The sequence below is a fragment of the Typopeltis vanoorti genome, chromosome 16 (assembly GCF_054136105.1).
Source record: "Typopeltis vanoorti isolate ZY-2024b chromosome 16, IOZ_Tvanoo_1.0, whole genome shotgun sequence".
NCBI classification, from domain to species: domain Eukaryota; kingdom Metazoa; phylum Arthropoda; class Arachnida; order Uropygi; family Thelyphonidae; genus Typopeltis; species Typopeltis vanoorti.
This window is the reverse complement of record NC_143564.1, coordinates 76,577,665-76,821,457: the sequence shown is the minus strand read 5'-3', so window position 1 is coordinate 76,821,457 and position 243,793 is coordinate 76,577,665. Positions and strand designations below refer to the sequence as shown.

General features: G+C 34.8%; 1 protein-coding gene across 2 annotated transcripts; it reads right to left on the bottom strand.

Annotated features, from left to right (window-relative positions):
* Nucleotides 1-13,361: 13,361 nt before the first annotated feature.
* Nucleotides 13,362-182,139, bottom strand: LOC150098141 (heterogeneous nuclear ribonucleoprotein K-like). Of its 2 annotated transcripts, XM_090406541.1 has the most exons (15): nt 182,050-182,139; nt 138,985-139,029; nt 104,370-104,453; nt 91,415-91,527; nt 91,269-91,325; nt 54,467-54,510; nt 53,525-53,597; nt 50,789-50,902; nt 46,501-46,629; nt 44,089-44,219; nt 41,372-41,590; nt 32,947-33,181; nt 29,013-29,096; nt 24,157-24,326; nt 13,362-13,526 (listed from the first exon to the last, which is right to left on the bottom strand). In XM_090406541.1, the coding sequence occupies exons 3-15, from the start codon at nt 104,383-104,385 to the stop codon at nt 13,499-13,501; spliced, it is 1,413 nt and encodes a 470-aa protein (XP_090262667.1). In that variant the 5' UTR covers nt 104,386-104,453; nt 138,985-139,029; nt 182,050-182,139; the 3' UTR covers nt 13,362-13,498. The 2 variants fall into 2 exon arrangements, with proteins under 2 accessions (XP_090262667.1, XP_090262668.1); XM_090406542.1 differs by lacking the exons at nt 138,985-139,029; nt 182,050-182,139 and adding an exon at nt 114,977-115,128.
* Between the last annotated feature and the right edge of the window lie 61,654 nt (nt 182,140-243,793).

Below are 243,793 nucleotides of genomic sequence, written 5' to 3'. Positions count from 1 at the left end.
GATGTCATAAATATTTAATTTAGTCAGCAAAGTAATTGTGCAACAATTTCATTCCAGGCAATCAAAGCATCTTTGTTTCACTGAGATTACTTTCAAGACCAAATTCATTTCACTTGATCAGAACACATTTAAATCAACCAATTTTACATCTTTAAATATACCACTGCAGGTTCATGAAAGGTACTGCATGATTTCTTCCTTATGTCCCCTTCCCACCTGTTAGGATCATTTACAGCATTGACCTTGGTAATGCTGCTTCCTATCAAATAAAAATTGCATAATCTTCTCTACTGCTGAATAACAGGTGTTTTTGCTTAGGCACAATTTATTGTAGTGATCCTAAATCCAATTCTGTTTTAAAAGGGAAAAAAGGACCTCTAGCTTCAAGCCCTAGTGAAACATTGCACTACTTCATTTTTTTTAGTTATTTGTACTACTTTTATACAAAAATGTATAAAAATTTCATTTGTTAACTGATACTAAATTTCAGCTAAGGAAGATCACTATAGAAAATTCCCAGGAAATGCCTTATTTTACTATATCTTATCTTACAGCATATTTCTAAAGGTAATAATGAAAAACTTTGACAACTAATCAGAAGTGTGTGTAAAGGCAAAGCATTCAGCTGTAAAATACTTCAGTCCAACCTGTAGTATAGTATTTTTGTTTTAAGCATGCTGCCACAAGTGCAGCGTGATTAAATTAAAACTTATATACATGGGTGTAGGCAGTTTTATATTTTGTAGTATGAGAAAGTATCAAAATTCAATTTGATAAATAAACTAGCTTAATGATCTAGACATCTGGAGGAAACTTATTTCTGCTACCAATGCCAGAAAGAATCTACAATAATATTTAGTTCAATTACTCTTATAGGATCTTTTCCATCTTTGAGATGAACTACATGCATACTGAACTCAGCTCCAATTCATTAGCCAGCAGTTTTTATATACATGTAGTTTCCACCAATGAAAGGTTTTTGTAAAACTACAGTACAATGTGCTAAGGCTTTTTTTTTTTCTATTTTTTAGCAATCTTATATATTTTATTTTATTTTTTTTTTTTACAAAATCCAAAATCCTGTTCTAAAGACCAAACATGGAACTTTTTTGAAGCCTCCAATGAGTGGGGCAGAGGTCTCGCACTAAGCAACGAAATTCATCTGTACCTACAGCAGGATTTTAACCTTGTGACCTATTCGTTGGAGAGTGGATATGCTAACCACTCGGCCAACCAGACCAAACCAGCAATTTCTGCAATATAGGTATCTTCAAGTATCCCCTAGGAGGAGGTTGGCAACCATGTCATGGAACTTTTTTCTTTCTCTTACTACTCTTGAACATTTATGGTGATTCAAGCCAGTCTGGTCCTTGATGTCTTCAAACCACATTCTTCTGGGTTTAAAACATTATTTTCTGTCCATGGTATTTTCAACATTCTTCTGATGGTTCACATTTCGAACCATCAGAAGATTTTATTTAGAGAAGGCTTGACCAGATATAGCATTTTATTAATCTTTTTCTTGTGTCTATATTAATGTCTCTGGATGTTAGAACAGTTTTCATATCAATGAAGGCTTTTCTTGCTATCTCTATTCTTTTATTTCTTTAAGGGAATTTCCTCTGTCTCTAAACATTTGTTCCCAAATATATGACTGAACCTGTTCGGTTTTCTTTTTGTTAACAGTTATGTTTAGTTTCTTATTTATTGGTTCTTTTGATATAATCATGCACTTTGTTTTCTTTAGGTTAATAGTTAATCCCGTGTCTAAGCTTCTGTTGTAAATTTTGAAGTTCCTACCCCCAACCTTTACTCTTCAGTTCTGAAATATTTTTAAAAACTTGCTCGCTGTTAAGGGTGATAAGACATCCTTGTCTTACACGTTTTTTTGATTTCAAAGTTGTCAGAACATGCATTTTTATCTTATTGAGGCCATTTAATTCCAGTATATATTTGTAATTATATACGTAGATTTTTTCCTTTTAACCTGTTATTTTGTAGGATATGTTACTTTCTTGTGATTTGGTGTAATCAATAAAACAAAGCTATATGCTATTCTGGTTGCTTCTTTCACATAATGTTTTCAAATTGAAAATTCCTTCTCTTGGGCCTTTGTCTTTTTGCAAGCCTGATTGAGTGTCTTCTGTTTCTACTGACAAAATGCTTTTTATTCTTTCTAGGATTATTCTCAGTAGTAATTTTGTAACATGGCTTGTTAAACTTATTAGTCTATATTCTGAACATTCAAAAGTTCTTGGAATTTTGGGAACAGTGACAAAGATGGATTTCCTTAGATCATCAGACTTAATAACCATTAAGCATGTTTTCATTTACTTTAACAATTTCATAGGGATCTAATCAGGGCCTGATGTTTTCATTTGACTTAGTGTATTCTCTTTCTTCATATGTAATTGGTTCACCATCCATATTTTGTATATGTGGTGCATCTGTGCAATCAGAGTTAAACAGTTCTTTTCCATATTCTTTCCATCTTTTTATGATATATTGTGTCTCTAGTAGCATTTTTTCCATTTTGATCTTTTATACAAAGATTATGGTTGAAATTTTTCTTTTTGTCAGAGCTTGGATTGGCTTATGCATTTCTTTACTATTGTGTTTCTTGTCCAATTACTCTACATTTTTCATTTAACCACTTGTCTTGAGCCTTCCTGCATAAATTTTTTATAATTTTACTGAGTATTCTATACTGGTGTGTACTTCTCTTTTTTTCGTCTTTCAGGGTTTTTTCTTATTGTATTTAATTTTTGGAATAACTGCATTAGCTGTCTCATATATTGCACTTCTAAAATATGACCACCTATTTTCAATTTCCTCTGTGTTACAAATATATTGTCTTCAGTTTTATATCCTACATGATCTAATTTTTTTCCCTAATTTCTGAGCTAAACACCATTATGTTGTCAGGTATATTCAGAGCGGTCAAGTCTTTCAGTATGATTGTTTTTTAGTTTAATTTTTAAAGTTGACACAACAGGGTTATGGTCTGAACCTATATCAGCACCTGGATATGTTTTTATGTTGGTTATATTATTTTTGTATCTATTATTTATCATTATGAAATCTATTTGGTTTCTTATAGTTATCTGGGTTTGTCCAAGTATATAGTCTGTGCTTTGGATGCTGAAGAAGGTATTCATTATGCATAAGTTGTTTTGAATGCAGAATTGTATCAATCTTTCATTTCTTTCGCCTAATCCAAATTTTCCAACAATTGGATTTTCTTCCCTTTCTCCAACCTTTGCATTCAAGTCACCCATCACTATGAGTATCTCATTTGATTTTACATATACTATAGATTTTTGTAAGTTATAAAAATCTTATATTTCTTCATAATTGTGAGTTATCGTAGGGGCATAAACCTGGATAATTATGTTAAAAGGATTTGTGGCTAATTTAGTATTATTCTTTCACTTATGGGCCACAGCCCCATTACAGATTTAAAGATGTCTTTCTTAATCATGAAACCCACTCCATATTCATGCTTCTCTCTCCACCAGAATATACAAATATAAAGCCATATTTTTCTAGTTTTCCCATTTTAGGCCATCTTGTTTCACTAATTCTCATCACATCAACTTTACAGTCTTTTCATTTCCTGTATAAGGTTGTCAAAATTCCCTAGTTTATATAATGTTCTCACATTCCAACTTCCAAGACTGTTTCTTGTTTTCAAACGAATATCAGATGCTGACTTTCCTTTTGGATTTAAGTTGACATCATCATGGAGTGCAATATAGGTATACACAAGACAAATTATTCACACTGTCTGGTGTATAATGATAATGAAAACTAGCCAGCCAGTACTGTAAGACCATAACAAATGTATGGAAATTTTGATGAAATGCTTGGATCAGGTTTTCCTACGTATGTGTAGCAACTGTTTGCACTCAGAATGACACAGAAATGCTTACCATATTTACTCGAATATAGCTCACACTTTTTCCCCAAAAAATTAAAGTTAAAAAATCCTGGCGCAAGATATATGCGAGGATTTTCGGAAACTAAAGTGTTTTTCAGGAAAAAAAACCTAAATTGATGTTTATAATTAAATCCTCAGTATTCATTATGATTGCCTGCATTTATAAAATGAATGCGTTTAAATTAATTATCAATGTTATTTACGCGATTGGCCACACAGACATCATTATGCAATATATTTGAATCTTTAGCAATAATGTTTTTGTAATTAAATTGAAACAAACAGTTTCACAAGCCTGTGTAGCTCAGTGGAAGTGATGTTTGCACTCCTCAGTGCTAAACCACCCGAAGAGAGAGCCTCATTAGTTCGATTCTACTCGCTGACTAGAGAAACTTTTTCTAAGCCTCTATTTTTGTTCCCAAGTTAGTCAATCCCTGGATCATGTGCAAGTGAGATTTTTGTCCTGTAAACTCAAGAAAATCGATCGTAGAACCCACACTATTTGTTGAGTCATCTCTTCACAATGGGACGCTTAAATAGCCTTGGGGCCAGCTATTTCTGATTGCTGCCAGAAATAGCTGGCCCCAAGTGGGCAGTAGAGATTTAACTGCCCACTTAGTCTCTAAAAGTTAGATAGGGCTAAATGGCTTCACCTATTCTCCATAAGGCAATAAAAGACATTAGATGATCTCCCTCCCAAAGTTCCATTATTGTCTTATTATCATATGATCTTTGAGTTTAAAACCAGCACTGTAACTTGAACATTTCTCCATATTTCAGGCAAAAATTACAGTAATTTACAAGATTTGCAATTCATGAACAATCCTTCACAAATGACTAATGAGAAGTGAATTCAAAGCAAATGGACAGTAAAGGTAGGCCAGTAGACAGGGCTGGCCATCTCGAGGGTGCAATGCACCCCGGCCCCAACGATAGAGTGGGCACATTTGCAGTAACGTTTTTTTTTTCCTTCTAATTTTGCTTATCACTAAAGGGATTTCATTGACAGGATTTTAGGGCCCCGGTAATAATATCTGTGTTTTGCTTAACTCTTTTGATGCGTTTATGCAGTGTATAAAAATTAAAATGATTTTGTTTTTACCCTAAAATGCCTGATTCGTCATTAGTTTTTTTCTAATCTGTTACACATATCATTTGGCTCGTTATTGAAACCTGTTGAAAAAATATTTATTATATTCTTTATATATGGTTAGTCTAGAGCAGGGGTGGACAACCCTTAACATGCCTGCCAAACGTGGCACGCAATCTAGGGCTCATCTTAAAAAATAATTAAATAAAAAAATACATTTCAAGCATCTTCGCTGACCCATATTTTAACTTAATATAATACATAATAAAATCAGTTTAATCCTTTATCCAAGTGTGAGCAAACAAAGTTTGCACCTGAAGTATCTTCAGGACTAGGGTAAGGTGATACAACACCAGGGCAACTCGTTGCAAAGGTGGAGAAAGCTACCAACATCCTATCTCAGTATCTCCTATAATGCAAAACACATCTCCTTGCGGATATGTCTAATGTTATGCATTAAGGGAAGGGCCACTACCCAGACTAGTTTCGACCTTTATTGAGGTCTCTTCAGTGGGAGCCAGGCCCTAGTGGAAATACCAGGCAGAAGCATTAGCAGGTCATCTCTACCTATAGGAGTTGCCAAATGGTGTGCCACCCTTTTTTAATAAATTACTCTGGATTTAGAGAAAGATGTTGAAAGTTTATTTTTCACTTGGTTAGAGTATAATAAAATTAGTTTAATCCTTTATCCAAGTGTGAGCAAACAAAGTTTGCGCCTGAAGTATCTTCAGGACTAGGGTAAGGTGATACAACACCAGAGAAACTCGTTGCAAAGGTGGAGAAAGGTAGAGATGACCTGCTAATGCTTCTGCCTGGTATTTCCACTAGGGCCTGGCTCCCACTGAAGAGACCTCAATAAAGGTCGAAACTAGTCTGGGTAGTGGCCCTTCCCTTAATGCATAACATTAGACATATCCGCAAGGAGATGTGTTTTGCATTATAGGAGATACTGAGATAGGATGTTGGTAGCTTTCTCCACCTTTGCAACGAGTTGCCCTGGTGTTGTATCACCTTACCCTAGTCCTGAAGATACTTCAGGCGCAAACTTTGTTTGCTCACACTTGGATAAAGGATTAAACTAATTTTATTATACTCTAACCAAGTGAAAAATAAACTTTTAATATAATACAATTTTATTAAGTACAGCTATACCAAATAATGCAATAATTAATTAAACTACCATTTCATAATAAAATTAGAAACAAACATCCTATTTTCAAGCCATCGATATATCTCCTCGATATGGAGTGTTATTGATGATAGCTGATAAGCTACAGCCAAGAAGAATAGAAGTGGAAATGCAGGATAGAGAAAAGAGCACATTTGAGGCTATTTGATGTGAGATTGAAACTAGCAGAACTAAATATACAGTTGGGTGCTGCTATAGATCAGGTGATGGAATAGATGGTGGGGATAGTATGCATAAGCAAATAGAAGAAATGAGTGGAAGGAAGGTAATTATTATGGGAGATTTGGTAACATTGATTGGAAGGAGGAAAGGACACATGGGAGGAAGGAATTGGATTTTGTGTGTCTATTAAGGATAACTACCTGACAGCATGTAATGGAAAATACTAGGGGTCAGAAAGTGCTTGAACTGGTAATTGCATCTGAGAATTTGGCTGTAACGAATATGACCACGTTGCCACCAATTGGTGAGTGATCATAGGGTCTTGACTTGGGAGGTAGCTAAAGGTGTGGAATTTACAATTAAGACAGGGTACATGTGGAATTATCGGGCTGGTAAGTATGACAAGCTTAGGAGATTGATTGGTTCAGTGCCATGGCATGTACAACTGCAAGGGCCAGAAGTTGATAGTGCATGGGAGGCGGTTAAGAAGTGTACATGAAGCAATGGCTGACTGTATACCTAGAGTCCGAATAATAAATCAAGTAGGGGTTAAATGGATGAATAACACCATTAAGCTTGAGCTGCAAAAAAAAGAAACAACTTTGGAGGGAATTTAAGGAGAAAGGTGACTGACAGGCACATGCACGGTATAAAGCGCAGGCCAGAAGGTGGTAAGAAAAGCAAAAAAGGATTATGAAAGAACATTGGCCATGCAAGCTAAGAGAATCCTAATCAGTTTTTTCGATATAAGTAAAAGAAAAAATGTATGTGCCAGAATGATTTTAAAAAATACCGATGGTAGGGAGGTAACCGAATCAGTTGATATAGTTGAATTACTGAGCGAGCACTTTGCAAGAATATATCTTCCAGGTGGTGACATTGCAGAAATGAATGAACAAATAGATTATACGGGAATTGTGAATGAAGTGGAAGTGAGTAGTCTATTGCAAAACCTCAATTTCAATACATCTGTGGGATTGGATGGTATACCAGCTCGTGACGTGAAGCGGCTAAAGAATTATCAGTACCATTGACCATTTTGTTTGCGTCTCGGATCTGGGTTAGTCCCGAGGGGATGGAAAGATAGTTCCGCTGCATAAAGGAGGTTCCAAGACTGCTGTTATAAATTAATGACCAATTAGCATATCAGGAAGCGTCAAGGTCTTGGAGAAATTAGTTAAGAGAAGAATAGAGGATTGGATAGATGAAAATGGGATACTGTATGCGGGACATGGTTTTGTGAAGGGTAGATCATGCCTCAGTAACTGGCTTATGTTTTATAAGTGACGGCTGAACTGGATATGGGTAATGGGTTTACAGTGATTCTACTGAACCTTGCCAAGGCCTTTCACAGGATACCACACGGAACTCTAATCAGTAAACTGCAGCAGATGGGGATGGATATAGGGTTGGTGAGATGGACAGGAGGGTGGTTTATTCAGGAGTGGAGTCCAAAAGACGGCTTGTGACTAGTGTGCTGCAGGCTTCTGTTCTTGGACCACTATTCTATTTGTTCATTAACGATATAGGAAAGGATCTGAGAGGAAGTGTTCACGTGTTTGCTGATGATGCAAAGTTGGGTAGAGCAATTGTGAGTGCACAGGATGTCAAAATTTTGCAGGATGATTTGGATAGTTTGGAGGACTGAGCTAGGGAAAATGGATGTCAATTTAATGTGGCAAAGTGTCAGGTTATGCATTTTGGAGTGAAAAGATTAGCAGCAGTATATCACATTGGTGGAACCGTACTCCAAGAGATTGATGAGACCAGGAATTTGGAAGTGTTAGTGGATAGGGAGTTGAAGTTTAGGGGGCACATTGCAAAAGTGGCTAAATCGGCTCATCAAATCACTTGGTTGCTGAAAAATACTTTAACAAGCAGAGACAAACAAGTTATTGTTCCACTATATCGAGCCTTGATGAGACCCTATCTAGACTACTGTGCCCAGATATGGGCACCAGGGTTTCTTCTTGATGGGGAGGAGGTGGAGAGGTCCCAGAGACGAGTGACCAAGATGACAGGTCTGTTGAATGAACCTTATGAGAACAGGTTGAAGATTTGTGGGTTGCAAAAATTGGTTGATAGACAGAAGAGTCCTATTCTCAAAAATATCCAGGAGATATTTTTGAGAATAGGACGGGTGGTGGGACGACCAGGGGCCATACATTGGAAGCTGGGCAAGAATGTGGATAGCAGGGGTGTTAGAGCTAGATTTTTTACTTGGAGAGTGGTGAATGAGTGAAATAAGCTGCCAGTCTGTTGTGGGTGCTATGACCGTGAATGAGTTCAAGGCGTGGTGTGATAGATACTGTGTGAATGTCGAATAGTTGTTCTTGACATGATGTTAGTGCCTCCCTCGATGAGTCTGTCGACTCCTTGGAGTTGTCCGTAATAATAATAATATACTGATGTACAAGTTTTGTCCAGTTCTTGTATTATTCGTCAGGTATCCAGACGTGGCGTGACTTCTTGACCATCATGTGATATATCTTTTCATGTTTCGTAAAGAACGTATTAGCATTTTCTAAAGTGTATTTGTATTTTATTAAATCGTAAGTCATTAAAATATGGATGTTAATTAATATGTTTAACTTATTAGATAAAACTTTACATTTTGGAAATGGGAAAGTTTTGTTTTTTTCGTAATATAATATCCCTGCATATATTGCAATTGCTATTTCCTGCCTAGAGAGCAGTTTCCTTGTGTGCATCCTACCCAAATAGCACCATCTGCTTTCCCATTATTTCAAGCAAAAATTAGCAGTAATTTACAAGACTTAAAATACCTAATGAACATTCCTTCACGAATGACTAATGAACAGCCAGCCCTGGTACTAGGTGAGTAAAGATATGTGCATATGATTTGATTGGTGCGGTATTAACAAAAGATTGCACGAGTCAAAGATAAGTCGGCAGACAATTTTTGAATTGAAATGCTATTCTCTTCAACCAAATTCAATATCTGAAAGTGTCATAACAATATTCACTATATATTTCCTAGCATTAACACGTTAATTAACATTAATTTTAACACTTTCTGTTGATTTTTATTGCTGCTCTGCATTTGAACTGTTGGGGGGGAAACTCCTACACATCTAGTTTTTTTAGTGTTTACCAGTGTAGCATATGGTTTTACTTGCAGCTAAATAGCATAGTTTTGGGGGGGGAAGGGACATGCGATTCATTAGTTAGTGCCATTTTTATCCCAGCTGTCTCTAATTGCACTATTTGTTGAGAAATATATTACATTACACAGACTGCAAATACTTGTACCTTATTCAGTGATACAATAAAACGTCCTACTTTTACTTGCATCTGCAGACGTATTGGCTAGTGTGGAGGGCGTGGTTTGCCACGGGAAGTGAGTCACTATTGCCATGAGGTGAACGTGATTAAACTTTTTTTTCTGTGCGAGGTTATGTAAAACTTTTCAATTTCTTTTTTTCGCAAAGTAAAATCAGGGGTGCGAGATATACATAAGGACCAGTTATATTCCAATAAATACGGCAAGTTATTTTTAAAGCTATGTAAAATGTATTATCAATATTCAGGATTATGAAGTGTTGTCTGCATGTGATTAGATCTCAACTACGTTAATATCGATAGATAAGGGTGAAACTGATATACTGAAGTAAACAAACAAAAAAATATACATTCCTTGAGTGTTTCTAAAATTTTGTAATATTGTAAAAAGTATGTACATATTTAACTTTTTTGTTAATTCATGGGGTAAAAATATTTAATATTATTTACTTATTTGACAGGTAAAGCCTAACCCATAATGTCCATGCCAAGAAAGTATCCGTGAGTGTCAAAAAAGGAAATCAGCAGAAAAGAAAAAAGCAAAATCTCAAAAAGTCACAAGTAGATTTTTCATGGCTACAAAATAAATCTGACAACAAAACTGCTACAACTGAAGAAGAAAACTCCAAACAAGCTACACAACTTTTCAACGAAAATGTAGAAACTGTGGGATTCAGCGAAAGACTTGTCTGATTATACAAATGTTTTAGATACAGCAAATAACTATGAAAACAATAATAGCGATGGTGATCAAGTGAATATAAATGATCCAGGTTTGTGGCCAAGTATTTTATAACTGATAAATTTAAATTATTGTGTTAAAACTGGACCTAAACAACATCAAGACGCATTCGTTAAGAATGTGTCTTGATGTTGTTTAAAAAAATATTTTTTAAAAAATGCCAAATGGTGAAACTCAGCTTTGCAGCTGGTTAGTTTACTCAAAAGCTCAAGACTCAGTATTTTGCTTTTGTTGTGTATTATTTTCCAAAAGAGGAAAAGATCAATCAACACGATTTATATATGGTTTTAATAAATGGAGAAAACTGTCATCTGTAATTCGAGATCATTAGCTTTCTGTTGGTCACTTTAATTCTTTTATTGCTTGGCAAGAATTATTAAAAAGGCTTAATTTATGTTTAACTGTTGACAGAACAAATTAAATTAATATAAATAAACGGAATGTCTAAAATTACCATTCCAAAGAATTGTAGATGTAATTCTATTTTTAGCAAGTAATAATCTGTCATTTTGAGGATTCCGTGAAACAATAGGAACGCCAAATAATGGAAATTTTTTTAAGTTTAATAGAATTATTAAGTAAATATGATCCTGTGCTAATGGATCATGTAAACAGAATTAAAAATATGAAAAAAAGAATTGTGCATCATTTGGCACATAGATTTCAAGAGGAAATTATTGCTACATTAGGTAATTAAAGACTATATAAAAGTAGCCATATATTACAGTATCCAAATAGATTGTACTCCTGATATTTCTCACAAGGAACAAACTTCAATAATTATTAGATATGTAAATTTTGTAGACAAAATTAATTATGAGTCATTTATAGGATTTATTGAAGTAACTGATGTGACTGTTGAAGGACTAGCAAATTTGCTTTTAAAAAGAATAGGTGTGCTTGATTTAGATATGAATTGTAGAGGGCAAGCATATGATAATGGTAGCAATATGAAGGGAACATAAATATAAAGGCATACAATCTAGAATAATTAGTTTAAACCCTTATGCAATTTATGTACCTTGCTTATTCTTTTAATTTGATAATTTGTGATGCTTCCAGCAGCATATATTGTAAAAAAATTTTCAGAATATTGCAACGTTTATACTGCATATTTTCTGCATCTACAAAAAGGTGGGAAATTATACAAAAGCATTTAAATATTACACTTAAACCATTATGTGATACTCGATGGGAAGCCAAAGTAGACTCAGTCAAAGCTGTGTATATACAGTTTGAACAAACTTATACCTTAGAAGAATATATTGGTGCAATTAACGATAACACAGTAGTATCCGAATCTAAGAGCATACTAGATTCTACTAGACCAAAAAAATGTAAATAACATGCAAGACATATTGCAATATATATTAAATAGTTATAATGAATTATTTCCAAATGTGCTAACTGTATTGAAAATTTCCTTTACGTTACCGATAAAGAATTATCTTCAGTCATGTATTTAAGCATCGAAAAGGAAATATTAAATAATAGTTATAATGAATTATTTCCAAATGTGTTAACTGTATTGAAAATTTCCTTTACGTTACCGATAAAGAATTATCTTCAGTCATGTATTTAAGCATCGAAAAGGAAATTGCCAAAAATTGTAATTTTTCGGAAATGATTAATGACATAGCAAAAAAAAAAAAAAAAAAAAAAAAAAACGCATATTTAAATAAATACATATTAAGCAACATACGTGTTAGTAAAACTAGTCCCCTAAATAGTAAACCTATTTTTTTTATGTGCTTAAATTAATTTTTTCTATTACTTTAAACAATAATTAATTGTAAATAGTTTTTGTGCGCTAGTTGGTGAGCCAGGTTACTTTTGTTTGCGTTAAATATTTATTTTAATTATTTAATACTTTTGTTTTGTGTTCAGTAAATGTTATGTTAACCTGTTATATTTCGAATGTTTTTTTTTGTTTTCCTGTGCCATAATCATTTGCAGGTAAAAGGTTTTACAATACGTTTATTTCGAATCCTTTACCTTTGAAAAATATTTTAGGGCCCCAAAAGGTTTCTTCCACCCGGGTCCCTTTATAGAGAAGGCCGGCCCTGCCAGTAGAAACAGCACAGCTATGAATGGTGTGGTATTAACAAAAGATCGTATGACTCAATGACAACGCCAAGCCTTTCAAATTCAATGATTGTTGAATTGATATGCTGATTCTCTTCAAACGAATTCCAAAATATCTGAAACTGCCATAACATTCATTATCTATTTCTTAAAGTTGTAAACTTTTTTTCATGTGCAGTGTATATGCAAAACTTTTTAATTTATTTTTCATAAAGTAGAATCAGTGGGGCAAGATATACATGAGGTTAAGTTATATTTGAGTCAATACGATATTCCAAAATATGGCAATTTTATCTAAGCATCTACACACTTGTGGGGAGAAGTCAAAGACAACGGAGTGCTGTAAGTATTGGATGCATTTTGTTGGTAGTTTACCTGTCCATTTTTAAACCAGCCTTCAAGGTGTGATCATTCAAATGACTAAGCTGCTTTTATGGATTTTTGTCTGTTATTGGTAAGAAGTCCTGAATCAACTTTTAAACTCTAAAGATAATGCCCAAACATGGTTAAACTATGAAGAGACAATGTAAATATAATATTACTATCCATACTAAGAGAAATACAAGCAATGATTACAATGTTAAGTTGTTCAGTCACAGATACCGAGTCACTTTTTACCTGCTTATGAAAATGTAATTGACAGAAGCCACCACTTTTGGACTAAGAAAGGTCATTAATTCGATATCATAAAAAAATACAAATACTAAACCCAGAAAAAGCAACAAAACAAATATTAACTATAAATTTCAAAGATATATCTCTAATTTGTTTTAAGGCAATATTTTTTTTTTGATATCTATAATTTTACAGGTAATTAACTTAGTGATATTTATTCAGTAAAAACAACGTATGAGGGTATATATTTAAAACTTTAATGGTTGGCTACACAGAACAAAAGTTTACATATGCTTATAAGTGGTCCAGAAATTTCTTGGAGATGAATGATATACAATACGATAAATCTGAAGCACATTTACATTTTCATCTTCAAAACCTTCCAAAATGTTCACGCACACTAAAAAGAGAAACAAAAATTATAAAAATATAACAATGTTTTATGAATATATATATACTGTATTATTTATTAAGAGTGAAATTACATAATTTTATACAATGAAAACTAATACAAGAGTAGCAATTATACCACTTTTCAGATGACAAATGCTAAGTAGAGCATTGCCAAGTGATAGAACTGAAATCTTATATAAAAATGTACAAACATTTTGAAACTAGCATTCCAAATATGTAAAAATGACCCCACCATATATATACAAAATGCTATATACTGTATAGCCTAAGCATGAATATTCTAAATAAACCAGTCTTTTAGGGTTTTATCAGAATTCATAATCATGCTAAATTAAAACTTCAAATTCCTGATAATGTACAACTCAAGGGGATATACAGGATATGATAGTACTACATGAAGAACTTACAGCATTACTAACTTCTTATCAATAATTTTCCTGGAAAAAGAGTAAAAAGTGCTTTCTGTTTAAGTGACCATACCACCTGTGATTAGCTTATGAAATATATAAAGCTCAGACAGAAAAGTAATGAATATTGTGAGAAAAGCTAAAGCAGAGTATGAAAAGAAATTTATCGTTATGCCGCAAGCAAAAGAAAGAATGAATGTGGAAGAATGACTTTATTGAATGCAGATGGTACTCGAGTTTCGTAAGCTAATGAGATTATTCAGTTAACGAGTGTTCACTTTGCTAAGATATATCAACCAGGTTTATGTAACATAGTGTGCAGTGCTACCATTTCATTGGATGAAGAGTTAGAGGTTCATGAAAATGAGGTCGAAGAGCTCTTGCATAACTTGGACAAGAATTTCTCAATAGGGAGATGGAATGTTCAGCTGAATTAGCTAGGCCTTTCACACATTTGTATAACTTGAGTCTCAGCTCAAGAATGCATGATAGTTCCATTGCACAAGGGTGGTGCAAAAACTGATGAACTACCAACCTATTAGTATCTCTGGTGTGGTAGTGAAGATTTTAGAGAAGTTGATAAGAACTCGCATACAGAAATGGGTAGACAAGCATTCTATACTCTGCAGGAACAGCACCGGTTTACTAAAGGAAGGTCATGTTTTAGAAATTTGCTCATATTTTATAACAATGTTATGGCTGAGTTGGATAAAGGGAATGGATACATTATGATAATGTTGGATTTTTCTAAGGCATTTGATAGGATACCACATGATAGGCTGTTGCGTAAACTGGAGAATATATGATTAGAATATAAGCTATTGACTTGGATCAGGGAATGGTTGACAGACATCAAAAAGTGGTATACAGTGGGTGTGAATCTGCCAGATTTAAGGTAACCTTGTGAACTCATGAAGTGGTGTACCTCAGGGTTCAGTCCTTGGGCCATTGTTGTTCAATCTATACATTAATGACATCAAGCAGGGTCTATCATCAGATTTGCAATCGTTTGCCGATGTGAAGATAGGAAGGGTATTCAGGGGTGCTACTGATATTCAGCAATTTAAAATGATTTGAATAGACTGGAAATCTGGGCAAACGAAAATGGCTGTCAGTTTAATATTAGTAAGTGTAAAGTTATGCACTTGGGCATGAGTTCCAGCAGCATATCATATTAGTGGGGTTATGCTACAAGAAATTGAAGAGGCAAGGGATCTTGGTGTATTATTGGATAAGAATTTAAAGTTCAAAGGTTACATAGCAAAAGTTGCAAATACAACTCAGAGGATAGTTGCTATGTTGAAGCGAACCTTAACATGTAAGGATGAGGAAGTAATTTTGCCTCTTTATAAGGCTTTGATAATACCTCACCTGGATTACTGTGTGCAGATTTGGGATAAAGTGGAAAGGGTGCAAAGAAGAGTTACAAAGATTATAGGATTTAGATTATGAGACCAGATTATGAGTATGTGGATTGCATACTCTGGTTAATAGGAGAAAGAGGGTTGGATATGATAAAGATCTATAAACTTTTGAATAGCATTTCAAATGATGAAATTTTTCATTATATGGAAGGTAGAGAGAGAGAGAAAAAATAAAGGGGCATCCACGGAAGTTAAGGTTTTCTCAGTCAAGAAAGGGGCAAGAGCTAGGTTTTTCTCCCAGAGCAGTGAGTGAGTGGAATAATTTGCCCTTAGGGGTAGTGAGTGCATCTAGTGTAAATGAATTTAAGGGAAAGTATGATAGCTTGGATGGGTAATTTACAGCCTTCCTCGACTCCCTGGAGGTCTTAGATAATAATAATATCATCTACTCCTGCTGCATTTCCATATTTCAGGCTTTGAATCCCTCTGATTTAAAACCAAATCATACCTGGTAAACTATTCAAGCCTTTCCAATCAGTATATCACTAAACCTACCTTCTTGCTCAATTGACTACATGTAACTCACATTTCACATTAAATTTTAACCTTCAATTTCTTAATTCTAATGACTCGTTGAAAGCAATCAAAATGCAATGAAGTACGATATACATTTAAACAAAATATGCAAAACCCTACTTGCCACACAAAAAAGGTATGCACCAGATCCTTGCATTTTTTTTAATGATATCTCAGTAAGTTATAGAAGTTTACTGAAAGAAAACATCTGTTTTCTTAAAAATATTATTTCAAGTTTTTATTAAATAAAAAATTGGATCTATTTGATCCAGTCTGATGCTACTCATCAGACATCAAAATATAAGACAGGAGTGAGCATATTATATATATTTCATCGACTGCTAGCCTTATTAGATGCCAATTAAAGTCCATATACCCTTAGTTTAAAATTTAAAATGTTTCCTTAATTTGTTCTGCTATGAACCGTGTGGGTCTAATTAATCGACAGTCACCTTTTCCCCAAAAAACATCTATAAGCACCAAGTTTACAACTGCCCATCCCTCCTGATTAATCCCTTAAGAGATTACGTAGTGTACTAGAACCTTGAATAATTTCCATCCTTAATTTTATGGCTCACATGATTGTCAAATACCTAGTTTTTACGATGGGTGTCATTAGCACAAAACGAGATCAGTTTGCTAACATGAGCAAATAAATGACTTATGAATGATCAGCAAAAATCTCCCATTTAAAATTATATAAGATTACAGTAATTCTATACAGGAATATTTGATAAAAAATGAGCAGAATGTCAATGCCATATATCAACCTCCCATAAAATTAAAGAGCTTATTCACTTCTCTGATGATCTTGTGCACTCATAACCCACGTAGTGGTGAAACAAGATGCACAATTCCAATAAAAAAGAAGTGATACAGGTTCAATACATGTAGAAAATCTAACCTCCTTTACCATCAGATCCTCAAAAATATACCCAGCCATGAAGGTAAATTTAAAGCATGTAAGGTGCTAAATCAAATCCCATCTCTCCCATTTCAACAGTAATGATAGCTTTAAAAAAATCTCAAGAATAAGAGCAGCTGATGTAACATCTGGCTGAACTGCTGTTTCCAGACAGTCAAATAGTTCATTTTTTTTTATTAATTTCATACAGAAAGATACATAAAGAACATAAAATAAGAAACACACATGGAGCCTGGCCTATCTGAAATGTTCTCTCTCTTATGATATGGGAATAGGGGCACACAGACTACCGGTTGCTTAGCATACAAAATCCTTTGTGAAGCTTTCTGCACACACAGTGGAAAGCAGATACTAATATTCCTCTAGCCAACGTGAGGTTTCAGATCATAGTTCATTCATGGTGGCACTCCTGTTTTGATGAGTAGATAATCTGAGATACATCACCAACTGCAGTTACATTACGATTATAGCCATGGGTTATAACCATAATATATCTCTGGGATCCCTTAATTCATGGAAACCAGTGTAAATATCCTCTGTGTTACATTCAAACCAGCAACCCTTACATGTTCATATCTTCGATCTTCTGTAATACCTGAAATAGTGTAAGGCACCTGTAATTTGCAATAGTCTGAAGAGAGAGAGAGAGATCTGTCAACACTTGCCTTAGATAATGCAAGGATTATATTCTCTACCCATTATTGTGGCAAGTCAGAATTGAAAAATCATGCTTTAGAAACACTTTCATACAAGAGAAAACTAAAATACAACATAGAAGTCATTAGCTACAATAAAGCATTATTGCATTAGTTCCTTAAAAATTTGCAAGTCAGTTTAAGACAACAGCAAAATTGTTGGGTTGGAGTTGACCAACCAATTATAATTTCAATTTTTTCCAACAATTAACTGTTGGAGCCTATTTATTGCTACAAACTATTTTTGCTTTGCAGATGCTAAGTTGAAATTCAGCAGAATATCCTTCATGTAGTGTTGTAGAAAACAAAAATTTTTGTACTGTTTAACACCATTAAATAAGATTTATATGTACCGATAGGACTTCCTTAGACAGCAAAATAAATACTGATTAGAAAATTACCATTAGCAGCTACAACAAAACTGGTACTAAAGAAAAATAAATCCCAACACTGAAATCCCACTTATAAAAGCAGCAGCCACACATTAAGAATACACAGACAGTTGACCTATACCAATTTTGCACTGAAATTTTATGTGAACATTGTCATATACACTCAGTAAAATATTACCCTCACATTTTCTTCTTAATTTTTGGTTAAACTAACTCAACAGCAGCAGAGTTTACAACTGATATCACCAAGATAAGAATCAACAGAGAAAGTGGATAAGTAACTGTGTAATACATTGTCGATAACGCATTACAGAAATAGTGAAGATTCTACAAAAACAAGCTAGATTCTTCTAAGCAACAAATACAAGATATTATATCGGCAATAACAATCAGGAAAAAAGAGAAGCCATAGAATTGAATATTAAATACGAGAAGAATAATCTAGAATGGCAAACAATATTAAGTAGAGTGATGTGGGCAAATATTAGAATGGGGAACTGGACAATGAGACAATTCGTATAGGCTCAAAAAAGGGTTCTGCACGGATCCAACCAACGTGAGAATATTTTTCTCACATTTAGAGTGGTGTACTCAAATCCTCCTTAAGAATTCTTGATACAGAGAGAGAGAGAGAGAGAAGATGATCCTCTCTGAGATTCCTGCCAGTTACTTTCCCAATAGGTGTTTCTGCACCATGCTTTTCCTATAGTTATTTTCATGGGCACTGTTCTGTTGAACTAGCCACTACCATTCCTCCACTTTCTTGTAATCATGTAAGCACTAGAGCAGCCGCTGGGTAATGACCATCATACACTGCCCAACTAAAACCATACCAAAGAAACTTATTTTATTCCCGTCATTTTTGTTCTTTGGAAGAACCCCAATCACCAACGTATTATAATACCCAACTCTGAGAAACATCAATAAATTGTCCTTTCATAATTTATTGATGTGACCTTTCATGTCTGGGATCACTGAAAAGCAAGTTATTATATATCTGAAATCACATTATTTGACTTTCGTGTCATTAGGAAACATGAAATTCTAGGATGTAACGAAACATTCAAAATAAATACATGCAGAATGATCAATATTAAAGAAATATTTTCTGTATATGCTTTTTTTTTTTTTATGAGTACTTGTACTGAAAAAAAGATGCAACAATAATATTATTAAACAAGTGCAAAAGAAATATTTCATAAGTCTTCAAGGAAAACAAATCAAAGGTGAAGATTTCCTAACCCACTATCGGAAGATAATGATTTCTTGTTTCTCAATTACAGAACAACAAAATCACTAGTCTTCCAGACAGTAAGTAGGCCTGATACCTATGAAATTATTATCCCTGTAGAATATTTTTTTTTACTCTGCATACAGGTTATATCAATATATAACTATACTATAATGAAAGATAATCATCACACAATGCAATTTAAAAGGCTGCATTAAATATCTGCTTTTGTCAATATAAATATCAAAGAATCTTAAGAAAAATCATGCTTGAAGCTTTACATGAAAAATTCACATCACAAAATCCAGCACTTATATTCTAATACTGCATATTTGAAGTAACCTGTTTTAGGACACAAGACTTGTATCTACAGAATAAACTTATTCTGGTGTTTTCATTGAATTGTGATTTTTTATTTATTTTTTTTAGAATGTGTCTAATAAAAAAAATTGAAATATAAATAACAGCAGTCAGAAAAATACACTTTGTACTAAATAATTTTTAGTGCAATACTAGTATTTCTTTCTAAGCAACAAATATAAAATATTATATTCATATTATATATGAAAGGAAAAACAATCAGGAAAAGAGGGAATAGCTATAGTAATCAACATTAAATATGAGGATAATCTTGAATGGCAGCCAATATCAAGTAGACTGATGTGGGCAATATCAAAATGGGTAACTATGAAACTTATTTGTGCTTATGGAACCACAGAAGGTTCTACAGGAAGAAATGGAAGAATTTTATAAGGCATTAGAGAAGACAGCTGACTCAATGAAAAAGGAAAAGTTGGTCCTGGTTGGAGAACTAAACAACAGAGTAGGAAATGATTACCAGACATATAAGGTTTGAGAAAGTTTGGATAAAAGCATACAGCTAATAATAATGGTTAATGCCTGCTGGATTTATGTTCAGAACATGGGTAACTTATTGTTACTAACACTATGTTCTAGCATAAAAAGTGCACATATTCATATGGAAAGAAGATGCAAGAAATAAGTCTCATTGACTATGTTACATTTGATAGTGATGTTTTCCCACTGGTTCAGGACGCAAGAGTATACAGAGGATTTGAAATAGGAAATGGTCACTATTCAGTTTTGGGCAGGAAAAATTGATTTTCACATTAAAAACAGAGTGTATAAGAAAGTTTTAAAATGAATCAAGGTTGAGCAGCTTTCAGAGGTGAACTGTAGATACAAACATCATTGAAGAAAAAATGAGTTGGAAAACAAGAACCAAACCTTGGAGATTCAATGGCAAATCCTGAAGAAAACATTAATTCAACTAGAGAGGCATGTGGAAAGATTGAGAGGGTAGAAAAATCAAAACTCCATGCTGGGCTAAGGAAGTTAAAGAGGCAGTGAAGGAAAAAGATGAAAGCATTATAAAAAGTTCCTGGCAAGTAAGTCAGCTTGTGCTCTTATGGAATCCATAGAAAAATGTAAGAAACCAAAAACACTGTAAAACTAGCTAAACACAAAAAGTCATTGGAAGACTTTGGTAAGAATAAAGAAAATAAATATCAGGAAGGTGGCAAAATAATCTCTAGGATATTTAAGAAAGTTAGAAATAGAGGAAAAAGTGCTGTAAAATGAATCATGAAAACTGAAGATAAATATATTCTAGATATGCAGAGTAATTACTTTGAAAGACTGCTAAATGAAACAAGCAGTGATAGTAAACTCCCAACAGGAATGCAGTCAGGAATACATATCCATACTTGGAGTAGAAAGTCATCAAAAATGTGAAATGTTGAAAGGCATCTAAAATGGAGTAAATAAAATTTAACCAGAAATGCTCAAATACAGAGTTATAAAAGTTTTACAGTGGCTGCATTACATAATTCAAAAGGCCTGGTCAAGGGGTCGAATTCTGGATGATTGGCTCTCATAGTACCCATCTATAGAAAGGAAAATAAAACTGAGATTTGCAGAAGTGTTTCCCTACCGAGCATTCCTGGTAAGATGCAAGTATACTTGAGAAATGGCTAAGAAAAATTATGGAAGGGAAGCTTGGTGAAGAACAAGCTGGATTGTCAGGATCAGATTTTCACTTTAGGAAAAGGCATATGATGAGGTGCCAAGAAGAAAGCTCTTTAAAACGCTACGGCTATATTATGTAAATGGGACATTATATCAAGCAACACACACTTTAAAATGTAAGTCAGTGGTTAGAACTGAAGGAGGTACAGGAAGATGGTTTCATCTTAAATCAGGTGAGAGACAAGGGTACTCATTATTTGTATGGATCACATTATGAAGGAAAGTAGTATTAAATCTGATATTAAACTTCTGAATAAATCCATTACAAGTCTGCAAGATTCTCTGACTAACTGTTATAATAAATCTGGTATGAAAATCAGCAATAAAAAATAAAACAAAGACAATGAAAATAGGCAGAAACATAAACATCAACTATATCCTGAATGGTAAACATATAGAACAAGAAAAACACTTCAGTTATTTAGGCACAATTTTTATTGAAAAAGAGTAATTAAAAGAAAAATTAAATAATTTTAACTTATGGAACTGAGACCTCTGATATGAGAGTTCCGAGAGAGAGATTAGTAAAGTGAACAGATGGCATCAATTGCAGCATCACATTAAAAATGAGTATATTAGGAAAGAACTAGACATTGTTAGCAGAGCTAATCTCAAGTGGTACTGGTCACTTAAACAGAATGGGAGAGGAAAGATTAAAAAACAAAGTGTTCTTTGCTAGGTCAGCAGAAAATAGACCCAGAGGAAGACCAAGATATAGATGGATTGATACAGTAAAAAGTGACTTAAAGACAGAAACATAAGACCTGATTATGTTAGAATCTTGACAGTTAACAGATTAATTTGGGGAAAATTGTTGACTGGACAGCAGCCCTGGCTCTGTTCATACCAATGGCAGAATATTGCTCACCAGTTTGGAGCAAAGCTCCACATAACAATCAGAACCATTTCTGGTATGTCGTAGTTGTCTGTTTTTTTTCAACATCATTCCTCCAAGCTTCAAAAGAGAAGAAACTACCAAAGAAATAAATCAGAAATACCACTGATCTTTGCATACATAAAGATATGTCTATTTGACTTGTGGAAATGTGAAATGATAGCCCTCAGGACTAGTGGATAAGACCAGAATGAACTATAAACAAGAACCTGACTGTTCAATTTAAGGATTCAATCTACCTAGACACTTCTAGTCAGCTAAACAAATTTAGGACTGGAAAAGGCTGCTGTGTCCATTTATTATAATAGTGGGGAATTTTAGTCATGCCTTTGTATGTTTGCTGCTGTGCAGACTATGCATCATATCAATGATTGCCCCATTTCCTTCAGCCCTCAGAACTTTCACTTACTCTCAAATAATGCCATGATCAACTGATTTGCATTTTGTATATTGTTTTGCTCAATTTTTTTTTATCCATATGCTAAATAAATTAATAGGATGTCCTAATTATCCTTGCCATACAAATTATTCATAAAATCAGTTCGAAGAGTTATAATGAAAAAACCAATCAATCATCAATGCAAAAGACCACATGTGGAAAGACTCAAATCCTCTAAAAACTAAGTGCAATTTTTTTTTTTTTTTTTTTTTTTTGGAGCAAGAATGAATTATATCACCAAATAAATAAGTTTATGATACTGATTTTAGTTAAATAACAAGTTTAATAAAATGAACAAATTAAACATAGCAAATGCCACATGAATCTCAAATGTTATGTAAGGTTGCATTGTTAAAATCTTGTTTTAGTTAGGAGCTGTGGGGTGTATTAAACTTTATTGATGATTTGAGTTCATAACCACTGAGGGTGTGGTTATGCCTCAGGTAGCACAGTTCTTAATTCCTGTTATCTGACATATTGTATGAAAATAGAGAAATATTTTATTATTCTTACAGTTTATACATTTTAAATGAAGCCAGAAAGTGAATTCGAAATCAAATCAGATGCTTAAATAAATTACAGAATTGAATTACAAGACAATGATGATGATAAAGAACATGAAGGAAAAAAAAGCAAAACATGAAGAGGCAGTTGACAGTTTTAATATGCGTGTAAAATGTGGTAAGCCATTCCACAAAATTTTATTGCTAATGCAGCTCTGAGAAGAAGCATTCAAAAAAAGTTTAGCTTCCAAGAAGCAAAAGAAAATCAGTGACTTTTTTAGAGAGAAAAAAAAACTTTGTGTTATTTTGTGAAACTTTTTGTGTTGTGTACAAAAAAGTGATATTTTTTATGCAAATTAAGCTATGTACTGAACTATGCAGTTTTATTAAATCAGAATCCTCAACATACAGGTACATACAAACTAAATTTTTTACTAAAATAAACTTGTGTACTGTATTATTTTTTAAGTTTTACTTTACAGTATAGTAGCTTTTTTTCTATCAGATACTTAATTTATTTACAGAATTAAATTGATGTACCATTAGAATCTGATTATTTTTGTCTTAAACACTAGTTATTGTAGTCTCTTGGGCGAAAATTTGCTAATCTGAACTTTTCGCTTATCTAATGCACGGTTTTTATATTTTATCTCTAACTGCACAGGGTCCTATGTACTGTCTAATTGAAATTAACACAAATCTCTTGCATATCTCTATAGAAATTTTCAAGTTTCTATAGCTTAATTGTGGCAAAATGAAGTTGAGATAACCAGAGTCTCACAGAAACTGCAGGACATTTCCTCCTACAGATGAAAACTAGTCAGAATACAATATTGGTACATACTATGCTAGTATAGTTTATTAATATAAAAGTTGAGGAAAAATGGCAATGAAAACAAATATTGTCTCGGGAGCCGCATGCGGCTCGCAGTTTGCCCACTTAGGTTATATAATGTCAAATATCATAAGTGTTTAATAATAACACATGAAAAAAAAAAAAAAAAAAAAATATATATATATATATATATATATATATTTTATGTTCTTTTTCCTGCATTTAAAAAATAGAGTGCACAGTTCCCAGTTGTGATGGCTACATGCACAATTACAGTTTTAAAAATAAGATATGCTGATTATTACCTTTGCTGTAAAAGGAACTGAGCCATCTGAACTTGTTGTGGTGAACCAGATACAATAATGACACGTTCGCTACTTCCAGGTGTGGCTTCTTCAATGGTAATGCCTGCACCAGACTCTCTTCTAATTTTTCTGATGCGCATTCCACCTTTACCAATAATGGCTCCAGCAACCTGTAGTCAAGATTAGAATGATTTATATAACACATGTAAACTGAAAAAATAATAAATTATTCTCAATCAAGTCAGAAAAGACACATTGTGAATACTGAGAAATATTTAACTGGAATTTGACAGTATAAATTTGACTCATCAAAAGGGTGAACTGTGAAAACTACAAGTTTTAATTTCATTGGGAGGGTGAAGTTTATTAGTACCAATGAAATATGCAACTTTTCTTTTGTACAAGATTCTTTGTATGGGCTTTCCATAACTAAAAAAAGAACACATAACCACAGTGAAAAGGCAAGAATTTTATGCACTGAATTTGTCAGGGCTTAAAACTTAGAACAGTGTGAAAATTGATTGTAGCTCATACCTGCAAATGTACTCAGTTCAAATGAAAACATTGTTAAGAACTTGGGGGGGGGGGGGGGGCTCCCCAAACTTTGTAAGAGAAAGTCCATCACTGCAATTAAGATTTAAATGGTGCAATTTTCTTTGAAGATGGAGTATCTTTAAATATGAATGTGTTAACAGAAAACAGCAAGCTGTTTCATGACTATAACAGTAAAGTGGATAAAAATTACTTTCTCTCTTGGCCAAATCAAGATGAAATTGACAGAATTTCTGTCCTGTACCTGATGTATAAAGGATCTTGGACAGTTTCAACTCAATGATCTGCAAGACTAAAAATAAATTAAATAACATGGCTATTCACTGTGGTTAAGCAATCCCTCTTGCCTCATGTCAAATCTTGGTATCATATATGTTCGATATCTGATCGCAAGCATGAATAAAAGCATGGGTGCTTATAGCCTATTTTTCACCCCTATCAGCTATTTTTTTGGGGAAAAAAGAACTGCCATCTCTATATAGGAGAGCTATACTGCTGACTTTGAACAATCAGGAGTATAAGACAGAATATACCAAACACATTCTCCCATTTAATATGTGCTCATACAAAGAGGTAAAATGCTTTTTGTAAATGAAGTTTAATATTTTGCTTTACCATTCTTTTTTTAAATGAAATTAGTCTGTTCACTCTTTCGATTTATCAATCCACATACTATTCTAATGGCAATTAATACATAAGGATACAATTAGCATCCTGTAGCATTATTCTATAAAATAGAAAATTGAATTCGCATAATACATAGTGCCAGCTTGCTGATAATACAAACCTCTGCTGCTCATCATGGATGAACTAATAACATTACACATTTCTTTTCGATAAGAAATATTTTAGATGAACTGCACCTGGTATTTTTCTCGGGGATGTGGGTTATAGAGACGCCATTCCTTGTGTTTGCATTTCATACAACATGATGCTATTAATCTGAGACAATTAAGAAATGCAAGTTACTCAAAGAATTAACAGCATTTGGATTAAAGAGGGCTTGAAATTATAGCCTGAGCATCATATTTATACTATAAATTTCATTACTGTAATTCAGAAACAAAAAAAAAAAAATTTTTTTTTTAAAGTATAATGAAGTGAATACTATACTGGTTATCTACATGTCTGTGTTGATACTTAGTAAAAGGTAATTCAGACACACAATGTAACACATCAAATGTTTCTGATATGTATACTTGGGGGAGGGGGTGTTACGATAGTACATGAAAAATTTACATCTATGGTCTGCCTCTGGGTCTTTTTCCTGCTGACTTTGCGAAGAACACTTGTTTTCCTAATCTTTCCTCTCTCCCATTCTGTTTAAATGATCATACCACCTGATTAGCTCTGCTAACACATTCCTGAAAACTAACCATGTCTAATTGTTTCCTAATATCCTCATTTTTAATGTGATACTGCTCTTGCTGCCATCTGTTCACTCCACTAATCTTTCTCAGAACTTTCATATCTGAAGTCTCCAGTCTAAGTGTTATTTCTAACCCAGCTATAAGTTAAAATTGGTTTGAACAATGTCTTGTATATAGCTATAGTGTTTTGACTTCATTCTTATCACATATAAATTTATTCAACTGACTTCCTACCATACCAGATTTATAGATTCTGTTGTCTATTTCCATATTTATTTTATCATCCTCACTAAAAATTGTGCCTAAATAGCTGAAATGTCTTTCTTGTTCTATAGGTTCACTATTTAGAATACATTTGATGTTTTTTGTGTTCATTTTCATACCAGTTTTATTACAACAGTTATTCAGGGAATCTTGCAGACTTGCAATGGAATTCAGAAGTAGAACATCATCTGCATAAAGTAAAGAGCTATCATATGATAGCAAAATCTAATTTTAATATCAGGTTTTATGTCGATATAATGTCTCATTTACACTCGGTAAAGTTTTTTTTTTCCCTAAGTTAGTACGTGGGCTGTTCAATAAGTAATAAGACTAATTTTACTGTGGCGAAACCACTCATCACAATATTAATTTCTGTGGAATAAAGAAATGTTGCTGTATGTATTAACAAAAGAGGTTGATAGATGGCGTATACGGGTTGATGTGCCAGAATGTCACGTGACTAAACGCAAGTGCTCATCGACGTGCCTACGAGGTGCGACCAGTCTTCGAAATGGAAGTGTCCTTGGAACAGCGTTATGCGATTAAATTTTGTGTGCGTTTGCAAAATTCAGCATCGGACACTTTTAACATGATACGCGAAGCTTTCCACGATGAAGCAATGTCGAGGGCAAGTGTTTTTCGCTGGCATAAAACTTTTAAAAAAGGAAGGCAAAATGTGGAAGATCTTGAACGTGAGGGAAGACCTTCAACGTCCATCACAGAGACAAATGATCAACACAGCAGCGATTATCATCAAGCACGTCAAAAGAAAGCGGCCATTGCTGAAGAATGGCTTCTTATTGCACCACGATAATGCAAGGCCACATATTGCTGGTTGTAGTGGACGTTTTGCAGAAGAACAACACAGATATCCTACCACACCCTCCATACAGTCCTGATCTCGCACTGCGCGATTTCTGGCTGTTTCCTCAGCTCAAGAAACCACTAAGAGGCTGCCATTTCGAAAGCAACAAAGCATGTGTAAAAGCTGCAGAGGCGGTTTTGAAAGAACTCTCAAAAAACGGACTCTCGCATGTGTTTAAGAAGTGGACGCAACGTTGGGACAAATGCATCGCGTCTCACAGTAGTTACTTTGAAAAAGACCATGTAAATGATGACGATTAAAGGTAATCTGTTTTCTGTATAAATATAGCCTTATTACTTATTGAACCTACGTACATCTATCATAAGCAGATGTGAAACTGCAAGTGATTCTATCAAGTAGGTTTTTTTTATACGGTTGTTGGAAGCCAAATGTGTTGTTTGTATCTCTTGAAATGGATAAAACTGAGTATGTGCAATTATAAAATTCTTTATAAAAGAAGGTTTAACGCCAAAAGAAATTCATCAAAGTTTATATGCGCACTTTTCCTTCATTTTCGACAATTAAGAAATAGGCTGCTGAGTTTAAACATGACCATAGCAGCCTTGAAGATGATCCATGTTAAAGACGTCCAAAAAGTGTAACACCAGAAATCACTGATCAAGTACACGATATGCTATTGGATGACCGGCGAGTCGAAGTGCGTGAAATTGCTGACACTATAGGCATTTCAAAAAAACGTGTAGAATATATTTTGCATGAAGAATTGCAAATGAAAAAGCTTTGTGCAAGATAGGTGCCGCACTTGCTCACAGCAAAACACGCATGAAAAGCTCTGAACAGTGCTCGGGGCGTTTGAACAAGAATAAAACTGATTTTGTGCATTGATCTATTACTATGGATGAGACTTAGATTCACCATTACACACCAGAATCCAAATAGCAGTCAAAACAGTGGACAGGAGCTGGTTGTTCAGCACCAAAGAAGCCAAGGTCATGGCATCTGTGTTTTGGGATACTAAAGGCATTTTGTTTATTAATTATTTTGAAAAGGGTAAAACAATAACCAGGGAATATTATTCCGATGTTTTAACCAGCCTAGACGATAAAATGTGAGAAAAGACCCAGCTTGCAGAAGAAAAAAGCATCTTTCATTAGGACAATGCACCTGCCCACAAAGGTGTTTTGGCAATGGGAAAATTAAGGGATATGCACCATGAATTGTTGGAAGATCCACTCTATTCCCCAGATTTGGCTCCCTCTGACTTCTATCTCTTCCCAAAACTAAAAATCAAGTGAGTCTGTTTCAGTAGCTGACTTTTCACTGTTTGCCCTGGTTCCTTGAAAAAAAGTAGAGACCTTGTTTGTTTATCCAGACCATACAGCAGTTGGCAACATTTTATCGTAGTCTTACCATCCTTGCTTTTGGTTTAATTCAGTACAGAATTCAGTTTGGTCAGCTAAATTCCAAATTGCCAGTCCATCTTCATTTCCTATCCAGGTGGGCATCTACTAGCATACATCATTAAAAGATGGGATTCAACATGAAGTCAGAAGCCACAGATGGTTCTCTGCATTCCTTAGAGCAATGTTGGAAGTCTCTGCCCCATTATCTAAGCAATCAGATAAAGTGAGTGAATGAGCGTGTGTGTGTGTGTGTGTGTTATGGTGAAAATACCTCTAAATTATATATCATGTATAATTATATACTCATTTGTTTATTAAAGATGCCATCACTCATATCAGCTCTGAAGATGATGTTACAATAGGGAAATGAGCTCATTCGTAAGTTATAACATCAAGCAAAAAAGAACAAAATTATACATATAGAATGTGATGCATACTTACATCATTTGGAATCTTTACTTTTGTTGAAGAGGTATTTGTATTGGAATCATATGATGGTTTAGAACCAAAGAACTCTCCTGTTCCCTATAAGAGGAATTTTTTTATTATTGTATAAGTAAATTAAATGAGTAGTCATGAAATAAGAGGATGACATTTAGGCAGAGAAATCTGAGGAAATTACTTAAAAATTATTAAGCAGTTAAGTTCTTGAAACCCTTACTCTCTGGGTGTGTGTGTGGGGGGGGGGGGGGGCACATTCCCTTTATGATGATTTCGATCCAACTGAAGATGAATGTCACCATGTATATTAACTATTTCTACATATTCATTATACAATTCTGACTGTGAAATCAATTTTTGATAGAATTCTACATAAGTAGTTCATAAAGAAAAACAAACTTTTATCATGTAATTATGAATATGTAATTACAGTTATTGACATAAGAGACATCGATTTCCTCATATGTACCCCAAAGGGGTGTTCAAATTACTATGACAACTACATGATTTAAGTTTACATTATATTTACATTAATCTCCTATCAACAATTTTCCTCCAAATTACTTGTAAGCACTATTGGAGGAAATGTGAAGCATCAGACTAGGTGAAAATTAAAATTGCAACTATATTTAATAAAGGAGATAGAGGTGACTGTAGTACTGCAAAATTTATTAGTAAAATTTTGAATAAAAAAATATTGTAATTGATCTGCTCTCAGAAAAACAAAGTTTTTGACACAGAAGATCTTGTATAGATAATGTTTGTCTTAAAACAAATTATCAAAAAAAAAAATAATAATAAAAATAAATAAAATTTTATTTGGACTTTATAGACTGAGAAATGTTTTGATAATGAAAACACAAGGATATCTGCTACATTTAAAACAAGCCATATGAAATTTATATAAGAAAATAGAAATAAAGTTAGTTAATCAGATAACACATCATCATCATTTTCCTGATATGTACCTGCGAGGGATGTTCAAGTAATTATGACAACACTACATGATTAAGTTTACATTATTATTAATCCTCTATCAACAATTTTCCTCCAACTCAGTCTATTTTGTGAACACTCCAATATTGTCATTTTGTGCTTCTAAGGCATTTCTGACTGAATCAGTCCACCTAGACCTTGGTCTTCCTATGGATCTCTTTCCTGCCATCTTGGCATCAAACATCTGTTTTGCTGACTTTATTCACCCATTCTATTTAAGTAGCCATATCACCTTAGATCAGCTCTGCTGACACTTTCTAATTTTCTAATTATAACACACAGAGGTATAAAACTAGTAGATCATGTGGCCTACAATGAATGTGAAGGCCAAACAAGAGCTTCTCTGTCCCAATAACTCGCCTTCCTCATGTAGTTACTTATTATTAAGTATCCACTCTGCTTGGATGATGAAAAAACCAAATTAGCAATTTGGGACTTAACTGAATACTGTTCTGAATTGGTAGGTTATCCAAATTAAACAAGATTTTTGGTCCAGAGGGACTACTGAAAAGTGAGCTAATGGAACAAACTCAAACAGAACTGTAAGTGGAGTTAAGAGAAAAATTACTGTAATAATCTATCAACATAACTGGTGTTACCAAGAAAAAGAAAGATAAGATACTTCTAAATAATATGTATAGGGTAACTTATTCTAATAACAGGGATTAGAATTAAGAGGAAGTAACAATAATAGTATTCAACACAAAATTAAATTACTAATGAAATGAAGTTGAGTTTAAGTAGTTATTGACAAATTTCTAAACAAAAACTGGACAAAGATTTATTAGTACTTATTGTTCCAAGGTTCAAGTGGTGCTAGGAGAGTGGTAAAAAGGTAATGCTTGTTCTTGATGAATATCTAATCCACATAAAAGAAATGTGACATAAAAATCTGGATAGAGTATTACAGCCAACAACGACAAAATATCAATGAGCAACTCTGCCTGGACAGCATACACTGAAGTTATCTCCAAGGATTAAAAATAATAATAATAAAATAAGCACTTCATGATGAACCAGAAACACAAGCAGTTATGCAAAGATTCTTAAGAGAGGAGACTAAATGAAAATCAGATGTGTTTAAGCTAAACAGGGAATGCCAAGACCATGCATTTTACTTTTTCATATTTTACTGTTAGAATACTTTATGCAGTTTCACTCAATTTTATTAGAGAAATTTTATTAAGTTCATTTTACAAGAGTGATGAAAACAATTTTAGCATATAGATCTGAGAGCAATATACTATACAACTGAACATATGGTACCAGTGAGAACTTCATAAAAAGAAGATATTAAGAAGGAACTTGACAATTTTAGTATTCACTAATGTAAATAAAGCTAACAGGGAGTTTGATGCAATTAGAAGTACCTTAGAAGGCCAAAAATAAGATTGGAGAATACCGAAGTCCCGATAATATTAATTTTGGAGAAAACTGTTGAAAGAATCAGTAATCATTTCACCATCCTGTGTACCACTAAGGATAAATAGCAGAAATTTGATGAAAAGTAAGAAAACTGAATAAATATATCCTTTATTCCCAAAGGGAGTGGGTGAAGCTCCTTTAGTCCTAACTTTCTGAAGAGAAGTAGGGAGCCAGTCCATTCTTCAAGCTTCATCGATAGTGAGCCCAAGCTATCAATAAATCAAGGTTTTTCAAAATAAAGCACATGGCAGACAACTGCCATGTCATCCTTTGGCCTTATTGAGACTCATTCTCATCTGTAATAATGGAAGTTTTTATCAAGTATATAGTTGCATAATTATATACAAATTTCTATATATATATAAAATTAGACAAATATAATTTACCAATAACATGCAGTTTGTTTAATCTTTCATGAAGCTCTTCATATTGTATGATAGAAGCATTTAAAATCGGGATCCTTTACATTAACTACATACTGATTGTGGGAACAATCATCATCATGCTTGTCAAGGATTTAGGCCTAGAGTAGCTTGTCCAAGCCTTAGAAGTGATTGTTGAATCTCTTGAGGACATCCTGGTTTTCTTTTTCCTAATAGTTTGTAATTTAAGGCTTGTTTTGGTAATCTTTATTTAAATTCTTTCAACGTGTTCCATCCATTTGTGTTTATTTATATTTTTTTAATTTTTTCATTTCTTTTGTGATACTTTGCAGTTTTTCCATAAACTTCATTTCAGCTGTTATTAATCTTGTTTGTCTTTTTGTTTTATTGTCCAGATTTCACTTCCATACATTAGGACTGGTAGGGCTAATGTATTGTATACTTTTAGTCTGGTTTGTTTTTGAACTAGGTTTGGTTTAAATATAGAGTTAATTACGCCTGTTATTTTTAAGTATTTTGCAATTTTTAGATTTATATCTTTTTCATATGTAATCATACAACTTAGGTAGTTAAATGAATTCACCTGTTCTAAAATAGTAATAGATTACAAGATTTTAGTTCTTGTTGGATCTTGTCCTTTAAAGGCCATCGTTTTTGATATTATCATTCCATAATCTTTGGCTATCTCATTTAGATCTAAAATAGCTTTCTGTAAGTTATCTTCAGAATTTTTAATTATTATTGTCATCAGCAAAAAGGAGTGTTTAAATTCACAGTAGGACAAGGATGGAATGCTTTGATGGAAATTTTTATTCAATTTTATTATTATTTCATTTAGATAAATATTAAAGAGATACTGAAATGGGACATCTCTGTCAGACTCCTTGGTTTATCTCTCCCGTAAATGATAGTTCATATAATCTTATTTGTATTTGATTATTTCCATATATACTTATGATAGCTTTTAGAATATTATTTAGTATTTGTCTTTCTTTTAATATGCTAAATAAAATTCTTTTAACTTTGTCAAATGCTTTTTCAAAGTGAATAATGTAATACGTATTTCCAAATTGTGTGAACAATATTAATTTTAATATAGTGATATCTTTTACACAAAAAATGAGAATTACCTGTGATCCAAATCCTTGTCCACGGCCTGGTGGGCTTCCCATGAGACTTGGAGATGAACCCATATGTCCATTTAGACCTTGTGGACTTTGGAAACTACTACTTGAAAGTAAAGCACCTCTACCAGTCTGCATGCCATCACCCATATCCAAGCTACCCATTAAACTCATTGACCTCATTCCATCTGGGTGACCCATCTGTCCTCTGCCACCTGCCCCACCAAAAGAGCGGCCACTCCTGTAATTTATAAATGAAAATAAGCTAAACAGAATCCCAAGAGGTAATATAATGTTCAGTAACTGAAAATTTTCAATAATTACTGGAACTTTTAAAAAATGATAGTTTTTTTTTTTTTTTTACCATGCTGAAACTAGTGGATATAAATGAATTATGAAGAAAGATAGTGCCTTGCCCATGCATAAAAATATGAACCATATAGAATTTTTTAAAAAATAAAAAAAAAAAACATTCATGGTGCTCACCTAAAAGTTAAATGTAAGAAAAAAAAATTAGAAGCTTAACTGTAGTGTATCTCTTAATACCTAGCCAATATGCTCCTGATTTACCTAATTTGAAAGCTTACAAATTTCAATTTATTGCTGATGCTTTAAAATATTCCACCTGAAGTCAAATATTGCCATTTCAAACAATCCATTAAATCAACTTCAGTAGTAATATAAAAACTTTTTGATTAGTAAGAGGGACAGATGATCTTATTACCTACAACTCTTACTAGCTCTCCTTCCACTAGTCCAGTTAGATGTTTTTGCTATAAGCAGTGATTAAATGACAATCATACTAGGGATGTGCCAAATTATGATTTGACTGAATAACCTAATAGTGAATGCTCGGCTTGAAATTTGGCCAGGGCACTGAATACTAGGCTAAAGCAATAACCAATTAAATTTTATAAAATGTTTAAAAATATATACAGGGTGTTCGGGATAAATTTGACATATTTATAATTAATTATATTTTTCCGTAAGTTACATGTATTAACACACACTTCTCTTCATTTAAAAGTTTGGACCCTTCTTCATTCATATACAAGATGTCAGAAAGGATGGATAGCTGGAACCCACCTGAATCATGGAAGAGAATAACTTGTATCATGATGATTCGTGCCCGCCATCAAAATAAGGATATTACGACTGCTGCCCAATGCTCCCTGAATACAGTAAAAACAATCAGGCATGAACTAGAGACTTGCAATGGTGACTACGAGGATGTAGCAAGAAGAAAGATCCCTAGCAGACGATCTGATTGCGTTCGTACAGCAGAATTCCTCGCAAATCTGCAGGAACAGGTGTTGAAGAACCCTGGCATTGGAATTCGGGCTTTGTTCGTGGAGTTGCTAACTGTAGTCAAGCCCTGGATAACAAGGGTAGCCAATGGTAGGCCGTATGTATGGCAGCAGGATTCGGCCCCTTGCCACACCTCTGGGAAAAGTCAAAAATGGTTGTCTGAAAATTTCTACGACTTCACCAGTCCAAATGTTTGGCCTCCAAACTCCCCAGACCTTAACCCCATGGATTATTTTGTATGGGGCGCAGTTGAAAAAGACACCAATCGCACTTCCAGTAATACAAAAGCCCAGTTAATGGATAAAATTAAAACAGTTTTTGCGGCCCTTCCCAGGGAGACCGTAGCATCAGCTTGTTCGAGGTTCCGAAGCAGAATTGAAGCTGTGATCGATGCTAATGGTGGTTATTTTGAGTAAATCTTGTTGATAGTATTGTAATTAACTCTGCCTGTAATGTTTTTTTGTCAATTCATTAAATTTAATAGATACAAAGAAGATTTTCTTTTTCCTTACGAAACTGTCAAATTTATCCCGAACACCCTGTATTAAAAAAAACTGATAAAAAAATTAATATTTATATTTTTTGTTCAAAACATTTGTTTATAAAATTTAATTCACTATGGTTTGGCTGAATATTTGGTGCTTCAGCCAAATTGAAGAATGAAAACACATTGAACAATGGGCAATAATACTTCCCCTAACCACATAAAAATGCAAAAATAAATATACATATTCATTTTATAACCCCATACACACTTATATATCTGCCCAGGCATCCCTTATATTTGCCTTTTATTGGGGATTTTTTAATCAAAGTTTTGTGGCCTGACAGCTGTTTGGAACCAATGGTTTGCATCCAAGATACAAGAACAAAAACAAATTCAATAACAAAGCAATAATGTGTCAGAAAGTTGCATTATAGTATTTATACATTTTATATAATATGTACTAGAGGGATCCACCCTGCACCCCACCCCAATGTGTTTGTCTCATGAAGGAAAACACATTGTTGGATGTTTCAAAACAATAAAGAGACATAAAAAAGTTTGGCTTATCTTTTTATATATATAGAATATATAAACAGAGAAACATGGAGTTTCTCTGTTTATCTATTGTTAACTAGTGCAAGCTACTTATAAAGAACTGAGAGGCTATGATTTTATAGTGAAATGTATTTATTAGGCTTAACAATCCTCAATAAGCTCTGTGCATCACAACTAAGTTTTTCCTAAATTTAGTTGCAAAATACAAATGGATCCATAATATTCTCCATAGTATCTCAAATTAATGCCTCTTTACTTAATAATATGATTATGCACCTACCAAGAATTTGCTTATGAATTTTAACAGGATTGTTATGGTATAACTAACAGAGGGTTATTGCCCTTTTACAGTTTCTGTATGGTCATTGACGAGAACAAAGAGTTCATAACAACTGACATGTATCCCATCAAGGGGTGTACAGGATATGAAAGTACTACATGAAAAATTTACATCATTACTAACTTCCTATCTACAATTTTCATCCAAATCAGTCTGTCACTTGTCAAGACTCCAACATTATCAGATCTTATATTTCTATCGTCTAAGGCACTTTGTACCATATCAATCCACCTATATCTTGGGCTTCTTCTAGGTCGTTTTCCTGCCAACCTGGCAGAGAACGCTTGTTTTGCTAATCTTTCCTTGCCCATTCTGTTTAACTGACCATACTATCTCAGATTAGCTCTGTTAACGTATTCTTGGATGCTGACAATGTCTAGTTCTTTTCTAATATCCTCATTTTTAATATGATAGTGCCACTGATGCCATCTGTTCACGCCTCTAATCTTTCTCAGGACTCTCATATCTGTGGTCTCTAGTCTTTGGTCAAGTGCTTTACTTCTGACCCAGCTCTCAGATCCATAAGTTAAAATTGGTTTGAACACTGTCTTGTATACAGCTAATTAATGTTCCAACTAATTTCTCTCTTATTCCATATGAATTTATTCAGTTGACTTCCTACCATACCAGCTTTGTTGATTCTGTTGTCTATTTTCATATTTAATTTACCATCTTCACTAAAAATCGTGCCTAAGTAGCTGAAATGTTTTACTTGTTCCATGGGTTCTCCGTTCACAACAATTCTATCTATTTTCATTATCTTTTTATTGCTGACCTTCATGCCATATCTATTACAGCAGTTATTCAATTTAGTCAAGGAATCTTGCAAACTTGTAGTGGATTTATTTAGAAGTATAACATCATCTGCATAAAGCAAAGAGCTGACATTAACATCTCCAATTCTGATATCATGTTTAATACCACTTTCCTTCATAATGTGATCCATATAGATAATGAATAACAGAGGGGATAATGTACATCCTTGTCTCAGGCCTGATTTAAAATTAAACCATCTTCCTGTGCTTCCTTCAATTTTCACTGCTAACTTGCAACGCAAATAAAGACTAAGTATTGCTTAATATAATGTCCCATTGACACCATATAACTGTAACGTATTGAATAGCTTCTCTCTTGGCACCTTGTCATGTGCCTTTTCCAGATCGACAAAACTGAAATACAGATTTTTGTTATATTCCCATGAGTTCTCAACCATTTGTCGCAAAGTGAAGATCTGATCCCGACAGCCTCTATTTGGCCTGAATCCAGCTTGTTCTTCACCAAGCTTTTCTTCCACAATTCTTCTCAACTGTTTCTCAAGTATACTTACACAAATCTTGCCAGGAACTCAGTAAGGAAATACCTCTGTAATTCTCACATTGTTTTATTTCCCTTTTTATACATGGGTACTATTAGAGCTCTACTCCATTCATCAGGAATTCGTCCCTCGGTCCAGGCCTTCTGAACTGTGCAGTGCAGCCACTAAGACTTTTATACCACCATGCTTCAGCATTTCTGGTCGAATATCATCTATTCCTACTGCCTTTCCACATTTCAGACCTTTGATGGCTCTTTCTACTTAAAGTACAGATATGTATTCCTGATTGTATGCCTGTTGAGTGTTTTTTACCACTTTGCTATCACCGCTTGTTTCATTTAGCAATTTTTCAAAGTAATTACTCCACAGTTCAAGGATATTTTTTTTCCCCATTTTCATGTCACCTTTATCATCTCTAACTCCTTTTACAGCACTCTTTCCTCCATTTCTAAGCTTCTTCAACAACCTCCAGAATATCTTACCACCTTTTTGATATTCATTTTCTATGTTCTTGACAAAGTCCTCCCATGACTTTTGTTTAGCTAGTTTTACACATTGTTTAGCCTTCTTTCATTTGTCTCTGTATTCTCTAAGAGCACAAGCTGACTTATTTGCCAAGAACTTTTGATATGCTTTCTTCTTTTCCTTTACTGCCTCCTTAACTTCCTGCGTCCAACCATGGAGTACTGATTTTTCTATCCTTGCAGACAACCTCACCACATGCCTCTTTGGCTGAATCAATCAGGGTTTTCTTCAAGGCTTGCCACTGAATCTCCAGGGTTTGGTTCCTGTTTTCAAACTCATTTTTTCTTCAACAATCTTTCTGTATTTTAGTCTACAGTTCACATCTGAGAGCTGCTCAACTTTTAGTCGCTTCAAAACTTGCTTACATGTTATTCTTTTCAATATGAAATTCAATTTTATCCTGCTCAAGACTAAATAGTGATCACTTCCAATTTCAAATCCTCTGTACATTCTGGTGTCCTGCACCAGGGAGAAAACATCACTATCAACAATAACATAGTCAATGAGACTTTTCTTATTCCTAGCCTCTTCTCTCCATGTGAATTTGTGTACATTTTTATGTTGGAACATGGTGTTAGTAATTACCAGTCCATGTCCTGAGCAGAAATCCAACAGGTATTTGCCATTATTATTAGCTTTGCTCTTTTCTCCAAATTTTCCCAAAATATTTTTGTATGCGTGACAATCATTTCCTACTCTGTTATTTAGAACCCCAACTTTTCCTTTTTCATTGTGTCAGTTGCTTTCTCTAAAGCATCAAAAAATTCCTCCACTTCTACCTTAGTAGAACCATAGGCACAAATAAGTCTCATTGTGATATTCCCCATTCTGATATTTGCCCACATTACTCTACTTGAGACTGACTGCCATTCAAGAAGATTAGCCTCGTATTTTGTGTTGAATACTATGGCTACTCCTCCTTTTCCTTGATTGTCATTGCCTGAATATAACATTTTGTATTTATTGCTCAGAAAGATTTCACAGTTTTTGTCTTTTTTGTTTCAGTCACCCTTATTATGTCGATCTGGTACTTATCTAAATTCCTCAGCTAGCTCCATTTCTTTGTCATTCAGGCTTCTTATGTTGATAGTACCGATCTTTAACTCTGGTGATATTGAGTTGGGGTGTGCTTTCAAACCATCAGACCAGTGAAACCTAATCAATGCACTAATAAAAGGAGAATATGCATGCTCTTGTGCAGAGTTGATGTTCTTTAAATAGTACAGGCAAAGGCAACTCCAAGGCTATGTTCTCAAACTCTGGTAATTAGTAATTTTTTGTAACTTTTAGTTTCTTTATGTGTTTATAAATTTCTTCTCCTTGGAAAACTTTTTTGATGAATATGCTAGTAAATAATGTCTAAAGAACTTTTCTCTGAGAAATTGTATTGTGGAATAAGTTTATTTAATTACCCCTGGAAATATTCCTTTTCCTGAACTGAATGTGGCTTGTTATCCAGTGATTTCAGCTATGTAGTGCAAAGATTTTGCTTTTTCGTCAATTACATCCTTTTTTTTTTTTTTTGTTTGTTATGAAATAATGTTTATTCTCTTTTTAAAACTGTGAAATATATATATAGAATAATTGTGGATTTATTGATCAAAATGAATTTGTGATAAATTATGAATATGAAAAGAATTTTATTTATTTTTTTAGCATATTTGGAACAAGCCTAGGGTTTGGTTACTTCAGAAGTATTTCCCCTTTTGAAAAACTTCGAATGAATATGCTATTGATTGATGCCAAAATAAATTTTCTATGAGAAATTGTACTGAGAAATAGGTTTATTCAATCATCCTTGGAAATCTTTCTATCCCCCCCCTCCCAAACAAGTGAATATGGCACGTTATCCAAAACAGTCATTTCAGCTATGTAATGAAAAGATTTTACTTGTTTGTCATCTACAATCTTTTTTTTTAAGATTATTCATTAACTTTTCAAATAACACATTGTTTTGGTGGATTTACTTCAGATCCTGACTGCTTACTTGTTCTTGCTCTTTCATTTGATATTTCAGTTTCATTTTGTTTTATAAATTCATCACTATACTTGTGTTTATTACACAATTAATCAGATGTCTACTTCCTTTTTCCTATGCCACCCATATATTTTTTAGTTTGTATATTTCACATTTTGCAAAATTTGAATGTTCGCATAAATTGTAAAACTTCAGATTATTGTTTTATATTTATGGTCAAAATTGTACTCTTAAATTTTAAAATTTTATTCATTATATAAAAAACTTTTAAGACTGTATAACATTAACTAAAATAAAAACACCAAACAAAAGTGCCTATAGCAAATTCACAGGCCTTTGTAATGGCACAAGGTAAGGGGAGGCGTTTCCCAATTCTTTGTTTGTTACGATACATGTAACAGGAATTTTTCTGCTGTGGCTGGCTTAATACCAAAGTCAAATATTTAATATTTGAAAAAACATGATGAATAGTGAACATTTGGCAGATAACCCTCTCGACTCTTTCCAACATTTTTTACTAGTTCTTCCAGATATACCATGGAGGTCACCTCTCTTCTCAATAATCAGATCACAATATTGTGCAAATTTTCTGTCAAGGAAATACTCTTCCTTCAAAAATTCCCAACATTCCATCACCTTTGACACTGCAAGAGTTAGATGGGAAGACCTCCGTAACGTGTACACTTCTTTTCCATGGTCACTCTATTGGTTCTGATATAAAGTACCAAATGCCTGCTCTTAACTGGTATGAACACATTCATCTCCCCATTCTACCTAAAATACTTGTCCAAATTCTAAGCCATAATAAGAATAGAAGATGTACTAGCAAAGTAGTTGGTATACATTAATTGATTGCCTTATCTTAAGAGAGAAAAGTGATTGATCTTAGATTAATATAACCATCAATTAATTAAGAAAAATATATACTGAAGCATTTTAAAGACAGTTGAATTTAATGTCATCACAAACAGGTGAATGTATCGAGAAATTTAGTGGAAGTGAATTAAATAGAGGGATGTCAAATGCTATGCAACAAAGAAAAAAAAAAAACTGAAAACAAATATTACAAATTAAATTATTAGTATTTAATTATCTTATGCAAGAATTGGAACTTTCATATTTTCTATAAACTAAGCTATTGCAGAATTAATCAGTAGAGCAGTAACATGAATGTCCAAGAAATTACTTATTCATGGAGAAATGTGTTTGACATTTGAAATCAAGATTTATCATTTTGTTTTCATTTTAATTAATGTAGTCAATGTATTTGAAGACTAATCTCCAGTTCTTATGGATATGGTTCAGATATAATTAATACTGAAAAGCAGAATATGAGAAATAAATAAAAGGATTAAACATAACATGCAGAAATGAAAAACAATTAGAGGGCAAGCTAAAATTATGTGATAGATTCAGATTAAATTGAGCATTCGAAAATGGGATGGGGTGAGAGAATTGATTAATGCAACACTAGTGTTATGAATTAATATAACACTTATTTTGATCCTGAGAAAATCAGGTATTAGTAAAGATATCACAGCTGTTTTTTTTTTAAATTCTGAATTTGTAAATGTATAGACAAGTTTAGCTGGGAGGTTGGTAAATCAATGTGGAGTGTTCAACCAAAACTGACTAAGTCATTCAACCTGTTAATGGAAACCGTTACTTCTTTTACTGAATGAAATAACTTAATTTTAAATCAAAAATAATACAATGCAACAGGTTTGAGGTTTCGTGAAATTTAGTTAAAAACAAAACAAACAAAAAAAATGGTAATGACAGCACTTTTACTGTGCAATACAAAAGAACTATGCAGAGTATTTTAAATACAGATGCTCTTAAGTAACATGAAAGCAGAACGATCTGAATTACAAAGGATGTCATCTATATGATGAAATTAAAATGATCCAAGTTTTTACACACCCAAAGTCACTTCTGCTTGTTGGTTCTCTCCAAATAGGCCTTTCAATATTAGACTGTCGTTCAACTGAATCTGATGCACCCCAACGAGGTCCTGAGGGGCCTCCCATTCTACTTCTTCCCATAAAAGGAGGAGGAAGATTTCTTCCTCTTCCACCATCTGCTCCACGTTCAAAGGAAAAGTTGTCAACTGGTTCATCACGCCAAGGAGGAGGACTAACCCTGTGATTATAAGGTTGGGAAAAAACTTTTAATCCACAATTCTTATACCTTGCAAAAAATATATACATTTACACTGTATTCATACTTAAATGAAATGAGTAATATTTTACAGTTTTGCTCACTTAAGACTGAGTTGTTTAAAAGTGGATATAAGAGTATAAACTATATAGAGTGAAACATAATTACTATTATTAGTTAAGGCAAATAGGCAAACATCGAAAAAAAATAATTCCTTCCTGCACGAAGTGGGACTAGCATACAAAAATCAACATTGGCAATATTACTTAAAAATAATACCAATCCATATATTTCGTGAAGTTATAGTTATGGCAATTGTTCATTGTTACTCTAGAAATAATGACAGTTGGATCAATTACAGCTTCTGGATATTTTTATTCTATCTATCCCTACTCCAATTGCCGATTTTTCTGCTTTAAAAAATAAATAAATAAATAAAAATAAAAAATTCGATCGGAACTGAACATTCTACATAATATCTTGACTAATTTTACCACTAAATATAATGAGGAATTAAATAAAATTCTTTTTTAGAATCTCACATTTCTGTGGTTAAGCCAATGTTAATTTCATTTCCAGTATAGAATCCACACACTTAGTTACGAGAATTAGTTTTATTAAATAAACTAAAGCCAAGCTTCACAAATTGATAAACTTACATCATTAGCGGTTTAGGATTGTTTATTAATTGATAAACACAAACTAGAAAGAATACTTACACGCGAAATTTTTCTTCATAAGATAATGGAGAAAACCTTTCAATTAAACAATGTAAATGCAATCAAAGAAAGGTAGTTATTGCTGTTACATTCTATGGCATTGTGCATAAACCTTGGTTTTTAACTAGTTTGGTTCAAGTGCATGCACATGGTTTAATCCAACGGTTTTTTTGTTTGTTTTTTTTTAAACTCCATTAAGGACACCAGATAGGAATCTAGGGTCATAATCATTTGGAACTCTGTACTTGCCTTTTTGCTGTTGTGGCTATGTGCATGTACATGTTGTATCTTTATGCCTATGAAGATTTTCTTCTAAATATAAAAGTTCATTATCTCTAGACACTTGTTCCTACCTTTAAACAAAAAAGGTGGGAATCAAAATAAAACATTGAATTACAAACCTATCATTTGTAGAAATTTTCAAGCTTTATGTAATGAAGCTGAATTGTGTGATTTTATAAACTTCATTCTTTAAAGATACTCCATACCAGCCAGGGTGACCTAGTGGATAGCACTTTCACACACTAACCAATTGTGATTACAAATCCTACAGTAGGCATGGACATCAGTGAATGCTATTAGGTGGAAGATGAATTTCATTGCTTAGGGTGACACTACTCATTTTCATGCTTACTGGAAGCATGAAGTGACTCAAAAAAGTAGTTCTATGTTCTCTAAAGCAGATTCAAATTCACTAACCATTACTTCTCCAACAATACTAAATAAAGTACTTCCTATTACTCCAAAATCCACTGGAAGTGTGGTTAGAAGTTTTCCACCTTACCTTATATATATATATATATATATATATATATATATATATGACCTAAATTGTTTTAGCCATAGACTTGTGTGGCAATCTGTTGTTCTTTTAGATACCAGCAAATGATTCTTAAAACCACCAAGTTCAAAATGAGGAAATTCAAGATGAGGCATCCTCTGGAGAGAAATATCAGATAGCAATAAACTTTTGAAATTCATAAATAAAAGCATTATTTTATTAAGCTAATTTTCATAACCCTCCTTATGTATATAAATAACCATATTTATATATATAAGGATGCAGAGAAAATTCATCTGGAATTTGGTTGTCTGAATTAAAACAACCAAATAACAGTAAAACGTAAAATGCAGTAATACCTGCAGATTTGAGACTTCTCATTGAATATTAAATATAATCACATGTGAATGTCTATCAATTCAGGTTTCTGATGGCCTTTTCTACCTAAAATACTGATATTTCCTACCATTGTTCTCTCAATTTCTTTAATTTATTAAAAGTAAGCATTCCAGATATCCAAAATTTCAAAGTTTTTATGCCATTTTATCAAATGCACTTTTTACAGCACTTTTTCTTCCATGTTTTTAGCATTTTAGTAGCCTATGAAACACTTTCATGACAAGTCTCCTCTTATCAGTGCTTTAAGTACATATACGAAACAATCTTCAGGTGAAAAATTTCTTTGCATCCCCCCTCTGTCTGAAGTGCATTAACATGTTAAACTGAGCTACAAAGGCTCACTTCTGCAATGGATAATCCAAAAAAATTGTCTTTGTCTCATATTATTCAAACAAACATACATACAGTTGCTAGTTATACATACTAAAGAAAGTTTGTTCCTTTGAGATGGAAGGTTTCTACACTGACTTTGTGTTGGGATTTTTTTTTTTTTTGATAGCTTGCCATAATGAGTAAGGATTGTACTATAACATGAAGTAATAAATAAAACCTTGAAAAACACTTGCACTTGTGATGCTTACCTTCCTCGAAATCCACCTCTTCCTCTGGGTCCTCCTCGTGCTGGTCCTTCTTCAAAACCTCCATATTCAGCAGCAAAAAAAGGATTGAAATGATGTGGATCATACAACTTGTTAGGGCCTTTGATTGGAGCCTATATAAACAATATATAAAAGCAATTAACTGAGTAAAGCTCATTACAATTTTCAGTGAAAAATCTGAAAAAAAAATTAGCACGAGACAAAATTTAAGACTAGAACACAATTTTTTCAAAACAAGCCAGATTGCTTTAAGACTACATGAACTTAAACTAAGGCTGGAAACTGCATGTTCTCTAGTTGGTTTGTTTCCTCAAGAATATTTACCCTTGAAACTATATTGTATTCATGAGTCTACTTGCATACATAAGGATTTCACATTAATTTCCTCAGTCCCACAATGCAAGGCACACTTCATCAATTTCTTGATATTGTGTCTTCAAAGAGTATTCAAGGTTACTTATGATTACATTATTAATCTCCTACTAACCATTTTCCTCCAAATTAGTCTTTAAATGGCAGCACTTCAAATATTGTCATATCTAAGGTTTCTAGACCTTGATCTTGTCTTTCCAGCCATTTGAGGAAACACCTGGTTTGTTAACCTTTCTCAGCCATTTTTGAAGTGGCCATACCATCCTAGGTTACCTCTGCTGACCCATTCTTGCTAACTGTCACGCTTTCTAATATCTTCATTTTTAATGTGTTTCTGCCATTGATGCCATGTGTTCACTAATTTTTTTTTTTTTTTTTTTCAGAACTCTCATACATGTCTTTGATCAAGTGCTTTATTTCTGACTCATCTCCATAACTTAAAATTGGTTTGAATAGATTAGCTGTCACATAACTTGTACAACTTATATTGCCACATAAACCTGCCTGTGTTTAACAGATAATGAAAGGGTTTTTGATGTAGTTTTCTATTCAACATATCACTTTTTTTTTTACAAGCTGATTTCCCTGAAGATGAAGATATGCTAACTACTTTACCTTTGCCATCAAGGGGACTCTAATTCACACATCCACTGGAGAAGGTATGCACAGAGTAGTTATGGCTATCTAGTAATCTGGAATGAAATTTATGTATTCATGATGAGCGATAATGACAGCCATTTTTTTATATTACAATCTACTGTCAATTTGTAGCTGAATATTTCCAAGAAGGCTGACTTCACTATCATAAAAAGTGGAGTTTGGAGAAAATCAAGAAAGAATGGTTGGTAGCTTTAAGTCAACTCAACATGAATTTGACAGATCAGGAAGATTTTTACTATTAAAAACAATTTTCTTAGATTTGTAATCCTGCTAGAATTCCTTTAGGTCTTTTCCTCCTAACAGATATTTTGCTAACCATTCCTCTTCCATTCTGTTTAAATGACCATGCCAAATTAGATTACCTCTTTTCATGCATTGATTGCTAACAATGTAACTTTCTCATGTCATGTTTAATATGACTGCCTCTGATGCCATAAATTCACTTGTCAGAACTTTCTCAGAAATCAGAAAATTATGTCTTAATATATTGCACTAGCTAACATCATTATACAAGCATTCATGCAATTTACTCTAATCTTAAATTTCTGGAAATGATTTTAATAAACACACTGCTTCAACTTTGACGTGGGTTCTCAAGCATACCTAACTATGCCATATCAGCTTGGTGATGACAATGTTTTACTACAGTCCCTGTCAAATGGAAAGGAATTGTTCCTTATCTGCTACTAAAAACTCTTCTAATGCTCTTCAGAATATAAACAGTTCTCAATGCAAATGTTTGCCTGTTATTTGGTAGAGAAATAAGTGATTTTTATCCTTTGATAAAATATTGTTCATGCTTGTTCCCCTCAATTACAATACGAATGGTAGTGCAGCTTTCATAATGGAATGAAGTGCACAATAATTTTCTGAACTCATTCCTTGCCAAATTCATTATTATTAATTTGGCTCCATTAATAGTACATAAAAGCTCCAACAGTACAATGCTATGACAAATTAATTCATTATAAAACTCTCACTATCATCCCTACAAACTTGCTACAGTCAAGTGTAATAACTATTTTTAAACAGAAGAGATGAATCCTTGCACAATCAAGGCTGAATATAACTATAAGCCTACAAAAATATTCTAGCAGTCCTGAACCAATAAATATAGTATTTAAGTCTTGAACCTACTTTTCTATGTGCTTGCTGTAAGCAAGCAAGCAAAATAAGCAGTAGTGCCATTTTACATCATTCAAAACAATGTAAAATTATGTAAATTAAGAAATTTAAGAGCATATCTTATCAAGAGATGAAAAATCATAAGGTTGAATGCAAACAGAAATCCTTGCAGCAAGAACATTCAGACCAGTTTTAAGTATATTATACTGAAGATTAATAAATGGAAAATCAACTTACCTGGCTAATTATGTCACAAATTTCCTTTACTGAATCAACCACCACTTTGGGAAATCCTCCAATTAATACAACACGTTCAGTAGAATTCGGACAGCAGTTGGTATAAACTTTAATCTGAGCTCCAGTTTTCTGCAAAAATAATTGTACTTTCAGCATTTTTCAAAATATAATTGGAAGAGGGAGGGGTAAGAGCATTCACTGTCAGAAATCTCCCACTCAAAGGCAGTTAATGTATTACTACCATCAGTGTTCTTTAAACGTAAGAATGGAAATGAAAACAGCCACTGCAAATTGATATTTCTACATGGTTAACGATGCATATATCATAACCTACCGAACATGTTCAAGATCGGGTTTATATCTCGTAACGGGAAAAGAATAGCATGTGGAGATACTGAATAATCACACTGACCAAACTAGATTATGTAACATGTAAATTACTTAGTTGACTTGGATATATTAACTCAAACTGTAGTATGCTTTATAACAATGAAATTTTTTTTTAATCATAAAAACTAAAATTTTTACAACTACTGATCAAGCTGATCACTTCTGCTGATTGATAGCTGCTTCATTATAGGCACACACAATGTAATTAATCCAAAACTATCTGTGAACAGTGTAAACCAGGGTTTCTCAAACTTCAGATATCCGAGTACTCCTTAAATTTTCATTATTACCAAGTACCCCCTTATCAAAATAATAATAAATAAAATATATTTCATCGTAAATGACTATTTTATTTGAATTTATATGTTCATGTAAACAAAAAATATGATTTATTTTTAATAGAACAAAATTTGGAATATGTTCCTCTTTATTTCCCATCCATGAAAATCCACATTTCATGTAATTCATGTCATACTTATGGAGATTTTTCATCTTCTTCCTAGTTGGTTCTCTAGAGATGTCAGACAACACACCCTTATCAATTTCATTTGATCCAGATACAATATCAACATTTTCTTATTGCTTACTTGTATTTGCTATATTGCTCTCTTTTGTGCATTTTATAAATCCACGATGCTTGAATTTTGCATCGTGCTGCTTCAAGTCAATAATTTAAAAAATAAATTTTGACTTGAAGCAGCACGATGCAAAATTCAAGCATCGTGGGCAAACTTGTTTGCGAGTGCGGCAGTTGAATATGCCATTACGTGCTGTTTTTTTTTTGTTTGGGAGAGGTGGTGTCGCTTGGGTCCCAGCATACACTCTTTGGGTACGACGTGCTTTGTTTACATCTGCTCTCTCACTTTTGTGTGTGTGTTTTTTGTGACTTTTTATCCTTCAATATGGCTCCCAAACGTAAGGCAGACTTTTCCGATGGCAGTGCATCGAAGAAAAGGAAAGCCATTACATTAGAAGTGAAATTAGACATTATTAAAAGGGCAAAAAAGGGAGAACGCCAACGAACATCGTCCGCGCGTTGAACTTAAGTCGTACCACAGTCAGGACTATTATCAAGGATAATAGTTCGCATCCTTGAACACGTGAAAGGATTGGCGCCCATGAAATTGACTGTGATTAGGAAAAAATGTAGTAGGCTCATGATTGAGATGGAAAGGCTTCTTGTTCTTTAGCTGGAAGACCAGCATCAACGCCATATCCCAATTAGCTTCATGTTAATTCAAGAAAAGGCGAAAAGATTGTTTGAGGCATTGAAAAGTGAAAGGGGGAAATGAGTGCAGGTGAAGAGTTTAATGCTAGTAAAGGTTGGTTTATGCATTTTAAGGCTCAGGGCAATTTACATAACCTTAAGGTGCAAGGTGAAGCTGCTAGTGGTGATGATAAAACAGCTGGAGAGTTTCCTGAGATAATAAGGGAGAGGGGCTACAGTGCTTAACAAGGGGCTAATGCTGCTGGAGACTTTGTTGGCTTTTTATTACAGTTTCATTTTGGTCATTTTTCTGTACTATACATGGATTATGTTCTCCCTTCCATTTTCCTATGGCCTAGTTCTGTTTCTTGATATATACGTATGACTTTAGGGTGTTTTAGGTTAGGTAAGTAAATTAGGTTATGGTAATTCCGATTTGCATCGAAAATCGCCTTACGTCCAGATCTCTGACGTAACTCGAGGACCCCCTGTATTCTAGTTCAACCATCTTGTTTTTTTTTCTTTCTCATAAAAGTACGATCAATACAGTAAAAAGAAAGAAATACTATAAGCATACTATAAGCCTCAAGACCAAAACTCCAGCTGTTTTGCTCCATTATATCGCAACTCAAGAGCTGTAAAAAATTAACAAATCCAAATCAGATTTTGAAAGGCCAAAATGAAATTATAAACCATGAAAAACATAAGAAGAGTATGCAAATATAAAAATGAAAATCCAGAGTTCATGTTTACATTTTGAAATATTACATTACCTTAATGCCACGTACCAGAAATCTCCATAATGAACTAAATGTATCATTGAAATCAAAATCTTTAAAACTGTAAATTAAAATTGGCTGAACAATATTTAATGAATTCCAACTTAGTAACTTAATTTTTGTGTTATTGGACCATTACGAAGCTGTAATGAGATATCTACCTAATAAATATAACCAAACATTAAAGAAAGCTAAAGCAATGCATTTTAGATTTAAACTTATTTAACAAAATTAGTTTTGTTCCTTTTCCATTTTTGTTAATTAATATACATTTCTTTATATATTAATAATATTTACAATGTATTACACCAAGAGAAATCAGTGCGACCAGTCTTTAAGAAGGGAGACTAGAAGGATTGCATTAACTATCGTGGCATCTCTCTGCTCAGCCTGCCTGGGAAAGTGTATGCTAAGTGCTTGGAAAGACGGTGCAGGAGCATAGTTGAGTCAAAGTTCCAGGAAGAACAATGTGGCTTTCGTCCTGGTAGAAGCACAACTGACCAAATCTTCACTTTAAGGCAAGTCTTTGAGAAATCTTGGGAATATGCCAAGAATGTCTATACATTTTGTGGACTTGGAGAAGGCATATGACCGGGTTCCTCGGGATAAGCTTTGGCAAGTAGTACAGGAGTATGGAGTGGATGGCCAACTATTAGCTGCCATCAAGTCCCTGTATGAATGCCCAGAGTTTTGTGTCAGGGTAAAGAGCACAAAGTCTGAACCTTTCACAGTCTCCGTTGGCCTCTGCCAAGGGTGTGTTCTGTCACCCCTCCTTTTCATAATATTTATGGACTGGATTGATAGGCACAGCCAAGGCAGTGAGTGTGTCAGAATTGGAAGATGTAGCATTGGACATCTGCTTTTTGCAGATGACCTAGTTCTGCTTCTAAGCAGAACTACTCTTCTCCTTAGAAAAGTAGTTCTGCTTAGCTCTTCCACAAATGACCTCCAGCAGACCCTGGATAGGTTTGTAGCTGTTTGTGTGCAGACACCAGAATGAAGATCAGTGTGGCCAAAACTGAAACATTTGTGGTCTCAAGACAACCATCCCAGTGCACTCTACATGGAAGTGGAGTCCCAATGAGGCAGGTGGAGAAGTTTAAATACCTTGGGTCCATATTCACGAATGATGGAAAATGGGACATAGAGCTAGATACTCGAATTGGCTTAGCAAGCTCAATACTGCGGGAGCTTGGCCGTTCAGTAGTATTGAAGTGGGAGTTAAGCCAGAAGGCTGTCTTCAATACAGTCTATGTCCTCATCCTCACCTATGGTCATGAAAGTTGGGTAATGACCGAAAGAATGCAGACACGAATCCAAGCGGCTGAAATGAGGTTCCTTCGAGGGTTGCAGGGCTAACTAGACTCGACAGGGTCAGAAGCTCTGCAATTCGGGAAACCCTCAATACTCAACCGCTGCTTCTCTGTGTTGAGAGATCACAGTTACGTTGGTTTTTGGCACCTGGTCAGAATGCCACAAGAGAGGCTCCCTCAGCAGGCCCTCTTTGCCAAGCCGGAGGGTGGGAGGCCACGTGGAAGGCCAAGGACTCGCTGGATAGATTATATCCAAAATCTTGGGTGGACACGTTTGGGAATTCTACCAGAACACCTGAGCTTGGTGGCAGAGGATCGTGACCATTGGAAGGTCCTCTTGCAGCCGTTGCCCCCACAACCCAATTAGGAAAGGTGGGCTTTGAAGATGTATGTATGTATTTATTACACCAAGATAAATCAGTGTGACTTGGTGCACATCTAAGTCTCAAACATAGTTCATGTTTATTGTTGTCTAGTATAAATTTCAAATCCTTCCATAATATTAATAAATAAAATTATACTATTTCCTTTATACTCAGTTATCTTATAACATATAAAATTATTAAAATTCTAAACTTCAAAATCAACTGATCACATACATCTCTCAATTCTTTAATTCTGCTTCCACCTCGTCCAATTAAGCAGCCTGCATGGCTCTGGTGAAGTAGCATTCGCAATTCACAATCAAAACTTAGTGTTCGGTGATGGGAATACTGTAAAAAAAAAGTTACGATCTTTAAACATATCTGAGTTGCATATTTCTAATCAATCATATGTTGCTCAAATACAAATTCAAAATTTCATGAATATCTAGTTAAATAATAGATATACAGATGCTTCAAAATTTACAGATATAAATGCTTGTTAATGGACTTGCTGAATATTCAGTGCACAACAAAACAGTAATCAAATACCACTTGGGTTTTCCTGTGCATTTGGTGTGTACTCGATTTGGTCAAACACCAAGAAAGAGCAAGATCTCAAGTTAAGATTTTGGACAAGATCAGACCTGTGTGACAAAAAGCCAGATTATGTAGGAAGGCCACTCTATTACACTCTAGCAAATATAAGTATGAAAGGCTATTCCTCAGATCTGTCTCAACCCTGAAAATCTTTGCAAACCTCAAATTTCGATGCATGAGACTGTCCCAAATTTGGGAAGCATACATTTTAAGATCATCAGTCCAACAACCAAGACTAGTGCCCCCTAGTGGACCAATTTAGTCCACTAGGGAGCATCATTTAAGACTATGCCTGACCTCTGTTGCCTTTTTTCAGCCTCATTTTCCCAGTGTTAGTGCCTGCATCAGTTTTTTGTGATCCCTGATGATGGCAATATAACATTGCCAAAATATAGGCAGTTTATTATAATTAATATTCAAGTATATATTATTTCCAGCTTATAACTCTCCCTATCTGCCTACTGAAAAGAGAAGGAGCTTTGTTCTAAACTGCCAGCACAGCCCTGTTTGCTGAGCAAACAGTTATATATGTATAAATGAAAGATTTCCTCTCTTTTATGCACATCCCAACCTGAGAAATGATTCCTATGAACAAATATCGAAGTAATTTAATATGACAAATCACAAACCTTCTGAGAGAGTAAAAAGTAAACTGCACTCACTAAATTTTCATTTTGTTTTATATTGAAAATGATCACAAAAACATTTTAAAGTAGTGAGAAAATATTTTGGTGGAGGATAGCTGATTCTCAGAGTGAACCATGGAATAAGCATCATAAATTGAAATGGACATTGAAATATTTATTTACTTTTGAAGCCACTTCATTAAAATACCGTTACATCCACGAGGGACAAAGTTTGAAAGCTTTAGTCTGGAACACTACCGATGTCAATGTTAGACAAACCTAGACCTATAAATTTTTATGAAGCTATCTGGTAGATCTCTCAGAAATTGGAAAAAAATTGTTTAGAAAGTGTAATTATAATTATTTCAGAGAAATACAAAACAATATACTTGAGATCTGATTCATGCACAGAATAGCATTACTTTTTATTTTCATATTTTTAAAGTTTATGGAGTACAGCACATGTACAGATTCAGAAGCTAAAAAAAAAAAAAACCAACTGCAAAGAAAAATGTATTCTCACAACTTTTAACTTGTTTACCATTGGCAGAAGTTATTTTTGGAAAATGCAACTGATCAATTACTGGTTTAAACATTTGCTTTGTTCTACAATACTGAACCCTCACTACAACAAATTGGTAGGAGAGCAGCAAGTTTGTTATAGTAGGAGTATGTTATAATGAATTTCTTTGACATACCATTGTATGCTACTGAGAGTGAGTGTTATCATGGTGTTTGATATCAGATGACTTATTACGGGAGTTTAATAGATCATCATACCACTACAGAGTAAAAGATGCAAATAATTCACTTCCAGATAGAAAGGCATTCTCAAGATTACAGCAATCACCATACAAAGGCACACAGTGAACAACAGAATAAAGGCATCAAATATTCAAAACAGTCTCTTAATTGTCCTAATTGCACAAGGATGTAATCGATGGTGGCCAGTTTGTTCTTTTGACAAAAGATGAATCTCCAAAATCTGGTAGTGTCTTGCAGCCATATTTATTTCAACTAGGAATGTTCTGTGGAGCATACAGTGATTCTCAGATTAGTTTAATGCAGACCAAAAGGGAATATACAAACTGCTACAAAGCAGCTGTTCCTTCTATTAAAGGAATTCCAAATAAAATACTTAAATATAAAGTGAACAACATTCATCACGCATATAAAGGATGCAATACAATGAAAACTTGCATATTGTGGACAACCTGCCAAATTGGCATTATTTTTAAACTGTATCACTTTAAACAAGGAAGAACACTAAAACCATAGTTATGAAAGCAAATCAACACAAAAAAAGATTAATTAGTAAGCTGCCATGTGCTGAACTCTTTGTGAGCAGGAGGGGAATTTTTTATGCTGTGGTTTCTGATATGCATTTTTAAATTTCTTCTGTAAACTATTCTGGAAATTAGTATATGTGCTTTAGAGGATTCTGCTAATTTAAATTTGACTGCAAGAAGAATCTGGATTATGAAGGCCATCATCATCCTCTGCCAGACATTACAAAACCAACTACTCTTCACTTTTTGGTACAATCATATTTTGTGCTTTGTATTGTATGCATGTGTGTAATCACTGTACTTGCTAATGTCTTGTAACTTCTTCCAAAAGATTGACAAAAGGAGTAGTTGCCTCTTTTACTTGAAGTGCTGCAATAAGCAGTAAATTCCCAGAGTTGTGGTGGAATTAATAGTAATAAAACTATACTTTTAGAAGGGAAAAAAGAAAAAAAAGTTACCTCATCAAGCTTTGGAATGATATCCATCAAAATCTCACCCAGAGTGTCAATATCAGCTACAACAGAAAGAATCCTAAATATATATAAATAAAAAAATAAAATAAACATGTATTAAATCAACCAGAAGAGAGAAAAAAATTTTATAATTAAATGGGTAATATTAGAATTACTTTATTTTTTAAATACTATCATGATTACTATTTAATTTAATTTAAAAGGCCATGATGTTAATCCATTAGTTTTAAAATTAAGAAGAATATTAAATTAATTTCTAGTTTTTGCAGACATCATTCTGAAGGCACATGAAAAATTTATGTTTGGAATGATTAACTTTTTTGGGGTAAATTTAATAACTGTCATTAATGTTCAGGAAATAGGGATAAATATGTACCAGATCTTCCCAGAAACTCTGTTTTCAATCCTCTAGCACATTTCTTGTTGATTAGTTATGTGAGTGTGTGTATATACATAATAAATATATACACATATATATGCAGATTTTATATTAAAAATATTTTAAACTATACTACTGTATTCTTGATAAAAAAATTTTCGAATTTATTAGCTTGAAAATCAGTTATGAGAACAACAAACAGTAAAGACTCTATACAGAAAAAGTCTGAAAAAATGTGCAATGGGGAACAAAGCTTGAGTTAAACCTGAGTTGCAGGAAAGATCCTATTTTCCACAGGAGGATTCTGTTAAAAATTACTCTGGTACCTAAACAATAACAATTTATACTAATATGTAGTTAGGATGTGAAAGGGTATGGAAAAGGCCAAATAAAAACTAAAAATATAAAGAATAGAAAAAATAACAAATAAACTAAGGATTGGTTTAAAAATTTTTGAAAAAATTCATTTTAACTTTACAATGTACTAATATAACATTATCTGAATATTTTTACATGTAGAGTAAATATAAGTTCGGTGTAGTGCATACCGTTCAGGGCCAGGGCAGTCGGGAACTGTGACACTTGCTTTGTACTGCAGGGGCGAGGGACCACATTCCGCATGGGCATAGCAGTTCGGGTGAATGGGGGCATGGGTGGGCATGAAAGTAGGTTCACCAATTGTGGGCATTTAAGTACCATATCATCCAGATGATTTGATGGGTTCAGAATAGCGTCCATGGCAGGATCATTACAAAGTTTCATATATCCGATGGTGTGTATTCCAGAGACAGAATACCACAGTAAATTGGCAGGGATATTTTTCATTTTGGATTAGATGAATCAAATGCCGAAGTATAATGATGTCACCAGAGATGGCAGGGCCAGGGAGATACCAGGCAGTAGTGGACGGGGCATGGAAGGGGAGAAAGGTTAACAAAATAAGATTAATTATTATAGAAGTTTAGGGTTAATATACTAGGAAGACAAAATTTTATTAACCCCTTAAGTGCTTAAGTACCATTACATAATTAAAAAAGACAAGATAATGAATTATTGCTAAAATATAAACATTTTTATGCAGCAAATTCAGTACAATTTGCATAAAATTTAAGCACTTAAGGTGTTAAATTATCCATAAAAAAAGAAGTGTGTTAGGGTGCTCAAATACAAATAAAAAACAGCACTGTAGCCTTAATTTTTTTTTCTCTAAAGAAAGAAACTAATGGTTATACAGGGAATTTATTATCCTGTAAAGTAACAATAATTTGTCACATTTCATATAACTTTAGAAATAATTTTAGAAATAAAAAATTTGTTTAAAAAGTATTTAAAAGTTTTTAAGTATTTATTTATTAAAAGTATTTAAAAATTTTAAATGATTTTCTGAAAGTGGAAAATTACTTTGACACTTTAGTGATGTAAAAAAATTAGAGAGAAAAAAAAGATCAAACTATATATCAGTACTGCTTTAAAAGAATTTGTACTAACAGAATATAAAGTATTATCAGATATTTCTTTCAATAAATACTATTAATTTCTACTATTCTAAACATGAAACAAAAAAGCATACATGTCCTAAACTGCTCATTTGCATGGCTTATTAAAATGTATAATTTCTTCAAATTCTCAAACCACCCAGAGATTAAAAATGAACCTGGCCATCACAGGATAAGAAAATGGTCTGCACTATACAATAATTTGTTATCTTTTACCAATCATCATGTGCAAGGTTTCTGTTCAAAGTACTGCACACCAAGATTGATACAACAAATTATGAAACAACTTGTTACTGAACAATGTGTATATCATAAGTTCTAGTTGGAAGATACAATGCATCTAAAAGATAAACCAATAACAGAGAACATTTTCTCACAAAACTAAAGCATTTAAGCTTGTAATTTGTGTATACACAATCAAACAGTACTAAATTTTGCAGAATAAAAGCAGGTAGGCATGTGGTGGAAGGTATTGCATCCACTATTAAGAAGAGAGGATAATAAGGATGACAATAAGGATATTGTCAAGCATACACTGAACAACAGGCTTTGCCTATTTGTGTTGCTACTATCACCCATAAGTATGGTATTTTAAATGTCTCCTACAGACAGAAAGATAGGTTTTGTTTGCATTGCTACAGAAGAAATTTCATAATTCTAGTAGAATCATGAGTCCCACTGTAAGAATTTCTCTATTCTTTTGGCTTTGTAAACTTTTCAGATCACTTGATTTTGAGAAGGTGGGCATATATTGTCCATCTCTTCCTCTGTTAATATGTAACAGAGGAAGTTCTTTTGTTTAATTTACATTTGGTGGATACAGAAGTATATTTTAAATGTGGATATGTCTGGTTTTTCTTTCAGTGGGTTCTCAATCAGTGAGACCATAATAGGCTAGAGAGATAATATACTCTAAAAAGTATTCACAAATTATAAAGTTTAAGTATGCTGAAATTATTGAATGGTAAATAGACATTCATGTTTATGTTGTATTGGAATTCCCCCGAATGATGGTGAATTAATATCTGTAAAACCTATTGCTAAATAAATTATATTCTTAACTGCCACCTTCTCAGCATGAAGATTTCAGGATGTGTCATGGCAGTCAGCTTCCTTTTGACATTGAAATTCTGCTCATTTATTTTTTGCATTGCTTTTTTTTTTTTCATACTTCCACCTTGAGCATGCACAGCCATGGGCTGGATGGTACTCCCTCACAGTTCACACATACAGCTTTTTTTGCAGAGTAGAATTTATAATCTTGCTCTTTACTACTACTACCACCACCACATCAGGCAGTCTCGGCATGCCCATATTTGACATCAAAGCATATCAGTGAATTAGTGACGTGGGGCATAAAATGATAGTTGGGGTACCTTGCTTTTACCAATGCTGGATGTTTGGGTGTGGATCAAAAGTATGATATTCCTGAATATTAAAACAATAGACTCTTTATGGAACATTTATATAAACAGCTATGAGACCTTTTTAGATTGTCTAAATAAAACAGATCTAATGTCTTCCACTATCCCCTTTAAAGGAAATATTCTATAATTCTTATTACATATTTTTTAATAAGAAATTTTATTGACTCTTACATTATGGTGGTGCTTTTTAGGAAGCATTGCTATTACTAAATTTTAGTTATACAGGATACGTCACTAATGAAGATACCTTTGAAACTAAGGTGGATATTTTACATCATTAAAATGATGTTCACTTAAGTTTTCTTCTATATCCCATTTGGAACACTTAGCAGATCTGGTATTCAGTATCTCTAAAATAGTTGTTTTATGAAACATTACAATTAGTATTCCCCCCCCCCACCCCCAAACTGATATTTCTTCTTTGAATAAAGAAGGGTAATTTTTCCTATACACTTTTCATCTGTTGCATGGATTATGAGAAACTGGTATTTTTGTGTCAGATGTCTATTTTCTTATTCCTGAAATCAAATAATGTATCTATGATTTATGTACTTGAAAACCCAAACTGATATTTCCCACTACAGCTTTCCTGGGTAATTCATTTCTTTTTTTGAATAAAGAAGGATAATTTTTCCTATACTCTTTTCATCTGTTACGTGGATTATGAGAAACTAGTATTTTTATGTTAGATGTCTATTTTCTTATTTCTGCAATCAAATAATGTATCTATGATTTATGTACTTGAAAACCCCTTTTCAGTGTCTACAGGTTGAAATCAATGGCACTAAGTGCAAGATACTGGATTTCAGTGATTGCATTCTAGAAGATATTATAGTAATAAAGAAAAAGAATGTGAGAAGTATAAAAAAAGAGGAAGAATGAAACACCACTACCATCATTAGAAGATCTTTCCACCAAAAATAGATGCTTTATGTGGAAGAATATGCCAGAGATTTTTATTTTATTAATGATGCTACTCTGGAGATTACAAAAGGTTTGAAGTATTTGAACTGATTTTTAAGAGACAAGCCTCTATCTTGCAGAATTTTTGCAGTAAAAGTAGATTTTGGCATGCAAGAAATTATGCCCCTAGTACCAGTGGTCTAAAAAAAGGATACATGAATGGAACAGTCTAAACAACAGGTGGCTGTGCCAAAGGTAAAAATTATTATAGTTCCTTACATTTCATATAGACAATCAATGATTTAATTCATACAAAACATCAATTTTGACTAAAGGATTCAGATTTCAGTAATGTCTTAGCATTCTCATAACAGATATTGAGGCAAGTGTAAAGAAAGCAACAAAATTTTTCAGTTAATGTATATTAAATAATGATTATTACAGACATACTATAAACAGCATTGGACAAAATGGATTCAATGCTATATCTTTAGATGCCTACCAGCAATCAAAAACTTGTATGAACATTGTGAACGTTGTATGGAGTTAAGAAGAAATCATATTGAAGAATTATTCATATTCCCTGTAATTGCTTTATTATGGTTTTCTCATTTAATAGGTATGCTGTATACTTACCAAGCACACCATTTCAAATGACATTCTCTCACAGAGTAATAACAGGTATGGTACAAAAAGCTCTTAAACTATGATGTAATTTTGCATTCACAGACTGAAAGCAAAATTACAGCTATTCAATCTTTCCACTTGTTTAAAAATTAATGATTAATTCTATGGGCAGAACTCATCTTAGAGGCACACAGAGGCATTCTTTCTAGCTAGACTCACCAATAGGAGTTTTATTGTACTTCCTGATGTCCCTGTGAAAGATAAAATACTAGAAGCATTAAACACTTCCTTAATTCTTGTTTTCACTTCAAGAAACATCTAACTTGAGATCCTACTTGTTCCCTCATAAAAAAAAAATGAACTTAACATTGAGAATCTTCTGGAACAAGATTTCCTTACCCTACAAGCATTTACTGAGGTAATCCAAGTAATCGTCATTTGGTTGAAAAACTCAGAAATTCAAGAAAACCAAATTAACAAATTAGTTCAAATATAATAACAGAGGAACAAATTTCATTTTAGGTATATTAATGATAAAGGTAGCAGTATGTTATTTGATATGTATATAAGTCCCACTTATTCCACTGCATATTCAGGCAGCCTTGTTCCACCACCCTTGACAAAACTGAAGAACCATCAAGTCCAGATATAAAGATTTAGATATCTCCTTATCATATTTAGGAGTCTAAGATGTAGAACATCTGAATTCTAATAACAGTTCAGATACTTCAAACTTTTGTAATATCCTACAGATGATATTTATTTCCAGAAATATCTTGGTTTGTATAAAATTGTTATTCCTGTGGTAAAACCATCAGACTGAAGTTAAATTCAGGAAGATGAATCCGGAATTTGCAATGTTGTTTACAAAACAAATGTGAATTCTGTCAAATTACAGGAGATGGGTGCTTACAGTGTTGAAATGCCAAGATGGCAAGGAAAAGATCCAGAGGAAGACCAAGATTAAACAAGACCAGGTCATGTGTGGAGGGAGAAGAAGTTCATGGTGTCTAGGGGGCACTATACATGGCAACACAGACTGGAATCTGGGCAATCCCAATGTGAGCTATGTACATAAGTCCCTCACCCCAGCTGCAAGGGCATTTGCATTTCCATTTCCTGAATCAACGACTTGAAAACAATCTTACAAATACTGATGTTTTAACAAAAATCAAAAAAGTATGAAAAATACAATAAAAAAATTCGAAAAAATAAAAATAAGGGAGGAAACGTGTCTTTTGTGAAATCCTTGTATTCCTTGTTAAATCTGATATAAAGGCTATATCTAACCAACCTGGAAGCCCCACTTTTTGATCTGCTCTAGCTCAAGATTTCCTTCTCTCATTTTTTAGTCTTCATTTCCTACCTTTACTGCATATTACTAAAAATTGATTATACACCCAAACTCTGAGATAGCCTTCTTAAGGGACTTTAATACAAACTGGTTCCCCTAATCCAACTTCACAGATTAAGCTGAAAGGGCAGCTGAATCATTTGCCATCAGTCAAGATCACAAACAGTTAATCTGCCAATCAGAATATGAGTCCTCATCGTTCTTCCTTTGGACCTTTTAATTAGCTCTCCCTTTACACACTGTTTGTCTGCTCTCATGATGCAACTCTGGCCACAATTTTATCCAAGTGTCCTTCTGTGCAGTTCATTCTCCTCCCATCCAATCTCAGCCTTTTGTGCTATGGCACCACAAATTGCGGCAACTTAGATGAACTCTGGAATTTTAACATCCCAACCGGCCATGACAGCTATAGACGTCCAGCAAAATCTGGATATGATTCTGTAACACCTATTGAATAACATGGACAAGTAGTTCAATTTGGTATCACTATTTCATCCACCACGGCCAGTAGAGAGGTTAATGAGTTTATTACATGGTCAGATTACTCCTTTTACTCTCCTGATCCAAACATTTGCATTGAACTACTAACTGAAATAATCCTCATCTGAATTCTAATAACAATTCAGATACTCCCTCAAACCCCAGTTCTCATAAATTATTCATATTTGAATTAAATGTTGTAACTCCTCTCAAATTGCTTTTGCCTTTGGTAATACTGAAAAAGCAATTCGAGTATTACCAAAGTTTTACAATGAGCATGCAGGTTCTGCGAGTTTGAGAAACACTGGCTTAAATTAAAAACTCCAGTTTCAAATTCAGCTTACATAAGTCCAAAACAAGTGTTAAAAAAAGTTTTCAATGATTCCAAAGAAGACCTCATAACAATGAAATGCAATAAACTTGCCTCCTACTCAACTGGCAGTCAAGCATTCTGGTTCCTAGCTAATGCTGTTGGGCATAACTTCTGTCCTTCCTTGTTCCCATCTCTCTTGCATCCAGTTGTACCACAGTATCCGCACCTGAGGAAAATGCAGACCTCTTGGCATCAGTATTTTACTCCAACTCGTGTTTAGCTGACCAAGACAAACCACCTCCTACGCTACCACAAACTACCCACTGAGGAGATATGCAGTGATTTGATTATTGCTAGAACTATATCAGGGAAACCCTGTTTAATTTCCTTGGCCAGGTGGCATTCTTGTAGTTATGCTCAAAAATTATACCTCAGAATTAATACCCATCCTATATAAGCTATCTTATTCAACTGAAATCTACCCCACAGCATGGATTGAAGGGTAAGGCCTTCAATCAGTGCTGTGGGGTAGATTCATTGCATGTAGTGTTGGATGGCTTTCTTTCATCAGAGAAAAAGGAAATGAAAGTCAGAATTCTATCATCCCGCTGCTCTCACCTCACTACTTTTCAAAAGTGATGAAGGTTATCAAAAACTGGCTTCTTCACTACCTGGACACTCAATTAATTAGTGATCACCAATATGGATTCCATCGTTTGTTCTACAGCTGATTACTTGCTAATCTATGTCCAACCTTTGGACAAAGGCCACAGAAAGGTCTGGAGAAACCAATGCGGTTGCTCGTTATTTCACAGGTATTTTAGTGTGTCTGACAATGAGGCGTCCTGAACAAGCTAGCATCCTATGGTCTCCACACTGCACTTGATCAGATTGCCAGCTTCCACAGTAGCCATTCATTGCATGTCATGTTGGATGGCTTTCTCTCATTAGATTTATCTATGCTGAAATACCTCAGGGTTCTGTGCTCTCAACCATTCTTTTCCTCCTTTACATCAATGACATTCTTTCTCTGACTTCAAATCCTATTTGCCAATGACAGTACTCTCTTCTGCATTGAGAAACTCTACGAGGATTGTTTGAAAAGTTTGGTTTGGTAAAAAAAACGATGTGGGACGGTGCCAGCCCAGTTGGCTAAGTGATTAGTATATTCAAAGCCAAAAGGCTGTGGGTTCGAATCCCACCGTGGGCATGGATGTTTGCAATTGTCTATGAAAATAATAGTGGTGGGCAGTAGGGGGCGTTGGTGTAGGTGATGATTGTAGTTGCCATTCGTTGTAGTTGGTTGGTGAAGGGGGAGTTGTAGAGTAAGTGCCCTCCTTCGATGAGTCTTTGGACTCCCTGGAGGTGTCATGTAATAATAATTTCTCAACATAGTTCCATCGAAGTCTACACATTTCGTCCAGCGAGTTTCTAATTTTTTCATTCCATTTAAAAAGTAGGATTTGTCAAATTGTGCAAAATAGTCATCGACATCCTCGTTCGAAAAAAATTTTTTCCCACCGAGCCAAATTTTTAAGTTTGGGAACAAGAAATCACACAGGTCCAAAGTCCAGAGAATACGATGGATATAGAACCAATTTGAACCTCAATTCGTGCAATTTTGCCATTGCAACGGCCAATGTGTAGGACACTGCATTATTTTGATGAAAGAGCACTTATTTGTGCAGCAATCTTGGCTGTTTTTTCTTCAGTTCTTCTTTTAAATGGTCCAACAATGACACATAATAGACTCCTGTTATATCATGATAATTCCTTGGGAATCCCAAAAAAAAAAAAGTGGCCAGCTGACAAAATGGTCATTTTCTTTTTTCTTTTCTTTTTTTTTTTTTTTGATGCTCTTTCACACTAGGCATTGTCCACTGTTTTGACTGCTGCTTGGACTCAGGTGTGTAGTGGTGGATTCAAGTTTTGTCTACAGTCATGAATAGACGCAAAAAATCCTGCAGATTGCAATTAAACATTGCCAAACACTGCATTGAAATGTCTTTTCACGTGCGTTTTTGATCGACAGTCAATCATGGCACCAATCACACACCTTTTTCATGTGCAATTTTTCGTGCAGGATACCATACACCCATTCAGTTGAGATGCCAACAATCTCATGCATTTTCACTCGGTAATCTTCCTTAACAATATCGTAGATTTTGTCAATCATTTCCTTCGTAGTGACCTCAGTCGGATGTCCAGAGCACGCCATCCTCAATGGACTTATGACCACGTTTAAACTCATTTATCCAAAAATAAATCGTCTTTAATGCTGGTGCAGAGTACCCATTAGCCACATGTAACTAGGCTTTGATCTGAGCGGCTGTCCGCTTCTTCAAAGTGTTTTATCACTGCATGTTTTTCTCCATTTTTATGAAAAATGCGAACACAGTCATTTTAAATATTTGCCAAACGAGAACTACACATCATACGTGGAAATTTACCAAACTTTTCAAACAACCTTCACATAATACTCAAATGATAGACGCTTCAGTCTCCTGTAAATAATGATATAAACATCAATCTCAACATCCTCAAATGGGGCGAGGACAATTTAATAAATTTCAATGCCATAAAACTCAGGCAGTGACTATATTATTAACCACAAAGATCCTACTTCACTCTCCAACTCACGTTTGATGTTCCAATTTCCTTTTATGATCAGCTTCATCTTCTTGGACTGACTGACACAGATGACCATTCTCTCACATACTCCCGTCAGTCATTTTCCCGTAGGCACTTGTTTCTACACTATGACTTTTCTATAGGTGCTTTCATGGGCATTGCTCCTCTACTGGATAACTAGCTACTTCCATTCCTTCAATTTTTTCTATACATGCTTACATGCTTAGAAGAACCACCGACTAACACCTATACTGCCCAACATACTAAACGACTCATCTTCCTTCATTCCATCCAACCCTATTGTTTGAACAATCTCTCACTTACTATTTTTACCACCAAGTCCATCCTCCACCTCTTTAAGAAAGTTATTGATTACGTCTTGCTCCATAAACACTTACCCACACCTAGCACTGTTTGCTATAGGTCCAGTGACTTTTCACATGTGGGATCATTACATATATATATAAAATCACAAACATCAATGCCCATAGTTGGATGCCAACCAGCCAGAGGTTTAGCAGGTTCAATAAAAAATACATTTTATATCAAATATCAAAGTTGATAATCTTGTATTTTTATGACATTCCAAATTATTCTATAAAATTTTCTGATTACCATTAGAAAACAACTAAAAGAAAAGTTTGAAAGCATATTCAAAAGAGATATGTTTCTGATGATTATGTAGACTTACAACCAGTAAAAATCAATTATAAAGAGAAATACATTGGGTTTATTTGGTCATCTGTGACAAAACTGGTCAGTTTATTTTTGTAGTGTTATGGCAAGCAAGCAAAAAAAGCATCTCTTTATAAAGATATTTCTTCTTGTTCTCAACTAGATATTCATGTTTAAAGTCTGTTCTATAAACTCTTGGTTAAATCATTTTAAATTCAGAACTTTTCCTATAATTCATGCGTAATCATTTCTCATTATACCAGCTTGAGAGAATGCTGGTTAGTAGGTACTCCAACAATATATTAAGCTTTGCTAATCTACTCATACAACAAATTTAATGACAGCATTGAGGAGTAATAAATTTTTTCTTGTATCACAAAGTGATTGCCTGAAAATGGGTGTAAAAAATAAAAACAACCATATTAATCGTATAATTATATAACAAAAATGCAGTGAGGGTTACAAAATAATAAAACCAACAATAAATAAAGAACTATTAAAATACTGTAAGGAAAACTAAATAAAATTTTCTAAAAATCATATGAAAAACAAATAAATGATAACTAATTCAACCAGGTTTTTAATTTCTAGAACACTAAAATCATATAAGTCTTTGTATTACACTATTTATAATAAGAAAATATAAAACGAACTATTTACTGCAAACTGCTGTATGTAATAACTCAAATTACAATGATGACTTAAAAAAGTCATGGCTGGAATGTTTCTTATATTTCTTTAAGCTATTTACATAGACTAGAAATGATTAGTCTCTGATGAAACTTACTCTAATAACTATGCAGAACCTGGGTCTTTGTAATTGGTTTTGTATGTTAGTTATATATAAAGAGCCAACAGGCTTCAACAGGTTTTGTATGTTTCATAAAAAACAGCTTATTTTTTAAGAACAAAAAATCTACATGATGAAATAAAAATTGTATTATGGAAATTTAAAAACAAACTTTTTTTTTTCCATAGGATGATTACAATATCCTGAGCAAAAGAAATACTGATGTTAACAGACACTGTTAAGTTCATCTTCAGATTCCTAATTTTATGTGTATGTGTGTAAGAATAATCATAATTCAAAATTATGAATCTTTTTACAATTGTTTCTCTAACATATTAGTTTTGGTTTCGTAATGCATATGATCAGCACTTGCATTATTGATATTACAGTTAAAATTAATTTGATATACTTTCTTAGTTGTAATAATTTCAGTTTTCTTTAATGTAATTCATATTTGTTAAATGTTGAGAAATCTTTTGTTCTTTGTGAAGACATTCTCTTTATGCCAAGAAACACAACATGACAGCCATCACTATATAACTTCTTGTTTGCCATTTACATGAAGTACCCATGCTCACCAAGGAGACTGATGAGGGACTGACAGAGAATGTTTGGGACTGGTAATGAGGAATACATGTAGAGAGAATGGAAATTGAGAACAGCAACCAGAGAATTTTGTTCTTAAGGAGGTTTTAAGAAAACATGACAGTAGGGAGAATGTTAATAGAAGATTCCGAAAAGAAATCTTAGCACTTAAATTAAGGGGATAAAAATCCCTTATTATTTTACAGCCAGTATGCGAAATTCTAAGATTAAAAACTACGATTTACGAGTTTCATGCCAAAGAACTATCGGCGAATCCATTTATCCCCTTAATTTAACTAACTTCACCAGAAAATATAGCCGTTTGACTTTTCATCTTAATTATAAATCTTAGCACTGTGAATCTTTAAACTGAAGAGTTGAAGCTATCAACAAGTGTTAAGTATATAAAACAAGATATTGGAATTGACGTTATAATTTGATGTTCGAGGAAAGAAACACTGAATGAAAAATTTCGTGTTCTGTCTTAAGGACGTCAAGTCTATTTTATTATTCTAATGGAAAAACTGTTGGAATTAGTAAAATCTGAAACTGTAAAGTGGCTTAACATAAAGAGCTCATCTACTTAGATGTTATTTATGAATTAGTGGACTCTGGGTACAAAAATTAGTGTCAAGTTGAACTGTGAGAGGTAAGAATATCTATACTTCAGTGAAACAGGAGAAATAACATTGTATGCTACATAGGGGAGATAAAGAATCCCATGGAAAAGAAGAAATTTTATATTTTTGGAAAGGGCCTAACAAAGAAAATGACGATAAACATTTTGTTGTGAAAACAAAATGTTTAGTCTGGTAGACATGATTAAATATATGTTAAACAACATAGTAATGGAATAAATAATTTTAATTTTTTTAGGATAAGAAAATCTCTAAAGTGTTGACTTATTTTGAAGGCCTGGATCCAATTAATTTTTTATTTAATTACTTTAAAAGTTATTTAATTTAATTTAAAACGTATATAGTGTTTTAGTTTCATTAAATGTATATATTTTTATTTGGTCTTGAGTGAATTTTACAGATTCTAAAAGGAATAAAGTCACTGCACTGATCAGAAGTCTTGTGTATACTAAACGCTCTGTGTAAAACAATCTCTTTACACAGATGAAAAATGATAAATAATAAACAATAGGATGGTAGCATGCCATGATAATTTCATGTAAACATGAGAAGTTTACATCATTATGATTTGAATCTGTTATCAGTTATATCTCAGCCAGCTCACAAGATTTTATTTGCAGAACACACTAAGCTGAGATAAGGGAGTTAACTTCTTTATAAAGCCTTAATACGACCATATCTGGACTACTGTGTTCAGATCTGGTCACCTGGGGATAGGGAAGTGGTGGAGAAGATCAAGAGGCACGTGACAAAGATGGTAAGTGGTCTGTAGAATGCTCCATGAGCAAACGTTGGTTGCTAGAGGAGAAAGGGAGGATACGATAGAAACGTTTAAATGATTTTATAAGACTGATACAGAGGGAAATGTTTCAACATTTCACTAGAGGAAGCAAAACAAGAGGATTGTCCTTGAAAGATGGGTAAGGGTGTGAGGACTAGATTTTTTTCTTTGGAAATTGGGTAATAAATGGGATGGGTTGTCTGGGACGATCCTCTTGTTTTGCTTCCTCTAGTGAAATGTTGAAACATTTCAACATTTCACTAGAGGAAGCAAAACAAGAGGATCGTCCTTGAAAGATGGGTAAGGGTGCGAGGACTAGATTTTTTTCTTTGGAAATTGGGTAATAAATGGGATGGGTTGTCTGGGTCAGTTGAAAAATGCATTGTTTGTTAATAGTTTCAAGCAGGGGTTCGATAGATAGTGTTAATTACACTGGAAGTTTGGGTCTCACGTGATAAATTTTAGGACTCCATGGATGTGTCTTTGCAATAATAACAGCATGTATTCAAACTGGCTGCCTTTCCACAATTTCAGGTTTTTGGATTATTCTCCTTCAAGTGATACGAACTCCTGAATGCATTTTTCTTGAATGTTTTCTACCACCATGCTATCACCGATTGTTTCATAGAGCAATGCTTAAATGTAATTATTCCAGAAATCTAGACTTTCTTCAATTTTCGTATCACATTCTTGTTCTTTTTACAAGCTTTCCTCCATTTCTAAGCTTTTTCAATGGCCTCCATTATATTTTGATGCTTGATGTTTATTTTCCAAGTTGTTATCAAAGTCATGCAATGACATTGTTTAGCTAACTTTACATAGTTTCACTCTGGCATTTTTCTGTGTTCTCAAAGCATGTGTTGACTTACTAGCAAGAAACTTTTAATATGCTTTCCTTTCTTAACTTCCTGAGTCTATTACTGAGTTCTGATTTTTCTCTTTAAAGAAAACTCACGTCTTTGAGTGAATCAATGTTGTCTTCCAGATGTGTCAGTGAAGATGAAGGATTTGGTTTTTTTCAGAGGAGAATGACTCAGTTCACCTCTGAAAGCTGCTCAACTTTGATTTATTCTATTAACTTTCATATACACTTCTTTCAATGTGATAATCAATTTTATCCAGATCAAAACTAAATGGAAATCACTCCTTGTTTCAATGTGAAGATCTCGCTACCAACAATAAGTCAATGGGACTTTTTCTGTCTCCCCTCCATATGAATTTGTGCACTATATTGAAATGGGTATTAGTAATGACTATTCTGTGTCCTGAACAGGAATAGAGCAGACACTTACCAGTTATGTTTGCTGTTTTCTCCAAATTTTCCCAAAACATTTTTATGTCTGAATCATTTCCTACTCTGCTGTTTAAGATCTCCATCATGGACCAACCTTTCCTTTTCCCTCTAATGCCTTGAAATAAATCCTCTAATTCCTTAGTAGAATCTTCTGTAGAACCATTAATACAAATAAGTCTCATCATCCAATTCCCAATTCTTATGTTTGTCGACATTCTATTCGATACTACCTGTCATTCAAGAATATTATCCTCATATTTAGGGTTGAATACTATAGCTACTCCTTTTCCTTGATTATAGGACCTTGTAGTTGTTGCTTAGAAGAATTTAATTTATTAATGCTTCTTATGTTGGTGGTATCAAAAAAAACAGAAGCTGATTTTGTAATTATGTCAAAAGAAATTATGGTTAAAAATGAAAACAATTAGTTGTACACAGTAAAGATCTATAAGGAAACAACATCTTAGTATCACACTGTCAATAATGGTAATTATAATCCATAAGTTTTCCTTTAAGACCCTTCCACTTTAACCAAGAGGCATACTGGAATACAATAAGAATCTAATGCAAGAAATAAAATTTGATATGAACTGTATATGAAATAAATGACAGGATGCCCAGGACTAATACTCTTAAAAAAAAAACCCAATATATGCCAAAATGCCTTCTTGTATCCTCCTTCCTTTTCTATATCAAGGCCTGCACTGCTCATGTTAAATGAATGGAAGAGATGGTAAATTCATGAAACCCGATTACAGCTTTCAGTGAAGACTGATTGTTCCAGTCTGTTACTGAAAAAGCATATATTACTTTTTTTTTTTTTTTTCTTTTAGCCAGAATTAATGCTGGTTGTTAACTGCATTTATGGATAAGAACTTTCAGTATGAATATTGTTCTGGTAGTAGCTTCAAGTTATTTGCAAACTGAAATTATTTCTGCTGTATTGCACTTCTACTAATGTTAAAGGTATCAAACAAACTACAGATGTTTTCTATTCATAAGAAAAGAATCTGTGCAAACTGTATGAAGCTAGAATATAATTTATGATCTTCATATAACTTGTAATGACAATTACAATAAATAAGTCCTATGTGGTAAAAAATATAGATTAGGTTGATGGTACTTAATCAACATGACACTTCAGAATAAGTGATACATTGCTCTTCAGTAAGGACCTGAAACACAAAGTTGTAGGATAAGGGCTGCAACTGTTATCCAATTGTTCATCAGAAAGATAAATTCTGACTTCAATGGAAAGCGGTTTAAAAAAGTAGAAGTTCAAGATCACAATCAAACTTTTTGAATAATTAACACATCGTTCTGATTTATGTTAATACTTACATAAGAGCCATTAACACACATGCAGTGCAGATTTATGATGTTTGATGCAATGAAAGCAAATCTTGTGAAATACCAGCTGTATATGGAATTTTAATTTTATGAGTAATTGGCTTCAAGTGCAGATGGCACTTGTTTTGGTGCATCATATTTTACTGCAGGGAGTTGATGATAGTTGGTTGTTTTAAAGCGAAAGCAACCAAGGCTATTAAGAGCAATGTATCATATTTCTGAATGGTGTTATGACTGTGGGGGTAAAAATTTTAGCTTCCCCAAGGGAAATCCCTGTCACCTAAATCTGAGACTAGCTGACATCTTCCATTGAAAAGCCTTCATAAGAGGTTCTTTCTCTTTACCAGATAGGATTAAAACACAGGTCTTTCCAACCAAAGGGCATGATAGATACCAAGTGATGGAGAGTCATTGCTATAGAAGATATCCTGAATTTTGCTCGAAATATCTCCTTAATATATGCTTGTGATACACAAGAAATGGTGAGTTCCAACCAATTCTCTTAAAATGATCTAGGAAGATCAACTGGTTTTTCTTTTTGATCTGCGATAAAAAAATGACTATTCCATTTCGCTTCTAAGGGCAGGCTAAATAACAAATGTCACTAACATGAAACAAATTGATTGCCATTATGACTTGAGGAGGGAGTCTGATAATGGTCATTAGCTTATAGTTTGCCCACTGTTTGTAGGTCTCTACTCTGCTTCATGTCTTTCCAAGAATAGCTGATTCATGCTGAAGGGGAGAAAGAAATGAAGGACGTCCAAATTGGTCACCAACACGCGAAATCACGTGCTTTATAGGTAAAATTTTTCAACTGTTATACAAGCAACATAGTTAACTACAATAATCATAAAAGAGAAGTTAATTTTCCGACCAGTAATAATAAACAACTCATCCCACAATACGGACTGATTACCCTATTATCGGAATAGATTCTCCTTTTTCTGAGATGCGCAGAAGTGTTGAAGGATCTCTAATCGGTCGGCAAACTATACAACCCTTTAACCAAAAGAAAAACTTTGATGAAAATTTCGAATAATTATCAATATTAATATGGATACCAAGATGAACCTGAAAGAGTTGCTGTCTGTAAGTTGGCAATGTATTTGTGTATGAGGTGTCCATGATTCAAGCTGAACTTTATATTCTATTGCGATTTTATCTAACAATGAATGTTTAGGCTCTTCTGTGGTCTAATTATGATGTGGCATAATGTATGGCCAAAACAGCAATAAAATTTGTTTTGCTACTCTTCCATCATAGTAACTTTTTTTTTTTGTCACGGATAAGATACTAGATATTTTGGACAAATCTTAAATATGATTAAACCTTAAATTACAGTGTAATCTGACAATGAGATAGTACACTCTTAAGACAGCTAGCTCCTCTGCACAGCTAAAGGGAACGCTATATAATCCAAACTGTATTATATGTCTGCATTCATTCTTCTGGGAGCTAAAAGCAAAGGCTCCAAAGTTGATACTGGGAATAACAGATCATGACATTTCCATGACCAAACTTCACAGATGGACACATTCTGGAATAAGGCAATGAACTCATCCACACTTGCTCGTCCAAGTGGGAAAAGATGTAGCATCTTTTCAAATACAATCAAACTTAGTTATAACAAGCATGAGGAGACTGACAAAATTTCCTCGTTATGACCATTACTCACTATATCAGTGATGAGTTAAATCTCCTTTTTAATTCTCAATTCCTCAATAAAAAAATTAGTGATTAAAAATGTTAATTAATTAAATAACAATACTTTAAATAGTATTGTTATTTATGAATCCTAAATTTTGTTGCAAAGATTTCTCTTCTGATATTTATCAAATTTCCACTTAAAATATGCAGTGTTATTAAGTCTATTTCTATTCATATTTGCATATACAAGCATCATCAAGCAAGTGATTATTTACAACACAATTATCCCCCTTTAAATGTAGTCAGGGGTCAAATTATGAAAAAGTCCTGTTTCATCAGGGTTGCAGATGTCTGTCATTGAAGCCTTTTCTGATTTCTACCCTGATTTGCTATAACTGGATGTGCAGATCGATATTTCCACTAATTTTTGCATAAACGATGTTATGTTCGCTTTTAAATCAATCCAGCAAGTCCAAATTGTTCAGCAAATTTTTCCAGTTGAGCATTCTAGATCAGACAGTCTTTGAGTGCCTCAATAAATGAAGCAAATGGAAATAAGGTGATTATTTCTTTTACATGTTGTGAAAAGTCATTAAATCAAAGCATTATGTATAATCACCATATGTATAGTCAAACTATACTTTTTTTTTTACTAAATGAAAGTATACTTGACAAGAAATTATATTGTTTTAATCCCTTACCCAAGCATGAACAAAGTTTACACATGAAGTATTATCAAGACCACACTATTTGTATACAGAGGACTTCATACCATATTGCCATGCATTACAGGAAAGATTACCAATGTTCTGCTAAGCCAGGGTAACACATACAAGTCATGATTGTTCTTGATTATATATTTTTATTCAACTGAAAATATAAATTTTCACTTCACTGCACCACTTCATATATATCTCAGTTTCAACTGATTCATTTAACCATGAATTATATCTGAAATTTGTTTTCTTAATGTCATCATGACTGTCTTGCATCTTTGTAGTGCACTTAGACATCATGGCGGGCTTAAAACACAAGTCACACCACTGATCTACTGCTGCAGTAACAAAAAAACCTCATTGGTTCACTGTGCCAGTAAAGCAAGACAATCTTTGCAGCAGCTGTGCACAGCTTAGAGGGAAACTGGTCACTACACCCACTGGTTGACCTTTATTGAAGTCCTCTTCCCATAATACATGACAACATACATTTGAAAGGAGATAGGTATAATGCATTATGCATTGGGGATGGTGAGAATTTGATCAGAAGTCAATAATGTATACAGTATACAAAAGTCAGACCCAAAGACATGCACATGTGCTTGATAAATGATTAAAATAAGAATAAACTTTTTGTCAAGTATAATTTGTCTGAATACTTGTTAACAGTAATTGAATCTGTAATGAAATGGTTAGGTCATGCAAAATAGCTAGTATAAATACTAGTTTCTTTCACAACCCTTGTTTTCAAAGGCATGAATTTCACTTTGCATTTCTATATTAAATGAAGAAATAGCAAGTTACCAAAATATCAATGCAATTTCAATCCAAATGATAGCATATGGATAAATTGCTTAAAAATTTCTAACTCTTCAAACTACTTAATAAATTTGAAAAATTACACAACCATTTTGCTACATAATAAACTAATGTTCTTAACCTTTATCCTACAAAAATTACATCCATACATACATAAAATGGTGAGTATGTGACTAGATGAGCTGCATGACAATGAACTATGGGAAGCTTCCTATCTAATGTAAGATTAGCTATATATATATATATATATATATATATATATATATATATATATATATATATTATCATAATTTATTTTTACTCGGTGGGAAATTTTATTAAAGTTTTAATGACTGATACCAAGAGAGAAAGAGATGACATGGTATATTTGAAAAGATACTACTAGTTTCGTTGAATTGATCAACATCTTCAGGTATCACAATCAAAGAAATATATAAAAAATTACAGAGACTTAAAATTGCATTAACAGAACAAATACAAAAGACAGTAGCGTGTTTGAAAACAAAATGCGAGCTTGAGTTCCAAATAAACGTAGACTACGTGCTGTCACGAGTGCACCAATACTGAACAGAGGCAATGTGTGCATCAGGAGAGATTGAAACTTAGGTTGTTGTTGATATAGGAAGAATTTAGAGAAATTTCTCTAGATTCGACAATCTTTCTCTCGAGCTCATCATACAACACATGGATGTTAGAAGTTTGAGTCCAGTTCACAATGTGTTGGCGGCCTTCATCTGAGTTAACTGAAAAGAGCACGTGGCTAGAGAGAGTGCTGGCTCTAGTCCTGTTGTAGGAGATATCTCTACGGTGTTCTTCCAAACATAGAAGGATGGATTTAGCAGTCTGGCCATAGCATGGCTTTCCACAATCAAATAAAATCTTGTATACTCCTAGAAACTGAGTTGGAAAATGTTTCTCTTTAGGTTTATTAAGTGTTGAACGAAGTTTTGGGAGCGTAGTAAAACAAGTTCTGAAGTTAAACTTCTTGAGAATTTTTGCCAGTTTTGGTGAAAGAGAGCTGATGTAAGGCAAAGAGATGAAGGCTCTGGGGGAAGAGGGATCTTCAGAAGTAGTTGAGTGACTGGGGGAAAGAAATTTGTCAATTTTATTAGGAGAGAAACCATTATTAATAAAAGTTTTTTTTAAGAAAAAGGAGTTCATTTTCAATTTCTGCTTCTTCTGTAAGTAAAGATTTTGGCTCAGTGAGCTAATGTGGAAATAATACCAAATTTTTGTGGGGGGTAGTGATGGGAGGAATCATGAAGGTATCTATCAGTATGAGTAGGTTTTCTAAAAATTGAGACTCTCAGCACATCTGGTAAATTTCAGGTCTAGAAAGGAGAGGCAGTCATCGGATTCCAGTTCAAAGGTAAAAGAGATTTTTTCATGACACTTGTTTAGGTGGTCTAAAAATAAATTGAGGTTGTTGACACCATCTTCCCAGATTGGGAAAATGTCATCAATATAACGATACCAAAATTTTGGTTTAAGGGGGAAGGAGTTAATAGCTTTTTCTTCAAAATCGTTGAGAAATATATCTAATTGGACAGAGTGGGCTGCCCATGGCCAGACCTGAGTTTTGTAAGTAGATCTTATTGTCATATTCGAAGTATCCTGACTTTATGCAATGGGAGAGTAAAGTAAAGAGTTTTTTGGATAATTTGTTCTTGAGAAGATCGAGGACTACTTGAGTAGGCACATTTGTAAAGAGAGAAGCAATATCGAAACTGGCCATTAAATTTTTTTTCAAGTTTGGTGTCCTTGATTTTTGAAACAAAATCTGCAGTTTTTAATATGAGAAAAGGAAATTCCAGAAAGATTTTTTAAAAAACTCATGAAAGATTTGGAAAGGTTGTAGGTAGGAGAGTGTATGCCCTCAACTATTAGTCTGAGTGGGCAGTTTTTGTGAATTTTGGGGAGACCATACAGTGGAGGGATCAAGTGACCTAAGAGAAAGACGAATGTTTCTTTGTAACTCAAAGGTGGTTTATAATAAATTATTAGTTCTATTGTGTAATTCAATCGTATGGTCACTATTAATCTCTGAGTAAGTATCACTGTTTGAAAGTTCCAAAATTTTATTATGGTAATCAGACTTGTCTAAGATGACAGTTGCATTCCCTTTGTCAGCCGGTAGAATAACTATGTTATTATTTTTTTTAAGGACTTAATATCTGCTCTTTCAGAGTAAGAAATGTTGTCTGGTGAAGGTCTAGCTTTATTTATGGTGAAAATGGCTTCCATACGGAGATTGGCTTCTTTGTTTGGTAATAAAGATGCTGCCTTTTCTATCTTCGTTAAGAGATGTTCTTTAGGAATGGAGGTAGGAGAAGTGACAAACTTGAGACCTTTAGCAAGTATGCTTTCTTCTGCCCAAGATAGTTGATGAGAAGACTTATTGATAACTTATGGATTTTAGAAGCTTTAAGAGTGATTTCTTTTAAATAGTTCCAAGATGAACTGTCTAGAGAAAGAGATAAATAAACGGATTTCATGATAGGTCTTCTTAGAGAAATAAGCGGAAAGACAACGTTTGGTATCACAAATGCGTTCCGATAAAACATCCAGTTTTGCTCTCGTTTTGTTCTCAAGAACAAATATCCAAAAAACTCTTTACTTTACTCTCCCATTGCATAAAGTCAGGATACTTCAAATATGACAATAAGATCTACTTACAAAACTCAGGTCTGGCCATGGGCAACCCACTTTCTCCAATTCTCGCAGATATATTTCTTCAATGATTTTGAAGAAAAAGTTATTAACTCCTTCCCTTTAAACCAAAATTTTGGCATCATTATATTGATGGCATTTTCTCAATCTGGGAAGATGGTGTCAACAACCTCAATTTATTTTTAGACCACCTAAACAAGTGTCATGAAAAAATCTCTTTTACCTTCGAACTGGAATCCGATGACTGCCTCCCCTTTCTAGACCTGAAATTTACCAGATGTACTGAGAGCATTAAAATCTCAATTTTTAGAAAACCTACTCATACTGATAGATACCTTCATGATTCCTCCCATCACTACCCCCCACAAAAATTTGGTATTATTTCCATATTAGCTCACTGAGCCAAATCTTTACTTACATAAGAAGCAGAAATTGAAAATTAACTTCTTTTTCTTAAAAAAAAACTTTTATTAATAATGGTTTCTCTCCTAATAAAATTGACAAATTTCTTTCCCCCAGTCACTCAACTACTTCTGAAGATCCCTCTTCCCCCAGAGCCTTCATCTCTTTGCCTTACATCAGCTCTCTTTCACCAAAACTGGCAAAAATTCTCAAGTTTAACTTCAGAACTTGCTTTACTATGCTCCCAAAAATTCGTTCAACACTTAATGAACCTAAAGAGAAACATCCTCCAACTCAGTTTCCAGGAGTATACAAGATTTTATGTGATTGTGGAAAGTCGTACTATGGCCAGACTGCTAAATCCATCCTTCTATGTTTGGAAGAACACTGTAGAGAGATCTCTTACAACAGGACTAGAGCAAGCGTTCTCTTTTCAGTTAACTCAGACGAAGGCCACCGACACATTATGAACTGGACTCAAACATCTAACATCCATGTGTGCTATGATGAGCTTGAGAGAAAGATTGTCGAATCTAGAGAAATTTCTCTAGATTCTTTCCATATCAACAACAGCCTAAGTTTCAATCTATCCATGCACATGTTGCCTCTGTTCAGTATTGGCGCACTCGTGACAGCACGTAGTCTACGTTTATTTGGAACTCAAGCTCGCATTTTGTTTTCAAACACGCTACTGTCTTTTGTACTTGTTCTGTTAATGCATTTTTAAGTCTCTGTAATTTTTTATATATTTCTTTGATTGTGATACCTGAAGATGTTGATTAATTCAACGAAACTAGTAGTATCTTTTCAAATATACCATGTCATCTCTTTATCTCTCGGTATCAGTCATTAAAACTTTTTAATAATAATACACACACACACAATCAACCTATTTTGTATATCAGCATAATATTCAGAAAATCTGATTCGTTTAAATGAATATTTACAATAACATTAATAATGCATGACACTAATATGGGTATGATTTTAGAGTGAAGCATTATCACATGATGATGGAAACAACTTACATACTTTCTACTAGTACTTTTAATTGCAAGTGCACTGTGATTAAAAGTTGGTTTAAACAAACTGATTTATGTAGAGAAATTTCAGAAAATATACCAAGTACAGCTTCACCAAAATCCATCCAGCCAAACAGGCTGTTATATGCATGCAGAAGAATAGATAAAAAGCATGAGTGGCGTGCAGCACCTTGTTACTGAATGCATCTAAAAAAGATATTACATGCAAATATGATTTAACTTAAGGACAAAAGCACAAAATCAATTTGATAATTTCCATCATATACTAGTGTTGCACAAAACACTTTTACTGGAATAGGTCTGTATTTAATAACTGTGGTTTAAATCCTAAATTATGCTTCACAAATATGTTTGCATTAAGTTTCGCTGTAATTTTAATGCTTATGTCCATGAAAAACCTGTCTGCAAAAAATCTGTAACTATGTATCTTCTGAACAGATAAATAAAATACAGTATTTTCCAGATTACATGTGAACAACACGTAATCTGAGAAACTCAGCAGCCAAGGAAGCAGTAGTATTTTTAGTAAAAAATCCTCCAATATACGTACCCTGATAATATCTGGAAAGTAGTTTACATAATTTTTCCACTGCCAATATATTATGAATGTAATTATGAAAGTAAAAGGCTTTATGAGAATGTCCCCAATATAAATATTCTGGAAATGTTTCTAATAAAACATACAATCTCACAAGTGCTATCAAATCTAACCACTCAATTATTTAACTAGTTTATCTAATGTGTGAAGATCCATGGTGATGAAGTCTTATATGGTGAACAGCCATAGCACAGCTAAATCTTCTCAGTATTCTAAGAGCTACCAATCTTAGTTCACATGCAATATATACCACATCTGGTCATTTTGAAAAACACTAAAAACGTTTGACATTTTGGAAATAATCAAAATTAACAGCGAATTCTTTCTCAACCATGCAAATGAAATCTCTGGAATGGATCAGCGCATCTAAGATTCAGGCATACTAGTTTCATTGAATTCTGAAAATGGTGGTTGTTGATATTCTAAGGACAATTGCATGCATTCACAAAAATTTTTGACAAATCCATTTAGTTGTTTGGTACACATCCGCGATCTGATTATTTTCGTTTCTTCAGAAATGAGAGCTTACTTTGGAGAAGAACATGCAGTTTCACATGTTTTTATAAGCAATGCATACAATGTTATTAAATTTTTTAAAATTTAAATACTCATAAGAAGAAAATTCTTTGCATACTTATTCAGAAGGCTGCAAATTACTGTAAAATTTACTTTTACAGCAATTACTAATGTATGAGTGCCTAATCTTTTATTTACTAAGGCAAAAACACCTCCTCACTTAATGGTATAACATGAAAAAATTCGTTCAGAAAATGTATCAAAAATGTGACAGAATTTCAAATGTTTTTTATGTTTTCTTAAAGCTAATAATGATCTTATTTCAAAATCTCATTCACTTTTAGTTTGGGAGGAGTCTGAACAAAGTGGGGATAGTAGTACCTGCTGTCATCTCACTTAGCTAATGTGATAGTCAGCAGATTATGTTAAAGTTATTAGTAGTAAGATAAACCATTATAAGGTTTAATGGAATAAATACAGAACATAATAATTAAACACATATTTAATAAATCCTATACTTTCAGTCAGGCATTGTCAGAGAAATAAGGAAATAAAATTGCAAAAACGATACACGGAAAAAATCAGACTAGGCCTGAAGTCCTATGAGTTGCTGGATAGCCTTAACTGTTGAGCAGGAGCCCTAAGAATGTTTCCCAAATATTGAGAAGTTTAATACAACCATATTTATTAAGATTAGGTTGGTATCTTAAATTTGCTGTTGATTCTAAAAAAGAATTTCAAATTTATATTTGTCATGAGGAAGCATAGTTTGTTGATTTCCATCTGTGCAAGGTTTATCCAAATGCATTGTCAGCAATACTTGACTGGCCATACTTATGACAAATGAATTTCTTATGTACTTCTAGGCAGATGTTTGCAGATCTCTTTGACCATAATATAAGTTGTAGGAACAAGCAACTTTGTAAACACCTAGAACAGAAAGAGGAGGAAAGAATCCTTAGGAGATCAGATGAGGAGAGCCAGCTACATATGACATTTGTATGCAGGTCTGGCTAATTTTTCTGAGTTGTCCCAGATATAAGGAATAATGATGGCATTACCATAGTCTTTATGTTGAGAGGGATGTAAGGAAGGAACAATTAATTTGTTGATTTTATTGGTACTAACCATTGGTGAATAATGGAAAGTTCAGCCTGAGTAGAACAGAGATGGAGCCTCTATTAACTAGGATTTTGATAGCTCTATATTGTTCAGAGGAGAATGGGAAAGTTTATGCATGTATCTACCTATGTTGGTGGGTTTTTTGTCAAGCAAGAAAGAGAGGGTGCCATTCAAATGTCTCGGTGACAGACAAAATATAGGATTGATTAAAGGTGTTTAATTATTTTTGTGCTGCATTTATTCCATTACACTCCATGAGTTCAAACCAGCATGTAAATCTAAACAATTGAGTAACATAATCCATGACCAAGACAGGTAATGAAGGACAGCAACATTTCTGTGTAATAATAGGTACCATTGGTTTTCTAAACTCAGGAAATATCAGTTTTAGGAATACTACAAGTTTGACATCATCCCATCACAGAGTATTATATTAAAAAATTATCTGAACCTCCATCTGTGTATTATTTCATACTTTATTCTAATTGTTATAGTTCAGCCGTAACATCACTGTTACAGCTGAACTATGACACTGAAAAAGCAAAAGATGCACACAATAATCTTACATACCTGCTTGAAGGAATTTAACTGGTGATACAAAGTATTTGGGCATGATATTACTTTTAATCAGCATGCAGACATGATTTTAATCATGCCCACATATTCCCCTTATGATGGATAATTGCCCACCTGGTTAGGTTGAGCAGATAGCATCCCTGCTCAGTCTTGGTAGCTGAACTTCATCTAGTTTGATCCTGTTTATCAGAAGTTGAAAATGGATGTTTGTTCTCTTAGAGCAGGCCACTTGGATTATTTACCCCTTAGTCTTCCTGCACTACTAATGAACTAGGTTTATAGAGAGTACACACAAATTCACTGAGTGAAAAATAAATATGCAGCTTAAAAGCAATAAATAAATCAAGGTTTTATTTTTTTTTCTTCCCTTTCATTTGACTTTTATTATGCATCACCATGCATTACTTTTTGTTAAATGTTATCATCCTATATGAAATTGCATATTTTCAAGACATTCAAGGATAGTTTTCTCTTGCAGTGGTCTCAGTTTGTTCCACTTCAAACTTTCGAATATTTGAGTAAATTTTTACCTAATGAGGGGTCTGCTGTCCTCCAAAACAGTTTGTGACCTAATGTGTTATCCAAGGAATATAATTCACAGCTGATATGATAAATAATGCAATGTTCCTTCTTTCCCATCCATGTACTAGTGTTACAGCTTTGACCAACCTCTCATGGATGGGTAATTAAAAAGTGGTATTGTGGGCAAATAATACTTCAAACTATTTCATGCTTCAAGTAAGAGGGATGTGGTCACACGTCAAGCAATAAAAATAATCTACAACCTAATGTGCTCTTAACATGCTAACTATTTAAAATCAAAATGATACTTATTTTATAAAATCATTGCTGCAATGCACTGTTTACAAAAGACATTGATATTTCAGTGTTCAGAAACACAACTTATGCAACAGTTTTTTCCTGTCAGGGAGGAATTACCATATTTAACTAAATGTTAAACATTTCCTCTAAAGGCTACAGAATCCCTTACATAGCACCAAGAAAAAAAAATTTAATAAACTAAACATTTCACTGAGTTTTTTTAACCAACATCACAACTGTGACAAGTGCTAATACTCAACAGTATAGTTGTAGAAACAATTCAAATTATAATTGAAAAAGAACAAATGTCCTAAAAGCACTCTAGGTGCAAGATAACCACAACATAATGGAAAATTCAGGCTGTTTGGTCTCAGACTGGCAGTCTCCCAGATCTTTGCAAATTAATAGCAATGGTGATTCTAAATAGTCTCATAGACCTATAACAACTTCTGTGTAACACAGGTGTATTCTTCCACTCAGTCCTATGTGATGTAATATCCAGAACAAGGTTTGTCAGTCCTGACATACCAATTGTCATACCAATGATCGCAGATGTAATTTTTATGTTCAAGGCAGATGTCAACAGATCTACCAGTCCATCCAAATTGCAGGCAGAAGGAACCTTATGCACTTGAAGGTCTACATCAAAGAATCATCACAAGAAACAAGTCTTAACAGAAGTCATCTGTGAGGAGCAAGGCTGCTAATTGCTGTTTGTAAGTAGAACTTCCTATATTATTTAATTAATAGAGGATATATTAAATTTGTGGGGTTTCTGGATCCCATAAATAAATACCCCAAAATTTTAAGTTTATCATGTAATAATTTCTTTGAAAGAAGGGGTTTCAACAATTTGAAAACTTCTTCATTTGAGACAGTAGGATCTTGTCCTACAATTTAAGTAGTCATATCATACAGAAGACTCATTTTGTTGTTCTATGTCAATCATGATTAACATCATTGAAAAAAAAAAGTTTCTAATTCCTATGTGAGTTTTAAAAGCAGTTATTTCTTTCAGTTGAATGCTGCTTTTAAGTGGGTGGATACATTCTATACAGAGTGAATACTGCTACACAAATTATTACAAAAGTTACCATTTGGCAAGCTAAAAATTATGAAAAAGGTATAAGCTCCCATATTTATAGGGGTCACAAAAATTCACAACTCCAATACCATTGTGCCCCACAGATTAAATTGCCAAACAAAAACTACTAAAATTATTGGCACTCATCATAAGTAACTGACCTACATAGACTTATGTGCTTGTTTCAAATCTTCAAAAAAAAGCATCCTGGTTACTTTTGTCAACACTTCTGTTTACTGATGTACCATCAATACTCTTGAGTGAAAGTCATCACTCCACATACCAATAGCCATATTTGGATGAAGCCCCCCCCCACACACACAAGTTTTCCATTCTTTAGCCTTCCTATACAAGTTCCTGCCATCTCTTTAATCTTATCCTCCCATTTCTTTGATCTTCCTGAGCTCTCTTTCCATCTAGAGGATATCATTCTGATTTCAGCTTTGTCCATTTTTGAGTGCTACTTTTTGCAATATGACCTGCCCATTGCCATTTGGATCTAATGGCTGTTATAATGTCTCTCACCCTACTTTGAGCTCCAGCCCAAATATTTAACTTTCTATGTAGAATGGTAATGCTGAGTAATGATCTTTCCATTTTCTTTTGGGTAATCCTCAACTTTTTGGTTAACTTTTTAGTCAAAGTATGTTTCACTTTCATATCATGACTGGAAGTCCTACTTACAAACATAGCAAATTTAACTTTGCAAACCTTGCTTTCCCCCTACTGATGACTTTTATAAAAGTTCTGTTTTGCATCTATAGTAAAAATCACAAATTTCGACATGGATTATCTTATGCAAACTGATGTGAGTTATTTCCATAAGCAATAGGTTAAAATGCCAGGGAGAGATTAATAATAATGTTAAATGCCACCAAATTTCTTTTCATGAACACAGGCAAGTTATTAATGCCATTCCAACAAATAGATGCAATATTGGGATGTTTCCTTTGAGTGCTTCATGGTGTTTTCCAAAGGCTATCCAACCAAGTAGATTCTAAGTATAATTTTTTCTATACAGTCACCCTCTACTGATCTTTTTGTCCTAGGTAAACATAAGAGCTTATTATACCAATTTTCATGGTGTTCAATTTGTAGTCTTTTTTGTTTACAATATCATATATTTGCATTAATCAAATTTATAGGTGTGAATTATTTTAGATGTAAAGGAAAATCTTATATAACTGTAACAGATCCCACCACTGCCATTTGGAGAACAAACACAAGCTAACACAGCTACTCTCAAATCCTTACTCTGACCATATGCAAATGTTTGCCATTCAATCCCATTATATATACTATAGTAAGATACATTACATTTTTTTTTTATGTATTTAAGAACCATAAACTACACACATTAGGAAAGAAAACTTGAAATAACCTGCTTTTTTCTTTAATACTAGCCAATGTTTCAAACGGTTTGTTAATTTCTATTTATAGAAAGCATACAGACAGAGGAATTAGATAACTATAAATAATCACATCAAATTCTAACCCAATAACAGTTCAAAAATACAAAGTAATGCTTATTTTTTCAAACAGTTCAACTCTTGCCACACATATAAACTACGTTCCCCCCACACACACACACAAACACATGCACTTACAAAAACCGATGCACTAATATCATCTCACACCCAGAGTACATGTGAAAAGATAGTAAATTACCTTCATCACCATGTTCAAACCATATCTCATAACAGCAACCCTCACCTGCTCACCATCCATCTGATATCACATCCAGGAGTATATGAGCTGCATAATGACTAACCTAGTCTGCTATAAAACCAAGATCAGTCTCTGAGAACACAAGCATTCTAACTACTACCATCACTGGCTGACAATGCTAGACATCCCTTCCCACAGGATTAGATGGAAGGCAACTAATATACTATAACAGAAGTCATTACAAGTTGGAATATTTAGTTAAAGGCACAAAGGAAGTTACTCATAGTCTTTCACCCATTAGAATCAAATGTTTCCAATTCTAGTACATTATGACAAGCAGCTTGGTGCTCTAGTTTAAAATTCAGTAAAATATTAGGCAGTAAAAAAATTTGTTTTAGTGGCATTGTATGTCATTAAAACACAGATGATAACTTCTAATTATGGCTGCGAAGAATTATGCAATATTCTTTGCAGATTCACTGCTGAGCTTAAATTTACCTGATGGTTAAGAGCACACTTCATTATAGGTTAAATGAACACTGTTTCTTAAATCATATAGTAATTATTTAGGAAATCATAACTTGCATGAACCATGTTCAAGAACAGAGTAAAAACTTCCATTCTCTTACTGTTATGTATTATTTTATATTTAATGCTTTGAAAACTGCTGAAAGCAATGTGTAAAAAAAAAAATAAATAAAATAAAATAAAAACCAATTAAATGTTATAATTTAATCACATACAGGAGTATACATATTTGTATAATTTTAATTTGCTTTTTTATTTAAGGCCTTATGCTTGTCATTCATAAATTAAGTAATGCTCCATTTCATATTTTTAGATACAAATGCAAAAAAGGTAACGAGCTAGTATTGTAACAATATATAGATGTTATTTTCATTTCTTGTTATATTCTAATATCTTGAAGTTCAACTTATTCTTCCAAAGAATGCTTAAATAATTATATAATGAACATTGAAAAGATAATATTAAGGTTCATCATGGTTCAAAGGGTGAATATGATATCCCATTTCAAATTTCCTCACCTGACTATTTTTAAATAGCAATATATACAAGGGGGATTTTGGGGGATTAATTTTAGAAAAAATGGCACTGAATCATTATAACTAAAGCATAAAATAAATCTCTTTTCCAGGTTTATTGAATTTTGAAAAGTATCATTTAATGCTACTTATTTTTTTAAATTTAAACACAAAGAACAAATACCAATTACTGCCTACTTAGTTCAAGTGGTTAACATACCACTCTCAACCGACAGACTGCAAGGTCAAATCCTCTCACATGCATAGATGTTTGTGATTATTCTTAGGTGGAAGATGAAATTTCATTGCTCAATGCGAGAGAGGAAGTTCAGACAATGTATAAATAAATAAACACACACTAAAAAATAAGAGAAAAAAATCATTAGCCCACCCACAGCATTCATATACTATTAGGTTTACAATTTTTAATGGGTGAAAGTGTGACTAAAACTTTTGTATTCTATACATTTCATACCTTCATTTTATATTGTGGATTAAGACAATAAGAATACAATTTAGTCAGCTAAATCCCAAATTGCTAGCCCATCCTTGTTCATTCAGTATCCAGGTAGATACCTAACAGGGTGCACAACGAGAAGGTGAGGACTGGACATTAGAAACCATGGTCGGTTCTCGCATTCCTTTAAAGGCTATGTGGAGGTCTCCTCTCAGTTATACACCTTGGACTTTTAAGAAAGAGGGACGAATTCCAGATGATTGGAGTAGAGCTCATAGTACCCATATACAAAAGGGAAAAAAAACTAAATGTGAGAATTACAGAGGTAATTCCGTACTGAGTTTTGCTGGTAAGATTTATGCAAGTATACTTGAGAAACAGTTCAGAAGGATTGTGGAAGGGGATTATGGTGAAGAACAAGCTGGATTCAGGTCAAATAGCAGATGTCAGAATCAGCTTTTCACTTTATGACAAACAGTTGAGAAATCATGGAAATATAACAAAGATCTGTATTTATGTTTTGCAGAACTGGAAACAGGATATGACAAAGTGCCAAGGGAAAAGCTATTCAAAAAATTACAGTTGTATAGTGTCAATGGGGCATTATATCAAGCAGTACTTGGTCTTTGAGTTGTAAGTCAGCAGTTAAAACTGAGAACAAGTAAAGCATTTCAGCTACTTAGGCACAATTTTTAGTGAAGATGGTAAATTAAATATGGAAATAGACAACAGAATCAACAAACTGGTATGGTAAGAAGTCAAATTAGTCAGAACACTAAATTAGCTGTATATAACACAGTGTTCAAGCCAATTTTAACTTATGGGCCTGAGAACTGGGTTAGAAATAAAACACTTCACCAGACTAGTGACTGCAGATATGAGTCCTGAGAAAGATTAGGGCATGAACAGATGGCATCAATGGCAATATCATTAAAAACAAGGATATTAGGAAAGAACTTGGCAATGTCAGCATCCAGAGATGTGTTAGTAGAGCTTAATCTCAGGTGGTATGGTCACTTAAACAGAATGGGAGAGGAAAGATTAGCAAAACAAGTGTTCTCTGCTCAGTTCATCAATTTGATACAGTAAAAAGTACCTTAGAAGTTATTGATCCGCATATCCCTCACAGGGGCAGCATTTTTTAAGTTCTTTATGAACTTATGTTATTTAGAGACTATTCTATGAAATCAATATTCTTTATGCAACTTCTATCTGAAAAAGGAAAAAGACCCAGAGGAAGATCAAGATATAGGTGGACTGATACAGTAAAAAGTGCCTTAGAAGATAGAAATATCAGATCTGATAATGTTGAAGTCTTGACAGATAACAGATTGATTTGGAGAAAAATTGTAGATAGGAAGTTAGTGATGATGTAAGTTTTTCATGTAATACTATCATATCCTATACACCTCTTCAGGGTACATGTCAGGAATTTGATGATGATGGCATTTCATAACCAGAATACCAGATATGAAAATTTTCCAATCTGTATTTTGCAGATCTTGAATTGATCATTTTTATGATCAAAATATTTATTCTGGAATTTTCCAGTTATTATTACTGTAAAGCTCCTCTATCAAACTGTTTTAATGAAACTGGTGTGAGATACTTCATCTATCAGTACTCTTTCAGAATACTCTTTTTAATGCTGTACTGCAAATGGAAACATACCATTATGTACTATTGAAAAACAGGTTTATTTCTACACAGAGTACCATAAAACATGGGCTCCTAAGCAGAATTAATAAGTTGTGAAAGAATGTTATAAAAACTAAGGTTATAGAAGTGTTGCTTGCTAATTCAGGGGTTGCCAGAAGCAAAGTTTATGAGAGGAAATGGCTAGCCTCATTACTCATTTGGGAAGTTATTGATCTGCATATCCCTCACAGGGGCAGCATTTTTTAAGTTCTTTATGAACTTATGTTATTTAGAGACTATTCTATGAAATCAATATTCTTTATGCAACTTATATCTGAAACATTGTGAACCTGTAGTACATTAGTATCGTGGAGCGATAAGGACTCCCCCCCCCCTTTTTTTTTACACATTCCAAAAACAAAACACAGGATTTTGTCAAGCCATTTCAGATCCAAATAAACAGGTTAGGTCACACCACTTGACAATGAAAGCTATCGTCCACCTGAAAATAAACATTCCTGCTCATTGCAGGATTCAAAACTGCAGTCAACCAAGTAAATGGGTTTATATCATTCTATACATAATGAATTACTGTTATATTACTATTCCTGTTCTACCAGTGTTGCTGTTTAGTGTGATTTTAAAGCATTGCTTATAATTCATTATGCCAGGATAGTGAACAGAAGTATCATAGTAGGGGAAACAATATCTTTATAAGATCTTTTCTATTCTGTTAACTATGTTTACAAATTTCATGTGCAAACTCAGTTAACAAAAATCAACTGATTAAATACAGGAAATAACAGAAGCATAATTTAAGGAAAAATTATAATTTTTAATTTGAATAAAAATAATTAATGAAAAATTATTTCAATTATATTCTTACCAAAGCATACATGTAATAATAAAAATGTTTGGTAGGAAGTAATTTTTAAACTGGAATAAAACATTAATTTTAAAAGCAAAATACTTGTCGTACAATAAGCAGTTTTCTTAACTGTCAATTAATTATGCAACTCACATAATTCATATCTCATAATTCAAAATCCAGCAGCAAACAATGATTAATAAGGAAATGAAGTAGATAACTGTAGGGGGAAAAAATGCATGATAGCATCCTTTTACAGTGACTGAACACGTCTCACTGCTTCCATAGCTAAGTGGGAGGAAACTTAGAAGCAACAGGGGCTTGTAACCCAATGTTCAATTCTTGCAAAAGACTACCACTATGGTGCATGCATTATTAGGCATCCATTTGATTTTGTAGACTGATAATTAGGTTTACTAAAGAAAACACACAAAGAATATGTGACAGATGTAGCAATTATATCAGCAGTGCTTTCACTTCAGAGATACAATATAAAAATTGCAATAACACAAACAATATGTCTCAGATGTTATTCTGTAAGTCCAAAGAGGTGCACCCTCTATGGATGCTGGTAGCTAACCTTGAGGTGTAAGAATTAACATCTTCCAAATTTTGGTAAAATTAACACATTATTTATTCAGATTATGTTACTCCATTAAATCTACTGCCGATAAAAAGAAAAGGAAATTCTTAAGTTTGTATTTGCTATGATGAAGCACAGTAGTATTTTTTTCCCTTCTATTCAATTCTGTTGCAAGGAATACAACATGGTCAGAAATACCCAACTGACCAGTTGTTATGGATGTATTTTTTTATAGTCACTGGCTCTCTTCTGTATCTAATCTCTATATGGAGCTGATACACTAATGTGTTCTGCATTTGGACAAATGGCTCAAAAACATATCCCTCCTTTTGCCTCATCAGCCAGCAACCCAGAATCATTATACTACATCCCAGTTCACTACAGAAGAAAATAACAGAAAGCCTACCCACATGGATAGGTTTTCTGTGCCTTGTTTTTTAAACTTTTCTATCAACCCCCCCCCCCCCCCCAACAGAGTAACATTAAAACTTTGTTAAGAGAGCCACCAACCTTTGTTCCAGCCAGGCTTTCCACACATCTGAACTCTCCTTTCTTTGCCATACTAGAAGATCTGCCAACATTCACCTTAAATACAAGAAATACATCCACACTGCCATAATTATGGCCATTCAGGTCGAACTGATCAAGCCATAGATATCTTACAAAGGAATCAAATGGGAAAAAGTTTTTTTTTTTTTTTTTGGAATCAGCAATATAAAAAACCAACCTAATCTAAAATGTGATTGTGTTAAACCTACTAAAAGTTGGGATACATTAGTTCTTAGACCTGGTTACTAACACCCACAGAGGACATGTCTTGTAGAAAGAATTCAGATGTGCTAATGAGTTGAAACAGCACATACACTTTAATACATTAGTGCTGAATATGTGAGAGAGCCATCTCATTGCTTTGTATCTAAAGGTACCCAAAAGACTAGACCCTCATTTTCCTCTTTAACAGTAAAATTCATTTTATGATGAATATTAAGGAACCGTTACAAAAAAAAAAAAAACATCTCTGGACAAGATCTACATATCTCAGCTATACTTTGGACAGGGGAAGGCAGGGAGACTTATTTTTTATTAAAAATGTTCAGCAAAAATTGAAAGTATAATCAGGAAGTTCAGTTCTGCAACAATGAGAACTCTCAATCAACTTTGGCGAACAAGTTGAACCACAACTTGTGAACCCAAAATTTTAATTATGGGCTTTAATTTCACAACTATAGAAAACATTCTGTGCACCTCATGGCATCAAAAGACTATTACATGATGCAGACTTCATTAGGCTGTCATCCCCTATTAAAGAAAAAGCAAAATGTGTAAGAGAAACAAATGTTGAGAAATTAAAGAAAAATATAGAAGACAGGGAATGCCATGGTAATCCAAATACAGATCACTACAATTAAAAATTATCAGATACATCAACATATATATTCCAATAGTGAAGGATCCCAACAATATCCACAATAAATAAAACTACTAACTATTATATAATATAAGCTTGCCAAGAGAAGCATTGTCCAAATCGATTCTTTTACATACATACACAATCCAAGTTCTGCAAACTTGGGGTCCCACTAAGCACCCATAAATTGCACCACATTTAACTTACTAAACATTTGGCTGCCGAACTCTAAAAGCAAGACGCCTTAAATAAAAATAACTCATCACAGCTTAAAAGCAACCTCAGAACTTTCAGTTGGAGAGGATCACTTTGTGAGCATCAATGATTTTTTTTTTTAGACAAATGTTCCAGTAGATAATACACTAGAGATCCTTAACAAGATATACCCCCTTCCCAACATTTGTAAGCCAAGCATTGCAAGGAGCTCCCATTTTCACTTCCATTGCAAACTAATACACTGAATCTTTTTGAAACTTTGGTATCAACTCTCCCTGTTTCAAAACATACAGAAAATTTCTTTGCAATTTGGTCACACAACCTGTGGGATATGCAGCTGAATTGCATAGATAGTTGACACTGTTGAACTTTTTACAATTCAAGACTATCTACTTACCAAATTAAATTTAATGTTAAAGGGGAATAACAAAGGTTTCAACAAAGGAATAACAAATGAACTTGGACACCTTTGTTACAATCAGGTGGATCCCACTAGTATTCATTCTACAATAACCCCCCCCCCACCCCACCCCCACACAGGCAGTACCTATGTACCAATTCACATCAATATCCTGCCAAGAAACTGAACTATTCTAAACTTTAGCCTCCATGGTAAAGAAAATTTCATCCTCCAGACTTCCACTGTATCATTCAAACAAAATGGTTGCGCAAAAAATGCTGGCTAAACTCCTTAAAAAAGTACAACCCTACCATCCCCAGACTAAACAGTATATTACATCTCTACTTTACAAAGCCACATCCTCCAGTTGGCAAAAAAAAAATTAATTAGCAATTTATTTTCATTCCATGTAATTTTTTCAGAAACAAACAAATCAGTTCTGATAATTTTCAAATAAAGACTTGAATTTTTCCATCTAGTGAAACACATTCTATTCAACTGATTTGAAAGAAGTTTAATATTTCTAACGAGAAATTTTGCATTGAAGAAAATGCTTGTGTTTTAAAATGACGCTATGAACTTAAGTGATTTTGCACTATTTCTTATCTGTGATGGTGACAAAGTTATTTGCTTACTTCTAGAAATATTTTCCATGTGACACACACACATTATATATGTATGTATATATATATGAAGTAAGCATTGTTATAAGGATATATTTGTAGCTTGTAACAGGAAGTGTGTGTTTTGAAATCAATATTGCACGACAGTCAATAGCTTTCTCTCTCTCTCTCTCTGCAAACTGTATATAAACATTCTATTTTGTCCATCAGTCACCAAATATTTTCACAAATTCAAAATATTTGCATGAGCTTTATTATAGCATGTACTATAATAGTACATGCTCTACTAATACAGTACTATAGTATTATTATGGTGTGAGCTATTGTGTGCTATGCCACATAAATATCAAATTATTAATCATGTGAATTATTTCAACATGAAAATTTTGTGTGAAAGAACAGGTTCAGATATCAAATATAATATACAATTTAGAAAATGCTATATAACTGGATTTCTAGAATTTTTTCGATATGAAAGATGCATAAGGAATTAAATGACATCTTTTATATTAGAAGTACTAAATTTAAACATATATACAAATATTTAAACAAATATATTCATACTTTTGATGACTGGCACTGCCTTAAAACCAGTCATAACTTTAAAAACCTCAAATGAAGTTTTGATATTCAAAATTAGTGTATTTCTTCTATCTGGAGAGCATGATACTTTACATTTTGGGCTTTCCTCTAAAAAAAGATTAACTAAGAATAATAAATTATCAAGTACTGACAATTCACTTCTAGCTACGTTAACTTGAACTCTGAATTCGTCTCTGCCTTCTGACTACTAATTTCAAGTTGTAGAATATATACATATAATGGTCAGTTAAAATGATAAAGAATCAGTAATAATATATATCACATAACATAAATATGCATTAAGAAACAAAATTATCTAATGGCTCGTTAGAAGTTTTTTAGATATTATGGCAAGTTCAAAACTATGAATGCTTATTCTTAACTTTTATGGTGTGTTCTGAAGACTAAAGGAAGGGTAAAGATCACATAACACAAGAAAGTATTATGCTTTTATAGAATGTTTTACTTCTATTAAGATAAGGAATTTCACAAGATTACTCACATCTTTTCTTAATCTGTTAATATTTGATCCTCCTTTGCCAATAATGGCTCCAGCATTCTAAAATAAAAGGAAAATTTAACTTGTTGCAATTTGGATAAAAATTAATGTAGAGAAAAATGAATGCAGAATCAAGTTCTTCTGCATACCTTACTCTGCAGAAGAAATCGGACATCTACAGCACGCCCTCCACTTCTTGGGCGCTTTTGTGCTGCTCCTTCATCGTTCATTTCTTCTTCTGATGCTACACGTTTCATTGAGCCTATTTTTTTAATAATAAAAGAAATATTAAGGATAAAATTCTATTGTCATCTAATGATATATGGTGATGTAAGTTAACACACAACTATATATATTGAGCCTATTTTTTAAAAAAGTTAAATTAAACTAAATGAAAACAGATCCTTGGAAATAAACTTTTTTTTATTTTTAAGTATGTCAACCTACATATCAATATTAAAGCAGAATATCACATACCTTATATATATAAAAATGTGTGAACACTTGTTTAAAAAACTTGAAATACAAAAATATTAGAAAGACTCCAGACATTATCATTCAAAAAACAGGGCTAATCTAATGTGGTATTAGTAATTTAAAAAGGGAAAGGATCGCAAACAGGTTTTTATGCCAGGATAGCAGGAAAAGATGCTGGATGGAATCACCAAGGCTAATTGGACTGATGCAGTCCACCTACCCTTCATCATCTCAGAAGACCATAATGTTAAATGTGATTATACCAAAGACCTAAAAAAGTAATAGATAATAGAACTCATTATTACTTTAGATTTACCTTTAAAGATCAAAACAGATAGGGGTAGGGGAACATTCAGGTGACAGACACGAAAGGTAACTGAAGGAAGAAAGTCAACATTTTAGAACCCATGAATTTCATCTAGTTTTTATCAGCAGACTAGAGGTACATATTAATCAATTATAAGAAGAAAAACAGCACTACTATATTGGAAAACAAGCAAATTTGTTTCCAAATGTGCTGACCCATTGCTCCCTCTTTTGGATAGCATTCTTCAGAAGTGTAAATCACTTGTTTATAAATTAATATTCATGTAACTACCTTTAAGTTCTATTAATAGTTAATTAATCAAGGATATATAATGATAGTGAAAAGACTCTGTCTTAAAATATTAAGTCTATTTTATTTATTGCTATGTTAATATTATAAGAATTTGTATTCAACATTTTAACTGCGTATTAATTGAAATGTAAATATTCCTTATTTGTTCCTGTATGTAGAGGTATAACGTTGTGCAATGCCTCAGTTTTATTATATTTTATTTTGATTGTCATGGAGACGTAAGATAGCTAGCGCGAATTTAGAACAGAGCGTGGCAGATTGGTATTGAAGGGCTGGAAAGGATTTTAGTAGAAGTAGAGCATGAGAATAATTTCAGCGGGAAGAAGGGATATATAAGCGAAGAACAGAGAAAACGATTCATTTGGGGGAATCAAAGTGAGATAATAGCGAGTAAAGAGATAACAGCGAGTCAGTCAAGTAGCTTGCTAAGGTCTACTAGTCGAGGAGCGAGTTAGCTAGTAAGTTGCAGAACAACAAATAAAGCAACGGAAGATAGCAAGGTAGCAACTGGATGACTAGCGATAATTTTTGTTGGGATTTTGATTCAGGACTGACCTTTCAGGGACACACAGAAACTTGAAGAATAGCACGGAGTAACTAAGAGAATAAGTAGAGGCAGCAAGGTTAAATTTAAATGCTGGAAGAATAGGCAACTGTGCATAAAAACAAGTTAAGGAATTACTGTGTGTTACTTTAGTTCATGAGTTATTAGTAGAATACTGAATTGGTCAAATGATGTCAAAGATAGTACAAGCGTTTTGCTCCAAGCAAGAACCTTTAACTATGTGAATTGCAGCCATTAATTTATTCAGTTATTACTAAGAGGATTTGTTTTTAATGAGTGCTGTTAATTGTTTTAAGTGAATACAGTTATAAAAGGTGTTCGTATATAAGTAGATGAACAAGGAAATTTACTGGTAAGAATTAATCAACTTTGTTACTCCTATGCAGACATGTGTTTATTTCTAAAATATCCCTACATTAACAGTAACTTTTGCAGAGAATAGCTGGAGTATGGATTTAAGAGTGTATACTTGTGAAGAAGCGTTGCCGCCCTTATATTGTATTTGAAACTTAAGTAAATAAGAGATATTAATGTAATTGGTTACTAAGGAACTTTATGACATTGAACTTTATCAAATAGTCAATTGAATTTTATGAAAGCTGTATTTCAGACAACAGATTAACTATTGCCAGAAATTATATGACTATATTACCAGATGAGCCAAAATGTTTGTAATACCTTATTCAGTGATTTAAACTAAAGTGTATAATTTGTAAGCCTATATTAAATGTTTGTTTTGTTGATCTAAAATTGTACTTTGCCTGAATCTCTTTTACTGCACCGTTCATAAAATAATCGAACCAAAGCGGGTGAATTAAATAAGTTAAATAAACTCGGCCGGTATACTTAATAACAACACATAAGAGGAAAATAGTTGAGAGTAGGTTTTATTTAAATTCTTGGACCTAATTTAGATATAGTGGCGCAGTCAATAAATACAAATTTTCTCTATATTTGGATTAGAAATCAACTAGCAACTTACATTTTTTTTTGTTTAAGAACATCGTAGTGACAAATTGACAGATCCAAGGCATAGGTTAAGACGAAAGTGGATCAACAAACTCCAAATGGCAGTCTTGGAAACCAGCTTAGTATCATCATGTTTGTCAAAAAAATCTGGCTGCTAACTTAGTAAGATACCAGACCATAAACAGCATTTTAGATATAAGAAATAATTCACCGAGCTGAAGAAAGGTGATTCTTCTTCAACCGGCATATGTTCCAACCAAAACCATCTGATCACGTGTTCAAATCAATGGATCACCTACTGTAATGATAGTTCTTTTTCAATGTAGAGGAATTCAAAACTGTTATGAGTTTTGTGCCAACAAGAACTAAAACCAGTGTTACAGAAGGAATGAAACTTTAGGCAAGGGGGGGGGGGGGGGTGCAAATCCCAAAGTGGAATTATAGATGTATCCACATCTGCAAGAACATGATGCAGAGCAGAGGTGCAATGCTTCTTGGTGCAGAGGAACAGGAACAACACAAATAATAACGGAATACTAAAGATAATCCTACATGACATATTTACAAACCATAACAGTGGTTGTGTGAGAGCTGTTCCAGAAGTAAAACAAATCAATACTAAGTTGTGACATAATTACAGGAATAAACACCTATAACTATGCATTTAAGGATTAGATTGATCAAGATTATCATATATCAACGTGAACAACTTTGTACTGTTATAAAGAGATTTGATCTCTGTTACCAATTTTTATAAAGACAGATTATTTATTATTTAATTTTTATAAATCCTCATTTGTTATGAGATTTTCTCTAACAATTATTTCTATTTCTGAGTGTTTTTATTATATGCACAAGGGTTCAATTCTGACTGGTGCAATGACTTTTTATTATTTCTTTCAGAATCCGAAAAATCACTGACTCAAGACAAAATACACATTTAATAAAACAAAAACCATATATACACTTCAAATAAAATTACACAACTAACTACAAACTAACTGGATCCAAGGTCTTTTAAAATAAACTTATACTTTAGAGATCACCCATTCTCTGACTCATTCTATTACTGGTTTATTTAACATAAACTTAATCACATCTACTAGACTAAACACCTTGTTTACACAATGACAATGTTCATAGTCAGTTTGATTGTTAAGGCCTTTTTTCGAAGATATGAGATTCTCTTCTTCTTCCATAGAATCCTTTCTCATGACCTTTATGTAGCACACATTATTCCTCCTGACTCTGAAGTAAGATATTCTGAATTCACCGAAGTATAAGTACTCTTACCTCATGCAGTTCAATTTTCTTAATTTTTGTACCAGCAAAAAAAATTTCTTCTACTGCTTTATCTAAGTTGCTAAATTCCATCTCCTTTTCCAGTAGAAATAACAGATAGATCCGGCATCCTTAAAACAGATGAAATTTTCAATCAGTGTTTCCTCGAATATTCGTGAATCGCAATATTTTTTTATTTATCAATACTTATTTAGTCTTAACTGCTCCATTTTAAAGGCTCACAATTTTACGATTCCCTTTTCGAAATCTTCTATTAATATTCCTCCCACTGTCACATACAACTAAATAAACTTCGTAAGAACAAAATTCCTCCGTCTGCATTCTTAAACTTCCATTAGCTCTCCCTCTTGTTTATCCTCCGTTACTTCGATACTAAACACTCTTGTTTTCGTTACCTCGATACTGAGTGCTCTGTCAGCTGTCAATCTCCCATCAAACTCCTCGGCAAGCATGCGCACTCCATGAAAGTGGCAAGCAAGAAGTTATGTATAATGGCTGATGTGTCGTCTCTGTTAGCATTACAAAAATGTCTTTACAAAACACAGCACTTAATAATTTTAAACTACAATAAAATTTTTGAAAGTAACACAACTATCCAAATCCAGTAAGCATTTTTTTTAAATGCTTACTGGATTCATAATTTTTTTTAAATGCTTCACATTTCATTTTGACAAAATAGCATCAATAATGTGTACATCGCAAGTGCCGACAATACGTATGAAACCAAAACTAATAATATACTAGCATAAACAATTTGTAAAAATATTCAGAATTTTAAATTATGACTATTTTTACAGTATGATCATTGATGACAGCAAAACATTGTTACTTGAAAAATTACAATTAGTTGGAGTTGTTAACGTATGAGCAATGTGATTTGGTTGTTGAGAATATTAAGATTTAAAGAAAAGAAATCAGAAATATAGGTGTCATTAAAGACAGATACAGACAATGCAATATGAGAGAAAGAGATTTTGCATCAAAGATGAAAAGGAAATTCTGAACTGGATACTTTGACATATCTAAAAGTGCTAATACTGAAATGGACAGTAATTGAAGCAACTATAAGTTTAGATTTTGTTGAGAAGTGAAATTCATTAAGAGTACTGTTCATGAATTTATCATTTGACTGTTCTCTATATACACTAATAACAAAAACCTCAGCTATAAATAATCAGTAGCCTACCTGACTGGGATGGTAATAATTAATGGGCACCAATAAATCATACTAATAAAAAGAATGAAAAGCAAGCTCTGTCAACCTGATTGTTTCAACAGTCCATAACTCACCAGAAGCAGGAAATAAAATGCCATCACTTTTCATTCTTGTTTTTTCCATTGAGTTACACAATTAGTGACAGTGACCTGCAACGTACCAATGTGCAGATTTGAATTGCAATTATAGATTCAAAGGTACTCCATCCCATCATGTGGATATTTCATGACCTTTTCCCTGCAGGAGAAAGGTCATGACTATGTTCATAACTGGAGGAGCTACACTAAAATGGTGAAGCATGGACAATAATTGTAAATAAACAAAGCATGGTGGTGCAAAAATCATATACTACTAATATCAGGTCATCCCAAAAGTAATGTCATTTTTTATACTGTACTTGTTCAAAAGTGTCTCAGCTTGTCTAAACATGAATTTTTAAAGCTTTATAAGTACCACTAAGTTGAGGCAGCCTCATTCTAAGGAATTCCATCTTGCAAGAACATAATAGGTTATTGTTTAAATAACCCTTTATTACTATGGAGGTCAACGAAGAGCACATTAGGCATATCATGCTTTATGAGTTCAAAAAAGGCAACAATGCTGTTAACACTGTAAAAAAGTGGAGGAAGTGTATGCCAATAATGTTTTGAATGTGTGAAAGTGCCAGCGATGATTCCAAAAATTTTTAAAGACTCCTTGCTCTGGGTGCCCTGTCTCTCTCTCTCTCGATAATGATATGCTGGAAGCTGCTATTGCAAAAAATGCCAATGTAATGTTGAAGATTTAGCAAAAGATCTTAATTCATCGTCATTGACCATCCATTGCTATTTGCAAGAACTTGGAATGGTATCTAGCTCTACAAGTAGGTTCCTCACCAAATGACGAGCAACAATCAGAGGACACATCAACAACATTTGCATTGCTCTTCAATCTCTATTTATGAATCATGTAGTCACCGGTGATGAAAAGTGGATACTTCACAAGAATGTTAAGTGCTGAAGGCACTGAGTTCATTCAGAGAAACAGGCTAAACCTAGCCAAACCTTCACCCTCAGAAGGTTTTGCTAAACGTTTGGTGGGATATGGCGGGTATTATACACTTTGAACTCTTGCCACAAAACAATCACAGCTAAAGTATATGGTGAACAACTCGACTGAAAAACTGAAAGAAAAGAGGTGTTCTCAGGTCAATTGAAAGGGTGTTTTTCACCATGATAACACATGCCCTCATAGTGCAAGAATCAACTGTAATAAGAATGAGGAACTCGGCTGGGAAAAGCTTCCACATCCTCCTGATCTTGCACCTTCAGATTACCACTTATTTCAAAGTTTGCAACATTTCATTAATGAAAAACAATATGATACATTAGAGGCACTGAAATTGAACCTATGCGACTTCTTTGCCTGCAAACTTCTTGAAATCTCTAGAAATGGTATTATGAAACTTTCATAACATTTGAAGAGTGTTATTAATTCAAATGGAGAATATATACTTTATTAGCAAGTGATTAAATTAGCAAGTGATTTATCTTTTATATCCTTTCAAAAATTAATGGTAAAAACGACATTACTTTTGGGATGACCTGATAGCCACCGTGAAAACAAAAACTCAAACAGCATAGAGAACGTGCTTGGCCTATGCAATTCACAAACCCTCAACATTCCAAATTCATTTTGCAAATGTAATCTCAATTGCAACCTGAATAACATTCATTTCCATCTCTAATCTGTAAAAGCTCACCTGTTTTTCATGGCAAACTCAAATTGCAACTTCCACAAGAATCTCAACTTTCCCAATTATACTCTTTATCTCAACTCAAAATTGGCACATGTGCATATGTAAACACTCCATTCCAAAGAGTACCCAACTTTCAATCTCCTGATTTTGACCTCTCTTTGGGTGAAAATATCTCTACCTTATTTTATCGAATTCATTTGCGGTATCTATCTCTTAAATACTACTAACCACTCCAATCTCTTTGATTTCCTATATTTACCCCCCCCCCTTCAGTCTAGCTCTCCTAACAGCAAGTTCATCTTCCTCAGTAATTTTCCTGTTTGTAACAGATGGTTTTTAATGGCATGGATAGAGCTCATTCTTGGCTGAGATAGTTTAACCTTCTGCACAAAACATTTACTGACAATGCCACTGAAATAATTCTTAATAGTATGGAAACATTTGTTCTCCATTCCACTCTTCATTCTCAACTCCTAACTAAGCTATGGTTCTACAAAAGGAATGCCAAGGCTGCAGAAGCAAAGAATCAAGCATACCATATAACTGGTTCTTATTAAAAACACCATATTTTTTTACTGCTTATACCAAATTGCACAACAGCTACAAGAAAACTATTAACTTATCCAATATAGATTTTAAAAGTGCTAAAAGAATGAAATTTTCATTTTGTCCAAATGGATGTCACACTTGATCTACCAAAGCTACTGGTCATAACTTCCAACACTGCTCCCACCATTCCTTAGATAGTTCTACTGCATCATTACCTACAAAAACACCCAACCTCCAGGGTATTACTTCGGAAATTTCTATGTGCACTTTGACAAATTGTGTATTCCTTCAAATAATCCCCTTCCTTGCACAGCCATGCACTTAGACAACACTTGAATTGTTCAAAACATTTCTGCAAGTAGTCTTGTGGAATACTTTTTATAAATGTCACTACGTGACATTCATTGTCAAGAATGCCGGAAGATCTACATCTTTTCAAGATATTCTTCAGTTTTAGGAATGGCCAAAAGTCACAAGGAGCTAAGTCGTGAAAATGGAAGCTTAAACAATCTGGTGATAGATTTTGTAGCCAGAAACTGATCGAAAGCTACTACCTTACATTCATAAGACAATACAACCTGGCAAGCACTTCCAAATAACAATGTTGGTTCACTGTTTGTCCTTGTTCAATGGATTTGAAGTGAATGACTTTACAATAATAAATTGTATTATTATATTTGCTGTTACTACCACTCTTGTACCACCACCATATTCTGAAATTTTTGTTTTCCTTTCCTTAAAAGTACATATTCTCCAATCCAACTTGTCTAATTTTCCACCACCACCTAGCTCTCTTACTCCTATTGCACAGATTAACCAGGTAGAGAGGCTAAGTATAGTATAAATTTCTGGGAAAATTCCCATTTTACTCCTCTTAAACACTATTAATATAATTATGGCTATTATAGCCTGTTTTTGTTTAGGAGTGTCCCTTATTTTAATACATTGGCTAACATTACTCAAAAAAGGGGTATAAATATTTTAGGGCATTATGGGTGAGTATAGAAGGCAATTATGGCAGAATAAAAGAGGTGGGAAAATTTTGTACATACCTTGTTTTTGGTTCTATGATGCCTTCCAATTCCAAGATCCTACTGAAGGTTGTTTTTAAACGGGGGGGGGGGGGGGGATAAGTTTGGAAACCCGGGTTACAATTAATAATATATATATATATATTATTTTGTTTCAGACTGCATTTTTTGTGGGGAAGGGGGGGGGATATCCTTATGTGGAAACTGGGACAGGGGTTAATGGGGGTGTGGACCGTTTCGGTCGTCATCTGACCATCATCTATAATATATCATCTATACATAGGCTAAGTATATTGCCATCACCAATGACCTTTCACAAATAGTACACATGCCTACCTGAATACCAGACAAGCCCATCTCAAAATATTTTGGACCTCTTTCTCACTAGTAACCCATCCAAGTACATCTTTAATGTAGTCTGTGCTCTAGGTAGTTCAGACCACAATCTCATGCTGATCTCTTCTCCCATGAAAGAAGATCAACACAATCACTCGCGTCCATGCACTGTATGCCATCACAAGAAAGAAAGTGGGATGATGTACACAACTACTGTTGCACATTTCCAAAGATAGATTAGATTATTGCTTCTAACCATCTGCCCCAAACATTGCTGAATGTATCACTGAAATACAGGAATACTTTGATTATCATGGTTATTGTTGCCACGGAAAATACTGCAATAATCGAATCCGCGATAAATAATGCGAGTAAAATGGGTGATCAATGCCAAGGATTTTTCAAATCTATTAATTAAATTTTATATATCAAGTAAAAAAGAAATGTGTTAAACGTGTTAAGTAAAAAATGAAGGTTCATTAAGAAAAACAAGATTATTCTTTAATTTTTATTTATATATAAAAAGTACATACAATTATTCTTTCTTGGATAAAAATTGGTGTAGAATTGTCTGGTGGAATTTTTTCTTTCTTTTTTCTTCGTATAAAACTCGGTAGCAACGGATGGAATTTTCAATTTCCTGACAAACTTTTAGTAATCGCTCGAGATTAGGATCGCCGTTCAAGATTTTTTTCTTTAAAATTTTCAGCAATTCTAAACATTTCGTCCATTTCTTTGAGGGTAAATTCCTTCGGTGACAAGTCAATTTGTTCGTCATTATCATCGATTTAAGCATCGTAAGCACGTTCTCTCTCTCTCTCTCGAGGTTAATTAGGTCTTCATCATCCAGCTCCTTATCATGTGACTGAAGCAGGTCCTGAACATCACCTTTTTCAATTTCTTTTAGTCCTAGATCAAAGCCAAGCTCAGTTATGTCATTGATAACACGGGTTACTTCATTTTCAAATCCTTTAAAATCATTTGCACAATAATCTTTTGCCATGCCGCTCTCAGGTTGCTAAACGTTACTTCACTCCATGCTTCCTTGACATTCTCAATGCAATTTTTGATATTGAATGCCTCCCAGAATTCTGTCATTCATAGTTTCATCTCATGTAGTCTTTTCTATTGCTTGTGAAAAAGTTCTTCGTAGGTAATATGCCTTAAAGGATGCGATTACACCTCGATCCATTGGCTGGATGATGGAAGTGGTGTGAGGCGGCAAATAAATAACTTTTACATTTTCGGACAAATCATTCAGTGCTTTTGGATGACTAGGTGCATTATCTAATACCAACAAGATTTTAAAATCAAGATTTAATGACTACCAGTACCTTTCACAGCTTCAGGACAAAAACAGTTTTTAAACCAATCCTCAAAAATAGTTTGCCATCGAAGCTTTTCTATTGGATTTCCAATGAACAGGGAGAAAATTTTTATCTAAACTTCTAAATGGGCGAGGATTTTGTGAACAATAAATAAAGAGAGGCTTCATCTTGTAATATCCAGAAGCATTGCCACATAGTAAAAGTGTTACATGCTCCTTCGAAACCTTGTATCCAGGCTGTGATTTTTCATTTTTTGCTAAAAATGTTTTAGTGGGCATTTTTTTCCATAATAAGCCTGTTTTCAGCATTAAATATCTGATCATCGGTATAATTTCCTTCTTCAATGATCTGTTGGAATTCACCAGGAAAACGGCACTTGCAATTTCACCTTGTACACGAACACTATGAATGCTCGATCGCTTTTCGAACCAATCAAACTACCCTGAACTTGCAGAGAAAGTTTCTTCCACAACTGACGCCGAATCATTTTTGCTTTCTAATTGTTTTCTTTTTAAAGTTTCAAACAAATTCAATGATTTTGTTTTTATAGTCATTAATTCTCTTTTGGTTACAATCTTCTATTCACACTGACAATAGCGTTTCCATTTCAATCTTAAGATGGCTTCTGTTTCTCATAGTTTGGGACACAGGCGAGGTCGATACACTTTGTCCTAGTTGCTTATAGTTTGCAGCATGGTCTAAAATATGGCGAACAGTTGATTCATTTAGGCTGTACGCTCTTGCAATTTTGGCCTCATACTTATTTATCATATGCAACTTATCTCCTAAAGCTGATCACTCTACGTTTCTTCTTGATAGCTGTAGACTTGAAATCATCCTTGTTTCTTTTAGCATTCATTGGGGTAAATAACAAGAGAAATAAATATTCACATGTATTTCAGGCAAGGACAGATAATTACTGGTAAGTGGTGAGAAGGCACCGTCGGATAAAAACGAAGTGCTACAAGAGAGCGATACCTGGAGAGTGGCGACTCAAACTGGTTGCATATGTACTGGGCTACATCTCACGGCCGTGATAATTCGAATTTAGAGCGCAATAATTGGAATGTTGGTATCAAATTATAAACTGCGATAAATCGAGAATCGCAATAATCGAGGTATTCCTGTAATTCTTATCAGGATGGAAACATTTATTCTCAGTTCCAGCCTAAATTCGCCCAGCATACCACAACTGACTTGCATTCAAAACTCCATCCACCTAAACAAAAGTCCAGGATGGCTGCACAAAAACTATCAACATGTGGACAGGATGCAAATTTCCTGCTTTTTAGCTCATTCAAACTATTTTATGACGTGTTGATAGTTTTCTTGCAGGAAATTTCAGCTTTTGTTTAGATGGATGGAAGCCAATTGTCACCACTTTCAGTCCAGTTGTGGTATGCTAACTGGCTTGCATCCAAATCACCATCTATCTAAACAAAAGCCCAGAATAGCTGCAAGAAAACTGCCAATCTCCTGGCTTCTTACTTCTCCAACTCTTATACTGCTGATTTTGGTAAATGTCCCTAACCATTCCACATGCTATACACTCAATGCCCAGTGTTCCTTTTGACAAAAAGAGATCAAGAGAATTTGGCTCAAATTAGATACCTCCTGCCCCTGATGGCATTTAAAGGTCTGTGCTCGAGAGTTGACTCCCATTGTCATCTTTTTACACTCTTATTTCATTGGTAACTATCCTGCAATATCGAAATTACCTCATATTCAACCAACCCCCCCCCCCCTAAAAAAAGGGAGACAAATCAATACCTTTAAAACTACCATACAAGTTCTCATAATCCAGCTCATTCCAAAGTAATGGAACAAATTATCAACACTCAACTATTTCACTATCTTGAAGACTCAGCTAGTGAATTATGACCAGTATGATTTCCATCACTACTAGTCAACAGGTGTTCTACTTACTTATGTCACCCATATCTGGACAAATACCATGGAAGAGTTTGGTGAATCCAAAGTGATATCATATCCCCTTGATATCTCCAAGGTTTTTGACCTGGTCTGGCACAAAATCCTGTTAAGTAAACTTCCATCATTTTGTATACCCACTGACTTCTGCAGAACTCCCAGGTTTCTGACTGAACACTTACTTCAGGTAATGGTGGATGGTTACTTATCTCCAATGCCTGATACACTTGATACAAGAGTAAGATAAACTGCGAAAGTAATGCGCGCACACACACACACACACACACCATAGAGAACAGGTAACATCCCCAAAACGAAAGCGTAAAGCAGAACCTGATGTTGAGGATATCTTAAATTAGTGCTTTTCCATTATAACAGGATGTGAAGTGTGAGTCAGTGGTCCAATGTTAAAAAAGAAGCCAGAAAAGCTATCTAAGAAGTTAGGTCATAATGATTTTAAATAGGAATACAGGAAGAACAATAGGTCTCTGTCACTGCTGATAATGATGAGGGAAATTTTATAATGTACATTTCATTATAATAATTAATCTGAATAAATGAGTTGTTGCTCAGTGAAATGTTAGTTAGTCTTCTTTATCCTTTTAACACGAAACTTTGCATATTTTGGGCAACTGCTTAATTGGGCTAAAATGTTCTAGTCCCATATGACTGGAATCGACTGTACTAGTTCTTAACCAGCAAGATTTGGACCAAAGCCATACAATTTAGTATACACCATTTTTAAATACAACAACCATAGTATAACATAATATAATAAACATTCTGCAAATGCTGTTTAGCATTATTATATTATTGTCTATACAAGAACAGTGACAACTATCTGAAAATATAAACATGAATCTGAAAGTGTAATCAGCTTGGACACCACTTTATCAAGAAGCATGAAGGGACAAAAATAAGCCAGCAGGTCACTTTCAGCATGCAAGTGCAAGACCTCTTGCAAGTTTACATATTCAAGATTCTGGAAGCATAATAATTAATTTCCTTTGCAAAGAAGAAAAAAAAAAGATTTTTTTTTACTTACCTTCAGAATCAGTCATAATGACAGTTCATTCAAGAGTTAAAGCAATATAAACTTCCACGTAAAGAGCAGGAATCAGTACTATATCTGGATATTAAGAAAAGATATAACATATATTGAATTGTTCACATGTGAATTAACATAATGAATCTAATGAACCAAAATTAGAAGAATCAACCAGCTTGCCATCTATGGCTTTGCTCAGTACCATTAAAGAAAATCAAAAAGTACATGCAAAAGGTAAGTTTTCACAATACAGTATATACTTATCAAAACATATTATGTTAGTTAGCAAATATAAATCAGATAGTTTCATGCATGCAAAAAAAAAAAAAAAAAAGACCAAAAATTGGCCAAAACTCAGAGATGATTTTTATTATTATGGGCAACTCCGGGAAGTCCTAGACTCATCGAGGGAGGCCCTAATTCATGTTCATCAGAACTATTTGACATTCATACAGTATCTACCTATTACAGTGATTCCTACTACATATTATATTAGATACCTACTACATATTACAGTGAATGAGTATATTCATACTCATTCACTGTAAGAGCATCCACCACAGACTCTGGCAGCCCATTCCACTCATTCGCCACTCTAAAAGCAAAGAACCCAGCTCTAACACCCTTACTAATCACACTTTTGCCCAGCTTCCATGGATGTCCCTTAGTCCTCCCACAACCAGCTCTGTTCTCAAAAATATCTTCTGAATTAATTTTATAGAAACCCTTCAGTAATTGGAATGTCTCAATCATATCTCCCCTCCTCCACCTATCAACCAATTTTTGCAACCCACAAATCCTCAACCTGTTCTCATAAGGTTCATTCCACAGCCCTGCTATCATCTTAGTCACTTGCATCTGGATCCTCTCAACCTCCTCCTCCCCAACAAGAAGAAACCTAGGTGACCAAATCTGGGCACAGTAGTCGAGATGGGGTCTTATCAAGGCTCGATACAGAGGAACAATAACACACTTGTCTCTGCTCAACGTATTCTTCAGCAACCAAGTGATCTGATGAGCTGATTTGGCCACTTTTGCAATGTGTCCCCTAAACTTCAACTCCTCATCCACCAACACTCCTAAATCTCATGTCTCATCAATTTCCTGGAGTACAGTTCCACCAATGTAGTAAACTGCTGCTAATCTTTTCACCCTAAAATGTATAACCTTACATTTTGCCACATTAAATTGACATCCATTCTCCTTAGCCCAGACCTTCCATCTATCCAAATCATTCTGCAAAATTTTGACATTATCTGCATTTACTATTGCCCTACCCAACTTTGCATCATCCACAAACAAATGAACTGTTCCTCTCAGATCCTTTTCTATATCATTAATGAACAAATTAAACAGCAGTGGTCCAAGAACAGATCCTTGTGGCACACCACTAGTCAGAGGCCGTCTTGTGGACTCTACTCCTGAATAAACCACTCTCTGATATCTCTCAATCAACCACCCTCCTATCCATCTCACCAACCCTATATCCATCCCCATATGCTGCATTTTACTGATTAGAATTCCATGTGCTATCCTGTCAAAGGCCTTAGCAAGGTCCAGTAGAATCACTGTAAACCCAAATCGTGTTCATCACAAATCATGCTTTTGAGTGACATAAATACCTTGTCAAGTTATTTAATGTCACTCAAGCTATGACATGAATTAACTTGTCAAGGCTGATAGTTTGGTTAATGGATCAATCAAAACATGAATGAAAAACATGGATACAAAGGAAGAACATTTCTGGTTTTAATACCTATCATTAGGAAAACATAACCAACCTCAAAAATAATTTAAGGCGATGCTTTTAAAAATCTCGAAAACAATTTTCACACACACACGCGCGCACACACACACACACACACACACACACACACACACACACACAGCTTATTGTAGTTAATTTGTTCACCAGTTAATTAAAGAAAACCATTTTGTTGGGACAAGTCTAAAAGGGAAGGAAAAAAATGATACCAAGAATTTGCTTTATTTGGGACACAAATGGCCAGCCAGTAGCCATATGGAGTGTTAGAAAAATTTTTATTAGCATTTGCAATGCTAATGAAATAGGACTATTTTATTATGCCACATCAGATGCCTCTTGTTATAAACATGCTACACTGTTTGGATCAGAGAAAGCAATGGACTGTGTAACAGTGTTATGTTGTTCAAATGTCAGTAACTGGTAAATGAAATCTGTTAATTACTAGGGGGAAAAAATGGATCAGAATGGAGAGTATACCAGTTCAGTACCATTGCAAACAAATGTGTAGATCACATCTGAATTTAAAAATTGGCTTTATGCATTGGAACATAGCATTACAATGGAAATAAAAATTTTACAGGCTTTTGAGAACTACTAAGAAGTAGTAGGGCATATGGCATCCTGTTGCATATTCTGATAAAATGTCCTGATTTGAACATTAATAACTATGAAGAGTTTACATCCATTGATAATCTTAAATACTATAATGAAATGAAGATCTTGAAAACTGCAGCAAAACATCAGCAGATATCATAAGAACAAGAAAGTGATGGGATAACTTGTCAAACTTGAATAACTGACTACGCATGATGCTAGAAAATTTACTGATGGATTATGACTATTTCATACAGGAAGTCAATGACAGTAATGCTGCATCTGTAGTATGATCTGTTCCACTTTAAGATTGCAGCCTGCTTGCAACAAATAAATTGCATATTCCTCCACACTCCCCCTCTTCCCTACTCCCATTAACAGATGTTTTGGCTTTTTTCAATTTGCAAATAAGACAGTCTTCATATTTGACTATTTATTTTATTTTGAAATAATTTTTTTTTATTCCCTTCTTTTTCAACTTCAGTATGTTGTTTTAAATTTCATATATGATAGTCTTTGGTTTTGTTTATTTTTAATTGTGGCAATGGTTAAGGATTTCTTTTGGCAAAATATGGCAGCCCTGATAAGGGCTGTTTTCTATGAGTTTTCTCCAATTCTCATCAGGTAACTCGCCACTGGTCCTTCCTTCTTGCCAAGGTTTGAAGCTTGCAGCTTCAAATAAATGTTCATTAAAATTTGCTTTGGTTGACTCGTCAATGTCTTCCCAAGAGAATTCAAATTAAAAAAAATCTAAACTATGTCTAAACGATATTTTAATTGCATTCTGAGAAGGGACTATTTTCTGCTTGTGGAAATGGAAATTTTTCATGAGGAAGTGATTTCCTGCAATCTTAAAGTGGAACAGGGTATAGATACCTACAATCATTTGGTTCAGTTGCAGTTACCAAAAGAAAAATAAAAAATAAAATAATAAAAAGAGACAGGTTACACTCATTCAATTGGAATATCATTCGCTGCTAAGAACTGAATGCATACTTAACATGTATATAAATGATTTTATGGCAATTTGACTTTAAATGCCAATTTTGCTATTCAATAAATTAAAAACTAGTCTAAACTTTGTCTTATACATATACACCTTTTAAACTCTTGATGCAGTTTGTAAAGTAGCTGCATTCTAATGTGTCCCGATTAACCAGAATTCACCAGGTATATCTACTATCTACACGGGTATAGCTAAAATATAATCATGCAATATATTTTAGCCACATGACTAAAATATATTGCATGATTTACTTAACATGTCATGTAACCAAAGTCTAGTGTTATTGGAATACGAAATAACAATAAATCAAATGTTACAATGCATGCTGTAGTTTTGCAAAGTGGAAATGAAAAACAATTTACTGAAATTGAACTAATATAACATAAATTAGGGAAGTGAATCCGGAATTGTTGCTATATGCTCTAAATTCACCACACAATCTCCGGAAGAGTACATTTCTAAGAGCATATTTCTGACTGATGAAATTTAAGCAAAGCTGTAAAGTAGCTGGAATAATGATGTATTTAAAAAATTTTAAAGTGCCAATCATCAATTATTAAAAAAAATATTAAGTCAAATATCTAGAGTAAAAAATAAAACTGGAAACACTGATGTTGATCATTCGACAGAACTTGCTGTTGTAATTTATGCCTACTTAATAATTCTAGGATTAATAAACAAACAATAAATTACATTTAATGGATACAATTAAAACAACCAGTAACTATGATGCATGTTAGTTGCAAAATAAATTAGTGAAATACATTTTTCACAGGTGCAGTGAAAAATTCAGTTATTGTTTAATTTTAATAAAAATTAAAATTGCTTGACATTTTGTCTGTAAAGCCTTGAATGTCTCATTGAATCAATCAGTTCTCTGAGTTGTTTTCGGTTTGGGTGAATAAGCAGGCATGAGCTAATAGGTGGTTTGTCACTTGCAGCATGCATAAATGCTGCACATGAAAAAATACATTATAATGCAGAATTATAATTGTTTATAATAAAACAATTATAATGCATTATAATTGTTTGCAGAAGTCAATATCATCTTGTTTATTTGTTTGTATTCAAGATTCCATTGACAAAACTGTCATATTGTCAAATGGATGACATTTAATTACATTAAATGTCTTCCATTCTAGATGTGCCAAGAAGTCTAAGCCTGAATATTTAGTAAAGTATTGTTTACACCTATGGGGAGGAGCAGAACATCAATCAAACTAATGAGATCAGCTAACTAGCTAAGGACACTTATCACAAAAAAATTAATTGGGGGGGGGGGGGGATTAATAGAAAGTTTACTTGACCAAAAACAGGTGTTACCCTTTTGAACTGGTTATTACAGAATAGAGAACTTACTCTGCCTAGTAGTTCATGTAATACGTCCCAAACATTTCTAGAGTAAGCCAAAATTAGAATGAGATCAATAAACTTCCCAATGAAAAAGAAACTTGGTTTGACTATAGCATTCGAAATTCTGCTATAGAATTTCAGAATTTTTTAAAAATTCTACCAGATGAGTTTTTGGTTTTTCACATTCCTACAGAAAAAAGTAAACAATCCTTACAAGGGAATACTCCTATCATCAAGGACAAATGAGAAAGAAGTGTGATAAAATATGATAAAAGGCCATATGTCTATTAAATGCATGTTCTTCACTTGTTTTGTGGAAGGAAAGGGAGAGTTTATGGGAGAAACATGTCTATAATCTACATCAGACTGGATAACTCACCTTTAATTGAATGCCTTTAAAATCCTAGATAGGAAATGAAAAGGAGAGGGGGTTCCAGCTTTAACTTAAAGCTGAAATCACCAAATGATGCCAACAATATCAATAGACATGAAACTTATAAGTTAATAATTGTCCAATTCCTGATTGCTAAGATTCATTATGCAGAATTCAAACCATTTTAAAATATTGCTGAAATAATGTAAGGTAACAAAGGAGAGATTAGCAAAGAACACTTTTTCCTTAATGTCAAATTTATATATAGAACTGTTTAAGGAGAAAGTCTTAATCAATACAAGTCTGCATCCAAAACTATGGCAATAACATGTGCATGAACACATGAGAACATGATAAAGGACAATTATATTATTATTATTCGTGTCACCTCCAAGTCCAAAGACTTGTCATGGGAGGATACCTATTGTGCAACTCTCCATCTCTGCAACTACACCGAACCTCTACTACCAATCAACATTAGAGCCATCTACTGGCTACTACCACCACCACCACCACAGCTAGTATTTTTTTGTCTGTAAATTGTGTGTGTTCTGAAGGGCCAATATGTCTGTATGCGGGATGAAAAACCTGAGTTTCCAGGAGGAAAAACCCTGCTACCTCCATATGAGATTGGCTAGCTCACCTTCGATTGAAATCGTCCATATAAAGATTCCTTCTGTCATGACGAGAATCGAACTTAGGCCTTTTCCAATTGAAGGGCACAACATACTGTCTTTTGCTACTGAGGTGTTTAATATAAGTGGAATCACAAGAGATACAACTTGCATAAGAATTGAAAACAATGGAATTTTGCCGACTGGATTAAAAAACACAAGCAGACTTAAACATTCCATGGAAGCATGTACAGAAAACACTGGAACATACCCATACATATAAGATCTGTTAAATTCTATCACACTGCAAACAGGAATAATAACCTTAAACTGGTGAGTAACCACAATCATTGATTCAACTACTGGGGTGAACTGTAGTCTCAGTTTTTTTTTTTTTTTTTTTTTTTTTTTTAAGTTAGTACCTGGACTTCAGCAAATCAATTTCATTTTTACTGTGACTCAATATTTTCATCTAAAATCCAAATCATGCACATGTTAAGAATAAAATAAATTGAATTTTATCGATTTTTACTATTCACATTTTCTTTTACTAATGTTTATCATCATATCTACAATTCTAACACTACAATTAATTTGAATTTAGAAAATATCTAATCTCATTTAGATTTTGTATTATACATTCATAACAGACAATTTTAAAAAATTTCAATTCGTATACCTAACATTCTCTTAATAAAAAATTTTCTTCACATTTAAAATAAAGGCCATGCTTATTCTTCCAGCCAGCATGCTGCAAAAAGTGTGGCATGTGTGTGCTGCATAGTCATCCAAATACTAAAGTAGTTTTAATTAATTCGGATTATTTAAGGTAAGTATCAAAGCTGGTAGCATTCCAAATAGAATTGAGAGAAGGTCAGAGAACGTATCACCCAAGGAATGAATGAATAAGTACAAGACAAGACATTATTTCAACATTAACCCACGTGGAAATCATAGCAAAATTTACTCTCTTAGCTTGGTTTAAATTTAAAATTCATGTTCAACATCATAAATCATTTAACACCACTTTCAATGAATTTTGAAAGGCAGATTGTTGGATTAACTGGTGATGATGCTAGCATGTCAATTATTGTCATATATCACAAGTTTTATCTATCAGAAAAAGAACTTATGAAAATGAAGGTTTTGAGAATGGTTCTGATGATTTAGAAGATGATTTCTTCTAAATCATCAGAACCATTTATATTCTGATGTATGATGAGAATGAATTCAAAGTTGACAAATCTGAATATGAAAGACTGATTTAAATAAAAATATTAAAAATGTTTAGAATAGTTATTATTATTCCTGATACCTCAAAGGAGTCCGAAGACTCGTCGCAGGAGGACACCTACAAATGTCTCAACCACTACACTGAACCTCTACTATGAATCATCTTCATCAACGCCATCTACCACCCACCTCCACCACCACAACAAACTGGTATTTTTTGTCTATATATTGCATGTGTTCTGAAGGGCCGATTTGTCTGTATGTGGGATGAAAAACCAGGGTTTCCAGGAGAAAAAACCCTGCTACCCCCATGTGAGATCAGATAACTCACCTTTGATTGAAATCATCCAAATAAAGATTACTCCCGTCGCAACGAGAAACGAACTTAGGCCTATTCCAATCGAAGGGCGCAATGTACCGTGGTTCTACCAATTGCGCTACGGAGGCGCTATTAGTTAAGTATGTTAAGGCTATATAATCTATGCACTAGTCTTGCAACAAAAAATAAGTTAATCAGGATATGAGGGAATATGTTATGGATTAGTTAATTATGAATATTAAAACATAATGAAACAGACTACTCGATGTGGTTTCAACATTTGTAAGACTAAGTTTATTGAAGAGGTTCTTAGAGATATGGTAGTACAAATTCATCAAATACTTCAGCATTCAACTGCTTCATGATTCAAATAATGTACTGTGGATAATTAAACTGATTGCCAAAGCAGTTATTAGATGCAACTCTCTATTGAACAGATCTGGCAGATAATTTCATGTTAAGATAACTGATGTGGAGAATTGTTACATAAAATGGAAGTTGCAAAACAGATCAGAGAAATATTGCCTTAAGAGCTTTTTTGGAATGTCTTAAAGATGCTGATTTACCACAAGAACAGATCTTAGATTTTCCAACAGAGAATTTTCTGGTGAAAGTACCAAATGCAATGAAACCAGGAAAATTGTAATAGATTCACTATTGAGGCTAATAAAGAAAGATGGATGAAATGAAGCCAGGTGCAAAAAAATTCACTGGTGCTGTTATTCTCTGAGACAAATTTTAAGTTTAAACAAGTCATCTTATGTAAAAATACAAAGAGAATGGAAATCTTGGGGAAAATTATAAGACTGCTGAAGAAGCATATTTGGAGAAAAAGTTGATTACTTAAGATTAAGTAAGTACCAAAGATGGAAACACTTCAACTATGAAAATTCAAAGATGGTAGCATTCCAAACAGAACTAAGGGACTAAACTAGGTTGTCTAAAACTAGGGTGAGTTTAGACAACTGAGAATCCTCACCCTAGATAACAAAACAGTAATCTTAAACCATCAAACAAGCAAAGTGGTGGTAAGCTCACAATAAACAATCTAATGACTACCTGAAAGCTTTTATAAACAATCATCATTAATGTTTTGAATCCACAGCCTGGAGGTATATAAGTAGCAATGTTGCCCAATCAATTGCTCTTCAACTAACAGGTTACGAGCACGAATCCAGTCATGGGCATGGATATTTGTTATTGTCTTTAAATGGAAGATGAATGTCATCAACTGGTGTGAGACCACTGCCCCACTTATTGGAGGCCTGAAGTGGCTTGAAAAAGTTCCCCATTTGGTCTCTAGAGGACTATGTAAAAAAAAAAAAAAGAAAAAAAAATCCTTAGTCCACCCATGGTACAAAATGTACTTTAGATTTACAAAACAACCTTTCGTGGGTGGGAGCAACATTAAAAAAAAATAAGGCTGGGATACTACCCATGGTAATGATAAAGTAATATGAAAAACAGATCACTATGAAGCTCAGTTCATGATTAAACACTATGCATTCATTAATTAAAATCAATGTTCAGGATCCTACAGAGTTGACAAATGTTATTCTGAAAATTTGTCTTGGAATATTTCAACAAAATGGGGAACACATTTAAGATTAACATGCATGTCAAAGAATTATCTAATCTGTATAGATACAATGGTGATAAAATATGGTGTTAGATATGCTCACATAACAGTTTTAAATAACTGGATTTATCATAAGGAGCAACAACACAAAAGGCAAGTTCCACTAGTTTAGCATCTTAACTTTTTCATAATACTCCTTGAACAAAACAGATAGCAGCTATGTCCTTTTAGTTTATTACAACAATAAACTCAGTTTTTTTTTTTATAAATATATTATGAAGTATTACCAAAATACTTAATCTCAAATCATAGATGAAAAAATTTGGAGAAATATGGTATATACTATACAGGTCCTACAGAAGCTTTACATCTATACCCCTCTTCTAGAAAGGGGGGTTCCCTATTTCACACAAAAAAGTAAAAAAATGAGTATGTTTTTATTTCATGTAAATATATTTTAGCAATAAATGTCATATGTGCAAAACTATTTTCTCAAATTACAATTTCTTTATCCTACTCTTGCTTCTCAAGCAGTTTGTGAACAATGAAATATTATTATTATTATTATTATTATTTGACACTTCCAGGGTGAGTGTGCCAACAGCATTGAACGATTGGTCCCCTTAAAACTATATTTTCAGGAATACAAAATATCTTAACATGCAGTTTGGCTTTCATATTTTGGATCTAATGAAAGTCTTGTTTTTCTTAGGCTAAGATATGCCACAATACTAGGCTATGCCTGCTCATTTTTTAATATATGTCATACACAAAATGAATACAATTTGTACAACAGATAGGGTAGAGTTAGATAAGATATCAAAGACTTAATAAATATCGCAAAAAAATATGGATTGTGGTATTGACTTTTGTAGTATGAATTTAATTATAATTTTTAGATGAGACTGTAAATAATTTAATTACCTGCGTGAATTATTTTTTGCCTGAAAGTATAATTCACACTAGTCAGGCCTGCTTTGAAAGGGGCCATTCACAAGCGTTATTGCAGGCAACTGTTCCCATGGAAACGTTTCTTGTAACGACAACAAGAATAAACGACCAAACATTGCTTTAGCTACGAAGATATCTACGAATACAAGTAAATGCGAGTACCTGGGAATGACGATGTTAAAATAAATAGCTCCTCCTACTACTTCAGTAGATGGATACGAAGTTCAAAAAACGTATAAATATGTTATTCTGCGGCAAGCAAACATTATTAAGATAACATGCAACAGATACTAGTAGAATGCTCTACCGTTTACATAAAAACGTTAAAAAATCGATTTCAGCTCTAAATTTCAAACATCAGATGAGAAAATATAGTGTAACTGGCTGTAAAATCAATACGCGATCGATGGTGAGACAGTTCAGTTCAAACTAAGTGCTCAGAGAACAGGTAAAAAAAAATTTTTTTGCTGGGGGGGGGGTGAATTCTGAATAGTTTTCGAATTTCATAATCTTAACAATGGTTTTTTTTTTTTTTTTTTTTTTACCAAATGATACTGCTAGTACAGCGTGAACGTATATGTTCAGAAATCACTTCAAGATACTAGGAAATGTATCTAACACTTCATTCGTAAAATATTCCACACTACAAGCGAAGTGGAAATAACATTATGAAAATGCCTACATGTTTATAAAAAGATATAAAAAAACGGAATATTAATTTCAACAATAAGTAGCTGTTTTTGGCGGTCAAATTACTAAAACAAAGCAGTAATAATTATAAGCAAACAATAATATTTACATCAAATGTTTTACCTACTTATACGTTTCGCAAAGTAGTATAGGTATCTGAGCTCCTTATTCAATTTTTGAGTGAACGTTATAGGTCAAAATTGCACTGCAGATGAAAGCACTGGATAGCAAATATGAACACTCCTGACAAGAACAGAAGCTCCGGCTTCCACGCCCACACCCAACTACATTAGCTCCCTCTATTTTCATATACAAATTTCTGCATTCGAACGAAGAAGTGGCGTTGCAACTGGGCTAATCAATATAATTGAACTAAAATTATTTCATTTCCCATAAGTAAACAATATATAATAAAATGGGGTCTTTTCTTTTATAATAATAACTACCCATTTAGCGGGAATTAAAACTTACTATGTTTAAACTTATGAATGGAAAAAGATAAAACAAATTTTGTAGCAAATTTGCTGCTACAAGAAATGATTATCGAAATTTTTTTTATAACACAAGGAAAACGTATATACATTCGAGTAAGTAAAGGAAATTTTCAAATGCTCTATGATTTACTAAGTCAAGTCACGCTCAGCTGTTAGGGTTACCAGTTTCCATATCATATCAATGAAGAATGATCTATAAATGACATGTAACCTCCAGACGTGAAGAATGCTTATGCAGTATCTGGTAGGTAACCATGCATAGTAAAGGTAAGAAAAGATCATATGCCTAACTAACAAAACGAGAGAACACTTCGGCGACAGTTTAAAGAAATATAATGGGGTGCACTATCGGTGAAAATAATGCCTAGGAATCAGTCATTTCATTTAATGTCAGAATGCCAAGAGTTAGAAACGGATGTGTTAAGAGTGGATAGCAATAAAGTGAATGAATAAGTTCAATATAAAGGATGACATATCAGTAATAAGATCTCTTAAGAAAAACTGACTAGGGAAATATGACTGTGGTGAGTGGAGTTAAAAATGCATTCAACATAACCAGTGAAATACTTCAGGACATTTCAAAGTATAAGCAATGCAAGATTGATCTTTGCTGTAAAGCTAAAAACCATACTGCCATACCATTACAAGGAATGTTAATTAATATAAATATTTCCATGGGAAATGTTCATCAGAATCAGCATTAGTAATTACCCCGTCTCTAACAAATCCATTGAAATGCATGTAGCTGCCACCCAATATTCCTTCACATTCAACTGCTAATCTACAGAACTAGTTTTTCTTCATCCTCTTTCATTCCTACTGCTGATGCAATCTGGACAGTGTCCCCTAGTACATTTCCCAATGAATACACAGGCCATCAATATGCCTTTGATAATCATGATTGTATTGGCACCTCCATGGAGTCTGAAGACTCATTGTGGGAAACCCAAAATATCCACACAATCTATCATACCTCTCCTTGAACTCATTAACAGACATTAAGCACTAACTGACTGTCAACTCATTCCATGCATTCATGATCTCTCCAAATGAAAAATCTAATCCTCACACCCCTACCAAACACTAGCTGACCTCTTGTTTAATCCCTTTAGCAATATCTTCCTTAGCCAAGTGCTGAAACATTAACCTTGCATCAATCCTATAAAACCCTTTAAGTTAAATGTTTCACATATCCCCTCATTTTTCCCAAAACCATTCATCAACCAAAGCCTGGAGTCCAAACACCCTCAATCTATCCTCATAGGGAATGTTCCACAGACAACTCACCATCTTAGTTGCTTGCCTTTTAATCTCCTCTACCACTTCCTCATCCCCAAGAGATTTGATCTGAGCACATTAAACCAGATGTGGACATAGAGCCTGATAAAGAGAATAACTTCCTTATCTCTACTTGTTAGCATTCTTCAATAACCAAGTAATCTTATGAGCAAACTTTGCAATATGACCACTAAACTTCAACTGTCTACTGCCAACCCTAAATCCCTAGCTTCACCCATTTCCTGGAATACAGTACCACCAATGCAATAGACAGCATGTAATCTATTTATCCCAATATGCTTAACTTCCCATTTCTCCACATTACACTAACACACCCATTATGTTTTGCCCATAATGACAGCCTATTTAAATCATTGTGCAGGCTCTCCACATTGACTTGATTCGCTATTACTCTACCTAATTTTGCTTCATCAACAAATAACAGATTATTTCCTATATCATTTAGAAGTGGTCCTAATGCTGAACTGTGTAGCACACTACTAGTCACCTGCTTTTGCCTGGACTCTGCTCCTCTGTATATCACTTTTTGATATGCCCAGCAGCCATCCTCTTATCAATATAACCAGTGTCGTATAAATCTCCATCTGCTACTTTGTATAATAGTTCTATGTGATATTCGGTCAAAATCCAGCAGAATCACTGTGTAGCCATTTCCTTTATTCAGCTCAGCTGTTCATCATCAACAACCATGGGTCCAATGCCCGTAGGGGTCTGCTGCCATCTTGATATGATTCTTCCATTGCATTCTATTTTGTGCAAGATGACTCAGTTCGTGTATAGAGTTTCTGCACTATTTGACGATGTCATCGCTCCATTCTGTTTGGTCTTCCTCTTTTGTTCTTTCCTTCAATCATTCCAAACAGCAACATTTTTAATTTTCTCTCATCATTCATTCTACATATATGGCCAAATACACGTAGTTTCCTTTCCATTATTTTCTGAATTAGGTTTTCTTTTGATTGTATTCGTCTGTAGATTTCCTCATTGTTCACTTTCTGTATCCAGCTTATTCTCAAGATCTTTCTATAGCACTTCCTCTCAAATGCCAATATCCTCCTTTCAGGTTCTCTCAGGAGTACCCAGCCCTCGCATCCATAGAGCATGCTGCTGAAGATACATTTTTCTACAATGAGCAGTTTAGTTTGCATCTTTATAGCTCAGCTCCTCCATATTTTGTCCATGGCTTTTAAAATAGTTGTTGCTCTGACTATTCTAATTTTTCTCTCTTTTTTGGGGTCCAAGTCATGCATCATGTGGCATCCAAGATATGTAAAGTGTTTCACATTTTCCAGTTGAAATCTGTCTATTGTAACTGTTCAGTAACTCTTGTTGTCCGAATATCATTGTTTTAGTTTTTTCAAAGTTGACATTTAGTCCATATCTTTTTCCTTCTGTGTATAGTGTTTGCAATGTCTGATCCAGCCTTGCTGCATCTTCTTCAATCAGGACGATGTCATCTGCAAAGCAGAGGTAGTTTATTCTCATGCCATTTATTGAAATGCCTCCATCTTCTTCTTTAATCTTATCTAGTGTTCTTCCCAGATGTGATGAAGATGATTGGCAATATTGGGTCCCCTTGTCTTGTGCCTTGACTAGTGGCAAACCAATCTCCAGTCTCACCTGCTATTCTGATTTTTGCTTGTGCTTGGCTGGTTATATCTTTCTTCAGCAGGCAGATCAATTTATTGTCCACACCATAGGATTCCAAGACACCGCATGTTATATTTTGGTCAATATTATCAAATGCTTTTTGGAAGTCCACAAAACAGCAATATATCTTTTTGTTCTTTCTTCGAGCTTTCTCTGCTATTAGTCTTACTGCGAGTATTTGTTGCACTGTACTTCGATCTTGTCGAAATCTGGCTTGCTCATTCGGAAGATGTGCCTCCATATACCCCTTCAGGCGTTCTGTTAGTATTGTCATCAACACTTTTTTCAGTTTATCAGTCATCTTGGCTGTTGAAAACAGCCAAGATGACTGATTAATGCAATAGTTCTGTAATTGGTGCATTCTAAAACACTGCCTTTCTTATGAAGAATAACCAAGACTGATTTTTTCCACTCTTCGGGGGCATACCATGATCTCCATATTTCATTACATAGTTTATGTATTTCTTTTACAACTGATTCTCCCCCATATTTTAGCACCTCGCCTATTATGTTGTCATTTCCAGGACTCTTGTTGTTCTTGAGATGTTTTATAGCCTTATTCAGCTCCTCTTCCAAGATGATATTTTCAAAGATCTCTGCTGGTGGAAAGATTGCTTTTAGTTCTTTGTTTACTTCTGTTGCAGTATCATTTAGTTGATTTTTATATAGTTCGCTGCAATATCTTGTCCATCAGTACTTTACCATTTTCATCTTTGACTGCTACTGATCTTGTTTGCCACTTCCTATTGACATTTCTTATAAGTTTGTAGACCTCTCTAGTTTTGTGTTCTCCATAGTACTGTTCAATGTCTTTGCACTGGTCCTCCAACCATTTGGCTTTATCAGATCTTGCTGCTTTCCGTACTTAATTGCATTTTTGATGGTATAACTCATCTGCTGCCTCTGAATATCTCTTTTAAGTTTCAGTTCTCTTGTACCAATTTTAGGGTTTCCTGAGTTATCCATTTCTTGTTGATCTTTTCTCTTTCTGGAATTACTTCCTCTACTGCTTTTTTTTAGCACTGTAGTCAGTCATTCTGCTCTTGTATTTATATTTTGTTTTTCACTTGGGGGTCTTAAGCTTAGTTTCCAATATGTTTTGATATGCTGTTCTTAGCCTGTCTTCATTTAGTTTTGAGATGTCTCTAGCTTTTTGGAACTTTCCTTTGTACTTCTGTTTCAGTTTTAGTCTTATATTCGCAATCACTAAGCTGTGGTCCGAATCAATATCAGCTCCTTGGAATGATTGATCTGCACTGTTGAACTGAGGTTCTCCATTTCTGGTCTATTAATATCAGGTCGATCATATTCCTGTGTTTGCCATCAAAGGAGCACCACATCCATTTACGACACTCTTTTTGTTGGAATTTAGTATTGCAAATCATCAGGTTGTTATCAGTGGCAAATTCCAGAAGCATCTCTCCACATTCATTTCTTTCCCCATATCCAAATTTTCCCAATCTTTGCATTCCAGTCTCCTCCAATGATGAGTATATCCTGCTTCGGCACCTCCTCAGCTGTTACTCTATTAGAAAAAGTTAATAAATGGCATGAATGACCCTTCGCAAAGCCATGTTGCCCCTCAGAGTATCATATACCTATCCACTGATTCCTGAATTCTCATTTTAACCAATTTTTCCAGTACTTTCCATCAAACTCCTGAGCTGATTGGTCTATACTTTGCTATTGCTGTCTTAAAACATTCCTTATGCAAGGAATTATTTTCCCTTTTTTCCACTCCTCTGGAACTCTACCAGAGCTGAAACTTCAATTAAAGAGCCTAGTCAGAGGCATTGCCAGTTTTCCCTTGCACATTCCTGCAAAATGCGAGCTGATATCCCATTTAATCTCACAGCCGCATTTATATTGACATTCTGCAATTCATATCCTAAGACTTCCAATTCATCCATCTCTATTTTCCCACATAAGTTGCACATGTTTCACAGCATTAACCTCACTTGGATGATATATCCTTGCAAAGTGGTCACTCAGTAAATCAACCATTTTATCTGCTTCTGTCACTACTTGCCACATAATGAAAGAACTTTTTGGGATTTCCTTTGGCCTGTTCAACTAGTTTCTCATAATCTGATACTTCCTTACTATACTAGGCATCTTTCTTGCCTGATCCTTGTACTGTTCATGAGTTTGCTGGTTACCTTTCTCTTTATATATCCTCCACAGCATCTTTTTCTACAGCTCATACTTAATGACATTACTCCTCCATCTAACTCCTAGCTGATTAATATTCCTTACCTTAGGTATACAATTTAATATTACTTCCTCTGGATACTCCTTAACTATATCTCTACCATGCACAACAGCCTTTCCTTGCAAGGTTTTATGCCATGGCACAGCTTCAAGCTTCCTCCTAATCTTGTAATAAGCACCTGCCTTGTATTTCCACATATACCCGACCCCCTTCTTGACAGAATTTTCCTTATGTTTTGCAATCTCCCAAGTCAATGCTAGCTTATTTTGAACAACTGGGAATCTTACACTTCTAGAAGAAAAAAAAAAAAAAATGCTATGAACAAGGCTGTTCCAAAGAACAGAAAGTAGAGAACAGATGTCAGAAGAGAGGTAGATGATTTTCAGGTACTCAGAATATTTCAACTTTAATGCAAATATGGCCACATGACAGAATATTGTCCCATATATTGCCAGCCTGGTTGGCGAGTGGTTAGCATATCCGCTCTCCAGCCAAAAGGCTGCAGGTTTGAATCCCGCCGTGGGCATGGATGTTTGTGATTGTCTACGAAAATACTACTGGTGGTCGGCGGTAGATGGTGTTGTGCAGATGATGAAAGTAGTTGTAGTTGGTAGTAGAGACAGAGAATTGTGGAGTAGGTGCCCTCCCTCGATGAGTCTCTGAACTCCCTGGAGGTGCATGTAATAATAATATTGTGACTATGTGCATGAGAAATAGCAGCTACTAATTCTAATCTCAGCTCTGGTATTGGAGAGGCTGCCAAAAGACAGAATTCAGGAATATACGGACAGGGATACATGCTCTGTGGGCAGTATGGTTTTGTGAAGAAAATAGGTCATGACTTAGTAATTTGATATAATAAGGTGGCAAATGAGTTCGTTGATGTAAATGGTTACATGGGAATAGTGCTTTGTCAAGGCATTTGACAGGTATGTCCACATGGAACTCTGCTACATAAATTGGAGCAAGTAATGAAAGGATGAGGCTGGTAATATGGATAAGAGCAGCTAAAATAAGCTATTCAAAAAGATAGCCTACAAATAAATATGAAATATCACTTTTGAAAGCACATATATACTTGGAGTGTACTAGTGTGCCGTAGATTTCATTATCTCTGCTATTTTCTCCAGCTGTCAAAGAGGAGGTGCATACAAACTATTATTCATGCAATACCTTACATACTTATCCTTGGATCCTTACCAATGAAGCATTCACATTAATCTGTAGCAACCCATTCCACCTGTTACACTACTTCTAAGCAAAAAATCTAATCTACAGTTTCCAAGGGCCTCAATCTCCACTCTTTTCTACCATGCAGTGAAAATGTGGGGGGGGAGTAAAAACCACTTTTTAACATGTTTCTATCCCATCCCTTCTTTTCCACCTATCAATCATCCCCAAGAAATGTTACCTTTGCAATATGCCCTTTAAACTCCATCTGCTACCATCCTTAACAGTTCATGTTGAGCAGGTACAAACCATTGCATGCTGTACTTGACTTTGGGATAGGACACATAAGAATTTAGTTCATACTTCCTATAACAGGCAAGCATACTGCAAGTTGTGTCATATGCTGATGTGAGGAGCTTAAGGTTCTTTTTCAAGAATGGCTAACTTGACATAGCCAAGTTAGCTGGTCTTAGGCATGAACAGCAAGGGTTTTTCTCCCCAGTTTAGCTGGGGTTTTTCATCCTGCAAACTGGCTCTGTGAACACACATGAATACAGTCAGGAATACCTAAGACAATCCCTCCAGCCATTGATCTGAATTGTCAGCTATGCTGGTCCTGAGTCCAGATAAAAATAGGAGGGGGAGTTTGAGGTGGTGCCATATCTCCCAATAAAAGGAGCTCACGGCCACTGAATCACCATACGAAATAAATAACTGTCTATTCTATCCGAACATTGCAATAAAAATGTCCCTATGTAGCAAAAACACATCTTCCTCACTGACAACCATTATTGCACAGTCAGAAGCAAAACAAAGTTCTATAACTCATTATTGCAATGTGGACTAATGAAATGAAAATTATCTTGTACCTAATCTTTCACACACACACACTGCACACAAGCAAGCAAAAGTTTTATTATAGCACCAAATATAGTATATTATATATCTAACTAAATACAATGTCCTCACAATTCAAATTTTCAGTTACAGATAACATCGTCACTGAGAGCAGAAACAAACCAATTTGTGTAAAGCACGTATGCAAAAGCAAATCTTTTATATATATATATATATATATAATTGAAATCAGAATTGCATTTTAAATTTTCTATATCATTAAAACAGTTCACAACTGGCTGGCCTGGTTGGCCGAGTGATTAGCAAATCCACTCTCCAGCCAAAAGGTTGCGGGTTCGAATCTCACCATGGGGCATGGATGTTTGCGATTGTCTGTGAAAATACTGGTGGTGGTGGAGTATATGGCATTGGGTGTATATGATGCTGGTAGTTGCAGTTCCCTGTAGTTGGTGGATTGAGTGGTAGAGACAGAGTTGTGGAGTGGGTGCCCTTCTTCGATGAGACTTTGGACTCCATGAAGGTGTCACATAATAATAGTAATAATAATAATTACCAAAATTTCAAACTGGCTTTCCACATATAACTGAAGATGTGAAAATGAACCCAACTAATGCAGATGACATACAGTCAAGTCAGTTCACAAATGGTAACACATAACAAAGAATTATCTTGATAAAGAATGAAGGTAGGAAAATCATGGACATCATGGTCAGTGGAGATCACAGACTTCTTATTTAACCTGAGCAATGTTCAACACCTTAGCCTGTAGACGGCTGAGGTGTTGGACAAAATCCATCTGTTTTTCATGGTATTACAACACAATAATATAAACTATATAAAGATATTTATTATTTGGCTAATATTTTGCTGGTTTTCAAATTCACATCTTCAGAGAATAACTATTAGTTATATACTACAAATGCAAAGAGAAAATGAATTTTTAAATGGATAGGAGCCATTGATAAATATCTTTACATGATTTGCTTTTTGTGGTTGTAATATAATGAGTTATGAACAGACTTCTCGTGCATAAATTATAGATGTGACTAAGAAAAAGAAAGCTGAAGGTATGGATGTTGAAGTAAGAATGAGTCTCAGAATAGATTAGTTATTACCGATACCTGCTTCCAGAAACACCTACAATGGATCCAATACTTGGACATTTAACACTGATTGGTCAAAGCACCTGATTGATTACATCTTGGCTCCCCAACAGTGGAAGACAAACATTTTTAATGTGCATACTTGTCCAGGAGCAGATCATTAACTAGTAAGCGCCAGAGTAAGACTTAGACTCCAAAATATTCTAAGTCACAACCTTCCCAGTAGACTGGATGTCATAGTAATTACAGAAGAAACATCAACTTGGATATAGCCAAGAAGTATCTATCAAGTAAGACCCATGGATATCAGATTCAACATAGGATCTGATCAAAAAGGAGACAGCTGGAGAAAAAGAGATACAAGAGCTGAAAAATATAAGATATTACATAGAGAAGTTAGAAAAGCCATAGGAAAATTTTTATGCTAATGAATGTTAAGAGATAGGGTTCCAGATGAGGTGGCACAATTATAAAGAATGTTTAGTTTAGTCCGTGACCTGAAGCACAAATCGAATGTCAAAGACAAGAATGGAGAAGTACTAGTAGAATAACTGGAAATCAAAAACAGATGGAAAGAGTGCTGCAGGAGAACTGTCCTCCATATTTTCTGTATACTGCAAGAGAGTATACAGAAAATTTTTGGAAGAGCCTTGTCACCAGGAATATTTCTATTTGGAACCTCCTTCACTTAGGCATGAGGGTGAAGGAGAAGTTAGACCAGCTTAACAACAATAAGGCCTTGGGTGTAGGTGGAATCCCAACAGAATTAAAGCCATGAGGAATGCAGGCACAAGAATGTTTCAGACTGATTACAAGGATGAGACACAGGATCATGGCCTAGAGATTGGAAGCAGTTGTTTTTCATACTACTGCGCAAGGGAGATATGAAGGATTGCAACTATAGAGCTATTAGTTTAATTGCTCATGCAAGCAAGATTTTATTAAAGATCATTCTAAATAGGAATGAGGCCAAAGTTGAGGCAGAGATGCTTGAGGAACAAGCAGGTTTCAGGAAAGGCACGCGTACCAGCGATGAGATCTTTTTCCTTGGACAGATAATTGAAGTGTAAAGAATTAATACTTCCAATGATGCTTCATAGACTACTCCAAAACTTTTCTGTGTTTAGTGAAATGCAGGAGGTAATGAAAATAATGGATTTTCCTCAACACATTATCAGACTGATAGCTAATGTTTACAATGAGCAAGAAGTATGGTAAGAACAGGTGTTGGATTAACTGATTGACTTCAAGTTGGCAAGTAAGTTAGGCAAGGATGTCTACTTTCTCCTCCCCTGTTTAATATCTATGCTGAGGACATCATCTGTGTAGCACTGGATGAGCTCAAGACTGGAATTAGGCTGTGGCAGATGGATTAGTAATCTCATATGCTGATCATACAGTACTTCTTTGTAATGAAAAGGAAGAACTAAAACAAATCCATGACAAAGTTAATGAGATAAGTAGGAACAGAGAACTTTAACTCAATTCTAGCAAGACTAAGTTATGGCTCAAAAGGAAATAGACAGGAAAGCTTCTGAGAAACAAGTGTACCTTAATGGAGAAAGAATTAAAAAAGTCAGCAAATTCAAATACATTGGATACATTATTCATATGATGAATTGTGATTCAGAAGACAGAATATTAGGAATGACTAAAACAAGCCAGACTTAAAAAGCTGGAAGATTTATCACCACATTGATATAGCTGTTTTTTCAACAGCAACTTATGTGAGACTTGGAGCCTAAAAAAGACTGACATATGATAGCCACTTGAAGGTGTTGAGGATATCATATACTGAATGGCAGACAGAAGGATGGGTGTTAGAAAGGATCGGTAGAACTTTAAGGCTCCTTAAGGAAGAAAGACAAAAATAATGAAATAGTGACAGAAGAGAGCTGAAATAGCCTGGACACATTAAAAGATGGAAAGAGAACTTCTCAAATGAACAGAAGCAGTCAGTTTTTTTTGGAGATGGAAAGCTTGCAACTACTGGAAAAGATTAGAACAATATAAAGAAATAAACTGTAAAGAATATAGATATGAGAGAGATAATAGGGAAGTAGACATGATTGAACTTGAAGAAGCATTAAGATGAATGGAAAATCCTCTGGAATAGATGATTTTGCCAGGTGAATTGAGTTTTTAGCAGTTTGGAACCGAAATAGTTGACAGAAATATGAAAAGTGATACTTGATAACTGGACCAGGGAGGCGTTTCTTATCTTACCTATGGTAAGATAAGAAATGTTGATAGGTAAGATAATGTTTCTTATCTTACCTATCAACCTGCCCCAGGTTGATAGGTAAGATAAGAAACATTAAATTCAATGCATGTTAAATATAAGAGCTGCATAAGGCTAAATTTGTAGACCACATTCTTTATGTTTAATAATGAAATATCAAAAGGGTCTTATCTCCATGTGTGATGAATGCTGTCCTAGATACAGATAACAAGCCATCTGAATTTGCAAGTGCAAACTGGACAAATGAAACAGTAAAAAGGAACTACCCCCCCCATCCCACCCCACCCAGGTGTGTGTGTAACTAAATAAGCAACTTCACAGTGTTAGACTCAATGGGTAAGTAGTGAAAACTTCAGTTATTTGGAAACTGCTTTCGGATGGAGGTTTAGATCAGGAGTTACTGAGGATTTCATTGGGTCAAAGCTTTCTTTAGCAGTTAAGTCGACTATGGGATCATCATGTCCCACTGACATGTAAGCTTTTGAATAATAGAAATTATCTTTTCCTATTTTGTATTATGCAGCAAAAACAAGAAGACTAACAAGACATACGTGGAATGTAAACAAAGGAAATAAACATTTTGAGGACAACGAAAATAATAAGGCAGTATCAGGACTGAAATGCTGGCTATGGTGGAATGCAAATTAAGAGTTTAGTGGATAAGAGTAAAACAAGTGATAAGTAATTTTTACACTAAGTATTGAGACATTTAGGTTAATCAGGGGTCAGGGGATTTTATCAGATCAATAGAGGGGATTATAAAAAGAGTAGAAGATGACAGGGAAAGAAACAAGAGGCCATTCCATGAAGTTAGTTAACAGTGTGGCAAAGAAGAGTGAAAGGAGTAATTTTTTACATGGAGAATGGTGGGTGAATGGAACACATAAGAATGCTGTGAGTGTTAAGGACTTTAAGGTTCCATATAAGTATGTTGTCACTGATTGAACCTTCTAGGATGAGTGCTGACTCCATGTAAGGAGTGATAATACTAGATATTAGTAAAGTCTGGAAACTAGAAAATGTTGAAATGCTTATGAATTTGAAATTGAAATCATCTGGATATATGAGAATTAATTTAAAATACAAGAAGAATGTATGAAATGAAAATTGAGGGAGAAAGTGCAAGAGGAAGTGGCAACACTAGATACGATTAAAACAAAACAAAGAGTTGGAATAGCGTTCATGAAGAAAAGATATAGGACAACAGAAGAAATGATAAGCTTGGATCTGCTTGACGTGACAATTTCTGATGGAGCATTTGTTCATTATGATCATTCTGTACAAACAAGACTGGCTCCACAGTTTGCAGAGCCCTGTGCAAATACTCCCCCCCCCTGCAAGTCTATGGATAGAAAAAACCTTTCTTCTTAGTGTACATGTTTGTATCACACTTCAGATAGAAAAATAAAAATAATTCTACATACAAAAATACATTTATTAAATCATTAAAACTTAAATTAATACAACAGAATTAGAGAAGTTTTCATATTTATGTTCTATACCACACGCAGAGCCCAGTGCAATTGCACAGGCTGCACACCCATGAATATAATGTTCCATTCATCCCGTTTCGAATAGAAAAGTTCTGTCTTGACACCTTATTTCTTCCATAACATTGTCACCTTCACGATATTGAATCTTCTATGTTCTTCCTAAAGTAAACTGGTTTTGTTATAATTTTCTATTAATCTTTTTCTAAGGACTTATGCAATACTTCTTATGTAATAAGAAGTTGCAATAATTTCTTCTCTTCTAGAAAGCTTCTAATTCTGGAGTATTCCATGAATTTGTTCTGTTTTTAGACTTATCATACTTCTCTTGCTGAATCAATGTTTTGTTCACATATCATGTTGACACTTCAGTTCAGTTTAATGAGACTCATCTGTATATTTCAAAGAGAGAGAGAGTGTGTACAGTTCACATCTCAAAGCAACAACTTCAAATTCTCTGGATATACTTGTAGGACAGATATTCTCAACCAGTCTCAAAACTTCACTGTCAAAAATAATGGGATTTTTTTCTGTGTTCTCTTAAGGTGAATTTACGTACTATTTAAAATGTACATAATTTTACATAGTACATAAATTGTACTATGTAAAATTGTAGAAACATAGTAAGGATGAAAGTTCATGTCCTGAAAGAAATCAGCACTTATTTGCCTTGACTTTTCCTTCAAATTTCTCAGAAAAATTCCTTCCTGCACAAAATCAATTAAGAAATTTTGTAAAACATCTAAAAATGTTCAAATCATATTTTTGAGAATCCTGGATGAACATTTATGCCAGAAATATTATTGCAATTAAAATCTGAGGCAAAAATAGGCATATTTTCTGAAGGAAGGGGTGTCATTTTTTCTCTTCTGCATGCCAAAAATCTGTGCTATCTCCTGCAAACTCAGAAAATGTTATTCTTCCTGAATAACATTTTCTGAATGTAACATGGAATATTAAAACAAAAACTGTTTTATTGTACCATTTTATAATGGGGAGAGGAAGTGCCAGACAGGCATATTATGTTGCCACTGCACCAGTTGCAAGCAAATGTGTTCAAGTCCTCACCACCCCCAGATTAATGTACACTTTAGAAAGATTACTTTTCACGCTTAAGAGTAGATGCACACCATAACACACAGGCTTTCAAAACCACATCTGACAAAATAACATGCATTGTCCTTACTCCCATTAACTATGATTCAAAGATCCAAATGATGGTACTTTTCACATGACCTCGGGCCTACAGTAAGTAGAGTGGTTGTATCACACTTTAGCAATGAAATTCTTTCACAACCTAGATATTCAAAATCATCTGTAATCATAATGTGAGACTTTAATTATTCAAATATTGATTGGGTAGCAGTAAAATCTCATGAAACGAATGAAAATTAACTTATTGAGATGCTGCAGGACAACTTCCTCAAGCAACACATGACAGAAGGAACGAAGCCAAGAGTGTTAGATTTGATTATAGTGTCAGAGGGTGTTTCAGTTAAATACTTAACTATTCTGCCTCCAGTTGGTGACAGTGATCATGTGGTACTCGCTTGGGAAGTGACTAAGTTTATAAGTGTCCATTCAGAAGAGGTTATATGCTGAACTACAAAGCAGGAAATTATTACCAACTGAAGGGTATACTGAGTTCAGTAGAATGGTACTGGTTACTGGATGGGAAGAATATCGAATAGGAAACATTTTAAAAATACTTAAATGATGCAATATCAGAATGTGTCCCGAGAGTTCAAAGAAAATAGGGTAGGAATCAAATGGATGTGTAATTTCATTAAGCAAGTGATTCGTAAAAAAAGGATGATGTCCATTATGAAATTATAAGCAGCAGGCTGGAAGAGTCAAATGTTGTATGGAAAGCTAAGTCTGAGTATGAAAAGAAACTGGCTCTGCAAGCTAAAGACAACCCACAAGAATTCTATCAATATACTGCAAGTAAAAAAGAATGAATATGGAAGAATAATTCTTCTAAATGCAGATGGTGTGAGGGTGACAGATGCAGGAGGTTGTTTGACTAATAAGTGCCCATTTTGCTAAAAGCTATCACCCTGGTGTATGCAACATTGAGTTTACTGCTACTGCTTCAGTGAATGAAGAAACTCAGGTGTATGAAGAGGAAAGAGCTGTTGCACAAACTGAATAAGAATTCTTCAATAGGAACGGATAATTTGAGTCCCAGAGCAGGGAAGATTCTGCAAGAACGGAAAGAATGTATGGTAATCCCATTGCACAAGGGTAGTGCAAAGACTGATGTATCCAATTATCCATCAATCAGTATCTCAGGAGTGGTGGTGAAGATTTTGGTAAATTGGTTAGGGCCCACATTTAGAAATTGGTTTACAGTGAATCTCTACTTTGCAATGAACAACATGGGGTTACTAAGAGAAGGTCATGTTTTAGCAAGTTGCTCACATTTTATAATAATGTTACCATTGAACTAGAAAAGAGAAGAAATGGATACACCATGATACTTTTGGATTTTGCTAAGGCTATTGACAGAATACAGCATAGAAGACTGTTTCATAAATTGAAGAATATGGGTTTAGATTATATTAGCATGGATAAGGAAATGGCTGACAGAGTTCAAAGTGTGTGTGGGGGGGGGGGGGGGGGGCTCCTGCAGGATTTAAGGTACCGTATATTATCACATATAATGCGATCCACGTATAATGCGAACTAGAAATTTTGTTTGAAAACTAGCCCTAAAATGCCATCTGTTAATCTTGTTCCATAACATTATAAATAATACAATACGAATTAACGAAAGAAATATTTATTTTAAAACAATGTCAAAATGCTTTAAATTCTTCTTCATCTTTTGAGTCATCAAACATTTCATTTATAAATTCATCTGTAGGGATTGCATCATCAGTGTAGCAGTTGTCGGCATCGCGTCTTCATGCTCTCCGTGAATGTGTGTCATCCTCGCTTTCATATATGACGTGATCTTCAGATCCATCCATTGAATTACTTATTCCACATTTAAGAAATGAGCGTTGCATCATTTCAGATGGTATCGAATCCCATGCTTCTTTAACCCAGATGGTGACTAGGGTGATCTCAGGCTTCTGAAAATTCCCACCCTTTGTCATCTTCACCAAACCAGATGACATCCATTCTCTCCATTTTTCACATAAGTGATCTTTAAATGGCTTACTCAAGCTGACATCAAGCAGCTGCAAAACGGAAGTTAGACCACCCGGTATGACTGCTAGGTCTGTACGTAGCTCACGTGCTTTCTCTTTGCTTGCCTCTGTTAAATGCGCCCGGAACATATCCCAGACCAGCATGCTTTGTTGACGTAACAAGCTACCTGGACGTATGTTCCATACTTGATCCAGTCACAACTGTACACCTTCTTCGTCCATCCAACCTTTCTGATTGGCGCGAACAATTACATCTGGTGGAAATTTCATATGCTTCGGAATTTTCTTTTAAATATTACTGTTGGCTTTAATTTGGTTCCGTCTGTCATGCATGCTAGAACAACGGTAAAATGCGTTTTTTCATGTCCCGTTGTTTTTATGAAGACACCCTTTTCACCAACTGAGTTTACTGTTCGATTCCCAGGCATATCAAAGTACATGGGCATCTCATCCATATTGCCAATTTGGGAAAGTTCATATCACTGACACTTCTGTAATTTTATGATAAATTTATGGAAGGACTGCACTTTTTCTTCAAGTTGCTTTGATAACTTCTGCGCAATTTTTGTTCGGTGTCATAATGTTAATGCTTTGCATATACCATAAATCTGTTGCACCACCCAGGCAAAGCAAGAAAAGATGAAATACCTGGTGTGTCCTTGAATTTACCATTCATGAGTTGTAGAGCTCGAAAACGAATTGCATTTCTTGTTACTATAATGCCATCTTGTCGTTGCGTCAAAATCCATTCATTTAGCACTTCTTCGAGTTCTGGAATGGATGCTACATCTGTTTCGTTTTGGGGATTTTTTCAAGACTGTCTTTTTGCTTACACCAATGTCTAATATTACTCTCTCCTACACCAAATTCTCTCATAGCAACACTGTTATTATGTTCTTCTGCAAACTGCACGACACGCAATTTAAATCCTGCTTCAAAAGATGAAAGTTTGTGTTTCTGTTGGCTCATTTTCAGGCAAGGTTTGTTTAACGAATGATTTTAAAATGAACTGTGGTTAAACCGATATACCTAACTGTGCTCTATCATTTGGCGATGGAGAGCACATGTGCAGATACGCTGCGCGCTCGGTCGCCGAATGCAAGTGGATCAAGTAGATTTGGTTGCATAGGCATTAGGTAGTATATATTGTGCGTGCAAGTCTAATAAGATGTTATATTTTTTAGCATCCGCATATAATGCGAACTCCTAACTTTAAGTAGTATTTTTTACCATAAATTTTTCGCATTATACGCGATAATATATGGTAAGTTCAGTAGTGTACTACAAAGATCGAATCTTGGTCCACTGTTATTCAATCTGTATATATATTAATGATACTGATGATGCAGATATAGGTAAGGTAATCAGGAATGCTGCTGACATGCAGTACATAGTATGAATGAATTAAATAAGTAGTATGAATAAATTCAAGAATAAATATGATAGCTGGTACATGCTGTATGTGGTCTCACTCGAGGAGTCCCAGACTGTGTGGAGGTCTCTCTTAATAATAAGACTGGCAGATAGACTATGTGTTCTTAACAAGCTGTAAAACATCAAAGACAAAAAACAGGATTTTGGTGAAAGTGATGCAATATCTCAAAACAAAAAAAAAAAAATGATAAAAATAAGCGGCATCCCACCAGTAACTGCTCAACTGTGATAGCACTCCAACCAAAAGATGGAGTGCTATCACATTGAAATACAAAGTAGAGACTTCAAAATATTTTATTTTTGAATGCTATATCTAAACATAATTCTCTCTCCATTTTAATGCATTTTCTACACTGCATAACAAAATTTTCAAAGTTGTTTAATAACTAAACTCTTCAGATTGTTTTTTGAACTTTTTTCATCTGTGGTTTGAGCTGTGTTATTTTAGAAATTGAAACTCAGTTTAAGAAATAATTAGAAGTCCGTGAGAGCCACATCAAAGCTACAGGGAAGATGTTCTTAAGCTTCTGATCTGATCTCTTTGTTAAAGTGAATGTGCTTGTGTGCTGCCTCACAGTCATGTTGCAAAAGCAGAATTTGTTGTTTCAGCTTTCTCAAGATCTACCAACTATAACTTTGTGAATTAACTTTATAACTGCTTTGCAACATGACTGTGAGGCAGCATACAAGTATTTTCACAAAAAGTTCAGAAGATTGGATTCTGAACTTTTTGGCCCTTATTGAGGTGTGATGGTTAAATTCAGACTAAATTTTCATTTCAGGAATGATGAAATAACTTTGATCCACAGTTCTGATTGGGTGAAAAAACCATCACCTTTCCACTTCATATGTGCAATTCATTGTAATCCCAATTCTGGTTGATTTTGTGCCAATCCAATATTCAATTATGTCAATGCCAATGATCTGACTTGATTGAAAAAACTTAAAATGCTCAGCTTCCATCATCATCAAATTCCTGCCATGTATCCTCAAGGGGTGTACAGGATATGATAGTACTACATGAAAAATTTGCATCATTATTAGCTTCCTATCTACAATTATCTTCCAAATCAGTCTTTTACTTGCCAAGACTCCAACATTATCAGATCTTATATTTCTATCGTCTAAGGAACTTTGTACCTTATCAATCCACCTCTATCTTGGTCTTTGTCTAGGTTGTTTTCCTACCAACCTGGCAGAGAACACTTATTTTGCTAATCTATCCTCGCCCATTCTGTTTAAGTGACCATACTACGATTAGCTCAACTAAGACATTCCTGAATGCTGACAATGTCAAATTCTTTCCTAATATCCTCGTTTTTAATATTATATTGCCATTGATGCCATCTGTTCATGCCTATAATCTTTCTCAGGACTCTTATATCTGCGGTCTCTAGTCTTTGGTCAAGTGTTTTACTTCTGACCCAGCTCTCAGATCCATAAGTTAAAACTGGTTTGAACACTGTCTTGTATATAGCAAATTTAGTGTTGCAACTAATTTCTCTCTTATTCCATATGAATTTACTCAATTGACTTCCTACCATACCAGCTTTGTTGATTCTGTTGTCTATTTCCATATTTAATTTGCCATCTTCAGTAAAAATCGTGCCTAAGTAACTGAAATGTTTTACTTGTTCCACAGGTTCTCCATTCACAACACAGTTGACATTTTTAACAATTCTACCTATTTTCATTGTCTTTTTATTGCTGACCTTCATACCATATCTATTACAAGTTATTCAATTTAGTTAGGGAGTCTTGCAGACTTGTAGCGGATTTATTTAGAAGTGTAACATCATCCGCATAAAGCAAAGAGCTGAGATTAACATCTCCAATTTTGATATACCACTTTCCTTCATAATGTGATCCATATAGATAATGAATAACAGAGGGGATAATGTACATCTTTGTCTCACACCAGATTTAACATTAAACTATCTTCCTGTACTTCCTTCAATTCTAACTGCCAACTTACACTCAAATAAAGACTAAGTATTGCTTGATATAATGTCCCATTGACACCATATAACTATAGTGTATTGAACAGCTTCTCTCTTGGCACCTTGTCATATGCCTTTTCCAGATCGACAAAACTGGTGTGAGACAAGGATGTACATTATCCCCTTTATACTCATGGGAATATAACAGATCTTTGTTATATTCCCATGAGTTCTTGGTGAAGAACAAGCCTGAATCCAGCTTGTTCTTCACCAAGTTTTTCTTCCACAATTCTTATCAACCGTTTCTCAAGTATACTTGCATAAATCTTACCAGGAACATTCAATAGGGAAATATCTCTGTAATTCTCACATTAATTGAAGGTCTTTATGCGCAGAGCTCATAAGCAACTTTCTCATACACTTAAAACGTAAACAACTTTTATTTCCCTGTTTATATATGGGAACTATGAGTACTCCATTCCAATCATCAGGAATTCGTTCCTCTGTCCAGGCCTTCTGAAGTATGCATTGCAGCCACTCTAAGACTTTTATACCACCATACTTCAGCATTTCTGGTCGAATATCATCTACTCCTGTTGCCTTCCCACATTTCAAGCCTTTGATGGCTTTTTCTACTTTAAGTATGGATATGCCTTCCTAACTGTATGCCTGTTAAGTGTTTTTTACAACTGTGCTATCACTGCTTGTTTCATTTAGCAATTTTTCGAAGTAATTACTCCATACTTCAAGGATATCTATTTCTCCCGTTTTCATGTCACCCTCATCTCTAACTTGTTTTACTGCACTCTTTCCTCCATTTTTAAGCTTCTTCAACAACCTCCAGAATATTTTGCCACCTTCTTGATATTTATTTTCTATGTTCTTACCAAAGTCTTCCTATGACTTTTGTTTAGCCAGTTTCACGCAGTGTTTAGATTTCTTACATTTGTCTCTGTATTCTCTAAGAGCACAAGCTGACTTATTTGCCAGGAACTTTTGATAGCTTTCTTCTTTTCCTTCACTGCCTCTTTAACTTCTTGTGTCCACCATGGCATTCTGATTTTTCTATTCTTGCAAATAAGTCAGCTCATGCTCTTAGAGAATATCAACTTTCAGAGAATAAAAGGGGAGCAATTCACATCTGAGAGCTGCTCCAGTTTTATTCTCTTTAAAACTTTCTTACATGTTATTCTTTTCAATATGAAATTCAATTTTATCCTGCTCAAGAATAAATAGTGATCACTTCCAATTTCAAATCTGCTGTACACATTTTTATGTTGGAACATGGTGTTAGTAATAACCAGTCCATGTCCTCACCAGAAATCTAACAGGTATTTGCCATTATTATTAGCTTTGCTCTTTTCTCCAAATTTTCCCAAAATATTTTTGTATGTCTGACAATCATTTCCAACTCTGCTATTTAGATCCACAACAAGGACCAATTTTTCATTGTGTCAGTTGCTTCTTTCTCTAAAGTCTCAAAAAATTCCTTCACTTCTACCTTAGTAGAACCTTCTGTGGGACCATAGGCACAAATAAGTCTCATTGTCTAGGTCCCCATTCTCATATTTGCCCACATCACTCTACTTGAGACTGCCTGCCATTCAAGAAGATAAGCCTCATATTTAATGTTGAATACTATGGCTACTCCTTCTTTTCCTTGATTGTCATTTCCTGAATTAACATTTTGTATTTATTGCTCAGAAAGATCTCACCAGTTTTTGTCTTTTTTTTCAGTCACTCTTATTATGTCGATCTGGTACTTATCTAATTCCTCAGTTAGCTCCATTTCTTTGCCATTCAGGCTTCTTATGTTGATAGTACTGATTTTTAACTCTGGTGATGTTGAGTTGGGGTGTGTTTTCAGATTTGTTCTAGTAGCTGAATTTTTGCTGTTCACCCTGACGAAAACAACGGGGGCCTTGTTTAACCGGGCGATGCCCCAGCCGGCATGAAATTTTGTAATGTTGTACCATCATTTTGTATATAGGTTTAAAGCCAATAAGAATACAATTTGGTCGGCAAAATCCCAAATTTCCAGCCCATCCTCTTTTGTTCAGTATCCAGGTAGTTACCCAACAGGGTGCACAACGAGAAGGTGAGGATTGGACATTAGGTCAGAAACCCTCGTCGGTTCTCCGCATTCCTTTAATTGAGTTTAATTAATTCCTATAAACGAGGAGATCGCCACATATAGCTTTGAACCTTAAGCACCCCCTGCTCAGCTTTTTTCTTATGGAAATCACCAACTGCAATTTTTTGTAGTCAGTTTTATGACTGATCATGACAACCCCCCACCCCCATCACTATTTGTTCTTTGTATCAAACGATGGACAGTATTAATATATGGAGTTGTTTCAACATAAAAAAATAACTTTCAAACAGCAGCGAATTTCAACAACAATCAATTGTTGTGTTCAAAATTTCAATATTATTGCATGCTGTTTTATACTTTGACACTTATAAACAATACCACAATAATCATAATCACACTCCACCTGTGGTGAAGGCATGAAGGAACAAAACTATACTCATTTCAAAGCCACTGACAGTGCTATGTATGTGTAAGCAATTCTTTCAGGATATCTCCCATGAAAATAAGGAACAGGCCCAAAATCTGATAAGCCTATCAAGTTTATTTGTTACCAGACAGAATAGTACCAGACAAACAACTTCAACAGTGTCAATTACTATGTAAATCTCTTTAGTCCATTATGCCGAGCGATTTCACAAAGGATCATTTAGTCCAGAAAGTCCTGTATGGTGGTGAGCTGAAATGTTCTGTTCCCCACTTCTTTCGCTCCCAGCATCTCTACAAGACAAATTTTGCATTAAAACTGGTTTCAATAAATTAAACAATGAGAAAAATTGTGATAACTGGGAGGGGGGATTGTGAATGTCAGGTACATTATGTAAAAAAAAATGTATCCAGGTACTGAATCTGGTTGCCAGATAGAAACGAGTAGCACTCAGTGCTATATGCAAATGAGCAAATAGTAGTACAGTCATACCCTGACTTACACGAATCCAGAGTTATGCAGTTTCTTATATGTATATATTCCCGTCCCGCTTCACCACTAGTCGTATCTTTCAGGTGCCGGCCACATTCGCCAGTGTCGCACATGCTGCAAACAAGCACTGACGTGTTTCCTGTGGTCTGCATTCATACACGATTTTTATAGTCAACAAACCTTGCGATTGTTTAATGTTATGTTCTTGATAAAAATTTTATCAAATAAAAAATAATAATGTCATCCAAAAGAAGCAAGTCTGATTCCTCTACTGCTAGCAAGAAAAGAAAAACATTGACTTTGGAAACAAAACTCAACATTATTAAGGATTTTGAAGGCAGAATGAAAATTTGTGAGCTAGCAAAGAAGTTCGATCTACAGGAATCCACAGTAAGAACAATCATAAAAGAAAGGTTTACAAATTTTGAAGGACATAGATTCTAACGAGGAACGAATTGTAGCCACAAGGCAAGGAATAAAAAAATCATTTGCTTGCTATGAAGAAATTTTGCGTGACAAGAAAACGGCATTATGCCATCAGACGAATCTATTAGATTTTATGAAACCATCGACATCGAAATAACTTTCTTTTTTTTATGTACGAAAACTACAATTATGATTATATTTCTTAAAAAATATAGGTGTTTTTGTCAACCTTTGGTCCCAATTGTATGTTTGTATATATAAATTACATGCAAAATTATATCCTGAGTTACGCGAATTCAACTCAGGCGCTTTTTGTTGGTCCTACCTACCACGTAACTTCGGGGTTTTACTGTATATGCAAATGAGCCACGGCATAAAAGCAAGCATTTTAGGATGGTTTCCCATTTTCTGTCTGAAGTGAAAACAAGAGTTTTGTGATAGCAAAATTCTTGGATATGGCTGCAAGAGACGTTAACCAATGAATTCTGATGGTGAGCCATCGTAAGACTAGTGTTCTGACTTTGCATGTCAGTCATTCTATAGTTCACATACTGAACGACTTGATTGTACTGTGACTGTTGCACAATTTTAACAGTCAGAAACAGCATCCCAGAAGTACAGTGAAGGATGGCTATGATCTGACCTCATGTCAGTTACAGGAACACTGGTATCTGCTTCCACTGTGAACAGGTTTCACAAAAGGTTTGTACCATAGAGAAGATCTGAAATGGGTCAAGCCTCATGCAGTGGACCCCAACGAGAATCAGTATTTACAGATGAGTTCTGATTTGCTCTATAAAATGATACTAAGCATTACTCTGATCTCGTTCATCCCTCTAGTATCTGTTAAAGGAACATTTATGATGGAAGTAGCATGTTTGGGGAGGCATTTTGTTGAGTGGATTCACTTACCTGTGTGTGTCTTTTAGCAGAACCTCAAAATAATGCAACTTATAGAGACGAGGTCCTGGACCCCTATGTTCATCTTGATACAGGTATGATAGGGAAGACATTTATCCTACAAGACAATAATGCTAGTCTTCATCAAGCAAAGCTCATGGACCAATATCTTCAAGAAGAGACTATTGTACATATGGACTGACCAGCAAAATCTGCTGACCTTAATCCTATTAAGCATGTCTGGGATGCCAGGCAGATGTTCTGCTGCTGCTCTCAATCTCTTCCTCCTCAAAATCTTGAGGAACTTAGGAGAGATTTGCAGGAAGAATGGTTTTTTTTATTACCAACCAAGCCCCTGGGCACCATTGTGAACAGTATGAACATCGTTGTGAACTCTGTATTGCTATGAAGGATGATCGCATTCCTTATTGAAGCACTTTGACCATCTCATTTCATCCTGTATGTTGAGGTGCCAAGGTATTTTTGTATTATAATTCATTTTTTTGACATGGTCCAGAAGCCATGCTCAAGATCAACATGGGAACTTTTTCAAACCTCTTCAAGATAAGTGGGGTAGTAATCTTGCATTGGGCAATGCAATTTATCTCCCACCCAAAGAATCACATACATCCATGCCCACAGCAGGATCTGAACCTACAGCCTGTTGTTTGCAGAGTAGCCCTTTTTTTTTAAACAATCAAAAAAAGCTTATGTATGGGAATTTTTACAAACATAATATTCTACTCACATGGTAATGAAACAGGAATGCTTGGTGTATGCAATCCAAATATACCTGGAAATGAAAATGAATAGTTAATGAAAATATGCATGACAGTATTAATGTGAAAAAAAAAAAAAAAGAAGATATCTGAGCTGGATAAAAAATAGGAAGACAAGAATACTTCTCAGATTAGAGAATAAATTTGGGCAATTTCTGATTTCCACTCCCTCACACACACACACATTTTTTTAACATCATCAGTTTGCTAAAGACATTCAGTGGTACATTAGCCAGGGAGCTTTGTTACTATTGTCTTTGTAATTAAGTACCAACTATATCATACTTTTGACTCTTAAAACTGAAAATGTTCATGCATATAATTAACAAATTTTCCCATTTTGAGAGAAATATCTCTTGAAAATCATTATGAAACTGCCAAGGTATTTCAGAAATTTATAAACTATTTTATCTATTTAAAAAATTAATGTTCTACATTCCAATTATTAAAAAGTTCATTTATCATGTGTTTTCTTATTTCAGTTACTAGCTGTTGTGATGAAGTTGATGGAAGGACAACAGTTTGCAGTCTTGTAAAAAATTGGAATCTCGTACATGGATATATTAGCATACAGTCAAGTTGCAAGTCTACAGTTAGAATGCAGACAGATAGGAAGGCAGTTTAATATTAAATGAGATTGAAGCAGCACTGATATAATTTACATGGAATACAGATTTAGTTTCAAAAAAGAAAACTAGTATTCATTATTTCAAATCATCTGCTTAAATAATTGATGACTGTCACATGTCTTTAGTTGCATAAATCCCACAACAAATCTAGCATTACAAACTATGAAATTAAGCATGGAAATATCAACCATTCTGGAAAAGTTCTAGAAACTGATTAAGGAATAATTTTCAATGAAGATGGCAAATTAATTTTGAAAATATACAATAAAATAAGTAAAATAAAAAAATCATTAAAAATCAGCTAACGCCTTTTTATTCCCGTATACGGGAGTAGGCGAGGCCATTTAGCCCTATCTAACTTTTGGAGACTGAGTGGGCAGTTCAATCTCCACTGGTACCAATCAGAGATAGATGGCCCAAGGCTATCACTAATTAAGCAGTACACAGTGAAGAGAGACGGCTCAAATGTGCCGCCATCTCATGGTCCCTAACCCTAACACAATATATTTAATGTCTGAAATAATGTGGGTTCTACGGTCGATTTTCTTTTACGGGAAGAAAAACCCGCTTGCCCGTGCCAGAGATCGACTAACTCGGGAACCGGTCGAAAAAAGGCTTAGAAAAATTTCCTCTAGTCACCGACTAGACTCGAAACCAAGTCTTCCTTTGTGCGGCCAAGCGCCGTGGTATGCAAACGCCACATCCACTGAGCTACACAGGCTCCAATAAAATAAGTAAGGCAGTTAAATTTATTCTGAACTAAAACAAAACAGCCAAAACACCAAGTCAGCCAGATACAAGATAATTCTCAAACTAATTTTAAGTTCTGGATCTGAGAACAGGGTTAGAAGTAAAACATCTACTCAAAGAATGGAGAACATGGTTATAAGAGTTCTTATGGAAATCTGGGATATGAACATGGCAATGATGATAGAATCATACTGAAAACAAAAATCAGAAAAGAACTTGATGTTGCTGATATTCAAGAAGATGGTGCAATCAGAATAGAAAGATCAGTAAAATGTGATGTTATGAAAAATATCACGTAAAAAACCCAAAGAAAATAGATACAGCTGGATTGATAGAGGTGCTTCAAAGATCAAAAGGCATTAATACTTCAAATTAAAAGACCCACTCTGAAAGTTATACATAGGAAACTATATTATGAAATATTATGTTGGACTATCCTAAAATACAGCACATCCCTTACTATTTTTTTTTTTTTTATTCATCCCATACACGAGAGGTCAAGGGATTGATAAACACATCAGTGATGTGCATGTGGAATGTAGATAAGGACAAGAAGTTTACTTGTTTTTTTGAAGAGTAGCAGGTTGCAGTTGTTTGGGAATACTTCCTGAGGAAGGCTGTTCCAGAGGACAGAAGTGGACGGAATAAAAGAGGATGAACAGAAGCAGGTTCGGTGGGTTGTCAGCTGCACAGTAAAGGGGCATCAGAAAATAATAATTATTCTTGTAATAAGAAAAATGTATGATTGTATGATGATAAGGATCATTACAATTAAAAAAAAAATATATGAAAAGCATCTAAGGTTATCACCATATCAATCATATATGATGCACATGACAGGCAAAACGTTAATTTGATATTAGTCACAATTCTAACATCATTGGATCTTATATTGTCAGTAGCTTTCTATCATTTTATATTCTAAAATATTCCAAATTATATTCAGGCAATGACAATCAAAGAAAAGAAGTGGTAGCCATAGTATTCAACACTAAATACAAGGCTGATCTTGAATGGCAGGCAGTTTCAAGTAGAGTGATGTGGGCAAATATGAGAATGGGGAAATGGACAATGAGACTTATTTCTGCCTTTGGTCCCACAGAAGGTTCTACTAAGGTAGAAGTGGAGGAATTTTTTTGAAGCTTTAGAGAAAGCAACTGACAATGAAAAATTGGTCCTTGTTGGGGATCTAAATAGCAGAGGAGGAAATGATTGTCAGACATATAAAAATATTTTCGGAAAATTTGGAGAAAAGAGCAAAGCTAATGATAATGGCAAATACCTGTGGGATTTCTGCTCAGGACTGGTTATTACTAACACAATGTTCCAACATAAAAATGTGAAGAAATTCACATGGAAAGAAGAGGCAAGGAATAAGAAAAGTCTCACTGACTATGCTATTGTTGATAGTGATATTTTCTCCCTGGTGCAGGACACTAGAGTGTACAGAGGATCTGAAGTGATTAAAGAGAATAAAAGTGGAGCAGCTCTCGAATGCAAACTGTAGACTAAAATACACCAAGATTATTGGAGAAAAAATGAAAGAATTTGAGAACAAGAACCAAACCTTGGAGATTCAGTGGCAAGCCCTGAAGAAAACATTGATTGATTCAGCCAGAGAGGCATGTGGTGAGGTTGTCTGCAAGGATAGAAAAATCAGAACTCAGTGACACAGGAAGTTAAAGAGGCAGTGAAGAAAAAGAAGAAACCATATCAAAGGTTACTGTCAAATAAGTCAGCTTGTGCTCTTAGAGAATACAGAGACAAATGTAAGAAAACTAAACACTATGTAAAACTACATAATGTTTAGCTAAACAAAAGTCATAGGAAGACTTAAGAACATTGAAAATAAATATCAAGAGGGTGACAAGATATTCTGGAGGTTGTTGAAGAAGCTCAGAAATGGAGGAAAGAGTGCTGTAAAAGGAATTATAGATGATAAAGGTGACATGAAAACTGGAGAAAAGGATGTTTCATGTATGGAGTAATTACTTTGAAATATTGCTAAATGAAACAAGCAGTGACAGCACAGTGGTAAAAACCACTCAACAGGCATGCAATCAGGAATACATATCTATACTTGAAGTAGAAAAAGCCATCAAAAGCCTGAAATGGAAAGGCAGCTGGAGTAGATGATATTTGACCAGAAATACTCAATTATGGATGTATAAGTCTTAAAGGGTCAAAAGGGGTGCTTAAGGGTCAAAGCTGTATAACTGAGAGGAGACCTCCACATAGCCTTTAAAGGAATGCGGAGAACCGACCAGGGCTTCTGACCTAATGTCCAATCCTCACCTTCTAGTGGTGCACCCTGTTGGGTATCTACTTGGATACTGAACGGACGAGGATGGGCTGGCAATTTGGGATTTAGCCGACCAAATTGTATTCTTATTGGTTAAACCAAAATATAGAATGATGGTACAACATGACAAAATTTCATGCCGGCTGGGGCGTCGCCCGGTTAAACAAGGCCCCCGTTGTTTTCATCAGGGAACCAGGGCGAACAGCGAAAAGTCAGCTACTGGAACAAATCTGAAAATAAACCATAACTCAACATCACCAGAGTTAAAGATCAGTACTATCAACGTAAGAAGCCTTAATGGCAAAGAAATAGAGCTGGTCGAGAAATTAGATAAGAACCAGATCGACATAATAGGAGTGACTGAAACAAAAAAGACAAAACTGGTGAGATCTTTCTGAGCGATAAATACAAAATGTTATATTCAGGCAATGACAATCAAGGAAAAGAAGGAGTAGCCATAGTATTCAACACAAAATACGAGGCTAATCTTCTTGAATGGCAGGCAGTCTCAAGTAGAGTAATGTGGGCAAATATGAGAATGGGGAACTGGACAATGAGACTTATTTGTGCCTATGGTCCCACAGAAGGTTCTACTAAGGTAGAAGTGGTGGAATCTTTTGAGGCTTTAGAAAAAGCAACTGACACAATGAAAAATTGGTCCTTGTTGGGGATCTAAATAACAGAGTAGGAAATGATTGTGAGACATACAAAAATATTTTGGGAAAATTTGGAGAAAAGAGCAAAGCTAATAATAATGGCAAATATCTGTTGGATTTCTGCTCAGGACATGGACTGGTAATTACTAACACCATGTTCCAACATAAAAATGTACACAAATTAACATGGAGAGAAGAGGCTAGGAATAAGAAAAGTCTCATTGACTATGTTATTGTTGATAGTGATGTTTTCTCCCTGGTGCAGGACACCAGAGTGTACAGAGGATTTGAAATTGGAAGTGATCACTATTTAGTCTTGAGCAGGATAAAATTGAATTTCATATTGAAAAGAATAACATGTAAGAAAGTTTTAAAGCGAATAAAAGTTGAGCAGCTCTCAGATGTGAACTGTAGACTAAAATACACAAAGATTATTGAAGAAAAAATGAAAGAGTTTGAGAACAGGAATCAAACCTTGGAGATTCAGTGGCAAACTCTGAAGAAAACATTGATTGATTCAGCCAGAGAGGCATGTGGTGAGGTTGTCTGTAAGGATAAAAAAATCAGAACTCCCTGGTGGACACAGGAAGTTAAAGAGGCAGTGAAGGAAAAGAAGAAAGCATATCAAAAGTTCCTGGCAAATAAGTCAGCTTTTACTCTTACAGAATACAGAGACAAATGTAAGAAAGCTAAATAGTGTGTAAAACTAGCTAAACAAAAGTCATGGGAGGACTTTGGCAAGAATATAGAAAATAAATATCAAGAAGGTGGCAAAATATTCTGGAGGTTGTTGAAGAAGCTTAGGAATGGAGGAAAGAGTGCTGTAAAAGGAATTAGAGATGATAAAGGTGAAATGAAAACAGGAGAAAAAGATATCCTTGAAGTATGGAGTAATTACTTTGAAAAACTGCTAAATGAAACAAGCAGTGATGACAGCACAGTGATAAAAAAACACTGACCAGGCATGCAGTCAGGAATACATATCCATACTAGAAGTAGAAAAAGCCATCAAAGGCTTGAAATGTGGAAAGGCAGCAGGAGTAGATGATATTCGACCAGAAATGCTAAAGTATGGTGGTATAAGAGTCTTACAGTGGCTGCACTGCATAGTTCAGAAAGCCTGGACGGAGGGACGAATTCCCAATAATTGGAGTAGAGCTCTCATAGTACCCATATATAAAAAGGGAAATAAAACTGAATGTGAGAATTACAGAGGTATTTCCCTACTTAGTGTTCCTGGTAAGATCTATGCAAGTATACTTGAGAAACGGTTGAGAAGAATTGTGGAAGAAAAGCTTGGTGAAGAACAAGCTGGATTCAGGGCAAATAGAGGCTGTCAGGATCAGATCTTCACTTTACGACAAACAGTCGAGAAAGCATGGGAATATAACAAAGATCTCTATTTAAGTTTTGTTGATCTGGAAAAGGCATATGACAAGGTGCCAAGGGAGAAGCTATTCAATACGCTGCAGTTATATGGTGTCAATGGGGCATTATATCAAGCAATACTTAGTCTTTATTTGAGTTGTAAGTCAGCAGTTAGAATTGAAGGAAGTACAGGAAGATGGTTTAATGTTAAAGCTGGTGTGAGACAAGGATGTACATTATCCCCTCTGTTATTCATTATCTATATGGATCACATTATGAAGGAAAGTGGTATTAAACATGATATCAAAATTGGAGATGTTAATGTCAGCTCTTTGCTTTATGCGGATGATGTTAAACTTCTATATAAATCTGCTACAAGTCTGCAAGATTCTATGACTAAATTGAATAGCTGTTGTAATAGATATGGTATGAAGGTCAGCAATAAAAAGACAAAGACAATGAAAATAGGCAGAATCATTGAAAATGTCAACTGTGTTGTGAATGGAGAACCTGTGGAACAAGTAAAACATTTCAGCTATTTAGGCACGATTTTTACTGAAGATGTTAAATTAAATATAGAAATAGACAACAGAATCAGCAAAGCTGGTATATTGGGTAGTCAAATGAATAAATTCATATGGAATAAGAGAGAAATTAGTCGGAACATTAAATTTGCTGTATACGAGACAGTGTTCAAACCAGTTTTAACTTATGGATCTGAGAGCTGGGTCAGAAGTAAAACACTTGACCACAGATATGAGAGTCCTGAGAAAGATTATAGGCGTGAACAGATGGCATCAATGGCAATATCGTATTAAAAACGAGGATATTAGGAAAGAACTTGACATTGTCAGCATCCAGGAATGCGTTAGCAGAGCTAATCCCAGGTGGTATGGTCACTTAAACAGAATGGGCAAGGAAAGATTAGCAAAACAAGTGTTCTCTGCCAGGTTGGCAGCAAAATGACCCAGAGGAAGACTAAGATATAGATGGACTGATACAGTACAAAGTGTTTTGGACGATAGAAATATAAGATCTGATAATGTTGGAGTCTTGACCAGTAACAGACTGATTTGAAGGAAAATTGTAGATAGGAAATTAATAATGATGTAATTTTTTTCATGTAGTACTATCATATCCTGTACACTCCTTGAGGGTACATGGCAGGAATTTGATGATGATGAAGTCTTAAAGTGGCTGCACTGCACTGCATACTTCAGAAGGCCTGAACACAGTGATGAATTCCAGATGATTTTAGAAGAGCTCTCACAGTACTCTTATAAAAAAAGGTGAAATAAAACAGAATGTGAGAATTACAGAGATATTTCTCTTCTGAGTGTTCCTGGTAAGATTTATGCAAGTATACTTGAGAGACGGTTGAGAAGTGTGGAAGAAAAGCTTGGTGAAGAACAAGCTGGAGATTCAGGCCAAATAGAGGCTGTCAGGATCAGATTTTCACTTTATAGCAAATAGTTGAGAAATCATGGGAATAGAACAATCTGTATTTAAGTCTTGTAGATCTGCAAAAGACATATGACAAGGTTCCAAGAGAAAAGCTATTCAAAATGCTACAGTTGTATGGTGTCAATGGCACATTACATCAAGCAATAGTCTTTGTCTGAGTTGTAAGTCAGCAGTTAGAATTGAAGGAAGTACAGGAAGATGGTTTAATGTTAAATTCGATAACAGACAAGGGTGTACATTATCCTCTCTCTCATTCATTATCTATATATGATCACATTATGAAGAAAAAGTGATAATAAACCTGATATCATATTTGCAGATGTTAATCTCAGCTCTTTGCTTTATGCAGATGATGTTATACTTCTAATAAATCCGCTATAAGTTTGCAAGATTCCCTGATTAAATTTAATCACTGTTGTAATTGATATGGTATGAAGGTCAGCAATAACAAGACAAAGACAATGAAAATAAGCAGAAGCACTGAAAATATCAAGTGCATTGTGAATGGAGAACCTTATAGAACAAGTAAAACATTTCAACTACTTAGACATGATTTTTAAGGAAGATGGTAAATTAAATATGGAAATAATCAACAAAGTTGGTATGGATTAAGAGAGAAATTAGTCAAAACACTAAATTAGCTGTATACAAGACAGTGTTCAAACCAATTTTAACTTATGGATCTGAGAGCTGGGTTACAAATAAAACACTTCACCAAAGACTAGAGACCGCAGATATGTGGGTCCTGAGAAAGATTAGGGGCACGAACAGATGGCATCAATGGCAGTATCATATTAAAATGAGTATATTAGGAAAGAACTTGATATTGTTAGCAACCAGGATGTGTTCATCATCTTCATCAAATTCCTGCCATGTACCCTCAAGGGGTGTACAGGATATGACAGTACTACATGAAAAAATTACATCATTACTAACTTCCTATCTACAATTTTCCTCCAAATCAGTCTGTTACTTGTCAAGACTCCAACATTATCAGATCTTATATTTCTATCATCTAAGGCACTTTGTACCGTATCAATCCACCTATATCTTGGTCTTCCTCTGGGTCGTTTTCCTGCCAACCTGGCAGAGAACACTTGTTTTGCTAATCTTTCCTCTCCCATTCTATTTAAGTGACCATAGCATCTGAGATTAGCTCTGCTAACACATTCCTGGATGCTGACAATGTCAAGTTCTTTTCTAATATCCTCATTTTTAATATGATATTGCCATTGATGCCATCTGTTCACGCCTCTAATCTTTCTCAGGACTCTCATATCTGCGGTCTCTAGTCTTTGGTCAAGTGTTTTACTTCTGACCCAGCTCTCAGATCCATAAGTTAAAATTGGTTTGAACACAGTCTTGTATACAGCTAATTTAGTGTTCCGACTAATTTCTTTCTTATTCCATATGAATTTATTCAATTGACTTCCCACGATACCAGCTTTGCTGATTCTGTTGTCTATTTCTATATTTAGTTTACCATCTTCAGTAAAAATTGTGCCTAAGTAGCTGAAATGGTTTACTTGTTCCACAGGTTCTCCATTCACAACACAGTTGACATTTTCAATGATTCTGCCTATTTTCATTGTCTTTGTCTTTTTATTGCTGACCTTCATACCATATCTATTACAACAGCAATTGAATTTAGTCAGAGAATCTTGCAGACTTGTAGCGGATTTATTTAGAAGTATAACATCATCGGCATAAAGCAAAGAGCTGACATTAACATCTCCAATTTTGATATCAGGTTTAATACCACATTCCTTGATAATGTGATCCATATAGATAATGAATAACAGAGGTGATAATGTACATCCTTGTCTCACACCAGCTTTAACATTAAACCATCTTCCTGTACTTCCTTCAATTCTAACTGCTGACTTACAACTCAAATAAAGACTAAGTATTGCTTGATATAATGCCCCATTGACACCATATAACTGCAGCGTATTGAATAGCTTCTCTCTTGGCACCTTGTCATATGCCTTTTCCAAATCGACAAAACTTAAATACAGATCTTTGTTATATTCCCATGCTTTCTCGACTGTTTGTCGTAAAGTGAAGATCTGATCCTGACAGCCTCTATTTGCCCTGAATCCAGCTTGTTCTTCACCAAGCTTTTCTTCCACAATTCTTCTCAACCGTTTCTCAAGTATACTTGCATAGATCTTACCAGGAACACTAAGTAGGGAAATACCTCTGTAATTCTCACATTCAGTTTTATTTCCCTTTTTATATATGGGTACTATGAGAGCTCTACTCCAATTATTGGGAATTCGTCCCTCCGTCCAGGCTTTCTGAACTATGCAGTGCAGCCACTGTAAGACTCTTATACCACCATACTTTAGCATTTCTGGTCGAATATCATCTACTCCTGCTGCCTTTCCACATTTCAAGCCTTTGATGGCTTTTTCTACTTCAAGTATGGATATGTATTCCTGACTGCATGCCTGGTCAGTGTTTTTTTATCACTGTGCTGTCATCACTGCTTGTTTCATTTAGCAGTTTTTCAAAGTAATTACTCCATACTTCAAGGATATCTTTTTCTCCTGTTTTCATTTCACCTTTATCATCTCTAATTCCTTTTACAGCACTCTTTCCTCCATTCCTAAGCTTCTTCAACAACCTCCAGAATATTTTGCCACCTTCTTGATATTTATTTTCTATATTCTTGCCAAAGTCCTCCCATGACTTTTGTTTAGCTAGTTTTACACACTATTTAGCTTTCTTACATTTGTCTCTGTATTCTGTAAGAGTAAAAGCTGACTTATTTGCCAGGAACTTTTGATATGCTTTCTTCTTTTCCTTCACTGCCTCTTTAACTTCCTGTGTCCACCAGGGAGTTCTGATTTTTTTATCCTTGCACACAACCTCACCACATGCCTCTCTGGCCGAATCAATCAATGTTTCCTTCAGAGTTTGCCACTGACTCTCCAAGGTTTGATTCCTGTTCTCAAACTCTTTCATTTTCTTTTCAATAATATTTCTGTATTTTAGTCTACAGTTCATATCTGAGAGCTACTCAACTTTTATTCGCTTTAAAACTTTCTTACATGTTATTCTTTTCAATATGAAATTCAATTTTATCCTGCTCAAGACTAAATAGTGATCACTTCCAATTTCAAATCCTCTGTACACTCTGGTGTCCTGCACCAGGGAGAAAACATCACTATCAACAATAACATAGTCAATGAGACTTTTCTTATTCCTAGCCTCTTCTCTCCATGTGAATTTGTGCACATTTTTATGTTGGAACATGGTGTTAGTAATAACCAGTCCATGTCCTGAGCAGAAATCCAACAGATATTTGCCATTATTATTAGCTTTGCTCTTTTCTCCAAATTTTCCCAAAATATTTTTGTATGTCTCACAATCATTTCCTACTCTACTATTTAGATCCCCAACAAGGACCAACTTTTCCTTTTTCATTGTGTCAGTTGCTTTTTCTAAAGCCTCAAAAAATTCCTCCACTTCTACCTTAGTAGAACCTTCTGTGGGACCATAGGCACAAATAAGTCTCATTGTCAAGTTCCCCATTCTCATATTTGCCCACATTACTCTACTTGAGACTGACTGCCATTCAAGAAGATTAGCCTCGTATTTTGTGTTGAATACTATGGCTACTCCTTCTTTTCCTTGATTGTCATTGCCTGAATATAACATTTTGTATTTATTGCTCAGAAAGATCTCACCAGTTTTGGTCTTTTTTGTTTCAGTCACCCCTATTATGTCGATCTGGTACTTATCTAATTCCTCAGCTAGCTCCATTTCTTTGCCATTCAGGCTTCTTACGTTGATAGTACCGATCTTTAACTCTGGTGATGTTGAGTTGGGGTTTGTTTTCAGATTTGTTCCAGTAGCTGACTTTTCGCTGTTCGCCCTGGTTCCCTGGCGAAAACAACGGGGGCCTTGTTTAACTGGGCGACGCCCCAGCCGGTATGAAATTTTGTCATGTTGTACCATCATTTTTTATTTTGGTTTAACCAATAAGAATACAATTTGGTCGGCTAAATCCCAAATTGCCAGCCCATCCTCGTTCGTTCAGTATCAAAGTAGATACCCAACAGGGTGCACCACGAGAAGGTGAGGATTGGACATTAGGTCAGAAGCCCTGGTCGGTTCTCCGCATTCCTTTAAAGGCTATGTGGAGGTCTCCTCTCAGTTATACAGCTTTGACCCTTAAGCACCCCAAGCACCAGGATGTGTTAGCAGAACTAATCTCATGTGGTATGGTCACTTAAACAGAATGGAATAGGAGAGATTAGCAAAACAAGTCTTCTCTGCCAGGTTAGCAAGAAAAAGACTCAGAGGAAGACCAAGATATATAGATAGACTGATACAGTAAAAAGTGCCTTAGAAGACAGAAATATAAGATCTCACAATGTTGGAGTCTTGACAGATAACAAATTGATTGAGGAAAATTGTTGATAGGAAGTTAGTAATGATGTAAGTTCTTCATGTAGTACTATCATAATATCCTGTACACCCCTTGACAGTACATGTCAGGAATTTGATGATGATCAGATCTTATATTTTGGTATTCTATTTCTAATATCCACAATCCACCTAGATACTAGTTATACTAGTCTTCAAACACTTAGTTTACTAACCTTTCTTTTAACATTCCATTTTAATGCCATACCACTTTAGATTAACTGTGCTCACATGTTGTTGAATAGTAATAATGATAAGTTTATTCCTAATATCTACATTTTTAATATAATTTTGTCACTGATGTTTTCTCTTCACTCTTCTAATTTTTAGCACTTTAATATCTGTGGTTTCAGGTCTTGGATCAACTGTTTCTAACCCAGCTCTCAGATCCATGAGTTAAAAACTGGTTTGAATACCATCTGGTATGCAGTGACTTTTTTGGCTAATTTCTTTTATTCTGTATAAATTTATTCATCACTCCCCACCACAGCAGCTATTGAATATGGTTATGGAATCCTGCATATTTGTACTTAATAGTATCACTTCATCTGCATAAAGTAGTGAACTGAAATTACCTTCAAAATAATGCCATTGTATAATGTAATCCATATAGCTAAGGGGGAAGAGTTGATATATTGTCTTCAATTCTAATTGCATACTTACAACATAAATAGACTATTGATCTATGGTGTTCTATTTATTCAATATTATTGTAGCATTCTGAATAGCTTCTCTCTTAGCACCATGTAGTGTTTTTTTTTCCATAATTACAAATAATGTACAGATCTACGTTATATCCCTAGGCTTTCTTAACTGTCATATACAGTGAATTTCAGATCCTGAGAACTAATATTTTGCCTGAATCCAGCTTGTTCTTTAAGTTCCCCTTCTACACCCCTCCATGTGGGGCACCTGTCCGTGGTGGAAGGGAACCTCCCAGTGATGGTACTGGCCCTTTTCATTCTTCCTCTTTTCCTTTGCTTTTCTTCCAGTATTCTTTGCTCTACTTCTCCTGAGTCTTTTTCACTTTCCTTTTTCCAGACCACCATCACTGGGATCCAATGCCCTGCTGCTGTGTTTGCCGTGCGACCAATAGACATCCGGAAAGGGGAATCCTGGTAGTCTTGCACTACTTTGGCCCCTGCTTCGGCAAGATGGGCAGTCCTGGATGGACCAGCCAGGATCAATCGGCTAGTGGGCTTGGCTGCAAGAGTCAACGGGTTGCAGTAAGTCTCTAACCTCATGGTCCAGGGTTGGGATCCTCAGCTTGCTGTAGTGCTGGTATAGCATCCAGGGTAGTCCTGGCATTCCACTCCAGGCAGTGGGCATCCATGTGTGGCTCTGTGGTGGGTGGGGAGCTCTGGCACTGAACCAAAAACTCCTTGAGCATGAATCCTTCATCCTGAAATGTTTTAGGGGCCCTAACAAAGTCCCAACCAAGTACTGATACTGTAGATACAGCATATGGAAACAGAAGTAAGAAACAAAAGGTATATGATACTAGTATAAATGTACCAACATTTTTAATCATTCATGCTACGGGTGAAAAACCAATATGGAAAATATCACCCTTCTTTATTCAAAAGGGTTTAGGACTTGCAGGACCTCCCAAAACTGTTAAGAAATTGCATTCTGGAGATGTCCTTGTGGAAACATTGTGTCAACAGCATTCCAATAAACTACTGAGAGCAACAACAATGGATGGAATAGAAATTACAGTAACACCTCATAAAACACTCAATTCCTGTAGAGGAGTAATAATATCAGAATGAGATCTCCTTCATGTTCCTGATCAGGAGATATGTTCAGAACTTAAAGAACAAGGAGTGATGGATGTGAGGCATCCTGATACGTGGGGATGGTCGCCTGATTCCAACCAAGAACATCATCCTTACTTTTGATACACCTAAACCTCCAACATCTGTAAAATCAGGATATCTCAGCTGTCCTGTTAGAATGTACATCCCTAAACCACTGAGATGCTTTAAATGTCAGAGATATGGACATGCCCAAACTGTCTGTCGTGGTTCTACTACCTGTGCCCGATGTAGTACAGAACATAACGAATCTTACTATGCAAAAAAAGCTAAATGTGTCAACTGTCAGGGTGATCATCTGGCTTACTCTAGTACATGTCAGAAATGGGAAGATGAAAAAGAAATACAAAGAATGAAAATAGAGCAAAACATAACATATCAGGATGCAAAAAGAAAGGTAGTCACTATCACACCTGCTCTGAGATCCTTTATGCTGTGAAGGTAATGATTAAGAAAGTACCAACAGCAACTCAAACTTGTATGTCTGTTCCACCATACCTGCACCTTATGATCGTGATTACTTCCCTGATAAGCACATCAATCACATGAACTATGGCCTTACTCAAGAGAAGGCTCAAAAAATGGTCCCACTCGACGAAAATCCACTTGTCAAAAAAATTATGGCAAAGATATCACTTAAAGATAAACCACCAGACACTCCCACCAAAAAAACGGATACATCTGTACCCATTGAAAGTAAACTAAATTTACCAACTAACCCTAACACATCAGACGTATTGAATACTCTACCAGAGGAAGAGATGATCACTGGCCATCCATACTTCCCCAAAACAATTGATAAATATAAATATGACAAAGGTAAGCCCTCAACCTTCCAAAAACCAGGCAAGTCTATAAAATCAAAACAATAGGAAAATTTTTACAATGGAACTGTCATGGATTTTGCCAGAATATTGATGAAATCAAGATTTTGTTGCAGAAATGCAAACCTTTCTGTTTCCGTCTACAAGAAATGTACTTTGTAGGATGAAACGAGAGTTTCATCCTACAAAGTACAGCAAAGACCAAGTTCATGAATCATGTGCATGAACCCTGAAAGAAAACTTTGGTACCTCAATGTGCAACCGATTAATTTACCTTCTGTTAAACAATGACCTTTCATATGGAAGGTCACCTCCAAAGACTCTGGGCAATCTTAAAGATCACTAAGAAATCCCTCACATCTTAGAATCAACTGAATCAGTGCAAAAGTCATATTTGCATCTATTAATTATTAAAATATATTGGATTAGAGAAAGTTGTAGCCCTTTTTTCAATTGTTTATGAAGTATATTATACTTGAAAAGAAATCGCATTCTAGTTTTTCTCATCACCAAAGTGTAAGCAGAGAAAGCTTCCACTTCCAGACATCAGTGTCCAAATCTTTTCCAACCAAAGGGAGTAAGTGTTTCATCATTTATGCAACTGCGTCTTGGTTCTCTTGAACTCAATTGGTGGGACAAAATACAGTTTCATGTACAACTATATAGCAAGCGTAATAATTTTTGCCTTTTCATATTTTTATTATGAATACCAATCATGTGCATGAAATATGGCAGTGAACTTAGGGAGAAAGAAACAAAAGACAAGTGGAAGCTGTAGAAATGAAGTTCCTAAGACTGCTCACAGGCTATAAAAGAATATACAAGATAAGAAATAAGAAAACAATTATCCATAATTAGAATAACAGAAGACATCACAAACTATAGAAAGAACTGGAAAAAACATGTAGAAAGAATGAATGAGGACGGATGGCCAAATATTGCTTGGAAATATAAAGGGACATCGATCAAGGGGAAGACCCAGGACGAGATGGGCAGAAGATTTTCTAAACCCTTCAATACAAGCAAACAATCCTAATACGCGAAACCAAGAAGAAGAAGAAGAATACCAGTCATGGAGAGGTTTGATGAGAGTGCAAAGAAAAGATAAACATCCAAGATATTTAGAGAGTAAAACAAAGAAATTAAAGAAAATACAACTAATCATATTTCTCGCTCAGTTTTGCAAAATTTAATTACTAGTTATGATGGTTATTTTAGATTTACAGCCAAAGCCAGTGAATTGTTTGGAAACTCCGGTTTAAAAAATAAAAAAAATCTTGCTACATATGAGACCGGCTGACTTATGTTCAGTTGAAAAGCACTTATTAAGGTTATTTGCGTCCAAAACGTGATTTGAACCCTGATCATCCTAACCAAACCTCATGGCTCAGTTCGCATCGTCGATACCGACTGGACTATGAAAGTCCCCAGTGATAAAGACTGGGGAAAAACGCCCTCAAAAATAGTTATATGATAGTGATACGAATGTCAATGAACATGGTTATGAATGTGGTGGAGTGATGAACTACGCTTTAGGATCGGACTTTTTTTATAACCATGGACGAACAAGAGAAAGTTGCCCAACTGAGCCAAGCAAAGTGCAGATATAAGTAAACGAAAAAAGTCAGGAGATGGCTTATGTCTATAGACAAATGCCAGAAGCATTAGAAATAGTGGTTGAGTTTGTTGCTATGGTGAATATATTTTGGCCTAAAATTGTTGGCATTAGTGAAACATGGCTCTCAGAATCGGATGTAGTAACTGGAATTGAGTGTAAAGGGTGCTTTTAGGACTACTACTGACAATATTGAGTCCGGTTAGGATAGAAGTTCATGAAAGCCATAATTGCAATCATGCCTGTGTGGTAGTGAGTTTGAGGCTACCTGGTGTGAAGCGGAAGCAAGATGAAATATATTGTGGGGGTATTGCTACAGACCTGGCGGTTCAGAAGAAATCCATCGCCATATCCTGATTGTACTAAACAAGTAATTATTATGGGTGACTTCAATTATCCAAACATTGACGGGACAGCAGAGAAAACTCATAATAAGTATGAAAAATTTATTGAGCTGCTGCTGCGAGACAACTTTCTCAAGCAGCATGCGAAAAAAGCACCTCGACGTTTAAGAGTATTTAGATTTGATCATAGCTTGAAAAGGGGGGGGGATCTCGGTTAAGGATGCGACTGATTTGCCACCACTTCATAGTGATCATGCTGTACTAACCTGAAGAGTATTTAAGTAGACAGATGTTTTATTTAGAACTGTTCTGAATTACAAAGTTGGAAAGCTAAGTGGCTCATGCTAAAGCAACTCAAAACAATTTGTCATTATGCTGTAAATTAAAGAATGAATGAATGTGAAAGAATACCGAATACAGTCGGTACCCTTCTGTCAGAAGCTGATGCGACTGTTCAAATAATGAGTGCTCACTTCACTAAAATGTATTAACTTGGTGTTAGTAATGCTACCACTACATTGGATGAGCAGACAGGAGTGCAAGAGCAGGTGGTTCTTGAGCGGTTGCATAACTTGATAAGAATTCGGCAAATAGGGACAGATGGTATGGGATATCACCAAGTATGTCGAGGGAATGTTCAACCAAACTGACTAGGCCCGTGACAAGTTTGTATAATTTGAATCTCAGCTCATAAAATATCTCATTGGAGTGGAAAGAATGTATGATAATCCCACTGCACAAGGGTGGTGCAAAGACTGATGTGTCTAATTATCAACCTATCAGTATCTCTGGAGTAACTGTAAAGATTTTAGATAAGTTGGTAAGAATTCTCATGCAGAAATGATCGACACAAAGCTATACTTTGCCAGAAACTTGGATTTTAAAGGAAGGTCGTGTCTGAGAAATTTACGCTTGTTTTATGATAATGTTACGGTTCAGTTTAGTTGGATAAAGGGAATGACCCAATGCAGACCCTGCCTTTAGGAATCTCACTGTTGTACACAAGGACAGAACTGGACGTGGTCCTGCTTTAAGAGTAGCTATCCTAGTGGGCAGTCATATTCCTTTCCACCATGCCCAACTTAATACTGCTCTGGAAGCAGTACAGAGATTCACTTCTCTGTGAGATTTCTTATTACAGTATGTTCAATTTATATACCACCAAGTGCTGAGTTAAATGAAATTGATCTTGATAACCTTATCTCGCAACTGCTTGAATCCATACTTTTGATGGGTGACTTTAATGGTCACACAATACTCTGTAGGGTAATGCCAACACTAATAGACAAGGTCAAATCATTGAAAGAATCCTTGATAATAATAACCTCTCCCTTTTAAATAGTAAACTCAATACTTTCTTCCATATGCCTACCCGTTCATATTCTGCAATTGATCTTACAATCTGCTCCCCTTCCATTCTTCCACTGCTCATTTGGGACACTGAAGAGAACGTATATGGAAGTGATCACTTTCCTGTTCTTTGCACAATATCTTCACAGGATCCATGTTCACCCACATGGATACCTATATGGAAAATGGACCAGGCTGACTGGAACACTTTTTCTCATCTTGCAAAATTTAATGCTGATACCATCAGTCAAACATCTATCAGTGAAGCAGTAAAGTATATAACAGAGTGCATTGTCCAGGTAGCAACAGCCTCCATCCCGAAAACATCATCCCAGTTTCCACTCTACCCAAAGCCTTGGTGGAACCAGAATGTCAGACAGCCAAAAAAGTTCAGCACAGAGTATGGGATATATTTCGTAGATATCCCACCACATCAAACTTTATAGCTTTTAAACATGCTCGAGCTAGAGCATGCTATGTGAGACGTCAGAGTCAAAAACAATCATGGATCCAATTTAATACATCAATTAATCAAATGACCAGTCCAAAAATTGTATGGGATAAAATCTGGAAAATGATCTTCATAACCTTATCTCGCAACTGCCTGAACCCATACTTTTGATGGGTGACTTTAATGGTCACAATACTCTGTGGGATAGTGCCAACACTAATAGACAAGGTCAAATCATTGAAAGAATCCTTGATAATAATAACCTCTCCCTTTTAAATAGTAAACTCAATACTTTCTTCCATATGCCTACCCATTCATATTCTGCAATTGATCTTACAATCTGCTCCATTCATTGTTTGTCTACCTTAGACCATAATGGAAGTGTTATTGCTGATCCCAAAACCATTGTAGACACTTTTGGGAGAAAACTTTGCAAGAATCTCGGCAACAGCTTTACTCCTGGAGCAGCAAGAGAAACAAAGGCTAAATTTTTCTACCAATGTTCTTGAACCATACAATCACCCATTTGTTAAGGAGGAACTAAAAAGAGCTTTTCTACTATCTCACCCTAGTGCAGTAGGACCTGATGACATCCATTACAAAATGATAAAACACCTACCATCATCTTCTATGGATCTTCTCTTATTATACAATAGAATACTTGCAGAAGTTTCCAAATTCTCGGCATAATTCAATTGTCATTGCAATCCCGAAACCAGGAAAAGATCCAACACAAGCAAATAATTATTGACCCCCTCTGACCAGCTGTCTTTGTAAAGTATTAGAAAAAATGGTTAATGCCAGACTTCTCTGGTATTTAGAAAGCAACAGTCTTCTCTCCAATACACAATGTGAATTCCGTAGATGTCGTTCAACTTTAGACCATTTGGTTCGTTTAGAAACTGGTATAAAAGATGCATTTCTGAAGTAACAACACCTTGTTTCAGTTTTTGAAATGGAAAAAGCTTATGACACAGCCTGGAGATATGGTATATTAACAGACCTCTATAACCTAGATCTCAAAGGACACCTTCCTGTATTTATTAAAAACTTTCTGTCCAGGCATACTTTCCAAGTCAGAGTGGGAAGTATACTATCTCGACCATATCATCAAGAACAGGGTGTTCCCCAAGGCTCTGTCTTAAGTGTAACACTCTTCGCTATCAAAATTAACTCAATCACTGAACAGTTTCCTCCCACAGTAGACAATGCTCTGTGTTGATGACTTCACAATTTACTGTCACTCTCTTAGCATGAGAGTAACTGAAAGACAACTTCAGCAAGCAATTAATCATGTTTCTCTGTAGGCTCTTAATAATGGATGGATTTAGGTTTTCAACAGAAAAAATTGTCTGTGTACACTTCAGTCAAAAATGCACTTCTCACCCAGACCCTGAATTAAGAATGGGATGCACTGTTATTCCAGTAGCTACAGAAGCCAAGTTCTTGGGACTCATCTTTGATAGAAAACTTACATTTCTAGAACATATTCGTCAACTAAAAAGTGCAAGAGACCTTTGAACCTCCTTCGCCTTCTACTAAGTGGGGTGCTGATCGAGCTTCATTGCTGCATCTATACCAGGGATCGGCAAACTGCGGCTCGTGAGCCACATGCAGTTCTTTGGGTACATACATGTGGCTCTCAAGTAAAATTCAAAATGAAAATAAAACTATCATAGTTTAATTTATAAAATTTTTAAAGATTATACAGAGGGAGTGGAGGGAATGGTTGAGCACATGGTAGGCAGGGCAGCCAAACAAAGTGACAAATTAGGATTAGGTTTTAGGGTGCCTCGACATCTGAGGTCATTTGCAGAGCAACAAAGTGACTAATAAGTGATCGCACGTGTATGTTAGCATTTCAACTCAATTGGCGGCTTGCTTTTTTTTTATCTTTCAGTCTCGCGATTTCCGGAAAATATATAAATACTGGGGTTAACTCACAACACACTTTGTCCAAGTATTACTTAGCACATCTGAAGATATATTGAGCCTTGGTTGAAGGAGGAAAACCTTCAACAATAAAAATCAATAAACAAGCAAGCAAGCAATTGGTTGAAATGTGGTCATGTGGATAATAGTGTTCACTTCAAATCTGACAAAACAGCAAGGGAGGGTGAAAGCAATAAAACCATATTGTTGTTCATTTCACCCCGCTTTTATTACTCTTCATTCTACCGCTACAAATTAAAATAGTGGCAGAATGTTCATTCCATGAACATTCTGCCACTATTTTTATTTTTTTAAGTATCTATTTTATTTTAATAATTTTTACTTATCCAATTTTAATTTGTTTTGTTTGGATAATTAAAATAATTATAATTATAATAAAATAAATCTATAGCAAATATATATTTATTTGGTTAATTTAAGTCTGCCTGTGGACCACCTGTCTCATCGTTGCGGACCACCTCTGGTCTGCTGACCATAGGTTGAGAAACACTGCTATAGAGCAGTGGTGGCGAACCTGTGGCACACCCTAGAATTTTGCTGGCACGTCACTGATGTACATATGATATCCTTTTATATGCTTATAAATTATTCCACTTTTTTATAATTGTTACAATATGTACAAGTTAAATTTTGTTTTACAGGAGAGAGCAGCTACGAAGACATGAATTTGATTGGTCCGGTATAAACAAAAGATCACACGACCCAAAGACAAATGGAACCGACAATTTTTGAGTTGAAATGCTAATTCTCTTCAACCGAATTCCATAACATCTGCAATTGTCATAACACCATATTCATATATTTTTTAGTTTTACGACATTCACGACGGGGTGTCGTTTATCGTTCCAACAGAACTTCTCGTTACCGGCAGGTTCAACTCATACAAAGTTTCAACCCTTGGTCGATTTTTATTGCCTTGTTTGCATTTGAGCTGGAAGGGGAACTCGCACAAGCATTATATGACATGTTTCAATTTGTGGTAGAATTTTATTTGAAGGTAGCCTTTGTGATCTGTCATAATGACATCGAGAATTTCAAATGCAGTCAAACAAACACTTATTTCATGTAATTGGAAAATTGGACAATAATTTTAGTTAGATACTGTGTCTCCAGTGCAACATATGGTTTTGCTTGCCTACAGGGTAGGTTCTGTGAGAGGGGTACATGTGATTCATTAGTTAGCGTCATTTTTATTCCAGTTGTTGAGAAATATATTACACAGACTGCAAGCCTCTGTACTTATTCAGGGATACAATAAAACTTTTTAGGGCGTGTTGTTTTTTGTGTGGAAGGTATATATGCAAAACCTTTTAATGTCTTTTTTCTTAAAGTGAAATCAGGGGTGCCAGTTATACGCGAGGGCAAGTTATATTCGACGGTAAGCATTCACTGACAAGTTGAAATCCTTCTGCTGCTTCTCCTGCTCTGCTGACTTCTATGGCGAGTTAAAATGCATAAATGTTTTTCTCACTACCGTTTTTTTTTTCTCTTTCAAGCCAACATCATTAAAACCAATTTATTAATACAATAATCAATAATTTTATACTGAATAATATTATAAATTTTTGGTGATCAGAATGGGATTTGTCAATAAAACTTACAAGTTAATTTAATGATGTTGATCTGAGAAAACTACAATATTGTAGCATTAGTCCTGTGGTTGATAACTAATTTAAATGCGTACTTTTATATTTGTCAACATGCTACACCGTATACATAAGTGTATTAATACTCTTTATGATTATGCTATAATTAATTTTCTCCTCTACATATACTTGTGAATCATTATTTTCCGAAATGAATTTTATAAAAGACAGTTTAAAAAATAGAATGACTGATGAATCTAGTTCCACGTGTGTATTACTAAAAGTGACAAAATATGAACCTGATATAAAGCATTTAGGATCTAATGTACAACAGCAAAAATCTCATTAATAAATTGATAATAGGTTGATATTGAGTTGTATATGACAAGGTGTATGTCAAATTATAAGTTTTTTTATGAAATTCTATGTTAATTTTTAAACTTGTCTCAATAAAATTCTGCAATTTATTTGTATTAATTAATGTTAATTAATTTTTAAAAGGTAAGTGTAATTAATATAATTTAATATTATTTTACTTGTTAGTTTTATGATTTTTTTTGGATTTTAAACTGAAATAATTTAATTTAAGATTAATTAGTTGCTTTCAAATAAACTATACTAGTCAATTTTTTTTATATATGAAATTGTGCTGAAATCTATTAATTCTGAATACTTTTTTTCTCCCAAGAATTAAATATGATTAAAATCAATGCCAAATGACCACAATGTATTTATAGTTTACATGAACAAACAGTTACATCAAAAAAGCTAAATGACGTTTATTGATGGTAATTATTTGTCTCCAAGCTTCCCCGCCATGGAAACTTTTCAGCGCATGCACGCCCATGTATACGGTCAAATTAACGTGAAATCTGTAGCGTGGGTTGCATAATCCACATGACAGCATGCCCAACCGAAATGAGCACACAAAGCCACTGATATATATATATATATATATATATATATATATATACAGTAATCCCTCGATTAATGCGATTAGTGAATTTCAATACTGAAATTCGATTAGTACGCTCCAAAATTCGATTAGTGCACCTATATACATCTTAAAAATAAATGTTACAGATTTTAAAAATTTTCTATCTATACATTTTTTATGGCTGACTATTTTAAAAAAATCACTCACCAAAATGAAATAATTTAGTTACTGATTTAAAACATTTTACGAAGTTATTTTTAATGGCATACTACCATGTACTCTATGTTCCAAATTTTTACCATCAAAATTTATGTCGTCTGCTAATTACATAGCATTTTCCTGATCATATCTCGTACCGCCTTTGCAATTATTTTCTTTACATTTTTTTTATTATTTTAAAGTATTTTCCCAACCTTTCATCATGAGTAAAAGAATTAGTGAGCAAAAAAGTGAAAGTGTGAAAATGATTCGAAAAGTAATCTCATTGGAAGTAAAACTTGAAATAATAAAGAAAGTGAACAAGGCAAGTCCAGAGCAAAGATAAGACAAGAACACAAAAATGGGTGAATTGACTATAAGAGCAATTTTAAACAAAGCTGCTGAATACAAAGAGAAAAGTAAGGCTGATTCAAGTTCACCGTGCATGCACTCGAAATCAAAGTATCATAATGATTGAATTAGAGACTTCTTTCTACATAAATCGAAGATTGTAACCAAAAACAGATCCTACTAAGAACACTTTAGTCTTTATTAAATCAAAAGCATGAAGTCTCTTTGCAACCTTGAAAGCAAGGGCTATCAATGATGAAAAAGAAGAATTCTACATTAGTGCTGGGTGGTTTGAGAAATAGCCTACATAATGTTCTAATCACAGGCGAAGCTGCAAGTGCCGATAAGGAGGTGGCTGCAAATTATCCAGAGATTTGAAGAAAAGTGTATAAGAAGAGGGCTATTGTGACCAACAAATATTTAATGTCAATGAAACTGGCCTTGTTTTTGGAAGCCAATGCCTTCCAAGACTTTTCTGGCCAAATCAGAGAAATTTCAGCCTGGTTATAAAGTCGCAAAGTCGAATAAAATTACTGCTAGCAATATACGATCCATTTGGAAGCACATTCTTCCACATTGTACAAATGATTTTAGAGGCTTTTCAAATGAATCTAAGTTAATTAAATCTCATTCTGAGAAACTGCGCGATTCCGACCTGCTAAATTTAGATGCACAGCGGAAAGATCCTGAAGAATATGAAGAAAATTTAATCACTGACAAGCCCAAAGAGATTTCACAGAAACAAATTTAAAATATTTTCGTGCAATCGAAACTTTTAAGTAGCAATGCTTAGAGACTGGCCCCTGTGAAGAGAGAAGCAGGAAAATTTGCAGAAGCAGTTGTTTAGAAAAAAAGAAACAGGATGCCAGCCAAAATAATTGATTTATATTTTGAAATGTTTTATTGTCTTTCAGCTTCATAGTTTTCCTTTAACTAGGCCCTCAGACATACCCTAAATCTTTTATAAAAAAATCAAGGGTAAAAAAAGACATTTGAGGAACAAATTATACTTTTTTCCACAGGTTATTATACTCGATTGGTGCATTTTCGATTAATGTGCCTGTTTTAAACGCATTAGGCACACTAATCGTGGGATTGCTGTATATGTATATGTATATATATATTGGTTTTATTATATTTATTACAGTCGCGATTTACCACGCTGTTTTATTTCATGTGCGACTGTTACAATAAAACGTGCTACTGGTGAGATTTATTTTTATTATATTTTCGAATTATTGTCATTTATTATTTTGAATAATCATTTAGTTCTTTTTATTTTCTTTTTATATAATGTATTTATATAACGCACTAAATAAAATATATTGTTCAAGGTGCTTTTCAACATGGTTATGAAGAAAAAAACTAAGAAAAACAACAGATGAGCATCGTGGTTTTAAAACTGAATGGACTGAATCTTTTGCGTTCATCTCGAACTGAGATGGCCTTTCAACCTGTCTTATTTGCCAAGAAAAACTGGTGCACAACAAAAGTGAAATTTGGAGACACTTCACAACAAAACATGCGACATTTGCCAGAAAATATCCTGTCGGTGACATGAGAAAGAGAGCAGTTGAAGAACTTCAGAAAAATGTTGAAAAATCAAGTTCTGTATTTAATTATTGGAGAGAGTCTGCCAATGATGTTAATATTACAAGATTCGTAGTGAGTCAGGAGATCGCTAAGAGAGGAAAACTATTCCCAGATGGTGAATACATAAAATGTTGTTTTGTTAATGCATCTGAAGAACTGTTTTCAAAAACAAAGCAGAGATTTTAAATAAAATTAAAAGCATACTGTTATCTGCCAAAACAGTAGCACATAGGACAGTCCCAATGTCCTCAAATGTGACCAACCAACGAGTCGAAGACGTTAGATTAGCTTCAGCTTTATCAAATGTGGTAGATGAGTGTTGCGACATCAAGGACACAGCCCAAGTTTCCCTTTTTGTGCAGTATGTATCATCTGAGGGTCCGAGAGAAGAACTTCTGGGATTATTGCCACTCAAGGGCCAAACGCGTGAAGAGGACATAGCAAACGCCGTCCTTGAATGCATGGAAAAAATCATATCCCACTCAATAACATTGTATCAATTCCAACCGATGGTGCAAAAAGTATGAAGGGAGCGAAAAAGGGTTTTGTTTCAATTTTAAGAGGAAAAATTAATCATGAAGTGATTACTTTCCATTGTATACTCCACCAGGAAGCACTTTGTGCACAAACATTTAGAGAAGAAATTGGTAAAATTATGGAATTGGTAATTAAGATTACCAACACCATTGTAGCAAGGGGACTTAACCATTGACAATTTAAAGAGTTGCTAAGTGAAATGGAGAGCAAGTATTCAGATCTCCAGTACAACAGGCTTGGATGGCTTTCCAGAGGCGACATGTTAAAGCATTTTGCATCTTGCATAAATGAAATCAAACTATTCCTTGACAACAAGGATGTTCAATATCCAGAATTAACAGATCAATGGTTGCAAAAATTGTACTTTATGGTGGACGTTACAACACAACTAAATCAGCTCAATCGTAAATTACAAGGCAAGGGAAATATTGCTTTTTCAATGCTAGAGGAAGTCATTTCGTTTGAAAAGAAATTGATTCTGTTTGCTGAAGATTTAGAGAGGGGAACTTAAGTTCATTTCTCAAACTTGTCTCAATATCGCCAAGAAAACAATGCCCTCATTAACAAAGATTATTTCAAGACAGCAGTTTTAAACATTAGAGAATCTTTTCTTCAAAGGCTTCAGGAATTCAGAAATAATAAAGTGACTCTAGCTTTTATTACAAATCCTCTCAATGCCAATGTGAAGGAATTAAATTTTTCTCCGTTTGATATTGACATAGCTAATTTTGAAATACAATTGCTGGGCTTGACAGGCAAAGACTTATGGAGCTCAAAATTTGTATGTCTTGGTACTGAAATAGAAGAACTGGAAAATGAAAATGCAATCTGATTTCACACCACAAGCAGACTGCTGTAAAAGAACTACAGAACTCAATGATTTTCAATACTTCGAATAGTCTTCCAGACTCATATCATGAGTTGAAAAAATTTGCATTTGGTGTTCTCAGTATCTTCGGGTCTACATATTTATGTGAGCAATCATTTTCTAACATGAATTTCATTAAATGTAAATTGAGGAACCAAATTACTGATGCCAACTTGGAATCGTGCCTTAAATTAAAAACAACTAGTTACATACAGAAACTTTCTAAGGAAATGCAAGCACATTGCTCACACTGATTAAAACCAATGAGAGCAATTTTTTGTGATTTTTTTCTTCATTTAATAAAGATATAATTAATATTATAACTTGTTATATATTGCTATAAATTTCTATAATATTACTTTAAATTTTCCTTATTTGTAAAAATATTTATGGTTCTCGAATAATTTTTAAATTGTTGTGAGGGACAGGTTCGGCTCCTTCGTCTCAAAAGTTTGCTGACCCCTGATCTATACCATTCACTTATACGTTCAAAGCTGGATTATGGGTCTCAAATCTATGGTTCTGCAAGACAGAGTGACATGTGATGGTTAGATCCCATCCATCATCAGGGTATACGAATAGCTACTGGTGCCTTTTGTACATCACACACTCAAAGTCTTTATGTTGAAGAAAATGAACCAGCTCTATCACTTCAATGGAAACATTTGTCTCTTAATTATGCCCTAAAGATAATCTCTCCCAAATCATCCTACATGGACTAGTCTCTCCTCTCTGCATTGCGAAGCTCAATACCACACACTTCAAACTGCCATATGTCTTTTAGTATGCATGTTAAAGAGACTCTGCAAGCTATTGGTATAAATGTTGACAACATTACCTACACTAATCATAACAGCATCCCTCCATGGCAGGTTTGCATGCCAACCTCTCACTTTGTCAGCTACAGAAATCTAATACTCCATCATCCAACTACCTCCAATTGTTTAATTGCACACAGAGCAGCACACTCTGATTCCTTGCCTATCTATACTGATGGTTCAAGAACTAATACCTCTGTTGACTGTGCTGCTGTGTTTCCTGACATTACTATCTACAACCAGATTCCACCTGATTGCAGTAATTATACAGCAGATACCATTCAGCTTGCACTTGTGCATATAGAAGAAAATTGCTACCAAAAGTGTATAATTTATACAGACTCATTGACTCTTTACAGGCTATCTCCTCTCTCATGTATAATCCACATCCAGTACTTTATGAGGTGTTACACCTGTCATAAAATGAAAATCCTTAATTTTGATGTTCGGTTGTGTTGGATTCCCAGCCACATTGGAATAAAGGGAAATGAGGCTGCAGCTGCTAAATCAGCTCATATTACCACATACTGTTTGGAGTACCATATAGACTACAGACAGATTATAAGATCAAAGCTAACTGTTCAATGGCAATCATCATGGCAGGAAGAACAAACAAATCATATGACATTAAATCCGAAATTAAGAATTGGCATTCTAGTCAACGTACAAAGAGAAGAGAGAGGAAGTTGTTCTTGCTAGGCTCCGCATAGGTCATGGTTATCTTACACATTCTTATTTACTAAGGGCTGATGACCCTTCCATGTGAGAAAAATGCAATACACATCTCACTATTTGTCATATTCTGGTGGAGTGCCAGTGCTTTGCACGAGAGGGGAATGAAAGTTTGCCTATTTGGCCAGGTCATATACACTCAGGCAGATTGCATGATGTTTTGAATTTTTTACAAAAAAATAATTTATAGAAACATTTCCCGTGTGGGGACACCTGTAACCCCCATCAGGCGCATCCCCTGGTGGCGGATCAGGGAAGGCTCGTCATAGTTTACTATGAAGGGCAGGAGGGAAATAAAATACCTCCCGTGGACCAACAGGATAGCACTTCCCTCATAGGCCGGTCTGGGGGCCTCGAAGGTGGCAGCCCCACCACCAGACTCGGGTGCTGAAGGCTAATCCCCTACACACCTTAAAATTTCACTCATTAAAAGAAATAACAAAGAGATAGCCGAACTGCCTAAATGGTTAACGACAAAGCAAGGAAAAAAGGTACATGAGATACGGAACATGGAACGTTAAAAGTCTACATGGAAAAGAAAACGAATTAATAGATGAATTTAAAAAATCAAGATTGGATTTGCTAGCAGTCACAGAAACAAAAAAGAAAGGTCAAGGTTGCCAGAAAATGAAAGATGGGTATATACTTTTCTATTCAAGGGTAAACCCAAGAGAATGGGGAAAACAAGGGGTAGCTTGCATAATTAAACCAGATCTCAAAGAATATATTACTAAATGGCAACTAATAAACGAAAGGTTGTTGACAATTATTATAGATTTTAAATCAGACAACCAAGTATTCACTGTAATTGTTGCATATGGCCAATAAAGAAATTAAAGATGAATTCTTTGAACTCTTACAAAAAACAATTGAAGAAGTTCAAGGGCATATCATACTACTAGGAGACCTTAATGGCCGGGTAGGGAATCAAGTAGATGAAGAAACGAAACAAGTGTTGGGATCACAAGGAGAAATAACCCGGAATAATAATGGAGAAAGAATAATAAATCTTTGCCTTACAAATAATTTAGTAATAGCAAATACTATGTTCAAGCATAAAGAAATCCATAAGTTTACCAGGGAAGAGCCCAATAGAAACGAAAAATTTATAATCGACTACGCCATCATAAGCAGATCGTACTGGAAGTATACAAAAAATGCAAGAGTCTACAGAGGCCCTGAAATAGGCAGTGACCACTACTTATTAGTATTGGAAACAATCCATAAAATAAAAGTTGAAAAATGTAGAAAAAGTAGCAAGGAAATAAATGTTAAGATAAAGAACTACAAACTAAAGAAAGAAGAAACAGCCATTGAGTATAAAAGTAAAATAGAAGAGAAGATGAAAGAAGTAGAAAAAGAGATATATGAAGACCAAGATGTAGAAAACCTATGGTACAGGTTCAAAACACTTCTTCTAGAAACAAGCAAAGAAATTTGTGGTGATCATTAAATAATAAACAGAAGAAACATAAAACACCCTGGTGGACTGAAGAACTAAAAGAAGAAATTAAAAAGAAAAAGCAATTATGGAAGAGATATATAACATCAAAGCTGCAGGTTGATAGAGAACTATACAACAACCAAAGAAATAAAGTTAAAACCTTAGTGAAAGCAGAGAAAAGAAAATGCTGGGAAGACTTCGGACATACTTTAGAACAAAATTTTAAAAGAAACCAAAAACTCTTCTATAATGTTTTAAGAAGAATGAGGTCAGAGAAAGAATGCCCCATAAAGTTTATCAAAAATAAGGATGGAAAGTTACTCACAAATTCCGAAGACATCATGGAAAGATGGAAACAGTACTTTCAAGAATTATTGGAAGATGCAGGACATGGAAAAAATAGCACCCTAAGAGCAAGACACACAAGCAAAATAGAAGATCAGAGTGAAGAAATTCATGCAAATGAACTGTTAGCAGTAATAAATAAAATAAAACTGAGCAAATCAGCAGGCCATGACCAAATAACACCAGAAATGGTAAAGAATTTAGGAACGAAAGCCATAAAATTTCTTTTACACCTATTCAATGTTGTATGGAAAAAGAAAATTATTCCCAAAGACTGGGAAGTAGCTATAATAATCCCTATATTTAAGAAAGGAGACAACTGCAAATGTGACAACCATAGAGGAATTTCGCTTTTAAGCGTTCCCGTAAAATTATATACCCGGATTTTAGAAGTGAGGCTTAGGAATCAAATAGAGGACACACTGGATGAAATGCAATATGGCTTTCGAAAAAATAGAAGCACACAGGATCTTATCTTCAGTCTTAGACAAATATCAGAGAAAACATTGGAATATGGAAAAGAACTACATTCGTGTTTTATAGATTTTGAAAAGGCCTTCGACTGCGTTCCCAGAGACTTAATATGGCAAACATTAAAGAAAAACAAGATACAAGATAATAGCAGCCATACAAAGCCTCTACAAAAGTAATAGAAATTATGTAAGAACCAGTAATAATAGATCAAAAGAATTTTAAACGGGGTGCTTAAGGGTCAAAGCTGTATAACTGAGAGGAGACCTCCACATAGCCTTTAAAGGAATGCGGAGAACCGACCAGGGCTTCTGACCTAATGTCCAATCCTCACCTTCTCGTGGTGCACCCTGTTGGGTATCTACTTTGATACTGAACGAACGAGGATGGGCTGGCAATTTGGGATTTAGCCGACCAAATTGTATTCTTATTGGTTAAACTAAAATAAAAAATGATGGTACAACATGACAAAATTTCATGCCGGCTGGGGCGTCGCCCAGTTAAACAAGGCCCCCGTTGTTTTCGCCAGGGAACCAGGGCGAACAGCGAAAAGTCAGCTACTGGAACAAATCTGAAAACAAACCCCAACTCAACATCACCAGAGTTAAAGATCGGTACTATCAACGTAAGAAGCCTGAATGGCAAAGAAATGGAGCTAGCTGAGGAATTAGATAAGTACCAGATCGACATAATAGGGGTGACTGAAACAAAAAAGACCAAAACTGGTGAGATCTTTCTGAGCAATAAGTACAAAATGTTATATTCAGGCAATAACAATCAAGGAAAAGAAGGAGTAGCCATAGTATTCAACACAAAATACGAGGCTAATCTTCTTGAATGGCAGTCAGTCTCAAGTAGAGTAATGTGGGCAAATATGAGAATGGGGAACTTGACAATGAGACTTATTTGTGCCTATGGTCCCACAGAAGGTTCTACTAAGGTAGAAGTGGAGGAATTTTTTGAGGCTTTAGAAAAAGCAACTGACACAATGAAAAAGGAAAAGTTGGTCCTTGTTGGGGATCTAAATAGTAGAGTAGGAAATGATTGTGAGACATATAAAAATATTTTGGGAAAATTTGGAGAAAAGAGCAAAGCTAATAATAATGGCAAATATCTGTTGGATTTCTGCTCAGGACATGGACTGGTTATTACTAACACCATGTTCCAACATAAAAATGTGCACAAATTCACATGGAGAGAAGAGGCTAGGAATAAGAAAAGTCTCATTGACTATGTTATTGTTGATAGCGATGTTTTCTCCCTGGTGCAGGACACCAGAGTGTACAGAGGATTTGAAATTGGAAGTGATCACTATTTAGTCTTGAGCAGGATAAAATTGAATTTCATATTGAAAAGAATAACATGTAAGAAAGTTTTAAAGCGAATAAAAGTTGAGCAGCTCTCGGATGTAAACTGTAGACTAAAATACAGAAATATTATTGAAAAGAAAATGAAAGAGTTTGAGAACAGGAATCAAACCTTGGAGATTCAGTGCAAACTCTGAAGGAAACATTGATTGATTCTGCCAGAGAGGCATGTGGTGAGGTTGTGTGCAAAGATAAAAAAATCAGAACTCCCTGGTGGACACAGGAAGTTAAAGAGGCAGTGAAGGAAAAGAAGAAAGCATATCAAAAGTTCCTGGCAAATAAGTCAGCTTTTACTCTTATAGAATACAGAGACAAATGTAAGAAAGCTAAACAGTGTGTAAAACTAGCTAAACAAAAGTCATGGGAGGACTTTGGCAAGAATATAGAAAATAAATATCAAGAAGGTGGCAAAATATTCTGGAGGTTGTTGAAGAAGCTTAGGAATGGAGGAAAGAGTGCTGTAAAAGGAATTAGAGATGATAAAGGTGAAATGAAAACAGGAGAAAAAGATATCCTTGAAGTATGGAGTAATTACTTTGAAAAACTGCTAAATGAAACAAGCAGTGATGACAGCACAGTTATAAAAAACACTGACCAGGCATGCAGTCAGGAATACATATCCATACTTGAAGTAGAAAAAGCCATCAAAGGCTTGAAATGTGGAAAGGCAGCAGGAGTAGATGATATTCGACCAGAAATGCTGAAGTATGGTGGTATAAGAGTCTTACAGTGGCTGCACTGCATAGTTCAGAAAGCCTGGACAGAGGGATGAATTCCCGATGATTGGAGTAGAGCTCTCATAGTACCCATATATAAAAAGGGAAATAAAACTGAATGTGAGAATTACAGGGGTATTTCCCTACTGAGTGTTCCTGGCAAGATCTATGCAAGTATACTTGAGAAACGGTTGAGAAGAATTGTGGAAGAAAAGCTTGGTGAAGAACAAGCTGGATTCAGGCCAAATAGAGGCTGTCAGGATCAGATCTTCACTTTACGACAAATAGTCGAGAAAGCATGGGAATATAACAAAGATCTGTATTTAAGTTTTGTCGATTTGGAAAAGGCATATGACAAGGTGCCAAGAGAGAAGCTATTCAATACGCTGCAGTTATATGGTGTCAATGGGGCATTATATCAAGCAATACTTAGTCTTTATTTGAGTTGTAAGTCAGCAGTTAGAATTGAAGGAAGTACAGGAAGATGGTTTAATGTTAAAGCTGGTGTGAGACAAGGATGTACATTATCACCTCTGTTATTCATTATCTATATGGATCACATTATGAAGGAATGTGGTATTAAACCTGATATCAAAATTGGAGATGTTAATGTCAGCTCTTTGCTTTATGCGGATGATGTTATACTTCTAAATAAATCCGCTACAAGTCTGCAAGATTCTCTGACTAAATTGAATAGCTGTTGTAATAGATATGGTATGAAAGTCAGCAATAAAAAGACAAAGACAATGAAAATAGGCAGAATCATTGAAAATGTCAACTGTGTTGTGAATGGAGAACCTGTGGAACAAGTAAAACATTTCAGCTACTTAGGCACAATTTCTACTGAAGATGGTAAACTAAATATAGAAATAGACAACAGAATCAGCAAAGCTGGTATCGTGGGAAGTCAATTGAATAAATTCATATGGAATAAGAAAGAAATTAGTCGGAACACTAAATTAGCTGTATACAAGACTGTGTTCAAACCAATTTTAACTTATGGATCTGAGAGCTGGGTCAGAAGTAAAACACTTGACCATAGACTAGAGACCGCAGATATGAGAGTCCTGAGAAAGATTAGAGGCATGAACAGATGGCATCAATGGCAATATCATATGAAAAATGAGGGTATTAGGAAAGAACTTGACATTGTCAGCATCCAGGAATGCGTTAGCAGAGCTAATCTCAGATGGTATGGTCACTTAAATAGAATGGGAGAGGAAAGATTAGCAAAACAAGTGTTCTCTGCCAGGTTGGCAGGAAAATGACCCAGAGGAAGACCAAGATATAGGTGGATTGATACGGTACAAAGTGCCTTAGACGATAGAAATATAAGATCTGATAATGTTGGAGTCTTGACAAATAACAGACTGATTTGGAGGAAAATTGTAGATAGGAAGTTAGTAATGATGTAATTTTTTCATGTAGTACTGTCATATCCTGTACACCCCTTGAGGGTACATGGCAGGAATTTGATGATGATGATGATGATGAAGAATTTTAAACAAATGTAGGAGTGAGGCAAGGCTGTATCCTCAGCCCTCTTCTCTTCATCGTAGTAATGGATGAAATTTTAAAGGCATGCCAAACAAAAACAAAAAAATTCCACTTAGGATACAGGAAACTGAAAGAAACCAGGATTTCACATATGGCTTTTGCAGATGATGTAGTGATTCTAGCAAATACAGCTGAAGATCTGCAGTACAATATCAACATTTGGTATGAAGAAACAAAGAAAAGGAATATGACCATAAATATAAACAAAACTAAAACAATGATCATATCTAGAAACCAACAAAAACACATAATAAAAATAGAGAATCACCAACTGGAGCAAGTCCACTCCTTTAAATACTTGGGATCATATATACAAGAAGATGGTAGACTAGACACAGAAATTAACAACAGCATAAGAGGGGGAACAAAGCTATTCTATGCAATGAAATGCCCACTCCTAGATAAGAAAGAAGTCACCCAAAATACCAAAATGGCAGTGTACCGTTCAGTGTTTCTACCAACATTAACATACAGTTGTGAGTCTTGGTGTTTAACAACAGGAAACAGAAATAAATTACAAACAATTGAAATGAAATATCTCAGGAAAGTGGCACAAAAAACAAGACTAGACCGAATAAGAAATCAAACCATAAGAGACAGCCTTCAAGTTGCACCTCTGAATCAATTCATGAGACAAGCCCAAATGAGATGGTTTGGACATCTCAATCGAATGGAAGAAGGAAGAATAGCAAAAACTGTATACGAAAGCCAGAAAATAGGAAAAAGAAACATAGGCAGACCCAGGAAAGGTTGGCAAAAGGAAATTAAAGAAAAATTGGAAAAGGGAATTAACTGGAAAGAAGCAAAACAGCAAACCTTGGGCATGGAAATCTCTTTGGCAAAATCTCGACGCTTAAAAGCATAAGAGATCATAGAAGAAGAAACATTTGACTGCAATTTTGTTTATATGTAAATACTGCATTGCTTCACTTAACCTTTTTATGTATATATTACAAAATGTTATATTCTGTGATATATTTGTGCAGAGGTTGAGTACTAATGTATATATTATTCATTAGTTTAATTTTTGACCAATCATGTATTTCTGCAGCCTTTCTTGTATATTTGCGTGACCTTGTAATTTTGTCATCATCATCAAATTCCTGACATGTACCCTAATGGGTTTACAGGATATGATAGTACTACATGAAAAATTTACATCATTACTAACTTCCTGTCTACAATTTTCCTCCAAATCAGTCTGTTACTTGTAAAGACTCCAACATTATCGGATTTTATATTTCTATCATCTAAGGCACTTTGTACCGTATCAATCCACCTCTATCTTGGTCTTCGTCTGAATTGTTTTCCTGCCAACCTGGCAGAGAACACTTGTTTTGCTAATCTTTCCTCACCCATTCTGTTTAAGTGACCATACCACTTGAGATTAGCTCTGCTAACGCATTCCTGGATGCAGACAATGTCAAGTTCTTTCCTAATATCCTCGTTTTTAATATGATATTACCATTGATGCCATCTGTTCATGCCTATAATCTTTCTCAGGACTCTCATATCTGCAGTCTCTAGTCTTTGGTCAAGTGTTTTACTTCTGACCCAGCTCTCAGATCCATAAGTTAAAACTGGTTTGAACACTGTCTTGTATATAGCAAATTTAGTGTTGCAACTAATTTCTCTCTTATTCCATATGAATTTACTCAATTGACTTCCCAATATACCAGCTTTGCTGATTCTGTTGTCTATTTCCATATTTAATTTACCATCTTCAGTAAAAATCGTGCCTAAGTAACCGAAATGTTTTACTTGTTCCACAGGTTCTCCATTCACAACACAGTTGACATTTTCAACGATTCTACCTATTTTCATTATCTTTGACTTTTTAATGTTGACCTTCATACCAAATCTATTAAAATAGTTATTCAATTTAATCAGGGAATCTTGCAAACTTGTACTGGATTTACTTAGAAGTACAACATAGTCCACATAAAGCAAAGAGCTGACATCAACATCTCCAATTCTGATATCATGTTTAATACCACTTTCCTTCATAATGTGATCCATATAGATAATGAATAGCCTTGTCTCACACCAGATTTAACACCATCTTCCTGTACTTCCTTCAATTCGAACTGCTGATTTACAACTCAAATAAAGATTAAGTATTGCTTGATATAATGTCCCATTGACACCATATAACTGTAACGTATTGAATAGCTTCTCTCTTGGCACCTTGTCATATACCTTTGCCAGATCGACAAAACTTAAAAACATTTTTTTTATATGTATATTATTTCTGGGAAAACTCCCATCTTTGTTATATTCCCAATGCCTTCTCAACTATTTGTCGTAAAGTGAAGATCTGATCCTGACAGCCTCTATTTGGCCTGAATCCATAAATCTTAACAGGAACACTCAGTAGGGAAATACCTCTGTAATTCTCACATTCCGTTTTTTTCCCTTTTTATATATGGGTACTATTAGAGCTCTACTCCAATAAATCAGGAATTCATCCCTCTGTCCAGGCTTTTTGAACGATACAGTGCAGCCACTGTAACACTTTTATACCACCATACTTCAGCATTTCTGGTCGAATATCATCTACTCCTGCTGCCTTTCCACATTTCAAGACTTTGATGGCTTTTTCTACTTCAAGTATAGATATGTATTCCTAATTGCATGCCTGTTGAGTGGTTTTTACCACTGTGCTGTCACTGCTTGTTTCTTTTTGCAATATTTCAAAGTAATTACTCCATACATGAAACATCCTTTTCTCCAGTTTTCATGTCACCTTTATCATCTCTGACTCCTTTTACAGCACTCTTTCCTCCATTTCTGAGCTTCTTCAACAATCTCCAGAATATCTTGCCACCTTCTTGATATTTATTTTTCTATGTTCTTATGTCTTCCTATGACTTTTGTTTAGCTAGTTTTACAGTGTTTAATTTTCTTTTAGTTTTAGTTTTGTTATCTGCCTCTGTACTCTTTCCACAGCTAATTTATCCCCTTCAAATCCTGGGGACCAGATCTGAGAACAACACTCTAAGTGTGGTCTGATCAGTCTTACAATGGAATGATAACCATTTTATCTCTGCAGGTCAGTGTCCTTCTCATTATTGCAGCAATCCTCTGTATTACCTTCAATATTTGCAATATGTCCCCTAAATTTCAGGTTTCTATCAATCATCAACCCCAGATTTCATGTCTCCCCTACTTCCTCCAGTTTAATTTCCTCCTCCCATAGAGTATGCAGCGTCTCAAACCTCAAGACCTTACATAGCATCTGGAAATTTTTTTTTTTTATATTTTTCTCTTCCATCTAAAGGGTAGAGTAGCAAAAAAAAAAATCATAAACATGCAGCTTCAATTCGATTAATTTGGTGATTTAACATGGAATGGCTCATGATTTATTGTGCATGTGATTCCTGCATAAGGTGCAAAATAGTCACTGGTCAATATCCATATAGTTCAATACCAAATATCAAACCAACTTATTTTTCTAACATCCTCCATCTGAACCAACTTTACACCCTCTGCTTTCATTCCATCTACCTCTGTTCTTTGGAACAGCCTTCTTCATATGGTTTTCCCCAGTGAGTTCAACCCAGCTTTTCAATAAATTTCAAGAACTTGTCTGATTTCTCATGTAGAGAGTCAATTAAAAAACAGTTCTGAGATTTATTTTGGCACATTTCAGAATACACTGGAAAAAACTGTGAGAATGAGTTGGGTTCGTAATCTGATTTTCACAAGAGATGTATATTAAGTTTTGTAGTTAAGTGGAATTTATTGCCAAATGGGATGATGATTGCACAAATATTGAACTAATTTAAGATGAGGTATGAAAAACATGTTAGAATGCATCTTACTATTACCTCCCTCGATGAGTCTTGACTCCAGGAGGTGCTTGCATAATAATAATAAAGCAGATGATAAAGGTAACATGAAAACTGAAACTAAAGGTATTCTAGATGTCTGGAGATTACTTTGAAATGTTAAAAACTGAAACAGTAACAGATCAGTGGTAGAAATATTCACAAAGAATGCAATCAGGAATACATATTAATAAAAAGTAATGATATTCAACAAAAATACAGGTGTCTTGCAGTGGCTACACTGCATAATTCAGAAAGCCTGGTCAGAAGGTTGAATTCCAGGTGATTAGAGTAGCGCTCTTTACTTTCCTTTTTTTTTTTTATAAATAAGAAACTAAAGAGCTCTATTCTAATCATACAATAGAAACCAAATGTAAGAATTACAGATGAATTTCTCTAGTAAGTTTCCAGGTAAGGTTTATGCAAGCACACTATACTTGAGAAGTAGCTAAGAAAAACTGTGGAAGAGAAAGTGAGAACAAGCCAAACAGATGACAAACAGTTGCAAAATCATGTGAATATAACAAAGATCTGCATTTAAATTTTGTAGAAAAAGCATGAGAAATGAAGAGAAAAGCTTTCAGAAGTTATACAGAACAATATATAGTCTATATTTAAGTTATGAATGAGCAGTACATAAGATCATAAGTACATAGGATCTGATGATGTTGGAGTCTTGACAGGTAATGGACTGATTTGAAGAAAAATTGTAGATAGGAAGTTAGTAATGATGTAATGTTTCATATAGTACTATCATATCCTGTACACCCCTTGAGGGTATATATATCAGGAATTTGATGATGATGTTGGGCAATACAAATTGAAGGACTTATGGAATGGTTGTTTGATGTAAAATCGGGTATGAAACAAGAATACACCTTCACTCTTGTTCATCAATTATATGGATTACACCATGAAACAAAGTGCCATTATATAGATGATGTAAATCTATACCATTTAGTAAATTAGAATAATTTACATTAGTAAATCTACACCAGTTTAGAATAGATTTACAAAAACATCTTTCATGAGTCAAAAAAAAAAGCATAAATGTTGCTTCCCTGACCCCCATTCACAGTTTGACTGATGATAGTACTTTGTTCTATTCTCACAATAAAACCTGCAGGACTCACACATCAAGCTTAAGAATCATCCATAATCAATGCCATAAACTGATCTTCATAATATCCTACAAAGGGATGATGACAACCCCTCAAAAAAATAAAATAAATAAACTATTTCTTTTCTCTTTACTTTTAGTGATACTCAGCTTTATCTCTGATTTACCACTAGCTTTTCCTGACACAAACATATCACATCTATAGCATTCTCAGCTTCCTTTTTTCACTCAATGCATTACTTTAATCTTTCCAGGTAGTAATAATTATACAAACACCAAATCTGCCCAAACACAGAATACTGCTTTTGCATTTGGTTGGAAAGAACAGGATTTGAATTTTGTCTAGGATGTAAAGAACCTTCATAAGGATTTTTCAACTGAAGGTGTGTGTTTTCTGATCTCATATAGAGATGGAAAGGTTCTTTCTTTTCAGATACTAAACCTTTTTCATTCAACAAAACAGACAGACAAATTTGTCTCATAGCCTTAGTTGCTTTGACTGTAAATCCAAACCACCGAGCAATGAAAACCTTAAAAGTTGTTGATGCCATTCATGAGAGCACAATTTGGCTAATTGATATCTATCAGATCCATTCCAGCCAATCTTAGTTTCTGCACAGTTATGTGTTCTACATGGGTGCTGTTCAGAAGAAATGGCATTTATCATATCTTCTCTCTGTTAAAACATACAATAACATGAAGAATGGCTATGCAACATACATTTACAGTCCAATAACTAACCCAAGTTCACATTTATCTCTTATCTGCTTCAGTTCTGTGGAACAGCCTTCCCCATTAAATGTTCCAGGGCTATAATCTGCAGCTCTTCTAAAATAATACTGAAAGATTACTTTTCTCTTAAACCCTGCCTGCACACTCAGGCAAGCAGGGTTTAAGAGATATATTTGATATAGGCTTTGTGGCCTAGCCTTGTATCTGGAAGTGATATGCAAGTTCAACACTGCATGAAAGACTTGTGGCAGTTTGCTGGTAGGCTTGTGAAAGAAGACTTCAGGTTCAGGTTTTCTGACTGAATTGATACGTTTGAGACATACTAACCACCAATGAAAACAAGATGGCAACATCTTTGTCTGTATAAGAGTAAAATTTTGATATTGTTTCATCAAATGTGAGGTTTACTACATGTTAAATTATGGATTTTTAAGCTAGATGGGGGGGGGGGCTTGTGCAAAGTGCAATATGAATGCTAGTTGATGGGTATTAATGTATTGGTGACTGAAAGTGATAGTACTGAATGCTCATCTGATAGTGAAGACAGGTACTGTAAAAGAGCAGTGAATGGGTAGTATGAAAGTTATGAAAAAGCAAACGAGTGATCTGCTGAAAGAAACAATCGACGGTGGCATTAATGACATAAATGAACATAGTGAATGTAGTGCAGATTGGGGAAAGGACACAGTAGTGTAGTAAGACAGGAAGATATAAAAGATGTTGGAATAGCAGAAAAACAAATGAAGAATGTTAAGATAGTATGAAAGATATAAACACAGTGAGGATATCAGAAAAGAATTGATAAGGTTCAATGAATTAAGGCACATACAGTGAAAGGACATTTAGAGCTGAGATTAGTAGTTAGAAGTTTAAGAAGCTTCTAACATAAGGATGTTAAAGAAGATGTATCTCATGCTGTTGATGTACTACCCATCAACAGCATGAGAAGTATAAGATGCAGGCTAGGAAGGTGATAAGTGTAATAAGAAAAGAGAAACTGGTATATGAAAAGAGATTGGCTGAAGCAGAAAAGTAAAAATAGAAAATTCTACAGTTCTGCAAGGGATGTTCATTTCTGCTGAACTGTGAACCTTCTGAAAGTAGAAGAAACAGTGAATATGGAAGACTGACTTTAGTTGCTGATGGAACATGAATCACATCTGCTGAAGATGTGGTGGAAATATTCAACGTGTATTTCATTAGCATATCCCAAGTAAAAAAGCTAAAAGTAGTGTTGAACAGCAACAGGAAGGAGGATAAAAGACTAACAGTTCAAGAATTTGAAGTGTTTAGAATATTAAGTGAATTTGATGTTAATAAGGCTGTGGAACAGGATGGGATATCAACACACAGATTGGGATGCATAAAAGAGCTGGCAGTGCATTTGACTTGGTTGTTCAACTGAATCTGACATAAGGAATCCCAGAAGAGTGGAAAGAAGGAAAAATAGTACCACTACACAAGGGCCCAATGACCAGAATCCAATCTAAGTCGGTAGTGTAAAACTGTAGGCCAGTGTACATATTAAGTGAAGGTGTTAGAGAGGCTCATTAGAGACCAAACAAATCTGGACTGATGAGAATGGAAATCTTTCAAGAGTAGCATGGGTTTTTAAGGGGAGATCATGCTTTAGTAACTTTGTTTTATAACTGACTAGCATATTAGACAAGGGAGATGTTCATACAGTGGTTTGCTTAGAATTCACTAAAGCATTTAATTGAGTACTGAATGATAAACTAATGTTGAAAGCGAACAGGATGGGAATGGAGAGTCAAATGACTCTCCATCCCATCCTGTTATAGTTCTCAGTGTGAAAGGAGATATCCAGTTGATTGCTGATGTTAAATTAGGAAGAGCAATACCAGTTCTGATGTGTTGTTACAAGAGGATCTGAATAATGCGGTGCTATGAAATGACATTATCATTCCTCAGACCAATGTTGCAAAGTGTAGTTATGCACTTTGGCCAGAGAAGATGAAATCAGGTTTATTATATTGAAAGAACTTTGCTACAGAAAGTGGAAGAGACAAGGAATCTAGGGGTGAATAAGAAACTGAAGTGCATCACAAAAGTTTTAAGGGGTATCCCAAAAAACTGCTGCTATAATGTGATGAATGCTGACATGTAGGGATAAGAAGGTGACAGTCCTACTGTATAGTGTGCTCATTGCACCATATTTGGATTTCTGTGCACACATCTGGTCACCTGGCTATACTGGTAATAAGAAAACATTGTACAGTGAGCTGAAGGAAATAACTATGGCTGTCTCAGGAATCTGGAATATTGAGCATGATGACAGATCACAAAAATGAAGTCTTCAGAGCTTGATGGACAGGAGGAAAAGGGAATGCTAGAGGAGCCTATCAAATAGATATGGGGGTATTATTTCATAGGATAATGGGTGATGCAAGAATGAGAGGTTATCGCTGGAAACTGTCAAGGCCTGTGAGTAAAGAGCAAAAAAAGAAATTTTTTTGCATGGCAGGTAGCGAACGAGTGACATACAATACTAGAATGGGTAGCGAATGCTCCGATAGTGAAAGTGTTTGAGACAAGGTATGATAGTTATTATGGTCTGTAAGTGTTTGACCTCCTGCAATGAGTCTTTGGGATAATTAATCACTCTAAATGTAGAGAGTTAGGTCTGTTATCTGAGAGTTCTGGAGACCTCTCAAAGTCCCAAAATGGTATTCGATGATTGAATGGATGTGATCAATATAGTTAATTGCTGTTTTGCATTAATTTTGGAAGAAAAGTAATGCTTGGAACAAAAGAAAAAAACAAGCTAATTTTTTGGATACTAAAATAGCAAAATTTGGACAAGATCTCTCCAAGATTGAAGTCTTCTATTGTCCAAAGATCTGTATGCTGTCAAAATAAATACTTTTTTCAAGTTGTTTTTTGAAAAATCAGAATTCAATTGAAGAGCTGTTTGAAGTTTATATTATGGAAGTTTTGGTCTAGTGCAAGAATTATCAAAGGGAAAGTGCAGCTGTTTTCAGCAAAAGTGTACTAAATTTGTAATCAACTTGAGATGATCATGTGTGTGGAGAGAAGAGTAAGTGAAAGAATAGTAATCTGGAATCTCAGCAACGTTAATTGCAAACTAATGATAAAGATCCATCTGCCATCAAATGGGAGTTTTTTTTTTTTTTTTGCTATTCTCAGGAGTAGGATGAATATGGACTATCTTCCAAGTTGCAGGACAGACACCTACAAAAAAAGGAGAGACAAAGATGGAGAAAATAGCAATGCAGAAGTCAACTCTGGAACACAAAACTAGATCTTTAAAGTAATTGTAGGTTATTTATCAAGATCAGTAACACAAAAATTAGAGGAAAAGAATAAAGTCAAGAGATTGGCTTATTTTTAGACTGGAAACAATACTAAGCAAAAGTGACTGATATGTTGGCAGAATACAAGTTTCTTGCTTTTAATCCTATGTATATTGCCTTAATTGTTGTTAATGCCCTTTAGAGATTGCAATTTTAGAATAAGAAAAGGTGGAAAGGAAACCTGATTCTTAACGAACATTCATTTCGAGAAAACTAGATGTGAATAGATTTAATGTAAATTCTTAATTTATATAAATAACACAACCCTTTTGCTTTACATTTATACTACTAACTGTTTTAAATAAATGACTAAGCTTATTTTGGATCCACTTAAAACCACTATAAATTTAATTTTATACTTTAAGGATAATTATGATGCATCGAATTTTTTATTATTATTCACACTAACAAAAATTAGTGCACAGTGGCGGTAAAATAAATCAGTTACTTAACTTAAATGGTAAAAACATTAATCAACAATTTATACAAACAACCATAACTCTTTTTCATCACATATAATTATATTGTATATCTTACCTCTTAACCTTTGTATCAGATAAAAACACCGCTTTGCACAAATAGAACACAATAGCTAGACAACGAAATAACGAAGAATAACCACTACCCTTCAGCGCCCTCTGATCCTAAAGAGTAATTTATACTTAACAGGTGGCATGTTTCATTCAATTAGGATTATTTCATCTGGTCCTTCTAAAGCAAGGGAAAAATAAATAAAATTATATACTGTATATATATTTAGAGAGGTTGGGGTTCGATATTAGACTAGTGCATTGGATCGGAGATTGGCTATCTAATAGGTATCAGCAAGTTGTGTACGAGGAGAAATATCCCGGAAGAGGAAAGTTACCAGTGGTGTGCCTCAAGGATCTCGTTTTAGGGTCATTGCTGTTTGTTAATGATATTAGGGAAGATTTAAATGGGATATTCAGTTGTTTGCATATGATGTAAGATTGGGACGAACTATGAGGAGTAGAGCAGGAGTAGCCTTACAAGAAGACTTGAATAGATTGAGTGAATGAGCACGGGAGTGGAGATACCTGTTCAATGTTGCAAAATGTAAGGTTTTAAAATTTGGAAAACAAAGTTAGAATTTAGAATTTACCTTTGGTGGTGATATATTGTTGTAGGTGGAGGAAATAAGAGATCTTGGGGTGATGGTGGATAAGGATCTAAAATTTAGAGGACACATTGCCAAAATTGTGAAGACAGCACAACGAATTCTGGGATTAATGTGGAGCACTGACTTGTAAAACGAGATAACAACAAGGAGATAATTCTTTATTGATATATTGATGATGATATCAAATGAACTTATGCTCTTATGGATGTAGGTTAGAAAAACTTACATCCATAAGTGCATAAGTTCATTTGATATCATCAGATGCTATATGGCAATTTCACTCTTTGGTGATGTGCCACATCACTGGTCCTGTTATATGATCTGGAGGCTTCAACTCTTTAAAGAGCAGTCACTGCATCCATTCATACCACTGAGGGTCTATATCTTTCTCTTTTTCAAGGGATTTTATAATCTGTTACTGTTTTGAGAAGTTCCATTCTTTATATATGTCCAAAGTTATTCAGGTTTCTTCAGTCAATATCCTTATGGAATCCTAAAGTTTCGCATCCTTTCTAGTACCCATCCATTTGTTCGCCTTTCAATATAAAATTCTCGAGTATCCTGTAACACCACATCTCAAAAGCTGCTAACTTTTCCTATCAGACATGTTTAGGTTACAAGATACGCATGTAATTAACAAAAAATAAACTGGGCTCACATCTATAGTTTCTTCTGCCGTAATTATAAACAACTACACCCGCATTACTGATGATAAATGCTTGAATGGTATTATTGACCGCCTAAATTAGAAAGAAGCAGTATGATAATGGAGAGCTCCTGAGAGATTTGTGATTTTTGTTGATTTATTGATGTTTTGGATTCAATGTAATGGACTTAAGTGTGTAATTTTGGTATATTATTGGAGCTTTATTAGCGTGGTTAGTGTACTAAAGTGTTTTATAACATAATCTATGTCGGGAAGTCGCCGCTGGATGAATTCGTAATGTGTAGTGTTCGTGCAAGCTCCAGATAAGATAAGTATTATTTTCAGTTATCGATACAAATTACTTAATATTGTGTAGTTTTGTTTTGTTTGCCTTGCGTATTTTAGTGCGTCTCTTTTTGGTGTGTTATAACGTATAATTTGACAAAACACGTTGCAAATAAGTATGGCAACTGTGCGAAGGAAAATGGTGGCCAGTAATGAAGGTTCGCCATCCTTATCAAAGAACGGTAGTATAAAAGAAATGAGTCAGTGTACTAGCTGTGAAATGTACGCTTTGCGGAGTGCGGTCGGAGTGTGGTTAGATGATAATAAAGGATTGAATGTGTGTAGAAAATGAAGGGAGAATGAGGAATTGAAGTGTATTTCGGATCGTGAGTGTGATATTTTTGTCAACCTTCAGAATGAAGGAAATAGGGATATGACAAGAAACGGCAAGGTTGTACATGAAAATTGTGAGAGTGTGAATGATAGTATAAATGGTTTCTCAGAGAATAAAAAAGATGAGATAGATGCATTGAGTGAGATCGCGTTGTTGAATAGTGCGATAGAAAGAGCAAAACAGCAGCTAGAGTGCATGAACAAAAGTTGACTGAATGAACCAACCAATAATAAAAGGTATGACAGGAAAAATAGACGTATGAATGTGAACATGAACAAAATGAAGGATAGAGTGCTGTATGGAGACTCGTTAGTACGAGGTGTTTTAGTAGAGGATTTGACAAAATCGTACCAACCTGGTGCGACCATAAAGGACGTAACTGAGTCTATTAGAGAGCAAAAGGAAAGGGTAAAAGAAATGATTGTTGTGGCAGGTACGAATGATTTGAAAGGAGACAAAATGGAAATGATAGAAGACCTGAATGAATTGTTTGAGGTAGCAAAAGAAAAGAGTGAGAGAGTTAGAATGATTAGTCTTTTGCCACGGTATGACAGTGAAATGTTTAAAAGGAGGGCCATAATTGCGAATGACTTTATGCGTGGGTTATGTATGACGAGTGGTGTGAAATTTGTGGATGTGTGGAGTGAGTTTGATGGGCGAAAGGATCTATATAAGATGGATGGCTTGCATTTGAATGGTTACGGTGTAAGAAGACTTGAGAAAGTGTTGCTGAATGTAGTGGATGTGCAAATTCAGGGAAACTAGATTTGTTAGAGGGGGGGGAGTAGAGATAGTCCTTATGGAGGCAGTTGAATGTAAGAATGAATATAATATGCCAGAGCAAATAAGGACAACAAATCTGAGTGGGATAGTTAATATAAGGCATCAAGGTAGGGTTGGGGCTAATGGGGGTCTTAAATTCATGTACACTAATACTAGGAGTATTAGGAACAAGAAGGAAGAGTTTTTGGCCATGGTTGGCACTTCCAGACCACAGGTTATAGGTATTAGTGAAACATGGCTGACTGTAGATGATATAACAGTGGGATTGAATGTGATGGGTATAGTGTGTTCAGGAATGACAGAGAGAATAAAATGGGGGGAGGAGTATTGTTGATGATAGCTGATGAGCTCCAGCCAAGGAGAATAGAAGTTGAATTGCAGGATAGAGAAAAGAGCACATTTGAGGCCATTTGGTGTGAGATTGTGGCTAGCAGAACTAAATATACAATTGGGTGCTGCTAATAGACCAGGTGATGGAAAAGATGGCGGTGACAGTATGCACAAGCAAATAGAAGAAATGGGTGGAAGGAGGGTGATTATTATGGGAGATTTCAACTACGGTCACATTGATTGGAGTGAGGAGAGGACACACGGAAGGAAGGAACTGGATTTTATGCGGTTATTAAGGGATAACTATCTGCGACAGCATGTAATGGAAAATACTAGGGGTCAAGAGAGTACTTGACCTAGTAATTACATCAGAGGATTTGGCTGTAACAAATATGACCACATTGCCACCAATCGGTGAGAGTGATCATAGGGTCTTAACTTGGGAGGTGGCTAAAGGTGTAGAATTTTCAATTAAGACAGGGTACATGTGGAATTATCGGGCTGGAAAGTATGACAAGCTTAGGAGTTTGATTGGTTCAGTGCCATGGCATGTACAACTGCAAGGACTAGAAGTTGATAGTGCATGGGAGGTAGTTAAGAAGTGCTTGCATGAAGCAATGGCTGACTGTATACCTGGGTCCGAATAATAAATCAAGTAGGGGTTAAATGGATGAATAACACCATTAAGCTTGAGCTGCAAAAAAAGAAACAACTATGGAGGAAATTTAAGGAGAAGGGTGACCGGCAGGCACATGAACGGTATAAAGCGCAGGCCAGAAGGGTGACGAGTGTGGTAAGAAAAGCAAAAAAGGATTACGAAAGAACATTGGCCATGCAGGCTAAAGAGAATCCTAAACAGTTTTTTAGATATGTAGCAAGTAAAAGGAAAAATGTACATGGCAGATTGATTTTAAAGAATGCCGATGGTAGGGAGGTAACTGAATCAGTTGAGATAGTTGAGTTACTGAGTGAGCACTTTGCAAGAGTATATCATCCAGGTGGTGACATTGCAGAAACGAATAAACCAGTAGATTATACGGGAATTGTGGTTAATGAAGTGGAGGTGAGTAGTCTATTGCATAACCTCAATGTCAATACATCTGTGGGATTGGATGGTATACCAGCTCGTGTTGTACGAGAAGCAGCTAAAGAATTGTCAGTACCCTTGACCATTTTGTTTAATTTGAGTCTCGGGTCTGGGTTAGTCCCGAGCGGGTGGAAAGAGGGGAAAATAGTTCCACTGCATAAAGGTGGTTCCAAGACTGCTGTTTTAAATTACCGACCGATTAGCATATCAGGAATCATTGTCAAGGTCTTAGAGAAATTAGTCAAGAAAAGAATACAAGATTGGATAGATGAAAATGGGATATTGTATGGGGGACAACATGGTTTTGTGAAGGGTAGATCATGCCTCAGTAACTTGCTCACGTTTTATAACACAGTGATGGCTGAACTGGATAGGGGTAATGGGTTTACAGTGATACTACTGGACCTTGCCAAGGCCTTTGATAGGATACCACATGGAACCCTAATCAGTAAACTGGAGCAGATGGGTATAAATATAGGAATGGTGAGATGGATAGGACGGTGGTTGAAGGAGAGATATCAAAGAGTGGTTTATTCAGGAGTGGAGTCTAAAAGACGTCTTGTGACTAGTGGAGTGCCACAGGGCTCTGTTCTTGGACCGCTGCTTTTAAAATTGTTCATCAATGATATTGGAAAGGATCTGAGAGGAAGTGTTCACTTGTTTGCTGATGATGCAAAGTTGGGTAGAGCAATTGTGAGTGCACAGGATGTCAAAATTTTACAGGATGATTTGGATAGATTGGAGGACTGGGCTAGGAAAAATGGATGTCAATTTAATGTGGCAAAGTGTAAGGTTATGCACTTTGGGGTTAAATGAATAGCAGCAGTATATCGCATTGGTGGAACCATACTCCAGGAGATTGATGAGGCCAGGGATTTGGGAGTGTTGGTGGATAGGGAGTTGAAGTTTAGGGGGCACATTGCAAAAGTAACTAAAACAGCTCACCAAATCACTTGGCTTCTGAAAAATACTTTAACATGCAGAGACGAACAAGTTGTTGTTCCTCTGTATCGAGCCTTGATAAGACCCCATCTGGACTTCTGTGCCCAGTTATGGGCACCAGGGTTTCTTCGTGATGGGGAGGAAGTGGAGAGGGTCCAGAGACGAGTGACCAAGATGATAGCAGGTCTGTGGAATGAACCTTATGAGAATAGGTTGAAGAATTGTGGGTTGCAGAAATTGGACGATAGGCGGAGGAGGGGTGATATGATTGAGACATTCAAATTACTGAAGGGTTTTTATAAGATTGATCCAGAAAATATTTTTGAAAATATGACTGGTGGTGGGAGGACTAGGGGCCATGCATGGAAGCTGGGCAAGAGCGTGGTTGACAAGGGTGTTAGAGCTAGGTTCTTTATTTGGAGAGTGGTAAATGAGTGGAATAAGCTTCCAGAGTCTGTTGTGGGTGCTACGACCGTGAATGAGTTCAAGGCAAGGTATGATAGATACTGTGTGAATGTTGAATAGTTGTTCTTGACATGATGTTAGGGCCTCCCTCGATGAGTCTGTCGACTCCTTGGAGTTTCCCGGAACAACAACAACAATAATAATAATAATCCAAAAGAATATAAGGAAGTACTACTTTGAAAAGAAACTTTGAAGGTTATTGCACAAAGTTTTCTTGTAAAACTGTTCTTATAACATCAGAAATATTTCAAAGGCAAGCAGTGAAAGTGAAGAACTGGGATACACAGATAAATATCGATTTGCCTCAAATACTTGGAATGCCAATCCAAGTGAATTCCAGGTATTTGAAGTACTTTGATTAGCTCGAAGAGTTTTTACAACTTGTAGAAAATTGGCTCAGTTGAAGAACAGGCGCAATCGCAATAATCTTTTCTGTTTTGAAAGAAACAGGAGTTGTTCTAAGCAATTCTGTTTCATTTTTATACATAGACCGTCGCCTTATCAAACAGCTTTCGAAAAACCTTATTCCATGGAATAGGATAGCTATTCCTTGTTCCCATAGTCTTCTCTCTCTTTCTCTTGCATGCAAATTCTTCTGGTCAATTTTCTCGTTTTACAATTTATCATATCATATCTTTTATCATTATTTATCATAACATTCACTTCTCAACAAGAATATAACATTAACTGAATTTATCACAATGTCAACATCAAAAGCAGGCTGACCATAGGTCATGTTCTATCCAGACTGGAGAGTAGCATTTTCCTGCTATATCCCAGAATAGGTTCGGTATGGTAGGTCCATTACATTCGCTCTCTCCTTTCTGATTTTGCCTAAAGAAATATAAACAGCCTAACCAAAAGTGCTATTGCAAAAACTTAAGGGAGACAAAAGGAACGATTATTAATCAACAAAAAGATTTCGAAAATTTGAAACGGCGATTACCATTTGGTCCCTTACAAACAGATTTAAAAATGGAAATGAATTTCAGAAGTCAATTAAATCATCGGCAATTTCTAACTGCACCCATGACCACATGAAAAAAACTAACTAATAGTGAATGAAAGCAATCTGAGTGAAGTGAATATCAAGAGACGGATTTCGAAAATATTATTTCTATTACTCTTTTGTACACCCTAGCATTAATCTCTATCCTGTTCTAAAGGGGGGGGAGGTCTAAAAGCAAACAGTTGAAAAATTACATTTGTTGTCTGTGTGACTTGAAGCCTGTGTAACTCAGTGGAAATGCTGCTTGCATCCTCTGCGCCAAGCAGTACGAAGATAGACTTATACTTCGAGTCTAGTCCCCAACTGGAGAAACTTTTTTAAGCCTTTCTTCGACCAGTTCCCGAGTTAGTCGATTTCCGGCTTGCCGTAGAAATATGCCAATACCGAAATACGCCAATGCCGAAAACGAAATATTCCGATACCGTAGAAACCACATTATTTTAGACAGTAACATATCTTGTTAGGGTTAGGTACCAAGAGATGACAGCACTTGTTTGCCGGTCTCTTCATCGGTGGCTGCCTATAATATGGGCCAGCTATCTCTGATTGACTACTGGTGGAGATTGAAAGGCCCACTCAGTCTCCGAAAACTAGATAGTGTTTAAAGACCTCGCATATTCCCTATAAGGGAATAAAAAGGTATTAGCTTTTATTATTATTATTATTATTATTATTATTATTATTATTATTATTATTATTATTATTATTATTATTATTAATGAATGATTTAAAACTGTATGAAGTGTCATTCAGAGTATTTGAATAATTATTCAGTAGAGACTATTCAGAGAGAAGATAATTTGTATAGAATGTGGGCTTGATAATTGGTTAAACCATGTGTTCAGTGTTCATATAGTCAAAATATTTAGCATGTTTTCAAGTTCTCTATTGATAATGTAGTTATTTATTATGATTTTGTTTATTTTTATGATTTTATTTTATTTTAATTTTTCATTTATTTATATTTGCTAATTATCATACAAAATTTGTTAGGGCAATTTCATGGACTGGATAACGATTGTGAAGATTTTAATTGGATTTATTTTGAAGTCTAACACCAGCTGCATAAAATAAATAACGGTTAAATCTCAAATTTCAACACCGTGACACTCATTTGAGGTTCATGAAGCATTGTTTTACACTGATTTTTTATTTATTTTAATTTATTTGATTTCACAACACAACATCATTCTGTTCTTGGTGACTTGCAACTTAAGTTCAGGCTATTTGCTGCTTTGTATAATGTATTCCAGAACTAGAGAATGAACTTAAATACAGAACCTTTTACAACACACTCGTGAATTTCAGAATATCTGTTATTAAACAAATAAGTAATAAATAAAAATCTGGTCATAAATATCATGTTAATTACGAATATCATATTATATTACGTAAAGGAATGCAACTAGAATTCCCCAAATACACCTATTTAGCTTTATATCACCTACTCTCTCAAGTTTTTCTTAATGACTTTTAATACCTTTATTTCCAATGTAATTGCCATACACTATTTTGCCCCTTTTTAGATGGCTATCGTATGACTCTATTACATCATAAATTCGACGTTCTGATCTGGATTTCTGAATTATGCAGGGTACTCAGGGTAAAATTATTATTATTATCATTATTGAGAGGGTGCAGTGGTAGCAAGCATACTTTGCTACGTTACCACTTCTCAAGTTATAAAGTAACTTTTTTATTTGTGGATAAATATTCAAAGTGTATCAATGAATTCTATTCGATAAGCAGAAAATATTGATATAAAAATTGTAAATATATATTAAGTAGTATATAAGTTATACGATGTCAAAGCTTGAAGCAAATGTTGGATAACCGTGCGACAGGAGAACAAAAGTAGTCGCCATCTTCGTAGCATCTCAAAATCGCCCAAACTAGGAGGAATATGAAGTTCTGTAAACCAAAAAGACCTAAGGGAGTGAGGAAGAAAATCACGCATCATACATGAACTGCCTGCGAAAAGCATGCACTTATTCAGGAAAATCCCAAGCTTCTTGGCAACGTAAATCAAATGCGAAGCGTGACGAGTGAAAGGGCTTGTGAGGGGGAATCTGGAAAGTTCTGTTAAACACCAAGACAAAACTGATATTAAAAAAAACATAACTGATATAACCACAAGAAAGAACATACTAGTAGCAGACTTATAAAGGTAACTTATATTCTTATGTCCTCGTATATTCTTTATTGTGGTTATATAATTTGAGTTAATATCATGTTTGTTCTAGGTGTTTATCAGAACTTTCAGACTCCTCGTATACAATAGGTAAAACAAAGCTATACAGCTATCTACATCAGGCGGTAAACAGCCAACGTAGCAAATTACAGCAGGAAAGGAGTATAATAACGCAAACGCAGGTGAGATTCTAAATCTATTACTTGAAAACAAACTAACAAATCTTAAAAGACTTCTTAATTTAATCACATTTGATCGTGAATTATTTCAAAAAAACAAACCGCACAAATTACAGACAAATTTAGTGAATACGAGGAGCTTTTTAAATTTAATAATAATTCTGTAGAAGAAGTCTGCTGACCGTCAGAGAAATTAAAAATAGGTATATAAGTGCAAGCGGAAAGGCTGCACAACTTAATTAAAGAGATATGGAACTACTACAAGAACTGAATTCTCTAAAATTGCAATACGAACTATTAAATCAACAACAGCGTAAAATTTATCTCCGGTCTTTCAGAAACTGCATCCACTGAACATTTAAGAGACATGATAGCTCAATTTCTTCCCTTTTCATCTGGCCCTTAGGTTGGGTTGAGTCCTCTAAAGGAGTAGGCTTATGAAGAATTAATGCTGGTCACTCCTCTGCTCATCCCTAAGGGGAAGTATTCATGACTGTAGATCTGTGCGTGTTCACGGGGTAAGGTTTGCCTATTCTGAGGAACGAAGTACCGAGTTTCAGAGGGCGAAAAAAACTCTATTCCCCATGAGACTGGATAACTCACCTTTAGTCGAAAGGGACCAGATAAAGGTTCCTCACGTCACGTACTAGAGTCGAACCCAGGCCTTACCGACCAAACGGCTTCATCTATACATACTGAGCTATATAGCAGCTCAGATATACATACTGAGTTGGTATAGCAGCTCAGAAAATTGATACCCTCCATTGAACCAAATGATAGCCAGTCAGTTCATCGAATACCGCAAAAAAAAAAAAAAGAAAAAAGAATTTTGAGGTATTCTTTCTAATATATTCTAAAGAGTACCTCAAAATTCCTTTTTTGAGGTTTGTCGGGACCTCTTCCCCTCATAGTGAGACTCATAAATAGCCCTACAAATAGACCTATAGTCTCATAAAAGCCAACAGAATAATAATAATAATAATAATAATAATAATAATAATAATAATAATAATAATAACTGATACACAGTCAAAAAAAGATATCATATAAATAAAAATTTGACTGGAGATTCAGAACAATTCAGATTCTACTCAAGAATCTAAGAATAGTCCGTCAGGTAGCGTCGTAAAATATGGACTGTTCCAAGTAATGCTGTTTTTTGTAGGTCATATCGGGTCACTTCATTGATTTTTAATTGCTGTAAATAGTTGGACAGCTTCTTTGAAGTTGCACCAAGTGCATCAATAACTATTGGGATGACTTTGGTGTGTTTAAGCCACAGTCGGCCAACTTCGATTGCCAGATCTCGATATTTAGTAATTTTTTCCAGTTCTTTGTTGTTAGTGTTGTTATCACTGGGTACTGCAATATCGATAATCCAAACCTGTCGATGTACGATAATTCTGATGTCAGGTCTATTGTGTTCCAAATGCCGTTCATTTTTGTATTCGATAGTCCCAGAGAATTTTTCTTATTTCGTTTTCCAATACAGTCTCTATTTTATGCTGCCACCAGTTATCAGAAGTAGGAAAGCCATATTTTTTGCATACATGCCAATGAACTATTTTGGCCACGTGATCATGGCGATATTTTTTGTCAGTTTGAGCTATTTTGCTGCAGGCACTGATTAGATGTTCTATAGTCTCATCTTTCTGATCGCATAATCTGCATTTGCTGTTATTATTGATGTTGAAAATTTTTGCTTTGATCGCATTAGTTTGTAATGACTGTTCTTGAGCTACAAGAATAAATCCTTCTGTTTCTTTTTTAATGTATCCGTGTTGAAGCCATTGCTATGTCTTGTTCACGTCAATTTTGTCCTCAGTATCTTTGAAGAAATTGGCCATGCAATGGTTTATTTTTCCACAGCACATATCGGATATTTTGTTGTTCCTTTTTGTAATCGGATTTGTTTCCTGTTGCTTTTAGAAGGCTCTCTTGTGTAATTGCTTGAAGCATTGTCTCAGAGCTATTGTCGAAATAATTTTGTAAACCAATTTCTTCTCCTTCCACAGTTGCAGCAGACCCCGTCCACCTATTCTCCTCGGTAGGTACAACCGGTCAACATCACTTAGTGGATGTAATGCAGGATGCATAGTCATTAGTTTTCTAGTTTTGCGGTCTAGTTTATCCAGGTCTTCTTTTGTCCAAATTATTATGTCAGTTGTGTATCGGATCACTGGTATTCATTGCTCTAATTGTGTTTAATCCATTTAGTTTTGTTTTCAGAATATTTCTAACCCTTTTAATGTATTCTGATGCTGCCTGTTGTTTAACTTTCGAGTGGAGAATAATATCATTGGCTTCTAATATTCCTAGGTATTTATAGTGTTCGTCAGCTGAAATTGCTTTTATATATTTCTCTTGATCAAAATTAAAATAGCTAGTGTCATTAATTTTTTCTCATTTAATAGATAAAATTGCGCATTTATCTAAACCAAATTCCATTTTGATGTCCTGACCGAAAATACGAACTGCGTTCAATAAAGAATCTATTTGCCGGGCCGATTTTCCATATAGCTTCAGGTCATCCATATACAACAGATGCGGAAATTTTAATATTACATTTAGGAATTTCATATCCAAGTTTTGTTTTCTTCAGAATCATAGACAAAGGTATCAAAGAAATGTTGAAGAGCAATGGTGACAAGGAATCACCTTGGAAAATTCCACGTTTAATGCTGATATCTCCAAATCGTTCATTATTCACTATCAATGTTGTTTTCCATGATTTCACAGCAGTAGCCAGAAACGAACATATGTTTTTACTAATTAACTTTTTTGCTAATTAATTTAGGATCCAGAAATGTGGGAGGGAATAACATGTCAGATTAGTTTTTCGTCTTTTTGAGTTTCTGAGAATCATTTTATTAATAAGGATCTGGTCTTTTGTTCATCTAGATTTTTGAAAATCGCCTGTTTGTTCAATCGGATAAAGCTGATTATCTGATAAGAAGTGGTATATGGAATTTGCTATGATTGCAGTGAACAGCTTAAGCATAGTTGGTAGGCATGTAATTGGACGATAATTACTTGGGACTGCACCCTTATCTTTATCTTTCATGAAGAGAAAAGTGTGCCCAGATATCATCCAATCTTCCACTGAGCCTGACTGCAACAAATAATTAAATTGTTCTGCCACTCCATATCATGTAGACTGGTTAAATGTTTTAACCAAAATCCATGTAGTTCGTCTTTGCCAGGTGCACTCCAGTTTTTTAATTTTTTAGCTTGAGCACTGACCATTTCTTTAGTGATAATGACATTTTGCATTTGTTTTTGTTTCATTTCTGATTCTATTTCCTTAATCCATGAAGCATCTTTATTCTGTTCAATAGGATTATCCCAGATTGACTTCCAAAATTTGAGTGTTTCTTTTTTTCCGGGTGAATAAAGGTTTGCATTCGTATTTCTCTGGAGAGACTGAAATAACTGATGTTGGTTCTGTCGAAATTGCATATATTGTACATATTGGTTTATTCTTGCTTCATATCTTTTAATTTTCTGTGCAGTCGCTGTAATTCTTTGTTAGCTCTTCGGTAACTTCAGCAATTGTTTTGTTGACCAAATTATATGTGTTAATCAGTTTGTTTTGATGTTATTATTTTTCAACCGTCCTTCTTTAAAATTCTTTAAGGTGCTTAGATCAGCTCGAAGCCTGTTGACCTTTCGTTCCGGATTTTCCATGGTGCAGATTGTTTCATTCTCAGCTTTTGCTCTTTCGGTTTGCAACCAAGCTTCACTGAAATGATATAGGCTGTGTTGTATAGGAGCTGATATGTTTCCTTCATTCTGTTGGTTGTGATGGTTTCAATTACAGCATTTGCGTCTAAGAGGAGCTGTTTTAGCTTAGATTGTTGTAAAGCTTTTAATGGTGGTAGTTTTATACGGTCATTTATGGAGTTCATATGTTCCAATATCCCTGACTTCATTTTGCACTGCCCTTCTGTCAAAACATTCTGAGGTATGTCGTCAGCTTAATGTTTATTGAGTTGAATTCCAAAGTTTGATATAGCTATCTCCTGATGATTTTCTGTTACTAGAGTTGTTGGTTTATTAGGTAACTCTTGCAGCTCAAGTTCAGTAAATATTTTGTTACGGAAAATTAAATTCTTTTGGTCCATAAGGCTTTGTTCTGTTATGGCAGATTCTGGGAATTTTTGTTCCAAATTAAATGCATATGCTTTTTGAAACCTCGTTTTTCTGGTGTTAATCTGTAAAAACATTTCATAACTTCTCTGTTTTCTTCTACAGTCCATTTTTATTTGGTTTCTTCCAGTCGCTTTTCAGCTTTCTGACCTGATTGCCCAGCAAGGAGAACTGGACCTTGTAGCCCACTTGTCGCCTGATGCCCAGGATCCCCAACATCTGACGCAGTACTTGATGACTTGGGTGTCGACTGATCCGGTATGGATCTCTTCTTCCTTTTCATCATTTAGATGGGGGATGGAACACTGTTAGTCTGGCTCCTCAGTTGAGACCTGTCTGACAAGGGTGGCCCTGCTGGCAGCTATGCCACCGCCAGAATAGCTCTCAACATCACTGAAGCACGCAAGCCCCACCGCAACGACAAGGCCTTGTTCCTTCGGGGGGATAAAAATAATAATAATAATTATTATTATTATTATTATTATTATTAAGAATGGGCAAGGATGAATCTGAATGCAACCCATGACCATATCTACCTGTGGGAGTACTTGAAACCATATTACCAGAAACTATTCTACCACACGGAAAAGTAAAACACAAACTAAAAAGTTTCTATTAGAGTATTCGAGGACTAGCGGTGAAACTTTTCTTACTTTTTTTTCGTCTCATATGCTGAGAGAGTTTGCCTTCTCTCCCCTACCCAACGAAAGTTTGCAGCGATAATGTAGCAGATGAGTGGCAACCAGCAACATTAAGATTGCCAAAAATCCTATGGATAGATAATCATTACAGTTCCATAACAATGCTACTGCGTACTGACAACTCACTCGACTGTTTTGAAATCGCAGGAAGCACTAGAGAAATATGCTATGTGGTCAGCTCAATAAATAATTCCCCTCCGAACCTAAAATATAGGGACTCATTTTAAACCAGGAAAGACTAAATTGTCATAGAAAGAGCTAGAGAGGATCGAGTGGAATATATCTGGTATTGCCGAAACATATTGACTGGGAAGTGTAGTAAATCCGAAGAATGAAAATTATTTTAATCATGAGAAGATAACATTCACAAAGTGGAAATCGCAATATTAATCAATAGCCACTTGCAGAACTTTTTCTTAAGCATAGACCGCATGATCCAAGAATTTATAAATATAGTTAAAGTGAAATGAAATGCCAAGTTTTTAATTATCCAAATTTATGCAACAGATCATTCACATGAAAAGGAAGAATTAGATGCTGTGTACTAGCAAGTACAGGACCTTATTGACAAAATCAAAAAGTACATCTTAACAGGAAGATGTACTTTTTGATTTTAGATTTTTACATATATCATTACGCAAATGGACATGTACATCTCCATATGGTATGATTCAAAATTTTATTGATTCATTCTGATTAAAAATTGTATTCATTAATTCTGATTAAAAATAACTGGAAAAATTCAATCCAAAAGGTAAGAACACTAATGGAACCAGGTTTTTACTCTGATAATGAATTACTTGCTCTAAAAATTCGGTTGAAATTTAAAAACTGGAATCCAAAGACAATAAGCAAAACTATTAACATAACAAAACGGAAAGGTAAAACTATACAAAACAACTACCGAAACATAATACAAACAGAATTAAAGAAAATCTTTGACAATGTAATTATAAAAGACTGAAAAACAAAATAGATAGAATGTGCAAATCTGCAAAAACACTTCATTTGAAGAAAAAGCAAAAATGTGTGGAAAAGCTAAGACTGTGTATAAACTTATAAAATAATTAACTTAAGCACCCAAAACAGACAACTAGAGATGAAAGACTGAAAATGAAAAAATTAATAAAATAAAATAAATTTGGAAGGCATGGGTAGCTCAGTGGAAGTGGCTCTTGCATCCTCTGCTCTAGACCGCCCAAAGATTGATTTATAATTCAAGTGCAATCGCAGACTGGAGGAACTTTTCATAAGCCTTTCTTCGACCAGTTCCTGCGTTGGTTGATCTCTGGCATGGGCAAGCATGTTTTTTCTCTCAGAAATTCATGTTTTATGTCAAACTGACTGCAGAATCCACATTATTTTCGACAGTAACATATCCTGTGAGGGTTAGGTACGAAGAGATGGCCGTGTTTTTTTGCTCTCTTAATCGGTGGCCGCCTATAATTAGTGATTAGTCAAGGGTAGGCTGACCATATTTCTTTGAGACAAAAATGGGACGGTGGTTATGTAATATTCTTTATTCATGAAAAAGTAAGATAATAAAAGAAGTTTTATTACATAACCATATTGAGCTTACCATTATACTTCAGTGACAGAATCCATACAAGTATTTAGGTAAACATAGAGGGGGGGGCTGTGTTTTACCATGATCGCACCATGGATATTTCTCCAATGAAATGAGCTTATGCAGCAAATTTTGGTCTTTCACACCTTATCATAAAACTTCTCACACTCCATGACACAAATTTGTCTTAAACTACCATAGCCCTCATTGCCTCAACACTTAATCTAGATTTCTCCTTTAACAACATACTGTTCATAACAGAAAATATTCTCTCAACAGGTGCTGTACTTCTGGAAGAAAAAGAATAAACTCTACAATATTACAAATGTCTTGAAAGTGCAGGCGTTTTTCGCTCTTTCAGAAATAATCTGTACCCATCTATCAGATACAAGAATGTTTTCTTTATTCCATGTATCCAACTACCTCACAATTATAGATTTTACGAGGGTCGACTGATCGAATATACGAGTTTCTTCTGTTTCTGTGCTTGTGATGAGTTCCTCGTTCAGGCTCTCTGTATATCTTTCCATTCAATTGTCCCCCTTAGTAGCCCACTTGAATTTCTCACTATTTCCTAAACTGCACTTACACTTGTTGACATATTCTAAGCTAGCTTCATAGAAATTCTCAACTATCTCAAAAAACTTAGCCTCGTTAATTTCTTCTGAATCTTCTAATATTTTCAGCTGTTTTTCAGTAGTTGCAAACACTTCACTTTTTCTAGATTCTAAATTATTCACAAGATTTTCAATGTTCATGGATATTTGTATAGCTTAAATATTATCTTTTCAATTAAGCAAATGTATGTTTGGGACGTAGACACTTGTTCTCTTGCAAATTACACCCACATTTTCAAACAGGGATCTTCACACAATTTTCGCAACATAACACGGCATTTTTCATGAGAAAGAAAATAAAAACAAAGCTCATCAAACATGTTTAAAATTCTGTCATTTGATGGACCCAAGGACAAAAATCTTGTATTTCCATGTTCTAACAATTTAGCATAATTGTTTCCTGCAAAGTCACAAAAGCTTTTCAGTTCTTCAACTCTGACAGTAAATATATTGAAGTGTTTGTATATTTTCACTGCAAAACTTTCAATATGAATTAGTAAACAGTCGACAGTACACTGGAAACAATTGTGTATAATGTCTTCCCCACAACCAATACTGATAATCTGCCTCTTCAGTTCGTTTTCAAGTTTTTGCCACACATATTTTTGCCAAGTTTTTTGCAACCACCAAAATTGGTGTTCTTGTTATCTGCACACAAAGCAACATTTTTTTTCGTAAGGCAAATTTGTCACTTACTTCCTTCAACATTGTACACTGTAGGTGGGATGTTTCACCAGGTAAGGAAATAAAGTCTATAATTTTGTCTTGAACACCACAATTTGATAAACAGTACAGCACAACGATTGGAAAAAGATTGATGTTTTTTTTTTGTTTAATGCATCTAAACTGACTATAAAGCTTCTTGTTTTATTTAAGTCCTCTATTAATTTGCCCAATATGTATGGTGATGAAACGTTGGTAATTATTGCTTCTGATTTGGTAAGTGCTGAAGAAAATTATTGTTCATAAATTTTATTTATCAATGTTGATAAGCAGTCATTTGCGCGAAAACTTTGGCCGTGATCACAGTATGATAAGCAACAAGAGCTTCACTTGCTGCATTTTTATCGTTTTCACTATCACCATTACGTCTCACCATCATCGAGATGTGTTTTAACTGAAGCCAGAGTCTTTTCATCATCCGTATATTTCTGGCTACGTGGATTGATGCCTCTCTACCTCCATGAGCAATGGAAAAATGAACATTTCAATGGTTTCATACCACTTTCGTTCCATCACTACACAGCTTGTCCAGTTCAATAAATTTGAAATCTTTCTGGAGATCGTCCTTAAAACTGCACTTCCGGCTCTTTGACATTGCAAGGATAGACTTAAGGTTTAAAAAATAAGACTTAAAACTTTAAAAAATATGAAAGCTAAACCATCAATATTGAATAACAAAGCCAACGGTTAGCATACAGAAAAACAAAACCTAACGCTATAGCAGAACAGACACCGCGTCTGAGACGTGCAAGTGTTGCCAATATGTATTTTTTTCTGAATAAATCACTGCAGATTTAAATATTTAGTGTCGAACAATGCAACTCCGTGGTTATACAAATGATTGCTACCAATCATATTGATATACGATTATAGGTAAAATAAAAAAAAACAATAATAAATCTGCTAACGCCTTTTATTCCCTTATAGGGAGTAGGCGAGGCCTTTATATCCTATCTACTTTTGGAGACTGAGTGGGCAGTTCAGCCTCTACTGGTAGCCAATCAGACATAGCTGGCTCATTTCTATCACTAATTATAGGCAGCAACCGATGAAGAGGCTGGCGAATAAGTGTTGTCATCTCTTGGTACCTAATCCTAACAGGATATGTTACTGTCTGAAATAATGTAGGTACTACGGTCGATTTTCTTGAGTTTACGGGACGAAAAAACCCTCTTTCCCGTGCCAGAGATCAACTAACCGGTCAAAAATAGGATTAGAAAAATTTCCCCCAGTTGGTGACTAGACTTGAACCTAAGTCTAATTTCGAGCGACCAAGCGCAGAAGATGCAGACGATTTTAGGTTATGAATAATAATTTATGATTGATCAATATTAAAATATACTTATAGTTTAATAAAATTGTTTAATATAATCATTTTTATATTAATTATATAAAATTGTTTCATATAATGATTATAGTTTAATATAATCATTTTTAATAAAACGACGGGACGGCCGGGAAATATGAAAAGAAAAAAAAACGGCAGGCCCGTTCAAAACGGTACATATGTTCAGCCTAGTCATGGACCAGCAATCTCTGATTGGCTACAGTTAGAGATTGAACTGCCCATTCAGTGTCTAAACGCTAGATAGGGTTGACTAAGTTCAGCGACAGATCGATGGGTACAGAGCAGCACCTCAATCGCAGCTCCAATTCGTTCCACAGGTGTTAGATGGGTTGAGGTCAGGACTCTGCATAGACCAGGGCAGTCGATTAACACTCATCTGTTCATACCATTTCATAACACCTGCAGCTTTGTAGCATAGGGCATTGTCATCTGGATAGTAACAGAGATCAGTTCCATAAAGACCCCACACCGTAGGCAGCATCTGATAATCTAGAATTTCAAGTTACTGAACTGCCTTCGTGGAACCATGAACAATGACCTGTGGTCTCACACCATTACTCCTCCACCATCAGATTTTACTGTGGATACAACACACTGTGGAAATAATCGTTCACCATGCTGCCTCCACTTACACCCTGCCATCAGATTGGAAACAGGTGAACCTTGATTCGTCGCTCCAGAGTACCGTTTCCGTTTTCCACTGCTCAATTGTCCAGTTCACACACTCTTTGCTCCAGGCTAGACGAGCGATCTTGTTCGTTGTTGTGATGTTCGGCTTGGGTACCGCTGCTCTTCCTTTGAAACTCAGTAAATGGAGCTTTTTCATACAGTATTAGTGATATGATGTTACTGGCGCTTTGGAACTCAATACGGATGGTTTGTGCCGATTGCAGCCGGGTTTGCATGCCATCCGTTTTAACACCCTACTGTCCCTGTCAGGCGTTTTTATGGCAGCCATGGGTGTTTTCCTGCACGAATATTCAAGGAGTGCTAAGTGTGCGGTGCTCATCCACTGAATAGCAATATCACTGATATTATATTTTTGCATTTATTCCATTCCCGTTAAAGACTTCCCTCATTGTTTCCAGACTTCGCATGATTCCTAAAATTAAACACAATAGACTAATGCTTCATGAAGAAGACACTTTGACACGTAAATATTGCATCACATACGCGATAATAGCCCTGGTGTGCGTTCAAAATACAAACACATTTGAGCCCTTTATCGTTTGTCATGAGTTGCTGTATTTGTTTTCTGGGTTTCATCTGCTTTGAGTGTGTGAACTGTGAAGTGACATGGTAGGCAAGTTTTTATATACAATATAGACAAGATTTTAATATATAATTTTCGATAAATTTATAACTTTTTGTCCATATTTACAATGGGTAACAGCATTGTATTCGAAGGAGGTAAGTCTCGTCCTCCTCTTCAATATCTTACACCTTTGAGTGATTCAAATATACCAACAAAATATAGCATTCTCCTTCATTATTGTTTGATAATATACAGTATCTTAAAACAAACACATTGTTCCCAGATTTGGTTACAATTAATTGATAAATTAAAGTATTCAAATTTATCCTACAAGTAATTGCATTAGACCAATTAAGATGAGCACTGATTGGCTATACACTCTTAAAACTTCCATACATTAAAAAAAATGCAATCATACGTTCAAACTGACGTTAGTTTTGTAGAGCGGGTTGCATAAGCCACGACAGCACACCTTAACGAAATGGGCACGCAACGCCGCTGACACACACACACACACACACACACCCCTGGTGCCTGTGTAGCTTGCAAGCAGCGTTTACACTCCATGGCGCTTGGCCGCCCTAGACCTACAAAGTGCACCCTTGGCTACCCTAGGTTCGATTCTAGTTGCCAACTGGAGGAACACTGTGTAAGCCAGGGGTCGGCAAAGTGGTCGATATTGACCCCTGGGTTAGATGTGGCTATCCCAGGAGTCGATAAATGTCTATGGGTCAAAACGGGGGTCAATATACACCTAAAACGATTTTGAGTAACACCTAGTAAACATGCAACGCTAACTGGCCGAGCCAACGAGGGAGAAGTGTACGCCCTCCACAACGGAGACATCTAGAAAGAGACAATGAGGGTTAATGAGCATTTATCGGCCATAGCTATTAGAGTGGTGTTCAGTGATCTGATAACTTTGAATTTACTGTGTATTTTTTTAAAAGTTATAATGCCCATAATGTCGGCCTTGATAGTAAGAGGAAGTAATATAATCGGGGCCATATGCACCAGAAGTGAGAAAAGAATACGAACGGTAGTACCTTCCATAAAGAATTAGAGAATGTCATAGCATGGCATGGGATATAACAAATAAAACATATTATTTACTGCTACCAGGGTAGTTAAATGATAGAATAGGAAACAGATAGGAAGACGTTGTTATTTATAATAATATGAGAAGAATGAACTCCTTCATTGAACATAAAGAAATATTCATGGTCACAGAGGATATAAATCAGTTGTTGAGTATATTATTGTAAATTTTAAATTAGCTAGGTTAATCCTCTAAAATACCTATCAACCGATTTTCAAAATTTCTTAATTATATAATTAGGCAACAGTATCAAAAATGCACTGATTTAAAATCAGAAATCACACAAATCGGATGACATAGAAGAAGAATGAGAAAAGCTAAAACAAATCCTGACAAAAGCAATAACAAGAAACTTAGAAATAAATAATAAATTGTGATTATGATTTAAGGTTTTAATGGAGCAAGGTCATATTGCGCTATATCAAAGGTTATAGCAGTACACAAGGTAAGACAACACAATAATCCATCATGCCCACAACTAAATTTGAACCACAACAATTAATAACTTAATATCTTTAGGTGAGAGATGATTTTCATGATCCAGTGTGATACTACTGCCCTGAAGTGGCCTGAAAAAGTTCTACGTTTGGTCTCTTGAGTAGTATTTCCGGGTTATGTAAAAAATGAATTTAAAAAAAAAAAAGCGTTAAAATATTTTAGTTACCTCAAGATACTAAAGTTTAAAACGTTTCGTGGATGGAATTATAGTTCTTTGGCTATGGGAGTGCAATGAGTGCTTGAGTCTGGATAGTCTAACTTTATACAGATGTTTTTAGGCCAATTTCTCGATCTCTTTAATTTTTGTGCGGATGAAAACTGTTAGGTTGCCATAGGTTGGATACGTTTAGCTACAGTAAGATAATGTCTGTTACTTTTCAATGCTACATCCTTGCAGAATTTATCTCTAAATAATTAATCACACGAATATATAAAACTTACAAATTTTTAGTTATAATTGTTTTGGGATTCATTACCGAAGAAAAAAATTCGGAATATAATTATGAAATATCCACCACATTAGTTTAATATGCTTATTGAATTAATCACAATAACATATTGAATAAAACATGCAAAGCAGGGTATCGATATTTAACTATAGTTTTGTATAATGGAAATTTAAAGGGTTACAAACACTTCTCTCATACAGTGGCGTAGCTAGAGGGGACGGTCCGCCCCAGGCGGAAATTTGAACCTTTTTGAACTTTTACAGTTAATTCTAAAATACAATTTCGAGAACTCAGTTCCAAATATTGTAATACTGCTGCGAATTTTCCTCAAGATGGCTGTAAGTGTTGCTAGTTGTGAGAGGAGTTTTTCTAAATAAAATTGATTAACAATTACCTACGTTTACTATGAAATAGACTTCGCCAATGTCATCGATGATTTTGCTAACAGAAAAGCAAGAAATATAACATTTTAGAATGTTGAAATTAAAGTTTTACTTCAAAAATAAACATAGCGTATTAATTTATTTCCCTATACGTCGTTTTGACTTTTTGTAGTATTTTTGGTGTATATTGAGAGGGGCGGCAAACTCAGGGACTACCCCGGGCGGCAAAAGCTCTAGCTACACTACTGCTCTCGTAGTCTTATCAACTTGACTAGATTATCTTACTGAAAACTGCTCGTGGCTACAAATATCTGTAAGATTCAAGGTCTATTTTGACACCTTAAAACGAAACGTCGTGAGACTCGAATCACTGTGCATGCGAAGTCAAAGTGGCAGTGCTGGCCTTCATTACTCATGTGTTGGCAAGGTAAAAACAATGTATTTCATTATCTAAATATAGACAATGAAATTATATACACACCTACAAAAAAACTTCGTGCAAGTCTATTGCTTTACTCTCTTATCTTGGAACACGAAAATCTTGCCAACCTTTATACAATGAGAAGAAAGATGCCAAGAAGATTGTCGTTGAAGAAAAGAGTTCTTAACCATTATTCTCCGTCAGTTCTTTTGAAAGTGCCGTGCCTCATAGAGACCCCGTTGTTGACATCCGTTGCCTACGAGCATGCTTACTGTTTATTGTGGGCTTCAAAGAATGTGGCACCATTTGCTTAGTAATTTACTTTTTTAAAAAACTTCCTTTGCTGTCAGCATGTTCCTTGCCAAACCCTCCAGTAAATTAAAACTATTAAAGTTCTCATTTTGAGATGCATCATCGTTGAAAGTAAACAAGATTTGTCATATTTTTACACTAAATAAATCGATCACGTGTTCACTTTGAATACCACAAGCGCTTAAGTAGTGCATAGTTACTATCGTTTCAGTAAGAGTTTTTTTTTATTTTTTTGAAAGATGGATGGGAGTGCTATTTTGTTTGAAATTAACGCTGAAACAATTAAGGCTATGACAATAGTGTATTATATCTATTATATCATATCATAGTGTATTCACTATGATATGATATAATATTATATCATAGTGTATTCACTATGACAATACACTATTGTCATAGTGAATACACTATGACAATAGTGTATTATATCTGTAATTTCTTGTGTTCATTTGGATTTGCTGTTTTGAGGGATATACTGTATATAATTATTTAATTTTGAATGTAACGTATTTATTATTATTATTATTATTATTTTACTTATTCGAAATAGTCGAGAAAAATATTGAAATATTCGTTCTCAAAAATATTTAATTTATTACCATTCACAAAATAAAACGATAAACCTGTAGTATTTCCTGATTTAAAGATTTACATACACGTACATGATAAATTTACAAAAGTGCAGTTTTTTTTTTTCCCCCAACACATAATAGTTAGTCATCTGGTGCTTCGTAATTAGACAACTAGAAGAGAATTTTGTAGCTAATCAGTTCAAAATAAGTGGACAGTAACGGAAAGTCTTACAGATCTGTTGTGTGTTTAAAAACTACATATTATCTTTTATGTATAATCTTGTTGATTTTCAAAGAACTGCGTTATAAGGGATCCTAATTCAAATTCGCAATTTACTTTTAGTCTGGAATGAGGAGTGTGATTTATCATTTTAATATACCGAAGATGATATGGAATAGCCTCTATTATAAAAAGCATCAGACAAGCGGTAATTACATTTTTTTTGTTTCTATTTAGAAAAGCACGATCTTCTTGCTAATGGTTAAAATTCTCATTGTCTTGTGCTGCTTTGAGTTGAAGCAATCCAGTAAATTATCGGTTAGTTTTGATTCGCTTCACTCTGTGAAGCGAATTATTAGCTTTCAAATTTTTGTGTATACTAACTATTTATGCGAGCAAATATTACTATTGTTGGAGAGATTAACTAGGGGAATTCTTCAGTAACTTTATCGCAGATGATAGCTCTGCAAAAACAACAGAAATATCAAAATCAACAGAAACAGAAAAAACAATAATTTTTTGTAATTACTTACAAAAAATTATCCATGTTTATTTGTGTTAAAGAATGGTGTCACTATCAGAATATAATTAAGGGATGGGTCTTTTTGTGATATCAGGACTGCAATGATTTTTATAGTTGTTGTCATTAAATGAAAGATACGTCACAAACAGACAATAGGAAAAAACCAAGATCCACTCGGTTAGGTAACAAATCATTATTTCATAATAATAATAATAACAATAATAATAATAATAATTATTATTATTATTATTGTTGTTGTTGTTGCTGTTGTTGTGTGCGTGCGTGTTTATGTGAATGAATTTCTTTATTCAATGACTGCATAAAATATCAGATCTCTCAAGCATCTGTCTACTTCAGCACAGCAATCAAACCAATAAACAATAACTAACCAGTTTTATCCTCAAACAAGCTTAATAAAAAGCTACGGGGATGCGAACTGAGACATTACACCTCAATTGGAATCAACACAAAGGAGGAAAAAATCCATTTATCACAATTACAGAATTTAAATGCATTAAAAATAAATAAATAAATAAATGCTTTAAAGTAAAATTTGTAAATAAATATATATCATTTATTATTAGTGCATATATACTGTAAAAATGTAATTTTATTCATTTCAACTGTATATATATATATATATATATATATATATATACTGTATAATATATATATATGTATGATATTATTATTAATATTAAACAATATATGTTTTAAATACATACTATATGAGCAAAAAAAAAATTATTAAAAAATTTATTGATATCTAATGCAAAAAATGAACTATATATGCAGCACTTAGTGCTGAAGTTTGTAAAATAATATGCTGGAATGATTATTGCACATATGTAAATATTTCAATGCTCAATAAAACATTATTATTATTAAAATTATTATTATTATTTATGGGGTGGTATTATGGTGTTCTTTAAGGAAGGATGGAATGTTGCAGAAATCCCAACCCGTTTTGAACACGCCGAAACATAAGTGTTAGAAGTCAGTGTTATCAAAAAAAATTAATTAATTAAAAAAAAAAAAAGAACATTACTAACGCAATATACGGTATAGACTGGCTTTCTCGAAAAACTAAAAACCTCGATAAACCATTCGCCCTTATTCTAATTAGGAGAACTCAATATCAATACATTCTATATTACCTCTTTCACTACGAATGCTTATTCTGCAAGTTTAATATTAATGTGACTATCAGTTCTCCAACAAGAGAGGAAACACTGAGAAACACACAAAACCATGCATTGATCACATCAACATATGAACAAACACCTCAAAACGCATACATATAATCAATAATAACAATAAAAAATAGCTGATCATTACATAACAGCTACTACTTTTCACAGCAAATTGCCAACTGCTCCTCATACGCAAACAACAAAACTCTACATAGCAAAACAGACTTGACCATCATAGTCAAGACCGGCGGAACCGGGCCTGCAGAGCATGCGATGCATGCAGGCGCCGCTATGAAGGGGCGCCGCCACCAGGGCAAGGTTCATAAGCTCGTTTATAAGAAACAAAATTTTTATCATAAAAACAAAAAATTCTTAGAATGATCAATATTAAAATAAATAAGGCCGGATACACCTAATAAAAATTTTAAAAAATTGTATATTGCCGCCTCTTTGATCAGCCGGCTGTTTACAATTTTGCAGCAAGAGCAGGCTAAATGCTTGCCTGCAGAATGTTGTGTATCCATCAATACAAGAGTGTCCATCAGATACAAATTTTAAAAAAGTTCTAAAAAAGGCAAAAGAACTGGGTAAAGAGGTAAATGGAGAACAAGAATTTAAAACTGGTACGGAAATTCGACGACGAAAGAAGACACGACAATTTGACTACGAGCATCATGACGAAACGCTACAATCTCCAGAAGATAAATTTAGAGTGAATGTGTTTTATATACTTCAAGACGTTGCAATGTGTTCCTTAATAGAACGTTTTGAACAATTGAAAACATATTATGATAATTTCAATTTCTTGTATAGATTACTACAAATTAATAACGAAGATTTACGAAAAATTTGTGACGATTTAGAGATTCTCTTGAAGGATGGGGACAATAAAGACGTAAATGCAATAGAATTATATGACGAGTTATGTGCTTTCCGGGATATTTTTCGGAAGGATAATTTAAATATTCAAAACCCTTTCGATATTCTTAATTTTATTGTGTCCAATAATTTATCTTTCCCTTACTTTTCAATTGCTTTAAGAATACTAAGAATACTTTAAGAATACCATCTTGCTGAAAAACACTTTAACGATCAGAGACAAATAGGTTATTGTTCCTCTGTATCGAGCCTTGATAAGACCCCCATCTAGACTACTGTGCCCAGATATGGGCGCCAGGGTTTCTTATTGATGGGGAGGAGGTGGAGAGGATCCAGAGACGAGTGACCAAGATGATAGCAGGACTATGGAATGAACCTTATGAGAACAGGTTGAATATTTGTGGGCTGCAGAAATTGGTTGATAGGCGGAAAAGGGTGATATGATTGAGACATTCAAATTAAATTACTGAAGGGTTTCTATGAGATTAATTCAGAAGATATTTTTGAGAATTGGACTGGTAGTGGGAGGACTAGGGGCCATCCATGGAAGCTTGGTAAGAGTGTGGTTAGCAAGGGTGTTAGAGCTAGGTTTTTTAACTTGGAGAGTGGTAAATGAGTGGAATAAGCTCCAAGAGTCGGATGTGGGTGCCATGGCTGTGAATAAGTTCAAGGTGAGGTATGATAGATACTGTGTGAATGCTGAATAGTTGTTCTTGATATGATGTTGGGCCTCCCTTGGAGCTGCCCGTAATAATAATAATAATAATAATAATAATAATAATAATAATAATAATAATAATAATAATAATATTAACCTTACCTGTTAGTGTAGCGAGCGGTGAACGTTCCTTTTCCAAGTTGAGATCGATTAAAACCTACTTGAGAACAAGTATGTCACAAAAAAAGGCTTGTTAGTTTGGTGTTAATAGCTATTGAAAATTATATATGTGCGGAATTAGACGTTAAGACATTATTTCTAATTTTGTAAATATGAAATTAAAAACCCTAACATTTTAATAAAAAAATTTCAAGTATATTTATTTTGTTTTATTTATTTTCTGTTATTCTGTAAAGATGTTATTTTTTGAATACTTATATTAAATGTTCTAATTATTTCTGAATTCTTTTCTTATTTTCTCATCTATCTTGAGTTTCTTTTATTTTCCTAAAAGATAGGTTCCACTTATAAAAATATTTTTACATGTTAGTAAGAATTTAGTAACTTGTGAAATACAAGAATTTTTTAAACTTTAGTTCAAATAAATTTTAACTTTAATTAAAATTCATTTTAATTTTGTTAGCGATTCGGGTCGGTGAGGAGGCTATAATCCCTGTATCATTATATTCAACGATTAAAGCAAAGTGGCTTTATCAAAATTTGCTTTAACTTTTGAGAATTTTTTGAATATTCGGGTTTTTAACGATTATCCTGCCTAGTCAACACCCCTGGATAGTTTCATTTAGCAAATCAACGTGTGGCTGTTCTGTCAAAATTTATTTAAGAAATATCAAATAATTTAAATTTTTATTATCGTAAAAGAACCACACATGCCCGGATCGTTACAGGGGGCGCTTAGATAGAAATTGCATGCGGGCGACAAAGACCCTAGCGTCGGTTCTGATCATAGTAAAAAAATATCATAGGCAACCTCATGAAAAATACAGATTAGAACAATCTACTTGGTTTGGATGATCCAATTACTTTATACGACTATAAAAATTTCTCTTCCATATTGCAGAAATATACAAAAGGTCGAGAAAAAGTTTTTTTAAAATAAAACAAACAGACGTAAAGTCCTGGATAAACAACGACATACTAAACGGTATTTTCCTCAAGAACAATCTCTGGAAGAGATTAAGTAATCACTTAAAGATACCCAATTACAAACACTTTATTAATATACAAGAAACCAACTAACAGCCAAAATATGAAACAAACATGGTCCACACACACACAGCGAGTTGCTTAACAGAAAACGTACTTACATCCATGCCAACAATTTTGGCTAAGATATGGAACCACAACACCTAGCAGAATCCTTCAACCAAAACTTCATAAACAGCATTACACTGCTCAAAAGAGGGAGAAAATTACCCTGATCATACCCAATACAAAGCCAACTCACCACAGTTAGCAGTAAACTATATTCTTTCCATCTGACTCCAAACTCGAACTGAAAAACACCTAATTTTGTCACTACTTGTTAATTTACTTAATAATAATAAGAAGAAGAATAACAATAATAAATTATTGTTATTACTATTGCTGGTATCATGTATATTTGTTCGAAAATGAATTTTTTACTATATGTGTGCAATAAAGAGAAAATTTAATATGAGAATTGTATAAATATCTATAATATGAGTATAGTCCGTGTGATAAAACTTTGTCAAACTTTAAAAAATGTAAAATGCAACATGTAAGCATATTATCTACGTTCTTTAACTGGGAACTATAACTGCAAACGATTACAGTGATTGTTATTATTCTACTATATGACTTGCACATTGTGCAAATTGGAGTGGGAACGAATCACACGTAAGAAATTACAATATTGTTGCCTAAATTTTATAGCATGTGCATGTAATTTATTTGATAGGTAATAAAATGTTAAAGATACCAAGCTATTTTAAACCTGGTTTTACTCCATTTCCCAGGTAAGCAAACTGACAAATAAGTCAAGTTTGCGCCTGCATCTTAAAAAAAGTATTATTAATAATAATAATAATTTATTATTAATAAATTATTAATGCCTATCATCTTCCTATATGAAGTGATTCACCATCAATATATTAATTTTTTCATCGTTACGTCAGATAAAAATCTATCCCTTGCTCCCTTATTTACTTATCAAGGGATGACTTCCTGTTCTTTCCACACCTACTGTGTATCGCAAAATTCTATAAAATATAGAATTCCTATAAAATTCCGTTCCCAAATTATGTCACTGTCATGGCCTCTCTCCCCCACTCTTTTCTGCAATCTAGATTCTTTCCTTTAATCTATCGTCATATTCAATATTCCATAGTTCTGGTATCATCACAGTTACCTACCTCGGCTGAAGTCCTGCCGACCAGACTTACGTTAGAGTAATCTAAATGTGTTAAACCAAATCTAAAGCCTTATAAATAGTAAAAATAATCTTCATATTTCTATTTGTCGGTTATCTGAACTTGTATCAGATAACCTACGCATTGTCTTTACTACCATTACAATATCCTTCAGCAGCCTGTTCGCAACCACATCTAAAGTCTTAGACTTATGAACCTCCTGAAGAGCACTCACACTGGTACGATGAGAAGCTTGCAATCTCCTCACTGAATAAAAAACTTTACACTTGGCATGAAAATATATCTCTTCTTTTCTGTCCTCATTAACAGACTGTTCAAGTCATTCTGAAGTACAGTAACGCATTATATGCGTAATTTCTTATCGCTCTTTCTAACTTTACTTAGTCAGGAAACAACTGGATATTTCCTTACGGATCATCCGTAGCCCTGTTAATATATAAAGTAAATCGCAGTCGCCCAAGGAAAGAATCTCGTGGTATTCTACTTGTTACTTTCATTTTCTTTGACTCTGTTCCTTCATACACTATTGAGTGATATCTGTGAAATAGAAACCTCTTATTCATGCCACTAACTTCTTGTCAACTTCAAACTCTCGTCATTTATGCAACACCAAAAAGTGCATTCTGGTAAATGCCTTTTGAAGTTGAGTGATATCTTCAAATGCAGCCACTGATTTTCTCCAACCCAATGTTCGCTTTATTATGAAACATGAGTAAATTAATAAGATAAGGTCTTTCTTTAACAGAGCCATTTTTCCAGAGTCCCTTTCGCGGTAAAATGTATTATTCTTCACTAATAAGTTTTGCAAATTAACAGCGATATTCATCACAAAATAATAATGAACGAATATCGCTTACATTGCAAACAACTTTTGTATTAGGTGATTGCTTTAAAATATCGTTTGATTGCTGAAGATCAACACTCACAGAACTATCATACCTTGCCTTGAACACATTCAATGTTGAAGCATTTACTACCCATTCTGGCAATGCATTCACTCGTTTACTATCCGCCAAGCAAAAAAAAATCTCTTTTTTACCTCTTTGGGATGACTATTATGCAAAATCCTATGCAATAATTTCCTTTTATCATGATCGGCTCCTCTCTCCAGCTTATACGTCTCAATCATATCACCCCATCCTTCTATCCACCAAGCTCTGAAAATCACATTCCCTCAATCTCTTCTCATATTCAATCTTCCAGGGTCGTGAGATAGCCTTAGTTATTCGCCTCTGCGCTTTCTCCAATGTTACTCTATCAGCAATATGTCCAAATGACCAGATCTGTAAACATAAATCAAATGAAGCCTAATTAGCATCTTATAGAGTAGAACTATTACATCCTTATCCGTAAATATCAGATTTCTTCGCGTTACACAGTGATTTTTTGAACAACCCTTACAACCTTCGCAGTGTGTCCACTGAACTTCAGTTCCCTATCTACTAAGATGCCCAGATTCCTTGCCTCCTTCACCTCATTCCTCCAATGTGGTAAACCTCATTCCATCTTCTCTGGCCAAAGCGCATACCTTTACACTTAGCAACATTGAAATGGTGCCCCCTATTCTTCAGCCCAAACCCCAACCTATTCAAATCCTCTTGTAACGAGAACACATCGGAACTTCCTGACATTGTTCTTCCCAATTTAGCATCATCCGCAAACAAGTGAATGTCTCCTTTCATACCATGAAATATATCATTGATATATAAGTTAGACAACAGTGATCCCAGTACGGAACTTTCTTGCGCCACTTGTCACCTTGTTTTTGGGGGGAGACTGCACCTCCATACACAACTCGTTGGCTCCTATTAGTCAACCAGCCTTGTAACCAAGCCATCAAATAACTATCATCCCCATCTTATCGAAAATAAACAGTAGTTTATCATGGGGGTTCTCAATCATATAACTTAGCAAAATTCCAATAAATCACTGTATAAGTATAGCCTCATCCAGCATGCTAGTCACTCCCATTATAAAATGTAACCAAGTTACTAAAGCAATGTGCAAGACATTTATCACTTGAAATCACTACGCACTATTTACTCTGCAGTATATATTTTGTTAATGGTAAACGATTTTAACGAGATTATTGTGCATTGTATTTAGAACTAAGGTAAAATATTAGTGAAATATTAGTTCATAATATCCTAGGGTTAATATTTAATATGGTATTTGTTTTAATTTGGTGTTGTATTCTTGTTGCAACTAACAGAATGTCAGCATGTGAGCTTTACTTCTAGGCACTTATTTCATGTGGTCTTGTGTAAGCTGATAACGTAGCTCGGGATGTCTGTGAAACTTGTTTAACAAGCCGTGCGTAGAGGTTTTTTTTTTTTTTTTTTTTTGCTCTCTTCAATGTCATAGATTAATACCTAGTGACCGCCCACACTTTGAGGTCTGATCTAAAAACAGTTTTATGAACTTATGTCGTAAGTTGTAAAGGTCTGCCACATTTCCGCTGTTCGTGGCAACTTCGTTCACGTGAATATTTTTGGGATGCTTTCGTTAATCATGTTTCCAATTTTAGCTATCATGTGGCCTTTGAACTTACATAAGCAAACAAGGGAGATAACGGGTACCTCTAGAAGAGTCTAGTTATCAAACGGATCAGTTTAAGAGAGGTTAAAAAATAAATGAAAGAAAAGTGCAAAATATTTTTATTTTCAGATTTAGGGTGCAAACGTCTATTTTACAGCAGCCTTGTGCTGTCAGACATATGGTGGAATATTTATCATTTATTGAGTTGAATATATTCTAGGTATAGTCATCCATTTGTAACTAATCTGGGTATTAATATTTAAAAACTTATACTTAAGAAAGCATAAAGAAGTGGACATTTTTCCTTCAATTTCTACTCCATAGTACAGCATAATTCTATCAAGCTGAAAAAGTCTTAGACGAAAACATTAATTGCATAGATCAGAAGAAAAAATTATCGGTTTCAAATAGTTTGAACGGTTTCAGAGGACCTTTAGATAAGAAAGAAGCTAGTAGGTGGGTAGTTACCGTCCATAGTGGGTATCAGTCGGTGGGTGAGTCTTCCCATTCCTGTAAACTGGGAGCCTGTGCACCTGGCCTACGCATTATCCGTACTACTACTAAATCTACCTTGCAGCACCGGTCGCTAAGCGTCGCCGTTGTTGTTTTTAGTTGTTTGTAAGCCTCTGAGTATTTATTTCAGAGTAGTAAGTTTTAAAAACGGATCGACCTCGAAGATAAGGAAGACTTCGCGGTGACAGACGTAGCTATAAGGATAAAAATGAACGTGATGAAGTTAGAAACATATTTAGCATTAAAAGGCACTCTCAGCCCAATAATTTGTTCTAGATTGGTTTGAGATGTGCATTTTTTAATGTGAAATAATTTGGATGCATAGAATATTGCACTCTATCGTCAAGATTTAGAAACTTTTTACATATTGATTGTTACTGCCTCATTTTAAACTTTTTTTTTGTTACCTCATTTCTGTTCTTGTACTTCGACGTGTGTTTTCTGCTTCACATAAGCATGAAATAACTTTCACGGGTCTACGTCTTTATAATCAATATTCTCTTTAAAGGACTGTGTACAAAACCTAAAATCTTATGTTTCGCCACAATCCCATGTATATAAAACAGGCTTGCTTCGTGATAGAGAAATTCTCGATTATTCTGTTACTCATTTTCAGTGCTTTCTGGTAAGTGTAACACAGTTCATTACTTCTCAGCCCCTACACTTACATTTTGTTTATTTGTAGTTGTCATACTCTTTTTAATCATTATTATTTTTTTTCTACAATGGCTGCTAATTTTTTGCAGCTACAATTTTTTAAAATATGTCGATTTTTGATGAAATGGGTAAATTTAGAAAATATAGGATTTTGTTGTTTTTTTTTATCTGTGACACGAGATTGAGAGTTTGTCCAGAATGATGTCAGGCCAGATAGTCGAAATATTTCCATAGAAAATTTGCATATTTTTAGATTAGAAGCATGATATTTAGCACGTTTTAAAAATCATGAGCAAATTGAAAGCAACTGCTGAATAAATACAAATTACAGTATTTCAAAATTTTGATAATATTGTTAATTGTAATTATAAAAATCCCGGAAGTAAAAATAAATTTATCTGGAAATTTTAAGACAAACACACACATATTGCATTTATTATTTTTTTTTAACATTCACAAACATCCATACCATGCTGGGTTTCGCACAGACTGTTGGTTGGAGAACGGATACGCCAACTACTTGGACAACCAGGCCAGCAATTACTTTTACTGAATAGGATATGGCTCAAAACCGAAGTCAGATGGCAGTAAGGAATGCATTCACTCCACGCTCCAAATTGAAATTACTTCCAGAAAAGACGGGGAAATATATATATATATATAATAAAAAAAATCCTTTTCGCAATTCTACTCCCCCCCCCCCCTTCATGAACTATAATCTGAAATAACAAAAGCGATATCGGCCGTTAGTTGTACAAACATGAGGTCGAAGGCAGGAAACAAGGTAGATTAACTTGTGTCATATGCAGGTTTTAAGAAATGAGAGAAATTTTTGAGTTTTCCGGAGGAAAACCGTTGTTCTCCTCCCCCCCCCCCAAAAAAATAAGCAAATCTATCGAAGAATTTAGGCAATAAATTATATCTTGCTTTGTGCATTCTTGTAACCGATGAACGTACTCTAGTGTATCAATTATGGAAGATATGCCCAGAGTATCTCGATTTTTTTTTATTACAAACAATCCAAGCTTTTTCTTTTTTCTGAAAATCTTAGAACAGAATTTTATTAGGGATGTTACACTGCTTCCACAATTTTCATAATTTTGTTGCACGAGTCTGTGGTGTTTGGCTCGTTTAACTCATCTTTCTTAGCTGTGGAGATCATGCAGTATTCCATGCAAATATCAAGGCATTTAACGTAAAACTAATGAAGAGGAATTAAAGTGGACCGGATAGTATTCTATTCTTTAGGAGTCTTGTAAGTAATTTTCAAGACTACTTTATGCCCAGAAAATAGTATTTCTAATGTGATTAATCTCTCTCTGCAGTGTAACATTATTTCAGGATAAACTCTTATTCAATGTTACACGAGAGCAGATCTTATGAATGCATTGCTAATAATTCGTCATTTGCATCCCAGGAAATTTTACGTAATATTTTGGATTAAATAATTTTAAAATGCATTTAGAATTTTGTAACTTCCTTAAGTACATATAATAATATATACACTGACACTGCCATTACCGACATCATAAAATAAATTACTGATTGCGCTTGATTAGCATTCAGTAATTTTTCGAGTGTTTTAAACCAAAAAGTTATAAAAAACTCTGAAGATGTCGTAATATACTGTGTGTGTGTGTGTGTGTGTGTGTTTCTAAAACGTGTGTTTTAGAAACACACGTTTTAGAAACAAACAATAATAATAATATATATATATATTTATTATTTATTTTATTTTATTTTATTTTTTGTTATTTTTATGCAGATTGACTCGGTTTATGAACATGTTCAATAATTTTAATGACTTAAAACACCGAGATAATTAAGAATAAAACTAGTTGTGTCCTTATTAAACTTTTATTATAAAAGCTTAATAATAAGGATACAACTAGTTTCGTTGGCAAGCCAACTTCATTAATGTGTAATGTTTCTGTCGGTCTTTTTGTATATACCTTTTGTGCTTTGGCATCTGATGTCAAAGTTTGAATTGGAGTCAACGCTTCAGTGCTAGCTCCATTTATATGCGTGCGTGTGATCTCGCGAGAACGCCAATACTGAATAGCAGAGCTATGTGAGTCTGGTCAATTGTAACTAAGGTTGCTATTCATGTGGTAGAATCGAGGGCGATTTCTTTTGACTCCAGGATACGTCTTTCAAGTTCATCGTAACATTTGTGAATATTAGAAGTTTGATCAGTGGCGGCTCGTGGCTTGAAATCGTGGGGGTGCTGCAATTTTCGAAATATACATAGTACATACACACTGTAAATACAGTGTATACGTGTTTGGATAAAATATCAAAATTATGGTAAAAATTTAAAAAAAAAATAAACATGAAACAATATTGTTTATTATCGATAAAATTATACAGTTTAGTATAATTCAAAATTACTTTAATTGTAATTAAAGGAATGGATTTACAATTTTTGGACATTACAATTAAATCCTTTAATTGTAATGTCCAAATATTTAAAGAGACGGAGTAAACATGATTAGCACTACAAATACTCTGCTACTGTCGCAAACTGCATATAGACAACAGCGGAACTGCGCGACGGACAGTGCCGCATTACGCTAATAGTTCGCAGCTCACTATGATGTGCATATGCTTGCGCGCGTAGCAATATGACACAGTGCTGCTAGCATCCTTCGCCCTCCTAAGTGCTACAAGACGGATTTTTATTATTTTTTATACAAAATAAGAGAATTGTATAGGACTGTTGATGATAAATAATAAGTTAACAAGTAAAATTAAATATTACAAGCAAATATAAATAAATCAATGAATATATTTATATATCGAGAAAAATGGGGGTGCTGCAGTTATGTAGTGCCTATGCACGAGCCGCCCCTGAGTTTGATTCTAGTATATTTGGTGTTGGCGGCCTTCATCAGAGTTTACAGAGAACAAGACGTGGCTGGCTTGGGTGCGAGGTATAATAGAATAGCACTTACATCTTTTTAAGAAGACCAGTCTGTTGATGAAAAGTCCAATATTCCTGAGTGTCTTTTGGTAATCCTTAATGAGATGTTGGGTATAAATAACCATAAGGAATATGGTTATTTGTATGCAGATTGACTCGGTTTATGAACATGTCAGTGGCGGCCCTTACATAAGCACTGCGACACTGCAGCATCCCCAAGGATAAAATGAAAAAATTAGATTTTGTTTGTGTTCATAAATAATAATAACGCTTACAACATTATATAAATGCAATACAACATGTTAAAGGTTACAGCTTATGTTTCGACAGTGATTGAATAGTTAATAATTGGAATTGTTCGATCTAACGCACTGTCAGAATAATCACATTATATCACGTTCAACCAATCGCATCCAGACTCGCCGATACTCGTTTGCACTTCTCATTGCACGGAACTAGTGAATCTGACACTGCTCTTTGGACAGTGTATTAATAGTTCTTATAAGAACTAGGCGATGGACTGAGTCCTTGACTCTTTATCCCGTCATCTGAATGAAGTAAATCTGTGTGGATGGAGTGTTATTGAGCTAAAAAGCTCTAGTCATGGCTGGGTAACGGCAATAGCCGAGCCTCAGTTAAAACTTCATGGGCTACAGCATTGCCATTTGTTACCCTGGAAGTCCTAAAAAGGACTAAGATCTTCCTATTTGCTTCCCCCTGTCTTGGACAGTGTATGCTGGCACGCGTTATTCTTTATTGGTGCGTGTTTGTGTGGTCAGGGTGAACTATTTTTTGCAAATCTTATTTTATTCTGTTAAAATAACATATAATTATTTATTTATTATAGATACAAGGCTGAATTATGACGAGTGTCACTGTTGAAAATATGAAAAGAATTATATTTTTTCAATTATCGTTACACGAAACAAAAGCATTGCGATCTAACGCAGTGTGAGAATGATCGCGCCAATTGCAGCTAGACTCGCCGATATTCGTTTACGCTTGACACTGCTCGTTTGGGCATGTATCGATGCGCGTTATTTCTGTGAGATATGAAACTTTTATTATTGGTGTTTGTGGCTTTTGTGGTGAGGGTGAAAAATTTTTAATAAAGCAATTTTTTAACATGTAAATTTATTTATTAATAAATTGGTTACTGATTAGGAAAAAATATATTTTTTAAAATTTTATTTTGTATATGCAGTACCCCCACTTAACATTTTCACTGGCCGCCACTGGAACATGTTCAATAATTTTAATGACTTAAAACACCGACATAATTAAGAATAAAAGTTTAATATGGACACAACTAGTTTCGTTGGTAAGCCAACTTCATCAGATGTCAAAGCACAAAGGTATATACAAAAAGACCGACAGAAACATTATGCATTAACAACAACAGGGCTTTCAAAAACTGTAGTTAAGTTTAACTAAATAAATAAATAATTTAACTAAGTTACAATTTAAGTAAACTGTAACTTAGTTACTATTTACCACACTCACATAGCTTTGCTATTCAGTGTTGGCGGTCTCGCGAGATCACACACGCATATAAATGTAGTTAGAACTGAAGCGCGGACTCCAATTCAAACTTAACTACAGTTTTTGAAAGCTCTGTTGTTGTGTGTAATGTTTCTGTCGATCTTTTTGTATATATAATAATTATTATTATTATTATTTACACGCACGATATTAATCAGTACCTCTCAAAGGTAAGATCTTCCAATACGCAGACGATACAGCTATAATATCATCCATAATAACGCAAGCATAGCCCGAACAAATATGCAACATGACATAAATCTGCTCATAGACTGGCTCACCAAAAACTCCATACACCTAAACTCAGATAAGACAAAATTAATGATATTCAGAAATCCACTGACTCGACCAGCTGATAACAAATATATAACCATCCAACATCCACTCTCCAACATAAAAAAAAAAACACACAGAACAGTAAAACCACTACAATCACTCAGGTTGAAACAATACGATACCTTGGAATTTACCTCGATGCAGATATGAACTGGAATAGCCACATAAATCATGTACACAACAAACTCTACAGGTTAAAAGTCATAGTTCCGATACGCTTAAAAACACTAATATACAAAGCACTATGCCAAAATATACTAAGCTACGCTATAACAACATATGCTTTCTGTGCACCCTACAAACTAAATAGATTAATGTCGTTACAGTAAAAAATGATAAAACTGATTTTGGGAACAAAGAGACAATAACGACTTTATATACACTGCAGTGTTAGAACACAAAATACTGACAGCAAAACATTTATGTCACTATGCAGCCTTGCTAAAACATTATTTCGATGCCAACTACAGGACAGTTAGAAATACATACCTTATAACAAGACCTCAGACTACTAATTATATCACATATAAATACAATAATCACTACGGAAAGGCCACGCGAAACTTCTACATCCCAGACATGATAAACAAATTACCTTTTGAATATACAGAAACCTTACAAACTACAATAGCCTGAAAAGAGCTCTAAGGACATACTACGAACAAGAAACACGCACCCAAAATACCATACAAACTTAATGAAACACAATATATTCGTTCAAGCTTCTAGTTCAGCGACGCATCAAGACATTCCAAGTTATCATATGAGTGTGTGCGTGGCGTGCGCGAATTTCTCAATAAACGGCTGCAGTGGAAATCAAACCTATTAAACATAGGTTTGATTTCGTAACTTCCCAACGCGGCAAACAAACGAATAAATAATAACTAACTGGTATCATCCTCAGATAAGCTTGCAAATAAGCTTCGAGGATAAAAGCTGAGAAATTACATCTCATCCAAGATTTAAAAAAAAAAATCAAAATCAAAATTGTAAATATATATATATATATCATTGTTAAATGAATAAATACTGTATTATTATTATTATTATTATTAATACATTATACAGGGGAAAAAAAGAAAAGAAAAAAAAACAGAATTAAACCTGTTGTATAGGTAATCTTATGCTGTAAATATGTAATCACAAAGTTAATCATAATTTTAATTTTAAAAAAATTGTGCATATGTAAATAGACTGTATAATAATAAGTTATGATATTGATATTGAAAAAAAAATATATATGTACTTTATATATTTAAAAAAAATCTCTGTACTCTACATTTTATACTGAACAGAAAATGTAACAGTATGCTTTATTGTATATATCTGTAAATACCCTGTATGATAATAAATAAAATGTTATTACAGTAAAAAAAAATTATAAGGTGCCTCCATGGAGTCAAAAGACTCATCGCGGGAGACCCGTCATTGACATACTAACCGTTATTCACACAATATCTGTCATACTTCCCCTTAAACTCATTCACAGATGAAGCATTCACAGCCACCACTGGCAACGCATTCCACCCATTTACCCTCCTAGCAAAAAAATCTAGTCCTAACACCCTTGTTAACCACACTCTTACACAATCTCCAGGGATGACCCCTCGTTCTCTCCCTTCCTTCACTGGGCTTAAAAAGGTTATCAGTATCAATCCTATAAAACCCTTTTAATAATTTATATGCCTCTATCATATCTCCTCTCCTACGTCTATCAACTAGTTTTTGAAGCCCACAGACCTTCAATCTATCCTCGTAGGAGACATCCCACAGGCCTTTTGTGCTTTGACACCTGATGAAGTTGGCTTACCAACGAAACTAGTTGTGTCCTTATTAAACTTTTATTCTTAATTATCTCGGTGTCATTAATATTTAAGTCATTAAAATTATTGAATATATATATATACACACACACTCTAGGAATGTTCAGAGATGAACATTCCTAGAGTTCTTCGCGACGTAACGTTCTAGATATACCATCCCCTCCCCCTACACGTAAAAATATCATGTACATTTCTCATGCCTCTCCCCTCCCCAAAGTGTGACGTTATTTCAGAATTTATTCAATGCTACAGGAGAAAAAGTCTCGTGAATATATTATTTGCATTTCGTCATTTGTATCCAAGCGAAATGCACGACGTTTAACAGTGTTATTGATATAGTCAAGGAATAATAACTCATATTGCGAGTGCAGTTTTGTATTAGGACTAGTGAAACAAATTTTATCTGTGAGTGTCAATGCTAAAAGTAATAATTAATAAGTGTAAGTTTTTATTACACACGTGAATATAATGGGAATATTTTGGAATGATACCGTTGCATAGAGGAGAGAAACATGTCCCCAGTTTTTCAAAACACTGCAGAGGTTAGTAAATATTTGATATAATTAATACAATACATCTTGAAATTATCCAAGAATTTGTTTCATTTTTTGAAAAGGAGGTAAATTGTATTATGAACTGATATATCACTTGTTTTCATTGAAGAGAAGCATAAATCGACAAGCTGTCAAAATATTACTATCGTATTACTGTATACTTATCTCTACTAATTAAAGCTTTAGGATATTTCTCGAGTTTTACAACGGTTATGTTGCATGTGTCGGCCTGGTTAGCCGAGTGGTTAGCTTACCATCGGGCTGCGGTTATGTGAAAATTATAAATGAAAGTAATAATAATAAACAAACTAACTTAACTACGCTATATATATATGTAGGGTTTCCGTAAGCAACATAAAACAAAATTAACAGAAATGAAAGAATATCTGTAGCAATCGTTTAAAATACGCAGGTGCCTCACATAATAATTATAGAATTCACTTTTGTCCCGGTTATGGTTTTAGAATCATCCTGGAGCATGAATTTGCAAGTATGTGTATGCTGGATGATTTGCAGTATACGACAGTACCATCTGCTTTTAGAAGATCTGAAGTGGTTTGAAAAGGTTTGTTGCATTTCTCGAGTAGGGTTTCTGACTTTGTTGCTATCGATTCCTCAGAATACTGAGTGCTTTCGGCACCACACACATGGTACTGAGAGGTATACGCAGGACATATATGGCGCAGAGGGTGAAGCTTGACGCTTTTCATATTCCCTGTTCTCTGTTTCGGGAGCAGTGATGGGAGAGATTTGTCAGCTATTTTAGCTCGCCCTGAGCGGGCAGAAGTGGTTACACATCGTTGAATGTTAGGATGGCTTTCGGTCTTTTATGTTTCCAGTGGTCATTACCGTCATGGTTTCCGGCTTGTTGTATTAGTTGATTTGGATGCGTAGATGTCTTCATAAAGAATTTTTCTGCTAAGGAGTGTAGTAGTGGAGAGATGTAAGGGATATTTATGTCCCGGTGGATCTGGGCGTTCCAGATGAACCACGGAGTGGTTCATCAGGAACGTCCAGATCCACACTATCATTCGCAGGCACTTGTTCTGTAGTCTTTGTAGCTTGAGGATGTTTGTCTTGGAGGTATGGCTCCAGGCTGGGGGGGGGGATATAATTGTGGGACGGATCACTGTCTTGTAGAGTAGAATTTTATTTCTTGTGCTTAGTTTGCTGTGTCTGTTGATCAAGGGTACAGCTGGGCGATTACTTTTGAAGCTTTGGTGCATGTGCTTGATGTGGCTGTTGAAGCATAATCGTTTGTCGAGAAGTATTCCGAGGTATTTTGTTTCAGTTTTCCAGGGAATTTTAGGGTTGAACAGGGTGATGTCTCCTTTGGGGGATGCTCTTCTTCTTGTGAAGAGTATCATTGTGCTTTTCTGGGGGTTTAATTGTAGTCGCCAGTCTGTAAACCATTTTTCTAGATTCAGGATGGTGTCTTGTAGTTTTTTGGTTACGAGATGTGGTTGGCGGGATCTGGCTAGTATAGCCGTGTCATCTGCATAAAGGGCGATGGTGGATGTGAGAGGATTTTGAGGGATGTCTGCCATATAGATGTTGAACAGGATCGGGGATAGCAGTGATCCTTGAGGAACTCCAGCGAGGATTTTCCGTTGGGTTGAGACAGTTTCATTGATTTTGACTTGCATCCTCCTGTTTGAGAGGTATGATTTAATCAGGTGTATCATGTTTAGTGGAAGGTTTGCGATGATAAGTTTGTAGTGGAGGCCTTGGTGCCAGATCTTATCGAAGGCTTTTGAGATGTCTAGGAAGACGGCTCCAGTGTGCTGATTCCAATTAAATCCTGTGGTGATGTATTCTACCAGTCTATGGATCTGTTGGGTGGTGCTGTGATTTCGACGGAAGCCAAATTGTTCTTGTGGAATGATATTTAGTTGGTTGACATGATCTTGGATGATTTTCTCTGCCATTTTTCCTAAGTTGGATAGCAGGCTGATGGGTCGGTAATTTTTAGGTAGGTGTGGGTCTTTGCCTGGTTTGTGAATTTTGATGATGTCAGCTATTTTCCATGACTGGGGGAAGTGCTGCTATTTGAGGATGGAGTTTATGATATGTGCCAGATGTGCTATGGCTTTGCGTGATAGTGCCTTGATGACTTTGTTAGTGATGCCGTCGGGACCTGGGGCTTTTTTGATTTGAGGTGGTTGATGTTGCCGATTATTTCGGTAGGTGAGGTAGGCATTATAGGGCTTAGATTGTCATCGGGACGATTTACTGTGAACCTGACTTTACGATGAATCTTGTATACATGGCTGATGTTTAGGTTCTCATATGAAGAACTGCATTGTTTCTCTAGGTTTCTTGCTATGGCTTCAGCTTTGTCAGCATCTTTGTATGCAAGGTGCTGTTCTGCTTGGAGGGGGGGGGATGGATTTGCGCTTGTTCCTGAGGTTGTTTAGGAATTTCCATATGGAATGATCTGCTGTTAAGATGCAGGTGAGCTTGTTGTCCCATTGTTGATTCCTGTGGTTCCGGAGTGCTTCTAGGACAGATTTGTTTGTCTGTTGGGGGCTGTTTTGTCCTGGGGAGCACGTGTGTTGTGGTGTCTTTTTCTTTGTCTGTTTTATTCCCTTATTGAATCCATGATTTCTTCCGGGAGACGGTTTTGTTTGTGGGTAATCGTGGATACTGTGGCTGCTGTTATGGCTTTATTGATTTGATTGGTGAGGTTGTTTATTGCCGTGTCTATTTCTTCCTTGGCTTTTATATGGGGAACCGGACCAATGTGTTCTGGTAGCACTTTCTTAAGTTTCTCCCAGACGATGGAGGTTTTTTTGGGGGGGGGGGGGAAGTGACTGATCTTTGTTCCCTAAGTGAAGTAGGATTGGGTTGTGATCTGATGATAATTCGTTCAGTGCTTGTCGGCTGTACCAGTTAGGCTGCCACAGCCGACATCCTAAACATCGTTGGTTCGGTGGATCCTGTTACGACAGCATCGTTTAATCCTGTGTAGCTGAAGAGGATACGGCCATTTTTATTTGTGGTTCTGCTGTTCCAGGAGGGATGGTTGGTTTAAGTCCCCAGCGACGATGATGGATTCATTTATGCCCAGTACAGCATCCAAGTCAGAAAATAGCAGGGTCTTAACGGGGGAGTTGTAGGCCGCGTAGATTTTAAGTCTTCCAGTTGAGTTTGTGTGGACTTCGACACCGGTGAGTTCTAGGTTGGAGGTTGGGGGGTTGAGTATTCCATTGTGCCTGATGCAGTTCCTGATGAATATGGCTGTACCACCACCTCTGTAGTTCAGTCGGTCATTTCTATGCAATGTGTAGCCTCTCAGTTTTGGATTGTCTGCAGGTCTTAGATGAGTTTCATTAATTAGGATGATGTCGGGGTTGTATCTGTGAGAGAATTCTTGAAGCTAGAGTGTCTTGTTTTTTAGGCAATTGATTACCCTAGTGAACAAATCTAGATTACCCCCAGACTGAAGTCTGGGGTAATCTAGTTTTGTTCATTAACAAGCATTGATAAGATGGTTTGAGTTTCTTTTAGAAATCTTTTTTCTGGAGTTTGGTGAAGGGTTTGACTTACTGAAGTCTTGAAGCATATTTGCCAATGAGGCTGTGATGACTGTTGTCATGTTTGGAAGAATTTGGTCCTGCTGGATATCTTTGGATGGGCGGGCTACTTCGGCATATGTCCTGCTTCGACGGTGGCTTTTCAGACTGTTGGTATTTTCCATTTGTGAGAGCTGGTGTTTTGTTGTCTTTTGTTGGGTATCAGGCAACTGGGGAGCCGTCGACTCTGGTGTCATATATTGTTGTCCTCATTGGCAAATATTGTCATATTTGCCAACGAGGCTGTGATGACTGTTGTCATGTTTGGAAGAATTTGGTCCTGCTGGATATCTTTGGATGGGCGGGCTACTTCGGCGTATGTCCTGCTTCGACGGTGGCTTTCCAGACTGTTGGTATTTTCCATTTGTGAGAGCTGGTGTTTTGTTGTCTTTTGTTGGGTATCAGGCAACTGGGGAGCCGTCGACTCTGGTGCTTGTGGGCAGGGTTGAGAGATCTGTTTCCTTTTGTTGTCTGTTTTGTTCTTTGGGTAGTGACTGCAGCCTCTGTAGTTTGCCGTGTGGGGCCCCCGCAGTTCACGCATTTGGCTGGTGAGGTCCTCGGTTTTTGCAGGTTGCTGTGGGGTGGTTTTTGTCCACATTTGAGGCATTTGTAGTCTGCTCTGCAGAGTTTCTGTGCGTGTCCGTATTTCTGACATCTGTGGCACTGGCCTGACGAGGCTCTTTTCCTTAGTGGTTCAGTTGTGATTTTCAGACACAGATCGTTGTTATGTTGTATATGTTCTTGTGTGTGTTAGGTATAGTTCGCCCACCGATTTGAGGTCCCTCGAAACTACTGCGCATGTCAGAAAAAGGAGAATCCATTCCGATAATAGGGTAATCAGTCTGTCTTCTGGGAGGTAATAATAAACAAACTGAGTTTGTTTATTATTACAGGTCGGAAAATTTAGCTTTTCTTTTACGAACATTGTTGTTTTTAAAGTGTAACTATTTTGCTTGTATAACAGTTGGAAAAATGTATGTAGAGTGTTAATACGTGCAAATACTACGTTCTACATAAAACAATGTCACTTCGCTCCATTATAAGTTTCCTTTTATTCTGGGACTTTTTAAAACAAAATCCGATTTCATGAAGTATTTTCCTTAAAGTTTCTCTTTTCCAAGGAAAATTAATTTTTTCTTTAAGCACAGGAATCAATTTCGGAACAGTTGGCACTCTTTTCTCGAATACGTAAAATTCGTGAATAGCTCTTCTTATAACGTCTACATCAAAATCATTCAAAGCTACGGTTTCGATGGTTTTACTCTGGCGCTTTTTTTTTTTTTTTTTTAGGAGATTTAAATTTTGGCTTACCTTCACCTTTTGATTCCCTACGAATTCTTTTAACAGTCGACCCCGATACGCCCGCAATTGCACTTGCACGTTTTATGACTTGAGAAAGGGGAACAAGAAGACGGCCTTCTGACGATTCTTTTTCGCAGAATGTCAGCACATTATTCAATATTCTTTTGCAAGAGCTACTGAAACGTGTAACAATAGAACTTGTTGACTGTACTGGATCCATCATACAAATTAATAATAAAAAAATAATGCAAAAAGAGAACAACAAAAATCAAGCTAGTACTAGTACAGCGACAGACAAGAAAGCACGTGATTTCGCATGTTGGTGACCAATTCGTACATCCTTCATTTCTTTCTCCCCTTCAGCATGAATCGACTATTCTTGGCACAAATCCAACAAGGGATCTAGAAATGGTGAGCGAACTATATCTCTACGAGTACTAGGGGCATTGGACTCTTGTCGGCCCGTAACATTCTGCTGACCTTGACAGGTGGGAGATCGTGGAGGCCCAGGCCTTCAGTTATTTCATCTGTGCAGATGTTTTCTGTTACTCCCCTGAGTACAACTTTTAGGTTTTTCTCTGACTTCAGTAAGTAAGTATGATATTTAATATCTAACTCATCCATGGTTTTTGTGAGGTGTCTGTAGTCGCCTACTGTGGCAGGCTGGATTTTAACTCTGTCATCTACTTTTTTTTCCCATGAATTGGCAATTTGGTGGTTTTGCATAATAGGCCTGAGGGCCGTCCATCGTTCTTTTTCCCGTAGTACAATTCGCGGGACTTTTTCATTGTTGGGTGTGGGAAGGTCAGTGTTGGGGGCATCTTCTTCCATCCCCTCGTTTACCTGAGTCTCCGCTGTTTTACGCTTTTTTCGAGCATGGGTTTCTATATGGTCTTTTTGTGTGAGAGCAGAGATTATCAAGTTCATCTTCCCTTCTTCCCCTGGTGATGAGTTGTCCCCTTCTGTGGACAACTCATCACCAGGGTTTCTAAACCTATATTCAGCGACATTTCTTCAACAGTTTTTTGAGGAGGTCGAGCGCCAGCTTCTTATCCAGAGATTGGACAAAGTCGTCGGGACTTAAACTGTTCATGTTTAAAAGTATTCAAATATACTTACCTGAGAAATATTTAAAATGGCGAAGAGAACGGGCAAGGGCGGAAAATTGCATTAAAAGTCAAAATCTTACCTTGTATTCCGCTATCAAAGAAGATTCACAAAATCTAAAACTCACTAATCACCACTGAAATCAAAAACATTCATTGCAACAAACAACTATCCTGCCGGTCTCTACATCAAACCTCCTTTTTTCAATCGTCCTCACTGAGAGGTATAAAGGCAACGTATGCCTTTTATACTTGTAAAACGTACTAGCGATGGGCCACATAAACTAATGAAGAAAAGGATTTGAGGTGCTAGAAAGGGCTGTATATTCCTCTCGTGGATTAATGGATTTTTTTTTTTTTTTTCAATCAAGAGTTCAGCGCATCCAGTAATATACAGTTATGTACCAGAACATCATTTAAATCTCCCAAGGTCGATTTCAATTGCTACACACACACCATTATCTTCGAACAATTCGCGTTGTGTGATGCACAGGTAAGCTTGATTGTAGGAGGTGTTGAAAAACTGAGTTGTGAGGCGACAAATCCCTCAAAGTATTTTTCTAAGTATTATCAAGTAAGAAAATGTCTAAGTATTGTCAAACTTTCAGCAAAATGAAGTATACTATTTTGCTGAATCTTTATTTTTGATATTGAGATTATGCATTTGTGGAGTGAACTATTTCCAAAAATATCTGCATGTAAGTGAGTTGTCATTGATTGTCGTGGGTTGAGTTGGTTGAAATTACAGCTCAAGCAAGTGATGCTATGACGCAGGCGTATGATGTATGTTAACTCCTTGTTCCTCTTACAGGTTGCGAATGAAAATCTCTGCCATCTTCTTTATGAAACTAGATAATCATCCTTAGTCGTAAAACTCTTATAAAGGTTCATCCTAACCTAGACTTGATAGTCTTTTTCTAACTAGATTTTCAGTGACGAAACAAGGGTTGAGAGATTTCGAAGAAAAAAAACAGAGAACAGGGAATGTTTTTTTTTTTTTTCGGGGGGGGGGGGACAAGTATGGGTCTTTATTTCAAAAATAAGCATTTCGAAAACGATTTTTCCTGTGAATTTACAATATACTGGGAGGAAAAGAAACCACTACTGCACGATGACAATGCAAATATAGGAAATAGATTTTCACTAGCCTCGAACCTGTAATGAAAGTTCAGGCGCAGTTTTGATATTCAGAATTCTGCAGATCCTTATGTACTGATTTCGTCGACGACCCTATCGTCGACAAAATGCGTCACTGATTAATATAAGGAATGCGTCACTGATTCTGTTTCTTGTTCGCAGGTTTTTCGAATTATTTTTCCTCATGCCGCAAAAACAAATCATTTTCTAACAAAAGACTCTTGGTTTTGATTGAGGCTCATTTATAAAAACGACCTTGAGAGTCAGGAAACAAGTCTTTTAACGATTTCCTGGTTGTTTGCTGTTCGTGATTCCATATGGAAACTAACCGCACGTATCTATCGTATAAAAGAGCTTCCATCCACCATGCTGTCTACCTAAAATGGGGGGGGGGGGGGGGAGAGAGATACTAACTATCTTAATGTATAGAACAGAATAAAGCAATAATTGTACAGTATTCTATAATAAATATAAAATCAAGTGAAGAAAAAAATTCAAGGAATTAAATTAAGTTGTTAACAGCACTGCTATTTGTTGGAATTTGTTTCTAAACGCTAGATTAGTTGGCTGTTGAGAGGGAGGCGCTAATTCTACATTTGCTACCCATATGCTGGTTTCAAGTTCGCCGCTCCCAAACACTTTACTTAGGCTCCAGATATTTTCATTTCTTAAATTCAAATTCTTCCCCTTGCTATCGCAGTCCCCAAATCTCACAGCCCCCCCCCCCCCCCAATATACATGCAAGCCACTTGTTGCAGACCCGTCGTCATTCTGAAATTGTGACTATCTACATTGTTCTCAAGTCAGCGTGTCCATTTGCGGTAGAAAAATTCGTTCACCTCGACATTTTGAGTCTAACTATTTTGCTTTCAGTTGATAAAGTCCTTTTTATTCCATGGAATTGTTCTTCTTTTCGGGGTCGAAACCGGACCCGAGTTCTTCTCCAACCAAAGGACGGAAGTTGCATTGTTCTTCCCAGCTGTGGGAAGGCTAAAAGATTATTTGATACTATTATTGCAAAGTGATCACTTTGAATTTAGAGAGAGTATTACTATACCGAAATCTGTTTTTAGTTGCTTTTCATAAACTGTATTGCCAGTGCTTTTTAGATTCATTTTGACCTTTTCGCAAGTTATTTTTGGGCACTGGCCGGACCGATTTCATTTGCAATTTGGTAATTATTAGAATTATTGAGAAAAAAAAAATTTTTTTTTTTTTAGATTTTCGGTTCGGACAGTGAGACCATTTGTATATTGAAAATTTGATAAAATATTTCAAAAGAATAAACCAACAATAATTCTTCCTCGGCTGAATATAATTAAATGAAATTTTAATTTTTAGGATTTATACTAAGAAGCTGTGTACTATATTAAGTTGTAGTTACAATCGGATCATTTTTTACTGGCATTTTTTTATTAGATTCGAAATGACAGCAATAAATTCGCACCAGCTGGATGATATTTGATATTTCATTTGGATTCAATCGAACAAATATTTTTACTATGCATGGTCAAAGAAATGGTGTTAATTATAGCAATATTTTTTTCGATATCAATGAAAACGAGATTGCGTTATAACGAGAGTATCTCTTTTGGGTCTGGCTCTCACTGATGACGTTTTTGTCTTTTGGCATACCTACTTCCTGGGGAGTAAAGACATTCTACTCGATGGCGATCTTTGCATGTCACTGAATACATTAGCCCAATCGGGAAGATACTTCACGTGCAAACTTTTGTTTGCTTACACTTGGATAAAGGATTAAACCAAAAATATAATTTTTTGGCATTTTTAATAAACGAAAGTGGTCTTTGTTTATTCTCATACCAAGTAACAAAAATTGTCTTCTACCTAAAGACATACACAAGCATCCATCCCTCGTTGGGATAATACGAATCCTCGGCCTATTTGGTAGAAAAATACATGCTACATTGTACCAATCAAGTTTAATGAAATCACTGATTTTTTTGTTTGTTTTTGATTTCATTTTCAGTTTAATTTTCGTATATGTTCCTCATAGGCTATTGAATTGACAATGTTCGGTCATCGCTCTCTTCAAAGGATCGATTTTCCAGCCTCTCTTAATATAAATGTTATAATCCCGTATTGTTTCATCATTTATTAGTGCTTAAATTAGGTTTCGTTTGCCTGTCAGCTATCACGAACTGTTCATTCTCATCAGAGACCAGGCAGAAACTTGGAAAGCAAAAACTTTGTTAAATACCATAACAATCGTAGGTACGAAAGTCAAATTCATCACGAGTGAACTCTTGGTAGGTGCTTGAATCGTAATTTCATAATTTTTTGGACGTCGCTTTCTTTTTGAAGGAATAAAAAACAAACAAACTTGACAACCCATAGGTGTACAAAGATAACGTACATGGCTGCATAATAATATTCCATAGTGTTATGAACATTGAAATAATTTTTTATCACTAAATAGATTTAATTTCTTTTTTTGGGGGGGGGGGGGGGAGAGGATGAAGAGAAGACTGCAATCCTCGTGTTCTTATTTTTATTATTTTATAAAAGAATAAATGATGATACGGCATAACCTTGCATATAAATATGTGCAACAGATACACGTTATCCAACAGCTAACAGTCAGAACAAGTGATGTCTGTTGGGTTACAGCGCAAATACAGGAAACTGTTTCATCGCTCATTTCGCCTACTTCACCTTCGTGTTTCGCTTCTAATTTAAGTATGGGCAGACGTCCAAACATCATGCCACTTAAATGCTGTTTTAGAAAAATTAAGCGTACAAGACACGTGTACACCTGTCATGTAGGAATCCTTTCATACCATATGAATAATCCAATTATCAAACGGTGTAAAAGCTGGTTTGAAAAGACTGCATAAAACAGTTTGAAAATTTTTTTTTATTTATAAGAGCTTAGTAAAGAAGCCGAGAAAAGTAAAACGACTTATTTTCAACGCAAGAAATTTGACGAAACTTAAAGTGCAATGCTTCCCCAAACCACTTCAACATGTTTCCCACATGATTCTTAAAATTCTACTCATATTTCTAAGAAGATTAATGAATTAAGCTCCCTAAGAAATTCTTGGAAAAGGGGAAATTTGCGCTTAATATTTTTCCTTTTTAAGCCGATAAGAATGTGTAAGAAATTCCAGGAAATCCGAAAGGACTCTCATTGTATTTTAATCTCTTAATTTTTGCCAAGAGTAAGTTTCTTAATTAAAATTCTAAGTTATTGTAGTGAGAAGTGTATGCAAACCAAGACTATAAATATTATTTTGTGAACTTTAATTTAATCACGGATATAATTTTAATACTGGCGATTAAGGAAATGACCCACCAACTTTCCCATCACAGTCTGATTTGTAAAAAATGTTGATGCGAAAACAAAATAAAAAATAAAAAAAAAATCCAAGACCTAAACCATCGTCACCAAGTCGAATGCGAAACTTTATAAACTCTTAATCCTAAAAATGTGTTAATTTATTACATTTAGATACCTTATTTTCAAAAATCAAGAGAGAAAGCAAGGAAAACTATGCTAAGAGGTGGTGTGGAACGAATATATTGGAACAAATATATAAATAAAATTTGGTAACCACTGTGCTAATTGCTAAGTTTTCGGAGAATTTCACCAACACACAATATGTACCTTGACTGCAACATGTTTAATTTTCGAACAACAGGAACAAAAAGTTTTTTTTGTATTTATTTCTAATTTAATACGATTGCTTCATTCCTGTTGTAAATACAATTTATTTTGTATGACTAGAGAATTCTACTTTTTTGTTATCCTTATACATTACACATATTTATCTTGATATGAAAATATTTTCATATCAAGGTTATAGATATCAAAGCTGTAGGACTCGCAGTCCGAGTCCTAGATGGCGTTGTCATTGTTGCGTTAATCGAAATGACTTGCTATTTTTCTTTCATAATTTGTTTCATATAATTCTTATACACCTTAAGTGACGCTTACTGAAATAGGCATGCAAAGCTGCTACAAGCATTTTTTTTTTTTTTTTTTTTTGCGAAGCGTCTATTGATTTTATTCATGAACTTCATCTGGATAGATTTTAGTAAAATTCGGTGTTTGAAATCTTCACAACAAAAATTTGTTCGAGATATATCTGAATTTTCGTTTTCTTGGAACTGCTTTGCAAGTGCATATTTTCTCCAACCGTTTTGATATTTTCGAAAACCATAACTCCGCTCTAGCCTAATAATATTACTTATGAAATTTTATATTTTGTGATCTAGAGAAAATTTGTCGAGTTACCTCAGCTTTGATTTAAATCCTATATATATATATATATATATATATATAACGATTACAAACTGTGTTCTCTACAGCCTGAAATGGTTGATTGATTTTCTCGTTTTGGTTACATTAACAGAATTCCAGTGAAGAAAAACTTCTTGCACCATACACAAGGCTTAAATATTTATTTCTTATTACTCATTAAACAAGTAAATATATATTTCTCCTATAAATAGGTAAATTAATATATCCCACTTAAAGTAATGGGGATTTCTGTTAAACCAAGCATAATATTTATCAAAAAAAAAAAAAAAGCTTTCCTAATTCGTATGTGGTTGTTCAATACGTCATTACTAGATGGCGTCACATTACAGATGGAGAAAAAAACAATAATCCTTAATATTAAAATAGGGACTACTATATAGCCAAATGGTAAACCATTTTTTTTAATGCGTTTGAAACTTAATATGTATGAAAAGCTTGCGTTTATCTATTCGATATTTGCTTTTATTATTTTAATAATAAAATATTTTGATTTAAAAAAAAAAATGCAGGAGCCTGTGTAGCTCAGTAGAAGTGGCGTTTGCACTCTACAGCGCTTGACCTCACGACGAAAGGCGTTTGAATCTAGTCGCCGACTAGATGAACTTCTTCTAAGCCTTTTCTCGAACGGTTTCAGAGTTAGTCGATCTCTGGCATGGACTAGCAGGTTTTTCCTCCTGGAAACTCAAGAAAATCGGCCGTCGAACTCACACTATTATTATGTTGTGTTAGGGTTAATAACCCTAACACAACACATTAAATATGTTGTGTTAGGGTTATGGACCACCAGATGGCTGAACTTACTAGCCGCCTTCTTCACTGCGTACCAATTAATTAGTGATAGCCTTGCGCCAGCTATCTCTGATTGGCTACCAGTGGTGATTGAACTCAGTCTCCAAAAGTTAGATAGGGCTAGAAAAACGGCCTCGCCTACTTCCTATACGGGAACAAAAAGGCGTTAGCTGATTTTTTTTTTAAATGCATAATTTTACACTTTCAAATTAAATTACCATCGATTACGTTTCGTTCATACTGTTAGTTCAATTTAATCATCCTGAAAGTCTCTACATCATGCTGATTAACTATTACCCTACTTCACTTTGCATTATTAGCAAACAGTAGATCATCCTTCAAATTATTTCCTAATATCATTTATGTAAAAATTAAGCAGCAGTTGTCCAATCACAAACCCTTAAACCATTGCAGGAGAACGCACGCCACTAGTCACAAAGCTTATCTCTCCATAAGCCACACTTTTGTGCATATCACTGGTTTTATATCCATCCCATTTGTTCTAGTTTACATTACAGTGCTTCATGTAGTATCCTGTTAAATCTATTTGCAAAATCCAAAAGTATCATCATGTATCCATTCTTTTTATCCAACTCCGCTGTCATTCTTATAACAAAGTAAATTACTAAAGACTGTAAAGCATACTTCAGAAAGTCATATTGTTCTTTATCGAGTATTATATTCTCATCTACTCATTCATAAATTCACTTTTTGACAAACTTTTCCAAAGGTTTTTCCACCACATCTGAGATACTGATTGGTCAACAATTTGCTACCACAGATTTGTATTTTTCTTTATGAAAAGTGATTATTTTGTCCTTCTTTGGGACTTTGCCAGAGCTGAGGCAAATTGAACAGCCTAGACAAAATCATCGTCCTTCGATTTCTAGTAAAACATGAGCTGATATCTGATCTAATCCCACATCTATATTTGCATTGAGATTCTGCAATGTCATAAGTACCTCCAATTTATCAACCTGTATTCTCATATTAATCCCTGTCCCCTATGCCACAGCAATATCCTCACTTGGATTATACATCATTGCAAACTGTCACTGCCAACTCTATACAATCAACACTTATTAAAAGTTTATCCTTCCGTAGTCATTCTCCCTCCTATTTGCCACATAGCGAAAGAACTTCCTTCGGCTTGCTCAGATAATTTCTTCTCATAATCCGATTTTGCCTTCTTTACCATGATGATCACCTTTCTTGCCTGACCTTTGTACTGTTCATAAGTTTGCTTGTCATCTTTCTCTTATAAACCCTCAATAATATTTTCTTTTTAGGCTCCTGCTTAATGACACTAGTCACTTATCTAATTTCTACTTGATTTTCCTCCTGACCTTGGATATACAGTCTCATATTGTTTCCTCCAGATACCTCTTGACTATCGCCATACCTCATGCACTAGGAACACCCTTCTCTTGCAGATTTTTATGCCAATGCACCAGTGGCGGCCGGTGAAAATTTTAAGTGGGGGTGCTGCATATACAAAATATATATAAATTTCTTTTTTATTAATAAATTATTTTTTTCCTAACCAGTAACCAATTTATTAATGAATAAATTTTACGTATAAAAAAATTGCTTTATTAAAAATATTTCACCCTCACCACGAACAAACACCAATAATAAAAGTTTCGTATCTCACAGAAATAACACAAGCATACGATGCACTGCCCAACCAAGCCGTGTCGGAATGACCTTGTAGCGTGCAATCACAAACGCAAACGAATATCGGCGAGTCTGGTTGCGATTGGTCGATTGTGATAATTCCGGCACTGCGTTAGATGGCAGTGCATTTGTTTTGTAATCTAAAACGTTAATCGAACAATTCCAATTATTAACTATTCAATCACTGTCGAAACATAACCTATAACCTTTAACATGTTGTATTGCATTTATATAATGTTGTAAGCATTGTTATTGTTTATAAACACAAGCAATTTAAATTTTTCATTTTTTCCTTGGGGGTGCTTCAGTGTCGCAGTGCTTATGTAAGGGCTGCCACTGCAATGCACTGCAGTTTCCCCCCTAAACTTGTCATAATCACCTGTATAGTTTCACATGCCTCTCCTTAATTTCAAGAAAGTGCTCAGGACTTGAACAGAGAAACACTCGAGTGGAGCTGCTGAATAGTGTTAACCCACTCCATTCCGAATACAAATTGCCTCGATGTGTACTGCCTCTGATAGCTGTACTGCCTCTCGTTATATGGTGCAAAATGGTTCAGCGAAAGTGAACTCATTTCCTTTGTCGCTGCACTTAGAAAAATGGACAGGGAAATCGATTTTGAATTTTTCGATAACTGAATTGCTTTCGTGTTGACAGTTGTGCTATGACTAAGAATTATTTTAATTTTAATGAATAGTAGAGAACCGCCGTGACTTAATTGGTATAAACAAAGCTCTTTGGTTGGGAAAGATCTGGACTCGAAAACCTGCTAGGACGCGAAAAACCTTTCTCAGAACTAGGGGGGAAACTGCAGTGCATTGCAGTTTTTGTATGCGCTTGGTGCAGGTTTAGTTAGCTGGTCCCATACGATAGGTGACAGGGTTTTCCTCCTGGGAACTCAGTTTTTCCTCAAAGTCACACGGAAAACACGAAGGAATGACAAATTTAAGCCTTCGAAAAACATTTGGAAACCTCAACCTGCTCCAAGCGCATACAATACATTTGAATTCCGTCTAAGAAATGGCAATGAATCGGAAATATTTTTATAAAAGCTATCCAGATTTTCCTCAAGGTTTCATAAAACGCGGACTAGCATCCTATTTCTGCCAGTTTTTATCTCAAACTATAGCATTTAGAAAATATTTCGAATCCTGAAAATGGGTAGAGAAGGAAAAATTCAAAATTATTTCTCTAGATGTTTCGAAGTATCATCCTTCGTCGCACTCAATATAGTGCCTTGTCTAAAGCTATACGCTCTTTCAAATAATAAAATCATGATCCGTAAAATAAAATCGTCATTAAATCATTGTATTCTGATATATATTTTCCGTCTTCTACAGCATTCTTTTATTTTTTTAAATGTTATCAACTCAGTTAATGTTTTCTAAATAATAATGACCATACTATTAATCTAACAGCGAATAACGTTTTGGGTCTAATATTACAATTATTGCAGTGTATCACAACTAGTCGGAGATAAACAGGGGAATACGTGGCATTTTTAGAGCAGACACAATGAAAATAAAAATAAAAAAATCCATGGTGTTAAGAACATTGAAATTATTTTATTACTAAATTTAATTTCCCAGATCTTTGAGCGGAAGATGGGAGGTGACTGCAAGTCGGAGTTGTATTCTTTTTTCACACATTTTAATGCTTGTGATTCTAGATAAATACACATTCGCTCTTTCCAAAGATTCAAATATCTATTTAGACAGTTGAGTGCCGCATTTTGTTCATTGTAATTCATCGTTGTAATTGATTTTAGTGCACGAAATTTTTGAGTTAACGTAATCACCAATGGAAATAATGCAGTGTGTAAGAGGGCATGCATGTCTCAAACTGTGATCACTGATGGCACCCAGTCCTAAAATTCTTCTTATTATTACTAGGGGTTACTTCCATGGAGGCACTCTTTACCACACAACCCACCATCTACATTAATCTTCCATCTACACTATTCTTCTAAGAAATCTGCAATATATTTAAAATTTCAAGTAAAATAGTAAAAGCATATTCAAATACTATCATATAATAATTACTATTGCATTAAAAAGTACTTTTTAAAAAAATATATAAAAAAATGAATGATGGTTGGACATGACGTTGCGTATAAATGTTTGTTGACGGACAGTCTGAACAAGCGAGTTGGATATAGTGTTAATACAGGAAACTATCTCAACGAATATTTCGCTACTTTACCTTCGTGTTTCGCTGCTAATTTAAGTATGGGCAGACGTCCAAACATCATGCTACGTAAATATCATTTTAAAAGAATTATGCGTACATCTCTCATGTAGGAATGCTTTCCTATTACTATAAATCTAATTATCAAATACGCGTACAAACAGGTTTAAGAGATTGTATAACACATGTAAAATAATTTTTATTTAAAGTAAAGAAACTGAGAAAAGTCTGATGACTTGTTTTAGACACAAGAATCTGACGAATTTGAAAAGGAGAAAAATGTTTGATACAAAGAATGGTGTTTAAATCCACAATTATTCAAGTAAGCAATTATACGATAAGGTATACTTCATTCGATCTGGTACAAGATAGAAGAAATTACGCTAAGCAAAGTCACGCTACATGAAACATGACACCGAAATTTCAAATACACTTCGATATAACACTTCAAACTGTTAGCTATTTTAGAAGCCCTAAAATCAAGGAGTTGAAAAAAATTATATTGATATACGGTACTTAGTCATATATAAAAATTAAACTGCATCTATAAAATCAGGAAGAACAAATATGAAATTTCCTATAAAAAGGGGCGTTACTCAGGGAGATGCTATTTCAAGTAAACCATTCCCAGTAGCCATAGAAGAAATTTTTAAAATATCTGGATGGAAAAACGGCCGAAGTATAGTAAATGAGAAAGAACTAAATCACCTACGATTTTCAGATGACATTGTTCTCTTAGGAAACTCTCTGCAGAAAAACTTCAAAAAAAGATCAATGAATTGAATTCAGAAAGTAAGAAGAAGATTTAAATATATAAAGTAAGACGAAACAAAAAATATGTATTATAAATACCAACGAACAATTCAAATGAAACGCTAGGAAATTGATAGAATAACTTCCTACGTTTACCTTTGACAAAAGATCACAGTAGAGTTTAATGTATAATTTCTTCATCTACTTCACAGTAGAATGACCGTGAAGCACTCAAAGGCACCCAATCTACCTTAAGAGAAAAATATTCGATATTTGTAGAATTCCAGTCATGACATATGAAAGTGAAACTTGGATTTTGACGAAAAAATTGACCAGCAAGCTGAGGATTATCCAGAGATAACCAGATTACCCATTACTAGATAGAAAGGCAATACTTGGGTCTGAGACATAACAGCCATGAACAGAACCAAATGGCAATGAGCAGATCATATTGAAAGAAGTAACACTCAAAAAGGAACAAAGTTGATATCTTCATGGTATCCCATGACAATGTAACGATGAGATCAAAGAGATGGCTGGAATTCAGTGGCATAGAAAAGCTCAGGGGTAGAACTGAAAGGATTATGAAGGAGGCGTTCGTCCAGTTGTGGACAGAAAATGGCTGATGATGATAATGATAACACTTTTCAAGACCGAAACGTTTTAAGCTCTAATTGATAAATAACCATTATTACCGACACTTCTCAGGAGTTCAAAGATTCATCTGCTCCAGGCAACTCAATTTAATCACACTGCTACATAATCCTGCGAAAGTTCAGAATTTTGATATTTTGCAGAGTTTTTTCGACTACCTTAATATGCTTAATTCGTAATGTTATTAATCTTTAATTATCTTTGAATAGAGTGCGTGGAGTATAGCCTCAGTGATGACTTTCACGACATTATGGAGATGCCATAATGATATGAAGTCTATTAGTTTAAAATATTTTATGCAGTAAGCATGAAAGGGATATCTTGAGATTCACATATACTGTTACAATATTTCTTGTTCGTAGAGAACGCAATTTCATACCTCTTTATTTTGGATTTAAGATAAATAATAATAGCACGCAACAATAAAATTTATATAGTTTATAATAACGCTTTATTTTCAACATATATGACATTTATAATTTTTAGATACCTAAATTTTTTTTAATAAATTCTGCTTTGTCCATGTTAACGTTCATTATGTTTCAGTCCTTGTTCCAAATCCTATTCATTTGACAGTGAAAACTCTTTCTGGGTAATCATTGCTCACTGTGATAGAAAAATACCCAGCGTATATTTTGTCATCTGTCTGCGCTTGGAAGGCATGGAATACCACTCGAATTTGTGAATATTCGTATAAAATGTGTTCAGCATTTATTTTTATTTGTAATTTTTTTTAATTATTATTATTATTATTTGACACCTCCAGGGAGTCCAAAGACTCATCGAGGGAGAGTGTGCCAACAGCATCGAACGATTGGTCCACTTCCAACTACTAACCGCGCTCAAACTTACTTAACTGAGCCATTAGTAGCAGAGGCTCTACCAATCGACCAACCTTTGCCGTCAATGGCGTAATTTTGTGACATGCCCAATTCTTGTTTCTTTTGCTCCAAAGACAAATATTGTAATTATAAAGATTTTTTGTTTTCATTGATTACCAGATTGTTTAATTATAATACAAAGTAGTAATAAAGATTACGTAAAAAAACAGTATATATCATTTATTATGATAAATGATATATACCAACAAAGGTTGGTCGATTGGTAGTCTCTGCTACTAATGGCACGCAAAAGGTTAAGAAAGTTTGAGTGCAGTTAGTAGTTGGAAGGAAATCAATCGTTCAATGCTGTTGGTACACTCAACCTCGATGAGTCTTTGGACTCCGTGGAGGTGTCACTTAATAATAATATTATTCACTACAGCTATTGATATACGTTTTAATTTATGACTAAGAAGGTGTAAAAGTGCTGTTACAAAAGATTAATGTTTCCAAGGAACCAAAAAGTTTTTTTTTATTTATTCATTTTATTCAAATAAATTTCATTTATTTATTGTGAAAGCTCAAATGAGAATATATGCTTTAACGTATATTATTGAAATCGGAATGATCTATTATATTTACCATTTATTTGCAAAGAGCAGTTTTTGTGCTTGCTCAAAAATAGAAGTTAGAATACTGTTTTTTTATTACACCAAACCTTTCATCACTTGCGTTTCATGAAATGATCCAGAGGTCAATTATTCATCATCACGAACCATGGGCTTACTGCCTGTTGGTGTCTGATGCCTCCTTTACTATCTTCTTCCACATTTCTTTGTCCAATGTACAGTGTCGCAGTTTCTGTACACCCATTCCACACCGGTCCTTTATGTCGTCTATCCATTCTCTGTATGGTCTACCTCTTCTGTTTACACCATCCATAATATCAAACATGAATGTCTTTATCTTCCGGTCCTCACTCATTCTGCAGATGTGTCCAAATAATTGCAACTTCCGTTTTATAATCTTTTGCATTAGATTCTCCTTTGGTTGTATCATCCGATAGAGCTCTTCATTTGTGACTTTCTGTACCCATCCTATTCTTAGAATCTTCCTATAACAACTTAAATAAAAGATCCAATTAACTTCACTTCTTCACTATTGGCTCTTTTATTTAAATAATTTATGGGTGCACCTTTTTTGAAAACTCGTATAGCAAAGTATATAAGTTCTTTTCGCTATAACCTCAGTATTACCTGGTCTACCTACTCACCGATGAGACCTCAATAAAGGTCGAAACCGGTCTGGGTACTGACCTTTTACCATAATGTATAACATCATACATCTCCTAGGAGATGGGTTTTACTTTATGGGTAATACTAAGAACAGTGAACAGAACTTTTGCAACGAGTTGCCCTAGTGTTGAACTATGTGCTATAACTTACGCTACAATCCGCCCAAATTTTTATAGTTTACTATATTCGGCATGAAACTCTTTAATTCCGATCTTTGAGTTTCTTATTCGGCTTTGAAATGATGTGGGATTTAATATCTCCTTAATTTAAATAATTCCTATAACAAGTTCTTTCAAATGCCAAAATTCTTTTTCTTGATTCCTTATTTACCCACGTTTCAGATCCATACAGTACACCGCTAAAGATGCATATTTCCAGTACTCTTAGTTTTGCTTGCATGGTGATCACTTTACTTTTCCAGACGTTATCCATGGTCTTCAGATTTGTTTTTCCCTTTGCAATCCTGATCTTCATTTCTTTTTTACAGTCCAAATCATATGTCATTTTACTTCCTACATTTACTTTCTACTTCCTACAAAAGATACAACTGAATTGTTCCACAATTCAATTGTATCTTTTGTTTCATGCTCTTCTCACCAAATACTATTGTTTTTGTTTTTTCCAAGTTCATAACAACTCAAAATCTTCTCCCTTCCTCATTAAACAGTTTCAAAGTTTTTTTTGTAGTTTCTTTTTCACCTTCTTCAATAATAGCAATGTCATTTGCAAACCTCAGATTGTTAATTCTCCTCCCATGCACTGATATTCGTTTTGCATCTTCCTTCATTTTATCCATTGCTCTTACTAAATGTGCGATGAAAATGCTTGGTGTTATTGGGTCACCCTGTTAGTACCTCTGCTTGTTCTAAACCATTTCCTCAAATCATCACCTATTCTAACTGCTGCAACTACATTCTTATAAACATCTTTTAATATAGCTATTAGTTTTTGGTCAATTCCATAGGATTCTAGCACTGCTAATGTCGCTTGCTGGTCGATACTGACAAATGCCTTCTGGAAATAACAAAGCAAGCATATATGTTTTTGTTTTTTCTCCTAGCTTTTTCTGCTATTAACCGCATTGTCAAAATCTGTTGAATTGTAGTTCTGTCTTTCCTAAATCCTGCTTGCTCGTCTGCAAGGTATGCTTCCAATTGGGTTCTCAATGTTTCTGTCAATGTCATCATCATCACCTTATCAAGATGACTTGTCAAGGCAATTGTTCTATAATTTTTACATTCTAGCTTATTTCATTTCTTGTACAATGTCACTAATATCGATTTCACCCACTCCTCTGGCATTTTCCTTCTTTTCATACCATATTACATAGTTGGTTTTTTTTGTATATTTATTTTGGATATTCAAGTAATGTGTGGTCACCATTATTGTTCGATTTTAACAAACATTAAAATTACTCCACAATTTTTCCTCTTATTGTTCAATATTAAGTCGAAATCTGTTCTCAGTCCTCGATTTCTTTCTTATGAAAGGGGGGGGGGGCGATGGCGAAACTGAAGTGCCGCTCTCTTGCAATGAGTCCCCCCCCTCGCTCCAACCAGTTTTCTACATGATTCTTGAAATTATATGCTGGTTTCTAATAAGATTAATGAATTAAGCTGACAAAGATTTCCTAAGAAAATCGGGAAATTACGTTTTGATATTTTTTTCCTTTTTTTAAGTGGAGTAGGAGTATTTAAGAAATTCCAGGAAACTGAGAGGATAGTCAGTAATTCCATTAGTTTTCTCCAGAGTAAGCTGATAATTAAAAATTAAGTTATTCACTGCGTTAAAATATTCTGGTATTTGTTAACTACGTAGTAAGAAGTGTACCCAAACTAAAGCTACGTTAAGCAGAGCATTATATCACAAATATCCTCTTTAAACTGGAGTTTAATCACGAATTCAGTTTCGCTATTAGTACTTAAAGGAATCAACCACTAGCTTTCTCCACACATTTGATTTATAAAAATATGGCCGCAAGAATACAAAATAAAATATATACACCCAAGAGCCATATCTGACTCCATCGCATGCACAGTCGAAAAATAAACATAAAATAAAAACTCTTTTGAAAGAATTCAGATTGTAAGATAAGCCCTCCGGAGCACAGTCTAAAGTAACGCCCTACTTAGGTCAGCACACTATGTAAATATAAAGATGTATGGCTGAAATTAACCCGTAGTTTCCGAAGTGTAACGAATAACGTTTCTGGCGAGTTGGGTGAACCAAAAATGCTTTTCATATTATCCTTTGTCTGTAAAGAAAGAACTTTGAATGGAGTGTTTATCAGCTATAAGCTCGCCCAGTGAGCACAGTGAAATTAGCTGTGTTCAGCTGGACGTAAGATCGACTTGGGCTTTTTATATTTGTAGCTTTCTGCC

Excerpts from the sequence above, each read along its gene's own strand:
- LOC150098141 (XM_090406541.1), bottom strand. Across the intron at positions 50,903-53,524 it reads TCATTCCAAAGCTTGATGAG|TATTCCCATCACCGAACACT; the intron begins GTAACTTTTTTT and ends TTTTTTTTACAG. Across the intron at positions 44,220-46,500 it reads TTTGTGACATAATTAGCCAG|GCTCCAATCAAAGGCCCTAA; the intron begins GTAAGTTGATTT and ends TTGTTTATATAG.